The 277,617-nt window shown below is 43.3% G+C and overlaps 35 protein-coding genes, 1 long non-coding RNA gene and 2 pseudogenes across 48 annotated transcripts in view; 20 read left to right on the forward strand and 18 right to left on the reverse strand.

The window, feature by feature from the left end:
* Positions 1-6,144: 6,144 nt before the first annotated feature.
* LOC127765518 (uncharacterized) lies at positions 6,145-8,893 on the reverse strand. Its single transcript, XM_052290432.1, has 7 exons — positions 8,770-8,893; positions 8,510-8,583; positions 7,164-7,220; positions 6,829-6,876; positions 6,687-6,746; positions 6,528-6,589; positions 6,145-6,413 (listed from the first exon to the last, which is right to left on the reverse strand). Exons 2-6 carry the CDS (start codon positions 8,555-8,557, stop codon positions 6,536-6,538), a joined length of 267 nt encoding a protein of 88 aa, XP_052146392.1. The 5' UTR covers positions 8,558-8,583; positions 8,770-8,893; the 3' UTR covers positions 6,145-6,413; positions 6,528-6,535.
* Positions 8,894-18,128: 9,235 nt separating this feature from the next.
* LOC127768663 (acetate--CoA ligase CCL3-like) lies at positions 18,129-22,710 on the reverse strand. Its single transcript, XM_052294281.1, has 3 exons — positions 22,117-22,710; positions 20,084-20,674; positions 18,129-19,243 (listed from the first exon to the last, which is right to left on the reverse strand). Exons 1-3 carry the CDS (start codon positions 22,330-22,332, stop codon positions 18,347-18,349), a joined length of 1,704 nt encoding a protein of 567 aa, XP_052150241.1. The 5' UTR covers positions 22,333-22,710; the 3' UTR covers positions 18,129-18,346.
* Positions 22,711-26,244: 3,534 nt separating this feature from the next.
* LOC127767655 (acetate--CoA ligase CCL3-like) lies at positions 26,245-29,565 on the reverse strand. Its single transcript, XM_052293060.1, has 3 exons — positions 29,231-29,565; positions 27,499-28,089; positions 26,245-27,269 (listed from the first exon to the last, which is right to left on the reverse strand). The coding sequence occupies exons 1-3, from the start codon at positions 29,465-29,467 to the stop codon at positions 26,373-26,375; spliced, it is 1,725 nt and encodes a 574-aa protein (XP_052149020.1). The 5' UTR covers positions 29,468-29,565; the 3' UTR covers positions 26,245-26,372.
* A 3,705-nt stretch (positions 29,566-33,270) lies between these two features.
* Positions 33,271-34,344, reverse strand: LOC127768098 (uncharacterized). Its single transcript, XM_052293621.1, has one exon. It carries the CDS (start codon positions 34,238-34,240, stop codon positions 33,608-33,610), a length of 633 nt encoding a protein of 210 aa, XP_052149581.1. The 5' UTR covers positions 34,241-34,344; the 3' UTR covers positions 33,271-33,607.
* Positions 34,345-41,730: 7,386 nt separating this feature from the next.
* Positions 41,731-43,004, reverse strand: LOC127767717 (universal stress protein PHOS34-like). 4 transcript variants are annotated; one of them, XM_052293150.1, is made up of 4 exons: positions 42,640-43,004; positions 42,440-42,546; positions 42,200-42,351; positions 41,731-42,053 (listed from the first exon to the last, which is right to left on the reverse strand). In XM_052293150.1, the coding sequence occupies exons 1-4, from the start codon at positions 42,848-42,850 to the stop codon at positions 41,981-41,983; spliced, it is 543 nt and encodes a 180-aa protein (XP_052149110.1). In that variant the 5' UTR covers positions 42,851-43,004; the 3' UTR covers positions 41,731-41,980. The 4 variants fall into 4 exon arrangements, with proteins under 4 accessions (XP_052149110.1, XP_052149108.1, XP_052149109.1 ...); XM_052293148.1 differs by having other exon boundaries at positions 42,164-42,351; XM_052293149.1 differs by having other exon boundaries at positions 42,440-42,555.
* Positions 43,005-43,583: 579 nt separating this feature from the next.
* LOC127767718 (argininosuccinate lyase, chloroplastic-like) lies at positions 43,584-49,816 on the forward strand. Its single transcript, XM_052293152.1, has 7 exons — positions 43,584-44,600; positions 46,224-46,487; positions 47,156-47,272; positions 48,054-48,202; positions 48,573-48,864; positions 48,939-49,103; positions 49,375-49,816. Exons 1-7 carry the CDS (start codon positions 43,584-43,586, stop codon positions 49,624-49,626), a joined length of 2,256 nt encoding a protein of 751 aa, XP_052149112.1. The 3' UTR covers positions 49,627-49,816.
* Positions 49,817-50,568: 752 nt separating this feature from the next.
* On the forward strand, positions 50,569-52,144 carry LOC127767938 (outer envelope pore protein 16-2, chloroplastic). The gene is made up of 6 exons (XM_052293427.1): positions 50,569-50,948; positions 51,077-51,128; positions 51,247-51,318; positions 51,440-51,471; positions 51,595-51,628; positions 51,731-52,144. The coding sequence occupies exons 1-6, from the start codon at positions 50,811-50,813 to the stop codon at positions 51,940-51,942; spliced, it is 540 nt and encodes a 179-aa protein (XP_052149387.1). The 5' UTR covers positions 50,569-50,810; the 3' UTR covers positions 51,943-52,144.
* A 1,071-nt stretch (positions 52,145-53,215) lies between these two features.
* Positions 53,216-56,408, forward strand: LOC127768286 (peptide chain release factor PrfB2, chloroplastic). The gene is made up of 7 exons (XM_052293836.1): positions 53,216-53,659; positions 53,883-54,095; positions 54,194-54,295; positions 54,393-54,530; positions 54,745-55,049; positions 55,347-55,500; positions 55,842-56,408. The coding sequence occupies exons 1-7, from the start codon at positions 53,216-53,218 to the stop codon at positions 55,965-55,967; spliced, it is 1,482 nt and encodes a 493-aa protein (XP_052149796.1). The 3' UTR covers positions 55,968-56,408.
* Positions 56,409-56,500: 92 nt separating this feature from the next.
* Positions 56,501-58,253, reverse strand: LOC127768287 (probable glycosyltransferase 4). The gene has a single exon (XM_052293837.1). It carries the CDS (start codon positions 58,134-58,136, stop codon positions 56,685-56,687), a length of 1,452 nt encoding a protein of 483 aa, XP_052149797.1. The 5' UTR covers positions 58,137-58,253; the 3' UTR covers positions 56,501-56,684.
* An 8,800-nt stretch (positions 58,254-67,053) lies between these two features.
* Positions 67,054-68,833, forward strand: LOC127768773 (probable glycosyltransferase 5). Its single transcript, XM_052294417.1, has one exon. It carries the CDS (start codon positions 67,138-67,140, stop codon positions 68,485-68,487), a length of 1,350 nt encoding a protein of 449 aa, XP_052150377.1. The 5' UTR covers positions 67,054-67,137; the 3' UTR covers positions 68,488-68,833.
* Positions 68,834-68,935: 102 nt separating this feature from the next.
* On the reverse strand, positions 68,936-86,764 carry LOC127768772 (uncharacterized). 2 transcript variants are annotated; one of them, XM_052294415.1, is made up of 23 exons: positions 86,531-86,764; positions 85,212-85,581; positions 84,301-84,452; positions 83,903-84,139; positions 83,447-83,556; positions 83,290-83,367; positions 83,095-83,201; positions 81,874-81,968; positions 81,672-81,796; positions 81,387-81,577; positions 81,156-81,231; positions 80,585-80,753; positions 78,687-78,757; positions 77,662-77,742; positions 77,518-77,588; positions 76,074-76,170; positions 75,619-75,678; positions 74,892-74,946; positions 74,404-74,801; positions 72,593-74,314; positions 70,457-71,032; positions 70,312-70,370; positions 68,936-69,503 (listed from the first exon to the last, which is right to left on the reverse strand). In XM_052294415.1, exons 2-23 carry the CDS (start codon positions 85,565-85,567, stop codon positions 69,308-69,310), a joined length of 5,082 nt encoding a protein of 1,693 aa, XP_052150375.1. In that variant the 5' UTR covers positions 85,568-85,581; positions 86,531-86,764; the 3' UTR covers positions 68,936-69,307. The 2 variants fall into 2 exon arrangements, with proteins under 2 accessions (XP_052150375.1, XP_052150376.1); XM_052294416.1 differs by lacking the exon at positions 86,531-86,764 and adding an exon at positions 86,409-86,526.
* A 3,113-nt stretch (positions 86,765-89,877) lies between these two features.
* Positions 89,878-101,553, reverse strand: LOC127768631 (lon protease homolog, mitochondrial-like). The gene is made up of 20 exons (XM_052294248.1): positions 101,091-101,553; positions 99,829-99,894; positions 99,515-99,706; positions 99,362-99,427; positions 99,236-99,277; positions 98,579-98,701; positions 98,008-98,106; positions 97,724-97,789; positions 97,525-97,611; positions 97,012-97,051; positions 96,491-96,662; positions 96,281-96,405; positions 95,807-95,937; positions 95,604-95,708; positions 95,335-95,448; positions 94,059-94,226; positions 93,134-93,235; positions 92,129-92,437; positions 90,928-91,461; positions 89,878-90,457 (listed from the first exon to the last, which is right to left on the reverse strand). The coding sequence occupies exons 1-20, from the start codon at positions 101,427-101,429 to the stop codon at positions 90,269-90,271; spliced, it is 3,069 nt and encodes a 1,022-aa protein (XP_052150208.1). The 5' UTR covers positions 101,430-101,553; the 3' UTR covers positions 89,878-90,268.
* Positions 101,554-108,032: 6,479 nt separating this feature from the next.
* LOC127767502 (ocs element-binding factor 1-like) lies at positions 108,033-109,488 on the forward strand. Its single transcript, XM_052292858.1, has one exon. It carries the CDS (start codon positions 108,733-108,735, stop codon positions 109,243-109,245), a length of 513 nt encoding a protein of 170 aa, XP_052148818.1. The 5' UTR covers positions 108,033-108,732; the 3' UTR covers positions 109,246-109,488.
* Positions 109,489-112,967: 3,479 nt separating this feature from the next.
* Positions 112,968-113,743, forward strand: LOC127767503 (calvin cycle protein CP12-1, chloroplastic-like). Its single transcript, XM_052292859.1, has one exon. It carries the CDS (start codon positions 113,053-113,055, stop codon positions 113,446-113,448), a length of 396 nt encoding a protein of 131 aa, XP_052148819.1. The 5' UTR covers positions 112,968-113,052; the 3' UTR covers positions 113,449-113,743.
* A 260-nt stretch (positions 113,744-114,003) lies between these two features.
* On the reverse strand, positions 114,004-116,032 carry LOC127767501 (bifunctional TENA2 protein). The gene is made up of 3 exons (XM_052292857.1): positions 115,805-116,032; positions 114,730-114,944; positions 114,004-114,654 (listed from the first exon to the last, which is right to left on the reverse strand). Exons 1-3 carry the CDS (start codon positions 115,946-115,948, stop codon positions 114,339-114,341), a joined length of 675 nt encoding a protein of 224 aa, XP_052148817.1. The 5' UTR covers positions 115,949-116,032; the 3' UTR covers positions 114,004-114,338.
* Positions 116,033-116,185: 153 nt separating this feature from the next.
* LOC127767499 (uncharacterized) lies at positions 116,186-119,092 on the forward strand. The gene is made up of 2 exons (XM_052292855.1): positions 116,186-116,393; positions 118,104-119,092. Exons 1-2 carry the CDS (start codon positions 116,321-116,323, stop codon positions 118,793-118,795), a joined length of 765 nt encoding a protein of 254 aa, XP_052148815.1. The 5' UTR covers positions 116,186-116,320; the 3' UTR covers positions 118,796-119,092.
* Positions 119,093-120,733: 1,641 nt separating this feature from the next.
* LOC127767490 (probable glutamyl endopeptidase, chloroplastic) lies at positions 120,734-128,355 on the forward strand. 2 transcript variants are annotated; one of them, XM_052292845.1, is made up of 15 exons: positions 120,734-121,011; positions 121,541-121,757; positions 121,880-121,990; positions 122,145-122,190; positions 122,274-122,383; positions 122,456-122,959; positions 124,028-124,156; positions 124,496-124,792; positions 124,884-125,342; positions 125,513-125,578; positions 125,686-125,746; positions 125,991-126,140; positions 126,221-126,358; positions 127,087-127,367; positions 127,898-128,355. In XM_052292845.1, coding segments are annotated over exons 1-15 (2,817 nt in total). In that variant the 5' UTR covers positions 120,734-120,764; the 3' UTR covers positions 127,899-128,355. The 2 variants fall into 2 exon arrangements, with proteins under 2 accessions (XP_052148805.1, XP_052148803.1); XM_052292843.1 differs by lacking the exon at positions 127,898-128,355 and having other exon boundaries at positions 127,087-127,371.
* A 550-nt stretch (positions 128,356-128,905) lies between these two features.
* LOC127767494 (nicotianamine synthase 1) lies at positions 128,906-130,300 on the forward strand. Its single transcript, XM_052292851.1, has one exon. The coding sequence runs from the start codon at positions 129,033-129,035 to the stop codon at positions 130,032-130,034; it is 1,002 nt and encodes a 333-aa protein (XP_052148811.1). The 5' UTR covers positions 128,906-129,032; the 3' UTR covers positions 130,035-130,300.
* Positions 130,301-131,878: 1,578 nt separating this feature from the next.
* LOC127767495 (nicotianamine synthase 2) lies at positions 131,879-133,343 on the reverse strand. The gene has a single exon (XM_052292852.1). The coding sequence runs from the start codon at positions 133,224-133,226 to the stop codon at positions 132,246-132,248; it is 981 nt and encodes a 326-aa protein (XP_052148812.1). The 5' UTR covers positions 133,227-133,343; the 3' UTR covers positions 131,879-132,245.
* Positions 133,344-134,546: 1,203 nt separating this feature from the next.
* Positions 134,547-135,366, reverse strand: LOC127767504 (uncharacterized). Its single transcript, XR_008016474.1, has 2 exons — positions 134,813-135,366; positions 134,547-134,725 (listed from the first exon to the last, which is right to left on the reverse strand). It is a non-coding gene; the product is annotated as an uncharacterized LOC127767504 (long non-coding RNA).
* Positions 135,367-141,438: 6,072 nt separating this feature from the next.
* Positions 141,439-146,344, forward strand: LOC127767493 (uncharacterized). 2 transcript variants are annotated; one of them, XM_052292850.1, is made up of 2 exons: positions 141,439-142,065; positions 145,468-146,344. In XM_052292850.1, exons 1-2 carry the CDS (start codon positions 141,579-141,581, stop codon positions 146,007-146,009), a joined length of 1,029 nt encoding a protein of 342 aa, XP_052148810.1. In that variant the 5' UTR covers positions 141,439-141,578; the 3' UTR covers positions 146,010-146,344. The 2 variants fall into 2 exon arrangements, with proteins under 2 accessions (XP_052148810.1, XP_052148809.1); XM_052292849.1 differs by lacking the exon at positions 141,439-142,065 and adding an exon at positions 144,602-145,245.
* Positions 146,345-147,395: 1,051 nt separating this feature from the next.
* Positions 147,396-149,743, forward strand: LOC127767498 (protein CELLULOSE SYNTHASE INTERACTIVE 1-like). Its single transcript, XM_052292854.1, has 2 exons — positions 147,396-148,008; positions 149,333-149,743. Exons 1-2 carry the CDS (start codon positions 147,622-147,624, stop codon positions 149,741-149,743), a joined length of 798 nt encoding a protein of 265 aa, XP_052148814.1. The 5' UTR covers positions 147,396-147,621.
* A 2,239-nt stretch (positions 149,744-151,982) lies between these two features.
* Positions 151,983-154,617, forward strand: LOC127767492 (protein trichome birefringence-like 6). The gene is made up of 5 exons (XM_052292848.1): positions 151,983-153,095; positions 153,187-153,379; positions 153,465-153,655; positions 153,817-153,975; positions 154,059-154,617. Exons 1-5 carry the CDS (start codon positions 152,080-152,082, stop codon positions 154,387-154,389), a joined length of 1,890 nt encoding a protein of 629 aa, XP_052148808.1. The 5' UTR covers positions 151,983-152,079; the 3' UTR covers positions 154,390-154,617.
* Positions 154,618-154,629: 12 nt separating this feature from the next.
* LOC127767491 (histone-lysine N-methyltransferase EZ1) lies at positions 154,630-162,201 on the reverse strand. 2 transcript variants are annotated; one of them, XM_052292846.1, is made up of 17 exons: positions 162,043-162,201; positions 161,845-161,955; positions 161,386-161,723; positions 160,648-160,806; positions 159,944-160,028; positions 159,687-159,824; positions 159,520-159,567; positions 159,297-159,368; positions 157,941-158,590; positions 157,702-157,852; positions 156,450-156,667; positions 156,098-156,229; positions 155,824-155,914; positions 155,686-155,733; positions 155,469-155,597; positions 155,300-155,377; positions 154,630-155,225 (listed from the first exon to the last, which is right to left on the reverse strand). In XM_052292846.1, exons 1-17 carry the CDS (start codon positions 162,091-162,093, stop codon positions 155,037-155,039), a joined length of 2,688 nt encoding a protein of 895 aa, XP_052148806.1. In that variant the 5' UTR covers positions 162,094-162,201; the 3' UTR covers positions 154,630-155,036. The 2 variants fall into 2 exon arrangements, with proteins under 2 accessions (XP_052148806.1, XP_052148807.1); XM_052292847.1 differs by lacking the exons at positions 161,845-161,955; positions 162,043-162,201 and having other exon boundaries at positions 160,648-160,811; positions 161,386-161,523.
* Positions 162,202-162,286: 85 nt separating this feature from the next.
* Positions 162,287-165,466, forward strand: LOC127767500 (uncharacterized; annotated as a pseudogene).
* LOC127767497 (ubiquitin-conjugating enzyme E2 32) lies at positions 165,371-168,241 on the forward strand. The gene is made up of 5 exons (XM_052292853.1): positions 165,371-165,604; positions 166,041-166,172; positions 166,261-166,345; positions 167,266-167,429; positions 167,509-168,241. Exons 1-5 carry the CDS (start codon positions 165,491-165,493, stop codon positions 167,953-167,955), a joined length of 942 nt encoding a protein of 313 aa, XP_052148813.1. The 5' UTR covers positions 165,371-165,490; the 3' UTR covers positions 167,956-168,241.
* A 1,082-nt stretch (positions 168,242-169,323) lies between these two features.
* LOC127765277 (ATP-dependent Clp protease proteolytic subunit 5, chloroplastic) lies at positions 169,324-172,272 on the reverse strand. The gene is made up of 9 exons (XM_052290143.1): positions 172,072-172,272; positions 171,899-171,988; positions 171,652-171,775; positions 171,478-171,570; positions 170,983-171,028; positions 170,827-170,899; positions 170,137-170,171; positions 169,957-170,045; positions 169,324-169,738 (listed from the first exon to the last, which is right to left on the reverse strand). Exons 1-9 carry the CDS (start codon positions 172,170-172,172, stop codon positions 169,541-169,543), a joined length of 849 nt encoding a protein of 282 aa, XP_052146103.1. The 5' UTR covers positions 172,173-172,272; the 3' UTR covers positions 169,324-169,540.
* A 1,006-nt stretch (positions 172,273-173,278) lies between these two features.
* On the reverse strand, positions 173,279-181,938 carry LOC127766626 (protein SEMI-ROLLED LEAF 2). Of its 3 annotated transcripts, none has more exons than XM_052291727.1 (20): positions 181,500-181,938; positions 180,146-180,331; positions 179,827-179,901; positions 179,608-179,723; positions 179,391-179,502; positions 179,186-179,308; positions 179,042-179,089; positions 178,454-178,653; positions 177,652-177,848; positions 177,049-177,329; positions 176,697-176,846; positions 176,086-176,478; positions 175,640-175,789; positions 175,444-175,519; positions 175,240-175,364; positions 174,830-175,021; positions 174,564-174,704; positions 174,277-174,411; positions 173,834-174,034; positions 173,279-173,728 (listed from the first exon to the last, which is right to left on the reverse strand). In XM_052291727.1, the coding sequence occupies exons 2-20, from the start codon at positions 180,278-180,280 to the stop codon at positions 173,609-173,611; spliced, it is 2,970 nt and encodes a 989-aa protein (XP_052147687.1). In that variant the 5' UTR covers positions 180,281-180,331; positions 181,500-181,938; the 3' UTR covers positions 173,279-173,608. The 3 variants fall into 3 exon arrangements, with proteins under 3 accessions (XP_052147687.1, XP_052147688.1, XP_052147689.1); XM_052291728.1 differs by having other exon boundaries at positions 181,469-181,938; XM_052291729.1 differs by having other exon boundaries at positions 176,086-176,475; positions 181,500-181,935.
* Positions 181,939-186,892: 4,954 nt separating this feature from the next.
* Positions 186,893-191,029, forward strand: LOC127768289 (DEAD-box ATP-dependent RNA helicase 24). The gene is made up of 5 exons (XM_052293838.1): positions 186,893-187,625; positions 188,773-190,001; positions 190,197-190,233; positions 190,319-190,742; positions 190,853-191,029. Exons 1-5 carry the CDS (start codon positions 187,052-187,054, stop codon positions 190,902-190,904), a joined length of 2,316 nt encoding a protein of 771 aa, XP_052149798.1. The 5' UTR covers positions 186,893-187,051; the 3' UTR covers positions 190,905-191,029.
* Positions 191,030-191,690: 661 nt separating this feature from the next.
* LOC127767229 (uncharacterized) lies at positions 191,691-193,213 on the forward strand. Its single transcript, XM_052292495.1, has 3 exons — positions 191,691-191,873; positions 191,976-192,020; positions 192,099-193,213. The coding sequence occupies exons 1-3, from the start codon at positions 191,766-191,768 to the stop codon at positions 192,543-192,545; spliced, it is 600 nt and encodes a 199-aa protein (XP_052148455.1). The 5' UTR covers positions 191,691-191,765; the 3' UTR covers positions 192,546-193,213.
* A 127-nt stretch (positions 193,214-193,340) lies between these two features.
* LOC127767228 (formin-like protein 5) lies at positions 193,341-195,448 on the forward strand (annotated as a pseudogene).
* Positions 195,449-195,529: 81 nt separating this feature from the next.
* LOC127767227 (protein high chlorophyll fluorescent 107) lies at positions 195,530-200,155 on the reverse strand. The gene is made up of 8 exons (XM_052292494.1): positions 199,707-200,155; positions 199,338-199,481; positions 198,439-198,744; positions 198,281-198,340; positions 197,692-197,937; positions 196,861-196,971; positions 196,423-196,599; positions 195,530-196,192 (listed from the first exon to the last, which is right to left on the reverse strand). The coding sequence occupies exons 1-8, from the start codon at positions 200,103-200,105 to the stop codon at positions 195,755-195,757; spliced, it is 1,881 nt and encodes a 626-aa protein (XP_052148454.1). The 5' UTR covers positions 200,106-200,155; the 3' UTR covers positions 195,530-195,754.
* Positions 200,156-201,167: 1,012 nt separating this feature from the next.
* Positions 201,168-214,526, reverse strand: LOC127766490 (FIP1[III]-like protein). Its single transcript, XM_052291538.1, has 17 exons — positions 214,058-214,526; positions 213,669-213,736; positions 213,071-213,137; positions 212,669-212,823; positions 212,510-212,580; positions 212,303-212,371; positions 211,619-211,719; positions 210,605-210,817; positions 208,594-208,908; positions 208,071-208,192; positions 207,666-207,792; positions 207,509-207,565; positions 207,347-207,433; positions 207,162-207,260; positions 207,004-207,086; positions 205,249-206,902; positions 201,168-202,171 (listed from the first exon to the last, which is right to left on the reverse strand). Exons 1-17 carry the CDS (start codon positions 214,313-214,315, stop codon positions 201,593-201,595), a joined length of 4,125 nt encoding a protein of 1,374 aa, XP_052147498.1. The 5' UTR covers positions 214,316-214,526; the 3' UTR covers positions 201,168-201,592.
* An 8,825-nt stretch (positions 214,527-223,351) lies between these two features.
* LOC127766153 (phytochrome B) lies at positions 223,352-231,523 on the forward strand. Of its 2 annotated transcripts, none has more exons than XM_052291219.1 (4): positions 223,352-225,841; positions 226,240-227,047; positions 228,164-228,460; positions 230,810-231,523. In XM_052291219.1, the coding sequence occupies exons 1-4, from the start codon at positions 223,657-223,659 to the stop codon at positions 231,030-231,032; spliced, it is 3,513 nt and encodes a 1,170-aa protein (XP_052147179.1). In that variant the 5' UTR covers positions 223,352-223,656; the 3' UTR covers positions 231,033-231,523. The 2 variants fall into 2 exon arrangements, with proteins under 2 accessions (XP_052147179.1, XP_052147180.1); XM_052291220.1 differs by having other exon boundaries at positions 223,353-225,841; positions 228,167-228,460.
* A 2,811-nt stretch (positions 231,524-234,334) lies between these two features.
* Positions 234,335-236,255, forward strand: LOC127765921 (glycine-rich cell wall structural protein-like). Its single transcript, XM_052290897.1, has 2 exons — positions 234,335-235,419; positions 235,540-236,255. The coding sequence occupies exons 1-2, from the start codon at positions 234,417-234,419 to the stop codon at positions 236,037-236,039; spliced, it is 1,503 nt and encodes a 500-aa protein (XP_052146857.1). The 5' UTR covers positions 234,335-234,416; the 3' UTR covers positions 236,040-236,255.
* A 767-nt stretch (positions 236,256-237,022) lies between these two features.
* LOC127768198 (probable pectinesterase 67) lies at positions 237,023-238,980 on the reverse strand. The gene is made up of 5 exons (XM_052293734.1): positions 238,629-238,980; positions 238,222-238,384; positions 237,902-238,108; positions 237,560-237,804; positions 237,023-237,425 (listed from the first exon to the last, which is right to left on the reverse strand). The coding sequence occupies exons 1-5, from the start codon at positions 238,892-238,894 to the stop codon at positions 237,269-237,271; spliced, it is 1,038 nt and encodes a 345-aa protein (XP_052149694.1). The 5' UTR covers positions 238,895-238,980; the 3' UTR covers positions 237,023-237,268.
* Positions 238,981-243,253: 4,273 nt separating this feature from the next.
* On the reverse strand, positions 243,254-243,733 carry LOC127765248 (transcription factor MYB44-like). Its single transcript, XM_052290112.1, has one exon. The coding sequence runs from the start codon at positions 243,731-243,733 to the stop codon at positions 243,254-243,256; it is 480 nt and encodes a 159-aa protein (XP_052146072.1).
* A 32,907-nt stretch (positions 243,734-276,640) lies between these two features.
* LOC127767660 (pentatricopeptide repeat-containing protein At3g06430, chloroplastic) overlaps positions 276,641-277,617 on the forward strand; it is a 5,337-nt gene continuing 4,360 nt past the window's right edge. For 2 of the 3 annotated variants that reach the window (XR_008016491.1, XR_008016492.1), the window contains exon 1: positions 276,641-277,388. Coding sequence is in view for 1 of the 3 variants with exons in the window: in XM_052293065.1 (XP_052149025.1) it covers positions 276,876-277,388 (513 nt within the window). In the remaining 2 variants the exon portion in view is untranslated. The remainder of the gene's footprint in view (positions 277,389-277,617) is intronic. The other variant, XM_052293065.1, reaches the window with a different exon arrangement.

Raw genomic sequence — 277,617 nt, forward strand, 5'->3', positions numbered from 1 at the left:
GCCCCCGTCCCCGATTATAGCAAGGAGAGGCCTGCAGGGGACGCAAGCAAAGTGACGCAAACGGGATATTGATTCATTTCCATTGATAAGAGATTCGTGTAGTACACAGCAAGTACGTGTCGGAGCCCCTGCATGAGAGACACACGATATGATGACTTGCAGGACGTACGTACGCCTGTCGATGTGCCCATGCATATGCTACTACTGACTACACTATACTCCGTATGGATCGATCGATAGTTCGTTCGCGAGCGCGTGAATGCACTGGCCGTACATCGCACGGACAGTCGCAAGCCGGGGATGGATAAGCAAGCTAGCGCGGCAGCCGCAGCAGTTGTTAATGGCGCGTGAGAGTATGAGAGATGCTACATCGATCTGTTCGTGACTCATCCATATCCATGGATAGGTTTGTAGATGCATCCATCCAAATGCCCGGGCGTTGGCGTGTGCGACCAGTGGATGGATCGGCCCGTGGCGCGCGCTGTGCGTGCCGCGCCGCAGGGCGCGCGGATGCCTTGCTTGCCGGCGCACGCCTCGCGCCGCTGCGCGCGCCGCGTGCTTTTGCGTGCTCCCGTCGCCGAGCTACGTACACAGGCTATACAGCGCGGGATAGCTGAACGCGTGCGTGCATAGTTATACGTACATACACGGGCAAATCCGATCGATCCGCTGGTCAAACGGGAACACATACGTAGGGCCGTTCGTTCAGTATCATCGATCACACTGTGTGAAGATCTCCGGTGATCCAGATCTGCATTGCCGTTCCTGTACAAATTATTATCATTAGGCATCTTCTTAATTGGGATGACCAGCGGGAATGAGCTAGTAGTAATCATAGTCGTGCCATTATATTGTACGTATAGTACCTGGCATATGCTACAAGCTTGTGGAGCATCGCAGTTACTTTAAGGGCCCGATACACGTTGTACGTACACTGCCTCTCCTGTAAGCTTGTAACTCGTAACAGTGTGTGGCACAGTGGCTGTAACGTGTGGGATCGATGTGTGTGGCAATTTAAGACGCATGCAGCTCGCGTCTCATCGACTTTACTAGCAGCGCGTTGTTTCTTGTGATCGATCGATCGATCGATCGACCAGCCGTTGGAGACAAACAGAACCGTCTCAGCGCATTAACGTACGCGACCCTAGCAGTACGTACGTATGTTCCCTGTTGAATCCACTACTGCGCAGTACGTACGTATGCCGATGCGCGTACGCCCCGTTGCGTCGTCCGCGCGCATCGACACCGGCGCTACAGTATATGTCCAGCCGCCGGCGGCGCCGGGTGAAATTAAATACACGCAGATGTGGTAGCTCGAGTTGCAATCTGTACTTGTCGATGAAATCAGAGTGATATCCTAGCTACAGATCAAGTGGACTACAGGAGGAGTACGTACGCTAGTGGTAACTGAGTGAGGTACAGTACGTACGTTAGTGGTAACTGAGTGACGATTTATTGTGCTTTCACTTTTTTTCCTTCTGTCTGTGTCAGCTAGCTAACCATCGATCGGTCTTTCGAATAAAAAGCAGCTAATCCTTTGTTTGAAGATGTGAAAGCGAAGTCCCGTTCCGTTCCAGCATAGCTTGACACTCCCCGTCCCAGCTCCTGACAAATGTGGCATAGGATTCCCCAATTCGACAGCGACGCACGCACATTGAGGAGGCCGCTAGCTCTTCCTCTATGCGTGGCTCCATCGCACGGCGAGCGATTGGGTCGTGGTACGTACTCCACCGAGGTAGGAGTAGTATCACCGTATCAGCGCGCAGCGCACGTACGTACATGCATCCGCTCGCCGCTCGCAGGCACATGCATTGCTGGCTGTAAAGTGGCCAGCGTGCACCGTGGGGTATCCGCGACGTGTCGCGGGCTTATTCGTTAGTTGCCCCAGGCCTTTGGGTGAAAACTGTTCGCTCTTTTCTCTTCTTTGTTTTTGTTTTTTTTATCTGTAATACTCCTACACGGCCACACGGGTGTAAATCAAGGTTGTCAGTATCCCGATACGTATCCTAGTACCTTACGATACTACGATCCTACTAAATCGAAACGATACCGATCCCATCTAGTATCTTAATTTTCATAATTTCTCGATCCTACTATTCATTAATACACAATCCTACGAAATCTTAGGTGGTATCCCGATTCGATCCCTACGATACTACAAAATATTATTTAAAATAATATGGTTTGAAAATAATGTAAATAAATATGCTCAATTTTTTTATAAAAATTAGTTGAATATATTAAAACCAACGTGGTTTCTCTTGATAAATGTCTCTATTTGCATGGCATATATCATTACTATATTTTTTTTAATATAGAATGGCTATATATAATTAATATAAATATTAATTAAACTTAAAAAAAGAAAATCTCATAGTATCCCGATACTACGATACGATCTTACGATACGATATTACTTTGAGAAAAAACGGATACTATCTGGTATCCCGATCCTGACAACATTGGTGTAAATTCCCTGCTCTGCTGCTTGCTACCATCACGGAGTGAAAAAAAAAGAATAAAAACGTACTCGTAAATATCATGATTGCTTCATTGCTAGTAGGCGGATGAAACAGTGGGAGGGTTCTGATGCAGCGGCTGCGGCGCTGCGCCGTGCGGGGTATGTGGCAGGCAAGCGAACAACTGAACAGGGCAAGCCCCACCGGCGCTGTTCCGGCGACCCGGCCGCCGGGCCCTGTGGGTGGAGGGCACGTGACCTGGCCCCAGCTTAAGTACGTCCGCGTGGAGCATTTAACACCCACGCGACTGCTGCTGCCCCCCCTGGGCCGGGCCGCTCACAACGCCCCCTGGTGGGCCCGCACGCTGAGGCTCCGGCCCCCAGGCCCCGTCGCCTTGGGCCCAAGCAGGATGCCAGCATAGGATTGGACAGGTGATGTACACGGTAAGAGCGATAAATTCTGAGCGAGAAGGGAACGCGGCATTAGACGAATGTGGTGAGTGTTTGGGTTAAAAAGGTACTAGATCGATCCGAGTTTGGTTCACGACGACGCTAGCCAAAGCTATTAAGCGGGTACGCGCGCACGATGTATAATGCAGCATATTGTTATACTCTGCTGCTACATATAGCTGCAGATCGATGCCCTGGATCTCGAATACGTGCGTGGGGTTCACGACCGTGTGGAGCTCGAGCAACGCTACAACAGAGGTAGCTGTGCCTGTGTATGTATGTGTTATACGCCCTGTTACGTTTGTCTGGATCTCGATCGTCGCGTGGGCGGATGTACTGTGAGGCTGGCGGTTTTCGGTTTTCAGGTGGACGACGCAGGCAGGAGGCAGAGCGGCTCGCGTAGATCTGGGAAATGATTGGCCGAGCGTCCTGCTCGGAGTTGGGCACCGGCAGCGGCTGGTAGCTAAGCTTGGTTCCATGCCGCCAACTAATCCTGCAACGAGTCCATCCAACTGTCTTCTCAAACGCCCCCGATCGACGAGGCGTTTTGTTCTGTCACCTGCACAGCTGCGCTGCTGGCCTGCGGGGTCGGGGCCGATCGGGGCATGTGTGTACGTGAGCCCCGTTTCGCGTCGTCGTCGACACCGATCGAGATGAGCAGCAGCAATAGCGAGAGCATGCAGCAGATGCATGCGTAGCTAAGCTAGCTAACTTTTGGCAGGCAGGCAGTACAGGCCGGACCGCGGGAGTCAGGGAGGAGAGTGATGCTGAGTAGTATAGTGAGTATGTGGTCCAGCTGCGTGCGTGACATGTCAAGTTGTTTCAGCAGTGCAACCACTGTGCAAGCAGCTGGACCAGTACACATACAGACAGGCATGTTAGACGCCAATGTTACGAAGAAAATATCGTCGATTGATGATCCAAAGTTTAGCGCTGGTTTACCACCATGTTCGCGCGCATCTACGCATGCAGAGAGTAGCGTGTGCAACAGCGACAGCGCCCGCTTAATTTGTCCCTTGGTACGTACTCCTGCATCATGCGTGCACTGCTCCACCAGCTGATTGCACAATGGAGAGGCAAACAGAAAATAAAGCGGGTTTTAGACCGTGGTTTTTGTTCTCTTCTCCCAGATGAACCCAGCCTGAACCTGTGACTGCTCCATAGTTTCACCATGCAGCTGGCATTTGGGCTCCCAGTCCCAATTGGCCTTCTCATGACGCGACACATAGGCATGGCCACCTAATCGATCCATCAAGAGATCCCTTAGCTTCAAACTTACTACCTTCCCTTCTTTCAACTGTAAAGTTGCTTCCATGATGCTGGCTACTGGTCTCCACTGCTTTAATGGGTTCTATTCCAGCTTTTTCCCAACCATACATATACTATACACTTATACAGTACCCGGCTTTTGAATGGACGCATTTGCATCTGGATCAACCAATGCAAAGTCTGCTCAGGAGCAATGCTGACCAATCAGCCAATCGCCCGTGAACAATTTTAGTGAGAAAAGATGAAACCGGGATCTTATCCTTACCATAATTATTGCAGCTTTATAAAGATCATACCGATCCAATAACCTAATCAGTATCCCTCTCTAAAGGCAAAAGGGAAGGTGAGATCTTGATCAGGATGGTCAATCACCCAATGATATTGCTGGTTACAAGGCAATTAGGGAGGGCACGATCAACATGATTATGATGACCTGTTTTGAGCCACAAGAATCCATGGCCGCTATCAGGACGTCTGTAAAGGAGACTACATAACCATATCAAGACTTTAACTTTATCCCACTTTGAAGAAAGAGAGTGTGAGAGAAAAATAATTACAACTGGATTATCAAATGACTCATGCATGTTGAACATGAGTTGAGTTTTGAATTATTTGTAGCAGGTTACAGAAGTCTGATATAAGTCTCAAAGTGGATTACAGCTGAATTTAATGATTAAGCATGGTAAAGATTGCCACAAGATCCAAGGCTAAAGGGAGTAAGTGCAAGAAAGTATATGGTACTGGTCCAATTGACGGCTCATGTGCATCTGTGGCCAGATCTAGATAGGTACAAAATACAAATGTACAATGGTACACAGAACTGAGAAAGGTGGGCAGATTGTCCTAGATGATGGATTTTGACCTGTCAAGTAGTAGATGCCTTCCCGTTGCTTTATGCGTTTTGATTGGGTCATGACTCATGAGACATTTCAAGATCTACACACAGATTTTCTTTACAAGCTATATATTTTTCGTACATGAATAATACTACTAAAAACATTTTTATGTGCCCGCTTAGAACACATGGATTTCCAATGAAATAATTCAGTTCGTCATGGGGCAGAAAAATCCCAGCGGTTTGTCAATGCGAGAATTGTGCCGATGCAAATTGGATGGCCAGGAATTCTTACACGGTGTGAGTTAGAATGCAAACCTAAATTTATCAGGTATATGTATTTAGAGTTGTGTATACTTTACACTTGTATTACAGTCGGTGGCCAGCTAGGCTTGCCAACTAGTGCAATCGTGTAAAGTTCGCCACTCTGTCAATCTGTACCTGCTGCCCAACAAATGTTAAGGGCCTATTTGGTTTGATTGTCACGGTGACCATGGAAAAATGTTGGCAAAGAAATCAGAGTTTCAGGGACAACTTGGTTTGATACTAAATTTTGCTAAGTCATTCGCCTTTTTTTTTCATCCATTTTTCAGAGCCAAAAATGGCCAAGACATGGGCAGTCAACTTGGCCCTTGATTTTGGTTTCCCAACATTTCGCCTAGCTTTCTTGGGCTTCCTTGGAGCCAAACTAAGGGCCTATTTGGTATAGCTATAACTCTTAAATTTAACTCCAGAAGTTGGGTCTAGAGTGGAGTTGTGGAGCTGCCTAAACCCAGCTCCACAACTCTAGTTCATTTTGTGAGAAACCTCCACCCAGCTCCACTCTCAGTTTTGGTGGAGCTGAAACTGTTTGGCTGAGCTCCAGCTCCAGGAGGGGTGGAGCTGGAGTGTAGCTGGAGCTGGAGCTGTGCCAAACAGGCCCCAAATTATCTTAAGCTGTAGTAGTACTTGTCTGGGACTATTTAATCACAGGATGCTTATAAGCAAAGTCTGGGCTAGGCTGGTAAAAGAGGCCCAGTTCGGTTCGGGCCTAAAATATCTGCCAAAATCTGGGCCGGTACGGTGAACTGGGCCTACCGTTTTTAATCCATTCTCCGGCCCAGCTAACTTCAACAACACAAAGCCCAACCGCTGTACCAAGTGATATCATTATCAATTTATCATGACAGTGTTCGTTAATCCCTTTTTTTAGATAATGGAGATATCACTGAGCAATGGTTAATCCGTTCTAAATTCTGATAGACATAGAGGCTGCAACTGCCAGAGAGGCTAATCTGCAAATGCAGAGTTGCTGGGCTGTTTCTTTCCACCTACGATTTAGGACAGGCTACAACACTGAACTTAGTCCACCTGTCCCCTTGTTGCTTCGAGGTCTCCAGCTGCCGCTGCATTCTGATATGCCTGTGAGTGACATCAACAGCAACAATCAAGCTAATGGGCCATGCCTCGTGGTGTTTTGCTTAACCATATGTCTGCAAAAAAAAAAAAAAAAAAGTTGGGGTTTTGAGTTTTTACCTCGCGGCTCAGCTTGATGCGCAGGTTGGCTTGCGAGGAGGGAGCTGGTGATGAGGCGTTCTCTGAAGATAAAAAAAGGAGAGTAAAAATAAATAACTAGTATTTTTCTTTTAAAATTTCACAGCCAACAATTCTGGAACAGTCATTGTTTTACTGAACCTTGAGCTTGGGCTTGAGAGTCTCAACCGCGGCCTTTGAACCGTTGCTGTTTGCAGCTTGCTGAAGGAACTCCAGGATACAGGGTTAGATTCAGTCTGATGACATGCATGCCTGAATATTGGACTGATGATTTGTCATTTACCTTGCCAAGAACCCAGTCTGCGGAATCAAAGTAGGCGCGCTCATGGTCCTGCATTAGCACCAGGCCATGCAGCCAAAGGAATAGCTCAGATTCGCTTTCAGATATTTATCATATACTAGTACTGGATAGTCTAGATGCTGCCTTTTTTTGAACTAACTACTATTACCAAAACTTGCACTCCCATCAGACTATATACTAGTACTACAAGATTTCGGTATGTTCTTTATCTAGTGAGTTGAATAAAAACTGAAAACTTGATACAGCAATAAATAGGATTTGAATACTATGAAACTGTAAGACTGACAAATGGCTACAAAATTTCAGAAACTGTATACCTTTGAAATCAGAGGCTTCTTTGGTGCAATCCCTCCATACTTCTTCTCAATGCACGCCTGCAATTCAAGATCACACTCTTTCACAAACCCCAAACACGTGCAGAACAAAGAGAACACCCCCCCAAAAAAAATCCCATCTTGCTCTGACTGAAAGCAGCCGGAAACACTGAACTTTACTCCGGTGTACTAAGTGTACCAGAGATGAGGCTTATCCGTTCGCTCAAGAGGCCAAGAGGGTCAGGAGGACACTTCACTTCTCAATGCCGGTGCAGTGCAGACACAGACGCGGGCTTGTCCACTTGTCCAGTGAACCGAACGACGTGACAAACACACACACAAAAGCACACGCTAGAATGGTTTCGCGGCCGCAACACGAGATTGGACGAGACCGATCACGTAATCATGCCGCATCCGCATGGACGGCCGTCCCTTTCGATCGCCTCAACCAAGCGGAGGAGGAGGGGAGGGATCACGCTTATGAGACCCAACAAAATCTGCACAGCGTTTTGCACACCACCACCATCGTGTGGCTGCTCTTGATCCACCCAAAAGCAGCATGTGACCGATCGATCTAGCGATGGCGATCCCCTAACAACGGAGCCGTGACAACGACGCGATTCCTGAAGCCGTTGAGCGCCCCCGGTTCTGTTCCTACCTTCGCTACTGCTATCTCTCACGCATTGCCCATGCAGTATTGCAGTCATGCAGATGCTGGTTAGTTGCAGTGTTGCAGAGGTGAGATTCGCAGGATCGGTGAAAGAAAAAAAAAAAGCAGTGGAGAAAAATGCAGGTGTTAAGTAGTAGTAGTAGTGGTCAGTCATCTGTGTTCAGAGCCTCAGAGAGTGCTTGCAGTCAAATAGATTCTTGGGTTGGAAAGGAGATTAAGATCAGGTTGAAAGTTTAGTTTGCCTTTTTGGTCATTCATTCCTTGCTGGTAATTAATTAGTTTTGGTGTGTGCGGCTAAAGTGATTTCTTCTAGATGCATATAAATCTAAAGTAGTGCGGGTAAAGGGTAGTAATTGATAGTGCAGAATCTTTAATTGCTCACAGGTTTTGGAGAGTTGGTGTTGAGGACAAGTTAATTTTGGTGCACGTTAGGTAATGTTCTGGTGGTTACTTTCTTTAAACAGATTAAAAATTATTAACTAGTTAATTAAGTTCCTAGTTAAGATAGAATTAAGACAACGGCAAAGGAACAATGGTGACACAACAAAAAACTGAAGGTGATCTTTACTGACGAATTAAGCACAGTTGGGGCATTAATTCTGAAGGCAAGACTGTTCTCATTTTCCATTAGACAGAAAAGAGAGACAAAATAACTCTACAGGCTCAGGGTCACACTTACCTCTTCCTCCATTGAAGCCAACGACTTAGCTTCATCACAGCCTGCCATCTCCTGTACTCCTCTCTCTGTCTTCTCTGCAAGAAACAACACCACAACTTTCAGTTCCTGACTAAAAACATAAAAGATTAAACAAGATGGTGAAGCATTTTGGCCTGAAAAGGAGAAGGAAACAAGTGCAGGAACTTCTTGCAGAGGTACACAAATGCTGTAAGAGATGAAAATTTCAAGCTTTGGGTGATTAAGAGAGACAAAGAGTTAACCTTGTGTGCTCCTTCGTCAGGGAAGATGGAGAGGAGGTTATGAAAGGCAAGGAGAAATGAAGTGTGGGCAGAGCTGAACCTGATATTTATAGAGAGCTTGTACGGGAAACCAACGAAGGCCCGGTGCACAAGATACATGCTTACTGTATGTTAGTACAAGATATGCATATATTACTCACGTTTCTAATCCAGACAAAAGTATCTTTTCTTTATGACGCTAGGAGCAAATCTAAAGCTGGCACTATTCCTCAATCAATGGATAGATAGGGAAGTCATCACACATCCCATCCAAAAGTTTGAGTTGATGAATAGGGTGGGAAAATTCACTATATACTTTAAGCAAGCTGCAAGCCTAATATATATGTGCAAGTTTTATAGGGTTTTAGGTGTGAAATACTCCTTTCGTCATAAAATATAGACGACATGGAGGGTCTATAAGTTAATTCTACTCCCTCTGTCCCATAATATAAGGGATTTTGAGTTTTTGTTTGTACCGTTTGACCACTCGTCTTATTTAAAAAAAATTGGAATTATTATTTTTTTGTGACTTACTTTATTATCCAAAGTACTTTAAGCACAATTTTTTATTTTTTATATTTGCACAAATTTTTTAAATAAGACAAGTGGTCAAACAGTGTAATCAAAAACTCAAAATCCCTTATATTATAAGACGGAGGGAGTAATTTTTTTAATTGCATCAGCTAGAATTCAAACTTAAAACCTTTTTGGCTCTAATACGGTATTGAGTCGTATGTACTAGTTAGTTTGTTTGAAAGTTGCGGATACACGGTTAAGAATGGACTACCCTTCGATTGTAAAAATTTACAATCCATCATTTAGCCTTCAGTTTTTAAGCACAAGAAAGAATTTGAATTTTAAATCCCTTCCATTGTGGAAATTTACAACCCATTGTTTAGCCTTTTGTTTATAAATGCAAGCAACAATTTGAATTTTAAAACATAATTTTAGAGTCGATTTCAGGTTTTTTTTTCATTGTATTTTGTTTTCTAGCATTTCTTTTAAATTACTAAGAACACATATAAATATTTCAAAATTATTTTTTTAATAATAATCCATTTTGCTGATAATAAGTATAAGCATAATGACGTGGTTGTTATATACCTTGTGTTTTAATAATTTATTATGTAGCGGTCATGTTATTAAAAATCACACAATTGAGTAGTCTTTAACCATCAAAAGCAAATTTATTTTTCCTAAAAAAAATGTTCCTAAAAGATTGTCTTTTTAGCTTGAAACATTGTCTACAAAATTAGAGTGAAGTCTAAATTTGGTTGGGTACATGGAGCTGGATGGGAGATGGTCGTCCAATTTTTATAGTGTTTTGTTAGATGACAGTGTGGGTAAGACGGTCTAGAAAAAAGAATTCTTTCAATATCCTCCATCGTCCTTGTCTCATCCTCCTCCTTTTTTCCCCTCCTTGTTTTCTTCCCATATTAAAGAAGGGTATAGTCTCTTGCATGCTTTTTGCGCAAGATTGCTTGGTCTCGCACTCTCCCCACGCGAGACCGCTCGGTCTCGCGCCGTCCCCATGCGAGAGCGATCGCGTCGCCATGTCCACATTACTTTTGCGCAACGGTTCAGCGATATCGACGGTATATTTATGCTAAAAAAATTGCATCCATAATATTTTTGAGAAAAAATGAACAATATATTTTCAAATTTAGTTCCAAAAATGGCTTGTTTTCATGACTGGATAGAATAATGGCGTGTTTGAGACGAGGGAAAAGAACTAGATTGAGAAGATCCATACGCAAACTAAACAAGATGAGCTATTAGCGCATGATTAATTGTGTATTAATTATTTCACTCTTCATGTGATTTTTAAAATAACTTTGTGTTGAGAAATACGTAACGTTTAGTAATTTAAAAAGCATACTCATGAAAACAACTTTTTTTCTCTTTCTCATAAGAACGAACTCAGCTTAATATAATATTTTTTTAAGCTTATGAACTTATGAATTATGCGTACATGGTTCACCTTAGAGGGTAATATGAACGGTTTTGCAAAGTTTAGGGAGCTGGATGTCCAGTTTTAAAGTTTAAGGTGCTAGATGAACTTCTATCTAAAGTTTAGGGGGTACTTGGACTTTTTCGTTTTATAAACGTGGTTAACTAGATGTGTGCAAGTTTGTTATATGAGAGATTTGGCGAGAGACATGTGAGATCGTTACAGATCTAATCAACGAGACATGAAGATTTTTGTGAGATGTGAAATCTAGGCGTGCGCACGCCAGGTGGATCTAATAGCGGACAAGAATATATGGGTCAAACCAACAATTAGAACACCTGTAAAGCTATAAGATGACCTGATTCTAGTAAAAACCCTATATCAATACTACTCCCTCCGTCCTATAAAAAAACTAACCTAGTATCGGATATAACACATACATTTATCTAAATTTATTGTACTAGAATGTGTTATATCTAATCCTAGATTTGTTTTTTTTATGGAGGGAGTACTAATTAAGTAGATGTGGTTATGTATGGGTCGACTAGACATGAGTCTACTTAAATGCTCAGAAATATCAGTTGATTGATTGGATTCATTTCGAATGGTTGTCTATCCTTCTAACCTCAAGACTACGAAATGAGAAACATGTTCTTTATTCTCTCTTTCTCATGTCCTGTGCTCATATGATTTTACGGCATTACAGTCCTAATTAAAGACCGGATTCTACATTTCTGGTGGGTGAAATATACAATTTTACGGTTCTTTTATATGATTCTATAAGTGCAATCCTATCTGGAGACCTCTAATCTGGTTCAGGGTCATGATTTTTAAAACCTTGCCTATGCCGAAGAGTTTCCCCTGCTCTTGTTGGGCTCAAGCCGCCAGTTGCACAGCCGTTCCCGCTTGCCGCCTCCTCACTCAGTTTCACAACTCCAACCCTACCCATTGCTAAACTTACTCTGTTTCTCACCCATAGCTCAGCTCCGAAGATGCCTCACCGTATTGCCTAAATATTGCCCAGTCCGCCACTGCCTAGAGCTACCTCTAAACCTTGATTAAGGTGGACTCTCTTCCCTTCCCTCCCCCTTTATCTCACTTAGGTGATTAATGTTAGCAAGGTGATGCATAACTTCACCCACTAGAATTTAAATCCTAGTAGCCATTAATATGATCGTGTGCATCCTTAGTTAGTGTAGAGATTGGAAGTTATACTTTCTTTTATTAAAAAAAATGCAAGGGTATATAATACCACAACGAATTAGGAGTTTCTCAATAAGCTTACTGTTCTGTAGTCTATTAGACTTCTCTTCTCCATTGTTTATTTTCAGTTCACCTTTGCCCTAGGATTCCAAAGGCATTCTTCAATCGCTCTCTTCCAAATTCTCTTGCTTTCTTCTACCCTTTCTTCCACCTCACTGTAAATCCAACTCAATGTTTCCTAGCAACTTTGCCCATATGGCTATATCCTCATGGATTCTTGTCTCTGCAGCTTTCATATATATTCTCCCATTATCTAATTCGCGCATGCTTTGTCTCCCCTTATCCGTGCTCCGTGCATGCCGCAGTGTCTCCGGATGGTTGGCTGCTGGAGCTTTGCCTGGTACGCCGACAGGTCAAAATTCTGGTGAGTAGCTATCTTGGTGTGTGTCTTTTATGTGCTCCAAATCTTTTATATATGATCCATATGAAGTTATAAAACGATAGTGTCGGCATACGCTAGGGAGAAATATATGTGTGCATGTTATGTGTTATGGTCATTTTGTTAAGTTGTGCGTTCGCAAAATGAATAAATGATCATTTTTGTTGTGTGGTTTGGTAGGGTAAACCCCTATCAGTCATCCTGGTGTAACCCTATTAACAAGAGCGATTAGCTCTCACAGTTAAATTACACACGCAAAGCAACCGATATGGCGATCTTGGAAGGAAAGCTACATACATCGATCTATCTGCAGAGTAGTTGAAAACTTGAATCGGATAACAACATCAAAAGTCCGTACTCCGTAGCTTAAGCTAGATAGAGAGATACCGATAATGCATCGATTGAGAATGCACATCGTTTGGCATTTCCCCTATTTGTAGGGGAAGATATGTGTACTCAGTACTCACTTCATACTCGCAAAGGAAGTCATTTAGGACAATATTTAAGTCAAACCTTGGGAATATAAATCATGAATAACTCTAAAGTTGTTGAGTTTGAAAATGTAAAAATCATATGAATAGATTTGTCTTGAAAAATACTTTCATAAAAATATACATATATCACTTTTTAATAAATACTTTTATAAAAATAAGAAGTCAAAGTTGTGTTTAATTTGGAGACCGTGTCGATGTCCTAAACGACTTCCTTTATGAGTCTGGGGGGAGTATTAGGTTGAGCGGAACTAGGCATATACAACAACTAAGATGGTTGTTGTCTACACCCTCCATCCCATATTATAAGGGTTTTAGGTGGATATAACACATTCTAGCATTAAGAATTTAGACAGAGTCTTAGTACTAAGAATTTGGACATGGGCCATATCCAGATTCTTAATATTAGGATACGTCATATTCACCTAAAACCCCTTATAATATAATATGGAGGGAGTAATATATTTCTCAGATGGTCTATTGATAGCACTAGACAGTACCCATAAAATAGGCTCTCGTAGCAACTAACAAAATTAATGCGAGTTAATCAAATTCAGATTAGATAATCTATCACTTTGTTTCGTTAATTAGGATTAAACTTTGATCAATAATTGCTTTATTAGGATATTTAAGTGATAAAAACATAATCGGTGCTCTTAATAGAGTAATGGTTGGTCAAAGTTTAGCCTAATAAGACAAAATATGATCTATTTCCTCCGTAAAAAAAAAGACAACCTAGGAAGAGATGTGGCCCCTCCTAGTACAACGAATCTAGACAATCCTCTGTCCAGATTCATTGTACTCCTTTTTTTTTTGGACGGAGGAAGTATATTTTTTGGATGAGAGAGTACATTATAAACATAGCTATAAAATAAGCTATGACATTTATTATGGAGACCTATAATTCCTGACGGTAATTGTGAAAAAGAAAAAAAATATTTGCACCATTAGATCATGATGGGTCTAGATTATAATGGCATATATTGATTAATAAGTTATATATAAATACAAAAGCTCAAATTTGTATATCAAATCAAACTCTACTTTTTAGAAATATACAAACTATAACTGTATGAATGAAAACATAAGCTAACAATTGTATATAATATTCAAATATATTTTCAAAATTTATTAATTATGTAGATAGAAACTGCACTTGTATTTATGGAAATAGAAGGCAAGGGTTATATATCAAATTCAATTTCATCTTTATATAGTTCCGTGCCATTTGCTCAAGAAAATTCTCTAATTATATTATTATTATGGTAGAAAAAAAGCTGCCACATTTGCTCTGGGGTCTAAAAATTTGCACGTTGATTGAAGAAAAAGATAAATACTTACACAAATATTAGGAGTCGTATACCAAATCAAATTCTATAGTTAGAATATATTGTATAAAAAATATAATTATTCCATGGATACATAATCTCAAAGTTACATGTCAAATACAATTCAACTTTAAAATCTATTAGCTCCGTGTAAATAGTGCTAAAAAAATCCGCTAGTTGCTTTCAGATAGCGCTGAAAACGACTTATGTCATCAAATGCAAATTAGCAGAACAAAACAGCCCTGATTGCATAATTTCGGAATTTCAATATCCCAAGAAGACCATCATTAAGGTAGAAGATATTATCGCTCTGCTTTCTTTCTGCCGTTCCTTTGAGGAGCACCATTCACCAAAGTGAAGAATCTTTACGTCTATTTTCCTCCGAGTCCTCTCTTAAGTCTTAACGTCTTTCTCGCCTCACTCAAAGTCAAATCTTACCGTATCCATAGACTAGACCCAAAAACAACTGGACGGAATATATGTTCTGAATTTCTGGAGGACATGATGGAGCCCACACATCTGGTTTCAGATTTGCCACGTCGACTCATCATATATCATATATATGATCAAACTTAACATTGAAACTGTACGATGTCACGCGTGTGAAATGTTTGGGTGTGTGTGTGTGTGTGTGTGTGTGTGTGTGTGTGTGTGTGTGTGTGTGTGTGTGTGTGTGTGTTAGTTTTAAGTTCTTTCAGACTCATTTAACATCTGGTTCTTGTTCTTCGACCAAATGCGGAATGAATTTGAGCAGATTTTTCAGTCCTGCACTTGCTCTGGTATAGGTAATTCGTGCATCGCCTTACGGCCTTACCGTATCAAGGTTATTATTTAGTTACAAGAATTTTAGTATTTTTAGGATAATAAAAATATTTTACATCTCCGGCATCTGCCGTTAGACATATAATCATAACAAGCATTTTAGTTGTGTGAATCATAGATGTAGAGATAATATAATTCATCTTATTAAAAAAGGGAGATCGATTCAGTATCCAAGCCAAAAATTCAAAATTAAAACCCCACAAGAGGTTCTTCCAAATGCATAGTCATTCTAGAAATTTAATTTGAACAGAATTAATTCTCAACTAAAATGTTTTAGAATGTGTTGCAAAGACGGCGTGCCAACGGGCGCGCTACTTTTTCTAGTGTGAAACTAACCATTGAAAAAATATAACTGATAAAAACATCACCCTTTATTACATAACAAGAAATAATTTTATAAAATACTCCCTCCATCCTTAAAAAAAAGGTAACCTAATATTAAAATGTGGCACATCCTAAAGTATGTTTAGATTCGTTTTATTAAGATAGGTCACATCGTAATATGAGATTGGTTTTTTTACGGATGAAGTATATGTCAAGCTAACCTGTAGCATTTAATTATCTTATAATTAGATAATAGAAAATGATCTAGTAAGATTGAAACTATGAGGGAGTTTACAGTGAGCTGGACAATTTTGCAGATTCTGGGCTGCTATTTAGGATGAGGAACTTCATAAGTCACAAGTCTCATAGTGCGAAATTCCTATACAGATTATTTTTAGTGGGTCCCACATATCACAAGTCACTTTTCATCAACCCCTCCTCTCCTCCCTGCTTTTTCCTGATAAATTTTGAGGAGGTTCGGTGGCCAAATGAAGCTCTCCGTTCTTGGCTGCTCCTCCCTTCATACCGATGTGGCTTGGAATCTACCTGTGGGCGAGGTCACCTCGCCTGAATGCCACCTCACCGCCCTGTGAATAGCTTGAAGAGACATTTTATAACAGCAACACTAGCTCCTTTTCCCGGGTCTTTTCCTGCCTGAGAGACTGAGAGCTGAGACCGCTGGCTGCTTGAGGGAATAATATGGCGATGCGACCTGCTCTTTTGACGATGGATTCGACTGTATTTTCCAGCTGTGCTGTCGACTAGGAATGCTGTCCACGTCAGCGCCGCGCCGTGGCGACAAACCTCTGGACTTGGCGTTGCATGTTGTTGCGGACTGCGCGAGGCTCTGCGAAAAAGAAAAGGCACTTTTGCGCTTTGCTTAGGAATAGGATGGCAGGTACAGTGGAGATCGAGGTTGCTGGATGACGTGTCCTTGCCCTTGTGGCTTAGTACTGCTGCTGAAAATTGACACGTTGGTGATTGGAATTGGACTGGCTGCTCATTTCGGCCTAGCTAGTCCTCTTTTGACGTCGTAGGCCGGAAAGCGAAAGGTGAAAAGATGCCGTAAGCATCACCTAACAGTATCTCTAAATGAAACCCGATTTTAAAATTAAGATTTATTTTATGACAAACTTGCTCCAACAGCTTTCTTAGAGAAGTTTCTGGAAATTATAATCCCTTCTCCTCCTTTCTCGCCCTCCACAAATGGGGAGACGCTCTTGCTCCCAATTTCCAACACCAAAAAAGGAGGGGTGCCACGCGGAGAGATCATTAGCGCGAGAAGGGATGGGCGGAGTTATTTTTTATTTGTGTATCGGTTGGTAGTTAAGAATGGGTCCACTTTTTATAGGAAGTTAATTTAATGTACCTATTGGAGATAAACATCACTTTACATCTTAAAATCAAATTAAAGATTCCAAAAACAGAATGTTAGAGACAGATTTTTGGGTATCTGTTGGGCATGTTCTAAGGGCGTTCAGCCTGAGTACCACATCATCAATTCCACGTCATGTATGCTTCACCTGGTACCAAACGAAGAACACAGAACCTAACAAAGACCCGCGCTCCTCGTCAATGGTTGTCAGAGCGGGACAGCCTTTGCGCGTTGCTGCTGCTGACAAGGTTTCACGTATGGCAAATGAAGAGAAGGGAGGAAGGGAAGATGGCAGTGGTCGAGCTGTTGCCACTGAGACATTGTCTTCGATCCGTTGCCGCCGACATGCTGCCATCGCCCGAGGTCGATCTGAAGCCACCTCTCTCGATCCGCGCAACCAATGTCATTTCACCGCCAGCAACTCGGCAGCCAGGGGAGGGGGATGTGAGGGGACCGAGGGAGGTGAGGATGTCGTCGGCTTTATCAGGCTCACCACCGGATCCCCCAAGGTCGCCAGCCGAGAGGGAGCTGAGTCCGAGCCAGATATGCCTCGAGCTCCAATCCGGCGGGAGGATAGGAGCTCGACGACGGTTGGGTGTGGCGTCGACAGGAGCTAGGCGGCGGTTGGGTGCAGCGGCGACAGGAGCTTGGGCACAGTTGGGTGTGGCGGCGATTAGGTGTGAAGGTGGTGAAGCGGCGGCACCCCAACCCCGACGGATGGATCTGGCTGGCCCGTCGCTGCTCTGCCCGGTGCCGTCGCCGCTTGGGCCACTGCGCCCAGCGCCTTGGCTTCGTCTACCGGTGGGGAAAGGAGGAGAGGAGAGAGAGGGGGGAGATGAAGAGTGAAGGAGGGAGGGAGGGGGAGGGTACTTGTGGGATCCACTGTAAATAACTTGTATTATGGAGCATGTAGCTAAACATGTTCTTAGTCTATGTAGTATGTGAGGTTCAGCAAATCTAGAGACACACTGCTATTCCCTAAATACTGCTCTTTTAGATTCAAGTAAATTAGGCTTGCCGTACACAAATTTAATATAATCATATTACCTTCATTCTCTTTCGTATATCATTTTTCAGCTGAGGGCATACTTTTTTCTCAATGTAACATAGATACATCATGAGGCAACAAGACAAGGGTGAAGTGTGGGTATTGGTGATCTTAAGTACTAGAATGAGATGTGTGCTCTAGCTAAGGCGGACCACTTATTTGATTTTGAAGCAAAACACACTCACTAGCCAAGTTGCTATAGCAATACGCTTTTTTTTTTCAAGTTTCGATTTCAACCTTACTATTCTAACAATCTATCCTCAAGGCACTTCATCCTGACGTTGCCGTCTTGTAGCAGTATAGTACTCATAGGTTAGCAGTTGAGATAGCAAATCAACACAAGGGAACAAGTTGGCAACAGTGTTCATTCACCTGCTTTTGTATTATTTCAAGCTCTTTAAAAATTCACTCATCAGGATCAGGTGTGTTCGTGATACAAAAATATGAGTATGAGATTACAGTTTACAACACGGTCCTAAAATTCGTGGCAACGATGATGTGACGATGACCATAGCAGATACAGTAACAAGAGTTCAGTTCAGAGCGCAGCAAATTCAGAGAGCTCAAGATTGATGGGCTCACATCCTGCTCTTCCGGACCGGGCCCAATTCCTTGGCCTTGGCCCTCAGCTCGTGCTTCTTGATCTTCCCCGTCGCCGTCTTGGGCAGCGGCCCGAACACGACGGACTTGGGCACCCAGTACCCCGGCAGCCTCTCCCGGCAGAACCGCATGATGTCGCCGGCGAGCGCCGCCTCGTCGGAGCTGTCGGCGCCGTCCTTGGGCGTCACGAACGCGCATGGCGACTCCCCCCACTGCTCGTCGGCCCGCGCCACCACCGACGCCTCCAGCACCGCCGGGTGCTGGTACACCGCCTTCTCCACCTCCAGGCTGCTGATGTTCTCCCCGCCGGAGATGATGATGTCCTTAGCCCTGTCCTTCACCTCGATGTACCCGTCGGTGTGCTTCACGCCGAGGTCGCCGGAGTGGAACCACCCGTTCTCGAACGCCTCCGCGTTCGCCCTGGGGTTCTTGAGGTACCCCTTCATGACGCCGTTCCCGCGCATGACGATCTCCCCGAGCGTCGAGCCGTCGGCGGGGACGGGCGCCATCGTCTTCGGGTCGACGACGTCGAGGCCCTCGAGGCCCACGTAGCGGATGCCCTGGCGGGCGTGGAGGCGGGCGCGCTCGTCGTCCGGCAGCTCGTCCCACTCCGGCTTCCACGCGCACACTGTGGACGGGCCGTACGTCTCGGACAGCCCGTAGGTGTGGGTGATGCGGAAACCGAGCTTCGACATGGACGCGAGCACCGACGGCGGCGGCGCGGCGCCGGCGGTCATGACGTTGACGACACGCGGCAGGGGGAGGATGGCGTCAGCCGGCGGAGCGTTGACGATGGTGTTGAGGACAACCGGTGCACCACAGAAGTGGGTCACGCCTTGGTTGGCTATCGCCGAGAAGATGGCCTTTGCTGTAACCTGTGATGATGGCGAACAGAAGTGTTAGTGAATCAATTTCTAGTTTGCTACTCCTAGCCAGCATCAACCATCAAGCAGGTAATGAACTGGGTAAAGTCACTAGGCATGAACAAGAGTCCATCCCCAACCTAATCTATGGTATCAAATTCATTCATTTATTATCTTGCAACTTATGGCTGCATCACAAACAAGTCCATCAAGCACACCTAGTCCTAATGTCTGCATATTCATTTATCTGGGAGGCAAGGAACTGACGAGCATTTGTGTACTGAAAAATACCCCCATGAGCTAGCAGTACAATAGAAAGATGACCAGAAATTGGCTTCTTAAATTTCAAGATATATACCAACTGAACTAATTATCCTGAATTCCACCCTGGTATTATTGCAGTAATGCATCAGTTAACAGGACTTGATTTTCATGTTTATATGTATTTCACGTAACAAGTGAACAACTTGTACCATTTCACTGCAATGCTCTTTAGAGTTGAAAAATGAAAGTAACATTGATAATGTAGTATCAGGACTAGTTTAAATTTGTCTGGGAGTATTCATACTTGAATGACGCACTTTTACCAAAAAATAATTCATTGCCTCTAGTCCTTATGGTAATTTTGTAGACATGAACATATTGTGAAGGTTATTGCGTTAATCTAAGTAATATATTTGCTAATGATATGATTGTTGTCTCATACTTACTATTCATATAGGTTCGATAGAAATAATGAATAGGTCTCAGGTGTACACTTGCTACTTCAGTTTTGCAGATTGTTCATGTTCCACATGAATGCTCGAGTGATAAAGTTCTTACTGAAGAAGTTCTAGATATAGCATAGCATACCTGACGAAGACAAATGCTTGTTCCACAAAGAGCAGCAAGTGTCCATGTATAGCACCAGCCATTACAGTGGAACATCGGCAAAGTCCACAAATAAACAGCGCCTTCATTCATTCCCCATACCAGAGCACCACTCAGTGACATTAGGTAAGCACCCCTGTGATGCAGTACCACGCCCTTTGGGTTGGAAGTTGTCCCGGAAGTATAACCTAAGGCAATACTCTTCCATTCATCCTGTGGTGGTTTCCAGGCAAATTCAGGATCGCCAGTTTCCAGAAACTCCTCATACTCAATGGCTCCTTTACTCAAAGCACTTTTGAGGGACACGGGATCACAAGTTTGATCACCAATAACAATTAGAAGTGGCTGTTTGAAAGCTCCTTTCTTTTGCTCCGCAATAATCCTCAGAGAATCCTCTGCTAGGGAGAAAAATTCCTGGTCAACCATCACAACTTCCGCTGATGAGTGCTCCAAGAGAAATGCAACAGTAGGAGCATTTAATCGAATGTTGACGCAGTTCACCACTGCTCCAGCCATTGGAACTCCAAAATGGGCCTCATATACTGCTGGGATATTTGGAGCTATTACAGCTACCTAAAAAAATTAGAAGAAACCAGTAATCAGTGCAAATTTGATCCAATATGTTGTGTGCATGCAACCACAGAGGTTTTAGCTAGCACAACTTAGTCAGATGAAAGTATTGGAGTATCACATAAGAAGATATTATTGTCTGCCATATGATTTCTACAATCAATTTGCAGCAGACAGTTGTAATCTTCTCATGTGCATCCAATATATCTTACTGGATTTGGAAGGTTCCCATTTCCCATCAGCATCAAGAGAAAGAACCATTCAGTTTCCATTGAGACATAGCATGGTAAAAACCTAATTTTCGTTTTGACAATAACTGATATGTTCAATCTTAGCATGTGTTTGTTCAATTAAAATGCATAAAACACATGCATTGGAAAAAGGACAAGTTTTAGGATGCACACATCTGAGGACTGAAGAAGCACATTATGCATACTACATCTACCACCAGTCTAACTACATGACGGGACCTGCCCTCTGTTTTTCTCGGCCTATTTAGTTCGCGAAAAGAAAATTTTTGGGTGTTACATTGGATGTTTGACCGGATGTCGGAAAGGGTTTTCGGACACGAATGAAAAAACTAATTTCATAACTCGCCTGGAAACCGCGGGATGAATCTTTTGAGCCTAATTAATCCATCACTAGCACATGTGGGTTACTGTAGCACTTCTGGCTAATTATGAACTAATTAGGCTCAAAAGATTTGTCTCATGATTTCCCCCTTAACTGTGCAATTAGTTTTTTTAATCTATATTTAATGCTCAATGCATGTGTCCAAAGATTCGATGTGATGTTTTTAGGAAAAAATTTTGGGGAACTAAACCAGGCCTAAGGAAAACAGTAGGGCAGGATCTATCATGCATATCATGTGAAGATATTCTAAATTTCTTCTTGGTCCGCCATGGATTACCATGGCAAACTCATGCTTGATAGTTGATAGTAATAGTCTTTAAAAATCCTGTTATTTGTGTTAATCCAAATGCTCCAAAGTCCAAACTGCCAGTATAATGGCATCCGTATAAAAAAGGTTTATTGATACATGATTTCAAATTGACAAAAGGCTTCTTCAGTACGCAGATTCTGATGTTACTGAAATGAAGTCCCAGCATTGGGAGGTGAAAGGGCAGTAGATTGCTGCAGTGTTTCTCCCACCTTCATGGAGAAATAGTTGCTGCGTTGAAACTGAAAGTGATTTCGCAGTAATATGCTGCTCCTTTATTGAGAAGCAGTCTTTTTTTTGTGTTCTTGAGGGGAAAAAAAAAGTTGTGGCACAAATTTAACTTTTTACTGCTGCCAACTTGGAAGCTTCATGTGTTTGGGGTGTTTGACTTTGACATCGCCATCTCCAGGATTACAGGGGCACACAGAACAGTAGAACACTAACAGGAACAAGTAGAGGGAGGCGGAAACGAATCGGAGAACGGGGAGGAGAGTGGGAGCCGTACCGTGCTCCCGTGGCCGACGGACCGGCGCGCGAGGGCGGAGGCGAGGCGGCGGCATCGGCGGTAGGTGTCGGCCCAGGTGTAGCGCACGGGGCCGTGCACGACGGATGCCCGCGCCGGGTGCGCCAGCGCGGCGCGCTCCAGGAACCAGAGCGGCGTGAGCGCCGTGTAGTTGGCGCCCCCCCGCGGCAGGTCGTCGATGTCCCTCTCCGCCGCCATCCCCCCGATGCTCTCTCTCTCCCCGCACGCACGCACTCGTCTCGCGTGGCTTGGCTAGGCTTTGACTTGGCACCGGTGAGCCGGACAAATGGGAGATGATGCCACGATGGTTCTTTAATAGTCGCTGGAGCAGCGTGGCGGCGAGCGAGGGCGATGAGGAGCGGGTGGCTGGCTGGCGGAGGGATCTTGCTGGTGGTGGCCGTGGCGGGGAGGGATTTTGCGAGTTTTCTGCTTCTAGTGGCTGAGCGCGCGGAGGCCGGCAGCTCGCGCGGGGTGGTGGAGTTGTGAACTGGTGGTGGTGGTGGGTCCGTGACTCGTGTGAGCTGAGAAATTCCTGTTGCTTTTTAACGTTTTTTATGTCGCCTGCAGACGGGGCCGGCGGGCGGCGGCTAGTATGGAGATCTCGCTTCATTGGTGGGAGAATGCCCGCGCGCCCATGCCACCCACCCGTGTGTGATGCACGATTTGCAGGCCACGTCTCACGTGCTGTCAGTGCACCCGTACATGTACAATAGTATTCCCACGTCGATTTTGCTATACACTACCCCGTCTCGAAAAAAAAAACCTTAACATAAATCTGAACTAGTATGTATCCAAGCTCATAAGCTCATAGTTATGATTGTTTTCTTTTTTGATGGATGGAGTATGTACCAACAATTATTTTTATAAAAATTTGACAGATATAAATATAGTACAATCACAATGTAATTATATTGTAACTTGCATGTAATTGAACAGTTCGATTTGCTTTTAAAATTCATGTGAGGGGATTCGGTACTATTATACTTTCGTATAATGGTAGGAAATAATCACAACCCATGCACTACCATTAAACCTTTGTTTTCACGAAAATAGCATGTCACCTAGGGATTTTTAAAAGTTACATATAATTAAGTTACATTATAATTACAAGCAATTTATAATTAAATTATATCACAATTCTACTTATATGTACGTATGTGAAATTTTTGAATTAAAATCTAACGACAAATGTATAGCTTATCCTATTTTCTGAAAAATATGAGTATTCAAGTGAATATCCATGAGTCCCCTTGGCCCGTCCATGTGGACACGTACTGGTATTTCCTCCAAATGATTTTGGAGTTACTAAATTTATGTCCATGCGCTGCAATAGAATCACAAGATAGAAATATGATTCGCTTTTTTTAATGTCTGTTTTTCACGATGGGTTATGTTTCTATGGCTTTTTGCAGTTTTTTTAAGGGGAGGGGGGTTTTGAGAGGAAGGAGGACGTCTGTGCTTTTTAAGTACTACTGTACTAGTTAAGATAAGATGAATAAATATAAAAACTACCAGTACACCCTTACCTTATCGCGTATTTGAATGGGTACGAAAGACGTTTAGGTTGGTTGTAACAGAAGTTCCAATATATTGGCGCGCTGGTTCTACAAGGGCGTACGTGAAGCTACATAAGGCACATGTACTTATAATAAGTCAACAATTGAAGTTTGACTAGTTTGATCAATTTATTAGTCCTGCAATTTTAGCTATAAATGATTCTAAAAGGATTTTTCTTTTTCTGAATTCATGTAAAATTTAAAATTCATAAGCATTTTAGTGTCACGTCATCCAAAATTATTTTTAAATTGTCATGGTTGTGCACTGTAGAAGTTTAGGATCAAAAGTTGTCTGGATATAAAGTTCATATTACCTTTTAGATTTGAAAAAAAAAAGGCTATAAATAAATTTCCAATATATAAAGCATATTCAGGAGAACTAGTTAATGCAGAGCTGCAGCTACGCTACAGCCGTAGCTACAACAACTGCAGCGGGCTGTTTGAGTGGGCTGTGCGCAACAGCCTTGCACAATCTAAAATAGGGGTGAAAACGGAGCGGATTCGAGCGGATAGTGGTCATATCATATTTTTCCTAAACCATATTTTTTTAAGCAGATGCGAAGCGGATTGTTTTGGATGTCGGAAATGGTGCGGAGTAGATGCGGAATCGGTTTGGAAGCGGATTAAATTTATCGGATGTTACGTGTATGCAATCAATACAATATCAAGTTAGCAATACAAAGAACAATAATATAGTAATCAAATAAATGACCCATCGTAATAATTACGTGCTTAAGTGCTAAACAACATGAATACATGATGTCCATAATATAAAAAATACAAAAATACAGTTACGCACGTATGATATGAGACAGTAAAAGCCTCAAACTAAGAAATCTAGGTTAATTGATGAATTATGCCATTGGATGGACCAACTTATATTATATGCAACAGACAAAGTGGTTACATGTGTTGATAATTTCGGATTATCCGATGAAACGTCATATAGGATAATTCAACAGAAATGTCGGATAATCCGCATCCGCCGGATTTTAGAGATACCATATTCTCATCCGCATCCGCATCCATATCCGTCGGATTTCTAAAAGCTCATACCGTATCCTCGTTTCGGACGGATTCGGATCAGATATTATCTGATCCGTTTTCACCACGATCCCAAAATGTTGTAGCTTGACCAAACATGCTGATAAAAATGCCAGTCAACTAATGTATGGCCTACTTCATTCATTTTAAAATAAGTTTTTTTTCATAATACTACGTCCGTCCTATTTTAAGTGCAGTTGTGGATTTCCGTGTCCAACGTTTGACCGTCCGTCTTATTTAAAAAAAATTATGTATTTTTTTATAAAAATAGTCACACATAAAGTGTATTAATGTTTTACGTATCATCTAGTAACAATAAAAATATTAATCATAACAAAATTTTCAAATAAGATATACGGTCAAACATTGAAAATAAACAATACAAAACTACTATCTTTGAGACGGAGGTAGTATTATTTTGTTCATCAATCATCTACAATTTAAATTTCTTCCATCTTAGTATCTTATCCGAACCAGTATCCCACTATTAACCACACCCATTTAATAAAGGACATATAACTTTTTTTTCAAACAATAATCTTTACTAACCCATTAAAAATGGTACTTATTATGGGAGTTTCTCAATATTGTTAGAAGTTATAAAAGTTTTAATTTATTTTAAGATGGTAGGGAGTATGATAGCAGATAGAATGCATGTTAGACGGAAAGATAACACTTCTCCACTTGCTGTGAGTCGAGGTCTCGAGGACCAAAACTCAGGAGAGGAGTATATGCCGCTGGTCACATTCCCTCAAAGGCACACCAACCTCTAAAGTCAAAACAGTACTGAGTACTCCTAATCCAGTGCGCGCCGTTCGTCATCAAAAGATTAGCTTTTCTGACTTTCTCCATTGACTCGCCGGCCACTTTTTTCCTATCTCAAGCCATGGACCGCTGGACGGATGCAGAAAACTCTCTGTGTTTGGATAATGGAAAATAGAAGGTAAGATTGGGATTAGGAAATAAATAAATTGTTGAAACTAAATGGAGGAGGAAGAATGAATGGTTAGAATTTAAAGATAAATGAAAAATCATTTCCCTTTTCCATTTGCCAAACATTGCCATTTCCATTTGCCAAACATTGCCAGTGAGCATCACGGAGAAACTCTCTCAGTACGCAGCAGCCAACGGCAACGGCCCAGGAATAAAAACCGAGGAGCGACCCGCGAGGCCGCGACTCGCGTCGAAGAAACCGCAATTTCTACGCTTGCTGCCAAGCCGCGCTGTCATGGTGTCACCTCGTCACGCCACCATCAACAAATCCAAGCAATTCGCGTTTTGCGGCCGGTGAGCGGGTGATTCGTCCATCCACATGGTCAGAACGGGACGAGCAACGCAAGCATCAGCACGCGACTCTCCATCTCGCCTGGATCAAGTCAAGCTAGTCAGATCAGCACGGCACGACGAAACGAAAGCCTCGTTTGGGCACGTAATTTGCTGGGTCTCGTCGCATTATTCTTTGCCCCCCCCCCCCCCCCCCCCCCCCCCCCGGGGGGTCACCGCGAGCGCAGAAGCAAACGATGGGGACATCAGTTTTGACGGAACAGTTTACATACAACAGCATTGCAACCCAAGTCCTTTTATCCGGAGAACACAACGACGACAGCAACCAGCCGAGTGCAGAGGCAAAAGAGGAGCTCACATCCTGCTCTTCTTGACGGGGCCGAGCTCCTTGGCCTTGGTCCTCAGCTCGTGCTTCTTGATCTTCCCCGTCGCCGTCTTGGGCAGCGGCCCGAACACCACCGACTTGGGCACCCAGTACCCCGGCATCCTCTCCCTGCAGAACCGCATGATGTCGCCGGCCACCGCCGCCTCGTCGGAGCTGTCGGCGCCTTCCTTGAGCGTCACGAACGCGCACGGCGACTCCCCCCACTGCTCGTCCGCCCTCGCCACCACCGACGCCTCCAGCACCGCCGGGTGCGCGTACAGCACCTTCTCCACCTCCAGGCTGCTGATGTTCTCCCCGCCGGAGATGATGATGTCCTTCATCCGGTCCTTCACCTCGATGTACCCGTCGGGGTGCTTCACCCCAAGGTCGCCGGAGTGGTACCACCCGCCGGCGAACGCCTCCGCGTTCGCCTTGGGGTTCTTCAGGTAGCCCTTCATCACGGCGTTGCCCCGCATCACGATCTCCCCGTACGACTTTCCGTCGGCGGCCACCGGCGCCATCGTCTTCGGGTCCACCACGTCGAGGCCCTCCAGCGCCCCGTACCTCACGCCCTGCCGGCAGTGCAGCCGCGACCGCTCCTCCAGCGGCAGCCTGTCCCACTCCGGCTTCCACGCGCACACCGTCGACGGGCCGTACGTCTCCGACAGCCCGTACGTGTGGGTCACGCGGAAGCCGCGGATCGACAGCGCCGCGAGCAGCGACGGCGTCGGGGCGGCTCCGGCCACCATGATGTTGACCACGCGCGGGAGCGGCAGGAAGGTCTCGCTCGCCGGAGCGTTGATGAGGTTGTTGAAGACGACCGGCGCGGCGCACATGTGTGTCACTCCATGGTTCACTATGCCAGAGTATATCGCCTTTGAACTCACCTGCATAAGCAAAACACATTTCAATATTGAGATCGTAGTACAAATTTTATGGATAAAATGAAATCACCCCCCTTTCCAAAAAAGATCAACTACATATGATTTTCTGTCTATCCAACTTAGCAATTCAGGCATAATTTGCATTCGATACATTAGTAAGTTTAGCACCTGATTTTGCAGACATTAATTGCCAACTATATCAGAACTATGAAAGAGCAGAGCTACATCATACCTGGCGAAGACATATGTTGGTTCCACACATCGCAGCCATTGCCCAAGTGTAACACCAACCATTACAATGGAACATGGGCAGAGTCCACAGGTACACAGCTCCCTCAGGCATCCCCCAAACCATGGCGACACCGAGCGCCATGACATAGGCGCCACGGTGGTGCAGCACGACGCCCTTGGGGCTCGAAGTAGTCCCGGAGGTGTAACCCAACGCGATGCTCTGCCATTCATCCTTGGGTGGCTTCCAGGCGAACTCCGGGTCACCGGTCTTCAGGAACTCCTCGTACTCGATCGCTCCTCTCCCCAGAGCGTACTGCAGAGGCTTCGGATCGCAGGTCGGGTCGCCGATGACGATCAGGATCGGGGGCCTGAACGACCATTTCTTCTTCTCGGCCAGTATCTTCAGGGACTCTTCAGCTAGGGTGAAGAATTCCTGGTCCACCATGACGACCTCTGCCACTGAGTGGTCAAGGAGGAAGGCAATTGTCTCGGCGTTTAACCTGATGTTTACGCAGTTCACCACCGCTCCAGACATGGGGACGCCGAAATGAGCTTCATACAGTGCCGGGACATTTGGAGCAATCACAGCGACCTTAACAAGCCAGAGCAAAATAAATAAATAAAAATAAACTAACAGTATGAGCTAAATAGAGTACCCAGTTAAATGTGGAGAATTTTTATCTTAAAATGTTTCAGTACAAATGTGCAATAGGAGTAGCTACTACTAGTACTTTTCGCCTCATATTCTCAACAGATACGGGTATTATAAAGAGTTATTGGCAACAGATGAAAGTGATAGCCTTATCTTATTTGACCAGAAACAGTGACGGTTCCGTGTTTTCTTTGGCGAGCAAAGTTATTAAACTAGCACTTGTTTCGAGCGCCTTCTATAAGATATGGGAGGGATATTACTCTCCTTGACTGCCCAATATATGCAATAATGCAAAGTTTCTGCCTGGCACGTGTCAATGATTTGGACTGATCAAAGCCACGCACCTCAATAGGATAACAGTCTAGCCGGAGTAAACTTCTACAAAATGATTATTAAGGAGACTAATCAGCATGTTCATGAACTGCGGCTTCTTAGAGCTATTGGTGTAGCTTTTCTTTTCTTCTTTCCTTTTTGTAAGTAAACTGATCACCTTTTCCACTTCGTCGGACAACAAAAGGCAGACTGCTTATTAATCACTGTTATTATAAGCTTTACAGCATCAGGGACATCAGATTCCACCACTCAACCAGATTTTTATCACAAAAGTGACATGGAACGATTGATCGTATATACTACCCAGCTATATATACAAAAACCACAGCTCAAAAAATCTTTAAAATATGAAGTAGTAAGATAGCAACTTCTACTACTTCCCTTTTTGTTTCCATTTGAGAGCTATAATTAAATGACTGGTCCATATATCTTGTGAAGGATTGAGATCGGAAAAACAAGACAAGTGCCTTTCGATCGTTACAGGTAGGGTCCATATCATGAAGAAGGAGCGATCGGATCAGATCATTCCACACTGCAGTCTCTACCTAAGCTCATATATATATATTTTTCTGGATGATGGAGAAAAACTCTAAGCTCATATGCATCTTAGAGAAAAAAAAATACGAACAGACAAGAAAAAAAGGATATATAATTTTCTTTTTTATATAAAAAAAAAGGGATAAAATTTTACCGCGCTGACGGGGCTCGTAGCGGGTAAAAAGAAAAAAGAAAGGGGAAAGAAATTTACCGTGCAGCCGGGGCCGACGGATCGCTGCGCGAGGGCGGAGGCGAGGCGGCGGCAGCGGCGGTAGGTCTCCGCCCAGGTGTACCTCACCGGGCCGTGCACAACGGCGGCCCTGTCCGGGTGGACCACGGCGGCGCGCTCCAGGAACCAGAGCGGCGTCAGCGCCGTGTAGTTGGCGTCGTTCCGTGGGAGATCGTCGATGTCCCTCTCCGCCGCATCACCATGCCCCGGCGAGCCCATCGCTCCGCTCTCGCTCCTCCCCCCTCCCCTCTCCTCCCCCCTCTCGCGCGAGGAGAATGTGCCGAAAGCGTGGGGGTACTGGAGTGTGTGTGTGACAGACAGAGGCGAACGCTGCTGCTCGACGGTCAGTGCGATATATAGCGCCTGTACGCCACGGTGGCCGTTGGTTTGGCAGGGGACGGACGGTCGGGATCGTCCTCGCGTAATGGCAGGCGAGAGACTTGGAGTTGGACTTCTCCACTGTCAAGTGGGCCGTACGGGCTCTGTCGAGATGGCCCACGGACTCCACCAGATGGCTAATTGGCTGTACCCTACAGTTATGCTTCTCTAGCAGTGCTCTGCTATGCTATATTGCTTTTCCCTTTTACTTCCTCCGTTTCACAAAGTAAGTCATTTTAACATTTCTCACATTTATATTAATGTTAATGAATCTAGATAGATACTAATCTAGATTAATTAACAATAATATAAATATAGGAAATGCTAAAATGACTTATATTGTGAAACGGAGGGAGTAACTATTACGAAGTGTACATACACGCACACAAGTGTACATACATGCATACATGGTAATACTCCCTCCGTCCCATAATATAAAGGATTTTAAGTTTTTGTTTGCACTATTTGACCACTCGTCTTATTTAAAAAATTTGAATTATTATTTATTTTTTTGACTTACTTTATTATCCAAAGTACTTTAAGTACAACTTTTTGTTTTTTATATTTGCACAAATTTTTTAAATAAGACGAGTGGTCAAACAATGTAAACAAAAACTCAAAATCCCTTATATTATGGGACGGAGGGAGTACCACATTTATTCACAGACATGCGAACTCGTCTACTAAAACATGTTAAAAGGCAAAAATCAGTTGTACATCTTTTATTTCACTAAATTCATATTAAAAGCCTACTTGCGTGTATGTAATATTCGTGAATTGTGATCACTATAATTTGAATTCTGATAGGTGGACACGACTTCACTATCACATTACCGGTGCTTCTCGTCCTCTGTTGTATTGCTGCTGATCAGGAAAACCACAAATCTGTTACTGTATGGCTCCAGTTTCATACTTTCATCAGGGCGGCTAATTAGGAAAAAACAATCGGGCAGCTTAGGGGAGAAGTTTAGGTCGTTGATCACTGCACTGGAGTAAGCCAAACAACTTGGAGAAACATTCAAACGGGTCGGAAAATTTGGGTCCTAAGGAATTTTGAGTGAGATTAGCGTGTTCCAAACCCATGAGATTGCTGTCATCAGTGGATCTCTATGATTGTCTGATAAGGAGATTGCTTCGAATCCCAGAACGTTGCGTTACAATTCTCACAAATTCGTGTCAGCCGGTGGGCCCTTTGGACGAAACGGCACGGCCACAAGGGAGGAACCGGTCTTTGTGGGAGAAGAAATTTATCTGGTTGTTGTCAACGTACTGGAAGGCAGGTTTTATAAATCAGTGCTGTTATCATGTGGCGTAACTTTTTTAGTTTTTTAAACCACGGTATATCTCACGGTAAGTACGCGGTTTAGCATCAAATTATGGGATGGCAGTAACCGTATTTCAAACGATTTGGGAAACCTGCTGGTAGGTCGACATTATGGTGAAGCATATGTGCTTGATTTACAGTTAAAATTTTTGGTAAGGGCACTTATGTTTAGCCCTTTTTATTTTGCCAAATCTTGGTGAGCAACCAATTAAGAAAAAACCAAACCTAAAATAGAATGTGACATATCTTAGTATAATGAATCTGGATCTAAATTTGTTTTACTAGGGTAGATCATATACTACTTCTGTTTTTTAATAGATGACGCTGTTGACTTTTGTACACATGTTTGATCATTCGTGTTATTAAAAAAATTTACATAATTACAATTTATTTTATTGTAAGTTGTTTTATCACTAAAAATACTTTAAAAAGGATTCATATCTTATGCATTTGCATAAAATTTTTAAATAAGACGAATGATCAAACATGTATCCAAAAGTTAACGGTGTCATCTATTAAAAAACGAAAGGATTATTATTTTATGTGTTTAGTTTTTTTTTTAAGATGGAGGGAGTACTTCTTTCGTCTTAAAATTTAAAGATGAGGTATGATTATGTTGGTAATACTATTGTGTCCTATGCCCAGATTAGCGTTGTAGTGCAGCAGTAGCTTCTTTTTTATCATTTTGTTTTCATTTGTCGGACCTGATTATAATCGCTGATTTGTTCTGATGGCACATGGACGCCGATGATGACCTGGCGCCGTATGAATGTGAGGTAAGTGCTGATGCAAGCGGCAGCAAGTTGTGTCCACTGACATCTTGAACACCCTCGTCCTGGTTCATTGCATCAAATGCGGATGCCACGCGGACGGGCAGTATTTTTGTCATGCAAAAAATGTTTCTTTACAAAATTCCTGCATTCTAAACATGCAGCTAAAATAAAACAATTTGTCGTCAAAACGATTTTTTTTTAAAAAAAGAGTACATGTGATAGAACTCGTAGTATCGTATATTCCCTCCAATCCAGTCATGAAACATTTTTTTTTTCCTTTCGAAACACAATCATGAAACATTATCATCTGCATAGGAGTTTTTTGTTTTTTTTTTTAGAGTAGCATCTGCATAGGAGTATGTCAGAGCTGGTAAGCAGGCCTGGTTGCGAAATTACCGTCGTACGGGCCTCCACGTAGCTCATCACATGGCCCATGTCGAACCAGGGTCCAGGGTGCATGCCTGATGTGACCATGTCGGCAGCTTGAATAGGCGTGGGCCGTTCTCTGTTGCCACAGCTGGATTCCGAGCCCGTGGGCGCCCTTCCGCTCGAAACGAGAAGCGGAGGCCAATTCCGTGGGCACCATGTTTGGCGCTTGCCCAGTGCCCGCTTATCCTATCCTATCATGCATTGCATATTCCATTTATCTAACGTAAAATTAGATGTGATATATTCTAGTACTATAAACAGCCCATTCAGATTCGTAGTATACTATATTACGTTGCATTCAATTATAAGATTGTGTTTAGATTTATGGGTGTAAAGTTTTGACGTGTCACATCGGATATACGAACACACATTTAAAGTATTAAACGTAATCTAATAACAAAACAAATTACAGAATCCGCCTGTAAACCACGAGACAAATTTATTAAGCCTAATTAATTCGTTATTAGCAAATATTTACTGTAGCACCACATTATCAAATCATGGCACAATTAGGCTTAAAAGATTCGTCTCGCAATTTACACGCAAACTATGTAATTAGTTTTTTTTTTAATATTTAATACTCAATGTATGTGCTCAAACGTTCGATGTGAGAAAAAAATTTACCGGTGGATCTAAACACCCGCTAAGTGGAGTATATTTTAGGATAGAGAAAGTATTTGGCTGCAGGCTACAGGCCTACAGCTGTATGCCTCTCCAGTCTCTACTCTACTCGTCGAGACAGTACATTAGACGCAAGCACGACGGCAACGGCCAACAACAATCCAGTGTTCCAAAGCCGTGGCAAAATTCTGCACAACGTTGTGGTTTTGTCCTGTTCGGTCTGTCACTCGGTAGTCGCTAGTCTGTACAATGTACTATCCTGCTCCATCTTTACGTTGTCTTTTATCTTTTTTCTTATTACTGACCATCTCGATTGTTGCGACAGTGTTGCAGTTGTGTTAGGCGTAATTCAGGTGCAAGTACACTTGAACTCCTTAGCGAACGAACCGGGGCATATGCTCTGTATTTCTTTTTTCAGTTTAGTGAAGGTTTTTATCAGGGCTGTACGTTTAATGTAGAGTTAATGGTACCCTTATTTAGACAAGGAGGATATAGAGCTGTGGATAGCAGAAAAGGGGGAAAAGAGAAAGAAGAGAATATGGATACAGAGAGGTTTATCCAGTTCAATTTGAGCTATTTTCAGACGCAGCCTCCAAACACCTACTAATTAAAGTTTGTAATTACAGTGCACATTTCATTTGTGCTATCTCATTACAACATGCCATTATGCGTACATCAGTGCATGCATTTTGACGGACTAGATGATGACAATTGACAAGCATTCAGCAGAGGATCAGCAAGAAAGAAGAAAAAGAGAAGAAAGAGAGATTAGATGACAAGTCAAATTAAGAAGCTTCCTGTTGATCTCGTCGTCGTCGGCGACGAGGTCAGAACTCAGAAGAGCCAATGGGACACCTTCTTCGGCGCTACGCGCTCCTCGATGGTGATCAGGCTCGGCTTCCACCCTCTGCTTGACAGCTCCCTGCTCAGGAACTCCGGCCGGTGCTCCTCGAACCCGTCCGCCGGCGGCGGCCTCGCCGCCGCCGCCGTCTCCTCCCTCCTCTCCGCCTCCGCCGCCGCCGCGTGGTTCTCGGACGCATTGCCGTCGTTGTCAGCCTCCTGGGTCATCTTCTTGGACGACAGCTTCCTCCTCAGCCGGCCCGGCATTGACCGCGACCGCTCGAGCGACCGGGACGCCGTCAGCGCGCGGCGCGCCTCCTCGGCCGACACCTTGCCGCGGGTGGTGGCCGGCAGCAGGACGTACACCCCGCCGGCGCCCAGCACGTGGTCGGCCGGCAGCGGCGCGACCTTGCCCCCTGGAGGAGGAGGAGCCCCAGCTTTCCCCTTGTGCCGCCGCTGCTGCTGCTGCAGGTCGCGCGCGTCGACGACGAAGTGGCGCGGGTGGTCCATCATCAGCTCCGCCACCGACACCGGCTCGCTGAGCGCCCGCACGCTCCCGTCCGCCATCACCACCTTCCCTCCGCCGCTCGCGCCCACCGCCGCGCCCGACGAGATCAGATTGCCCATCCTGGATGACGCAAAGCAAAACCTTCCGCTAATGGCGCGGCGAGGGGCCGGGAAGAGGGGTGGATGGGCAGGAGGGTATTAAAGCGGCGGGTGGTGGTGGGATCGGGAATCGGATGGATCAAGAAACCCAAATATGTTTTCCTAGCGATTTTTCGTGGTCGTCGGGGACGACGAATACTCGGCGACAAAAAAAAAAAAAAAAAAAGTGTCGAGGGGTTTAGTTGTGGCGCGCGCGGTGGAGACGACGAGAAGAAAAATGGCGGGTTCGGTTTGAACCGAACTGCTCCTCCCGTGAGGTCGTTGGCGCGTTGACTCGTCCTTGACGCGTTGCACCGTTCACTAATCACTCGCAAAATTTTGATAATTTAACTCTTTGTAAAAACTAATTTTATAGATGAACTGTGGCTAAAACTTATTTTAAAAATAACTTTTTTTTTCGGCGCCTAGGGGTAAAAATAACGGTCAGAATCAGTAGCATCTCTTCGGAAACGATGCTCGATCAACCGGTAATTGACCATATTTATTATTTAAACTACTTAATATCGACATTAATACGATGCTAAAAGAAATTAGAAAAAACAAAATTTAAAAATAGCCAAAAACGGTACGGTCGAAAACGGTACCCCTTAAACGGAAACAACACCCGGTCGATCGGTAATTTCCGTGACCGTTTTCACCCCTATCAGCGAGAAATCGTATGGCGCTGAACTTAACGTCTCAGCGTCAAATAGCATGGCGCTGAATGCACATTGGCACGCCGACTCAGCCTCCCATCTGTGGTGGCACGGCATTCAGCGCCAGTTGATGTGGCGCTGAGATGTATAAGTTCAGTGCCATATGATTTGGCGCTGAAAAAAATTATCAAATCTGAAATAAGTTTTGGTCACGATTTATTTGTAAAATTAGTTTTTCCAAATGGACAAATCGTCAAAAATTGTGAATCACTCGTGCCGTCTCTTCTCTGAACGCACTGAACTCGCACGGAAAGAACACCTTCTGTAAAATGTCACTGTACGCAGAAACGACGCCCAAATTTACGTTTTTTTGAAAGGTTCGTGACAAAATTGGCACGGTTGCAGCGTGTGCACACTGGGTTTCCGGCCGTAACAGGCGGGGTAACAGCTACAGCTACAGGTTGGGGAAAAAGAGACAGGGAAGTGGCAGGAGAAGGAGATAATTACAAAATTAATGAAAGGGAAAAGAGTGATAGCTATAGCGGGTTAGAAATGGACAGTGTTTAAGAATGGGTTAATTGGTTTGGTTGGCAAAATGGTAGTAGTGAGTTCGGTCGAGCTGGATGCATGCGTACTTTTTGTCTCAGCGCCGACGGTGACGTGCGACCATTTTGTCGTTGGGGCTCCACTCCTCTTCATACAAAATATTGCTTGGAAGATAATCGAAGTATTCCAAAATTTCTCTCCTGTTGGGGTTTTGGATGTTTCAGTTGATGTTTAGCAGTTCGTACAATAATTTTTCAGGCGTGTGTCCTGCATCTGACGAGATCTTCCTGTGCGTGCTCTCACGAAAGCTAGTGCGCCCTGGATTTTTGCATTTGACAAATCAAAAGGAGCAGGTCATAGCTGGGTTCAGCTAATCACGCGTATTTTGTATCATTTCGCGTTCGCGAAAAAAATATTTTGTATCATTTCGTCAAAAAATGAATAGCTGCAATATTTATGATGTTCTGTTTGTTCGTTGTATCGATGAAAACGGTCTTCCTGCACGGTACAGATTTTCAGATCAAATGAATTGTGACCGGACGAAGATACTGTTGAGACCATAAATTGGGCAGAAAGAATTTGGAATTTTGTGGACTACAGCTAAGAAAATGCTAGCCCTACCGTGATGGCGAGTTCAACATATTTGCATCCGATGAAACTGGTACCAAACTGCCATGCTTCTAACTGCAAACTTCATTGCTGCAAAGTACAGTCTTTGCCAACCCTACTTTATGTAAACCTTACTCTGTAATCTGAACTCCCATGTCCTAACAGTCTTTGAATATTACCTGCAATTCATGGAAAACCATGCAAGAGGAGTACATCCATCCAAGTCTTGGCTGCACCTAAACGAATCGTATCCTTGTCAGAAACTAGATGTTGCCAATTATCCTGACGATCATGCTGTCTACTACATTATGAAATCTTTACAGTTTATGATTGCTCAGAAGATACATGGAACAATAATTAGCTCCATCACCATGTCCAAAATGGGAAGGCAACAGTGTTACAATCCATCGGCATCACCTGCCCACAAGAATAACAAAAAGAATGAAGAGAAATCCCACCAAATTTGACAACATTTCTTCCAGAATCTCATGGCTCTGCATGGTCCAGTGAGGGCAAAGAGAGGAAGAATTTTGCGTAGGAGTTGTGCCTGGCCAAATTGCTTCCTTAGTGACTGTCGATGGAATGATAGTTTCGGTTGATTTGGAGAGGGATGTGTACCAAATAACCAAACCGAAGTACGAAGCTTCGTTTTGCCGAGATACATTGTTCTGATCCTATTATAATCTAATCTAATACTACTTGGACCAGCCGGAACTTCTAATCTAATTAAGCACTGCCATTGCCAGTCGAACCAACCTACGGTTTGGTCTGAAGCCTATTAAAGCTCGTTCCTTTTTTAAACTCTCCTGTCTGAAAGGGACAGTTCGCTTATTGCTCAAGCGATACTGTTGTGTTGCATACTTGCATGAATTAGTTGACGGGTCAGATATACATGTAATCATCTAAAAACTCGAAATAAAATTTACTGGCATTATCTTAGAGCAACACGATATTGCGGAGATTCTGGCGTTAGTTGCAACCTAACAACGAAATGATTGGCCAGTGTTTAGGCGTGATCTATTGTTCATATCCAAAGGAGCAATGTTTGCAATACATATGTACATGTCTATGCTCGATTAAGAATCTACTTCTTCCCAAGTTGGCGAAGGCGAAATGAACGTCTGAACTTGAAAAATTCAAACGCGCATGTACAGAGAAGACGTGCAAAGTTCAGCACCGACTGACAACGAACCCACTTAACTCGTAATTAACATCGCCAATTGGATTGACTGGGATTTCTGGCAAGTTGACCTTGGCGGAACAGTCGCCGACAATTAGATCGGAACGATCACCGATGCTGCTGGTTTTGAAATGTCAAACTCAAAGACGCCCGGATGTAGCAGTAAATGCTAATTTCAAACTTCAGAGTTTCGGAGCATAGCAAAATTCGGACTTTAGAACGCCATTACGTCGAAGTAAAAAAAAACACGGAGAATAAATCAAACTTTGCTAGGAACAAGTCAATAATAGGTCATCCAGTCATCGTTACAGCCCAAGTATGAGAGCATTGAGGATGGATCGGCAGCGCAATAACACAACCAGGGCCCAAACCGTTTTGAAGGAGAGCCATTTCACGGTGATGACCGAACGCTACGAACCTGAGGCCTGCAGGCCACGAGTCAAGTTCACAGGAACTTCTTTCTTCAATGAATAAAAGCCCACGACAATAACTCAACAATAGCCAAAGGAATAAGTTCATATGAGGTCCCTTAATTTTACACCGAATCCAATTTTCGTCCTTGAACCCCAAAACCAGATAAAACCGGTCCCCGAATTGTCAAAACCGGTGCAAAAGAGGTCCCTCGGCGGTTTTAGCTGACGTGGCGTCTACGTGGCTAGTTTGACTAGGTCTCCATCCCACGTGGCATTGACGTGGCAATTATATCTCGGAAAAATAATAATAAATGTGGGCCCACATGTCAGCCACACAAAAAAATAATTTAAAAATGGTAGGACCTACATGTAAGCTACACAAATAAATAAATAAATATGGTGGGTCCCACGTGGGCCCCACATGTCATCTCCTTCTCCCCACTCGGCTCTCCCTCTTCTTCCTCGTCAAGCCGCAGCATGCCGACGAAGGTGGAGCTGAACGCGCTCCCGTCGCAGCGCTGGGCCGATTTCGCCGCGGCCGAAGGTGCTTTGCCTGGGTGGCGGTGTCATCATGAGCGTCATGTTGAAGTGTAGAGCGGTGAGCAGGACCGCCCGCCGCTGCCCAAGGTCAGGATGGGACCGGAAGCACGGGAGGAGGGGCGGCGGCGATGTGGTCTGAGATTTGTGCCGAATCAGGAAGCCACGGTGTCGTCATCGTCCTCACCTCCAAGATGTACGCACAGATCGAGACGACCCGACGCCGACGGCAGCGCGCGGTTACGGCGGCGAGGGGAAGAGGAAGGGGCCGCTGCGGGCCTCTACCCACCAACCTTCGAGAGCCCGTCACTCCCACTGGGCTTTCCCACCGACCGCCGCTAGCCTCTCCCACTCGAACGGCCGCTAGTAGCAGGACGCCTCTCCTCTTCAGCGTTCAGCTTGATGACGACAGTAGTACAACACATCACAGCCATGGCCGTAGTAGCTCACGAGCACTCACCAAGTTGTCTCAAAAGAGCTATAGAAAGAAAACAAGCTGCCTTCACATGCCACACAGGAGGCCCAGCCGCCACGCCCGCCGCCACACGCGTCGTCGCCCGCCACCGGCCACGCGCTGTCCGTCGCCCCGCCGCTTGGCAAGGAGGGAGCAAAGAGATGGGGAGAGCCAGAGAGAGGAGGAAGAAGAGGATTGGATTTGGTCATTTGAGAATGACATGTGGGGCCAACGGAGGCGCGCCATATTTTTTTTTTGTAGGTTACATGTGTGACCCACCGTTTTTAATTATTTTTTTGTGTGGCTGACATGTGGGCCTACGATTTTTATTATTTTTCCGAGATATAATTGCCATGTCAATGCCACGTGGGATGGAGACCTAGTCAAACCAGCCACGTAGCCGCCATATCAGCCAAAACCGCCTTCAAAACTGCGGAGGGACCTGTTTTGCACCGGTTTTGATAGTTCGGGTACCGGTTGTATCTGGTTTTGAGGTTCAATGACGAAAATAGGATTCGGTGTAAAATTAAGGTACCTAAAATGAATTTATTCGATAGCCAAACGGCCCCAAACTTACGCTTGGTCGCTTGCAAATTGTAGTAGTAATAAGTTCACAATGGGTCCCTCGTTTTTATTTGACACATTGGGTCCCTCATATTTGACACCGAGGCTGTGTTTAGTTCCCTTCAAACTTTCAAAAATTCTGTCACATTAAATGTTTGGACATATGCATGGAGCATATTAAATGTGGACGAAGAAAACCAATTGCACATTTTGCATGTAAATTGCGAGATGAATCTTTTGAGCCTAATTACAACATGATTTGATAATGTGTTGCTACGGTAAACATTTGCTAATGACGGATTAATTAAGCTTAATAGATTCGTCTCGTAATTTACAGGCGGAATCTGTAATTTATTTTCTATTAGTCTATGTTTAATAATTTAAATGTGTGTCCGTATATTTTAAAAGAAATTTTGAAAAGAACTAAACACGGCCCGAGCGCCGTGAGCGTGGCGGTGACAGCGGAGACCCTCCACCTGGGTCCACCCACCGACTGAAGCGCCCTCACTGTCGTCCCGTCTCCCCGTTCCCCTCTCCAGTCGAGATCCATTGACTGTAGCCACGACGCTGAGCTCCACTGACGGCCGTTGGCGTGCTGCTACTTCGCCACCACCTCCTTCTCTCTTCCCCTAGTCTCCTACAACAGTGAACCAGTGGTTGATTTGGGACTCCAAGCCAAGCTCCCTTCTCGCCTCCCCTTTCACCAACGGCGGCAACTGCTAATTCGATGGAGGCTGCATGGGACCCTGCTGCCGCCGGTGGTTCCCCGACCATAAGCTTTGGAGATGGAGAGAGAGAGAGGAGAGGTTGGTAGTGGTGCACCAGAATAAAATTTATCGGAGGTCCCAAACATACTAATTATTTAATTATTAACTGATTATACTGATTCGCATGGCATAAATCTATTATATTATTAAAGTAATAAAAAGAGAGTCTCCATGTTCGCTCTCATAGCCTAGAAATTCTCACATTAATCGGAGAAAAAGAAAAAAACAGAGTTCATATAAAAATACAATTTAGAAATAGCTGAAATTCGGAATTAAAAAATAAGGAATATTAGAAGAGGAGACTAGAGTCCATATAGAAATACAATTAGGAAATAACTGAAATTCGGAATTAAAAATAAGGAATATTAGAAGTAGAGTATAGAGTCCATATAGCAATTTAAAACTAACTAAAATTCGGAATAAACATAATAAAATTAATAGTAGAGTTTTGAGTCCGTATAAAAATACAATTTACAAATAGCTAAAATTCGAAATTAAGAAAAATATGGGAAGAAGAGTTTAAAGTCAATATAGGAATACAATTTAGAAGTAACTGAAATTCGAAATTAAAAATTAAAGAATATTGAGAGATGAATTTAGAGTTCACACAGAAATACATTTAGAAATAATAAAAATTCACAAATAAAAATAAATAATATTGGAAGAAAAGCCTAGAGTCTATATAGAAATACAATTTACATAAAATTCAGAATTAAAAAAAAGAATATTAAAAGACGAGTCTAGAGTAGATATATGAGAATATATAATTTACAAATAACTAAAATTTGATATTAAAATAATTAATAACTAACACGTATATAAAATACAATATGAATATTACACATTTGTAGTTTCGTAAAGTTATTGCAAAATTTAAAATTATGATGTCATTCTAATATATTTGAACAATATAATGAGAATATATATATATATATATATATGATATTACATGGGAAAATATAATGATGCTAGCCGTGCAATCTGCACGGACCACTATGCTAGTTAACTATAATTGGATAATCTACCCAGGGTCCTAGGACACCTATAAACTACACATAGGTACGCCCCTAGAGGTCGGAGGAAAAAATAGCCCTAATAGCCCCTAACATGTGAGACCTATATGGATCCCGCTCATCACGTTAGCTAAAACACGACACTATATTGCCTGAGATCTCGGGAACACCGGTTATGCTAGTCAAGGGATACGTTATACTCCCTTCGTTTCTGAATATTTGACGCCGTTAATTTTTTAAACATGTTTAAAATTAGCATGTATTTTTTACCGTTTGCCTTATTAAAAAAATTTAAATTCTCTGTTATATATATATATATATATATTTACATGTTTGAATAAAAAGAAAGATTAAACATGCGATTAAACATGTTTATAAAAGTCAACGGCGTTAAATATTTAGAGACGGAGCGAGTATCTGTTAACGTGTTATTGTGATTTCGAGGATGTAATATAAACTTGACAGCAAGTTGAGGACCAAAAATAAACTTTTTCCCAATTTATAATGTCGAGGCCCAAGATAGATAGTGATACACACCGGAAGAAAGAGGAACAAAAGCAACTGCACAAAAGAGGATCGCAGATGAAATTGGTTCAAATATAAGAAACGCTAGTAATTCTCTCTTAGAGATTTGTTTATAAAGGAGTTCTGAATTTCTGCGCAATGGTTAGCGCGAATAGATCAAAGCAAACCCTGGGTATTTGCTAATTATACAGCCAAATTCAGAAATCAGTGCTAAAAGTGGAAGCCGATGACAGAAAAACTTAATTTGCCATCTCCACAGAAAGTAGTTCTTCTATATACAGGTTGCTGGATAACTTCAGAGTTCTGAGTAATCACTCAGCACGTCCTCTTCCGGCAGATTACATGCGAAGCGAACTAAAGTAGACATACAAAGCAGAACACAAGGCAAAAACAAAAAAAAAAAGCCGGACAGAGCACACATGCTGCTGCACAGTTACAAGCATTGGAGTGAGTGGCAGCTACGACTTGACGATGAGAACTGGACAGTTGGCGTTCCTGACGCAGTAATCACTGACACTTCCAAGCAGAGCCCTGCAAAATCAACGAGCATATATAGCGTAATTAAGCTAAACATCATCGTCACCGAGAGCGCGAGCTGATTGAAGCAGATGATATGCAAAGCAGATAAGCTGCGCTCTCACAGCTTCTGAGATTGAAAACGAGATCGTTTCAGTGACCTCTTGAACAGGCCATAGCCATGGCTCCCCATCACCAGCACGTCGGCGCCGAGCTTGTCCGCCATCTGGCAGATGACGTTCCTGGCGTCGCCGACCGCCACCTTCACCTCCACCTTCATCTCATGGCCAGCCTCACCGTCGCCACCGACCTCCTGCAAGCACCAAATCGCCACGCTAAATTCGATCAATGGGTGGTCGAATCCCGAATTGCCTCTCGTGGAGCGTTGGAATGTCACCGACCTTGCCGTAGAGCGTGCAGAGCTTCTGCGCCTTCTCCACCACCGCCTCCGCCACCTCCTTGCTGTACCCGTCAATGGCGGCGGCCACCTCGTCGGAGAACACGTAGCCTACCATAGCTAGTACAGGTCTGTCAAACAACGCCGGCGAAAGAAGGGGGGAAAGGGGAATGTACGAGCGACATGGCGCGCGCACGTACGTACCGGAGGCGTCGAGCACGGAGTAGGTGGGCGGCGGCGGCCGGACGTAGAGCAGGATGATGGTGTCCGGCGGCGCCGCGCCCCCGCCGCCGCCGCGCTTGGCGAAGCTGGCGAGGCACCACTTGAGCGCGTGGACGCTCTCGTCGCCCTCGTCCACGGCCACCAGTATCCGCCGCCCCGTCGCCGCCGTCTCCTCCTCCGTCGCGCGGTCCATCCGTCGCAGCGTAGCACTAACCAACTCCTCTCTTCTCTCTCCTGTCACAAGACTGTGTGCCTCACCGCTCGAACGTTCGGATGGGGACGTGGTAGATTCCACCCGAATTTATGTCCCGCGGGAGCGCGCGGTTTTCCCCCCGGGATCGCGTCTCGCACGCACCGGTTTCGCTGCTGGTGGGGCGCCTGGTTTTTGCGTTCCGCGTGCGCGCGCGCTGGCTCGCCCATGGGTTGGCGGGTGGCGAGTCCGCGACAGGTGGGCCCCACCTTGTCTGCAACAGGATAAGGACGAAAGGCCGGTGCCACGTGGCGCTAACGTGTCTGAATGCTACAACGGATTTTCCGTTTGGATTTTGATGGGCTTCGGTGATTTATTATGGGCTGGAACACCGAAGATTCATCGCGCTGGGCCGGCACGAAATTAACGGGCTAACATGCTTGTATCAGATGCACAAGTCAGCCCATTGAATCCAATGGTTGGGTGGAGTAATTAGTGGAGCTAATCATGTTCGTGCGCCCCGATTAAACGCCACGACCCGCAAACTGCAAACGAGCTCGCCACACAGCGTCCACGACCATGGCTGCCGCCGTGGTAGTGCACCGCACGTAAGCCATGCACCCACGCCGCAACAAAAATACAGCTCCAGCCTACGACGCCACGAACAGATAAAGCACTAGCTGAGACATCTACCGGCTCGAGCTCCGGTTCCCCGGCCGGCATCCTGCGAGCGACCATGTCGACGGTGGCGACGCCTCGCGGCAGGTCGTCCCAGCGCCGGACACGGTGCAAGTGCGCCGGTGGCGGCGGAGGCGACCGCGCCGCGGCGTGCTGCTTCAACCCGCTGAGGTCCCTCTTCCGGTGCCCCGGCCGCGGCCGAGGCCGACGCAGCCGCAGCCGCAGCCGACACACGACGCCGTCGAAGGTCCGTGACGCGTCTGTCGCAGGCGGCGTCGAGCAGCAGAGCGAGGAGCCGTCCTTCTTCGTCTACGCCATGCCGAACCAGGGCGGCGGCGACGGCGTCACCGCCGACCACAGCAAGAAGAAGAAGAAGAAGAAGCACAGCAAACCGCGCCTCCCGTCCATCAGGTCGTGCTTCCGCGGCAAGAAGAACAAGGAGCGGAAGGCCAACGCCGCCGCCGTGGTCGCGCGGCGCCAGGCGCTCACGCCGGCGCCGTCGTTGGTGACGCATCCGCCGCACTCCCCGTCGACGCCCGAGAAGACGCAAGCGGCGACGCCCTCCGCGACACAGCCGCCTTCACCCGCGGTGACCGAGAACGGGCGCACTAATTCTCCGGCGACGCCCAACCGGATAATACCGGCGACGCCGAGGCCGGGCAAGCACTCGACGAGCTCAGCCTCAGCTCCGTCGCCGTTCCCGCCGCAGTGGCAGCAGCCGAAGCAGGTGGAGGGCCTGGAGATCGTCGAGGTGGCCACCGGCGAGCGGCTGTCAGCGCACGACGTCGGGCTCATCGAGATGGTCGGCAGCTCGGCCGACGTCTCCGCGGAGTCGTCGGTGAAGTCGTCGCTGGATTATGCCAACGATCCGCCACAGCAGCTTACGGTGTCGTCGAAACGGAAGCCGGCGGTAGTGAAGGCCACCGAGCCGACAAGGGTGTGGCTTAACGGCAACGCGGTGAAGGGCAAGGCCGGCGAGCGGTTCACCGGGCCTCCGGTGGCGGGAGAGGCTGATGAATTGTGGGCGCACGACATTGCCTGCAGCCGCGTCCACGCTGTCATGCTGGCTGAGACGGTAAGTTATGGATGTTACACCATCCATCAGGCTGTTTACTGGAAAGAGGCTACTTTTTAAAAAAACTTTCCCCAAATTATGGTTTCTACTCTCTTCATTCTGTAATATAAGTCATTTTAATCTTTTATAGTAAAACTTCTTTAGATTTAACAAAGTTTTTTAAAAATCTAGTAATAATAATCTCTACCACGTGAAATTACTTTATTAAATATAAAATTAAATATGTTTTAATACTCGTTTATTTTGGATTAAAAATATTATTATACAATTTTTATGAACTTGATCAAAATTAAAATGATTTAACTAAGAAGAAAAGTCAAAACAAACGGAGGGAGTAATTAATTACGCTTTACAGTCTGAGCTTTTAAATTAGTCCATAGAGTCTTGCACTAGCTCCTTTATGCTTCTTGTGCCTAAAAGCTTCCCCAAATTATGGTACAGTGTAAATATTATACAATCCACATTAGAAAATAACTCTATCCCCGAAAACTATCTCGATCAAGTTGACTCTTCACAAGAACTTCATCTGATTCATATTGAAGACCGGATTGTACAATGGTGTTATATTTCTTCTCCTTAGGGTCCATATCGGACTTCACTGTTGCACTTGCCGTTACAGTGTCCAAATTAATTAGCACTAGCACTAATATACATACACGAGTTAAAAATAGATTTGGGTACCCTAATTATTCCGGGTCTTATTTGGTTGGGCCTTAATTCCGGCCCATCCACATTGCACGGACTCGGACTAAAAGGACCGTCCAAACAAAGTTCTGAGAGGACACACACACTCACCGTAGCCGAAGACCATAGTCCGTCACCAACTACTCCCTCCTCCCCGCCGCGCCGCCGCGCCACAGTCGTGGGCGAAGCGGACACCCTCGGCGACGATACTTATGGCCGCCGCCACCTCCCAATCCTTCCTCTCGCCGGCGCCCAACCCCCTTCTCCGCCCGAGGATCCTCCCCTTCCCCGCCGGCGGGTCCGTGTCCCTCCGCGGCCGCCGCCCCGCCTTCCCGTCCGTCGCCGCGGCGTCCACATCGATGGCGTCCTCGGAGAGCGAGGAGAGGAAGGAGACCAAGCTGTGGGGCGGGCGATTCGAGGAGGGCGTCACCGACGCCGTGGAAGGGTTCACCGAGTCCATCTCCTACGACTGGCAGCTCTACAAGTACGACATCATGGGCAGCAAGGCCCACGCATCCATGCTCGCCGCGCAGGTACTGTGTGCGCGCGCCTCCACCGTGCCCATCTGCTTCGTTGTCTCTGTTGGTGGTGGTGGTAGTGCGATCCACCTAGGTGTTCGGCTAATCATGCCTGCGCTGGAGAGCTGCGGCTAAGCCGTTTTGGGGAGTTTTAGTCTGGGGTTAATCCGCTGCTAATGCGCTCGCCATGTGTTCGATGAAATTGCTAGCTCCACTGTAATGCTTGAGATGTGTCTGCAAGTTTCTAAATCTAACTTTCTTAGTTCTTAGTGTTTCATCAAAGGGTTTAGAGTTTGTCAGTATGTTAATCAGATGCTTGATGAAACACCTGCCTCTAATTCTTTTTTTGCACTTTGTAGATGCTAATTGTACCAATGTGCTGTCGACCTTGATTCACATTGGGGAATCATTTGCAATGCAGGGTTTGATAACGGCTGGCGATAAGGACATCATCTTAGAGGGGCTTGATCAAATAGAGAAGCTGATTCAGGATGGAAAATTTGAGTGGCGGACAGACCGGGAGGATGTCCATATGAATATTGAGGCAGCTCTGATCGAAAAGGTTGGTGAACCAGCCAAGAAACTGCATACTGCTAGGAGCCGCAATGACCAAATTGTGACGGATCTCCGCCTGTGGTGCCGTGATGCTATTGACAAGATTTTGTTCCGCATCAAACAGTTTCAGGTTTGTTTCTGAATTTACTTTGTAGTGACCATAGTTCACTGTTTGTAATTTTTTGCATGTTTGTTGTGCATGGGTTATTTCTTGCTGGTGCAATACTATTCTTTCTGCTTGATCAACACTTGATGAAAATTATCAACACATAGTGAAAATTATGGATTCTTACTGCATGAACCATTTATAAAACTTTTTGGTCATGGTATACCTAAGCAATCATTCAGGTAAACTAGCTAAGTTGAAAGCTTTAAGTGTTGATTCTACTGTAGTGCTGAGTCTGGGGCAATGGTTTCTGAAGAGAACCAGAGCATATGCTTCCTTTCTTTCACTATCTAAAGGCTGGAGCAAGAGACTAGATTGACATATCCTAAGTTTTGCCTCAAGCCTTCAAGGAAATATGGTTGACTTACTATACTAGAAAATTATCTAATAGCCATGCTGCTGGCATCCATACTGAACGACTTCTTAAGCACTTCCAGATGCAAACTTTTTTTTGATTAAGCAGTTCTTGATGTGCAGAAATGCCTCACTATTATGTATAACATGAAATATGGTTGATTATTGCAACTCCATTTTGTAAATATTAACACTGGTTTCTCTCTCTCTCTTTTTTTCTGATAAAAGTCTAAATTGGATGTTTTTCACTTTTCTAACACCACTTTACATTATTTCAGGTGTCTCTTGTTCTGTTAGCTTCAAAATATGTTGACTTAATAGTTCCTGGTTACACTCACCTGCAAAGGGCACAGCCTGTTTTGCTTCCACATCTCCTCTTATCATATGTTGAACAGGTGAATTTTCTTATGCACCCTTCCCTGATACCGTTCATGCCCATTGGGTTTTTTAATGTTAGTTTTCTTGGTGTAATCCAGGGATTGTCAATGCGTGTCAAATGTCAATCCCATGCAGTTTTTTTAGACTTATTTCCTATGATTACATATGTTGGTTATTGTGTTAACAAACCTGAATGGTTGAATCCTCTCTCCACTATGTATGTTAATCAAATAATCTACTTTATCCCAAGTTCTGATCAAAAGATGATTTGGACAATTTATGTGGTGAATCTCTCTCTTTTTTTTTGTGAAATAGAAAAATGATGCCTCTTATGTAGATAAAATGAACATTTTGTGCCAAAACATTCAACTCCTTAATTTATGTGGTGAATCTCTCTCTCTCTCTCTTTGTCCGTTCCACCAATGCCAGTACAATGCCAAAATTTACATGATTTTCAGGCTTGCCTCTACTCGCCAATGCTGATATATCAACGGTCTATATACTGTTCACAAAAAAGTTATTAAATCTGGAATATAAAGAAACTGCAGTACATATTTGTGTTACTTAAGCTACAATCTCCTTTGTTTAATAAACTTCAGCAACTCCAGCTTTATTTGTTGAATTAGCTGGCATATCATGCCAGTATGACACAGAATGAGTAGCCTATAGACAAGTACTTCCTGTATTCCCTGTGCGGGGATATAATAGTGCTTCAAACACTACATGATCTGATAAAGCTTACTTCTTTGAGAACAAGCCATCAATGAACTTGACCGCTTATTTATGTACTTTGCACAGTTGGAGCGTGATGCTGGACGGCTGGTCAACTGCAGGGAACGGTTGAATTTCTGTCCTCTTGGTGCTTGTGCTTTGGCTGGTACTGGACTTCCTATCGATAGGTTCAAAACTGCTAAAGATTTGAAGTTTACAGCTCCAATGAAGAACAGGTAAATTCCCCAGTTTGTTTTAGTACTGTGAACTTTAAAAAGTTTCAGTCACATTGCATGATTTCTATGGTATTTTAGTAGTTTGACCTATATCACCTATGTCAAAGTTAACACACAGCAAATACTTGCTCTTCATCTCTGCTCAAATAAGTAATCTCTGCTCAAATAAGTATGTCTTCTCACATAGCACATGTGTAGATGAATTACCTATTTTCTCCGCTGGAATCTCCCCTGTGATTTGTCATGTATGCTATGCCTTTGTAAAGCAAACTCTGAAACATAATTTTTGGCTTTCCTCTTTGTTGGTTACCTCACTTTTGACATATGATAAGCCCTTCCTCACTTAATCTGGAAACTTTTCCTTGTACAGTATTGATGCAGTATCAGACCGCGACTTTGTATTGGAATTTCTTGCTGCCAATTCAATTGCTGCTGTTCATCTTTCACGAATTGGTGAAGAGTGGGTCTTATGGGCATCAGAGGAGTTTGGATTCCTCACACCAAGTGACTCTGTTTCAACTGGAAGCAGCATTATGCCACAGAAGAAAAATCCAGATCCAATGGAGCTTGTTCGTGGCAAATCTGCACGTGTTTTTGGAGATCTCATGACTGTCCTCACCCTTTGTAAAGGACTTCCGCAGGCCTACAACCGTGATTTACAGGTGATTATCCTTCGTACAAGTTATTCATGCTGATGTTATGTCATTGCATGCTCTCAATATTTCGTTTTGAGCAGGAAGACAAGGAACCCTTGTTTGACAGCGTGAAGGCTGTATTAGGAATGCTTGAAGTATGTACCGAGTTTGCTCAAAATATCTCCTTCAACTCAAAAAGAATACAAAGTTCGCTGCCTGCTGGCTATTTGGATGCAACAACACTAGCAGATTATCTTGTGAAGAAGGTAAGCTTCTCCCATAGCTTGTAAAGTTCATTTACAACCCAAACTATCTGAAAGTCTATAAATCAACTCTGAACTACATCAAAACCTATTTTTGTAACCTCAGTAAAAAAAATTTATTGTTCGTTCAAAACACACACACACACACACACACACACACACACTCACACACACACTAGGGCTCACCGCTCACGTTCTCCTTAATCTTATAATAGGTGCTATGCTGTTGTACTACAATCAGATTATTTATTCTAGTTTATTATTTGCTTTTCAGGGCGTGCCGTTCAGAACCTCGCACGAGATAGTTGGAAGGTCTGTAGCTCTATGCGTCTCGAAGAACTGTCAGCTCGCCGAACTTGGACTAGACGACCTGAAATCTGTTCACCCCGTTTTTGAGGGCGATGTGTACGAGTATCTGGGAGTGGAGAACGCCGTAAACAAGTTCATATCTTACGGCTCTACAGGCTCGGAGCAAGTAAAAAAACAGCTCGAGGATTGGCGCACTCAGCTTGGCATTAGTTCATAAATGGTCGAGAAGACCTCGAAAATCCGATTATTGTGGTTCCAGTTTTTGAAAGTGGGTCGGAGTGTCGTGAACTTCTTTTATGGACGACAGTTCGCTGTTGCTTTAATTTCAGAACGATCGATGCACTTGTATTGGGAACCATTGTTCTGCTGAAGTATTGATCTGAATAAAAGATGTGCTTCGTTGTCAATACTCCATTTTTCAAGAGACATTTTTTCCTTTTTTTCAGGGCGTGACATGCCGGCACTCTGGCACCTGGACAATATGTAGGCATTGCTCGAAGGCCACTGCGCTGCGCACATGCCCTCTTCTGTCCTAACACTTCAAAACGTGCTTTGGTACCTTTCAATGAAAAGAAAAGAAAATATGACCACTTTGATCAAGCATTTTTTAGTAAAATTTTTGTACCTTTCAAATCAATATTTAAATCAAGCACTTTTAAAGAAAAGAAAAGAAAAGAAAAGAAAAGAAGCGAAAAAGAATTGTGCTTTGGTACCTTTCAAATTAGGGTTTGTTTAGATTGGTACCATTTAAAATCATATTATTTTGTTAGTAAAATTAACAAATATGTCGATACATTTGGTTTGTTATTAAATATTTGTAATGCATAATGAATTGTATTAATAACAAATTAGTCTATTCTATTAAAATTTGATAATGTTACCAACTTATCAATATTGTGATATTACTAAAATTTGATATTTTAGTGGTAATCTGAACGGGTCCTCGTCTCCATATCATGTTCTAGATTTCCACCCGACTACGAGTAGTACAGTAGTACTGGAGTAGTATTGCGTTCTGATGCGAGTACTACGAAGAAAAATTGGCCAGCACAGCACAGGCACAGAGGCGGATATACCGCAGATTCCATGGAACACGGAGGCGCTCGCGCACGTTCCAGAAGAGCGCCACGAGTAGAGCCTCTCCCCGCAACGTGTCCGGCCCGCCGGTGTACGTGTCATGTCCTCTTCTCCCCAGGACGCCACCAGTAGGATCGGGTTCGCGTCGCCGCTTGCTGATGATCTGTTCCACGGTGACCACGACTCGCTCAGTTTATGTATACGCACGCGGCTCGCTTGCTGTAGTGTAAGCAGTGGCATTGCAAATCTGTCACCGAAGCTGTCAATAGCTAGAGAGAGAGAGAGAGAGAGAGAGAGCAGGGTGCGGCGCCGGAGCGGAGGAAGATGAGCGGGAGCAGCAACAGCAGCCTGGAGACGCGCACGTTCCTGGACGAGGTGCGCGGCCTGGAGAAGAACTGGATGGTCGACCTCGGCCACCCGCTCCTCAACCGCGTCGCCGAGAGCTTCGTCAAGGCCGCCGGCGTATGCCCTCCATCTCACTCACCTTTTTGCCTCCCCTTCTGTTTCTCTCGCTTTCTCCAGTTCACTTCACCTCTGCACCGCCGCGATGCTACTGTCTTTAACTTTGCTTGCTTCGATCTCCCACGCAGATCGGCGCAGTCCAGGCGGTCGCGCGGGAGTCTTACTTCATGGCCATGGAAGGCACGTAACTAGCAAACCAAACGGGGCTTCAGTTCATCCTCGTTTTACCAAGTTTTTTTTTTATTGTTTTTTCTTTCTGATGATGATCAACTTAGTTGCTTAGTTGCTGCTGCTACAGGGGAGGGTGGGGGCACGGGAGCCGTGTCCGACTCCACCGGCGCCAGGAAGCGATCGTTCCCGGATCTCAACGGTAGCAACTGTGTGATATGCTTATGGAAATCGTTTGATGATGAATCTTGATCAGTTACTAGTAGTATGACCATGACAACATGGATGCCACTGATTTTTGTTCTGATAAATTGCGCATGCAGGAGGGAACAGCAGCAAGTCAGCTGAGGCTATGGTAAGCCAAGTGCAAATACCTTTTTGCCTTTTTGGTGTCTTGGACAACGCCACACCGTGAATCTGTGAATGGTCGTTTCTGATTCCTGTATGGTGAACCTTCTTTTTTCTGCTTTCTCGACAGGTGAAAAGCGTGAGCAAAGAGTCTCTCCAGTGGGGTAAGCATCCCTCCCTCTCTCGAGCTGAATTTACTGACGAATTTGCTATGCTTACGGCTGATTAATTCTGCTTGATTCGATTTATTTGTTTCCGCGTGTCAGGGCTCGCGGCCGGGTTGCACTCGGGGCTGACCTACGGCCTGACGGAGGCGCGCGGGACGCACGACTGGAAGAACAGCGTGGTGGCGGGCGCCCTCACCGGCGCGGCCGTCGCGCTCACCTCGGACCGCGCGTCGCACGAGCGGGTGGTGCAGTGCGCCATCGCCGGCGCCGCGCTGTCCACGGCCGCCAACGTGCTCTCCGGCATATTCTGAGCCGCTCAGCCGGCAAATTAGCTGTCCGGAGTTTTAACTACCTGCATCTTAACTTCTCAAGTCTGCCATTGTTATGCTAGCTGTTGGAGCTTGGAAGTCTTCAGTGTAGCACTCGTTGTAATTGGCATCTTGTATGCTTGATTTCCTGTGCTATCACGGGGTACAAATAAATCGAAAAATCATGTCGAACCTGTTCTAATGAGTACTGACTAGCCTTCTGCTTTGTTGCTGCAATGCTGCACTAATTGCACTCCCATCTAAAATTTATCGAATTTTGGAACGATGTGCGTGTGCAAACTTATGTTGATGCCGATAGCGATGGTTGACGACTTGATATCTGCAAGCAGGGTTGCTGGGTGTGCTTGCTTCACATGCAAATCTACGCACTGAACAGGATGAAATGAATGGTTGTCTTCAGCGTTCGAAAAAAAGGAAATGGTTGTCTTCAGATTCGATGCGTATGTGCTGAATGTCTATTCGAGCTTCGGACGTGTTCTTGAGGGCTGCACAGTCGGCACAGCGCGACGAGACTGACGAATGACGACGCAAGCACAACATGAGTCGGATCAGTGATTTAATTCTGCTCACAAATGCAAGCGGCCGAGATGAAGGGCAAGCGGCCGAGATGAAGGGCCAGTTCACTTTGACGATGCTGTTTTCAACCATATCATTTTTTTTAAACCATATCATTTTTTTTAAGCAAAGTTATAAAAAAATACCAACCATTTTTTAGCAAAGTTATAAAAAAGAAATGTATGCGTTTAGTTTGTTTTCAACCATATCATTTTTTTAAGCAAAGTTATAAAAAAATACCAACCATTTTTTAGCAAAGTTATAAAAAAGAAATGTATGCGTTTAGTTTGTTGGTAATACCAATTGTTTAGTTTGTTGGTAATACCAATTTGCTTAAAAAAATACCAACCATTTTTTAGCAAAGTTATAAAAATGAAATATATGCGTTTAGTTTGTTTTCAACCATATCATTTTTTTAAGCAAAGTTATAAAAAAATACCAACCACTTTTTAGCAAAGTTATAAAAAAGAAATGTATGCGTTTAGTTTGTTGGTAATACCAATTGTTTAGTTTATTGATAATACCAAAAATTGGTATGATTTATTTTAGCTACGGTCTAAACCGACCCGAACTATTAAAAACATTTTTGCTAAAATCGTGAAAAATAACAGCAGAAAACTGGCTTTGACGATGGTCTCAAAAGGCGTAAACTCTGTCCTACCTGGAGAAACCGCCTTCCTTTTTGCAAAACGTAAACTTAATGTGCCGCCTCCGACTCTCTTCTCTTCTTTGCCCTTGCGCCGCCTTCTCCGCGGCATCGTCGGAGCCGACGCGAATGGCTTCCCGCCTCCTAACCAGATCAACCGCCGCGCGCCTCCTCTCCCACCTCCGCTCCTCCGGGGCCCTGAGCCCTACCCACCACCACCACCACCACCTCGATCATGGCGCCGCCTTGGCCTCCCTCCTGGGACTCGGCCGCGGTGGCCTCCCTGCGGCGGCCGGACCATGGTCCCCTCGAGACCCGCCGACGCGGTGGTTCTCTTCCCCGGCTACGGTGGCGGAGGCACCGATGACCGCGGACGGGCTCACGGTGGACTCGATCGCGGGGAAGGGGTGGACGATCCTCCCCGAGGCCGAGAGCGACTGGCGCAGCCACGCCGCCGCCGTCGCGCAGTCCGTCAAGCTCATCAAGAAGCGGCTCAAGGTACAATCTTTGTGAGGTACTTTGTACTTCTCATATTCCCCAAGCGAAATTGGTGATGTTCCTGGCGTTGTTGGGCCCGTGGTATGCATCTGAGTGCCTTGTTCCTCTTGGGCATATCAACGAACACCTGGTGTGCGTTGTGTGGCACATGTCATTATGTGCTAGTATGTATTTGTGCGCCCGTTCCATTATGCTGTTAATTAATTTATTCCGATTTTCTTAGTGGGGATGGATACTTGAGAGATCAAGGCAGTTGTCTGTGGTGTTGGAGAGGCCGGACCTCTGGGATGATCCAGTTTTCGCTGGGAAGGTTAGCCGTGAACATGGTGAGCTCATGGGCAAGATTAAATCAGTGAACCAATTCGAGCAGGAGTTGATGGAGCACATTGACATGTTGAGGCTTGCAAGAGAAGAGGACGATAATGAACTTGAGACGGTGAGTGCAGTGCTTCCTTGCACTACGTCACATAAAGTTACAACTTCAAGGTGCAAATCAGCTATTTGTTTTTATCTGATAATCAACATTCTGTGCAGGAAACCATGAGGGCATTAGCCGAAATGAGAAGAAGTGCAAAGGAGAAAGAACTGAATGCATTGCTTTCTGGAGATAATGACTCTTGCTCTTGCTTCATTGAGGTATATTGTGTATCATTTTCAGAATTATCCTCTAAAGCTATTGCTCCTCCATGCATTTTTGGTGAGTGATTCCTCATGATGTTGATGCCATGACCAGGTTCAGGCAGGAGCTGGAGGTACTGAGAGCATGGATTGGGCTGCAATGGTTATGAACATGTACAGCTCATGGGCCCAACGACGAGGATACACAGTCAGTATTATAGAAGAAATGCCTGGTGAAATAGCAGGAATCAAGGTTTACATTCCTTCTCATCAACTCCCGTTACTGAATTTGCTACTGCTTCATTCAGAAGTAGTTTCAGTTACATCTTTGGCTGGAAGTGATGATCAAACCAGTAAAATATCTGATCTTAACATAAGATCCTATCTTTCCTACAGTCAATTACTTTTAATTTGAGAAACCTTTTAGCAAAAATGTAGATTTTATACTGAAAATCTGCTATTCCTAGAGGGCAACTATCAAAGTGGATGGTGAATATGCATTTGGATATGCTAAAGCCGAAGTAGGTGTTCATAGATTGGTACGGATTTCTCCATTTGACAGTGGAAAGAGGCGGCACACTTCCTTCGCTGCTGTGGCTGTTGTACCTATTCTTGGTGATGGTTCTACCCGATACCAGATAAAAGATTCAGATCTTCGGATAGAGCGTTTCCGCTCTGGTGGTCCTGGTGGCCAACATGCCAACTGCACAGAAAGTGCTGTTAGAATTGTGCACGTTCCAACTGGTATAACTGCAACTTGTCAAAATGAAAGGTATTTTTTATGCTTTCTCCTGTTTTCCATTATTATTGAAACACTCCAGCATTCCCGTAATGAAATCATTGTACTAGTCTCGAATATAATATAGCATACTTTTAGTTCCATGTTAGCTGATGGGCAATTTGGACTTCTATGAACTTAGTGATGTCTCTAGAATCATATTGTGTCTTTCTTTCTACTTTTGAAAGGATCCATAATCTTGATTGTTGATATAACATAAATGATATTTGGTTATATCTGCGTATGCGTGGCTAGAAAAAAAATGTTTCTGATTCATTCTAAAAAGTGCAGATCACAGCATATGAATAAGGCATCAGCAATGGCAGTGCTCCAGTCTCGGCTGGACCAGCTTGAGATTGCCCGCCAAGCACAGATGAATGCAGACCACACGCAATCACTCTCTGAAATCAGCTGGGGAAACCAAATAAGATCTTATGTACTCCATGTAAGTCTTTTTTTTTTTATCATATGACTAAGATTTTGCTAGCTAGGTTTCGGAGGATAAAGTTTCAACTTAAGTATTGCGTTATCCATGGTCTCAATATTTCCTCAACATTAGGCATTAGTTCATGGGATTCATCAGTTGTTTACATCTGCTGTTATTTGAAAATCAAGAAAGAAGCTGCGAACTGCTAACCGTCAACGTACTGCTATCCATGAAAGTAGCTAGATTACGGGATATGAGAAGTGTCTTTGAATGTAAACAACATAAGTTCGTGATGTATTTTTGCCAGGATATTTTTAGAATTACTTCTGACATATAGCTGATGTTTTGCCTTTATGCAGCCATATCGCATGGTCAAAGATCTCCGGACAAACTACGAAGTATCCGACCCTGATTCAGTCCTCAATGGGGACCTAGATGATTTCATCTTGAACTTTTTGTCAACGTCACTGGATGAAGCTGATTGAAGTGCCTGTGCCTGAAGTCCCTGAAGACAAACCATGCTTAAATTTAGCCTCAGCCTCAATGATCAATCATTCGATCCACTGAGATACAGTCCAAGAGATGGTAAGAGGAGCAGCTTCATTCTTTCCAATACTGACAAATATGACATCTCAAATGGTGAAAGACCAAGGTGTGCAACAATTTTTCAAGTGCAAATATCAGAGCTAGAACGAGCTTATATTAGCTTTCTAGTTAGAAAAATGGAAATATAATGAACTTTTGTTTCATTGTTAGCCCATAGTTCCTTTTTGTATTACTGGTGCTGGTGCTATTTGTGAATGGCAATAGTAGTCTCCTAAATATAGTCGTTTCTAGTTTCTACTCAATCCAGCTGTCATACATAAATTGTTTCTTTTTGTATTCCACTGGCATGAATCAACTATGGTGCAATCTTTTCCTTGCATAGATGCAGAATAATTTCGATGCTTTGCCAATAGTAACAACAATCAGGAATGACGTTTCCCCAACAAAACATTGCTCGCAATTTTTTTTAATAAGTTAAGTAACCGGAATTAGCTCGTACATAAAGTGAGAATTTTTTTGGGTGTAAAAACAACACATTAAATATCTCCGGTCCTCGTTCATACATCAATATTCAAGAAATATCTCCAAACGAAAATACAACCTAATCAAAGTATCATATCTCCATAATTACACGGTTTTCGATATGATCTTCGTCATTACATGGGCCTGGCTGCTCTGGATGTCTTCTTTTTGCGGGCTTTGAATGTTGGGTGCAGTAGGCGGCCGAGCTCCTGGTTGTCGGCGTCCAGCGGCCGGCCGGTGTCGTTCCTGACGCGGCGCACGGCCATGGTGTCGAGCGACTCGTGCGCGAACCCGTACAGCTCCAGTATCTGGTCGTCGGCGAAGTTGAAGGCCCGGTCCATGCCTCGCCGGCAGCGCTCCCCGTCGTAGCTCGCGTCGTCCCCGCCGCACGGCTTGCAGCCGACGAAGTGCGTGATCAGCGGCCACCGGTCGTCGCCGAGCCCCGGGCGGCGCCACTGCCGCCGCATCTCCTCGTACCTGTCGACGATGTCCGCCCAGAAGCCGTGCAGGTTGTACGAGTTCTCGAGGAACACCTTGGCGCCCCACCGGTGGCGCTGCGTCACGAGGAGGAAGACGAGCGCCGACTGGTCGTCGGCCTCGTACGGCGGCCGGTTGGTGAGCGTCTCGGCGAAGATCTTGCCGTACATGTCGCGGACGGGGCCCGGCGGCCCCATGGGCGCCCAGGCGTCGAGCAGGTCGAGCGACCACTGGCAGTTGCGGATGATGAAGCTGCCGGCGTTGAGGCCGAGCCACGTCTTGGCGCCGTACACGGCGCCGTCCCATCCGTGGATGACGAGGTTGTGGCGCCTGTACCTGCCCCACGGCGGCTCGAACAGCATGTCGGTGAACACCACGTCGGAGTCCACCCACCAGAGCAGCTCCGTCTCCGGGTGCGCCAGCATCAGCGCGCGCAGCAGCGGCAGCTTCGTCCAGAACCCGGACATCTCGGCGTCGAGCACCGTGTTGCTGTAGAAGATGTCGAAGCCGTGGACGCGGCAGTAGTCCACCTTGTTCTTGAGCGCGCGGAGGAGCAGGTGGTCGCCCTCGGGGTCCTTGCACCGCCGCGGCGCCGACCCGGTCACCATCAGCACCCGCGGCCGGCCCCGCCCCACCGACGCCGGGAACTCCGTGTGATCGCGCAGCCACTCCGCTCTGCGCGCGTCGTAGCCCGTCACGGCCGGGCCGAGCGTGTACGGGCTGTCCGTCAGCTGCCGCAGCCGCCGGAGCGACCGTTGCGTGTCGCTGTGATCATCGACCACAGGCAGAGCTGGCGGAGGTGGTGATGATGGCGGAGGCGGTGGAGGCGGAAACGACAACGGTGGCGGCGACGACGACGGTGGTGAAGGTGGTGGCGGCGACGTGTCCGCTGCCACCGCGGTGATCGTCGGAGCGTCACGGCGAGCGTACTCGATGCGGATGCGGGGGAGCGGCACGTCGCCGGACGTGAAGAAGAAGATGGTGCACGGGGCGAGGAGCAGCAGCACGATCGGGAACACCGGGAAGCTGAGCAGCAGCCGCTGGTGACGCGCTCGGCGGCCGACGTCGGCCGCCGCCTCGCCACCGTGGCGGTCCTGCAACTTCGACATGATCCCGCCTCAGCCACACACTCGAGTCAGCAGCTGCAGGTAACACGTTCGCATCAAGCACACTCACCACGCGAACTCCTAATTTAACACGCTTGATGATGATTTGGGGTTAGGAAGTTTCGCTGTTTCGTCGTATTAATTGTAAATACGTATACGCGCGCCGGCGGGGCTTGGTAGGGTTCGTGAATGTGACGCCAAAACGGAGCAATACAACTTGGAAGGAATATATTGGCTGGCACGCTAATTCTAGATGGTTAAGCATGTGTGGAACCAGTGGTTACACCGGAATGCATGTGGAGTTGTGAACTGTGCGTTTAAGATAGCCACAATCGAATTGATTCGCCAACTAGCAGAACGGGCGATGAGAGCATTAGGCTGGCTACGTTATAACGCCGTCAAAATTCTCTCCACTTATATAATATATAACTAGAAAAATTAGTGCGGCTGTTGGCGCGCTGTCTTTTTAGCCCGTATAAAGAGCATTGAATTTTATATATTTTCTTATAATAACTTATTAATTTCCCATTTACTTTTTGCAAACATTATATATTTGAAAGAACCATTTAGTGGGAGTATCGTCTGATAATTGACATGTAGGTTTAATTTATAACAAAGTGAATATTGCTTGTGTTTGATAAATTGACAATTGAGGCGACATATATGAGGAATAAAGATGTATTTTTTTATGAAATCCATAAATATTTTTTTTGTTTTCTAAAATATCTAGCTAAAGTTATAACCGATAATTTAGATGAAAAATATTTCTGATGTTAATTTTCCAGTATATGCCTAAACCTGAAATTTAATCTATCTTCATTCCCCATTTGTGCTATCTGTTAGGCCAATCGTCCCATTTAGCACTGCAAGTCCACCCAGGCCCATACAGAGAACAGACCCAGCTGTCCATGCTGCTGATCACGCACGCCAGATGCTTCCGGATGCAGTTTTGTATTTTTTTTTACTACCTATACATTTGTCGATAAATTTTCTCTTAAAAATTTGTCAAATGTAAATACAATATAATTATACTGTAATTACACTGTAAGTATAGAATAATTATACTATAACTTACATATAATTACACTGTAACTATAATAATTACATTGTTACTTATATGTAATTACACTGTAACTACAATATAACTTGCACGTAAGTGAGATGTACCGTTATAAAACTTATGTTTGGCACTCTCACGTGAAAGAGGGATTACGAACTCGCAATGTCTGTTTGTACGATGCGTGTGGAGGCCATCATTCATGCATGCATGTTCGGCTATGCCCTGCCGCTTTATCTCTGCCTTTCGTCTGACATCTACGCGTGCATGAGCCGCGCCAGTGCCGGTAGCCAGCGGCCGTCGAAAGAAACAAATCAAAGCGTCGACGCAAAAGCACGAATCCCGAGGTTCATCAAGCGGTTCAAAAATCGACAAATTCTGAGGAAGAAATTTGTCAACAGATTTATAGCAAAATCGGTATTTTTTTTCTCTGATAACTCGAATTTATCTTTGAAATCAAGACGCTACGTGGACCAATTAGATGCTGTCATAACAACCAGCATTAGAAGTATCGATTGATATCTCGGCTAATAATTGGCTACTAGCTGCATCATTCGTGTACGTATAAATAGCAAGTTCTGCGTAGCAAGAAAGTACACTAGCTGCTGTTAAAATCTAATTCTGCAGGTACAGGAATCAGGCCATTTAATTTGTTTATGTAGATTTGGCGTTGCTAGCTGTTGACACCAAACAGAATCTCTAATCCTTGAAAAGATAAAGTTGGTGACGGTGTATTGGTATTGGATTTTTTTAACCTTTAAAATTTTTATTTCTAAAAATAAACCCTTCTAAAACTAATTTTAAAATCTGAATCTTTTTGTCACGTCAGCCGGTGCCGTATCAGTGTTTCTTTTTTTCACGTTGGGCGGGCTGCGTGGCCAAAAGGTTTAAAATTTGAAAATAAGTTTTAGAATGGTTTATTTTTAAGATTAAAAAGGTTAAAAAATTAAAAACATTCATTGGTACATTAATCTATATCCTCTGTCGTATCATTATTGTGTACTCCTAATTAACAGAGTACATTTCCATTATCTTTACAAAGTTTTTCATTTGATACATTTTGATTATACCGGGTGGCGACCTAGTCTTCGGATTGTAGGGCGTTGATCTTGTATGCTGTTTTTTTTCTCTTATTTTGAGTGTGTCGGAGTTTGTTGGCTGTGTGCACTGTCGTGGTGCAGAGGCCGGGATTATCCTTAGATGACTGAGATCAATAAAGCTTCCATTATCTTAAAAAAAATATGTACTCTATATTAATCTGACTATATATTACGCCCCAACCGTCCCAAAGGATTGTGGGTTGTTTTTAAGAAATTAAGGACAATGGAAAAATACTGTAGTTCCCATATAAAAGGTGGGGGTGGTGGTTAGAGAAAGAAGGGATAAGCATACTTTATATTTATGAGGATTTTAGATATTTGAATCCTCATATTTTCTTTATGAGGATTTAGATATTTGAATCCTCATATTTGGAGATGAAGGGAGTAATTACTAAGCATAGAACTGCTACTATTTTTGTTGCATTTATATTTTTGTATTGCATGTGTCTTGATGTGCCGATCATAGCATGGCTGCTAACCTTTTTTTATAATAAAAATAATTTACATCTCTGGCATCATTCATAAACATAATCATTAAGTTTTGATACCCAAAATACATATATACTATAATGGGATAAACCCGAACTCCCTTTAGAAAAGGTTCAATTGAAATAACGTTTCGAAAATAAAGGCATCTGATAGATATCATGCCATCCAAAAATAAAGGCACTTGGTTACTGATCACAAGCACCACTATGTATGGTATTATGTTTTTCTTGTGATAGTATCAAACATTAAGAATAAAGACAACTCGAACATATATATAAAGATGATATGCATTATACTACTATTAGACAACTTTTATTGTAAAAAAATCATATTATTATGGTAACGCAAAATTAATCAGCATAATGCACTAGTACTAAACAAAATCAATATTTTATGGATCTGAGCACTCTCCTTAACCAATACCAAAAGCTTTCTTGGCATTAAAAGGAGATATTTAGAACGAAAAGGACACCTCAGGATGCTGAATACTAGTCTCTCTGACATAATTAAAAACAACGTTGCTCGTTTCCGAAACGGCATATATTACAAAACAACATGACTGCGTAATACTGTAGCTAATCCGAATTTGTCGGCAAGACTGCACGTGCCCGACTTGTCGTCTGCCATAAAATTAGCTAGCTCGACCATTGACTTGCTTGGTTAGACTAACACGCTGACTTGTCTAGTATGGTCAGTGTGCTGTAATACTGTACGTACTACCTCTGTTTCATATCATAAATATCATAAGTCATTTCGAATTTTATTTGTAGGTATCAAACTTTTTAGGTGGACTAAGCTTATAGAAAAAATATAAGTAATATTTTTAATAAAAAATATATAAAAAAAGTTCAATGTTAGACATAATAGAACTAATGCAATGTTATTAGTGTTGCTATCTTTTTCTATAAACTTGATTAAACTTTTAAGACGTCTGACTTAAAAAGAATCAAAATGACTTATGATATGAAACGAAGAGAGTATGGCCTAATGGCATGTGGCAGGGAAGCAAAAGTATGCGTACATAATACACTCCTTTTAAAGTTTATATACATAAATTGTACTACCTCCGTTTCAGGTTATAAGATGTTTTGACTTTGGTTAAAGTCAAAATATTTTAAGTTTGAACAAGTTTATAGAAAAAACTAGTAACATTTTTAACCCAAAACAAATTTATTATGAAAATATATTCAATTATTGATTTGATGACACAAATTTAGCATTATAAATATTACTATATTTATTTATAAACTTAGTCAAACTTAAAATAATTTATCTTTGAACAAAGTCAAAACGTCTTATAACCTGAAACGGAGGGAGTACTATATTTTCACATGATTCAGTTCAACTCCCACAGAAATTAAATCCTTGAAATTTTCTTTATTGCAAAGAGGCCTATATCTGGGCCCGAAATAACCGATCGATCAAAGTGTGTCTAGACTGGGAAGATTAAGAAGGACCAAATCCAACACAAATTTTGAGTAAAAAATGCACATGGGCAATTAAAAGCCTCTTAGGCATCGAGATCTGGAACTTGAATTTTCAGGAATTACCTGCGGTACTATTTTTTTCGGGGAGCCTGTCAGTATTCTAATTCTGATCAGTGATCACTGCCTATTCTAATTCTGATTACTGCCTGCCCCGATCTATCACTTGGTCGTCTCGATCCCAATGTTGTACTACTAAATTAACTAGCTCGATGGTGGATATGGTTGATCTAAACACGTTGACTTGCTTGGTATTACCTCCGTTCATAAAAAGATTCTTTTCGACGTCTGACGGGCTCCATCGCACATGTTTTATTAGTATTTTTCATCAAATTATATATTTGTAAAAATATTTAAAATATAGCTACATGGAAAAAATATGACAAATCTACTAAAATGATTTCCATATTTAGAATACTGACATTTTGCGTTTGTTAATGACTTAAGGTTTTGAGATTTGATTATATATACATAAGACTCATCTTTTCAAGAAGAACAATGAAATAAGAGATACTTCATCCATCACAAAATAAGCAAATTAGAAGTAATACTGGAATGATACAACCTAATATCATAATATCATGAATCTAGAGACATGCCATATTCAAATTCCTAATATTACTCCATCCGTCCTAAAATATAAGAGATTTTTGATAGATGCAACATTTTCTACTACTACAAATCTGAATATATCCATTTAAAATCCATTATATTTTGGGACGGAAAAAATAGGTTATGTCTATTCTAGTGCTAGATTTTGCTATATGTTAGAATGGACCGAGACAGAGAGTAGCACAATATTACATGCATATTAGCAGGGGAAAGAAACATATGCAACAGTTGCTTCAGTTTGATTCTTCTCAATATATGAATAGATAATATTTAGTAGTGCAAAATGAATTGATTAAGAGCTACAAAGTTGAAAAGTTGTCTTTTCTACAAAAAAAATATAAATATAAATTTATATTAAAGATCATCATTTGGAAGCTTAAGAAAGCATGCCTACAATAAGTATTATTCGTGTTTGCTACAGTAGAACCAACACGAATAATAGTTCACTCACAAAATTAGCAGCGTGCAGTGCAGCCTGGCTGCCGAACAAACCCATAATAAACGAAAGAAGTGGGCCATGCATGTATAATATAATATTATTAAGACCAAATTTTCTCTATGATTTTTTTGGTGCGTTTGGTATAAACAAAAAATCCTAGCTTTTACAGGTGAGTACGATCAACCAGCTTGACTTGCTCCAAAAGCTCCAGTTGGAGAATGGCTTATATTGGCTTCATATGGGAAAGGATGATGAAGAGCTCCATAAGGTTGATAATTTTGTGTGTTGAAGCTTGGGAAACACCATATGGAATGAAATATTGTGGAAGTGTGGGATGTATTGAGAATGAGAAAAATGGTTGGGAAATTGTGATGGTGGTCGCTGAAAGTACTGCTTATTTTTGTCTTCTTGGTTATGAGGTGGAGAGTTTGAAGAGTTCAAAGCAAGGTGAGGAGTGATCCATGGCCAAGTTTGTAGCTAGAGTTTGTGAAATTTTTAGATTGGTGTGATCCTTCTTGGGTTGTATATATTGAGCAAATGGTGGCAACGGTAAAAACCTAGTAGACTAGTATCTGTAGCCTTGTGGATGGGTAATACTCTACCCGTTCTAAAATGTAACAACTTTTAGTCCTCAGGATTTGTCCCAAAATATAACAAATTCTCCACCAACATTCTCTTCCCAACCAATCACAACCCTCCACCATTCACTTTTTCCACCTACCTCCACTACTCATCCAATTACAATTCTCCACCACTCACTTCTACCTACTTTCGTAATAACCGTGTCCAATCCTAAAACTTCTTATATTTTGGGACGGAGGGAGGAGTTGTCTGCAACACTGGAGAGGCATTTGGCAAAAGACACTGAGAATTATTTTTATATTTTTGGTTAAATTAAGGTCCCGTTTGGCACAGCTCCAGCTGCTTACCTAGAGCTGGAGCTGTGTCAAACGGTACAGATTCTCTATTTTTTGGAGTGGAGTTAGCAGAGCTACTTCACAAATTTGTACTGCGGGGGTGGAGCTGGGTTTTTACTGCTCCACAGCTCCACTCCACCCAAAAAAACCCACTACCCTTTAATTTTTTGATGTATTTACATAGAAATGCCGAACTACCCCTAAACTTCTCCTCCTCCCATCCTCGCATCATTTCTGGCGAGATCTGGCGGCAACTGGCGGCGTGGGGGCTGGCGGCGGCGTGCCGCCTGGGTGACGACGCGTGGGCTGCGGCATCAACGGCGACACAGGTGGCATGCGGCAGCAGCGTAGGCTGGGTGGTGGCGGCGCAGGGGGGACTGATGGCGGCGGTGGCACGCGGGCTGACCGGTGGCGGGCGTCAGTAGTGGCGGTGCGCAGGCTGACGGCGGGGCGACGCCAACCAAGTGTTCGACGAAATGACTACAAGAGACGTGGTGGTATGGAGCTAACAAGTCTAGCCAAACACTTTCACACCCACCTCAGCTCCTATAGGAGCTATCTTCCACTGAAGTTGGAGTTTGGAGCTCTACCAAACGGGGCCTGAGGAGAGAGAACATTTCACAAACACTTTTGCTGGTTTAGGCCGGCCCAGTTTCATGCTTGGGCTGTGTCATTGGAAATTTCCGAGACAAAGTAACATCCTTACATGGGCTTTCACAAAGGCCCAGAATTTGTACATTAAAGAGGCCATAAGGAATAAGTTCATCTGAGGTCCCTTAAATTTACACCGAATCCGATTTTCGTCCTTAAACCCCAAAACCAGATATAACCGGTCCTTAAACTGTCAAGGTCCCTCGGAGATTTGGAAGACGGTTTTGGCTGACGTGGCGCTTACGTGGCTGGCTTGACTAGGTCTTCGTCCCACGTGGCATGGACGTGGCGCTTACGTGGCAATTCTACATCGGAAAAATAATAAAACCGTGGGCCCACATATCAGTTAAAAAAATAATTTTAAAATGATAGGGCCCACGTGGGCTCCAAATGTCAGCTTCACTCCTTCCCTCTCCCTTCTCTCTTCTTCCTCATCCTTGCTCCTCTCTTCTTCCCTCTCCTCCTCTCTCTCCCTTCTTCCTGGAAAGCGGACGGGCAAGTGGGCAGCGGAGCAAGCGAGCGAGGCGGGCTGTCCGAGCTCCGCCAGCGGCGGCGGCGTACACCTCCACCAGGATGCTCCTCAGTGCACGCTTCTTGAGGCTGTAAACGGCGGCAGGAGGAGGACAGTCGCCGCGGCTGCACAATCCGGCAGCTCAATAGCGGTCTCCGCCGTGACCGGCGGTGGGAGGAAGACCGACGCCGAAGCCACGAAAATCTGGCAGCTCACGGCGGTCTCCACCGCGGAGGCCATGGCCGGCGGCGGGAGGATCATCGTCGTGGCTGCACAAATCTGGCAGCTCAGCCGTGGGAGGCAGTGGCCTGCGGCGGGAGGAGGACCACCGCCGCGGCTGAACAAATCTCTCCGCCATGGCCACGCACACCGTCGTCATCGCCGGCCATCACGCCGCTCGTCGGCGGGCAGAAGTCGACGCGGTAGTTGGTGCCGGCGGGGCAGGTGATAAGGTGTGCTGGTCTGGTCGTCCTTGGCGTAGCTGTAGGCGTCAGGGCATAGCCCCTTGAGGAACATGGAGTAGCTCGTCGGCGGGCATGTTATCACTGATCTTATTGCATAGGATCCTTTAGTGCTTGTTTAGTTTTTGGATCACGTCATGTGTTAGACATGCTGGTGCTACCAATGTGATATGTTCATGTTAGTGGCTTGCATGGATCGGCAAATTAGCTAGTTAGTTAGCTATGGCTTTGTGCTCTGCTAGTACTTGCATGTGTTGAATGAGCTGGTGGGCGGCTCGCCGGAGACGGAGCAGGACACAGCGCGCTGGCGCAGTCGCCCGTGACGCGCGGCCGCTGCCGTCGAAGGAGCAGCCCGTGCGCGGCTCGCCTGCTCCGTCACCCACCTGCCCATCCGCTCCTCTGGAAGGAGAGAGAGAGAGGAGATGGAAGAAGAGAGGAGTGAGGATGAGGAAGAAGAGAGAAGGGAGAGGGAAGGAGTGAGGCTGACATGTGGGGCCCATGTGGCCCCATCTTTTTTAAATTCTTTTTTTAACTGACATGTGGGCCCATGGTTTTTATTATTTTTCGGAGTAGAATTGTTACGTAAACGCTATATCAATACCACGTGGGACAAAGTCCTAGTCAAACCAACCACGTAAGCGCCACGTCAGCAAAACCGTTTTCCAAATCACCGAGGGATCTCGTCTGTACCTGTTTTAATAGTTTAGGGACCGGTTATATTTAGTTTTAGGGTTTAAGAATGAAAATCGGATTCGGTGTAAATTTAAGGGACCTCAGATGAAGTGTGCAACCTGGGAAGAAGGAATAACCCTACACAAATTTTGAGAAAATGCACATGGGCAATTAAAGCCTCTTAACCTAATTTGCATCGCCATCGAGATTTGGAACCCAAATCTTCCAGAAATTACCTGCTCAGTATTTTAACCCTATTACTGCCTGCCACGATCGTGATCACTCGATCGGTCGACACGATCCCAATGGTGTATTTTTAACCCATACATGCCTGCACCGCAGGATTCCTCTCTTGGGTTGACGGCTGCCACAAGATCGACGGCTGAGATGCAGCGATGACACGTTCGTTTGCACCGTTCGTCGTGCGCTCACGACTGCTACTTAGCCAGCAAATTTTGCCTACTACTAGTACTAATATATATACAACCACTTGCGATGCGACCGGCAACTTGCAACTTGCAAGGTGGAACGTTGCAGCTCGCGCTCGATCGCTCGCCGGCCGGACGGCACGTCGGCCTTTGTGTCACCCAGCTAGCTAGCCATCGCGCGCGATGATGGAGAAGCACGGTGGCAAGGTGACGTCTGACCGGCGAGCCGGCCGCCGGCAGCACGGCCAACGCTGTTCGGCGAGCGACGCCGCCCCTCTCGTCGTCGTCGTGATCCTCATCGTCGGCGCGCTGTTCCTCATCCTCGGCCCGACCGGCTCCTCCAGCTTCACCGTGCCGCGGATCCGCGTCGTGTTCAACGAACCCGTCCACGTCGCGGTGGCGGCTCCGCCTCCGCCTCCGCCGCCGGCGCAGATGCAAGCCGGCGCCAACGCGAGCAGCGAGGAGGATAGTGGCCTCCCGCCGCCGCGGCAGCTGACGGACCCGCCCTACTCGCTGGGGCGCACCATCCTGGGCTACGACGCGCGGCGTTCGGCGTGGCTGGCGGCGCACCCGGAGTTCCCGGCGAGCGTGGCGCCCGCGGGGCGGCCGCGCGTGCTGGTGGTGACCGGGTCGGCGCCGGCGCGGTGCCCCGACCCGGACGGCGACCACCTGCTTCTGCGCGCGTTCAAGAACAAGGTGGACTACTGCCGCATTCATGGCCTCGACGTGTTCTACAACACGGCGTTCCTGGACGCGGAGATGTCGGGGTTCTGGGCGAAGCTGCCGCTGCTGCGGATGCTGATGGTGGCGCACCCGGAGGCGGAGCTGATCTGGTGGGTGGACTCCGACGCGGTGTTCACCGACATGCTGTTCGAGATCCCATGGGAGCGGTACGCGGTGCACAACCTCGTGCTCCATGGCTGGGAGGCCAAGGTGTTCGACGAGAAGAGCTGGATCGGCGTCAACACCGGCAGCTTCCTCATCCGCAACTGCCAGTGGTCGCTCGACCTGCTCGACGCGTGGGCGCCCATGGGGCCGCGCGGGCCGGTGCGAGACAGGTACGGCGAGCTCTTCGCCGAGGAGCTCTCCGGCCGGCCGCCGTTCGAGGCCGACGACCAGTCGGCGCTCATCTACCTTCTGGTCACGCAACGGCAGAGGTGGGGGGACAAGGTGTTCATCGAGAGCTCCTACGACCTCAACGGGTTCTGGGAGGGCATCGTGGACAGGTACGAGGAGCTGCGGCGGGCGGGGCGCGACGACGGCCGGTGGCCGTTCGTCACGCACTTCGTCGGGTGCAAGCCGTGCCGGAGGTACGCCGACAGCTACCCGGCGGAGCGGTGCCGGCGCGGCATGGAGCGCGCGTTCAACTTCGCGGACGACCAAATACTGAAGCTGTACGGGTTCGCGCACGAGTCGCTGAATACCACGGCCGTGCGGCGCGTCAGGAACGAGACCGGCGAGCCGCTAGACGCCGGCGACGAGGAGCTCGGCCGGTTGCTGCACCCCACGTTCAGAGCCGCAAGGCCCACGTAGACGATGACTACCCCTGTCTCTCAGGAAATTTCCTCGTTTCTCACGGTTGACCACCTGGAGTTTTTGTCCTCGGTGTTTCTGTTTTTTGGGGTTGACGCTCGTGAGTGCTCAATTCCAGATTAGTTCTGATCCAAATATTACTCCTGTACAATCATCGCTTTGTAAGTGCCATAGTATTTCGGCTATCTGAAAGGTAACACTGATAAAGGGATAATCGCTTTTAACTGTAGATGCAAGTTTGGTTTCCAGTTTTTTCGATTGTTTGTTTGACCCAACAGAATCAAGACTCGTGGATGAGCGGTTAAAAAAAACAGCTTTCTTGAAACCCGGATTTGTTTTTGTGCGCAAAAGACTGTTCCCTCCGCTATTCTCCCGTGGGAGAAACGAGATTTTGGATAAAGCGACGAAGAATATCATCCAATGTAACACCTGAAATTGGAGTGCATAATAAAGACGATAAACATTTTATCATTTTTATTGATGATTTACGGGGTCTATACACAACGAATAACACGGTAGTGCATTTTACACTACCAGCTTTATCTCTCTAACAAGGCCCTTGATGTTCCTTTTGTCGAATCGGTAATTGATTTTTCTTCACGAAGATCTAATGATCAGAAGCGTTAGTTAAGATCAACTTGTGCAAGCAAAACAATGCATTAAATAGTGTTAAGCTGTTGAGCATCTTGAAAACTACTTTAGTATTCCTCTAACAAAATTTTCCGCAGTAACACCTGTAGAATCATACTGTGGCTGCGAGGCAAATTCTGCTTGCACAAAAAGAAGCCTGTTAACTGGGCACTAACCATCAAGCACCACTCTACAATGATGAAAAGGTTTGTTCGATCCAATCAGATAGCCTCCGAATTTTTTTGGTCATATCAGTGCTCTTTGAGAAATAAGACTGGGCATTTGCAAGCATCACAGTCGCATCATGTCGAATAGCTTCCAGAGTTCTGTAGTAATTGTTCTCAAGCCTTATCCTAATCACCTCAATGGAAAACTGGACAGGAAACCTAGGTGTGTAGAGAAAAAGAACTCCTAAGATGATGGGAAAATTTGCTAAATAGACCATATATACATAAAATGCCAATATAATGCAACCTAAATCAGTCATTGGACTAACATATAATGCAACCAAAACTATTCAAATAAACAAGTCCTCCCTCTATCCCAAAATATGGCTACATTCGAATAAGTGAAATTAAATGGGGGATGGTTTTGATTGGTTGAGATTAGGAAGTACGGGGTGTAAATAAGAGATGTTTGTGATTAGTTGAGATGAGGGGTAGGTGGAGAAAGTACTACTATATATTTTACCAAAATTTTAATGTTTAAGTAGCTATATTTTGGGATGGAGAGAATACTAGTCATCCACCCTATGATTTTATGAGCATATATGAATAAAAAAAACTAAAGGCAAGCATATGTAAAAGAAAAGCTAAATCTATGGTTAATGCTCATTATCAGACTTGTCACCATAAAAAGAAACTCTCTATGCACAAAATATATGTTTTGGACATCATCATGGTCTAAAAATACAATTTCCACCACCAACTTCTATTATAACATAATTTTCAAGATATGTACGAATATGGTTTTTGAGGACTTATATAACATGCAGTTTTATAGGACTTACAAATATTATCTTAAAAGGTAGTGAAATAGGAGTACAAAACAGAGTGGTTTGGTGAAATAAATAGTGGTGGTTTCTAGCAAAGGACGATTTACCATTAGAAATCAAAATTTTCACTTTTATTGATGAGCACAAGATTCATACACGCACATATCAGCAACAAATGCATCAATCAATAGAAGAATTACCTGTTAATGAAATCTGATTTCTCTGCAACACTGTTCAACTTCAGAACGCCATAGCGATCCTGTAAAACCTCAATAATTTATTGTTGGAGGTCAAAACAACAAAAATTGGGTAGCAAAAGAATGTAAAATTGATAAAGAATTCCACCTGATTTCTGTGAGACAATTCGAGTAAGTTGTCCAACCCTGATAGCAATTTGTCCTTTATACCGAGATCAATGTGTGGATGTTTCCATGGGACCCACAGATTACCAGTATCATGGAGTTCCCAGGGGCTATGTGGGTGATCAGAACCATCATTCTTATACTGGATAACATATTTCTCCCATGGACTCTCAGGAAAATCAAGTGATTTAGGTTTTACGGCTGATACCCTTCCTTCCCACCAACTTCCTCCTTCCTCTAACTCATTCCTCCACCAAACTTTGCACTTATCTCTGTTAGTCCAGTTCCGATCAATAGAAGCCTCAAACCGTGTTCTTTCCACAAGAAAATCTGGAAAATTAACTAGCTCTGGCAAGGTGATCATAAATGTTCTGCCAAATCCTCTTGAAGTATCATCAATAAATTCAATAGTTAATTTACAGCAGCTTTCACCAGACCCTCTGAATGTAGTGTAATCTAGACCTTGAATCTTGCAAAGTTCTACATCTTTAAGTCCTTTGATCCGATTCCATGGGCAATCATCCAATTGCCGAGATCCTTTAAGATATTCTTCATGGCCCTACAAAAATAGCAAAGCACAAAAAGAAGAATCATAAGTAAAGACAAATGCACATTTACATGCATACGCAGGTGCATCCACTACCCTATTCATCACTGAAAGTGCTTGAAGATTTGTGCAAGAATAAGGTGGGAGGCTAATTTGAGTTTTAGAAGTTTGTGTGAATCTTAAGGTATATTTGACATTGATAACGACAGTGCATGTGGAGAACATGTTTGGGAGTTTGGACAAGTCCAGATAAAAAACCTTCAAAATTTTAAGCGTCAATTTCTATTGAATATTGTGATTCAATATGTGAAAACCATGTGTAATTTGCTTCAGAACATATTATAATAAGAATTACTAGTCAATGTTGAATTTTAGAGACGTCAGTTTCCAAAATGTTATCATGGCTAGATGGAGTGCTTTTCTAGGAGTGACTTGTACAGGTACTCCACTAATTTTAATACTTGATGTCCATTTTTCCCTCACCATCAAATCAACCATCCTATTAGTGTGGGTGGAAAGTAAGAAAAGTGCAAAGTTTATGTTATAAATACTACATTGATACATTCAAATATGTGTCCTCTAAAATGAGTGCGATGGAATGTTAAAAACTTTGGTCTCAAATACTTGCAAAAATATTAAGATTTGACATGTGAAAATATAGTTAGTAAAATTTGTTACTGAAAGTTCTTTCATATCAATATCTTAATATCAATAGTTTGTCCCTCCGGTTCCATATTTCTTGACATTTTGGACAATGACACGGTCTTCAAAATATATCTTTGACAATATTTTTCTATTATAATATATACAATAAATAAATACTTTTTTACTTTTATTATAGTACTTTGGTCTTGTTCGTTTCTCCAACAAGACGGAGATGAAATTTTGGATACTCGTGGCATGCTTTTCAAACTGCTAAACGGTGTGTTTCGTGTGAAAACTTTCTATATGTAAGTTGCTCTAAAATGTTAGATTAATCCATTTTTCAAGTTTGTAATAATTAAAACTCAATTAATCACACGTTATTACCACCTCGTTTTACGTGAAACACTTAATCTTTATCTTCATCTTCATCTTCAGAAGATTTAAACACCACCTTTGTAAGACAAATCTACATATGTTGTTCTAGTGCTTGTAAACTACTTCCTCCGTTTCAGGTTATAAGACTTTCTAGCATTGCCCATATTCATATAGATGTTAATGAATCTAGACACATAATTGTGTCTAGATTCATTAACATCTATATGAATGTGGGCAATGCTACTAAGTCTTATAACCTGAAAATATGTGTCTAGATTCATTAACATCTATATGAATGTGGGCAATGCTAGAAAGTCTTATAACCTGAAACGGAGGTAGTAGATATTTTTAAAGTTTATTGATAGTCAAAGTTATAGAAGTTAGACCTTAATCTTGTCCAAAATGTCAAGAATTATGGAACCAGGGGGATTAAAATGACTTTAAAGGTGTGTATCGGGGACAGCACTAATGTCCTAGATGAAAAGTAAAAATATGGACGTAGTACGCATCGCACTTTTTGCAAGTATAATAAAGTACGAAAAACTACATTACCTGCCTCAAGTACATAACCTCATCACCAAGTTGAGGAATATAACGGTAGCTATCTTCATGCTCTAGCAACATCAGCCATGAATACTTCATAGATACCTGCTTCCTTTTCTCCAATAGATGTGTACCAGGAAAGTTAGAACTCTCTCTTTTGTTCCTAGTAGACCTCAAACCAACAGTTTTCAAGTTTGATTTCCACATGACATCACGCACATCTGTAACAATACGCCTCCCACTAGTTGATGCTTCATGGGAACTATAAGAATTTTTAGCTTGAGTGGTATCATCAGTGTATGCATATGACCTCCTCGCGCTTCTTCGCAAAGTAGCACTATCAGGTTTAACAGGACTGTAATCTGTAGGTTGATAACCGTCATCATCATTGGATACGGAAGTGCTCTCCCCATTTCCATATGCATCTGAATCCAAATTTTTCTTGTGCTTATTTGTCTTTGATCTTTTGTAAACTGCACTATATGTCTTTGCAGGATCTAAGTGCCACTTTTTTGAATCATCCAGACTAGTGCTTTTATCTGTGCGTTCCGGCAAACTTTTCGACACAGTAAGGATGCCGTCATTCGTATGTTGATTAAGGGCAGAACCCTCATCATGCAGCATATGACCTTTATCATGTTCAGAGTTCATGTCATTCCCTACTGCAGTAGTAATTCTTGATTTGTCTGATGAACCTGCTCCATCTGCAAAGCTTCTTGATCTGAATTTCAGCTTCAAGGATATAGTCTGGGGAGTACTATGGACTTGTTGGTCATGTTCCCCCTCATATCCTTCATCTACATGAGCATTATTATCACTGGCTATCCTTTCTTTGTCCAGCAAATTATCCTCACTACAATCATCAATTTTGAGGTTTTCCAGATTTACTGCATGTTGAATCTCTTGTGAATTCAGTTCAAACGTTTGCTGGATTTCATCACCATTGAGCATCTTCTTACTATCTGGTTGGTCAACATTCTGTGGAACAGCATTATTTGAAGTAGGCCATGTGTCTCCGGCTGAAGAGTCGCCAAACTTGAATCGCTTAGAAGACCGCACCTTTACCTCACCCCATTTGATTGTGCTGTTATTGTGAAGAGCAGAAACATCATGTGGATCAGAGATCTCAGTTTGCACTCCATCTGTTAGTTCAGCCTTTAATGCAGAGGAAGATCCCGGCTCAAAATTTGGTTTGGTCTCAACTGCTTCACGATTGGTTGGAGAAAGAGCCAACCCTTCTCTATCCTGAGTAGAGCACTCTGTTTTTCTGTTTCCCATAGTAAATTGAACTTTTAAATCACGGCGCGGTATCCTAAGGACCAGCTTCCTATTACTTCCAGAGTTTCCATGAGTTTCAGTGAACTGAGAAGGTTGTGTAACATCATCTAAGTCATACCTGGAATTACTCTCTCTACCAAGTCTTAGCTGGCCATTCCATGCTAAATGTTCAGCTTCTGTGCTTTCTGTGTTCAGCTCACTGTCTGAGAAACTGCTCTCAGAGTCATCTTCATCCTCTTCTGTTGAAGCTCCAATCTTTGAGAGAAAACTGAGTGCATTGCGAGCAGCACGTCTCTGAGGCCGCAATCCCTTAGATTTGGGGGATTTTTTCCTTTTGCTTGAACGACCATTCCTAGACTTCCTGCTTTTATGTGGCCTTGACACTTGAGGCACATCACGCTCGTCAAAATTTCTTTTCTTAACTCGACGACCAGATGAAGTAACCACACCCCCCTGTCGAAGATACAATGAAAAGGTAAACAAGTCAAAAATCAGAAGGTGGCATAAAAGAAGAAGGAATGATCACGATTGTTGCCTCTTACATCTGATTTTTTCTTTTTTCTTCTCGATCTGCGGAGAGCGCTATCAGTAAGGTTATCCCCATCAATTTCTCCACTTGAGTACGAAGCACCAGATGAATCACCATTCAAAGCCTCATGTTCCCCTTCACTAGAATGCTCATCCAGGCCATCGTACTCAGAATCAGTATCATCTGAAATAACCTCATTTTCTGGTTCAAGCTCAATGAAGTCTGTTATCTCTGGAAGTGGTTCCCACCTATCTGGATCAATAACTGGGATGATTTGATATTCACCAGTGGTTGCATTGTAAGTGGGACCGACAGCAAAATTCACGGAGGGAGGTCGCCACTCAATACCCAGGGTACCTAACCGTCGTTTCTGGTACATACTCTGGAAGGGCTCTGGATAGGGTATCATACCTGCAATCAACAAATCATAAGTACAAGTATACAGGTGGCTAGAAGCCTCTACTTATACTAGGCTAGAAGGATGGCATACAATGTACATACCAGAGTCACACAGAAGGTCTTGCATATTTCTCCTATAAGGTGCAAGCTGTGTTTCCTGGATTAATGAAGGAAAAAGCATAAAGAAAACCAACATAGGTCATGATGCACTTTGTGAACCAATAAAAGGCAGCTTGACACAGGTTAAGAATAACCAGAGTTCAGTAGCTTCTGGAGTTGTTTGTTTAGTAATGTTTCGATATTTCCTTAGCCTTGCAAAAGTTCACTAGATTGAACCCTTTGTGGGGTTACTATTGAATAGATTTTTTTTTTTAATGCACTACATCTACTATGAAAAGAAACATTAATTAACTACATGACAATAATGTTGTGGATACCATGTTTACTCAAAGAGAGAATAGATGCAGAATTGCAGATACCTCAGACTAAACAGATTGTAGTAAGCAACAAAAGCGATCCAAAACATCCTGCTTAATTAAATACTTCACTAAAAGGTAAAATGTGTATACTATGAAAAAAATCATAATGACGAATTTCTTCAAAGCAAGATTCATATTGTTGATTGCAATTCCATTCATCTGTTAGATATTCAGGACAAAGTAAATGAAAATTACAAATTTAAAAGAAACCCCCAAAGCATATTACATGATGAATTAGAATGTAACAGTTAATCACACAAATTGAAAAGATCATTATATATAGCAAAGAAACTAAACAAGTCAGTTAGCTAATGCTTAAGCTAGGACACTATTCATAACTTTGAACAAACCTGATCAATAACATTTCCATTCGTGTCTTGGATAAGAGGCCGGTAGTCTCCAAGGAAGAACTGTTGAAAACATATAAATAGTATCATTAAATACATAAAAATATTTTCCCAAAATGAGGGGAGATCTGAGCAAAAATATCTGGGTACAATCATGCAAACTCTCAACTTGAGCTGCCTTATGAGGTTCTCATAGACCAGGTTTAGGGCCACAGCCACAGGGATAGACAATTATGTGAGTAAAACTTAGGGCCTAATAGTGGAAGTCACATTCTCATACATGAGCGAACAAAATAACATACTCAAACTAATGCCAAAGAGAAAAACTCATTTCCCACGGCTAATCCAATGGTTCATCTCATCACAAGGACGGGGCAGTTTACATGATTGCACCCAAACATTGGTTTACACCAGGTATTCCCTACAATAACTCGAAAGTTGGGTAACAATATTTGTACCTGATCATATTTCGCATCCTTCTGCGACTCTCCCTGCCCTGTACCAATAATGAATATTTGTCCAATTTCATCGGAGAGAATCAGTGATGTCCCATCCCTGAATGGTCCAGCATAATATTAAGAACATAAAAAATAAATAATTTAGATTAATCAACAATACAAGTAATTGATCAAAGTTCTCTTTTCCATTTTAAATGGTCCTGATGTTTCTAAGTTAATATATCACATACTAGCATAATAAATAACTAAATTCAACAGCTCTAGTAAGTCTAGTGGAGTATTAATATTGACAGGGTGATAGTCGCCTTAATCTTTTTTTTAAAAAAAAAAAACATTGGAGTGCAGAACATCTAGAAGGAAAAATAATACCAATATAATGTTTATATTCTCTTTGAGTTGTGTCCAAAATGAGTATAAACTACTCCTTCCATCCTAAACTATAGCAGCATCTAGCATTCAAAATTCCAAAATATTGCAACTTCTCCACCTACATTCTCTTTTCAACCAATCACAACCTGCTCCCATTTAATTCCTCCACCTACTTTCTCTTCTCAAACCAATCACAACCTTCTCCTATTTAATTCTACCTATTTCCTTAATAAACATGTCCAACCTCAAAAGTTCTTATATTTTGGAAGAGATAAATGTCCAGATAACATAGGTACATCGTCAAACCAATAGTCTATGTATCAAACTAACCAGGCATTTAAAAACAAATGTTTACAAGTGCAAATAATTGACTGATCCAAACTAATTGTTCTGCCCATTATGGCATTATCAGTTAATTTTAAGTCGGTGATACCAAATCATCTTTACAGTTATAATCAGGATCTGCGCTAGATTATGAAACATGCCCTTTCTCAAGATCTAAAACAGCAAAACCACAAGACCAAATGGAACAGAAAGAAATTTAGGATCAATACTAGTTATATTTAGAAAGAAAAAGGGAATGAACAACCCCAATTGCATATAATAACACCTTAGCCCAAGTTTACTGTACAGGTTTACCAGCCAAGTGGTGGGTTTAGTTCCACATGGATAGCCCCATTTCATACTTTAGTTAGAGTTGCACATAAACCTTGGAGAACCAATCGCACCAACCAGGTTAACCATTTTAGGCAAAGCAGGGACAGAAGATGAACATGTCGCAATGTCAGTATAGTGCTACAGATGGATGTACCTTGGGTTACAAGTGAGCACTTCAGTGGAAGATAATTTTGACTTTTAACCAGATCAAAAAAGATGAATACGATGGCTAAAGTATCACAGTATTCAACAAAGAGATTTGAGGAAAACAATGAGATTGAACAACAAAATCAACAAAAATATTTCTATGCAAACTCAAGATTCCTAAATAGTGAGATGAATAGATGACAGTGCTACTTAATAGATTTGAGAAAAATAAAAGGATGATGCTGTGAAGAAATTCTACAGTGACACTTACGGTGAGAACTTCCCATCAACTAACTTGAAATGCCCAGTTTCATATATCTGTACAGGCTTCCCTTCCCAAATCTGGATAGAGAAAAACAGATGTTCAGCCTGGAAGATTGTGAGAAGAATAGAAAAAATCTGGCAAGAAACTTACATCCCATATGATTGTCTTTCCATCATACCCAGCACTCATAGCTATACGGGGGTTGAATGGATGCACATCAAGAACAAATGTCTGTTGAGAATGAGGGTGGTCAAATTTCATAAGAGAACATAACTCTAGGCAAGGGTCACAGCTTTTGTGAAAAATTGAAGTTGAAAGAAAAAAAACACAAATAAAAATGAAAGAGAATGCAGATCATGGCATTGCAACAGAACAGAACTGCAACAAAACAGAGCAGACAGATCACTGATTCATTCAAGCAGTTTAATACATAGATTCACTCATGGAATTCATGCAAATTTTAGTGGGACCACACCAGAAAACTTGTTTCCATTCAAAGAGAGCTCATTACCCAGAAAAATAAAATAAAAAGGATAAGTGACAACACAGGTCCAACAAGCTTCAATCATGGCAAGAGAAAAATGGTTATATATGTGAGAATACAACAGATTATACTGAACTGTAGCTGCTGAGTAAAAATACTGCCAATAATCGAACGATGAAATGGCTATGAAATAAATTGGGTTAAAAATAACTCGAAACACGCTAAGGTAAAAGGTGATATTACCAATGCTTAATACTAAACTGCTCAATGGAATTTGCAACATGAAGCAACACTCAGTGATTTCATTATTTAAGAACTATGAGAAAAATGATTAAGTATTGAATCGCAGAGAAACAAGAATTGGCAGGTTGCATTCTCATACTGTCCTGTTCTTTAAAAAAAAAATCTTTGTAAAAGATTTACATCTCCAAAGCTACCATATCCATGTTTCCTGTTTCAGTAATGTTTTGTATGCCTTTCAGTCCATGCTCTTGCCAGGATGCTAGCACACTTACAAAAAAAGTATGAATAGTTACAATTGTACTCCACGAACATGTGAATAGCATGCTAAGTTGCTAACTCAAAGAGTTACAATTATAAGTGATGAAAATAACATGAATGAAAGCTCTATGACTGTTAATTTGCAATAATGTCAATAATTTAAAAAACATAATGCATGTCACATGCTTACTGATTCTTTATGCCCAATCAATGAATGTACCAAGCTCCCATCAGAAGCATTCCAAACACAAATTCTGCAATCTGCGGGACATAATACATATTTAAGGGAAATGAATACAGATGATAACAAAAATAGAAAAGGAGACTATGCAAAAAAAATGGAAAGAACAGTTTATCCTAAGTCTTTAGATGGATGCCCCAAACTGCAAAACATGGAGTGAGGCAACCATGGAGGCTTCTACATGCTAGGTACTCTAAACCAATTATCAATTTCATCATATCGGTCCCTGAGGTTAACTACTTTGAGCTAATAATAAAAATAATAAAGAGAATTATGCTACTAAGCGTCTCTCTGTTTTTCAAATGAGCAATAGCTACTGCAATCACAAAAGCATAATAACCTCTAAGTTTATAATTCACATGGTGGAAAATTTCCATCAGTTGGCAATAATGGTAAGACACAAGTAGGGGTGGGCGTTCGGTCTGACCGAAAAATTCGGTTCGGTTCTTCGGTCTTTTGGAAAATTCGGTCTTCAGGATCACAAGACCGATCGGTCTTCCAAAAAACTCAAGACCGAGCATTTCGGTCTTCGGTTAGTTCGGTTCGGTCTCGGTCATGACCGAACTCACCAGAAAAAATAATCGCAAAAAAATTTTGAAGTACAAGATCGATAAAAATGCAACTCCGATGAAAGGGCTAAAATATGATGATGCCACCAAGTAGCAAGTAGAGCATGATATGGAAAAAAAGGCAAATCAAGCAAATAAAACTTGGATCCCATCGATGTCAACCACTCCAGATCCCATCCATCTCTCCCTCGTCGCTATTCCCGCGGGCCGCATCTCCCAAGTCCCAACAGCCTACTACCGCCATCGAAGCTCTCAGGTCGCCGAGGGGAGGACAGGGAGGTGAGCAGGAGAGGGAAGGTGAAGCGGTCCGGTTGGGGGCGGACAGCGCGGCCACGGAGGAAGCGAGAGCCGAGAAGAGCGGAAGCGGAGAGCGACTCGTGCGCCGTGGGGGCATGGGGAGTTGTGGGCGAACTGATTTTTCTTTTTCAGATACTCGATCATGGGGACTGGGACTGGGAGGATGAGGTCATGACTGGTGGCTGTGGTAGCCGGATGGATGGGGAGTTGGTTTTTGCTATACGTGATGAGGAATTGGGCCTAGTGGGCTGAGATGTCATGTGTTATTGGGCCACTGATAAATTTCGGTTTTTTCGGTCAATTCAGTTAACCGAGTCATGAAACCGAATTGACCGAAATAAATTCGGTTAGTTGGAAGCACAGACCGAATTTTTCGGTCTCGGTCTCGGTTATTTCGGTTCGGTCTTTTTCTGCCCACCCCTAGACACAAGGTCCCTAACACAAATGTCTTGCACTAGATAGGATGCAGGGGAAAATAATCACCATAAGTCATTGATGATTGTGGAACAACTGAGCATTGAGTTAAATCAATTCACTGATACTAAAGGATGAGGCATCAATCGACCTAGTTAGACTGTTGAGGGCCTTGCTGGCATGCACACATCTCACATCTTCATTACTACTTAATAGCTAGTTAGCTACTATGAGGTTTAGGCATGAAAGCAACATTTAAAAAAATGAGGCTGATTTAATGCTCAAATCAAAATGGCTCTCCCGATTGAACCTATTTATTTATCAGTTTTCATTTGATATGGCCATGATTTAATATTAACTCATGGCTTGTTTGGACATAATACCTTCCTATATAATTAAGTAACTGCAATTAATTTGGAGATATGCAATGACTTCCTCAACACTAATATGTCACTTTAACAACTCAAATATCATGGCATGCAAATATGTAAGCCAAAACAAAAGAAGCAAAATGTCATATTGGTATGATTGCAATGAAAAAGATATAAAGGAATAAACAAAAGATACCCATGATAGCAGCAAGCACAAAGCGGTTATCCAAACTCCAAACAATCATATTAACACCACGAGGAGTAGGCTGGTATCTTTGACGTGGACCACCACGAGGTGGTTGAGGAGCCATTGGAGGTGGAGGAACTTTAAGATGGTAAGCTCGTGTCCAACGTCCAACCTTTCCCTGGATCAACACCAATAACATGTCATGAAAAAAAAATATTTTTGAATGGAAGTATAGAGAAAGAGCACTAAAGATGTCTGCATTTCCACAGTACAGATTAGCAACCAATAAACGTGCCTTACCCAGTATGTGTGGTACAATATTACAGTTGGTTGCTAAGGCAGGTAGATTGTACACTGGCCAACCCTTACTAAACAACCTCTAACACTAGCAATTCATCATGTGAAACAATGAAAATACACGGTGATCGCATAAGAAAACAAAATGGGCAATTATTCAGCAAGCGTTTCATATACCGTAGCAATGGACAGAACAGGCAGTTATGCAAATCACAATATAACTGTTAATCTAAAAACACTTTTTCAGGAGCGAAATCAAGAGATCTAGATCACATGAGCTTACATGTGATCTCCGAGATCGTGGAACCCAGATAATTGCACTGCCATCACGGGAGCAGGTGACAATATTATGTGTGAACCTAGCAAAAGCAGAAAATTTCAGCTGAAGTGAAACCGTTGAAACCAAAAAGGCACAATTTGCACAATAGGTAAGATAACTGAAGGAGCTAAAGACATTAACACAATAAACATGTATAAGGAACAAGCAGACCATAAATAAGAGTAAAATACTGACCAGGAGTTTCTTAGCTTAAGATTATTTTCTTCCTTAATGGTGTGAGTGGTGTCAACTGAAAAGGACCTAGAAGCCACCGCACATCCACTAAACTGCACATAGTTTACATCATTTTCATGGCCAGACAATAGATCCATCTCATGATTCGGCTGGTCATGTTCCTCAGAAGAACTCTTGCAAGCATTCCATACCTGCAATCAACATTTCTAATGAAAAAGGGCAATTCACCTATTGATTTTAAAATCAGTAGTTCACTAGTGGACGACAACAAAATAAATAATATACCCTTGCAAAGGTGTCTGAGCTACCAGTAACAAATACAGTTCCATTCGCATTGAACGCACAACATAAGATTTGGTGATTCGTTGGTTGAACTTGAACAGCACTAGAAGATGCATCACCACCCTTCCCTGGCATAAACACCACATAATTGAATTAACTAGATATAGGCATTACCCAGGCAATGGACATGCTTCAATAAACTAACCAGGGGCAACATCTGGAGGTTTTGGTATATATATACGTGGAGATTGTTGAGATTGTCTGGCATCCCAAATCCTGCATGTCCCATCATCTGATGATCTGCACACCAATATTGTGTACAGAATTGAGAGAAAAATAGCAAGCAAATAACAAATTGCAAGATCAAGGGTACATACAGCAAACAAGATAAGGCTATATCACAAGAATATATATGGAATAAACATATTGTAATAAATCTGACATGCATAAGCATTCTTCATGGTATGAAAATCGCACTTATGAGATCTGCAGCGTTCAAAAAGAAAGTTACATTTACATTAAAGAAAAATCACATGATACACCATGGGGTGTACCATTTCCTTTATTAGGAAATGGCATACTAGTGTCCACTAGAACAGTTACATAATTCACATAGGTATTAGTAACTTTAGTTGCTATGTGCACAAATAAGTAGGACTGAACAAATTAAGTTCACTCACATACTCTGGAATAGATAAGTCTTCATATATCGCCTGTGATATACTCCCTCCGTTTCAGGTTATAAGACGTTTTGACTTTGGTTAAAGTCAAACTACTTTAAGTTTGACTAACTCTATGGAAAAAAGTAGTAATATTTACAACACCAGCATAGTTTCATTAAATCAATAATTGAATAAATTTTCATAATATATTAGTCTTGGGTTAAAATTACTACTTTTTTCTACAAAATTAGTCAAACTTAGAGTAGTTTGACTTTGACCAAAGTCAAAACGTCTTATAACCTGAAACGGAAGGAGTAGTAAACAACTTACAGATATATCTCTGCAGTTTCCTTTTAGTGTGTACATAAGTAGTTTGGTGTCTCAGACAAGCTTCAGGTTTGGCTAAGGCTACATTCGTTTCTCTGGCTTGGGAACTCATTCCCTCCGCACGGAAAACGGAGCGGTCCATTAGCACGTGATTAATTAAGTATTAGCTAATTTTTTTTTAAAAATGGATCAATATGATTTTTTAAGCAATTTTCATATAGAAACTTTTTTGCAAAAAAAAGTAAAGTTTAGCAGTTTGAAAAGCGTGTGCGTGGAATACGAGGGAGAGGGGTTGGGAACAAAGAGCAACGAACACAGCCTAAAGCAGATTGAACACCGAATTGTATACCATAGACTGATGACAAGTTTATCCTTTCAGTTTATGCTTTTATGAAAATACTATAGAATAAAGTATTCAGAAAGATACGAGCACTCACGACAACAGCTGGAAAGCAGCACCGGGCCTTGGACTAAATGCAATGGCGGTTACAACCCCTGTATGCCCCTTCAGCACTGAGATAGGCAGGCCATCAGGTATACGCCACTACATTAGTGAGTAGTAAACAGAGTCATTAACAGGAAAGGAAGAAAGATATTATCACAGTTATTGAGAAAGCATACAATGAACTTACAACTCTAATAATGAAATCATTGGATGAAGATGCTACCACAGCATTATTGGAACTCACTGCGAGGTCAGTAATATCACCCTTAATTCGAAAAAAAAGGGCAGTAAGTTTTCTGATGAAAGGTTGTAAATGTTATTATGTTACAATAAGCAAAACTTACTTCATGACCTCGGCAGCTAGCCAGACAAAATGCTGTTTCCATTGCCCAAATTTTAACAAGGCGATCATCAGAACCAGTAATAACATAACGTCCCGTTCGATCAAAAGTAGCTGCAGAAACAGAAACAATCTCAGTCTGAAAAAACAATAGAGCAGATAAAAGAGAGAAAATGTAAAAAACAACAAGGTATGATGGTCTAGAACAAATTAACAAAAGGACAAGGCAGTAGCTACATTTGTTGAAGATATAGGGATAAGTTCTTTAGTAATGTTGCATAATTTAGCAAATTGTAAAGTTAATATCAGTAACCATTTTGCTGAATAGACCGTGGCAGTATGGCGCATATGGTCACTGTAGATACTCAAAACAACAACCATGGAATGATGTATCCACGGAAAAATATTCAAATAACTTATTCAAGCATTATGTGTTAAGAAAAAAGAAAGACCAACAGACCACAATACACAGCATTTTGATGTCCCCTTAATCTCTTTATAATCTGCATCTTTTCAACAAGGGTCGATGGCTTTGCAATGGCATAGCATGACGCGCGTACAGACGGAGCTCGGCGATGTTTAGTGAAACCGCCAATCTCTCTCAGACTTAAACCATGAACTTGATCGGCTTGTATGTGTGGCCAACGGAGATAACGCAACAGCTTGGGATTTTCCTTTTCTTGCCTGCTTGTATCAGCTGAAGGATCCAAGATTTCTCATAAGCAGTTCAGCACATAGCAATTATAACAGCGAAAATGTACATAACATAAATCAAACTAGCGAAACTAAGAACACAAGGTTGGGTAGAAATGAAATTATAAACAGCTCATCGGGACTAGAAGAACATAGTGTACATACATGCAAGAAGGGAGAAGGAACTTGATCCAAGAAGCGTTGGGACATCAGCAGCATTTGGAGAAACCCCTCCAACCAAGCCATGTGGGTGGCAAGAACTAAAAATCAGCTGCTTTAAAAGCTTTACCAAGTGGTCTTTACCAATGTGGGGGTATCTACAAAATGAGCAGCATAAACAAAAGTATGTGAAATGCTCAGTGTCATGTGATCATTGAGAAAATAAAGCAGATAATAACTGGTCTGCCACGGCAAGGGACAGTTGTATGTGTTTGTTCATCTGTTATGCTCAAATTATATCCTAACACATTAACAAACTAGCAGCAGTTTAAGAAACATAAAGCTTCATCAGTTCAATATTTGTCCCAAAAATACGAAAACGTTGTATGTTCACCTTCTATGTTATACAATGCAACCTTTGCAGAATACAGGTTTGAGAACATAAAGTTTAATCAACTCTAGGTAAGTTACACAAACACTGAAAAACATACTAGTATTCTTTCTGTTCACTCCCATTGTGAAATGTTATATATGTAATACCATTACAAAAAATCTGACGTTTCAGAAACAGTATGATTCATCAGCTCTAGAATCTAGACTAGCACACCAGGGAAGAGTGATGAAGTATGAACTCCACAGGAGAAGACAAATGGATACAATACCAGATATTTTTCAATTGTTTCCCAATTTTACTCTAAGAAACTGAGAAGCATCTCCAGTTCACTACAGGCATAATATTATTTTTATGTGCTCCGAGCAGAATGAACCTCTAGTTTCTTGCGTCATAAAAATCCTTAATTAACAATAATTAATATAATAGCACAAAACTGGTCTGGAAATTTTCACTTTGAATTCCAGACCTCAACATCCTGATGATCTTTCAGAACCAACATTGGAATGAACGGATAAATAGTTACCTCTCAACTAACTTTAGGTATCCCAAAGGGAGTGATATGCCATCATCATTTTCTTCACCGCTATGAAAACCACCTCGTGAATACCAAGCATGATATCTTCTAGGTAGCAGCTGATGTTCAAGGAGCTCATTGCAGAGTTCTCCAACAGTCCGCTTAAATGGACCATGTGATAAAAAATGCATGATGAGAAAGTAAACTTCCCTCATATCAACATCAACATCAGCCTCAGGTGGAACATCTGTTGCTACCACTGGATTGACAGAATTAACCTTCTCAAGTTCCTGACTTGGAAAATCCAGGGGCACCATACTAATGGAGGCCGCATTACCAGAAGGTTGGTGTTTTCTAAGAGCCATGTATACAGCACCAACTGAAGTGGGAAATAATAACAAATAAGCATATACAAGCTTTAATTACTGAACAATTATGAAAATCCACGTCAGAAAGGAGCTTAACAAATAAAGAGGTAATGAAAATGTAAGAATATATTGAAGGACATGAAACATGGAGAAATAAGACTTCTAAATATTACACCAATAACATGTTTTAGACCGATACAGCTGAATTAACTTTTCTAGTGAAGTAATATGATTGAACTTAGTTACTAGCAATAGGTTCAGATGCAGCCACTCAACAGATCTAATAAGGGTTTTAGCTTTGAGGGATCATGGTATAACCCAATTATAATGTTTAGTTGGGGACCCTGACGCTCTTTTCCTTTTTCGATTAGCCTTGCGTTGGTGATGGATCAAAATCTATCTATTCCACGAAGTGTGGAGTTAGATCTGATGGCACAATCATCCTCTAGTTCCTCATCAAGCCATACACACTATTAGTTCTCTCATCACTAAAACCCTAAGTTCCAGAGCATCAGAAAACCAAGCAGATACAACATTCAAACCAGGCAATCATGTATATCATCCACCAAAGCCCCAACGACTACGAACCCACCAAGGTCATATCCAAAACTATGACAGCGAACCCCCCCCCCCCCCCCCATACACACACACACACACACAAAGTCCTCAACCCTAGCCGTAGTACCCGCCAAATTCGTCGCAATTCTCTGCAAATCGGGGTTCTAGAACGTTTCCGACGACCGCCACAACCGGCATCACCACATCCTCCGCACACAAACGAGCAACAGAGAGCCCTTGTGGGGGAACAAAATCAAAATAAGCCGACATTACAACGAACCTAATCAAATCCGCGACTAACTGGGCGGATTAGGGCACCTCGAGAAGGAAGGACACGATCTCCCGCAGCGAAAACCACACCAGCAACAGCAATCCAGGCAAGCTACGTTAGGGCATCCGTACCAGCGCTAGAGGAGGAATCAGCCCGGATGCATCGCCCGTCCGTCCTCTCCCCCCCACACGCCGGCCCAGCGGAGACGAGGAGGGCGGGGTCCCCCGCCGCCTCCGAGGTCGCCGCGGCGTCGGTGCCCGCGCGCGCGCTTCCTCCTCGGGCGGTGGCGAAGGGAGGTGGGCTCGGCGGCGACGGGCTCGCGCGGGGGGTTGGGCCAAGGGGAGGAGAGGAGAGAGAGGGACGAGGGAGATGGGAGAGAAGGGGGGAGGGGGTGCGGTGCGGAAGGGGATCCCCTCTCTGCGCTCGGACTACAGTGTTTTGTGTTACGCCCGATGCGGCCCTCTCCACCGTCCGATCAAGCCCCACCGCAACATCGAAGGCTAATAGATGCGGTGCTTTTATTACTGAAATTTTTACATTTTGACCCTTTCGAGAAAATTTCAGGTTTTCTAATGGCTTGTTTTAGTACGGCACAGGACTATGTTAAATATGGTCCAAGCTATATATTGGGACGGAGTAAATATGAAGTAAACTGGTATAAAATCAATAATAAGTACATACCATGTATGCCATAATTTACATGCTTACATAATAATGGACCGAATGAGAAAAAAGAATATGATGGTATGTGGGACTAACATGGACCGAATTGATTTCGGTATTTTTACATAAATGGAATAAAGTTTAAGGTATAAATATGGTCTTTTAATCCTTCCGAGGTGTTGCGTAGAAATAACGATAGCTATTAAATGTAATTGATTATAGGAACATAGTATTTATTTGTGTAGATTAGTGTGTCAACTTAGAAAATAGTGTGATGGCATGTAATCCTTAGGAGTATGCATATTAGTAGTTCATGTGGTATAGTGTTTTTAAGACTTTATAAATATATTGAATAATATTTTATAAAATATAATTTTGACGAGAATAATTGTTGCATTTAAAAACATGCGAGCTTTTTTAAACATGTTATGGGCATGTTTGAAAGTGTTGATGGATAATAGATGAAACTGAGTTCATGGTGATTATTCGATGGTCGAAATGAATGTATTAAATATTAGAAAGATGTTAGGTTGATTTAAAAGGATTTTTCTAATAAATGTTGAGAGAAAGTGTTTGCAAAAACTACACCGTTTAAGATTTTGGGAAGTGTGCTTGCGGTAATATGGTGACCATAATAATAAAAAATAGTCATATGCCTTGTTGGTTAGTTGTAAAAAAAAAAAAGAATCCCATGGTGCTACTATTCCAGGTTCCTTTGGAAGATGGGATTTTGTAGGATTTTCAAAGGACTAAAATCCCATATGAACTATTCCTGCATGCTCCTTTGGATTGTAGGATTGGACTAGCAAATTTTCCTATGGCACCATTCCTTTCCTCCACCTTTTGAAGTATTTCAAACATGAGCTCAAACCACATGTTTTGATTTCCTTTGGGAAGTCAAGGCACCTTTTCTCTTCATCTATTCTCTCAACTCTAATCTGATAATATTTCTCCTCTAAAAAATCATGCAAGTTTCCTATGGTGTATCCAAACAACATGTTTGATTAATTCATTTATTTTTCAATTCCTATAAGATTGCTCGTGTCATGACATTCGATTCCTGCATTTTTTCCCATTCCTAAGTATTTATTAGTGATATACTGTAGATTTATATTGTTGTATGATTAAGTAACCGGTACAAATACATGCCTTAAAAAGATTCAAGACAAATGTTAAGCACTAAATTTGGGTAAATCCAAATGATGGATTGCTATACATGCAAAATGGACTAAAGGCACATTACTAATGTCATTTTAGATATTGCCATGATATGTAATAAATAATAATAAAAAAAGAAAGTTTGACTGGAGACTTGTTGAAAACAAGAAGTACTTGTGACAAAAGGAAGTATTTATTGGTATAACTAATTGATACCCTGCGCTGTGTTGTGCGATACATGGATGAATGCATGTTATACATAATATAAATAGTAAATGTATATGTTTAAATAATGCAAAAATGATGTGGAGATAATGATTTGACATCGTTTGCATATTGAGTTCTAAAAATACAACAAAAATGTAAATTATGTGTCATGTTTGCATGATATTTAAAATACTCAAGACAATAATTGCTAATGGGTGATGATGTGGCACACTTGTATGTGATTTAAAATACTCAAGATAATAATTACTAGTGAATGATGATATAACACACTTACATATTGAGCTTTAGAAGTTAGTGGACAACAACTTTATTGTAAGATAGAATAACTAATAAATCATAAAACCCAGTAAACATGGAGGGGTGAATTGAGTGATTAACTAGTCTCTGAAGTAAGCTAGAACAATATAGCAAAGAACAAACCAAGGCTACCTTTCGCTGAAGAAAGTGGATACCAGCTAGTAGGTGAACCAAATACAATATGATTTTCGTACTACCTCCATGGCTCCGTCCCATATAAATTGTATTTATAGGTTGTTTAACATATACTAAGGTTTAAGAAAAAAAAAACTATGATATCCCTTATTAAATGGTGTATAGGTGAGAGTGGAAGAGTAGTTGAGGATAAAATACGGAGAAATTTAAATAAGAAGTGATTAATGGGACCATTAGTACTCTATTGTGATAATTATTTTGGGACAAATTCAAATCCTAAAAATACAATTATTATGTGACAGAGGTAGTAGTTTTTTTTTTAACTACGCAAGAGAGTTGTGTGTTATTTGATCAAGTGGCGGAAAATAAAGTACAAAAGGTCAAGATGGAAGTAAGTTTGCAAGTCCTTTTGCCTCAGCCAAGCACCCAAGGAAGCCTTCACGAGAGATGGATCGCAGGACTAGAACTAGATAGATGCTAGGTGTTGTCCCATTTAAAACGCAACCACACCCTTCACCCTTGCACACGTAGTTCCCATGTAACGAGAGTGACAAGAGTATGAAAACCCTTTCTGAGTTTGTCAAGTTTGTCTGGGACTTGCTTAGCAGCGCCACACCATCAGGTAGAGAAATAGCAGTATCCAGGCGAGATGTCAACAACACAAAAACCACTCAACTGATAAATACTCCCTTCGTTTCATATTATAAAACTTTCTAGCATTACTCACATTCACATAGATGTTAATGAATCTAGACGCATATATATGTTTAGATTCATTAACATATATATGAATGTGGGCAATGCTAGAAAGTCTTATAATATGAAACGGAGGAAGTATCAATTATAAGCATTGACCCCCCCAAAAAAGTATTGTGTTTTTCTTAACCACATTATCCTTAAATTTAGCTAGCTCAGACTTTGCATAATCCATAGCAGGTCCTTACAGAAATGCCAGATGCTACAGCACCTTTCGTTCTCAACGGCACATTGTATTCAGGAGTCATATTTATGCAACTTAGGCCAAGTTAATGTCACAGAATGCCTGAACTTGTGAGCTCCAGAATACTGAAAAGAATGCTTTATACATGCATCAGACCCTACACGGGTGTTCTGTTCACAATTCAGAGAATGTCTAAAATAATGCATTCTCACTGTTTCTGAATTTACACATGGTAGTTGACTAACAGAAAAGGAGAAAAGGAACAATCTGTAGATTCTGTACAACTTGCCAAGCTATATTTGGGAAGTGCGCTCTTGTGAGATCTTCTTTCTGTAGATTCTGTATAATTTGCCAAACGAATTGCAAGCGACAACGAATGAACTCCATATTCTGGTCTTCACCCTGGGCTTGATGCAAACTGCCTTGTAGAGCATGCGTTGTCGATACACTAGCTTGCTAATGCCTGACTATCACTGGGAAAAGCTAAATCATATATTTCACTGTATTTGTCAACAAAGTGGACTTCAAGACCTTCTTTTACATTAGGAGCAAGCTCGTCGAAATCTCTTCTGTTCGCTGCTGGGAATATGATCGTCTTTATCCCACTTCTCCTGGCAGCGATGGTTTTCTCCTTCACCTGTTTAAGATCCACAATAGAAAGAATTAGCGTGTTACTTGGTGTTCATATAATCATATGAACATATTGGCAACATTTAAGATAATCGCATGACAGATGACAAAGAAAATTCAGAAAAATGTACACCAATGCCTTGATTAAAATATTCAGGCAATTTGTGATTGCATGCTATAAACCTCAGTTTTTAACTTGTAAACTTAGGTGTTACTCTGCTCCTGCGGCAAATGCCAATGGTTCAGCAATATTATCCAAAACTACAGAGGCAGGTTTTAGGTCCCATCCAAAAGGCCAACATAGGAGACAGAAGACAAACTATGGAATCAACAATTTCTTTCACTAACAACTTAACACCATTACCCTGCATTCCAAAAGTTATGCAAGACAGTGGCATCCACAAATAGCATGCAAATTCCAACAAAAAAGAGGCAGGCAAAGCCACAAAGAAAGATGGCTGAAGGCCTGAAGCATACCCCACCAATTGGGAGAATTCGTCCAGTCAATGTTACTTCCCCAGTCATTGCGAGGTCTTTCTTTACCAGCTTTCCCATGGCTAAAGACAGCATCGATGTAACCATCGTGCATCCAGCACTGGGGCCATCCTTTGGAGTAGCCCCTGCAGGAACATGTAAGTGAAGCTTTGACTTTGTAAAAAAGGTGTTATTTGGTTCTTTCTCATGTAATATAGATCTGCAAATTGTATGTGCAATTTGAGCACTCTCTTTCATGACATCTCCAAGCTGGCCTGTCACCACAAGTGCACCTTTTTTTTCGCCGTCCTTAACTTTTGCTGTCTCAATATACAAGGTAGAACCACCCATAGCATTCCAAGCTAAACCCATGACTACCCCAACAGGAGTTTGATCGTATATACGCTCTGGTTGGAATACAGCCTTCCCAACAAAGTTATCCAGATTTGATGCATCAACAACTACTTTCTCCACAGTCTTGTCTACAAGTGCTTCATCTACAAGTGCTTCCATTACTTCCTCTGTGTGTTCATTGGCCTTCAGAAATAGCAAACAACAGTTTATTAGAACTAAGCCCTAAGAAACAAAGAAACATAAGTCTATGAATTTATGCTAACTAAGATATATTCATTTCAAACTTGAAATATCCTTGGTAACAAAGTTTGTCCAGGGTTTAGTTTACTTGACATCTTTCAAAAACTAACAAAAGGTCAGCACCATAAAAACCAGCAGAAATTGTGCTATCAGCCTATCAATCTTCCTTTTCTTACAGGAATTATATCATAATTTTAACACAAAAACTTGACCATGAGAAATGCCTAGGGGTCTTCCGGCTAGCTCCATAAGGTGGTGGGCTAGCCGATCTGGGTTCGAAGCCTCACCCCTTCTAATTATTTGATATTAGGTCATTCCCTAATATTCGTGTTTTTTTTAACACAAAAACTTGACCACGCACCAATAGTAATAGTGTCATGAAAGATCAATTCCTTCTTTTTCTGACTTAAAGCATCACTTTCATTTAACCTGTCACTTGCCTGTCTGATAGCAAGTTTGACTTCAGTCAGTATTCAGTGCACAACGTTGTAACACTCAAAAAATTCATGGGCGGCCAGAGGTCAGCCTGGCCACTGCACATTTGTAATAGCTTCTCACGCATTTAATATAGAGACTTGGGGAGATTTGACATACAAGATAGTTAGATTACCTCCATTTTGCCTGATGTATTCGTTGGTGTAGCTTTGTCATCTGCAGAAGTTTCTTTAGATACTCCTTTTGGATGCTCATAGTGGTCTACTTCTGACTTGGTTGTTAAGGATACTACATTAATCTTCTCACAAGAAAAATCAGTTGGAATAACATGCACTGAAACATCTTCTGCAAGACTGTCCCTCTGGCTCTTGTTTTCCACTTCTGTTGCAATGCTAACACCAGTAGGTTGTTCACTTGGTTCCACCAATGTGATCTCCCGAGCTGACTCATTTGATACCCCTTGACGAACAAGTTGCAGAGCTATCTGCACCAGAGGCAAAGGTTGAACAGCAAAAGCTGATCACAAGTGCTATCATGGATGAATGGATCCATATGAACAATTCTGATCATTGGTAGAATAAATGCTGCGAGATAATGGAATGCATTATTTGATAAATATGAGTCTTCCAAAAGCTATTTTCTTGCCATTTTGGGGGTCTTCCAGAATATTAAAATATAATAAATTGCTTGCCACACTACCACATTAGAAACAACGCCTCAGTAAAAAACAGCAGCAGTAATTGTGGAGGGTTAGCATGGCAGGCAAGCGGTGCTTGACAGGATTGGAACAGAGTGCAGAGGTAATACTGGTGTGCACAGGGAAGGCAATAGCAAGTGCAGGGCATATGGAGTGTGGACCGAAGGGTGGAGAGAACAATGGGATGCAAGAAAGGACCAGTTTGTGCCCTTATGCTGTAGAAGGACAGGACACATCACTCAACACTCACTGATATGCTCTTCTTAGTAAATATAATAGACTACAGTGGGAGATGATACCTTAAGAAATAAGAATAGAATCTACCTGCTTATCAGTCATAGACTTGTATATACTATCAAGGTATCAACTACTGGTGAGTTGCAGGTCTGTCAAGAGACTTGAGACAGACAAATAGCCCCCGTTCTTCTCCACACTAAACATTAGCTACAAATGTCAATATTGTTTGATAGAAGTGTCACTTACCTTCCGGTAAACTTTTTCAATCTGTTTTTGAAGGTTACGCACACCGGCTTCCCGGCAATAGTTTTCAATAAGAGCAAGAAGAGCACTATCCGTAACCTCAACCTGAGAATGATTATAGAACTGTGTTAAGTAATTACCAGCACATAGAAATACTATAAGGGAAACACAAAGCTTTCTAGATGCTCTAGAATATTAATATGAATTTTGGAACTGTATTTTATATGAAGAGGAAACTTAGGTAATTGTTGTTTCTGCGGGGGTTTTCTTTCAAAAGCTTCTATCATACAAGTTATAGGTGGCTTTATTAGTAGAGAAATTTTACAGTCCTTGAGAGGTACCAAAATTTTTAGTGCAAATTTTCGTACCTCCTAGTACCGGATGTACCGAGAGGTACCAAATTTTACATTAGAAAATGTGGTACCTCCTCAAGAACTATAAAATCACTCTTATTAGTATGATGCAGAGCTCCAATGATGAATTCAATAAATGTTATAAAGATGTCTGCATTAGTGTAATAAGATGTCATCAGTAAAAAAGGTCTAATAAACATCATTAAATGGAAAGCACAAATCTGTAATATTTCCCGATGTCATTCTATGACCATTAAACAGAGAAATAAAAATTGACTGAAGATTAATCTCAACTCAGATGAAAATTGCCTGACCCAGTGAAACTAACTGGATGCTGCTCCTCCATCTTAAAGAAAGCCCATAAACTCAAAGTCCAAAATAGAATCCACACGATCTTTTACATCTTGATTTACTGATTTTCAAGAAACTTATTAAGTTGTGATTTGTTCTATAAATCATATCATGTACATCACCTCACGTTCTTCCGCTCAGTTTTACCCAACAGGAAGCACTTGCTGCAGTGCCAACAGAAAGCACTAGAAAACCATGTCTTTGTACAGAAAAATAGCAGGTACCTGTTCAGGCATGATGCCACAAGCCTCCCTTGTGTTCTTTTCTAGGTAATCCCGTGCAATATGCATCTTCTCATCGGTTATATAACCGGCAATAGTAATGATCTCCATCCTGTCCAGTAGAGGGCCTGGTATCATCTCTATGACATTTGCAGTGCAAACAAACAGAACCTAATTTCTCAAGACAGGTGTCAGCTTATAATAAGTTAACTCAAGCACAAATGAGCTATTAATAAAACATGTGTAGTATAAAAAGAAATACCATAAAAATACCATGCATGCACCTATATACATATATATATTCTGGTTTTGTTGCATGTGTTAATGTTATGGGTTAGGGTTCATAGGGGGTAAACACCGCCGGGAGGATAGCCGGACGGCGATGACTACTAGGGATGAGAGAGGGACTTAGGTTGGGGAAGACTGATTTTGATTCATTGCCTGATTAGAATGACGATACAATCCATCCTTTTACATATATGGAAGGAAGGACCCAATCTAATCCTATCCAATAGACTCTATCCAAATCCAACTGAGCTACCATACTACGAGGGAACCAGTGTCATAGGCCCTTCCTTCCATCTATATAATAGACTTCAATAATTGTTTACTCCTTATGTGTTGGATTTATTATTTATGTTATTCTAATTGCTTGAGTTTTGAGAGAATATTGTAATAATTGGTTGTAGCTTCGTTGAAGCAAATGCCGGATTTAATTCCATTATCTAAAAAAAGGATGGATTGCATCGTCATTCTAATCAAGCAATGAATCATAATCAGGCTTCCCAACCAAATATGGTTTTTCAAAAGAAAAACAGGCTTTATTGAAGATTTATTTTATCACAGAGATAAAGGTGAATCATGCTCAATTGCCCATGAAATAAGCAGGTTGCTGAGTGGAAACCAAACAAAATTCCTAACATAACACATGCTTATTTGTATCCAATGGCACATACTAGTACTCCCTCCGTCCCGAAATATAAGGGATTTTGGGTGGATGTGTCAAATCCATCCATAATCCTTTATATTTTGGGACGGAGGGAGCATAACTACATCAACAAGAAATTGGTTGCAATCATGATCTGGTGATTAAGAATGCTGATTATCCCCCGGCATGATACTCTTTGTCATTTTATGCTAACTCCTGATATGTTGTTTTCAAGAATGAAATACCAATTTCAATTTGAATCAGCGGTGACCGCTGAGCATCTTAAACTGTAAGGAAAACTGCCATCACACTTGTGTAATATGTAAGCACTTCATGGAGTGGTGACCTAACCTTGGAGAGGTCAATAGGAACATCAAGATAATGATCAAGAAAGTTAGCATTCTGTTCAGGATCAAGAAGTTCCAACAGTGCACTGGCTGGATCACCAGAATACCCTCTCCCTAGCTGAGGCAGGAAAAAGACAACCACTAAGATGCCATGCATATAACTCAAATCACCCCAATTTTGAATATAAATGTTGAAGTGTAAACTAAAATGGAAATTACTACACCACACAAAAGCAAATAAAACGAATCAATGATACAAATGTACATGAATACCTTGTCGATCTCATCTATCAAAACCAGAGGATTTGAAGTTCCGACTGATTTCAGACACTGAACCATCTTCCCTGGCATTGCCCCAACATAGGTCCGTCGATGACCCTAAGGTTGTTTCAAAATGCTAATCAGGTTGAATTCCTGTGTAGATACAATCGTTGTTGTCCAAAAAACAGCATATAGTGAATATAGTAGCGTTGCACCTTGATTTCTGCTATATCAGACAAACCCCCAACAGAAAATCTGTAGAACTTCCGGTTTAATGCACGTGCAACTGATCGTCCAATACTAGTTTTACCAACGCCAGGTGGTCCACAGAGACATATAATTTTACCTGATAATGATAGGGAAATGGATTAATCACAGGTAACATGCAAAAGCAGGTAAAGGAATACTGCAAGAGCCATGCTGGCTACAAAATTCAGTACAAATTGTGAACAATACATATGCCCCGACCTCTCCTTACTCTAACAGGACTGCACATGACATTTAGGTGCAAAATTCGAATTATTAATGTGTTCATATCTATGCCACGGCAATATTGCTTAAAAATAGCATACTATGCATTTGAAGACTCAATTGCATCGATGTTAATGGCTTGCTAAAGGCCTCCCATACACACATAAATAATACATAGAAAATACACAGAAAATAAAAACAGGATAGAATTATGGAACCTTGTGAGCTTCCTCTTAATTTTCCAACTGCTATAAACTCCAATATTCTTTCTTTTACATCAGTTAGACCATAGTGATCTTCATCAAGAATGCGTTGAGCACGAAGAACATCAAAGTTTTCATCACTTACACAAACAAAAAAAGTGCATAAGGGAAAAATAATATATCCCATAAGTTTCTAAAACAACAAAATATATAAATAACACATACCTGTAATCCCCCCATGGCAATACTGTTAGCCAGTCTAAATAATTGCTGGTAACACTGAACTCGCTAGAACTAGCTTCCAGTAATTGAAGTTTAGTGAGCTCTTCTTCAATGACTTGTAAGATATGAGATGGACATTTCTCTTTTCTCGATTCAATCCTTTTCCTAAATTTTTCTGCGAGAGAAAAAAGGTACTTCAACTATGCATTAGAACAACAAAAACTTGCAGATATGTAGTTAGCATGCACTCATTCAATTGATTTTTATAAGGAATCCTACATATTTCAAGTTTTGGTCAATAACTAGTCGAACAATATATAGGTTTTGTGGCATAAAGGCAATACAGTTGGATCTGTCCGTGAAAATACATTCTTCTGATCTTGATTTGGTAGTTAGGAGAAATATATTGTGCAAGTAATGGTTTAAGAAAAAATCAGATGCAGAGGATAAATCAAATGGTGACTTATGAAAATCAACCAAGGGAGTAAATTCCTTAAAAACTAACAGTAACTTCAGAAACAAACCTGACAACGCTGTTTTATCATCAGTCTCCAAGCCTAGCTCCTGCATACCACAGTGCATAAGGGTAACCAGGAAGAATAAATAATGCCTAATTAACCTAAAAGTGGAACTAGAAAAGCATAACGACTAAAATATAATCAAATGGGAACAATACTATATTTATTTAACATAAAAAAAATAGAAAGCGAAATTTTGCAACAGTTGACAGGCAAAGTATCATATCATAAAGTGTGATGACATAATGGTTTGGGACAAAGGGTATATCTCAGCGTTTCCCTTACTGTTTGGGGAGGGGTTACCATGCTCAACTGTGAAAAACTGGACAAGATTTACCAAATATTTTTTTGAGCTTTGTAGGGTTACCGGCCCTTACCGTTACCGACAGCGGTAAGCCCGGTTGCCACAGTAACCAACAGTATGGGAAACCCTAGGTACTGTACAAAACTCAATACAATATCATCTTGAATTCTTGATATCGAAAGCATATGAACATTCAGTAGAAGTGATTGCATTACCTTCTTGATTGCTTTAAGTTGCTCATTCAATAAGTAGCGGCGCTGCTCTCCAGTTATTTTTTCTTCAATTGCTTTTGCTATGGATTGCTGTGATGCGGGTAATCTTATATATCAAAAATGCACTTGAAGGAATATGGCATAAGTTAAGATATATCAACACTACCAAGTACCTGCGACTTCTCACAGAAAAAAAAAGTACCTGCAACTTAGTAATCTCCAATTCCCTCTTTACTAATTCAAGGGTCAACATCAAACGCTTAGACACCTGCTCCAAAAAGGGACAAGTAATTTGGATTACAATGTAGGGTAACCAAAAAAAGCATGCCAGCAAATGCTCATTAATAAAATTACCAGATGAAACTAAAGCAATATTTGAATACGGTATTATTTAAAAGGGCATTCCCAGGATTCAATTTTTTTTTTCCGAACCCCCCCCCCCCCCCCCCCCCTCCCTCCAGATACAGTCTCTGAGATAACTCTTACATCTAGTTCCTCAAGAACTCCCTGGCATAGCAACTTGTTGGTGACTGAAATAGCAGCGCCAAAATCTGCTAGTCTTTGGTAGTTGAAATCAACCATATGCTGAAACAACAGAAGAAAGACTTAAATACATGTGAAAATAGAACGAGAGATAGATTATCCAAAGATATTTTTTAGACTAAACAAGGATCATGGTATAGAGTCATGTTGGTATAATTCATAGACCAGCAATGATAAGTAGGTTAGTAAGGTAATGAGTGTGGAAAAAATGCACATTTGCCATCGGATTGATGGATAAGAAAGCTATAGTAGGTGCTGATCAAATATTGTTTGCACATTCAGAACTTAATGATGGAATAATGACGTTAAGAATTGCAAGTGACATGTACCCAAAGTAAATGATAACACAATGATATACCACGACTGAAACACAAAGTTTTAAGTTCAGTGAATAGATGGTGTAAAATTAATCATTACAGTAGAAATATTTAAGTAGATTTCAAACAGAGTTTACATGCAAATAGATAAGAAAGATTCAGATGTACACTAAAGGAGTTAAAAATAGTAAGGCAACCTGGGTGTAGATTTGAGCATGATCCTTCCAAAGGGAACTTGTTTTTAGAACATCCCTTAAAGTCGATAGAAGTTCGAAATATATTGCCTTTATGGAATCATTGTCTTTATCGTAAGGCTTTTCCTGCAGAAGCTCCGCTAGTATGAAGAGATCATAATCAAAGGCTTCTCAACAGTGCAAAGCAATTGTACACTAAATATTTTCAGCTGGTACTGAAAGGTGGTATAAATCAAGGACAAGATTTGCAAAATGTATTCAATTTAGTTAAAGTCATATAATCTGAAATGTGTGCTGCAGTTCAGGTATGAAAAGTTATTACACAGTGGCTTAAAATCAAATCAAGCCAAAAGTTAGAATAAATGCAACCACTTTTTACTAGACTGTAATACTTGTATTGTTTCTGGAAGCAGCTGATATTTCCAACTTCAACAGAAATAAGAATTATTGAACTAAAAGATCATTTCCTCTTACACTTCAAGAAAGCAAATGTGACATATGTTCAACCTTTTATGGTATATTATTGTAATTTAAACACAGGCACACAACTAAATAAAATCCTGTTTTGAGAGGGAAGGAGTTTGGCAGGGGTTTGGTAGGATTGAAATATGTACAGTGGAAGACAGACAGAGAAGAAAATAATAGTGATGGCATATGTACCTTTAGATGGTCAACTTTAACTGTAAGTGGGTCCTCCTCAACCTGCATTCTTTGACAAAAAAAACTCAAAAAAAAATTCAAAAGATTCAAGAGAAACTGAATAGCATGCAGTCCAAGGTATCTAACCATTTCAGTTATCCGTAAACGGCAGTGACCAAGTAGCAACACCTGATCTCCTTGAATGCTTGTTATCTACATGGAATGACAGACAGAACAGTTTGAGATTGATGCAATGAAAGTTTCTATGCTACCCCCAAGCCCAGGTAAATAGCTAAATACCTTAGCAAGAGTGCCAATTTCATGAAGATGCTTCAATAATTCTTTCCCTTTCAGACCATGAATGCTTTTCTTTGGATCTGAACGTGTGACAGTGTTACTGTCAGTATCTTCCTCATTCTTGACAAGAAAGGCCCCAGCATATGGGAAAGATCTTTTGTGGTTTTCAACTAAAGCTTTCAACAACTTCGGATCCTGAGGGGGAAAATATGATAAATTATTAGTAGCAGAAAGGAACAAAAATCGCAGCACTAAAGCAAATAAAATTGGGAAAGTGATATGCTCATTGAGTGATTGTAAATAGTTCGGTAAGATACCTTCACAGACATTGCCATAAAAAATCCTGGAAATAGTGGCTGATGTGGCAAAGGCAAAGCTATGACCTGTAGTTGGGAAGTAGATGATTAACTGAATCACCAGAGAGAGAGAGAGAGAGAGAGAGAGAGAGAGAGAGAGAGAGAGAACTAGATGATTAACCGAGTCACATCATACTAAATGGATCTCACATGAATAGTATGTTCATCAGTGTGAGTATATATATTGCATTTTTATGTTAAATGACAGGCTAAACTAAATATACTCATCTGAAACCAAAAGTGACAACTTGAAGAAATGAAGTAATGCGAATGATCTAAAATAAGCAGGCGACGAATTATCCATTGTATAGGGGAAAAAAGATCCTTCTAGATATAGTAACATGTTGCTACAAAAAATAATATTTGTTGTAGGTAGGGCTTCAACTTCCTGAGCCTTTTAGAGAGGCAAGTTGCCACTCTCTGTTCTCGGCATGCAAATTGAGTTAAGTTTTAAGATAATGGATAAACCGGCAGTTGTGTCAAAGACGCACAAAGCCTAATCTCAACGTCGCATTATTAGAATAGACCCATACCAGGTGGAACAGAGATAAAAATTTAAAAATAGCAACAAGTTCTCAACGAGTTTAATAAATATCAAAGTTCAATTTGTACAAATCTTGTTGCTAGACCTCCACCCATGTGAGCTGAATGCCATGCGAATTGAGCAAGTTCACAGCAACAACCCCTAAACAAATACCCTCTCCATTTTAAAATATATGACACTGTTGTTTTTTGGACATGACGTTTGAACATTAATCTTATTAAAAAAAATTAGTGCAAATGTGCAAAAATATAAGTTATGCTTAAAGTCACAACATCACATCAAAGCTGAAAATCTCACTACACATTTCACCCAAATGGCACAATAGAAATTTGGTAAAACTCACTCAATAGCAATACATACATGTTCTGAATTCTGATGTTTCCAATTCCCAGAGCATTAGTGCTCATAGATAGAATAGAAAGGATCCAGAAGGTTTCTCTGGACAGCCAGCTCCTCATTCCCTCCATACCCCACTAAAAACATACTGTTTTCCAAATACCTTTTTCAGCACTAGAACGCGAGAAGTTTCAAAGGATAATCTAATCTGGTTGAATTCCCATTAAGCTACTTCCAGGCTTAGGCTAAGTTCAAACCCCACAAACTCCTTAGCAAATAATCCGAACAGACACCAGAACAACACAATGCTGATCAAATTTTTAGCGAGAGAGAGAGAGCGCACCGTGTGGCAGTCCTCGGGTCGGATAATGGCGGGAGCGACAGCGGAGGACGACCTGTTGCCCTCGCTCTCCTCCTCCCCAGCGCCAGCGGCGGACGACGCCTCCGAGTCGCTGTCGGCGGCGCTTCCGGAGGAGTCGGAGCCGGAGGCGAAGTACATCCTCCTCCCCGGCGTGGCGCTCCCAATGCCGGCGCCGCCTCTCGGCACCCCTAGAGCCCTGAGGAACGGCGACGACCTCACCTCGGCACCCGCCGCCGCCACAACCCTTGCCGCGGGCGCCGTCTCGGCGGCCAGACGCGGCGGGAGGAACCCGGCGGTGGTGGCGGCCGCGGCGCGCAGCATTGCGGCGGTGCCGCCCGAAAGCTTGGGGGCGGCCGCGGCGGTTTCGTCGACGAGAAACCTTTTTGCCGGCCGTTGATCTCTGTATCCGCGCGCGGGTTGATTTCTTCAGATTGTTTAGAGCGATTTGACAGTTTTTTCTAGCAAATTACTGTGCTCCAAATTATGCATTTGAGTTATATATATATACACTAGTGTGATTCTGGATGTAGTCTCTTGTGAAATTGGATTTCTCGGAAGATTACCGAGAACTTGAAATGGTCCAACAAAGCCTTTTTTTTGTCATTTGGACAAAGTAAGGGATAGCTTCGTTCAAAAAGAAAAATAAAAATCACAAAGAAAGAAAGGGATAGATGCAAAAGAGAAGCACGAGGCAAAGGCATTCGTACTTTCCCTTGATTTCAAGATAGAGCAACTCAGCAAGACATCGTCAGGTTCTTCTGGCATGCAGTAGTGGTACAACATTCTGGTCGACAGGCCCAAATTTTTGTAAGAACCTTTCTTTTCTTAAGACCACGGACAGCTCCAAAATTGTTTCCCTTTTTAGAGAATCCAAAAAAAAAATCGCAAAAAAAGAATCAGACATATCAGCTGATTCTTCTCTTGTGATTATCTCGACTCTGAAGTCTGAACATCGATCGATACGAGAAAACGGGCACTGCCTAATCTCACTTGGAAACGGGCCAGGCCAGCAATGACATGGAGCCTCTTGTCATGTGTTGTCTTGAGCTTGGGCCTGGAGAGATTGAGGTGAGATTTGGCCCATCTCGGAGCCCATCAAACCAGATGGACTGATACATGAAGATGAAGTACTCACCGGCTCACCCCCTCGGAACTAAGAAAGATATATCTATACTCTTTTAGAAACTCTTTTAGAAGAACATTGTAGTAGTGGTGGCAGTGAATCTATCCGCCGAAGCAGCATAAGCAGGCTTCTATTGCTACGCAACAATAGAGCAGGCGCGCCGCCCACAAAATGTTTGAATGATCGGGTAAAGAGCGAGCTTCTTATATGGGATCCGACGCATCCAGCAGAGCGAAGCAGCGTTCCATTCTTCTCGGGACTGTGGTGACGAACCTTACTCTCCTCGGTCAAGTGGTTGACCCGTCTGTCCAATAAGTTGACTAAGTGAATGGTAATCCTATAGTTTGACCAGCCGAGGAGTCGTATGAGGCGGAAGCTCCACGTACGGTTTTGAAGCCGAGCCTTTCCAGCAATGGGGCCTAGGGACCGATATGATGATTGGTTTAGGTAGGGCGGCCGACCTACTATGGGCACCTGTAGAGATTAGTGCGTGAGACCGCGATCCACAAACTGACGCATGGGACTCACCCTTGACTTGAGAATGGAAGAAGGGAAACATAGCATGTTACAAGAGCGAGGCGAGGGGGCTCCGCCCTACAGTGAGAGGGACGCCTCGCGAGCCGGACTTTGGAGATGAGGCCTTTTGGCGAAGCCAAGTCAATTTCGGGCCACCAAACCCTACAACTGAGGAAAAGGCCCTATGGAGTAAAGGGAAGCGTGTACGTTGTCACACTCCCTACCCCCCAAAGGTGCCTAGAGGACGGGCCAGACGCAGCAGAGCGACGCCCCAGGAGCGGATTCCCCACGAGCAGGGAGACAGGAGACGGCCATCTCGAGGCACATCACGATGTAAACTTTTTCCTATGTTTAATAACATTCTCCCCTCTAATTACCTACCCCTTATCGAAGGATAGGTATAAAGATACAATTGAATAGAAGAGGAGGTTGTAGCAGCACTCGTATATGCTAAATATCATATATTAGGCCCGTGGAACTGACAGCACGCCGAACTAATAATGGGGGGCGACTCGCCGGAGTCGAACCGACATAGGTTAACCCTATCTTCCAATAAGGGGAATCGCTTTGGTTACGCAGTTCAGTTGGCGCTAACAACCAACTTACGTTTGCGGCCCATCACAGTACTGACTATATCTTAGACCATTGCGATCTCTTTCTTTCACTTGGTTTTTCTGCCTTCCCTTCGGTACTCCTTAACTCGGAGATACTCCTTCGGTACTACTTGGCTACTAATTGAACAAATGGGTTTAGTCCCTTCCTTCGGGCAACGTTTTCTCCGGGTACCACCGGCTTACCACCGGGTTGAAAGAAATCCCTTACTATTAGGACATAGTGTTCGGTACGACTTAGATTTTCCAATCTTCGAAAGACGCTCGTACTTTCTTGATCTTATGAAGAAGGGGCTTACTTCCATTCTGTAAGGATCAATTAATAAGGGTATTATCCCTACGAAACAACTACCCTTTAGGCTTTTCCTGCTTTCATGTATAAGCTAGTTCATATGGAGTGTGATAGAGGATATCTAGGGCTGGAAGAGTTGATTGAAAATAATAATCCGGTAGGGATAGCTGTGTATTGGCTCAAAGAACAAGAGGATTTACTTTTGATGATGAGTTTATCACAAGTGTTAGTGAAAACATTCATTGGGGGCCCTAACGTTAACAAATTTTTTAAAGGAACACCACTAAAAAGAAGGTGAATCCTTCTTATTCCAGGATATAGATATCCGAAACTTATTGGATAAGCAGGATTTAGCAGGAAATATTGACAGCATTTCTTATAGAAAAGAAACCTACTTGGTTGGGTGGGAGGATGAAAAGATTCTCTTCCTACTGGAAGATGGCACTGTTGAAGTCTGGAGAGCGGAAGATATTTAAGTAAGGATGTTATGCCAGGTAGCATTCGGTACAAGAGTGAGACAGAGGTAGCTCCGTAGAAGAAAGTAGTTTTGCAAAGAAGCTTGTTCTTCGGAGTAGATTGGCACTACGGCACTACTAGCTTTTGAACAGAAGAAAGAGTTTGTTTTCTCGTCATAAGTGCCACCAATCTCGTTCAGGCACTAAACTAGTTCGGGGAGGATGGATGGTTGTCCCTTCTTCTCAATAGAATCCGATAGACAAGAATCGAAAGTTGCAGATTTTTTTATTCCTCAAGTAAGTCAGTTGATGATTCAATTCCATCAAAGATGGCAAGAGCGGGGCATCTAGATCGATTCGTTTTTAAGGTTGTTATACCGAATAAAAAGAATTCTGATTCTCTATTGAGGCAAGCTATTCATCATTAACAGGAAAGATCCCAAAGCTGTTATTGCAAACATGGGATAGCCTGACTCTACGCTACAATCTCTATTTTCTTATGATATTGAATCTGGCTTCTATTATTCAATCTCTAGTTACCGTGGGAAAAGAAAGAGATAAGAGCTCTTAGCCCGACAAGACAAGATATCCCTCTAAAAGCTTCTTCAATAGCAGTGGATGAAATTCATCTGCACACTGATAATTCACCAAAAACAATAGTTTCTGTTTCCCTAGTTTACCTGCCATTTCGTATCCATTCCGTGATCTGGATCTTTAATTGTTGGAAACTTCTCAAGTTCTTCTGCCAAGCCTTGATTAATGAACCTACAAAATCCCTCGAATTGGATCTGACTAAATCCGGGTATTGTGGACATTCCCTCATTTCCATTCCGGAGCATCTTAATCTTAAGTTTCCTGTTTATCGAAGAAAAATTCCATTATCAGCTCACTCTTCATCAATCCCTACAGATCGATCTAGCAAATATGGAATCTATATTCTGTTTACTAAATCACATGAAATTCTCGGGAACTCCACATACGTATTTCATATATGTATTTCATACATATGAATAGAGACAATTTCAACGAAAGTTCGAATTTGCCAGGGGTCCAAATGGAATGAAAATGGGTATATAAAAGACCAACGAAACGACGAGTGAGAAGGATAAGGGGGAGTAGTAGGAGGAGCTTTCATTGAAGTAGAGGGAGCATAAAAATATGTATTTGCTATGGGACTCCAGTTTGATAAAAGTATAGAGCAGGAAATAGAGGATTTTTTCGCAAGTAAAAATCTGGATACAATAGCGCAGAGCCCATACATAGGGCTTATTCGCGCTGTAGAGCTTTTAGAGAAAGAGGGAGATGGACCTGCCCCAGCCAATGGGAATGACGCAGGGAGCCCAAGCCCAGCGGAGAGTGAAAGGCTCTCCTCGTCGGGCTCATCGGTAAACCAACCTAAGCCGTTGACACAGGATTTATTGGCTGATGCTGTGACCTATGAGAGCCCAAATTATTTATCAGATGCGGAAAGCACAAATTCTTTAGGACCAGTAACTGATTTGGCGAGCCCCTTGGATCCATTCTCCATTCACCCAATAATGGATCTTCTTATGGGCAACTATTATTTAGCATTCACAAATGAATCATTGTCTATGGCGGTAACTGTAGTTTTTTTGCCCGAGGGATTCGAATTAGCGCCGCCCGACCGTATTTCTCCTGAGTTGAAAGAAAAGACAGGAAATCTCTCTTTTCAGAGTTATCGTCCCAATAAAAAAAATATTCTTGTGATAGGCCCTGTTCCCGGTAAGAAATATAGTGAAATCGTCTTTTCCATTCTTTCCCCCGACCCTGTTATGAAGAAAGACGTTCATTTCTTAAAATATCCCATATATGTGGGGGGAAACCGAGGAAGGGGACAGATCTATCCTGATGGTAGCAAGAGTAACACCCTACGTACTTCCATTGTAAATTTTAAAAGTTAACCCTAATTTTTTTAATATTAAAAAGATCAAATCTAAATGGATAGTCACATTAAAAAATTAGAGTAGGATGAATATTCCCTATAACAAAAAAAAAGATAGGTAACACATTTATATGTTTTCTTTTATCCATAACAAAGCACGTGCATTTAGCTATTACTACTTATATGGTACTAACATGTTAATACTATAAAGATGTGAAAATTATAAATATGTTATATAATTATTATTAGTACTATATTAAGGTTTTTATACAGTCAATTTACACTTATTTAACATCATTTCACTCGACGTGGTTTTTTCCGTTACAATGAACACCCAACTAGTAGTTTAGAAATAATCTTCTTCTGCTTCTCCTTGGGCCCCCTCATTGACAGTGAGATGTTTTACTGTGTAATATAAGTATTAATAAGATCATACGAATCCACGCAAGGATGCCAATTTACATCATTCGCGACGTCACGGTAGTTCGGTAAACAAGTGCTGGATCAAAGGTGAAGTTCATGTCATCTTGGAAAAAGAAGAGATAAATTTATAGGTCATCTAATCACCTCTGCTTTGTTGGAACCAATTAAGTAGAAGGAAACTGAAAGGTACACACTGATATGCTATATATGCATGGTCATGAGTAAATTAGCTCCAAAGTCAGCTAATTCGTCAGCGAGAGAGACCTTTAATATCTGCAAGCATGCAGCCAAAGCACACATCAACTAGACAAAGTTCAGTGGATCATAAACAAAGTTACACTTCACTTTCTCTTAGAAGAACATATTTGCTCCGACAAGGTCGCACGAATTGAGCCTCCAAAAGCTTCAATCAGAGCTCAACCTTTCATCCCCAACAGCATCAGCGTCCAGGCTACCAGGAGCAGAAGACACAAGTCGATCACATGAGGCAACATGATTACACATTAGCAAGCACTTACCTTCAGCTAATCGATCTCAAATTACACACTTTTTTTTGGCTAATCAGGGTCTTCAACTGTACATGCATAAGTACAAACATTTGGTACTTCTGTTTCCCTTAGCACATAAGCAACTTGCCAGCCATGTCACGGCGAAGTGGTGCCCTACTAATCGAAAATGACATATACTGTTTCTTTCCTCACCCTTCAGGTAAAAACTATTTGGGCATTGGCCACGCAGTTTTGTTAATGTTATCTCGTGGCGGTGACGCCATACTCTAATTAACAGAAGCAACTAGGACATCTGAATCTCACAACCGAATATTCAGGTTGGAGCAAACGCAGTGGCCACCTGTCCTAACATTGCTACGTCGGAGAGAGAGAGAGAAAAAGTGAAAAATGACAAATAAGTGCTAGATTAGCCGCTAATTGATTCGTCATACTTCTTGGATCTTTTGCCCTGGGCTGCTTCCCAGAAGCTAGAGCGACCAATCGGGGCTAACTTCACCGCGACGAAGTCATCGATCGATCGGCACAGGAGGAAACGCGTTCTGAATTCTGAATTTATTTTTCTGAATATGCCAGCGCTGTCTGTCTCTTTCTGAAACTCTGCAATCTTCATCCTGCTGACAGCATGCGTGCTGACGCTGCTGGTTAAGCTGCGCAGCTGCCGGCTCGCTTCTGGTCAGACAACAAAAGAAGAAGAGAGTGTCAATGTGGCAATGTTTCCCTTAATACGTCTTTGCTGCCATTGCTGGAGTTAATTACTAACCTATGTGCATGATGCCTTGTCCGTTTGTGGATCGAAAAAAGAATATCTCAGAGCAGCCGTGAAAACACATCATAAGGGGAGGAAAACGAAGCCCCTCTCTTGTTGTGTTATGGAAATTTCACTCGAATCTTCTTTCTCATCTCTGGAAATTTCAGATCTACGCGGTAAAATCAATAAAACCTTCATTTCACTTAACCAACCGAGTTGATTAGAGCAAAAAATGAACTTTTTTTTTCCAAAAAGATACTAGTCGGTGCACACGTAATTGAACTATATTAGACAGTACTAGCTCCAGTACTAGTCAATGCACATATATAAGTATTCATTGATCATCCCCTCTCCCCCACACAATCTTGTGTATCCGCAAAACCACAATCAACTTCGCAAACCTAAGCACCACTACTACTCTTCTGCTTCCCCATTCCTCCCTCCCTTTCGATCTGTTCGTCCTCCTAGCTCTAGCTAGCCTCTTTGGTCAGGTTATAGATTACATAGCACCATGAATTATTCTCCTCCCGGTTGGCTCGATCGATTCAGCTAGCTGAGCTTCTCGATCGATCAACCGATCTTGGTTGCTTCTTCTTCGATCCTTTCACTCCGTGTAGTTCTTGATTTGAAGGATCGACGACGAACTCCCTGTGGCTTCTTGTTCGCCGGGTTCAGCCGCATCCATGTCGATCACGGAGGCTAGCCTCCACTTCTGCTACCTCCACTCGCTCTCCGTCGTGTTCCTCTACTTCTTCTACGTGATTTCCTGATTCGCCTCATCCGCTTCCTCTCCAAACCTGATCAAACAAAGCTTCGTGCACGATCCATCTTCGCTGAAACTAAGGACCAAAAACTGAAGCTTTGTTTGATCCAAAAAAATATATATTCTACTACATGTGTTCTAGCTTGTTCCTTTCCTAGTATCGCCTTGTTCCTGCACGCGATTGTCCAACTTGGAGCACGAAATATTTCTGCCTAGTACGTGTTCGATCGGTGTTCCACGGTGAGTGTTAGTTTCTCTTTGTGCTCTGTGATACATTCAAGATGTCAGTTGCGCCGGCGACGGAAGGGTCCGCACGCCGCTCGGCGGCGGCGGAGGAGGAGGAGCGGCAGCGCAACCGGAAGAGGTCGAACCGGCTGTCGGCGCAGAGGTCCCGCATGAAGAAGCAGCAGTACGTGGACGGGCTGGCCGTGGAGGCGGAGCAGCTACGGCGGGAGAACGACGCCATGCGCGCCGGCGCCGGCGCCGTGCTGCAGCGGTGCCGCCTGGTCGAGCAGGAGAACCGGGTGCTCGCCGCGCACGCGCGCGAGCTGTGCAGCGCGCTCCAGCTCCGCGCCTCGCAGCTCCGCGTTCTCGGGGAGGTGGCAGGCGTGCCCCTCGACGTGCCCGACGTCGCCGACCACCTCGTGCAGCTCTACGGCGGCGACCTGGGGATGACGCCGCTCTCGCCACCGCCGCTGCTGCCGCCGCTGCCGCCACAGATCGAGATGCTGTTCTTCCAGCCAGACTCGGTCATGGATCCGGTCAGTATGCTGCAGGGCTACGAAAACATATGAAACTCTACATTGTGTACTTGACTTATGATTGTTGCCACATGCGTGTCTTCGGTTTGTATGGTGTGATCTAGCTACTGTACGTTAATACTGTTGTTGATTTTACGATCCATATTCCTGTTTTGATTGTGTAGTAAAAAGTATAGCTTGTTGCGAGGTACAAGAGTGGAGAAATAAATAAAGTGTGTGAACATTGTATAAACTTCAGTTAGCTTAGATTGTGTAATGTGTTCTCGTGGTATTTGATTTGATACACCCTTCATTTCATATTATATTATAAATCGCTTTTAACTTTTTATTAGTAAAATATTTTGATGTTTAATCAAGCTTATAGAAAAATTTAACAATATCTAGAACACCAAATTTATTTCATTGAATCTAACATTAGATATATTTTGATAATATATTTCTTTTGTGCTGAATATGCTACTGAGTATTTCTATAAACTTAATTAAACGTATTTAAGTTTAATTAGAAAAAAAATCAAAGCGACTTATAATATAAAATAAAGAGAGTAATTTAACAGTCATCTAAAACTAAACATTTCCAAGCCTAAAATCAGAGGTATGCAATCTGCAGTTTTAGCCCATTTTAACTAAAGCTTTATCATTGTATATGGTTTTATGTTGTTCTCTATCTAACTTTGGATACTTTTACTTGTAATTCTATGATTGTATTTACTAGTTGTCAATTTATTTTTGTATTTAGGTTAGCGTAGTTTATTGTTTAACCTTTTCAATAGTGCAAGTAATGGGAAAAGTGACCAACTTTTTCAAAAACTTCTAATTGATGTCTCTCCAAATAATAGCGATGCATGCATGTTCTATAATAGTGATACCCCAATACTGGTTTCTTATCATTGGAGTAAGATCCAACCATCTAGGTTCCCCTCAACTTTGTAATGCCCTAAACTTAACCTATCTCCACATCTTACATCCAACAAATACCACCACATGCTCAACATAATAGGGTGGCAACTATGTCTTGACAGCCTCTATGCACTAGCAATAACTTTTAAATTTCAAATTGCATATCCCCCATAAAATAGCCATGTGGTCCTCATCGTCTTCTCCAAGAGCTCACTAAGTGCCCTTTAGTTCACTTGCACTTCCTCTTGCTGCCTCATAACCATTCGATTATTGTCTCCCAAATGGTTACCTCGTTGCATTGATGCACCCAATCCACCACAGCTACATGAGTTTTTGTTATATAAAATTAGAGACCATGGTTAACTCTTACAAGAGACCATGATATAAAACCTTAATGTCTATTATGGTCACAGAGGCATAAGCTTGCTGAAGTGAGCTATCATATAATAAGAGGAAGAAATGGAGCAATATGAATTGTGGATCGGAACCAAAAGCCCTGTACAAACATTGATGGAAATAAAAAAAGCTATTTCGAATGACTTTTAAGTTGCTATAACAGTTTATATTGATTACTAAAGGTAATATGAAATAGAGTAGTACAGAATAAAAATAAGAGTTGTACATCAGTTATACATTTACTTTCAAACGAACTGTACGCTCCACGTTTGAACATATTACAAAACTCAAGACTTGTTTTTTTAAAGAAAATTTCAGAACAATCATAAATTATGGTTAAAGTTGTAAAAAAAATATAGTATTATAATAAATTTTCTACAAGTTTAACCGTTAAGTGTACTCTTTTTTATCCCAAATCCCAAGAGAAATAAGAATCCGAAATACCTGACAATTGCATGTGATCTTTCTCATAGCAAGTTTAATAGTATAGCCAACTACTAGCTCCAAATTATCTTTAGTCAGCGTAATAGTTAATTCATACAATAGTTGCTTACTATACTATTAATACATGGTTCCACCTGTTATACACACATTACGTCTTGGAGTCCGTGCTGCAGCTGGCTATAGATCTGTAGCCCACTCCTCTTCTGTCTCTTCTTTTATCTCTTTAAAATATGTTTATAGCTGGTTTATAGTCTACTATTGTACCTGCTCTCAGAAGTAATGAGTTTGAGGAGAAGTGGATAGAGAAAATTGGGAAGATATGAAAAACGAGGTGAGCTATTAGTGCATGATTAATTGAGTATTAATTATTTTAAATTTCAAAAATAGATTGATATGATTTTTTAAAGCAACTTTTCTATAGAAATTTTTTTGCTAAAAATATACTGTTAAGTAGTTTGGGAAACATGCGCGCGGAAAACGAAACAAACTTTCTTACTTTGTTCTACTGCCGAACGCAGCTCAAGAAGATTAAATTATGCTACTATGGTATGGTAGCAGAGTTTTGGGAACATGACTTCGGCTGTGTTCGCTCCTTCGGGTTAGGAACCCATCTCCTTCATACGGAAAACAAAGCGGTACATTAGCGTGTGATTAATTAAGTATTAGCATTTTTTTTCAAAAATGAATTAATTTGATTTTTTAAAGCAACTTTCATATTGAAATTTTTTTATAAAAAACGCACCGTTTAGCCATTAAAAAGCGTGCACGTGGAAAACGAGATATGTGATTTGGGAAAGTGGGGAAAGAACACAGCCCTCGTCTACTATAGTTCAAAACCCTGATGCTCCCAAATAATACATGCACAGTAGTACTTTTAATAGGGTTTTAATAGAGGTTGTGATGTGTCACTGTTCTTAATTCGTCTCTTTGAACATGTATTAGAGCACACTTGTGGTGGTGCGTGTTCGTATTTTGTGTAATTAGAAAAAGAAGGCACCTGACATGGACACGGTGACACCCAGCACATATATGTTGCGCGGTCGGCAAAAAGATCCTGTGAATTAACCCGGGTCGCTCGGTGCGCTGCAGAAAAGAAAGGAAATAAACAAAGGAGAGAGACGACTCAGACGAGGCCAGCTCGGTCACCTGACGCGAACGACGCCGACGTGGACGTACGTACCGTCGCGCGCCGTCGGCGGGCGGGGCATGCGCGCATCCCGACGACCCGGCGGCCGCGCGCATGCGTCATCACCCACCGCGGAACCCGCAGCCACCACCAGTAGCTAAGCCATCCATCCATCCATCGGCCGCGCACGGCACCGCGCGGTCACGGTCACGGTCACGGTCCGGCCGCTCTACACGTACGTAGTACGTGTTGGCGGTGGTGGCGACTTAATTCCGCGTGGCGCGACGGAGACGGCGACGGCGACGGCGATGAGCAGTGATTCCCTCGCGGCGTACGTACGTCGATCGAAATCAGCGGCGGCACGTAACGCCGGTCCTGGCTGTGGGAAACCATCTGCTTCTGGCTACTACCGCCACCACGTACGGCCATAGAATTCATCGATCGAGTCGTCGTCTTCCCCGCCTCCACGGCCGGTGTCTATGGCTCTCCACGGTGTACGCGTGCCGTGCCGGCCGCGCGCTCGCCACATAAGCACATACGGCCAGTCGGGCCACTATTCTCTCGTTGATGTGACCCACCGGTAATACACGGCCAGTAGTTCAGGAAATCCAGAGCTAATAACTGCCGGTTTCAACGAGATCTTACTCACTGTATTACGGCTACGAATTTGGCAGCTAGCGAGTGTACATTTTGCGATATCTTCAACATTGTATTAATTCGTGTTAATCTAATGGGGCTAGTACTAAGCATTTGTGCACGAACTGCGTGCTGCTCGATCGTTCGATCGAAAACGGACGATGCCTTCTAGAAAGGAAATCTGGCAAGGCTGATTTGTCACAACGCTATTGGCCACATAGAGATAAGATAAATGCAGCCATAAAAACAGCATTAGCCCAAACAACCAAACCCCAACCCAAAACCTCCTTCTTCTCCTTCCTCACTGCAACACTCTTCGGGGTGCAGGCAGCCAGAGCCATGGCAACCATCCTCGCCGTGGCCGCCATGGCCACCTTCCAGGCTCCGACGACCCTCCCGGGGCCCCTGGCTCCTACGCTACCGGTTCGCCGGAACGTCGTGTCGTTCGCCGGCCGCCGGCAGGGGCGCGCGCTGGGAAGGCTGGCGGTGGTGGTCGCGGCGGGCTCGCCGACGCCGCCGGAGCTGGCGCAGAAGGTGTCGGAGAGCATCAAGCAGGCGGAGGAGACGTGCGCGGGCGACCCGGAGGGCGGCGAGTGCGCGGCGGCGTGGGACGAGGTGGAGGAGCTCAGCGCCGCCGCCAGCCACGCGCGCGACCGCAAGAAGGACAGCGACCCGCTCGAGGAGTACTGCAAGGACAACCCGGAGACCGACGAGTGCCGCACCTACGAAGACTGAGCCCACACGAGCGCCACCAGTTCATCCATGGCTTTCGCCATTGCTGTTACTGTGTTACACATTTCAGCTCTAAGCAAGCTAGAGCAGCATGGCATACTGGGGTGTACACTTTGCCTCTTGGGCGTGTAAGTTTGATCGTTAATTTGTCTTAGTTTGCAATAATGCGAGGTTTTTTATTTGTTAATTACAAAAACAAATACTCACTCCGTATTTTAATGTATGACGCCATTGACTTTTTAACAAATGTTTGACCTTTCGTCTTATTAAAAAAATTATGTAATTATCATTTATTTTATTGTGACTTGATTTATCATCAACTGTTCTATTAAGCATGACATAAGTATTTTTGCATTTGCATAAAAAAATTGAATAAGACGAATGATCAAACGTTAGTTAAAAAGTCAACGGCGTCATACATTAAAATACGGAGGGAGTATTCAGTAACCGCGATTGCAGGACAAGCGATCCTTTGGAATACAAATTCATACTCTGGCTTGACATTTTAGGAGCATGTGCATGAGACGATGTGCTTTTGGAATACATGTTCCATCGTATATTTGCCACGTTGAAATGGAATTCTGTCAATTGATGATGATCAGCATTCAGCAGTGTCAAAGCTGTCTCAGGCAGATCAACCGGCGGTGATACTGATATATGAGTTCTAACCAGGAACTTGAAATTCGACGATGATTTTGATTAGGAGGAAACGGCATTATTTCATTTATTTCATAGTTACGATGATACATCAATGTTCATGGGAGTAAGGAGAGAAATGGGGATAAAAGGAAGAGGAAAACACAGTAGTACACTGCAGGGTTCGGTATGGAACCGGCTGCACCATTATTCGATTATTTCTCCCAAGTAGTTCATGATCGAGATGCTGTTGCTGTTCATGATCGAGAAGAGCTCATGTCCCAGAAACCAATTTCCAGCTCAAGCACCCGAAGGAAGGCCTCTTCAGCACTCCTCGCAGCATCAGCTGACGCTTCTGCGAGGCAGCGATCTGCAATTCTCTGCAGAGACTGGCAGTACTGCTTGAACTCAGGGCTTCCCCATCTCTGGCAGGTCCCCAGGAGTTCAGGTGGCGTCTTGTTGCCTTCTTCTATACAGAAAGCAAAGCTATCCTGGTACACGGTTTCAATTATCCAAAAGGTAGTTATGGCAACAACGTAGCTGATCTCTGGCTCGCTGAAGCTTTGGAGAAACCTGATTAGAACCACAGAAATAATTCTTCAGGTTGCTATAGCTGTAAAATTATGCAAAAATTTGATAGGCGTGAACCTGCAGTATTCTGTATTGGATTTCAGAGGAGAAACTTCAGCTAGATTAACACTCCATTTTTCAGCTTCCTTCTTGAACCAAGAGAGCTCATCACTAAGGGAAGCTAAGCCACCGAGTATTATTTCCATGTCCGAGCCATCTGACTGTCTGCAACACTTGAGCAGTACACTAGCTAGAAACGCAACAAATTCCTTCACAAACATGTAGTCCTGGCCCTGAGTAAGGCATGAAAATGTGATTATTGTATTCCGTTCATCCATTGGGAACATATCCAATGCACACAAGTTTTTCGTACACACTAACTAACAAATGTCCAAAAAATTATAGAAAAAATTGGACAAATACTTTAAATAGTATTACACCTATCTATGAAATATTATGTTCAAATTCATTATATTTTAGTCGTAAAAAAGACAAAATTCTGATAGATTTGTACTCTTAAAACTGTTAGATTTTTCACCTTTTTGTTATAGTTAAAATATAATCAATTTGAATATAAGATTTTGTAGATACGTGTAATACTATTAAGAGTACATATCAGTTTTTTTCTAAAATTTTCCGTGATATTTACTAGTTGATGTGCATGGGAAGTGAGTGTGCATAGGATATGTTCCCCCATTTAGGAACCACCTTTATCTATTTGTTTTTTCTTGTTCAGTCGTTGGAATAAAGCTTTTTTTTTTTTCATTTTTCATACAATATTAAGAATGAGTCAGATGCTCATAATTGAAAGAAATGCTAGGGCCTGAAGCTATTACTGGAGTGGCCAGGTACCAACATCTTCTAAGTATCCAACACTCAAGATAACACAATAGGGTCAATTACTGAATCCAACAATGTTCTCGCAGCTCACAGTTTTTACTGCAAATTCTAACAATGAACCTTCATCGTGCCTCCCTTCCAATCTTGGCTAATCAGCTAATACCAACTAGGACTTTTGCTAACCAGAAGGAACAATTGAACGGTGTCACTTCAGACCATTTAGAACTTTGATATTTCTACGAGAATTACAATAGATCTTTTGTCTGCCTAATAAGCGATGGGGGAATTTTGGAGACCGAGGGGAGGAACTGACCAGCCAGCGTCTGAAGGCGGACAGGTCGACGGTGCCGTCGCGGATGGAGACGGTGAACGGGTGCCTCGTGGCCCGCTCGTACATCCCCCGGTGCCGCGCCATCCACGCCGCCGTCGTCGCCGCCTCGACCCCGCCGCCGTCCATCGCCGCCGCCGCGTCACTCTTGCAGCTTCGCTACAACTCCACAAGTCTTGGGGGCAGTTCTGTTCAGTTGATCAGCTCAACACCCCGAAGTTTTTTCACTTAGGCCCTCGAGCTTTTAGCCCCGTGACGTCGCAGTCCTCCAAGCTTTTCCTACATCTGGGGCCCACGACCCCACGTGCCAGTGAGCTGGACGCGCATCGTCTTCTTCGTTTCTAGAGTAACACGCGGCAACCGCGGAGTTGACGCTGCGACCATTCTTTTTTATTTATTCTTTCTTTTTTCCCTTCCTCCCTCCTCCTCCGGTGGATGCGATCCGCGAGGGCAATCGATCTCCGCAGCGTCTGAGGCAGGGGGCGGAGGAGGAGGGCGAAGATGCTGGACATCCAGAAGCGACGCGTCCAGCTGCTGCTGTTCATCGTGGGCGTCCTCGCGCTCAGCATGACCGGTTAGTTCCCGTTCTTGATCTGTGGATTTGTACGGCCTCGTGGAGAGTAGGTTAATCGTCGATTGGGGACGTCCTGATGTGCAATTTCCATGTCTGCTTTTTTCGTTTCATCCTGTAATTCGCGTATTGTTGTTGGGTGGGACAAGGAGGGCGCTGTTCTTGTCAAGCAGGATTGGATGTTGTTTGGTTGATTTTTTTGAGTGGAGAGAATTTTAGTGATGGGCTTTTGGGCGATTGGTAATTGCTTCGAAGAGTGAAGGCCATAGCTTTAGGAGGCACTCCAAATGATATGGTTTTCTTACCGTCTCGTTTGCAAAACTAATGACGTCATTGTAGTTGTGGAGATTGCAGAATAAGGTAGTCAACTGAAAATGATTGGTACCTGTATTAATTTCGAATTAGAGGTAAACAAAAACTAATAATTATCGTGCCCTTAGGTCGAGCCTAGTTCATTTGGTCCAGCTAGGATAGAGTCCTCAGCCCGAACTTTGAGTGCCTATTAAAAAGATGCTCTGCCAATGTAGTCCTTGTTTTCATAATTCTTTTGGCCATAATTTAGGAAGGCGTAAATTTGGTTGAAATTGGTACTAAATTGGTATAATTATTTAATTATTAATGCGTACGGATGTTTTTGCTGGAATGACCGAAGGAGGTCATTCAATGTAATTAAGATAGGAAGGATGGGTGGAACATTGAACAAGCAGTACAAGTATATAATCTTGGTCTTGAAGGTTAGAATATTACCACTGTGACGAACTGGGGATGCCAACTGCCAATATATTCAGTTATATTCTTAAAATTGTCTATCAGCTGAACCAATTATGATTGTTAGGTGTATTTTGCCTACCTTGTAAATTCTGGTTGGCAACCGTGTACGTGTGTTATGATCTTATGGTGCACACTTTGCAGACATTTCATCATATATCAAGTTCTTCTTTTTCATAGTTTAAATACTAAATCCATGTGTTATATATCAATTTTTAATGGTGAAGTCTTGTTAAGAAGCTAAGTTGGGAGCCCTGCCAACCAATCCCTTGATCTTGTGATCAGTGATTTCAAGTCGTCTAGTCGGGACTAGTCGTAAGGGCACCGACTAGTCGAGATTAGTCGGTGACTATAGGCTAGGGGTACCCAGGATAATATATAGATGATTATAAGTACGAATTACCATAGTATACTAGTATAGTATAGTACAAACTAAGGATAATCAGATTTTCACAGTTGACAGTTCACACTTGACTTAAGGTCTTAAAAGTTAAATCATTTACCTGTCCTAGTTGCAATAAGTCCTTCATCTTTTCTCCCCTCTCTCTCGTGACTAGATCTAGATGTCTGGTCAGGGTTAGTCGGTTAGATGAGGGGTAAAGGCCTTCTTGGGCTGGGCAAAAGGCCTGCCACTGAAGTGTAAAGTCTAACACATATTTTTTGCCCTAACAGACTAGTCGTCCACGACTAATTTGATCGACTAATCGTGACTAGTCGTGATTAGTCGGACAATAAGTTTTCTGGTCGAACTAATCACTTCGAAGTTCCTGATCGAGGTCAGGGTAGCGATAAGGACGACTAATCGGACGACTTGAAAACACAGCTTGTGATAAGTGGGTACACCAGGATAAGAACATGAAAAAAATTAGTAGTTCTATGTTGATAGCTGTTAGCTGTTGATGTTTTGATTTTTTTTTTTGAACTCTGAAAATTTGCATTTTACAGCTGAGAAGTTCAGGGAACTTGTCGGGAAGGAGGAAGCATCAAAGAGTGGACAGTTTACGTTCATGAACTGTTTTGATATGGGCTCAGGCAGCCTTGCGTGCGCAGTGAAGGAGGGCATCAAGTTGTATGTCTACAACCTCCAAACTGCACATACGGAAAGGGTGAGGCACCGGGCCATTGAGAAAGCATTGGCTGATGCTGTGACAGAAGGCCTGTCTGCCGCTGAGGCAGCAAAGCAAGCTCAGAAGGTTGGTGCGAAAGCCGCAAAAGTGGCAGCTCGTCAAGCCAAGAGGATATTGGGGCCGATAATTTCTTCTGGTTGGGACTTCTTTGAAGCCATGTACTTCGGTGGAAGCATGACTGAAGGTTTTCTCCGAGGTACCGGCACCCTATTTGGAACCTATGTAGGTGGGTTCCATGGTGAGGAGAGGCTGGGGAGGTTTGGTTATCTTACAGGAAGCCATCTGGGCAGTTGGGTTGGTGGAAGAATTGGATTGATGATTTACGATGTCATAAATGGCTTGAAGTATATGCTTCAGTTTGTCAAGCCAGAGTATGAAGCATCAGCATATTATTCAAAAGAGAGTACAGAGTATGCATATAGTTATAGAAGTGGGGAAAGAGAGGAGCCAACATACTATGAGACATCAGAAGAGAATCAGGAGGAATCGCAGGGGTTCAGTTTGTTCTGAGACTGCAAACTTTGATACTAGCATAGCATGTCTCCTTTTGAGTAACACGTTTAGGTTTTTTTTTTGGTATTTTTAAGTGAGGATATGATTCTTCTATGTAATTCTTGTTTCAGCCACTGTATATAGAAACCCTTGTGGTCCTGCCAAATGGTAAAAAGATAGCAGTGATGTTGAACGTCTACAGAATAACATAGGGATGTATATCATATTCAGATATGTTTTAGGGAGCATATGTCTCCAACGTTTGTTTCCTGTTCCACTTCAAAGATAGTTTCCAATTTGACAAAGTTGAGCAAATGCCAAGCATTTCAGTTACTGAAGATTTTTTTTTTTTTTGACTTCTCAGTTACTGAAGATTTTGATTAGAGCAGCAGAATTGTGACTTTCTGAGCTCCAGTCCTCACTCCTCATCTGGTTCCTTTTTTTTTTTTACCATCAATATGAAGTTTTAGGCCTGTTTGAAACTTTATATTGGAGTAGTATATTTGCAGCACACAAAACACAAAACAGGGTGATTCATTAGCGCATGGTTAATTATAAATTAATTGTTATAAATATGCAAAATTGAACACTTGTATACATTTTTCTTTTACACAAATGTATCAGAAAACATGCTAATGGAAAACGAGGAAGTTATAGTTTGCAGTTGAAGTTTAGATCTCAGCCTTCTAGACTCGTTTAGATTTCAGATAATCTGACAAGATATTGTTCAACTATATGGCAGGGACAGGGACGGATAAAAACTGTACTAGTACCTGAAAGCTGGACAGACTTCAAGCCTTCAAGCTTTGCTAACGGCGGGCGGTTCGTTGCAGGTCGCGTTCCAGAAACACACGCACTAGGACTGGACGATCTGTAGTGGAATGCGAATAAAGCAGGGGAGAAAAATAAACGGGGATCTTCTAGCCAGTCATCCGGTAATTGCTCAGGCGGCAGTGCGATATCGCCACATAAACAGTCTGAAATGTCTCACCCGCTAGCTGCCAAATACATCGGTATCCTCTCTATGACCCTCATCGAAGAGATAAATAGACCATGTCTGATAGATCCATTACGAGGGCCACTTTGAATCGAAAAATTTATATAGAAATTTCATAGAAAATTTTTCTATTTAGCTCTTTGATTCAAAGGATTGAAGCTTTCCAAATCATATGAAATTCCTATGGAATGACACATAGCATGTGGATTTTGGAGGAAATTAGCAAGAGCTCCAACCTCTTGGAAAATTTTCTTTGAGTCTATCTCTCTCATTCGATTCCTGTATTTTTCCTGCGCTCCAATCAAACGACCATTCCTGTGTTTTGCAATCCTCTGTTTTACACTTCAATTTCTGTCAGAATCATGTGTTTTTCCTATTTCTCCGTTTTTTCTACCCTGCGATTCAAAGGGGCCTGCGATTCAAAGGGGCCCTGAGACTTTGCCAAATAGCTCTTCCATGTACTATCAATCTAAACATATCTCTATCCAGATTCATATCCAGTTCTAGATTTGTTTTTCAGAGGACGAAGGGAGTACTAATTCGGCGTACATTCGTTGATACACTTAAATTTTACATCGCACTCAATAAAAGTGTCGAAATTTAGGCCAATAAGAAACCAAAATTATTTAAAATTTAAAACTACTACTAGTAATAATCCATCCATCCCATAATATAACAAAACGATTCATAGTACAACAAATCTGTACCTGCCTCCTGTCTACGTTCATTCGACTATGAAATATCCCATCCTATCATAGGTTATTATATTACGAGACGGATGGAGTACATCATCTATGTTTGCGACAAAAGCCAAAAAAAAAAACTTTTATACTCGAAATTCAATTTTCAAGCATAGAAAGAAAATCAGTTGAATATATCAAAACAGCAGAAATATCTTTTTCCCGGTTCCATCAATCCCACGACCACGAGTACCCACCATCCCCACTATTGTAATGCTATCTATAGAAGAAAGGTAGAGACCTAAAAATCATGTCTTCCCTCACCATCCTCCTCCAGAGGGCGTGCCTCCGCTTCGCTCTGCTCCCAGTCCCGCCTCTGCGTGCTCCTCTTCGTCCTCCTCGCCGCCCTCTCGGCCTGCCTCGCCGGAGCGCCATGTCCTCCTCCGCGGCGTCAAGGCTGTCCCACATCGTCGCCGCCGCCGGTGGTGCGGCCGGGGAGTCCAGCGAGCCGCCGGCGGCGGCGGCTGCAGCGTCCGGTCTTGCCCAAGAGGACGATGGTTCGTGCTGACTTCGTTGATTGCGTGATCTTTTTTTGCTTTTGTAGTGAGTGGAATCGCGGGGAGGCTGTGGGTTGAGCGGATTTTGAGTGGTTTTGATGGAGACGAGATTGGAGCACTAGTCTTTGGTTAGGGGATCGGTTCGTGAAGAGATCGTGGATTTTTTTAGTGGTGATTTTGAGTGCTTCAAATTTGTTTAGGTTTTGTTCGTGGTATGAGTTTAACGCTAGATAGATTGGTGAAGGCCATAGCGCTTAGCTTCTCATGTTTCAAAAAGATCAAAAGAAGTTGATTGGCATCTTATTTTTTTAGGTTTGACAGACCTGTTAGAGCTGCATATAGGTTAGTTTGTCTTGCTTGGCTTGTTCAATGATAGATTGTCTTAGTTGACATAGTTAACGTATATGCCTGGTGAACATCTATTTTAATTTCTGTATGAGCAGATTCTGTCCTGGCTTTTTTGTCAACGAGAAAAGATAATGTAGACCAGTGGTACAGCCAACAATTGATGCATTTAATTGCTCTGCAGACCTTTCATCAGCGATGATGGGCTACCGCCTTCCTCCAAAAGAAATACAAGACATCGTTGATGCACCACCGCTACCCGTGCTATCATTCTCGCCAAGCAAGGACAAGATTTTATTCCTGAAGCGCCGAGCACTGCCACCATTGTCGGATCTCGCAAAGCCTGAAGAGAAACTTGCTGGTGTGAGAATTGATGGCTATTCTAATACTAGAAGCAGAATGTAAGTATAATAAATAATTTGGGTAAATTTTCATTGTCTAACTAATCGTTTTTATCTGTGACAAGTTTAGTACTATGTCCAAGACATGTTATGATTGGAAATCTGATATACATAATTTGTAGGTCTTTCTACACTGGAATAGGTATCCATAAGCTGATGGATGATGGGACTTTGGGTCCAGAGAAAGTGGTCCATGGATATCCTGAAGGCGCAAGGATTAATTTTGTCACCTGGTAATTTTCTGGACCTTCCATCAAGGAACTTCAAGGATTTTTTTTTCTGGTTCTTAATTGCCTTGCTTCCAGTTTTAGCTGTTTCAGAAATGATTTTTACTTTTATTATGGATTACTTTATTCCTAACTCTATGCACTGAACCATTTGACCTAGGTCACAAGACGGACGCCATTTATCATTCAGCGTTAGAGTTGATGAGGTAATTGGTTGGCTGCCTTTGAAAAATGGATGTGATTTGTTCAAATGATTAGATATAATGAACTCTAGTGTGGATTCAATTAGGAGGACAACACAAGCGGCAAGCTACGTTTGTGGATTGCAGATGTGGAATCTGGAGAAGCAAGACCACTTTTTAAATCTCCTGAGATATACTTAAATGCTATTTTTGACAGGTGAAATTGAATATCAATTTCTGCTGTTTTCTCCTGTCCTACTTCTAAAGAACTTTTGTTTTGCTGTTGCAGCTTTGTATGGGTTAACAATTCTACTTTGCTTGTCTGCACTATCCCTCTGTCACGTGGAGCTCCACCGCAGAAGCCCTCAGTTCCATCTGGTCCGAAAATTCAGTCCAATGAGACATCAAATGTGGTCCAAGTGAGAACTTTCCAGGATCTTTTGAAAGATGAATATGATGCCGATCTGTTTGATTATTATGCGACCTCGCAGCTTGTATTGGCCTCTTTTGATGGAACAGTAAAGCCAATTGGCCCTCCTGCTGTATATACATCTATTGACCCATCACCAGATGACAAATACTTAATGATTTCTTCTATTCACCGTCCATATTCCTATATTGTACCTTGTGGAAGGTTTCCGAAGAAAGTTGAATTATGGACTGTAGATGGAGAATTCATTAGGGAACTTTGTGATTTGCCCCTTGCTGAGGACATTCCAATAGCAACAAGCAGTGTCCGCAAGGGAAAGCGTTCAATCTACTGGAGGCCAGATAAACCTGCGATGCTGTACTGGTATGTAGAACAGAATTTCAATCATCAGTTTTTTTTAAGTGCAGTTTTTTTTTTTTTTTTTTTTTTTTTTTTTTTTTTTTTTTTTTTTACTGACAGACAATATTTTCAGTTCAGGCTAGCTACTAATTTATGTATGCATGAAATCCACATCTGAAAACAAATTTAACACAGACCACACCATTAATTCACATCTGAAAAAATAACATTCATCAGACAATTTAATTCCCATATGCCAAAAAGTAGCTTTCATGTCTCAGACATCCTAAATTGTGTATTATGTGGTTGTTTCAAACTTAAACCGTTCTATTTGTGTTTGTACAAGTGATAGTAGCGTTCAATTGAATTAAGTAATAATAAGCGAAGGAGTAGATACATATCAAAATAGGAGCAGATCTGGAAGGAGGCCCATCCAATCTGATCAGACACTAGTTGCTTGGATTGTTCCTTAGAGTCTATCCTTTCATCAAGAGGATAGCAGGTTGAGAACTTAAGGTTACATGAGACAATAATGCAAACTTTTAACGCAGCTGTAAATTTTTTATTTGCCCTTTTGTTGGGACTATTATTTAGTATGTGGGTTTCGAAGCTTTGAATGTTACAACTTTTACTCTATTGGTTTTACTGAAAAATGTTATTTGATGTAAATAGACATGGTAATGTTCTATTTCACCTTGTTTGAAAAAAAAAAACTCTGAGAAAATAAAAAAGAATGTGTATTAGAATAAGAACAGTTCCCAAGCAAAATAAAAACAAATGCGTATCAGAATAAGAACAATTTCCAAGCAAAACCAGTGTATCTTTGCAGGTGCTAGAAGGGTAAAAACCTTGGAACTGAGGATGCATAGAGTGCATCAGCACCATTACCATAGCAATTTCTTTTAACTAGTAGAGATTGGTATTCCATCCTGATTGTTTCTATGCTACTAACATATTATTAGCATATAGAAAGAGTTCATTTTCCTACTTGGCTTAGCTACTCCTAATTCCATCTAAATGAATTGCCAGGCAAAAGTATCATATAATTAAGTGGTGCATGCAAAATAGTTTATATATTTTTGTTTTTGTCAGGGTGGAGACACAGGATGGTGGAGATGCAAAAGTAGAGGTGTCACCTCGTGACATAGTTTACATGGAAAATGCTGAGCCTATAAATGGTGAACAACCAGAGATTCTGCATAAACTTGACCTCCGATATGCGTATGTATTTTGAGCGATGTGTTAGCCTACTTTAGTAGGATCAGTAAATTATGTTCACTGCATTTGCATCATGGTTAAGCTTTCTGCATCTGGCATAGTTCAATACTACTGGTAGGAAACTTCCCATAAACAAGGACATTAATACAAAGCTTCCTACCAATAAACCATATATATAGTATAAGTCTCTTACATCAAAATTATCTATATTTGGTGCTCAGATATGATTAAATGACACTTCCTTTTAGAATGTTAGTTATGCTAATCCTTTGTGACGATTTATTTGCCTTCTTAACTAACTCTATCAGATAATTAATCTCCTGTTATATTCTGTTGATGCAGAGGGACCTCTTGGTGTGATGAATCTCTTGCATTAGTGTATGAATCTTGGTACAAAACACGGAAAACAAGAACATGGGTTATCTCCCCAGATAAAAAAGATGTCAGTCCACGCATCTTATTCGATAGATCTTCTGAAGATGTATATTCTGATCCTGGCTCACCAATGCTACGAAGAACTGCCATGGGGACATATGTTATTGCAAAAGTTAAGAAGCAAGATGAAAATACCTACATCTTGCTGAATGGGATGGGTGCCACACCAGAAGGAAATGTTCCGTTCCTTGATTTGTTTGATATGTATGTCTATATCCATCAATAGTTATATGCCTTATAAGTATATGTTTGAACAATATGTGCCCGATCCTAGTTGACACCTTTGTTATTGCAGAAATACTGGAAGTAAAGAGAGGATATGGCAAAGTGACAAGGAAAAGTACTATGAAACTGTTGTTGCACTTATGTCGGACAAAACTGATGGGGAACTGCCACTTGAGAAGTTAAAGATACTTACATCAAAAGAATCAAAAACAGAAAACACACAGTATTACCTGCAAATTTGGCCAGAAAAGAAGCAAGTTCAGATCACAGATTTTCCCCATCCATATCCTCAGCTTGCTTCATTGTATAAGGAGATGATAAGATACCAACGGAAGGATGGGGTTCAACTAACAGCTACATTGTACCTGCCCCCAGGCTATGATCCTTCACAGGATGGACCTTTGCCATGTTTAGTTTGGTCCTACCCTGGTGAGTTTAAAAGCAAGGATGCTGCTGGACAAGTGCGTGGCTCACCTAATGAGTTTCCAGGCATTGGTGCTACATCCCCACTGCTTTGGTTGGCTAGAGGGTATTATTTTTCGTTCTATTCAAGAATATGCATACCACATTTCCTACTGCTGTTTCTCAAGGACAACATCTTCTTCTCACCTTCAAATTGTTGATGCATTTATCACAAAATTATTATTTTTTGTTTCTGTTGCGTGTTGTCACTTAACAAGTCATCACTTCCGTTGCCAGGTTTGCTATTTTATCAGGTCCAACCATCCCGATTATTGGAGAAGGTGATGAAGAGGCCAATGACAGGTTTGTTTTTTATACTTAACTCCATTCTTTTGTGGTTAGAAACTTCCAATCTATGCTACAGTTGTACCATGGTATTTATTATTTTAGTATTGCAAACTACCTTGTAGGTACGTGGAGCAGCTAGTAACTAGTGCTGAGGCTGCAGTTGAGGAAGTTGTTAGGAGAGGGGTGAGCTTTTCTACCTTTGTTCATGGAGCCCTTCATACATATAGTATCTTTGATTTTTTCCCCATGTTATTCATGAACTAGTTTGTAAGAGTGGCACAAGGCCCACGGCCCACCCATTAGTAACTTCTATATAGTTTCTGCAAAGTTCATACATGAAACCTTTATATTTGTAAATATGCATAATTTGTTCATCCATCATGGGCAGTGCTTTTGAAGATTGAGCTTTATTTTCACTGTTCTTTAGGTGGCTCACCCTGATAAAATTGCTGTTGGTGGTCATTCATATGGTGCATTCATGACTGCAAACCTTTTAGCTCATGCTCCTCACCTTTTCTGCTGTGGGATTGCTCGTTCTGGAGCTTACAACAGGACACTGACACCATTTGGGTTTCAGGTAACACAGGAATTCTGCATAGGTAGCTGCCTGTTTGGTGCATAGTCTCAGCCCTTATTAACAACTTGCATTTTCTGTAGAATGAGGACAGAACTCTATGGGAGGCGACTAACACCTATGTCGAGATGAGCCCTTTCATGTCGGCCAACAAGATCAAGAAACCAATTTTGCTTATTCATGGAGAGCAGGACAACAACTCTGGAACACTTACGATGCAGGTAAAGTCCCATGTAACTGATTTACTCTTATGCGGTAAAACATATTACCTAGATCTGCAGAAGAGTTGTGTCACCTTTAATATTTTGCCCCTCAGAAGTTTGGACTTTTTACAGTTCTGCCCCCAAAAATTATTTATGCATGTACATAGTTTATCTTAGTAAATGTATTAGTATCCCATTTGAAAGTATTACAAGCATCCAAAACCTTTACAATAGTATGATAGAATTAGAAAATGCAAATACTCCCTCCGTCCCAAAATATAACAACTTTTAGCTCTCAAGATCTGTCCCAAAATATAACAACTTCTCCATCAACATTCTCTTCCCAACCAATCACAACCCTCCACCATTCACTTTTCTCACCTACCTCCACTACTCATCCAATCACAATCCTCTACCATTTACTTCTACCTACTTTCTTAATAACCGTGTCCAACTCTAAAACTTCTTATATTCTGGGACGGAGGGAGTACTAAACATGCACTGTAGCAGGGCCGTAATTTTGCATATATGAAATTAGGTCGACTGTTTTTCAGCACCTTAGTGCTTACATGGTTATTGTGGTACGAATTTTCTGGTCTAGCGACCCCTGGAATGACCTCTTCACATCATCTCTATCCAGGATACTGTCTTACTTCATTGTTAGTGGATCATTCGTAGATTATGATTCCAGTGTTTGGCTAATGGTTTAATATTATCTAATTATATCAGTGATATTTTTCTTACAGTCAGACCGATTCTTCAATGCCTTGAAAGGCCATGGCGCACTATCTCGTTTGGTGATACTCCCTTTTGAAAGCCATGGGTATTCTGCGAGGGAGAGCATCATGCATGTTCTGTGGGAGACTGATAGATGGCTGCAGAAGTACTGCTTAAGCGGTAGTAGTAAAACCGATTCAGATTCAGTAGCTGACACCGAAAACAAGGCAGTGTCCGCTAGTGGTGGTGGAGCACCATGTGAAGGTCCTGAGGCCGAGGGGTTCTCATCAATGCAAAGATCACTTCTGTGGTAACTTCTCTTTTATTTCTGCTTTTCTCATGGGAGAGAATACAATTATTTGTTGCTTACTGTGGCTCTTTACCTATCCTGGTGTTTTCTCATGAAGCAGAGGTGGAACAGTGCTGTCTTAAGCAGCAGAAATGTATGCCATCTGATCTAGTAGCAGCCTAACATTTTGGTGGTGATGAATAATATTATTTAATAACAGGATAGCTATTGAAGATGGGAAAATGAGTTTTCACGATATAAGTTAATTTTCTAAATTATTGGATTGAAATGAGAAATCAATCCGTATACCGAGGCCAAAGACAGAAAAATTAGGCAACTTAGAAATAGCAAAAATCGTTTTGATACTGTTATAATGAGAATTCATTCTATACTCTCTTCTGTTTTATACTTTATTTATGCTGCATCAGTCTTCAGAATATCGCCTTGCTTTGGCTATGTGAACCCTGTTTTTTTTTTTTGTCCAATACTCTATATAAACATTGATGCTTTAACCAAGAAAATGACTGACATATTCTCTTGAATTCACACAGATGAAGTGGTTTCGGTTGGCTGTTTGTGAGCTCATCATTGGACAGTTTGTACAAGCCTGAAAGGATCATAAATGCAGTTTTGTGCTTGAACCAGAACTGGTTCTTCTTGCTGCAAGTGGCAAGGAGTCACTACATTATGGAGTATTCGATTGGATTTTTGCTGAAGGTTGCCATTCCAGTGATGGAAAGGCCTTATTGATGATGGATATTGCACCCTGATTGATTTTACTCAATTGTTTTCTGTTGGTATAGAAACCAGTTAAATCTAAAAATATTCTCACCTAATAATGGCTCTGTAGTCTGTCCAAGTATATATAAACTAGTGCCTACTAGGACTATAGACGATGGATCCACTTGTCTTGAACTTGTTAGTCAGCTTTATGCATGCATCAGTATGCAGTGTGCTATTGTTTGACAGCAACATAATTAATAATGGATCATACCATATTGACAAACAATCATTTTTGGCCGGTATGTAGAATTGTAGGGAAGATGGTCTTACAACTTATTAATAGAAGCTCACATCTCGTTCATTGGGGGCATGGAAGTATGATCTCTACAATTTCTTCAAACCTTGTTTTAGCTAATCGGATCAAACTACTGTAAAAGGTGAAAAAGATCATGGAAATTTAAATCTAACCACTCACCATTGCCTACCCACATGAATCCAATTCACTCACCGTTGCAATCCCAAACCTTGCAAGATTTTAGCTTCTAAACCGGGGCCCGGGATAAATCGATCACGTTTCACAAACATCTAGCACAATCATAAGATTTTTTTTTAAAAAAAAGCATATGCGATCTAAAGAAGACAAAATAAGCAAAGGAAAATGTCGTCCTCTTCAACACCAGCCAGGGGTGCGCAGAGGCATGAAACAAGCCTCATTGGGTATGCACGCATGAAGAAGGTTGCCAATTTTCCATGCATGCATAATGCGTTCCACATTCTTCGACTACGCTTTTAGCCAATCTTTGAGGCAATTCTCCTGCTATATATTGCCCCATTCTTTCCCATTTCAAAGCTCATCAAGCAGCTCAAGCATTCCACAAGCTTGCCGTTTTCCACTGACAGCTCAAGTGCTCGTGCAACATTAGCTGATCAGCTCGTGTTCCCAACCGCGACAAAGCTTCACAGATGGAGGCTCAGAACCAAGAGGTCGCTGCCCTGGTCGAGAAGATCGCCGGCCTCCACGCCGCCATCTCCAAGCTGCCGTCGCTGAGCCCATCCGCCGAGGTGGACGCGCTCTTCACCGACCTCGTCACGGCGTGCGTCCCGGCGAGCCCCGTCGACGTGGCCAAGCTCGGCCCGGAGGCGCAGGCGATGCGGGAGGAGCTCATCCGCCTCTGCTCCGCCGCCGAGGGCCACCTCGAGGCGCACTACGCCGACATGCTCGCCGCCTTCGACAACCCGCTCGACCACCTCGCCCGCTTCCCGTACTACGGCAACTACGTCAACCTGAGCAAGCTGGAGTACGACCTCCTCGTCCGCTACGTCCCCGGCATTGCCCCCACCCGCGTCGCCTTCGTCGGGTCGGGCCCGCTGCCGTTCAGCTCCCTCGTGCTCGCCGCGCACCACCTGCCGGACGCGGTGTTCGACAACTACGACCGGTGCGGCGCGGCCAATGAGCGGGCGAGGAGGCTGTTCCGCGGCGCCGACGAGGGCCTCGGCGCGCGCATGGCGTTCCACACCGTCGACGTGGCGACCCTGACGGGGGAGCTCGGCGCGTACGACGTCGTGTTCCTGGCGGCGCTCGTGGGCATGGCGGCCGAGGAGAAGGCCGGGGTGATCGCGCACCTGGGCGCGCACATGGCGGACGGCGCGGCGCTCGTCGTGCGGAGCGCGCACGGGGCGCGCGGGTTCCTGTACCCAATCGTCGATCCCGAGGACGTCAGGCGTGGCGGGTTCGACGTTCTGGCGGTGTGCCACCCGGAGGACGAGGTGATCAACTCCGTCATCGTCGCCCGCAAGGTCGGCGCCGCCGCCGCCGCCGCCGCCGCGGCGCGCAGAGACGAGCTCGCGGACTCGCGCGGCGTGGTTCTGCCGGTGGTCGGGCCGCCGTCCACGTGCTGCAAGGTGGAGGCGAGCGCGGTTGAGAAGGCAGAAGAGTTTGCCGCCAACAAGGAGCTGTCCGTCTAACAGCCGGACGATCGAAAGACGCACTATATTATGGCAATAAATCATTTGCGAAGCTAAGGTATACTATGCAAGCCATATGTTTGTGTTCGTACGTGTTGTTTGGGACGTGCAGTTGTGTTGTTGTACGTCGTGAAGTACTGAAGTGTTCACAGTAGATCACAAGTTCACAGCAATCAATGAGGACCCTGTAAGCCAGTGTAAACGAGGAACATGCCATCTGTGTATGACAGTGAGAAATTATATAAGAACAACATTTTGTGTCAAAAGTAATCAGGGCTACCTTTTTAAAGTGCTGTTCTGGCAGCCCTTCGCTTTTTCTTTGGATTTTTAGAGTGTTCATTTATCTTGTGCTGAAAATAAATGGTGTAGCAAAAGGTACAGATTTAAAATAGGAAAAATAATATATTTTACTCCCTCAAACTATTTCACCGGAGCACTTAGCCTCCTAAATTATTTTTTTTGGCTCATTTTACATCCCGAACTACTGAAAACGATATACCTTATCCCTTACATTGTTTCTCTTTGTGTAAGTCAAATTTTCCACTAACATTTTTGTAGGATGATATATGAATTACAACTATCGTCTCAACATTTTTATAATTTTTTTCTCACTGTTTACATAGGATGAAAACACCTAAAACTAATTTTATCATCAACATTTTAAAGTTCAATTAAATAGTCATGAAAAAAATTGATTTTTTTTGAACTTAGATAATGGCGTCATCTATGATTGTAAAAATTTTCAGCTTAGAATACAACTTGTATAAAGCGTAACATAAATAAAAATATTACTATTAGGTAATAAAGTAAACTATTTTCAATAGTTTAGGTTTAAAATGAGAAAAAAAATAGTTTAAGGGTTAAGTAATCCCATGAATTAGTTCGGGGGAGTAAGGTGGATTTTCTTTTTATTTAAAAGTCTGACGCCAACAATGTCGAGTGGCGCTGAGACGACGCGGCGCTGCAGATTGCCTTGGTGACACGTTATTTAGCTAACCAGTGCATGCAATGTTGTATAGTAAATTCTCTAAAAATATTTATATGTCAGAAGTATGCAAAAAGTTCCCACATATTAATGACAAAAGGGGATTATATCTTTGAGCTCCTTTAGAGCACAAGATTAAAAAAAACTAGGAATATGATAGAGATTGGTGTGTAAATCAGAGGATTAAAATACAGAGAAATTTTTATCGAATAGAAGTATGTGTTTGGATAGAGCATAGGAAAATCATAGAATTCTTTGTAAGCTTTCGGGCAAAGGAAACCGAAAGGAGAGCTCGGAGTGGATTGTTATTGTCCTGTGGAATCAGTAGCTTAGGAAATGTTCTTTGGTTTTCCGTTGTTTTCCCAATGAGCAATTTTTCTGATCCAAAGGACACTATAGTAACTGAATTCATAGAAATACAAATCCTCTAATTTTTTATTCCCTTTGTTTTTCCTCCGATCCAAAGGAGGCAAGGAGCCCTCCCAAAAAGAGGAATATCTATACCATTAACTAACGAGGGTCCATATTATATATAGAAAATCCAATTTATTTTTTTCAATGGGTAACAGTCTATCTTCACCGTGCGTGAAATTCGGGTAGTTTTAATTAGAGTAAATTTCACAAAACTATTGATACTTTTACTACAAATATTTAAGATGGTGTATCAAAAATTTAGTAACAAAGTTATAGAAAAAATACAAATTAATGCCAATATAGCATTAGTGCAAAGAATTTAAAATCTAAAAAATATATTTTGTAAAAGCTTTTTATACTATTTTTTATGATGCTCTGTTTTAAATATGTAGCTTCGTGATAAATTTGATGTTAAATAGTTTCATGATGTACCGCCTTAAATCTCTAGCTTTGAATAGTTTGATAGTTTTGTAAAATTTATTTACAAAAATTATGGGTCTTGAAGTGGTACCACACGGGTACCTACTCAAGACTGTCGTGATCGAAGTTCACGTAGATAACCCTTTTACATTATTATTTCAGACGGTGACAAACACCTCTTGCTTTCTCAGCACCTTACTCGTCGTTGTCCACTAGAGTTGCACCGAAACACGGAATGCATTGGCACGGATCAATGCCCAGGCGCCTAGCATCATCCACACAACAAGAACAAGAACCCCACAGAAGCACAAGCACAAACCGATACCAATAATGTTTCAGCCGGCCGATGTCTCACGGACAGCGAGACACAGCCAGGATTACTATGCACGCACTCAGACGGATAGCCTCTTGGCGGCGAACTCTTCCGCCTTCTGGAACGCGCCGGCGGCCGCCTCCATCTTGCAGCACTTGCACGGCGGGCTCACCACTGGAACCGCGCCGCGTGCGCCGGCGAGCCCGCCGCCGCGACGCGGGTCGGCCTTGCGAGCGACGATGACGGAGTTGATCACCTCGTCGTCGGGGTGGTACACGGCCAGCACGTCGAACCCGCCCCGCCGGATGTCCTCGAGATCGACGATCGGGTACAGGAACCCGCGCGCCCCGTGCGCGCTCCGCACGACGAGCGCCGCGCCGTCCGCCATGTGCGCGCCCAGGTGCGCGATCACCCCGGCCTTCTCCTCGGCCGCCATGCCCACGAGCGCCGCCAGGAACACGACGTCGTACGCGCCGAGCTCCCCCGTCAGGGTCGCCACGTCGGCGGTGTGGAACGCCATGCGCGCGCCGAGGCCCTCGTCGGCGCCGCGGAACAGCCTCCTCGCCCGCTCGTTGGCCGCGCCGCACCGGTCGTAGTTGTCGAACACCGCGTCCGGCAGGTGGTGCGCGGCGAGCACGAGGGAGCTGAACGGCAGCGGGCCCGACCCGACGAAGGCGACGCGGGTGGGGGCAATGCCGGGGACGTAGCGGACGAGGAGGTCGTACTCCAGCTTGCTCAGGTTGACGTAGTTGCCGTAGTACGGGAAGCGGGCGAGGTGGTCGAGCGGGTTGTCGAAGGCGGCGAGCATGTCGGCGTAGTGCGCCTCGAGGTGGCCCTCGGCGGCGGAGCAGAGGCGGATGAGCTCCTCCCGCATCGCCTGCGCCTCCGGGCCGAGCTTGGCCACGTCGACGGGGCTCGCCGGGACGCACGCCGTGACGAGGTCGGTGAAGAGCGCGTCCACCTCGGCGGATGGGCTCAGCGACGGCAGCTTGGAGATGGCGGCGTGGAGGCCGGCGATCTTCTCGACCAGGGCAGCGACCTCTTGGTTCTGAGCCTCCATCTGTGAAGCTTTGTCGCGGTTGGGAACACGAGTGAGCTGATGTTGCACGAGTTGTAGTGGATTATAGTTGAAAATGACAACCAAATGGAGTGTTCGAACTGCTTGATGAGCTATGGAGTGGCTGTAAAGGGGATACTTATAGCAAGTCGTCAGGTGTGTTGGGTAGCTTAGGTTGGATGCATTCTGCGTCCGGTAGAACACCTGGAGCCCTGGACAGAGGAGGCTGCAAGCGGCGCGTGCTAATAAGGCGCGCTTCACGCTTCCGTAGCGCTTGGCAAGGCCGATTTCATGCTTCTCGCGTATGGTCACTCCCGGATGGTGCTGAAGTGGACGGTGGCCGGTGGGCACCACTTTGCCTTCCTGAAGATCGCGTGTATATTGATAAAATAAATGACAAATTGCCCAACTTGCAACTATCCATAGATCTGGGTGTATTTAGATCCCAAAAATTATTGACAAAAAAAATATCGTATCAAATATTTGGACACATGAATAAAGTATTAAATGTGGACGAAAGAAAACCAATTGCATAGTTTATATGTAAATTGCGAGACAAATCTCATAAGCATAATTGCACCATGATTTGACAATATGATGCTATAGTAAACAATTGCTAATGACAGATTAATTAGGCTTGATAAATTCGTCTCATAATTTACATACGGAATCTATAATTTATTTTGTTATTAGTTTACGTTTAATACTTCAAATGTGTGTCCGTATACTTTAAAAAGAATTAGCCAAAGAAGTAAACACGGCCTAAGTGTCCATGGCGGACGATGAATTGTCTACCTGAACTGGCATGGCCTTCGATTTGACACAAACAAAAGTTTGGGGCGGGCCATATGTGCTAACGTTATTAGATTAAGGTTGATTGGACCTACTAATTTACTCTAGTGACATCTAATTTATTGCCAATTTTATCCTTTCACAGATTTTATACACGCCTTACAGTGTGTAGTATAACTACTACTAAAAACCATCTTTCGTAGCGGCCATTTTAGATTTTCGCTGACGGAATTTTGAGCCGCCAAAAACAAAAGCCAATGAAAATCACTATCTTCGCTAGCGGTTTTTGCCACCAGCGATAATTTATTTTCGCTGACGGTCGTCTTAAGCCCAACCGCCAGTAAAGACCCATTTTCCATTTTCACTGGCGGTGGCCGCCAGCGAAAATACGAGTAACACTGTGGCACCCGCCAGTGTTAATCATGGCCAAGTTTAAAAAAAATAATAGACGGAGCGACACCGCTCCGTCTGCCTCCGTCGACGCTCCACCGTTCAAAAATCCACAGAAATTTCCATTCACCCAAGCAGAAATTACAGTCAAAAAATTCAATTCACACAAGCACAATTTAAATTTACAGTCAAAAATTTCTATTCCCCCAAGCATTCAAGCATAAAAAAATTCAAGCATTCAAGCCTCCACTGCCTCCGCCTCGACGACGCCGCTGCCGAGCCCCGCCGGCCTCCACCGCAGCCCGCTGCAGAAATGGTTTCTGGAATTCGAAGGAAGAAAATGAGCACATGAACAGAAGAAAATGATGATCCAGAAACGTCAAACATAATGAGCAGTTGAACCCCACCACGTGCAAACGATCAGAACAAAACGCATGAACTGAAGAGAGGATCCTCTCGTGCGGTCGTGCCTCCTCTCTGCAGCTAGCATGCAGCTCCCCGGTGACCACCAGCCAGGCGCCGCCGATCTGGCGGCGGCAGATCTAGCCTCCCCGCCAGCGCCTGATAGCCGCCGCCCGCGCCTGGATCCGCCGCGCACCGCCGCCGGCGTCCGAGAGCGGCCGCCCGTGCCCGGATCAGCCGCGCGCCGCCGCCCGCGCCCGGATCCGCTCCCCGCGGCCCTCCGGCGGCCGGATCCGCCGCCCGCGGCCCTCCGGCGGCCGGATCCGCCGCCCGCGGCTCTGCGGTGGCCGGATCCGCCACGCCTGCACCTGCGCCCGTGCCCTTCCCGGCCATGGATCACGGCGCCCCTCCCGGCCCCTCCCGGTCGCCGTAGTCACCGTCGCTAATCCGCCGTGTTTCCTACGCCGACAGGAGGAGGAGGAGGTGGAGGAGAAGGAGGAGAGGCTGGAGGAGGACAGGAGGCGGAGAGGCTGCAGGAGGAAGAGAAGGAATGGGAGAGGTGAATGGGAAGGGATAAGATTGAAGGAGATTTTAATAGAGGAATATTTTTTTCACAGTTGGTGCAAGTTAGCTGCCGCCAGCGAAAATCGGCCGCAAGTGAAAACCTAATTTTTTTTTATGGCGGGCCTATTAGAGTAGCTGCCAGCGAAAATAGAGCTATTTTTAATTTTTAATAGCGGACCTCTTAGCGTGGCTGCTAGCGAAAACCGATTTTCGCTGGCGGTCCGTAACCTCTCACCCCTTGTTACATTTTTAGTAGCGGTTTTCACATATAACCGTCAGCGAAAATTATAGGGTGACGCCATGAAAAATCATTTTTTAAGTAGAGAACTGAATATACTCCGTTGGATACAAACTAACGAACGTCCCGTAGCCATCCAAAGGCACGTTAGAAAAAAAACCAAGGCAATGTTCAGTTACCTTCAAACATTCAAAAATTCCGTCACGTCAAATATTTATACATATGTATGAAGCATTAAATGTGGAAAAAAAAACAATTACACAGTTTACATGTAAATTATGAGACAAATCTTTTGAGCCTAATTACGTCTTAATTTAACAATGTGATGCTATAGTAAACATTTGCTAATGACGGATTAAATAGACTTAATAAATTCGTCTCGCAGTTTATAGGCGAAATCTGTAATTTGTTTTGTTATTAGTCTACGTTTAATTTTTCAAATGTGTGTCCGTATACTTAAAAAATTAGCAGACGAACTAAACACGACCCAATTTTTTAATTTATTTGATGACCAGGTTGTCACGTGGACATCACGTCAGTCAAAACCGCTCTTAAAACAGTTGAATGAGTCATTTTACACGGTAACAGTTGAAGGTATCGACGTACCCGGTTCTACGATCGATTGATGCGAATCATATTCGGCATATATTGAAGGGAATTAAAATGGACTTTTTCCAATTTAGATTCATAGAGCAGACGGGCCTGAAGGCCGTATGCAAGGCCCACAAATACCGACGACTCGCGGAGGCCCGATGTAGTCTACCAGGATGGGACCGTGGCCTTGTCTCTCCTCATAATCTACCCTATCTACCCTATTCAACAAAGGAAAAAGTTCACTTTGACTCCCTTAAATTCTCGGCGGAATCTAATTCGTGACCCTCAACTACAAAACTGGATAAGACGACTCCCCGAACTATTAAAACCAGTGCAATTTGACTCCCTCAGCGGTTTTGGAGGGCGGTTTTGCTGATGTGGCCCTGACGTGTCGATGTTGGCCTAGCCTTCGTCTCACGTGGTGCTTACGTAGCATTCGAATTAAAAAAATATATGTGGAACCTATCGGTCATTTACACACAATATATTATGGGACCCACTGACATGTGGGGGCCACATGTCATCCTCTTTTATCTACCTTCTTCATCCTCCCCCCTCTTTCTCTCTCTTTCTGTTTGCGAGAGTGGGATGGCGGGCAGCGGCGGGCGGGAGCCGGCGGCGGGAGGGCGGGCGGGCGAAGGCCGGAGCAGGGGCCAGCTCGTCGACGGTGGCGGCGGATGGGGCCCGGAGCGACGGTGGCAGCGGACGGGGGCCGGAGCGGCGGTGGCCAGCGCCTCCTTCAACCCCATCCTGACCAGAGTTCACCTAGCCCGGAGCGGAGTCCCCCTCCCCGCCTCTCTTTCTCTCCCCCCGTGAGTCGTTGACGTCCTCGCCCGTCCCTCCCCACGGCACCGTTGCCGCCCCGTCTCATCGTGCTCTCCGCCGCCTTCCTCTGCCTCCTCCTCCACCTCTCCCTCCGCTCCTACCGCCCGCCCTTCCCCGGCGGCGGCCGCCGCCTCCCCTGGGACCCCCGGGCGTCCCCGTCCTCGGCGCGCTGCCGCTCGTCGGCCTGGCCCCGCACGCCGACCAGGCATCGCTAGTGCGCAAGTACGGCGTCGTGGTGGTGTCGTCACCGTGCGTGGCGAGGGCGTTCCTGTCGGTGCGCTGCGACGAGGCTGGCCGGCTGCTGCGCGGCATGGCGGAGGTGTCAGCCGCCGGCCGCCCCGTCGTCATCCCGCCGCAGCCGACCATTCCTGCCGACCACACAAACTGGGGAGAAAGGGATGAGGGAGAGAGAGGGAGGAGGAAGATCTGGCCCCGCTGCCGACCACTCCCTTGACCGCCGCCGCCCTAGTATCGCTTGCCTGCCGCCGCCGCTTGTCTGCCGCCGCCGCTTGTCCAGCTCTCGCCCCTGTAGACCGGTGAAAAGAAGAGAAAGAGAGAGAGGATGACATGTGGGCCCCATAATATATTTCTGTGTGTGAATGACAGACATGTCCCACATATATTTTTTTAATTTAATGCCACTTAAACGCCACGTGAGACGAAGACTAGTTCAACATCGACATGGCAGTGCCACATCAGCAAAACCGCCCTCCAAAACCGTTGAGGGAGTCAAATTGCACCGGTTTCAATAATTCAGGGAGTCGTCTTATCCGGTTTTGCGGTTGAGGGTTACGAATTAGATTCCGCTGATAATTAAGGGAGTCAAAGTGGACTTTTTCATTCAATAAATACTTTTCACTCATCACTCATTCTTTCATTCTTCACTGAACGGTCCAGATTATCTCAATCTAACGTGCCGATTAGCTCCTGCGTACGCGTCGCCTTCCCTCATCCAGCACTCTTGAATCACGCGCCTTCCTGAAATCACTCCGCTCCCGTACCCCCGAAATCCTTCAGCTCCCCTCCCCCAGCACCGCATCGCGGGCATCGCTCTCCCCACCGCGCCGCCGCCCCGCCCCCTCTGCCTCTCGCTCCTCCCGCCTCCTCCATCGCTCTCCAAACCCTAAACCTAACTTCCCCGCCGAACGCCGCCAGTCCGCCGTCGCACACCACTCCGCCGCTCGTCACCGGTTTCCTCTGCACCGCCTCCGATCTCCACCGGGAACTCCCGCCACCGGAACTGCGGCGTGCCGTCGCCCTATAGGGCATCCATCAGGTCGGAGGCGATTCCTCAACGTCCACACTACCGTGTCGGCATCCAGTATGTTCCCCCTCTTACTTTTTTTTCTGGTTGATTTGTACCACTTCAATGTCAAATGTTCTTTTCCTTTCTTGACTGCACTTTGACTATGAGATAGATATGTGTTCATGGCTTTCAGGATAAAGATTTTTCCTAAAAATAACTGCACTATTGTTCTGCACGTACATCGATTACTGAAATTACTATTCAAATTACCAACGTCCTGTCCTTTATTGTAATTTAGAAACTTAGATCCATTTATATACTATGGAGGAATCAATTAAGTGTGACCACCTATGACCACACTCTGCTTGGTGTTATTACCTGACTTTCTGAACTATGTCTCCATGTCATTAGAAAATATTTATGGAATAAAATTGTGCTACTTCTTTAAGCAAGGATCAGGACCATTTCAACTATTTTGCTTGTCATATGTTTACTTTCTGTGGTTGGGAGTCTTTCCTGTATCAGGGATTCTTTTTTTTTTTTCAATGTACCGCTTTGAGATATTGCATTCGACAATGTGATCCTTTTTACTGTACTGTTCCATTCATCCAATAATGTGCATCTACTACTTAATCATATGTACATTTTGATTTATATAAAAAAAATAAAGTTGTTCTTTTCCACTTTGGTAGCACTAGAACTGTGATAATCACCTTTTCCACTTTGTTCTTAAGTTGTTCTTTTTGCAAATTCATCTCGGTGCCATATTAACTTTGCAATCTGCCTTTTTGTTGTGGATGTGATTGTTAACTTATACAAGGAATATTTAATCATCTGTAGATTGTATTATTATAAAGTTTACTGTACTATTCCATTCATCCACTAATGTGCATCCACTACTTAATCATCTGGACATTTTGATTTATTATTATAAAGATCCCAGCAGAACTTACTGAGTTTTGTGTTTAGCATTTGCCATGTCGTTCTAGAAGTGAAAGCAAAAGAAAATAATTTGGTGCAAACTCCAGCATGTTAACATTTCAGTTGCTGCTTGTTGAACATTTTCAGATTTGGGCCTTCAGCGGACACCGGAAAATAGTTGAAGGACAGTTTTCTCCATGTGTTGTTGTACGTTCCTCGTGTTAAGAATTACGACCAACTCGATGGGCTATGGAAATCAGTTTGTTGGTCTTGTAGCATAGAATCAGGCAATCAGCTGTATCATATCCTAATGTCCAGTGGAAAATGCAATCTGTTGTCTTGGCAAGACGTACTCACCGTGTTAAGTTGATGTAATGTTTATATTACCAGAAAGCATCATCCATTCGGATCGGTCTCTTCTTGTTGTATAGTACAATATAGACAATGTACAGTGCACTGATGTTCTTTTGCTGATGTGGATAGAAGAAATTTTATCAAATTAAGCCCGAGACCATATTTTTGTATGAGTCCATTGTACATTTGGATAGTAATCTAAACATAGTCCTTTGATAAATTTTAAGTAATCTAAGCACTATAAATTTGCAATAATGAATGGTACAATATTCCCAAAATTTTTACATTTAGATTTGGATTTGGATGATTTGTTGCAACAAAGAATGGTACATCTTTGCCAGCGGATCGTGGATTTCATTCAGGGATATAACCAATTACCATTTGTGAACCGAACAGGGTGTATTAATTTTATTCAAAAAGCACACATAACAAAAATGAAATGGAACATCTGAATTCGTGACATGCGGAAAATATATTTTCTTGTACTCTATATAACTTTTTTATTCACGGCATCCGAATCCATTTTAAAGTTTAATTAAAGACATAGAATTTCACCGTAGCGTTTAGTACGGGCATATTACTAATAAGCATTAGTTAAACACACCTGATCCCGTCAAAAAATAAGCTAAGCACACTTTGAGCGATCTGACAGAAGTAGGGATGACAATTTCCCCCGTGGGGCCGGGGATCCGCCCCTACGGGGGCAGGGGCGGGTGTGGATTTCAACCCGCGGGGAGTTGGGGCCAGGCCCCGGTCATGAGCTAGGGCAGGGGGGCGGGTGACCCGCGGGTCTCCGGAGGATGTATATTAGACTATTAATACTAGCATATTATGAGCCAAAAAGGCCCATCTAGTCTAACCCTAATTCCTCATATATTCCTTTCCCTAACCTTATCCTCATTTCCCTTCCCACCCCACCCAGCCATCACACGCGGACAGCAGAAGACGCACGGACGGGTGGCGAGCCAGCGACGGTGGACACGCGCGGACAGCGGAAGCAGCAGGCGGTGGCGGCTTCTTGCGAGTCGCGGCGTCGACGACCAAGGGCACGGCCATCCGCGTTGGCGTTAGCGGCGCATCCGCGACGGCGATGGCAAGGGCTAGCACCGCATCCACGGCGGCGGCGGCCAGGGAGGCGCATCCGCAGCGGCGGTGGCAGTGACGCCCAGTCCTCAGCCACCTGTCTGTCGTTGTCCCTCGTTGGCGTTGGCTTCGTCGCTGCTCCTCGGCTCCTCGCTCGTCAATCGTCAGCTGGGTGGTGCCTGGCCCCACGCACCCACGGGTCCTTGCAGCGACTTGACGGGTGATGGTTTTCACCCGACCATCTCTGTGGGGCCGGGGAGCAGGGGCGGGGGCGCTCTGGTCCAACCTGCCTTGTTGCCAACCCTACGCAGAAATAACTCTCGTTGAGTCCTCTCTACGGAGTTCTACCTGATTTCTCGTACTTAAGAGGGTTACACCGCAAAAAACATTCAAATTTTCGGTACACCGATCACCCTGCCCCGTGAGCCGTGTGACACCATGACCTCGCAAAGCCGTGACCCCCCGGAAACAAAAGACGAGGCAAAAAGTCACACCGAATACTCTGACTTCCGGTGCTTTCCTCCAAAGCCAGCCACTTGCCAGCCTTGCCAAAAGCCGTCGACTCCATGCACTCGCCGGCTCGGCTCGCTGCCACTCGCGGTCACAGCACGCGTTCCTACCCCGTCCGCACTCAAACTTATCCCATAAAACTCACGCAGATCAACCAGCATTAGAGTTGAATGGATGGATGGGGACAAACTGAAAGATTCCGCTCCCCCGCGGCCCACGCCGGTCGTCAAACTGCCACCAAAATACTCGCTAAAACACACCAGCTCACCAAAATCCTCACTAAATCAGTACTATACATTTTTAATAGCGGGAAGACCCAAACCAGCTCGCCCTACATTGACCAAATCGGATCGGGCCAAATCCTCCTCCCCTTCGTCGCCGCTGCTGTAGGCTACCCAAATCTCGCCGCTGCTGTAGGCTACCCAATCGCTGCACCATGTGTGGTGACTGCTGCGGCCGCGGTGCCGGGGGAGCCGCCGAGGCGGGGGCGGCCGGCGCCGGCGGCGGGAGGAAGCGGGGGTGCGCGGGGACGGCGCTCGCCCTCGTGGCGCTGGCGGCCGCCGCGGCGGTCGCCGTCCTGGAGGGCACCGCCGGCGGTGTCTCCTACGTGGGCGACGGGTGGCTCCACGAGTGCGCCAAGTGGGACGCCGACGGACGGCGGCTGCTCGTGTCCAACTTCTTCGGCGCCGGCGTGTCCGAGCTCCGCGCCGAGGCGAAAGGGAAGGAGAAGGAGGAGGAGCGCGTGGTCCTGGCGGATCCCGACGTCGCCGGGAGGGTCGCGCTGGGTCTCACCGTCGACGCGCCGAGGGGGCGCCTGCTCATCGTCTACGCCGACCGGTTGCCGCGGTTCGCGTACTCCGCCGTCGCCGCGTACGACCTCGCCTCGTGGCGCCGCCTCTTCCTCACCCGCCTCGACGGACCAGGTGCGTGATCGATCACGATCTTTACCTTTACCTCCTCCATGGACTCATCGTGTGATCGTGTGAGTATTTTTTTTTAACTGATCGGTGGGGCCTTGGTATTTGACGGCGCCGAAAAGGCGAAAAGCCTTCCACGAGAAGGTACAGTATGACATGGGGACAGATTCGCTGTGGCTGCATGGTTTGCTCGTGTGCATTTAATTCGTAGGGAACGTCCATGAATGGAGATCTTCGCAGGTAGTATGAAGAATATAATGGTGGTTGGTTGCACTTCTGTTTGGGTTCTCTGGGACAAGAGAGATATGAAGAGCAGCAGCATATTTTCAGGCCTAAAACCCAACTAGATTTTCCATTTAGATCCACTAAAAGTCAGAAGCTTCTTTTCCTTTCCTTTCCTTACCCGACCATGCCGTCTCCTTCATTGTTGGTCACCAAACACCAACTTCCATCTTTCGCTACTCCAGTTTACATCTAACGAAAGTTTTACTGACTGAACTGAACACTTCTGGACTCCCCGTCCTCTCGTTTTCGCATTGTCGCATACTACTAAAATCAACCAAAAACCAATGAGGAGAAGCTGCGAGTTCACACTCAAGTTATTAGTAATCCAGAAGTGGCTTTTTTCCTGGCCTAACAGTAACACCGACTGCTCGCGCGTTGGCTGCCTCTTCCCCTTGATCTCTAGGATGTACGAAGCCTCCCTTGCTCCTCATCTCATGACACAGACCGGCCTGGTCATCCACTCCATTTCGCTGTCAATACATGCCATCCCCTAATCACTTGACCAATGTGACGCTCATGTTGCAAGGAACACCGGAATTTCTTCTCTGTCCGCCGCCATCGAAGTTAATCTTGCCGATTTAGATGCATCTATTTGTGGTCCCGCGACTCACCTTTACGACTACGTGAGCAATGAGTGAGTGATAAGTGATTGGTACTTCGTACTTGGGAGAGGACAGAGGAGGCTTGGTAGCGAATTGCTTCTCCTCTTACCACGAGAATAGAGGCGCGATTCCATGGTGCAATCGAACACAGATGAGTTATGTTGATGATGATTTTTCACTCTTTACACAGCCGCTAAAAAGCGGCAAATCATTAAATTTCCACGGGACAATGCCCATCGTCTCCACTGCCAAGTTCTACCCTTCTAGGCAAACCAGGCAACCAAGAGGCCCGGCCCATAGTTTCCCGTCTCTTCTGCTCGCAGACGCAGAGATCCGATCATACTACCACCAAGGCCGAGGCAGTGAGGCACGAGCTGCAACTCTGCTAGCTCCATCCGCGGTCACGGGAGCACGTCCCCACTGAGGCCTCTCACAGTGCTCCTAGCTGGAGGGGGAACCTCGTGTGCCACGTCGGAATTTTGCTAACGTGTCGCGTGCAACCGTGCCTTAGCTAGGAAGCTCGTCACCAACCAAAGCCGCGCGAAACCTCGTCAGTTCGAGGGCGTGAGCGGAGCGGTCGCGTGCGCTGTGGGCGGTGTTGCTCGCCCTTGCGTGCCCTCGCCCAGAAATCTTATCGCGAAATCCCCGTATTGCCCTCCAAAAAACCACTCCCGCCGCAACAAATCTCCTCCCACCACCCATTCTTCCGGTCCACTGATTTCTCCTGCCTCGGCACCGCAGCAAATCTCCTCCTCCCGCCACCGAGTCAAGAAAAGGCAAGAAAATCTTGGGGATTGGAAGAGATCGTTTGTAGGTTAAACAACGAAAAATTGAAGAAATGAAAAAGAAAAAAGAGGCAAAAAAATCAAAAAGAAGCGGTCACCACGTGAAGGATCTCTCTGAGTCTTGAAACATCAGCATGACAAGCAAAGATAAGAAGCGAGAGCAGTTCTTGATTTTTTTTCATCAAGAATTAGAGAACAGAACATGCAAAGATAAGAACAGCTAATCCCATCTTGTTATTAGCAAGTGATGTGATCGATTGAATCGAGTTGGGAAAAAAGATCAAAGAACGCGGCCGCAGTGCTTCTGCTTCTGCTCGTCCTCCTCGACTAACACTACCTCCTCCTCCTCGCGGCGGCGGCGGCGGAGAGAGGAGATCTGGCGTTGACCACCACATCCGCCGTCGCGGCCACCACATCCCATCGGCGCATCGTCTTCCGCTGGCGCCGGAGCCTCCCGAGGACGCTTCCCGCGCACGTCGGTCGCCGCGCGAGCCGGCAATCGTGGCTGCCGGCACCGGAGGGGGGAGAAGAGAAGCAGAGCCTGCGGCGGCGGCGGAGGGAGGAGATCCGGCGCCGGCCGTCGGTGGAGGGAGGAGGGGAGTCGAAGCGGTGGCGATGCAAGCGAGATGCGGGAGGGGATGCGGTGCGCACCGGGGAGAAGAAAAAGAGACGGCCGAACACAGAGAGAGGGGTAGTTAGGAAATTAAGTTGTGGATTTGGTGGCTAGGTCACGCTCACTGTGGGCTTCGTTTCCTTTACTTGTGTCTCCATCCAATTAAGCCACATATACATGAATGCTTGCACTGTGGGATGGGTGTCTTTGTGCCAACTTTTTGGACTAAGGGTACGGCTCCATAGCTTGCACTGTGAGAGGCCTGACACCGCCATGGTCATGGTTGTCCCTCCTGGAGCGCGCGGTGGAGCCAAACCCCCTCTTAACCCCACGGCGCACTTGGGAGCTCGAACAGTGACAGCAGCAATTACGCCACGCGCGCTACTCAACCACCCGAATTACGCGAGGCGCCCCAGATCTTGTAGTGGCTGTGTCATGTGCGGTGGATGCTGCCGCCGCCGCGGCGGGGCCGGCGCCGGCGGCGGGGGTCGCGGGACCGCGTCGCTGGCCGTCGCGGCGCTGGCGGCGGCCGCGGTGGTCGCGTTCCTGGAGGGGACGGCGAGGGGCGTGTCCTACGCGGGCGACGGGTGGTTCCACGACGGCGTCAGGTGGGACGCCGAGGGCGGGCGGTTCCTGGTCACCACCATGACCGATGGCCGCGTCGTGGAGGTGCCCGGCGGCGGCGGCGCGGGTGCGGGGGAGGGGAAGGTGGAGGCGCGGGTGGTCGTGGCGGACCCCGGGGCGGCCGGGAGGTCGGCGACGGGGCTCACCCTGGACGCGCCGAGACGGCGCCTGCTCGTGGTGTACACCGACTTGGCGCCGTGGTTCGGGTACGCCGCCGTGGCCGCCTACGAGCTCGGCTCCTGGCGCCGCCTTTTCCTCGTCCGCCTCGACCGGCCAGGTGCGTCCGTGAGTCCGCGCCATCTATGGCCGCCATGGATTTGTAGCTTCTAGGCGTCCATTTCGAGCATTGTTCACTGGAAAGGGAGCCACCAATCTATTGTTTATTTACTCTCTTCTGAGCAAATTACAACGATTATTATATTTTCCTAGTTTGTAGTAAATTCAATTTGAAATTCAAGAAATTTCGAGAATATGAATGGATTTTTATATAATTTTGTAGGTGATTCAACGCTCGCCGACGACGTGGCCGTCGACGAGGAAGGCAACGCGTACGTGACGGACGCCAAGGGCAACAAGATCTGGAAGGTGAGCCCGGACGGCGAGCCGCTGTCCGTCATCAAGAACGCCACCTTCTTCCAGAGGCCAGGGTGGATCAACAACTTCGTCGGCCTGAACGGCATCGTCTACCACCCCAACGGCTACCTCCTCGTCATCCACACCTCCGGCGGCGACCTCTTCAAGGTCTGCCCGAAGACGGGGAGCGTGCACGTCGTCAAGGTGAAGGGCTCGCTGAAGACCGGCGACGGGCTGGCGCTGCTGTCCCCGACGAGGCTGGTCGCCGCCGGCCTGGTGAGCCGGCTGGTCGAGAGCGACGACGACTGGGAGACCGCCGTCGTCACCGGCCGGTACGTCGGCCCGGCTCACCGGATCGGCTCGTCGGCGACGGTGAAGGATGGCGACGTGTACATCAACCACATCATCGGGTTCGGGCTCGGCAAGAAGACGCATGTCATCTCCAAGGCGGCGTTCGCGCCTTTGTAGGCGCTGGCGGACTGATTGTTGACGCCTGAGGATTATGCTTCAAGGTTCTTTGATCTCGTGTTACTTCGGTGACAGATTGATTGTTTTATGCCTGAGGATTATGCATCTATGCATATGCTCGTCCAACGTCCTTTTTTGCAATCCATTGCCAGTTTGTTTAGAAATTAGAACAATCTCTGCTTGCAATTGCACGTGTTATTTTTGTGCAAATACCAGATTAATATGCGAAGAGTGCACACTTGATTGTCAATAGAAGTATGACTATGAACTAGTCCTACTATTTCAGTTTCAATTGTAGGAGAGTAAATTTCGCAAGAATGCAATTATTTTGTCAACAGGTATTTTGATTGGTGACTTGTATAACAGTCCAAGTTGATTCCATTTGCCAGTGTTTCATATCTACCCTTTTGTTGAACAAATGGTTTTACTCATTCATCATTCATCATGTGACATATTCAAAGCTAAAGAAGATTCAGCAACCATCCTTGGCAATTTGTGCAACCACAGTGAAGACATACGGGCATGTGTTGAAAGTGCTGATGCTGTGCCTGCTTTACTATGGCTTCTGAAAAATGAAAGTGACAACGGAAAGGAGATAGCATCTAAAACACTGAATCATCTCATTCACAAATCAGATACAGGAACTATTAGTCAGTTGTCTGCTCTTTTAACTAGTGAACAACCTGAATCAAAATTTCATGTTCTGATGCTTTGAAAAGCTTGCTTTCTGTGGCACCCCTTAATGATATTCTGCATGAAGGAAGTGCTGCAAATGATGCAGTTGAGACTATGATCAAAATTCTCAACTCACCTAAAGAAGAAACTCAGGCTAAATCAGCATCTGCTCTTGCTGGACTGTTTCATTGTCGCAAGGACTTGCGAGAAACTCATATTGCAGTGAAGACACTTTGGTCAGTCATGAAGCTGATTGATGGGCAGACAGATAAAATACTAATGGCGGCCTCATCTTGCCTTGCTGCCATTTTTCTGTCAATCAAGCAAAATAAGGATGTTGCTGCAATTGGGCGGGATGCATTAGCTCCACTTGTCTCACTTGCAAATTCTACAGTTCTAGAAGTAGCAGAACAAGCGACCTTTGGCAAACCTTTTTCTTGATCATGAATTATCTCTGCAAGTATCTTTTGAAGAAATTATCTTCCCCATAGCACATGTGCTTAGAGAGGGATCTATTGATGGAAGAACTCATGCAGCAGCAGCAATAGCTCGCCTTTTACAGTGCCGGTCAATTAACCAACCTCTTTCAGATACTATTAACCGGTCAGGTGCTGTCCTTGCTCTAGCTGGGCTTTTGGAAGCTGCGAATGGTGAAGCTGCCGCAACATCAGAAGTTGTTGATGCGCTGGTGCTATTATCAAAACTACCAAAGGTGTCAAGTGGGCATACCAAAGCTCCATGGACAGTTCTTGCAGAAAATCCCCACACCATACTTCCTCTTGTGTCATGTGTAGCGGATGCAGCACCTTCATTGCAAGACAAGGCCATAGAAGTTTTATCGAGGCTCTGTTCTGATCAACATGATATTGTGGGTGGTTTGGTTTCAGAAATCCCAGGCTGCATATCATCAGTTGCACGGCGAGTCATTGGGTCCAACATGCTTAAAGTTAAAGTTGGTGGATGTTCTCTTCTTGTTTGTGCAGCGAAAGAGCATTGTCAGAAGCAGATAGAGATTCTCAGTGACTCAAGCTTATACATTCAACTAATCCATTCTCTAGTCAGTATGATTCATATGACAAACTTGCCTTCTGAAAATGGGAGTGGTGAAAACATATCAGACATCAAAATTTCTAGACACTCCAAAGAAAATAACAACAGCGATGAAACTGTGTGCCGCACTGCTGTAATCTCAGGTAACATGATTCCGCTATGGCTGCTTGCTGTTTTTGCACGCCATGACAGCAAAACAAGGGCTGAAATTCTAGAAGCTGGAGCAGTCGAAATGCTTATGGAGAAGATTTCTCAAAATGCATTCCTATATGTGGTACGTGAATGCTAGTATCTCTTGTGCACTTTAGTATTTTAACATCATGCTAGTTCTAAAATAAACGTAGGCAGCGTAGTTCCGTTAATTATTCTTTTGGTTTATCTGATTTCTCTTTTGTAATGAGAATTGGAACCAGGGTTTTCATTGTTTTAAGAAAAAGAAAACTTTATGTCAATTTGGTAGTTATGCATAAAGTCTAGGCAACAGTCGCATATAGAAAGCAGTGGGGAGCTAGATTGAACAGGTTGTTGGAGAACCCAGCTAAGAGACCAGGTTAAAGTTTATTGCTAGAGTGAATAATTTAACTCCTCAAAGGATTCCATCCCTTTGCCACCATCAGAGCCCTATAACAAATTTATACTTTTCCATTGAATAGTCTTTTATTAATGCGTATTGTTGAATTCTTGGGGTTGATGTGAATAGATTGAAGTCTCAAGGATTAATATAGTCCTTGTGCACAATCATCACCTGTGCATTTACACAGTAAGTGTGTTCAATCATCCTTCTTTTGTATTTATTCTCGATCCATTTATCTCTAGTTCTATCTGTTACTTTGGTATTGAAGCTTTTTGCTTCTAGTCAGCAGAGAGCTAGAGACCCATCGTCTATCTTGCACTAGCAACCCTGCTGTAGTTGCTACACATTCTTTGATGCCACAAGTAGGGTATCTGGAACAAAACATTTGTCCCAGTGTTGGGGTTGGTTTCCTGAACACAAACTCAAATATTCAGGGCTTATTCGGTTCACAGGATTTCCAAATCACAGGAATAGGAAAAACGTAGGAATAATGTAGGAATGCACGTGCAAAACAAAGGATTGGAACACAGGGATTTTTCCTCCACCGAGCTAAACAAAAGAGGATAGAGTAGATGTTTTCATTCCTATGGAATTAGTACATTTTGGAGGATTTTTAGAGGATTGGAATAGTGTTCCTATGGAAAATTTTCCTTTGAATCCTACAAACCGAATGCATGAATAGTGCTTATTCCAAAGGAATTGAGATTTCCTTTAGGAATCCTTCAAAACGAATAAGGCCTCAATAACAATATTCTTATAATCACATCAAGTTTAAATTGCAACAAATAACAACATATAGGAAACAGGAATGCACAGCATTCCTGTTGTTCTAGTTCAGTATTCAGAATATTGGACTTTGTGTGATTCCGTAAATTCTTCATTCTCATGTGATAATATCTAATTTTGACTGTAGATATCTACTCAAATATTTTTTTTAACTTCGTTGCTTTTTACATACTATTTATATATCTTGCCAAATTCTTTTGATAGCTGCGATTGCTTAAATGTATGATCATATTTTCAGGGTGAAGAAGATAGCACTGCATGGGTCTGTGCCTTACTTCTTGCTTTGCTATTTCAAGAAAGGGAGATAAATCGATCTAATGCAGCATTGCACTCAATTCCTGTGCTCTCAAACTTGTTCAGGTCAGATGAACAAGCATACAGATACAGGTACTTTGCTGCACAAGCTTTGGCAAGTCTGGTTTGCAACGGTAGCAGAGGAACTCTTCTTGCTGTTGCTAATTCTGGGGCGGCCACTGGACTTATTTCTTTGCTTGGATGTGCTGAGGTTGATATAGCTGATCTTTTGGAATTATCAGAGGAGTTCATGTTGGTTCCTAATCCTGATCAAATTACACTGGAGAGACTTTTTAGAGTTGATGATATCAGGGTTGGCGCAACTTCCAGAAAATCTATTCCTCATATTCAGTGATAGCATGTTTATCTTTGTCTCTTGCTGATTAGGGTTGCATTATTTTAATTAACATATGTCCTGTACATAAGAGATACTAGTATGTATCTAAAAAAAGGAGATATGTAATAATACTGGATGGTATGTTTATCTTTGCCTCTTGCTGATAAGGGTTGCATTGTTTTGATTAACAACATATTTCCTATATAGAAGAGATATATAATAATGCTGAAACTCATTAGCTCTTTATATTAAAAGGATATATTTCTTAGAAGAGTGAAGAGAGCTTGTCTAAGCATGGAAGCAGGGTTAAGGCCAAAAATGGCATTGGAAGAGAGCTTGTCTATGCATGGAACCAGGGTTGAGGCCGTGATGTAGCATGTAGGCTGACAACTTGACATGTTAAATGAAGGTCGTGCCAAAGTGGCGGATGCTACGACGAAGCAAACTATATTAAAATTAATAAAGTTGTAGCAGTAGAAAGATAATCTGAGGTAATACTGTATTTGTTTTTTTTTTACACATGATAACTCAACTATAATCAAAGGATGTGGCTGGCTATTTATTCTTCAGATGGCTTCGATTGAACTTTTGGCTCTGGGAAGGATGTATGCCGTTGGAAAGCAGAAACATACATCAGGAATGGCTTGCAGCTTGCTGACAAATACTTAGCTTGAATGCTTGAATCAGTGATAACCAAAAGAGTATTATAGTCACGGCAGTATTTGATAATGCAAATCAAATAATGAAAAGACAATATATGTTTCAGTAAAGGATATTGATTTAAGACATGCAAAAGAAGTAATGAGAAGAAGAGTTGTATATTTTGTTGTAAATACATCCTCTTATAAATATTTGAGGTTTACTCTCCGGCAAGGTTTACAAAAAAATCAAACTTATTAGACTGGCTTGATAACAAAAATGTTTGGTTTTGAGTTTTTGGCAAGTTTAAAAATTCAAACTGACTTTAAATTTTTGACAAAATTCAACCATATTTTACCCGAAGTCAATGGTTTTTGCAGTAATCGGTTGGGTCGTTCATGGTGCATACTTACCAGAAAAAGATTCATACTTATCTATCTTGATTTCTTGAGGAATAACTCAACCATTCTTTTTGGTATGGATATGCATTGTCCTCGTATAGTGTATATTGAATTGATTAGATATAATTTTAAGTAATATTATCTTGAATAAAGAATTTTAAGTTATATTATAATATTTTTTTATATATGACCTTGGACTAAAAGCTTAAATGGACAGATTCTAGGAACATTATTTTCATTGCAGTCGAATTTTAATAACTTAATAAGAAAAATGTTATGACACCTTAACGTTAGTACGGTATATTACTAGTAATTTAGGTGATGTTTCTGGAGACCGAAGCGTGCCGTGTGTCCGGTGCTACATCCATGATACGCTTCAATGATTCCATCAGAAAGTTCAGAATCATAAACCAAATATATTTCCGATTTCCGAAGGCACTTTCAGTTAGCTGTTCATTTGTGGTCCTTATTAGTGGGTGCAATCGTACTTGATACAAACAATTTACAATTGCTAACTTCTAGTACAGTCATCCTCTTTTTTATTATATAAAACAAAAGGAAAGAACAATGGTCAAGGCAAGTCAAAGGCTCAGAACGGAAGCAAGTGCGGTTTCCGTTGCACTGACGCCACTCACTCCACAACACAACACCGGAAAGTGCGTCCCGTGCTGCCGTTTCCGTTGCAGTTAGAGCAGCTACAATAATAGGCTATTAGAGCAAGTTTAATAGTAGCCCACTACTAGCTCCAATTCATATATAGACAATCTAATAGTCAATTCATACAATAGTTGCTTACTATACTATTAATATATGTTCCACCTGACATATACACATTGCGTCGTAGAGTCCGCGCTAAAGCTGGCTACAGATTTGTAGCCCGCTGCTCTTCTCTCTCATCCTTTATCTCATTAAAATATGTTTACAGCTGACTAATAGCTGCTATTGTACATGCTCTAAGCCACTATAAACATATTTTAAAAAGATAAAACAAAAGAGAGAAGAGCAACATGCTACAGATCTATAGACAACTGCAGTACAGTTTCTAAGATATGTGTATGATGGGTGAAACCAGATATTAATACTAGTATAATAAACAACTATTGTATAAATTAGCTATTATATTAGTTATAGATGATTTGGAGATAATAATGGACTATACTAGTATTAAACTTGTTATTAACGCCAGCTTCGTATTCTCTCCTGCCTCGCCACGCCTCGCTGCCGCCTTAATTACCTAACCTGCGCGGCTCGCTCGGCGTCATCGTCGCCGCCGTCCGCCGCGGCGCCGCTACGGTAGCCGTAGGCCGCGCAGGAATGGACAGGCAGAGGAGCAGCGGCTCGTCGTCCACCTCGCACTACGGCGTCGTGAGCCCCAAGGGCCTCATCCTCCTCTCCTTCGCCTCCTCGTCCCTCCTCTTCTCCTTCCTCTTCTCCCTCTTCGCCCTCCGCTTCGGCCGCCCGCTCCACCTCCCCTTCGTCGCCTCCTCCCTCGCCGGGAACGCCTCCGCCATTGCGCGGGGCCCGGTTCTTGCTGCAGGTGGTGGGGGCCGCTCCACGAGCGGCGCGGCGGTGGATGTTCTTCCGGGCAGGGGCAGGAGCGGGAGCTTGGGGGAAGCAGCCCGCCGCTCGGATGCCGGAGGTTTTCCGTCCGCGGGAGGCGTGGGTTCCGCAATGGAGGTGAAAGAGGCGGCACTGGGAAGCGAAAACGGCGGAGCTCCTGCCAATGGTGATTCCGGTTCGGCCATGGGGGCGGAAGGAGCTCCTGCTGGAGGTGGGGATGGCAACTCCGCAGAAGGCGAGAATACCACCAAAGAAGTTGCCGATTCGGCGATGGAGACGAACCTACTTGTTAGCAATGCATCCGCTTCGCAAGGAGCAGCCGCTGCAGCAGAGGAACCGAAGAAACCCAAGTCTGTGCAAGATGTCGATTCCTCCATGGGAGATTCAGACCTCGGGTCGAACGGTGAATTCTTGCAGGGAGAAAGTGGAAATTCCTCTGCAGGAGCACATACTTCTCAACGAGTGGATCAAGGGGAACATTCAGCTCATTCGATAGTGAGGAACAGCTCTGGAGCAGCTCCACTCAGTTCAAGCAAGCAAAAGACTGACCTGGTTCAGGAAACGGTGGATAGCAAGGTGGATGCGGCGAGAAGCGATGCGGCACTATGCAATGTCTATGATGGAAGGTGGGTGTTCGATGAGAGCTATCCACTTTACACGAGTGATTCTTGCCCGTTCATAGATGAAGGATTCAGCTGCGAAGCAAATGGAAGAATGGATGGAAGCTACAGGAAGTGGAGGTGGCAGCCAACTCATTGCAGTATACCGAGGTGCTGCGTTACGGTGCATTCGTGCAGTTTATCGATTGCTTAGGTTATTGAGCTCAACATTTGCTGACTTTGGAATGCAATGAAATTTTAGGTTTGATGCTAGGAAAATGCTTGAGATGTTGCGAGGAAAACGGCTAGTGTTTGTCGGAGACTCCATTAACAGAAATCAGTGGGAATCTATGATGTGCTTGCTGAGAGGGGCAGTCTCAGATCCTGCAAGGATTCATGAAGCTCGAGGCCGCAGGATTACTAAAGAGAGAGGAGATTACAACTTCAAGTTTTTGGTTTGTATGATCTAATTTCTACTGTTGGAATATGTTCGGTGTTTGAATTCGGTACACAATATTTATCTCGGTAAGGTTGCTGCAGGATTACAATTGCAGTGTGGAGTACCATGTGACGCATTTCTTGGTGCATGAAGGCAAAGCAAGAATTGGCTCAAAGCGCACGAGGACACTACGGATCGATACTGTTGATCGCACCTCGTCAAAATGGAGAGGTGCTGATGTTCTTGTGTTCAACACTGCTCATTGGTGGTCGCATCACAAAACAAAAGCTGGGTGAGTGTTTATAAATAGGGGCAATAACGAATCATTCACCCCTTACCGTGGTACAACCAAATTGATCGGTAAATGCAGCTATTGACATTTATTTTAGGCCATGTTATTATATAGATGTAGCAGCTTAATGATAGCCTCTTACAGCTGCATTTCATTTTCAGAGTGAACTACTATCAAGAAGGTGATCATGTATATCCCCATCTCGATGCTTCCACAGCTTACCTTAAAGCACTAACCACATGGGCATCATGGGTCGACCATTACATTAATCCAAGGAAAACTCGAGTGTTCTTCCGAAGCTCATCCCCGTCGCATTTCAGGTTTGCTTCCTCATCTGTTCAATTGTAGCACTAGAAACTTGATGCGGTAACATAGCAACTTATTGTCTTATCCATGAGTTCAGCGGCGGGGAGTGGAATTCAGGGGGACACTGCAGAGAGAGCACACTGCCTCTCAGTGGCACTCGTGTAAGGCCGGTGCCTGAGATAAACATGATCTTGGAGCAAGTAGCACAGCAAATGAAGACTTCTGTGACAATTCTGAACATTACCAATCTATCTGGGCTCAGGATAGATGGGCATCCATCTGTGTATGGGAGGAAGGCAGTGGTAGGTTTGACAGCATCGAGCGTTCAGGATTGCAGCCACTGGTGCCTTCCTGGAGTGCCAGATACATGGAATGAGCTGCTGTTCTACCATCTGGTATCCTCACAACAAAAGGGTGTAACAAGCTAGATACATGGAATGAGCTGCTGTTCTACCATCTGGTATCCTCACAACAAAAGGGTCTATATACAATTTTGAGAACAGGGTCGTTTCGACATTCCAATCTGTAATTATGTAATTTGATTCATTGATTGTGAAAAGAGCGAGCAATCATGGTCCTACTCAAGTGCATCTCTTCTCCAGCAGATGCATTCGTTTCACACCACTAGCTTTCACCAGCAAGAGCATGCAATTTTTCAAGGTCTGAACTGATCAGATAAACTACAAGAATACAATAATAGCTGGAAAATAAAATACACCCATTCAGAATATAAAGATTCATATGCCTAATATTGTACTCCCTCCGTTCCATATTATAAGGGATTTTGGGTGGATGTGACATATCCTAGTAGAAGACGGAGGGAGTAGAATCAATGTCAGAGTACAGGCAAAACTATACACAGCATAAATTCCAAACTTTGTACAAATAAACTTACAGTGCCTTATTTTTCTTTTATTCGCATACTCGATATCTCAGTTTATTTACCAAGGAACTAAGGAATATAGAATATGCTTATTATGCCAACGATTGGCCGTATATTGGACTAGGATTGAACTATGTGTTTCAATGACGATATAATTTACAGTTGATATTATCATCTGGAGCTGCTGTTGGACTATCTAGCAACTTTGTGCGCTCGGTGGTGAGAGACAGATGCTTCATCCTTTTTTGACCCTTCCGGTCTCCTAGCCCAAGCTGGGGCTTGGTCAGGTCCATAGCGGTAATCATAAAAGAGTTCCTCGCTAGCCTCAATGCGGTCCTTTGCATAGATACCAACTCGATGATCGCCAGCCACCAACATAACCTGGACGGGTAGACGGAATCAGAACGAGAAAGGCAACAGAGCATGATGAATATTCAGTAAAAAGAAGTCATTACCTTCGCATAGCAGTTAGGATTCGACGAGTGATTTGCAAACTTCAGTTTATCCCCCTTGCGATAAGCATCCAGTACATACTGCAAGAACACATCAAATAAAGGTTACCTGTTTCACTTTTAACAAACCCAGGACACTCCAACTGGCCAGAAATGAAGACTTAGTTCACACCTGCTCATTTAAATCAAATAGGAACGATGAATTTGCTCGATCATATATTTTGCCACGCTTATCTGCTTCTCTATGAGAAATCAATTCGCCAGTGTATTCACCAAGGTAATCATTTCTATTTACTGGGTTCTACATGTTGCAAGAAAGAAAGAAAAAAAAGGAATTAGCCAAAATGCAAAATGCATCATATCCAAAGGTGCTTTTTCATTGATCTAACCTTAATGAATGCACCCCAACCTGCAACATCAGATTTTCCAAGCAATATCTGATCCATGATCAACAAACAACGCAGTTAAGATAGTACAGCACAATGATGTGGAAAGACAAACAAGCAATACAAGACTAGAGCTCTCACACGTTGTTGTTGTTTTAAGAGGAGTTTCATGTTTCCACACTGATAGCCATCACCTCTTGCCAGTGGCTCACCTAGTGAGCCATCTCCGCAGCTAAAGAGAATAAACGCCATGCGTGTAACGTGTAATTAATTAAACAAAATAAATCTGAATAAATTAGCACATGATAGCCAATCAATATTTTTGTTAGTTTCTGTTAAAAGACTATCCCAAAGCATGGGTATTGCCTAGAATACGAGGGCAAGAGGGTCCTTAAGTGCACAACATGCTGATTACCTCACCCAGCAGTTTCTGCAAACATCTGGATCACATTCACGACTGGCAGCAAAACACGGGCACTGTCTGCTTCTGCATTGACTTTTTGCGCAATGACATCCTCTAAACCTATTTTTGCAGCTCTTTGAGCACCTGTTGATGATAATAATTAAAACAAGTGAGCATCAAGCTTTTGCTTTACACTAACATGATCATAAAACAGAAATGCACAAGTGAATTGACACCGTATTTAATTTGATTTCTTTATCAAACAGCTCAACACAGGTTCATACAAGTATTTCTATACGAGAAGTAAAGGAAAAATCAGATTTCTACTCAACAAAAAGGGAAAATAAAAAATTTCTTGACATACCCGCAGTACTTCTCGCAACAAGTTCCATTTTCCACACAGGCGCAATCTTTGCCACACATTTGCTGACACCCACATGGGTTATACTGAGTGTACCATTGCTTTCCATCACCGATTCTTTTTCTTACAGTTGGATGCCCTGCAGACTTCCAAGTGTATTTGAGCTTTCGAGCTCGGCCCTTACGACGACAGATTCTTGTCCTTGCCACCAAATCTTGCTCCTGCAAAGAGATGAGTAAATAATTGTGTCACTGGAGTAACAATAATGATTGAAACTGGGAAAACAATTAGGTTACTGGAGTAAAAATAGCAGTTGTAAATGAAGCCAAAATATGTTTGTGTTTTGGCTTTTAACTGTGCAGTAGCACTGAGATTATCTTAACTAAACTGTGAAGGCACAAGGCAGGAAAACTGGTTTTTCGATTGTAAACAGTAGTAACAAGTAACAGGCTTGATTTCAAATGGAAAACGGTGGCATGCACTCATATACTAGCCATAGATCAATTTGTTTTCTGTAAATACTATGAAATACTCCCTCCATCTACTTTTGATAGTCATATTTCATCTTGGCACACAGACCAAGGATAAGTAATTCTACTTATCATCTATTGAAACATGCTACTAGTCATTCCTCGTAAACAAGCGATTCATTAATATTTACATTTCTCGATGCCCATGTAGCCAATCTTGTGTGGAAGAATGGAGAGTCACGCATTAAATCCGAGAAAGTCATTAAGAGGATATGTTGTTGGATTGAAATATGCCTATCAAAAATAAATTTTTCAGATTTGAAAATATGACTATCAAAAGTAGATGGAGGGAGTATTGAATTGTCAGTTTTTTTCCTTTTTGTACATTGTTATAGATGGTGTGCTTAGAAGCAAAAAAGGAAGGCAAACCTATAGGACCGGTGGAATTTGTCTATACTTCACAATAAAATATAATTTCCCCTAACCACCTAATATATGAAAACATGAGACAACCTACAATTCTAGCACTAGCCAGTTTTAGGAACAATACGCTTGTTTCCAAAAAAAGAACCATGTCCATCTTCATTGTGGGTGCCGAAAGAAATTTAATATAATATAACGACTACAGAACTAAATATCAGGAGGATGAACAACAACCAAATACAGCCACTATAATGCAGACGTGCTGAAAACATTCAGAAAAAAATAACTACCAAAGTTATAGATTCTTTTGACTTCTTTGATCTGGATAAAAGCATAACCTAACGAGGCCAGTCAATACGTACCATGTAACCTTGTTCAGCCTCTGCAAAGTCACCTAAAATGGATTTACCAGATAGAGGTCTCTTTGCCATTGCCGCACCATTGTTGTACATGTAGCTGGCCACTTCCATGCAGGTCTTCAGGCCAGACAATAGGTTTCTAGCTATGAGACAACTGTGGCATACCATTATGAACTTAAAATTAAATTACGTTTTTCAATAAACAATATTTTCAAATAGCATGGGAAATATAAAAGAATTACCTGTTTTTCCCAAATATCTCAATTCCCTTCAAGTACAAATCTCTCTCTAAAGCACTCCAATGAGAAATAGAGTGCTCCTTGTTGGAGATGAACAAATTATTATTATTATCTCGTAATGTATTTTCAGTAGTGTTAGTTGTGCTTCCAGCACACATATCTTTGGTAGAAATTTTCTTGTTAGGGTCATCCAGACTTGGAAGTTGATCAACTGCAGATTCTATGGAATCTGGACATGTCTCACCAATTTCTGGAACAGATTGCTTGTTCAGTACACTCATTGCAAAAGGAAACGGTGAGCTATATATCTTCTGCCTTTTATCAGGTGAATGATCGTTAGACTTGGAGGCATGCTTTGAAATCTTACGCCTGCCTAAAGTTCTTAGGGGCATGTCAGGGGACACATTTTCAGTTTCAGAAGCATCTCCAGGAGGTGGTGTCACACTTTTGTCAGCATATTCAGAATTAGTTATTTTTGATCTGCTGGTTTCAACAATAGAAGTGGATTTGATGTTATCTTCATCTCTGTTTGAATCTTCTGATTCAGACAATATGGTAGCACTAACTTTGAGTGAGGAAGATCTTGAATCCATATTATATGTTGTACAAGCATTTCGGTCATCATTGCACGTATCTTGATATACTTCTCTCCTCTGTGAATTTTTTAATCAAAATCAGTCTTAGCAACAATGCAGCAATTGCTGCAATTCTCAGAATAATTCATAGGCTCGCTTCAATAGACAAATAAACTAAAGAAGTTGCATCAATCAAACCCATTAAAAGGGTCAATGAAAATGTTGATAAGCATACGGACTAAAAGTTACATCAGATAGCATGGCCGAATGGGAGTGAAGGAGTTTAGGAGAAAAATGAGACCATAGTTTAAAAAGTACTTCCCACAGAAGCCATGGTGTTAGCTCTGATGCCACTTGTACGATCCATAGTTCATAACAGTGTATGTACTGTATGGAGGGTCTACTTTTGGGTCCTGAAGTCCAACAAGCAAGACAACAGATCTAATAGTATATCTTCAACATAAAGTTAATTAGATTTTTCATTAGAAAAATAATATACTCCTAATTTATTGCTTTAATATTGTAGAAGTATATGTAGGTCTGGTCAAGGCTCACACCCGGTTAACCAAAGCCTAGGCTATGAAATTTCTTTGAACAACACTGCTGGGATGGCAAAACTTATATTAACTACACATCTTGGCGAAGTTTTTTTTAATACAATCTCAATATTCCACACCAGTGAAACTTAGATTCCCACAGGGGGGGACTGGCAAATTATGCAAATTCAGGAATCATAAACAACTTTATTAATTGATATAACTGCAAAACTTGAGGGGGCACATACTCGAAGGTAGCACTGATCGCCACACGGTCTCTTGTTTTCATCAAGTTCATGACCATATGGTTGCTTCTCGCTCTGGTAAGCAAAAAGTTAGTAGTTAGCGGTATTTTTTTTATTTCACTTTGGACCAAATGGCAGGACAACAGCCTCCATTCATTGATAGGATGAGCAAAGTAGAAAGATCAAAACTTTACAAGAGTCCAACAGGAAATAACTTATGACTTACAGGGAATACCAAGTTCTGGGAGCACCCATGGAGACGGCAATCAAAAACCTGAATAAATAGATAACAACAAGTAATTCAGACCTTGCGAATGTAGTTGAACAAAGGGGTTTAAAACATGGAATTCAAAAAAGAACTGTAAGCAACAGAATGCCAGAAGTATAATATACCAAACATCTCCGACAGAAGAGATTATCAAAAGAATCTAAAGCCACATCGATGGTCTTGTCAAGAAAAAGTTGCAAATCTGTCTTGTAAGAAGATTGAGACTGCTTCTCATATTTCTCAAAAAGAACTTCTGATCTTTCCTAGTATTTTGATCGGAATAAGAGTCATGATCACATTGTAGGATAATAAAAAACAGCTGCAGAGTTAAAAAAAAATAGTAATGACGAACTAAAATGTTCATAAAAGAGAAATGGGCAACCTCAATTTCTGAAGGAGTTGCATCAACAAACTGGCAGAGGACATGTAAAACCTCTCGACTTAACCCATGATCTTGAGTAGCTTTCCTGTATAGTTAAGCAAGATCAGATAGACATAAATTTACATATAAAAATGTTTATTTATTCTGAAGGTAGCGGATAGTATTGGGATGATTACCGATTTTTACCAGTATAATTTATAATAGAAATTGTTATTCTGATTATATTGTGTAAAAGGTAAATAAAAGAAGGGTGCCCTTGGGTTACAGATTATTGTCACAACTGGAAGTGTAAAGTCAAACCAGCCAGTATTTCACCAATAATGCATTGGTTAAATTAAAATGGCGTCCGTTGATCCATCCTAAAAAGATGATTTAATACAACACATTACCTTCCACCTACATTTCAGAATTAACAGGGTACATGAAGGTTGGAAGCTCTTAGAGTATGCACGATCCTTAAGGTAGAAAACAGGTGGATTAATCATGCAGACTGAGTAAAACAACTGCACAGCGCAACTAACTTTGCACGGATGGTTTGTTATGTTAATGTAAGTTCATGGCTCTGGGCCTTCTTCCATGTTTAATTTAGATCTGAATCATTTTATTGAAAAGAAAATGCAACAGAAAGATGTCATGATTGGGAAAAATCACAGCATATTCAATGAAAAAAAAAAGAGAGAATTCTTGAATGTCCAGGTTTTTACCATATTAGCTGATCTTCTCCTTCTGTGAAAACATGTTTCTCTTCCTCTGGCTCTGGAACATCATCGTCACTTTCACTGCAGATCAGAGCCTCATTGACAATTGGGTCGTAGTAAATTCTCCTCCTACCAACTGACTGATCATCGGCCATTCTTTGGTTTCTGCGCTGTGTTGTTTAAACCAGAGTAAAATATCGAATACAACAGGGATCAAGTATTCTTTGTTACACCAATGCAGCACGTATATGAGAAAATAAATACCACTTTGGAATTAATCAAGCAAATAAACTGAAGATAAGTAGCATGACACATCGTTCAAGTAGCTGAATCTTTTCAAACTGACCATCATCCTAACACAAACTAGTGCTCTCGCTCATCAGCAAACATAAAAACACATGAACACCACTACCTGAGTGTAATGTTTGAGCTAACACTTATATTCCAAATATTTCTACTAGTCCCAAGTTTGCAATATCTGTCCGAAAATGTTGTCTGGTTTCTATGGCTTGTATGGGTAAATAGTTCAATTTTGCTTCATGCATCATAAGTGAATTTTGAGTAGTATATTTTCCACAATATCATATCTAGGTGCATTACATGGCATACCCTACTTTTTATTTAAGAAGTATTACATGGCAATATACCAACTTCTCCTGAACTCTTGTAAAACTTAAACTGCAAGTTCAAGAACCTAGCGACAAGTGATCTGATTGGAACAATGAGCGTGTAGAAGCACTATACTTGTCCAGGAAGATCCACGTGGTGTAGGGCGGAATCTTGTCGACCACAGGCAGCTTCACAAGCTGCACGACGGTCCTATGCGAGGCGCCGCTACCACCAGAGCTCGAGAGCACGAGCGTCCCGGCGACCAGATTCTCCTCCTGCACATGCACCAACTCCCTCTCCCCCGGCCCGCTCGCCGAGTCCCACCCCACGAACCTGCGGTGCCCCTCCGCCGCTCCCCGCGACAGCGCGTTGCCGCCCTCGGCGCCCCGCGACGCCACCTCCGCCGCCGCGGCGACGTCGAACAGAGCGCACGTGTGCACCTGCAGCGCCTTCCTGTTCGCCTCCACCCTCTCCTGCTCAAAAACCACAAACCAAACCAATCCACGCCAGATTGAGCAAAATCCAAGCGACTACTGACACTTCCCCCTGCGAGCTGAAACTGTAGAGATGCGTGATCGGCGGGCGGGCGCTTGCCTTGATCGCGGCGAGGCGGGTGGATTGGACCTGACGCTTCAGCTGCGCCAGCTTCCCGTGCAGCGCGACGAGGCCGGCCGCGTCCATGCCCGACGGCCCTTGATCCGGCCGCTGCACAGCGAGGCCGATCAGATTGGGGAAGGAGATCGGAGTGGGGAATCGGGCGCGGGGAGTCGAGACTGAGGCGAGGGCGCGCACCTTGGGGCGTTGGGAAGAGGAATCGGAGGCCTTGGACGAGGACGACGCCATGGCGGTGCGGGTGCGGTGGCGCGAGCGGCGCCAGCGTCCGGAGCTCTGCTTCCCCCACACGCGGAGGGTTTTTTTTTTTCTGATTTTTCTCTCTCCTTCGGGGCTAAGAGACAAAGGATGGAAAGGGTTTCTCTCTCTACCTAATACTGCCGACGCCACGTATTCCTACCCCCTCCCCCTTCCCAATCTGTTTCCAATCGGATGAGACCCCGCCGGCGCCGCCTCCTCCCGCTATCCGCCGCGCCGCTCTTCGCCGGCGCCCTCCGCCTCATCGCGCTTTCCTCCACACTGCGCTACCTCGACCAGATCCTCGCCGTGTCCCTCGCCTCCGTACACTACCCTCTCGACCCCCGCCCCGGAAACCTCAGCTCCCTCCTCCTCCGACCTCCGCTACGCGTCCCTCCCTCCCACCCACCTCCTCCGCCGCCCCGATCGCTTTCTCCGCTGCCGCTTTCTCTTCCGCTTGCCTCGACTACTTCTCCTTCGCCTTCGCCGCCACCTCGCTCATTGCTCTCATGGCGGCGGCGTGTCGTCTCCAACCGACTCCGCAGCCCGCGCGCGGCGCGCTGCACGCGCGGGTTACGCCGCCGACACGTTCGTGGCGTCCGCATTGGCCAAGCTGTAGCCTGTACGCTTCATGCTGTCCAGAGGTGACCACGCACGCATGGTGTTCGACACTGTGCAGTCGCCGGATACTGTTATGTGGAACACGCTGATGGCCGGCCGGGCTTCCTGGTTCGGAGGCCCTGGAGTCGTTCGTGAGGATGGCGAGTGCAGAGTCTGTTCGGTCTGACACAACCACGCTGGCAACGGTCTTACCAGCAGCAGATATAACAATGGGGAATTGGGGAGGATGCCTCTTGCAGAGAAGAGAGGGTTGGCGGAGTATGAGCATGTTCTGAAGAGAGGGTTGGCGGAGTATGAGCATGTTCTGACCGGTTGATCTCGGTGTATACAGCGGGGATGTGGAATTCTGCATGGCGTCTCTTTGACTTGATGGAGAATCCAGATTTGGTTGCCTACAATGCTTAATCTATGTTTGCTCGGCGAATTGCATGGTTGGTTCATCAGTTAATCTGTTTATTGGGTTGATGGCCTTGGAATTGAAGCCAAACTCAAGCACTGGCACTGATCCCGTATAGTTGTTTGGGAATGAGCTGCTTGATCAATGCTTACATGGTCCTCTCAAGTCTGGATTTACTGCGAATTCTCCAGTGTCGACAGCAATTACCATATTGTACTGTAGGTTAAATGATATGGAGTCTGCAAGGAAGGCCTTCAATGCGATGCCATAGAAGACCACGGAATCGGAATCATGGAAAGCAATAATACCAGGGTATGCCTAGAATGGCTGGACAGAGATGGCAATTGCCCTCTTTGAGCAAATGCTGGTACTTAACTTGTGACCAAATCCAATCATCATTTCTAGCTCTCTTTCAGCGTGTGCACAGCTTGGAGCTTTGTCCCTGGGAAAGTGGCTGCATAGGATTATCGCTGAGGAGGACTTGGGGCCCAATGTTTATGTCATGACAGCGCTCATTGACATGTATGCATAGTGTGGAAGCATTTCCGAAGCTCGGAGCATCTTCACTTCAACAGTATGGATAGCAAGAATGTGGTCTCATGGAATGCAATTAGCTGGATATGGCCTTCATGGGCCAAGGTGCTGAGGCTTTGAAGCTCTACAAGGACATGCTGGATGCAAACCTTATTCCAACAAACGCTACCTTCCTGTTGGTACTCTATGCATGCAGCCACATAAGGTTGGCTGAGGAAGGGCGCAAAGTCTTCCAGTCAATGACCGATCATTTTGCAATAATTCCAAGTATTGAGCATGCACATGCATGATGGACCTCCTTGGCTGAGCTGGCCAGCTCAAGGAGGTTTTTAAGCTCATTTCTGAATTCCCCAAGACCGCTGTTGGACCTGGCTTAATATTGCTTGGTGCTTGCATGGTCCATAAGGATAGCGATCTTGCACAAATTGCACCCCCAGAAAACAGCGGCTACTATGTTCTGCTCTCTAATTTACTTGTAGTCAAGAAGCAAATCTCTGAAGCAGCGGCAAAAGGCAGGAAGCTGGTTAAACTAATCGAGATAGTTGACAAGCCAAACTTCCTCATGGCCGGCGACTGTGCCCATCCACAGTGTGAGGCCATACTTGGAAAATCTTAACTTCAAAGACGATTTGACGCTAGGTATCGACCTGAGACAGAGCTAGCATTGTACGATGTTGAGGAGGAAGAGAAGGAGCATATGTTTGAAAGTGCACAGTGAAAAGCTGGCAATTGCCTTCGGATTTCTCAGCACAGAACCGAGATCTGAAATCAGGATAATCAAGAATCTTAGGGTGTGCCTGGAGTGCCACAACGCCACCCACGTTCATATCCAAGGTGACACAGAGACTGATTCTGGTTAGGGAATAGGGATGCTTCACGGTTTTCATCATTTCAGAGATGAGTTTGCTCCTCTGGAGAGATTACTGGTGTGATTCACCTGAAATGCCTCGGGTGTCTAAGCATATGGTGATTCAGGCCTCCACTGCCGCCTTGCCGCGATGGCTTCGTCCCCCATCTCTCCCTAGAAAACTATTTAAAAAAATAAAAATTGTAGATAATTTTAGAAAATGTAGAGGAAAATCAGAAAAATGTAAAAGAATATGAATCATGTAGAAAGTTTTGGCATGATATTTGCTATATTATGGACATTGAACAAAGTAGAAATCCATTTCCCCCTCAAGTGAGCCTAATGGACTTAATGAACAGTGCTCACTATTGGCCTAGCCTTTTTGTTTTTTTTTTTCTATTTTAAGTTTCAATTTCGGCTTGTCTGCAAAATATGGTGTTAGATTTTATTTTTCACAAACTAGTACTATAAATTAGGTACTACCTATATGATCTTTTTTTCCATTTTTTTACAATTTTGAATTTGTCCAAACTAAATGAATTTATGGATAGATGGTAGCTCTTAATTTGTTGATGGATGATATAAATTGAAGGGAAACAACCACCTCTATTATAGAAGCTTCTTAGGCCCAACATTTAAGGCCCAGCCGCCCAGCTGGCCCAACGCACCAAACCAATCGGAATATTCCATTCACTCACCGCACGACCTATAAAACCAATAGCGACGTGCCACGTTAGCCCATCCACGTCGCCCCCCCCCTCCCACTCTGCCCTCGCCGACACGTGGGCCCAACATAGTAACCGGTCCCACGAGCCAGGGAAAGACCAGAACCAGCCTCTTCCTCCTTTTTAATCCACCCACGCGTTCCCACTCCTCCTCCGCTCCTTCCTCCCCTCTCCCGATTCCCCAATTCGGAGGCCAAGCCTGCACCGGCAAGCGGCGGCGGCGGCGGCGACGAGGCGAGAGGGTTCCCTTCCGCGGAGCCGGCGGAGATGGAGGCCACGGCGAAGTACAACCGGGGCAACCCGGCGGTGAAGCGGATCCTTCAGGAGGTCAAGGAGATGCAGTCCAACCCGTCCCCGGACTTCATGGCCATGCCCCTCGAGGTCCCCGATCCTAACCCTGCATCCTGCATTTACATTCCTGCCCGATCTGGTCTTGGTTGTGTCCGAATCGAACGCTAGTGGGGCGAGATCTGGTTTTGATGGCGTTTTTCAGGGTGCGGAAATTTAGAGGCTTGATTTAATGCGTTGACCTTGGGGGTTCATCTGCATTTCTTCTTGATCTGATTGTGCAGTTTGTGCAATAACGAAATGTTGGGATGTTAGCGTATATCGATGTTGCGATTAGATCATCGTATGCAGGACGACTCTTGATATTGGGTAGTATTACGTCATTTCGATTAACTGGTGTGTGAATCAAGTGGGATTCCAGTATTACTTAGGCCGTTTCCATGATATATTTTCGGATTACAAATTTACTTATGGTATTCTGATCGAGGCTGATGTGTTTTTTATGATTTAAATGTATGTATTTGTGTAGGAGGACATCTTCGAGTGGCAATTTGCGATCCTGGGGCCACGAGACAGTGAGTTTGAGGGAGGAATCTACCATGGAAGGATCCAGCTGCCATCGGACTATCCGTTTAAGCCACCATCATTCATGCTGCTCACGGTCTGTAATTTCCCTGCGTTAGCTCACCATGCTATTTGTGAGCCCTTGCTAAATATTGTTTTTTATTATATGTTTATCTGTCATTCAGCCAAGTGGAAGATTTGAGATTCAAAAGAAGATTTGTTTGAGCATATCCAATTACCACCCTGAGCACTGGCAACCATCATGGAGTGGTGAGTACTGAGTAGCATTTTGTTTCGAAAGGGATTGTTCAAGTAAGCCCTTACTTTGAAGGGGTACCTAATGCAATGAGTAGCACCATATTTCATAGTCCACGGTGATTTGGTCTTGTGGGCTATACGAGCATGGTGCAAAAGTAATGCCTTCTTTTTGTATTGGTCTTTGTGATTTTCATGGGCGAGTACTTGCCCTATGACCAGGCCAAAAGAAACATGCACTTCTCCCTGCAGTTCTTACAAAACTTTGTGTTCAGCAGCTTCCTTTCAATGCTGCTAAGATACAATAGGCAGTCCATGGTGTTCTTGTTTTTTACAATTTGCTGCTTATCATAGCCTTTTGTCAGTTGGTGTATAATGAGAGATATATGCTAAAGCTTGTACACCAAATTATTCAATCTTAAAATACAACCAAGGATTGGCATGTAATTTTTTCTATCCATTCATATGGTGGGCACCATTTTTCATAGTATACAAATATTTACTATGTATACTATACGAGCATGGTGCCAAATGAAACTATTCTTTGGTTCTTTCAGGAATCGTCATGTAGCAAGTGTTTAGCACATGACTGGACCAAAGGAGGGACATGTGCTTTCCCTTTTTATATCTGTCCTGTGCATATCTTTTTGCTGTGAAGGAATAGTAGTACTTTTTTGTGTTTTTAAGGCAGCGTCATAGCCTCAATACGGAACCTTTTGATTTTATTGCAATTTATCATGGTTGGGAGTAAGTTAGATGGGTAGTGAGTATATATATGTACAGATTCATAATTCTTTGGGGAGGATATTCGTGCTGTCCGCAAATAATATATTAGTTACCCATTGAGGGATTGCCAATTTAGTGTTAGAAACCATTATGGCATTGATCCTCCAGCTGATACCAATTCCTTTTTTCCCCAATTGTTTGTGTTGCAGTGCGCACAGCTCTTGTAGCTTTGATTGCATTCATGCCAACACCAGGTGGTGGGGCATTGGGTTCGTTGGACTTCAAAAAGGAAGATAGACGGGCACTAGCTATCAAATCGCGTGAAACACCACCAAAGTTTGGCTCTGCAGAACGCCAAAAAGTAATTGATGAGGTAAATTCCTAACGCTCGTTTAATAAGAACAAACGCACACCTGTTCTGTTTCTGATGCAAAGAACTGTTGCAATGACAGATCCATGAGCAAATGCTCAGTAGGGCTCCCCCTGTTCCTCAGCTGCTGACAAATGAAACTAATGAGGAGACTAACCAATTGCCTGCATCTGATGCTTCTGATGAGCATGCACACAAGGCAGTTGGAGGCGTGAACACGTCTGGGTCCAACTCAGACTCTGTTAATAATGACTTTCCAAGGCCTGATTCTGAGTCAGAAATTGTACAACACATTGTTGAAGGTCGGACAGAAGGGGTTAGCAACCATTCAAGGGCCAACTTGAGCAGAGAAAACATTCCAAGAGTTGCTCCAACGCCACAGAATCCTGTTGTTGCAATCCAGAAGCCAAAGCATGACAGATTATTGACCTTGGCTGCATTTGGACTCACTCTTGCTATTATGGCCCTTGTGATCAAGAAGTTCTTCAAAATCAATGGTCTGGCCGGTTACATTGAGGGCAAGTTTTAGGTAGGTTTGTGCATAGATTTGATAAGAGCTATACTACCCCATTCGGTGTCTGAGCGGCTGCTATGCTTACCATAAGTTATAAACCCCTAAGAATTGTAAATGGCTGTTTAGTTATAGACGAAGTTGAATTGGTCCATTGGTACTACCCGTACCTTATTGTATATGCAGTACACCTGATGAAAATCGTTGTAAGGTCTTACATGATGTGCACAATTGTATATGCGGTACTCATGAAAATCATTACAAGATATTACATGATGTGCGCAACTGCACGTATGTTGTGCAATGGCCAGCGATCCGTTTGTTCTTGACGGGCATGAAAATTCTTAGATCCGTTTGTTCTTGACGGGCATGAAAATTCTTACTCCCTCTCTTTCAGATTGCTGCCATTCTAGCATTCAGTTTGTCTTATCAAGACACTTGTCATTTCTCACCTCAAAGCATTTCTCTAGCCTTCATTAATGTAGCTACGCACTACTGTTAATCAAAGTTGATGTAATGATGTTAATGCTACTTTGAGAAATGATCTGGATATAGTTCACGAGAGTCGATGTAATTTGTTGCGAGAACGAGAACTAAGAGCAAGAGCAAGTTTAAGTTTAATAGTATAGCCAACTACTAGCTCTAAATCATATATAGCCAATGTAATAGTCAATTAATACAATAGTTGCTTACTATATTATTAATACCTGGTTTTACATGTCATACATAAATTTGTAGTTCGCTGTTTTTCTCTCTCTTCCTTTATCTCTTTAAAATATATTTATAGCTGGCTTATAGCCTGCTATTGTACCTTCTCTAATGTAAAATGAAAATTTGCTAGAACTAATGCGAAACGAGAAGTATTGCATTCAGCATTACGATTCTCCCAGAGTCCCACTAATGTGAAATGAAAAGTTGCTAGAAGCGAAACGAGAAGTGTTGCATTCAGCATTAGGGAGTATTGCATTCAGCATTATGATTGTACCACTAATGTGAAATGAAAAGTTGCTAGAAGCGAAACGAGAAGTATTGCACTCGGCATTATGATTCACCCTACATCAGAGCCCATATCTAATTTTACCTTGCGTATAACGTATTGCCAGCAATTCAACGCAAGGTTCAGAATACTACTACGTACACCCTCCGTTATAAGTCACTCCATTTCATCATATTATAAATCGTTTTAATTTTTTTATAGATGATCTTTTTTTAAATTTGATCAAGTATATAAAAAATATAGCAACATTTTAATACAACAAACATATTATCAAAATATATTCAATGTTATTTCAATAGAACTAATTTAGTGTTGTAGATTATGCTAATTTTTTGATAAATTTAGTCAAACCTACAGAAAATTGTCTAAGGAAAAAAAATCAAATCGACTTGGCATGAAACAGAGGGAGTATCAAATAAGTTGCAATATTCATCGCAGAAGATATCCTCCTAGTAGTACATCTGTATTGTACAAACTTTGAAGCCTCAGGATGTGGTTGCTTGTGGAATCGCAAAACTATCTTGCCAAGCTAATAAAAACAGTGGATGCAATAACAGTTCTAAAAGATAACCAAAAAATGCTCCGTGGAGATTGAGCACTCCATGGCTAACTAGAAGCAGGAAGCGGTTGAAGGGCTTTAAGGGGATTCATGATAACTCCATCAATTAGACCATACTCCTTTGCCTCCTTCGCGCTCATGAAGTAATCACGGTCAGTATCTACGTTGATCTTATCTAGGGGCTGCCCAGTGTGGTATGCTAGGTATCCATTCAGGTTAGCCTTGTGATGCAGCATCTCATTAGCCTAAAAGAAATAATGGAAAATCAGTGACAGAAAAATCTTCTGGTGATACAAGTAACAATAGAAAGCCAGCAGAGTTGCTATTCGCTTGTGGAAATAAATGTATTTCATGTAGATCGAACCATATACCGGCAAGAGAGAAACAATGATATGATTAATTATTTGCTATTGAGATGTCGTCCTGATCTTGATAAAAACACAATTTAACTTTGTGGATTTACCTGGATCTCAAGATCAGTCTCTTGTCCTTGGGCTCCTCCGAGAGGTTGATGGATCATTATTCTTGAGTTAGGTAAGCTGTATCGCTTCCCTGTGTTACATTCACAAGTACAGTATTCAAGGATTCAGATCAGTCTAGTTGTAGAATAAATGTAGTACTGCATTAACAATCACTCAATTACCTTTTGTCCCAGCACTAAGCAGAAAAGCTCCCATACTGCCGAAAAGGGAAACAAAACAGTGAAAATGAGTGCATAACCGAAATCAACGCAACTTAAGGCAAGATGGATAGCTAAAAGAGAGCATTCCAAAAGTACAATGAGAAAGAAATGGTTACAGATTTGCAGCTGAACAGTTATCATGTTTTACTAATAAACTGTGTGCCTGGAATACTGATAAGCACTCCTGAATTTGCATTGTTGGCTAAACATTGATAAAGTACATGAAATGAAGAAACTCTCCTGTTATCAACATCCATATGGATTCTCACAAACATAAAGTTTGAAAAATTATATTTTGATTAAGGAGGTATGAGGGTACAAAGCTTCTTTGCTAACATGCGCAACACAAAATTTGATCTCAGTCAACCCAAAATCCTAGATTGAGGCTGATTATACTGAATAGAACATGCCTGATACAATCAATGATTTGGTGTGCTTCCCACATTATGAAAGGAGAAGGAATTAGGCGGGATATACAACTGGAAACAGGTGCATGTTTACATGTTGACCAGAATATAGCAACTGAAACCCTTACTTGAATAATTGAACAGAATGCTAAAGAATTAAACATTATAAGATGCATAAATTGCAGAGCGTCACAAATCCGAATCAATTGCCAATTAAGGATATCAGTTTTTCAGTACTAAATACCTTGCAGCAAGTCCAATACAAACTGTGGAAACATCAGGTCTGATATGCTTCATCGTGTCGAATATGGCCATCCCTAAACACAAAATGCAGTTTGGTGTGAAACAAATGTTCCAAGAGTGAGATGGAGCTATGAAAAAAAAATGGATGAGTTATTACCAGCTGTCACTGATCCTCCAGGAGAATTCACATACATAATGATATCCTACAGGAATGTTAAGAGGAAGTCAAGAATCGAATACTGAATGTAAGTACGAAATCATGAATATATGGTGCCATGGAATCAGGTCCTGGTAGATGAAATCGCAATACAAGCCTCACCATAAGGTTTGAGGTCACAAGTACATAACTGAATCACAGCCTAAGCTAGGACTAACAAGGACTCATATATAACCCAAAGTGAGTAGCAATGGTACTTTAGTGTCTGGTATTGAGTATTGACAGATAAAAGGACCATTTTATCTGGGGATTAACAACAATCATCCATTAAAACAAGACACCATATAGTTCATGTAAAATTGTAAATACAGTGAGCACCACTCCCTTCATCGCCTCAGTATTTTTAGAGTAAGCAGTTCGTAACAAAGCTTTGGCAGCTATTGGTATAGGAAATAGGAATTGGATGTCAGATAGCGTCTTATTCATCATTTTCACCTTGTTAGGATCGATGGCATCGAGATATAGCAGCTGGGCAACGATGATGTTCGCCATATCATCCTCCACGGGTCCACCACACCGGATAATCCTCTGTTCCACAATCACACAGAGTCAGACAGCACACAGAACCCTCCACAAATAAACTTGTGCAACAATCTAGTGCTCCCGTACGTGCTGGAAGAGTTGGCTGACGACGCTCTGGAACCGCTCCATCACCATGGGAGATGGCCCGCGTTCCTGTCCCGACGCATACTCCACAGGGAAGTAGGGCGACCTCGGCACCACCAAATCATCCCTACGAAACACACAACAACCACAGCATCATCAGCTCCCTCGCATCCCCACCCAACCCTCCCCCAACCAGACGATGCAGAGCTACAAATGGTTCGTCACAAAATCAACCCCCCCCCCCCCCCACCTGATCGACCAAATCCCGCTCCTCTGATGAGCGGCCCCGTGGCCAGCGGTGGCGGTGGCGGTCGCCACGGCCCGAGCGCACCTCCGGCTCCTGCAAGACCGAGTCAGTTAGGGTAGAGCGAGTGGAGCCACGACAGAGTAGAGTGAGGAGGGAGGGGGAAGAGGGGAGTGAACCTGAGGAGCGGCAGAGATCTCGGGGCGGGATTCGCGTTCGAGCTCGGGCGGAGGAGAGGGGCGGTGAGAGAGGAGGAGGGGGTGGTGGTGGTGGTCGCCATGGCCGCGGCTCGTGGGGGTTTTGGGCGAGGGTGGGGGCTTTGGTTGCGCCTCTTATCCGGGAGAGGGTGGTAAGAAGAAGAGAGAATAGTGTGTCTTCTTCGAGACTCGAGAGAGAGGAAGACGAGGAGAAGACGCGGGCCATGCCGACGATGTTGGTAGGCCTTTGGACGTCGGGTCATGGGCTTACGTGACGCCCCGAAAAGGTTTTTGATCATTCCCTCGCGCGCGCGCGCGCACCACGGACGTCCACCAGACACACACCCGTTAAATTCTAGGGAATTTAAAAAAAAAAACAACCCTATAAATCACTTGAAATTTCACATTACATCTCATAAGTTATTTTATTGTAAATGTCCACCTCTACTCAGTTTTTTTTTTGTAAAAACCATTCTAGTGCGAACGTGTTTAACCGAATCAACCCATTATCACTAGGGTAGGGATACCACAGGTTAAAGCTAGTCAAGTCAATTTTGTCCAAGTGTTTTGTATCAGATTTATTCTTCATGTTTAATTAATTTTTTTTAAAATATAGCGAAACTCAATACAAAAGTGTCAATACTGTACTATATAAATATTTAATTTTGGTAAAAGCTTCATTGACAGCTCATAATTCATGAAAACATGTTGATTCGATTAGACAGAGTAGATGGGTGGTATTTGCAATAAAATGGCTTATAAAGTGGAATGTCAAGTTTCAAGTGATTTATAGGATGATTTTTACAATTTTCCCTAAATTTTAAGCATCACTTTGAATCGCAGGAATAAAAAAAAACAGATAAATAGAAAAAAACAAAAAAAAAAGATTCTGATAGAAATGTAAATGTAAAATAGATAATTGCAAACATAGAAATGACCTTTTGATTAGATCGCATGAAAAACATGAAAAACATTTCTTGATTCAAAGAGCTATATAGAAAAACTATAGAAATAAGATCCTCCAAAATGTAATATTCATGAACGCCGTAATAATGTGAACTAATGATTGTGGACTTGAGAAACCCATGACTTCGCAATTTCAACCGCGCGAATAGCATGCAAATATTGCAGGAAACCATCTAATCCTTGCAGTGATAAAAGGAAAAATAGCACCGGAGGTCGACGAACATGTCCCCCACAGATTACTCGAGTCTGAAATAGAATCCTACATCTCAAAAAAACAATATGGTCATACATTGTCATACATACCCTACAAACATTTACTAGTGGGCTACATGGTCATACTACATAGTACACATACGATTGTCATTTACTGGAGGGACACAGACATAGCCATACATTGATACACAAGCTACTACAACTAACAGTGCTACAGATAATAAAGGATAAGCCAGATCGGCCAAGTCTTTCAAAAGATCATCTAGTTCCGATGCTCAGGTACTACATCCTAGCACTACTAAACATGGTTAGGCATAATCTCGAAGGCTTGTCATGGCTGCTACTGGGCACGATATGCAGCCTTCAGGAAGTTGTCGAAGGGGCTGGCGGGTGGGAGCTTCACTGCCGAGCAAGGCTCGGATGTCGTCCGGATGCTGCTCTCGAAACCGCATGAATTTACCTGGATGAATGTCGATTGCGATCGTGAGGGCCAGATGATACACACAGATGCAGAATAGGCAACATTCCAGAATGACATGGGAGAAAGACAGGACAAATCATGTACTTTAGGAATGATGAAATGCTGCGCAGATGGAAGGCTTGGAGCAGGATTGTCTGGCGTAGAGTCATGACCATTGACAAGCCAGCTTGAGAGCTTCTTCCTAGTGCCTGATCCCAAGGCTTCGCATTGACTGGTCATTGTGCCGTATGGGAGCGGGGAGGTCGAAACAGATGCTCCCGCAACTTGCCCGGCTACATGTAACGCCTGATTACAAAGATATGAGTTCACAGTAGAGAAAATGTTACATAGATTCAAATGCTCCATAATATATTTGTAGCCGAATCCACCACGTGATAAATACTATTTTGACAGCAGCAGAAAGGGGTACAAACACAACATGTTATGGTTCCATGCCACCTTAACAATTAATAAGATTAGGGCAACTAGAGCTAGCTGAGTAGCAGCAACTAGCAAACCATGTGCAAAGGCAGCTGATAAGTACTCACCGATTCAAGCAACTGGCCAACACCTAAGACACGAGGAACAGATTGTGGCATCGTAGTCTTTGATATCGAGCTACCGGTGTTTGTAATTGGTGACTCATGCAACCCACCATCTACTGAAGAGGTTCTTGAACACTCCTACAATGCAGAAGACAACTGAGAAGATACAAAAAGTAACAATAATTTTCATAATGGTAAGGTACAGTTACAAGGATCATTGCACCATCAAAGAATTTTATAAGAGCTTCCACCAGATGAATCATTAAAGACACCAGTTTTAATGTACCTACCTCATCAAAAGAAAGGGATTCATCAGAAAATGCCTGAACATGAAAATTGGCCCAGTCAAATGCTGAATTTGACCCAAACAAGGGCACCTCTTCAGGTGTAAACATTTCTGTGAGCTCCTTCACCAGTACATCCTTGTCCATCTGGCAATAGCAATTCCAAGAATATTAGATAACTGCACTTAACCATTGCTGTCAACAGCATGTGACCTCAATAAGAACACAACGTGCAGTGTCAACAGCAAATAGAAGGCAAAATCAACCTTTACCTCAGTTAAATTACACAGTGCACAAGCAACTACATCAAGTACTCGCTGATCATTAATCCCCACTTTTGTCCTGCAGTCAGAAAGTACAGATCTAGCGATTTCTTGATCGCTATCAGAACCATAGTTACCTAGATCAGATTGCAACCTTACATAGAGTTGCAAGTCTTCACCAATTCTTAGATAAGGATCCATCTGCAAAATATTTCATGAGTTATTTTCACTAAACAGTCATGGACATAAATTATTTTTATTTGTCAAATAGTAAAAGTAAGCAAAAATTGGTACACAAATAATTGGGCAATGAGCAAAAAACTAGACAGCAAATAAAAACTATTGCCAAAATGAAGCACTTTCATGCATATGCATGATTCCGTGAAAAGATAGCATCTGCGTTAGAATTAGGTACTTACATTGCAAGATGTAAAGCACCTCAGTACATCAACCAATTCAGTAATGTGACAGACTTTCCCAGCAAAAGCTAGCATGCTTGTTGCCAAGGTAAAAATAGACCGCTGGCAAGAAGGGGAAAGGACTCCTGGAAAAACATACATAAAGGCAAGTGACTTTTGTGGTTCAGAAGAGATCAATCACAAATTTCACTGTGTGGGTCCTACCATTTGAGGTTAAGGAAACACTACGAAGGGACAGCGGCAACTGAAAAAACTGAATGTTATTACTGTTCCTTGAATCCTGTAGCACCAACAAAAATATTTCCATGGCAAAAAAAAATATAGCTTAGACAAACCATGTGAACTTCCACTGCATGCAGGAATAACAGTAATAGTTATATATTTTCAAATCAACCCGTACCTTAAGGCGAGAAGAAATAGCCGTGAGGCTGTACGAGTGACCAATCGCCTCATAATTAAAAGGAGTGTTATCTGTCTGATTTGCCTGTACCCAAAACGCGGAGAGCAATTGATTTGTTTGATCTTCAGTTAGCATGACAATATTAGCCTCCTGGGAAATACATAGAGAGGATTATTCAAATATCACGATTACCATACTCAAGGATTATATACATGCATGCCCCATCCGACACAAAAAAAAAAAAACATCGGAGACAATGACACTAAAGCAAGAAATGAACAAAGGATGTGTGCTTCAATTACTACGTCCGACACACAAAAAAAAAACATCGGAGACAATGACACTAAAGCAAGAAATGAACAAAGGATGTGTGCTTCAATTACTAGTAGAAGTGCCATGTCACTGCAAGCAGGACAAACAATCAAACTCACTGAAAGAAAAAATACCTCTGCAGAACTAGTTAGTGCTGCATATCGATCAGTGAAAGAGAAAACCAGCTTTGAAAAATAAGCCGAGTTTTTACGTGCCCAAACATGTTTATTTTCCTCTTCACTTATGCTTTTTTCCTTCTCATCATCCATGTTTCCTGTCTTATCAGAACCTAAACTTTCTTTTTCTCTCCTTAACTTCTCAAGTAGAGCAGTAGCTGAAGCAAATACTGATGTAGTCCGAGACTGCCATTTTTTTGTTTCATATAGAAAGTCTGATTCACTCCTCTGACGGCTTGGTCCTCGAACAATAACAGCAGAAAACATGTGGTGTGCCCCCACACGAGTGTCAACATCTGGATGTACCATGGACTTCAGTATCTGCTGGAGGAGTGCTTCTGGAAACAGCTGCTAAGAAGAGTTATTAAAGAATTAGTAAAGAATGGCAGAAGTGATCCACATAGCATTGGTCAGAGAATAGTATTTTGTAAATATAGAGAAGAATATTAACCACAAAAGTTAACTATTTTATCCGTATATGAGCTACACAGTTCCTGAACTTGATTGCAATCCTTTTTATTCTGATACTTAACTCAAATAGTGAGTAGATAGTATAGATTCAGACTAACCATAGGAGCGTTTGAAGACATTGATGTCAAGGAGATTATGTGCGAAAGGATCAGCAAACTTCCAATCGATGCTCTGGCAACCACAAGCATAGAAGGCAAATTCTCCAGTGTAATTGCCATCATGTCATAGAGCGGCCGCACATCATTAATCTGGAAGAATATCCCAGAGATTAGCAAAAAATGGTGAAACTATAAGAATATGTGGTAACATAGTTATGAACTGGTGTGATACTAGTGTAAAGTTTTTGAAACGCAAGCTCATGCAATTAAACATTGCTGAGAAAGAAACACCAAAGTAATCTGTGGCAGATGATAAAATGTTAGCATGTGGCTGGGATAGTGGATAACATACTCCTGTGACAACTTCTAGAAGACAGTCCTGCAAGAAATTTTGAAGTGATTCATTCAAGTTCAGCTCTTCAATACTGGCTGACTCCATGGCCTCTAGTGTTTTCCTCAAGTGTCTGCACAAGTCACCTGCTACTACAAGCTCAGCAGCAATTCCTCGTGACCGTAGCTGCCGTGCCAATAAAGTAGCTGTCTGGATCATATCAGATTTAATCTGAGGATCATACAAAACATTTTTGTGGTCGAGGTGCCGGATGACAGAAGTCAAAATCAATTGTTCGTTGCCTGAGAAGGAAAATATGAATTATCAGACAAGGACAAGCCCCCGGAAAATACAGAGAGTAAAATAAAGTGCAAGCCCAGGCTGCAATGTGTTCAGTAATGAAGTTGAAAGCAAGCTCTGTAACAAGAAGCACTAGTTTAAAGATATTTAAATGGAATGACATTTATTTATTATTTAAAAAAAGAGGAAATTAGTAACACACTTGGTATTACTGGAAGAGTTAGGAAACTTCATGTTGATTGTCAGATATCACGCTGTTTGCAATTTTTTATTATTTTTATTTTGCAAGCAGTTTTCCAAACCTTATTATGTATAAAAACTTACCTGAACTTTTTTCAAGATAAGACATATCAGACAAAACAAGCAAAGCTAATCCCTGTCGAGGAGCCCATTGCTTCTTTTTATCGAAGTAAGAAAGCATTGGATCTAGGATGCGTCGCATTGTTGTACTCTCTTTGGCCAGCTCAGCAAGCTTCTGAACACAAATGTGTGCCCATACTTCTGGAGATTCACGCTCCTCCCTGCATTGACGATTACATCACTTGGTTAAGCATAAGGGAACAGATAAGATGCTTCAAATATTTATGTAGCACAAAGTATGACTAGAAGAAGTGTGTTAAAAATATAGATCGGTAACTATCGCAAGAAATGCACTTATGAAATCAAGTCCACATTCATTTATTGATTGGTGAATCAATCAGCAAGATAACTCTGCTATTCTTCCGAGGGGAATTTTTTAGATGGGGAATGCATTCAATATCCTTCTACCTTAACTGATAGATAACTTCTGGCATGCTCTTCTTATAAATCTTCATACGCAACACTAATTACTTTAGACAAACAACATTAAATAATAGTTGAAATACATATACAGCTTAAAGTGTGTCAGTTTTCCAATTATAGAATGTATATATCCTTCAAAATAGGAAGGATAAAGACATGATTTATTGCATTGACAACAAACAAGACTGAAATAAAATGAAGGACTGGGGTATCACAATAATTACACTTTTCTGCACAGAGATTAGGAAACGAGAGTGCAGAAACACTTATTATCTACAAAGTATACAATTTCAGCACAAAGTTTAGGAAATTGTGTAGCAAGCACATAATAAAGATACTTCACCTGGTCAGGGCCGAAGAATCCCTAGCTGATCGCAGTCTAATAGCTGTACTGTTGCAATTTACATCATTACCACCACCTAAGCCAGCTCTCCCCTCACGTCTTACTATTTCATCAACCCAATTATGCTGCGGTGCATGTCTTTCTTCGTCACCAGCAGCAGATTCTTCCACTCTATAATTCTCCAAGACTGACTGCACAATCTGCCACACCCAGTGAAAGTAGAGTTATTCGCCAGTAATAATAAAAATGAAAACAGTTCAACAAGAAGCCTTTCCTCTAAGGAGAGAGAGCATAAATGAACTATTTGGCTGTTAATGTATTATGGCCCGATAAATCAGGTAGATGTCAGAACAACAATAACTAAAAAGTTGGATATGTGTGTTTGCACAGATGACAAGAAAAATAACTGCTCTAGTATGTGGGGATAAATTGGCATCTCTAAGTTAGTGCAAATGGATAACCTCAACCCAGTAAACAGGTTCATGTGCTAGTATGGTATCTTGAACTCAAGCAAATAGGTTTAATTTCCAATAGATTACACAAGGAATGAACGATAGGTGGTTCCCACAAGGAACCTATTGTCGCTACCTCATCAAAATCCGCAAATATGTACGAATGCTCCTTCATGAACCAGATCTGCACAATATTATGATAGTAGTTAACAGAACTACACTTTGAAACTAAGTCGTGCAAGAGAAAGTCAGGAAAAGGATCTGAAAAGGCATATATTACCATTGCTGATAAGCACTGAAGGCTTGCTGCCCGGAGAAGACTGTGCTCCACTCCCTGTTGCCGTGAGAGCACACATACTTTGCGAACCAAGCTTTCAATATTCCGTGCATACGTGTTATCCACCTGTTAATGTACCATAATAATGATTCTGATACATTCACTAAAGAAAACAAATGATCAAAGGGTAGTATTTACAATGCCTGACCTGGCTATAAATAAACTTCGCCAAAGTTTGGCATCCAAGAATATGAATGTTCTCTTGCTTGCTTTCCAGGAGCTCAGTAAGAACATTCACCAGGCTAATGGCAAAATATGCCCTATATCATCACATGCACACAATAACAAGAAATAAGAACTCTTCCTGTCAAATAACAGTTCGATATAGGAAACCTAAGGGTCAGCCAATAAGTTTGCACGCTCACATTTGCTCCTTGCAAATGAAGAGTAGCTTGCTGTATGCCTCAGTGATAATTTTGATAAAGTTCACATGAGCAGAACGTAGCTCCTTGTGACTCCTCAGTTCCAGAAACTTGGCAATCTGCAATAAGCAACGGTAAATGGAAACATGAAAAAAATTAACCACATACTCAGGAGTATTTTATCAGTATAATAAAAGGTAGCAATATGATATCAGCACATGCCTTAGGAATGCGCAGGGGATTCTTCGCTGCATATTCACATAACTTCATGATTTTCCTCTCATTTGGAAGGCCATCCTGCAAGTAAATTCTGCAAAATCAGCAGCGCTACACTTGACAGTGAAGTTGCATTGTCCACGAATATGTCGTCAGTGGAGAATATAACCATTTGATAGGCAAACTCCATAGAGCAGGTTAACAAGGACTATTAACTGCTTATAGATCAAAAACAGCACAATGCATTAAAGTTGCAGCAACAATGTCCAAACAGGACTTGCTAATCTAAACTTGCACAGAAATAAAGTGAAAAGCAAACACATACAGGCGTCTTGGGGAATATCTCGGCAAGCAGTTTCTTGTAACGCTTGACAGGGCGCCGCGAGCTTGGGCGCAGAGCTGGACAGCACACGCACATACTCTCACACGAAGGAAAGAGCTTCGCCGACATGAAACCCATCTTCCTTGAACCCCAAAGGTTGGAGCAACCACCTGGTTCTCACACCTCAACCTGCATAAAGGCATCAAAGTGTTATGGATCTCCAATGCTTATCACCAATAGCACTAGTGACTAATGTGCTAGCATGCGTGTAGTTTGGTTGTAATATACATGGAATTTATTGGCAGCAATCAAAAGAGAAACTGGCAAGGATCTGTGAAGAAGAGAGGTATAGGAGATTAGGAGGAGTAGAAGAACAAGGAGAAAGGAAGGGAGATAGAAATCTTGGCTATGTTATGTACAGCCCATGCCACTACTCCATCCACAAACCAGATCATTAGTCTCTGAATCTCACAGCCCAGTCCAACACCATACCATCTAGAGGATAGTTCATGATTTAAGGCAAGTTGCACACTTGTTTTTGTGAAATATGACAGCTAAGCATGCATTTCATGCACAAGGGTATGGATTCTAATGTGGAGGTTCATAGGCTGCCAAAGATTGTGGTTGTTATTAGAGTTTTGCACCCTTGGCTAGGTGAGCCTCATGTTTTACTTAATGCGAACCTGGATGTCAGTAATGGATAGGTAGAAACTTTGCACTTAAAAAAACAGCAAGCACGGCGGGTTACCATTAGAATAATAGCAAGGAATGCTAAGCACACCATCCTGATTCTTAAACAACGTCTAAGTAAAGCACCTATAAATTGGTTCAATGATCAAAAGGTACCACTCATTGCAGGCAATGAAGGCCTGAGATGAACTCCAAGAGAACAAGTAAAAATTAAAAGTATGCGGCGGTAGCGAAGCCATAAACCAGCAAATCGAACCACCGGCACTAGATCGAGGTTGCAGCAACAGGGAAAGCACCGCGCACTGGGCAAGACATGGCATCCCTAAACCCCCCCAAACAAAACCCTAAAAACTGCGAGACAAGCAGCAATAATACCAAATCTGCACAAACCCAGAAAAAAACACACGCACAAGCACACAGACCAAAATACACCACCGCAATGAAGCGCGAGGACTACTCGTAGGCGGCCGCATTGCCACTCCAAGCCTCCCCAGCTTCAAATCGACGCACCGACGACAACATCCACCTCAAAAACAACCCCCCAAAAAAAACCCTCAATCTTCGTCTCACCGACGAAACCAACATACCACCCTGAAGTCGCCGCCCAAGAAAAAAAACGAGAAAAAAAAAACAAACCCGCAGGAGAGCGAGGCAGCAGTGAAGTTACCCTCCCACACTCCCGCTTCGCCGCCGCCGCCGTCCAGAGTGCCGCCCCGGAGAAGCACCCAGGCCCAGGCCTCGAAGGGGAAGGGGGAGGAAGATTTGGGTGGGGAGGGAGGGAGGCCAGGACTGAGGCGCAGCGCAGAGGGGCAAGGACAGAAGAGGCCACGTGCCTCGGTGGCAGGGCCAATTGGAGCAGCCTTTTTCTTTGCCTTTGCCCCTGCCCCGCCCCGCGCTTTCCACACACACCACCCGTCTCTACCCAACGGGACTCGCTTTTTCACAATTTCAGTACAGCTCGAGGGTTTTGTTGGGAAGCGGGTGAGAGACCGCGCATGCAGGTCGGTGGCACCGTGGCTGCGGCGGCGAAGGCCGGAAAGAGAGAGAGATTGCCGGCGCTCGGTGGCCGGAGATCAGGGGAGCGGAGAGCGGCCGCACGCCGGGGCATCCACCGGCGGCGGAGGAGGGCACGCGGGAGAGAGAAGGGGAAGAGGGAAAAGGGGGAGGAAGAGATCGAGATGGGTGTGAAATAAGAGGAAATTAGGATTTCGAGTGGCTGACAAGTAGGTCCGGAGAGGCATGGTTGTAAATCAAATGTGTACTGTATATTGAATTATTGGTAAGCTTATGGGCTGAAACATGCAAGGGGCTGAAATGTAAATTTATTCAGTAGGCCATTCAATGCGCCACACATCATTAAGTCGTTGTCTCGTTGAAACCAAAGAGCGATTCCTATTGACACGATCTTGAAAGTTAATCATGCCAAAGTGTGTTTCTTTTTACAAATCAAAATCGTAAAACATTTCGCATGATACGCCGTCCATTAGTTGCTAAAAGTTTAAGAATTGACTGTAGTTATTTCAAAACTATGTTTATCTCAAAAGGGATGTGATAGTAAAAGTTATAGTGTGGATATATATACAGATACAACTAAATTAGTAATACTACCTATTAAATATTGCTAATAGATAGACCTACGGTCTACGGAGCAGCAGTGGAGTTGAAACTTGTGGACTTCGAAAAGGATCTTTTTTTTATGTATCCAAAGCTTACTTAGTAACTACAGTTACTGTTCATTCATTAGATTAAGACACTGTGATGCATCCTAGGACATTGGTAGTAGTTTAATTAGTCCCTGGTCACCCAGGTTGGTGCGTTCCAGACGCTTACATGCATGGCTGAATTATGTTGTTCATTGTTTTGTCAGGACATCGGATTCTTTTTATGGTTATGCTTTATTTAATAGGTCCATGGATTAACTCGTGGAGCAAAGGACCATTTGAAACGAGACAGGATAAATGATGGAAATTTCTTTGCATGAAGGAAAGCAGGCGATACATTACAGGTTACAGCATGAAGGAAATTTCTCCGTCTTCCGCACGGTGAAAAGGAGATATTCTCAGCGCCTAGGATCGCTTAATTGGTGAATTAGGGTGCGTTCGTTCATGGGGGATTGGGTGAGAAAGCCCATCGTATTCCACGCGCACGCTTTCTAAACTACTAAACGGTGTATTTTTTGTAAAAAAATTTTATAGGAAAGTTGTTTAAAAAATTATATTAATTCATTTTTAAAATTTAAAATAGTTAATACTCAATTAATCATGTGCTAATGGCTCACCTCATTTTGCGTATCTTCCCAATCTTCTCAATCCCCTTCTCCTCAAACTTTAGAGAACATAATAATTGTTTGTTTAATAAAGAAAAGACAGATAACGGTATGCTTGCCTGGGATGCAGGTACTCTGCAGTACTGCTCACTGACATGTGGGCCCGGGCCAGTGAGCAGTACTGCACATGCAGTACTATAGAGGATCTCAATTGGCTTGCCTGGTACTCCTACGAAAGAGATGGTTTGATAAGGATATAAGCAGCCTTCGGTCCCACTACATTCTTGCTTCATTAGAGTTCTTTTGAGCTTTTTGACAGCCACTTCCTTATTTTCTCATGAGGGCAAGTGTTATGGTAGATGTGCCACATCTAAATTTATCCACATCATTCACTCATAGGGCCTGTTTGGTACAGCTCCAACTCCTAAATATAACTCCAGGAGTTGAGTCTGGAGTGGAGTTGTGGAGCTGTCTAAACCCAGCTCCACAACTCTAGTACATTTTGTGAGAGAGCTCCACCCAACTCTACTCCCAGTTCTGGTGGAGCTGAAACTATTTGGCTGAGCTCCAGCTCAGCTCCAGCTCCAGAAGGGGTTGAGCTGGAGCTGGAGCTGTGCCAAACAGGCCCATAAATTAAGAGGTAACCTATACAATATGTCACCTCTAGTACACAAATACCAATGTCTCTTATACTTTCACACCCCTCTTGAAATTTGTGTGGAGGTTACCTCTTCATTTGGGGGTGGTTCACCATCTCTCTCCTCACTTCTCTCCTCCACCTCATCACTCAATCCAATGTGGCACATTTAGGGGTAGCTTATGGAGCATTACAGTACTTGCCCTGAGTACGTTATTCGAACGGATAAAGATATACTTCCTCCGTTTTATAATTTAAGACTTTCTAGCATTACTCACATTCATTTATATGTTAGTGAATTTAGATATATGTATGTGTTTAGATTCATTAACACCTATATATATGTGGGTAATACTAAAAGTCTTACATTGTGAAACGGTGGGAGTATTGTTTATAAAATGGGACTGTCTATATATCTATTGATAGAAAATCCAATCTCCCATCTTTCAAATTTTTTACCATCGGATATGCTTTAAGATTCGTGCAGAGACATTAACCCTAGCTCTTCTCCTTCCGTTCCCCTCACATCGCTTGTTCTGCCGCCCCCATCGCTCTTTTCTCTACTCCGCCTGATCCCCCACCGCCACCGCCCACCTCGCCGGCTGTCCGGAGGGCGTCAACGGCACCGGCGAGACCCCCCTCCCCCTCCCCCTTCCCGAGCATCGGCGACGAGATGCCCCCACCACCAACACCGGCCCACTGCCCTCCTCCAGCCCCGCAGCTCCGGCGCCTCGCCGCCCACCGCCGAGCTGCCGCCTCCCCTGGTCATCCCTCTAGAGATGGCAAACTCCTCTCCTTCCCCTCCCCCTCCCACTCCCACCCCACCCCAGGACCCTAACCCGTAGGGTCCTCTGCCGGAGTCTAGGGTGTCGCCGGCGCCGGAGAAGAAGAGGAGGTTCCCGGAGTTGGAAGAGAGCCTGGAGCACGAATCTCAAAGCTCATCCGATGTTCCAAAAATTGCAAAATTTGGGAGGTGCAATTTCTGTCGAAAGAAGGTTAGCAATTCCGTTATAAAATATCTTCTATGTACGATTTTCTTTTAAAAAAGTCAAATTAATTTACTTTTAAATTTTATAATAGCGAATACTGCTTAATTAATCAGTGACTTTTTTCATTTCATGTGCAACTGTTTAGCCCACTCAAAATGCTTAAACGAACGCAATCATTACTGGGAGCCTACTATACCTATATGCTTATCACATTTGTTTGTCTTTAAAATAATACTCCTATGTACCGCACATTCCTTCTTTCGTGGACGAAATAAGGATTGAGGAAAGAAGAAAACATATCATCACATTCAAATCTTAGGGTGTGTTCCTTGCTCCGTGTTCCCAACCCTTCTCCCTCGTGTTCCACTCATACACTTTTCAAACTGCGAAACGATGTGTTTTTTTTCAAAAAGTTTCTACATGAAAGTTGTTTAAAAAAATCATATTGATACATGTTTTAAAAAAATAGCTAATACTTAATTAATTATGCATTAATAGCTAATACTTAATTAATTACGCATTAATGAACCGCTCCGTTTTTCTACGGCTACGTCGAGGCCATCTCCTTCCTGTAGAACCAGGCGTCGCAGCTGCAGATGCAGCTCGCCGTCGCGCAGGGCGAGATCCTCTACATCCAAGATGCAGCACCGCGATGGCAACGAGAACGAGAAGAGTGCGAGAGAGAAGGAAGAGGGAAAGAGAGAAGGTGCTAACGTGGACATCCTGACACGTGGGTCCCATGCTGACTCAGCTGCCACGTCGGATAAAACCGGGGTCAAAACCACCGAATGACCTAAAGTGAACGGTTTTGTAAGTTGAGAGATGTCGTATATCTAGTTTTGCAGTTGGGGGACGATTTTGTAACTCGATGATAAGTTGCGAAAATGCTTCTCTTCGAACATCCGATCAGACAGAAAACATCGAACACCTACAACCAGCTTACTCCTTATTACTTAATTTCTTCTTTTTCTCTGTTGACGTCAAATCAGGCCTGTGGATTGGATGAACCCTTGTCACTGTAACATACATGTCTAGCCGTTTCTTTTCATTCTTTCCTCCTCTCTTTAAATATTTTCTCTCCTAAATTACTTATCCGATATACAAACCGATCACACCGTTGTATTCGTTGCAATTAAATCTTTACAACAAGATATCACATGATTATATTATCTCAAAAGAAAAACATGTGTTTCAAACCGTTAAAACAAAATGTTCATACATGATAGTGATATGTTTCAATACGTGTCTTCAGTGTGTTTCATAAAATTCCTGAAACTACCTGCTACTACTCTCTCCACCTCATGCATGCATATATACATGTATTTTAGCAAGCTTCAAAATGATTTTTCTCTTAAATTACTTATTCAATCTATGATCCGATCACACCGTTGTATTCGTTGTAATTAAATCTTTACAACAAGATATTGCATGATTATATTTTGATAAAAGAAAAACATGTGTTTCAAACCGTTAATACTTGTTGTTTCATATGTGACAGCGGCATGTTTCGACGTGTATTTTCATCATGTTTCATAAAATATTTAAATGTTTCAGTTGCTATTTTTCTGTTTCACCATATATAACTTAATGTTTCACTTGTTGATCAACTGCAACATTTGACCGTACGATTTTTTTTTCAATTTTTAAAATGTTTCACATAGTGTACTTGTAATATTTCACTATGTATGGATCAAATATCACAGTGAATTGAAACATCCTTTCACTATTCGCTGAAAATTATTTTCATATAAGGTGAAACAACGTCCGATGAAACATTTTCGATCTAATTAGTGAAACAATTCCGATATACTTAGCGCAACAACGTGTAATATTTAAAAATAATTCAATAATAAGCTATTTTTTTTCGTCGGATTATATTCATGTGTGGTCTTGTTTTAAAGATTTAATTACAACGGATTTAATGGTGCAATCGAATTATGATTTGGATAAATATTTTAAGAGAAAAAATAGTTTAAAACTAGCTTAATTCATGTATGATGTATGGCTGATGCAAACTGCATGATGGATGGTTCATCACACGGTCGCACGAGAAGTCCTATTTTTCGTCTCACACGAGACGTCCGATTTTTCGTTGCTCTCTGATAAGTTAAGGTACCTTTGGTGTACTTTTTCCATCCGTCGTAGATCCACCACAGCCACGGCCCAGCCCGCCAGCGCCCGCGAGCCGCGAGTCCACGACCCAACCGAAATTCTGCGCGCTTGCCATCGTCTTCCTCCCTCTTCCTCGCGTCGCAAACCCTAGCTCGCGCGCTCCCCCGCCCGCTGCCTCCGCCTCTCCCTACCTACCGCCCCCCGCCCGCCCGGTCATGTCGAAGCGGCCCAAGCTCGGGGGATTCAGCATCCCTCGCCCCACTTCCTACAGCTTCGAGCGCTCCCAGCCTCCCCAGCGCCTCTACGTCCCCGCCGACGACCCCGACCTCGACGACATCGCCTTCTCCGACGACGCGGCGGCCCCGTCGGACGCGCCCCCCGCGGGGGGAGGCGGGGCGGCGGGGGATGAGGAGGAGATCGATCCGCTCGACGCCTTCATGGCCGAGATCCAGGAGGAGATTCGCGCGCCGCCGCCGGCGCCCAAGCCCGAGGCGCTCCGGCGCGCGGACTCCGACGACGAGGACGACCCCGTGGAGAGCTTCCTCCGGGCCAAGAAGGATTCCGGGCTCGCGCTCGCCGCCGACGCCATGCACGCCGGGTACGACTCCGACGAGGAGGTCTACGCTGCGGCCAAGGCCGTGGACGCCGGCATGATGGAGTACGACTCCGACGACAACCCCATAGTGGTGGACAAGAAGAAGATCGAGCCTATTCCGCCGCTCGACCATTCCACCATCGAGTATGAACCCTTCAACAAGGATTTCTACGAGGAGAAGCCCTCGGTTTCAGGTGAAGCACATTGCCCCGTATAATAGCATATTTCATGTCTCATTGAGCTTATGAATTATGATAACCTGGGTCTCTGCTTTTATGGTGCAAAGGTTAATTAGGTCTCACCTGTAGCTAGGAAATCCAACTACTGTTCTATTTGGATACTGAAATCTCAACGGTGAAATTACCAGCTTGAACCATGTCAAATGAAAATCATCGTCATGAAATAGGATTTGGAAACTGTTTGTAGTTCTGGGATTTCTTCTATGTTGATAGTTTGATACGTTGTTTATGGTTTGGCACTGGAGATTATAATAGATGTTGCCACTTTGTTATTTTGAGAAGGCATGCGCTAGCTTATAACTTTTTGCAATCTCTATGTGCATGTGGCCGTGCACTTCACAATGAAGCAATTTTTCAGTACATCATTATCCATATCCCCTTTTGACAATGGTACAATGTACTATTGTAATGCATTCCAATAGGTTTGTTAATTCAACATTAGGAATTCAGGAATTACTTTGGCACTGTCTCTAGACTTGCTTATGAAGCTACTTGCTAGTGTTCTAAATGGATAAATGCAGCCCTGGCATATGTCAAATTGTCAATACTCAATAGCAAGATTGATCTGGCCTACCTAACTGTATATATATAGAAGTTGAGATATACACTCATGATGAAAGGACAGATGAGCAAACTCTTATTGCATTTGCATCACATGATCTAAGGGACGTTTTTCTCTGTATTTGTGCTCAAGTAGAATCTTCCGGTCTTTAGTGCCATATGTAACAACATTTCCCGCTTGGATTGTGGATTTTTTTCTGTTGTTATTGTATTTGAGAATACTAGCTAGAGAATTTAGTTTTACTAGTCATAGGCCCAAATATTACTTTCCCTGTTCCAGCTTAAACATTACATTAGTTGTATGTCCAAATGAAGGACCATCATTTTCAGCTAGTTGAGCATTGGTTGTCTCTTTCCTGTTCTGTGTACCTTCCTATATTAGCAGGTCAATGAAATTTTGAGTTATGCACATATTTGTTCATGTTTGATATGGTAATAACATCTACAGACACGATTGATCATGACAATTATGCCTTTTTTTTTTCGTTCTGCGTGATATGAATAGTCCTGTACTGAATGAAACCTTACTGTTCTCTTGTAGGGATGAGTGAGCAAGAGGTGGCTGATTATATGAAAAGTTTGGCAATTCGAGTTTCAGGTTTTGATGTGCCAAGACCAATCAAAAGCTTTGCAGATTGTGGGTTTCCTGTACAACTAATGAATGCCATTGCCAAGCAGGGTTATGAAAAACCAACTACAATCCAGTGCCAGGCTTTACCAATTGTACTTTCAGGCAGAGATATCATTGGTATTGCTAAAACTGGTTCTGGCAAAACTGCAGCTTTTGTACTCCCCATGATTGTTCACATTATGGATCAGCCTGAGCTTGAGAAAGAAGAAGGGCCAATAGGTGTGGTATGTGCTCCAACAAGAGAATTGGCACATCAGATATACCTTGAAGCTAAGAAGTTTGCCAAACCTTACAATCTTCGAGTTGCTGCTGTATATGGTGGGGTTTCCAAATTTGATCAATTCAAAGAACTGAAGGCAGGCTGTGAAATAGTCATTGCTACCCCAGGGAGATTAATAGACTTGCTTAAGATGAAGGCATTGAAGATGTTTAGGGCAACTTATTTGGTTCTTGATGAAGCTGATCGCATGTTCGATCTTGGATTTGAGCCTCAGATAAGATCCATCGTTGGTCAAATTAGACCAGACCGACAAACCTTGCTTTTCTCAGCAACAATGCCATACAAAGTGGAATGTTTGGCTAGAGAAATTTTGACTGACCCTATTAGAGTTACAGTAGGTCAGGTTGGCAGTGCTAATGAAGACATTAAGCAAGTTGTAAATGTACTCCCTTCTGATGCTGAGAAGATGCCTTGGCTTCTGGAAAAACTTCCTGGGATGATTGATGATGGAGACGTTCTTGTATTTGCAGCTAAGAAGGCCAGAGTTGATGAGATTGAGAGCCAGTTAAATCAGAGAGGTTTCAGAATTGCAGCACTTCATGGTGACAAGGATCAAGCTTCTCGCATGGAGACATTGCAGAAGTTCAAATCCGGGGTTTATCACGTCCTAGTAGCAACTGATGTTGCTGCACGTGGTCTGGACATTAAGTCGATTAAAACAGTTGTTAATTTCGATATTGCAAAAGAAATGGATATGCATATTCATCGGATAGGAAGAACTGGCCGTGCTGGTGATAAAGATGGAACTGCATATACTCTGATTACACAGAAGGAGGTGCGCTTTGCAGGTGAATTGGTTCATTGTTTGATTGCTGCAGGACAGGATGTGCCAAATGAACTAATGGATCTGGCAATGAAGGTGAGTTTTTGCTTATGCACAAACATTTTGTATTGTCTCTCTATGCAGAGTAATTTGCATTCAATTTTAGTTAAAACACAGTGAATTTAAATTGAAAAGTTGCAACATGTGCATGCTATCACTAAACTTTCTCCTAGTCACTATTGCATGAACAACCTATTTCCTTTTCTGATACATTGGTGATATGAATTGCAGGATGGAAGATTCAGAGCAAACCGGGATTCAAGAAAAGGTATATCTTGTTTATTTCATCGCAGAACAGATGGCATAGAGCTTTTTTGTGGCAGATTGTTCTGACAATTAGTTATCCTCATCAGGTGGGAAGAAAAGTGGCAAAGGAAAAGGTGGAGGAGGAGGCGGGGGTGGCGGCGGTAGCGGTGCCCGTGGTCGTGGGCGTGGTGTACGTGGGGTTGACTTTGGCCTTGGCATAGGGTACAATGCTGAATCAGGATCGGTGCCTGCTCCAAGATCTGCTGCAGTAAATTCATTGAAGACAGGGATGATGCAAAATTTTAAGAGCAGCTTTGTCTCTGCCTCTTCATCAAATACACCAAGCAACAGCGCACCTTCAAGAGGTGCTCCTTCCTCCTTTGTGAGACCGGCACTCCGTGGTTTTGTTTCTGGTGGCACCATAGGAGGAGACGCAAACCAAGCACGGGCAGTACAGCCTGCGCCCTCCTTTGTCCCTGCTTCCAGACCTGCAGAAAACACTGTTGAAAATGCGAACCCAAACCCTGAAAGGTGCGTGCCCTTGCATAGTACTGCTTCCCTGGTAATTTTGTTAGTACTTATGACACGCCTGTTATATGTTGTGTATGCTAACCAACGGTCAAAATTCTCTTGGATTGCAGCTCGAGGGATCGCACGAGGGAGAGAAAGCGGCCGTCGGGGTGGGATCGCTAGGCCTTGGGGGAACCCAATGTACCAAAATTCTCTCCATTTTTGTTCTTCTGCCCTGATGAAACATATATTGACTGTAACATGTAGATTACATGATGTGAATGATACAATTTCCTGGTGAGCTTGCACGCTTGTTGTATATCTATGCGACCATGCCCCATTTGCTCGCTGTTTAACGTCCTTCCATCAACCATGTGCACGCCCGTTTTCTGTTCTAGACAACTATTTTCTCCGTTTATAATATGTTTTATATTATAAATCGTTTTAACCTCTTTTTTTTCAAACTACAACTTTTCTTTTCTAGTCAAACTTCGTAGGTTTGACTAAATTTATGAAAAACTTAACGACATCTATAACATTAAATTAGTTTCATTAAATATAACGTTAATATATTTTGATAATGTATTTATTTTTTAAATGTTAATTTCTTCGTCTCAAAATAAGTAAAGTTTTGTGTTGTTTATATCCAACGTATGACCCAGCTGCATGCCGCTAATATGCAACTGGAACATTAGGTTCGAACGGGGAATATGAAATTTTTCTCTGGGTTGGGTGTTCGGTGCAAGGCTTTGATTACCGTCCAAGAGGAAAATGAGACACTGACATGTGGGCCATCCAGACCCAGCTGGCTGGGGCGGTGCGTTCTGGGGGACGGGCCGGGGCTGGAGCGCGCGGAAACTTTTTGGTGCCCGCTCCCGGCTTGGTTTCCCAATCCCCCCAAAATTCGCAAAGCTGCCACGGTCACCTATAAACGATTCCGCGCTGTGCCACGGTCGCCGGATCGCGGGAGGGAGGGAGGGAGGGAGGGCGTGTAGCGTAGTTGGTGTGCTCGTGTGGAGAGACAGGGAGGGAGCGGCGACGGCGATGCCGAAGCTGCCGATGGACCAGCGACCGCGGCTGACTCTCGAGGACTACATCCTCTTCTTCACCACCCGCTCCGGCCACGGCCTCACCATGGACCACCTCAACCAGGTACATGTACTACCCACACCCTCTTCCCTCCCTCCCGACTCCCGTCCCGCCCCCCTCTCCCTCCACTCATCGTCTTCCTCTGCTGCTGGTCGCGTCGCGCAGATCGTCTTCATGCACGGGTTCATCAAGTTCCACCGCCAGAACAAGGTACCCTCCCAATCCACCTCTATTTGCCCCCATTTCGGTTCGGTTCTTCCGCAAAAACCCGTGACGCGTGTCTCGCAGCCGGTGATCGTGGACGCGCTCAACAAGTTCGACCTCATGCGCCCGCGCCGCTCCACCGTCGGCATCAACGCGGCCGCGCCACCGCGCGGCGCCGCCAAGCCGTCGGACGCGCTGCTCACCATGGACGAGGCCAGGGACGACATCGAGGACCTCGGCTGGCGCGAGTGCCCCGTCGGCTCCCTCCTCTCCATCCGCGCCGGCGGCGGCGACGCGGCGCCCTCCGCCGCCCACATGCCGATCGCGGCCATCCGCCCTGGCTCCACCGCCGTGGAGCGCGTCTCCCCGCCGAGCATACTCAGCGCCTGCTCGCCCGCGCCCCCCGGGGCGGTGGTGATCCGGAAGCGGTGCAAGAAGGGCCAGGGGAAGGCGGCCATGAGGGGGAGGAAGCGGCGCGTCGTGCAGTTGCTCACGCTCCCGTCCGTCGAGAACTTGGCGGCCACCGCCTGACGGAGCCCGGGGCTCCTCCATCTGCAGGGCGGCGACGCCATGGCCTCTCCTTGGTTCTTACTAGTAGTACTAATCACCGCCAGTACTAAGTTGCATTAGTGTTTGTTTTGGGTTGTGCTCAGCTTAGCTCTGGTGTTTAAAGTTCAGTTGACGTCCTACATTTTGCTTTACCGCTGGTCTGTAAATTTTACCGGCTTAGATGAATCCATCCGTGTTAAAGGATCAAACCTAACATGCTTACTCAATTAAAGCTGTTTGCTGTTTCGTGGTTATCACTTATTACATGTATTGGTCGATCCATTTCCTCCAAGAATCATGGTTGCAATGCTCTCGTCCTCATCCATTTCGTCCAAGAATGGGTTGCAATGTTCTTGTCCTGTGGCATGATATGGTAGGTGGTAAAACGTTCTTTTCCAATCTTTGGAACTGCACCTGCAGTCCTGCATTTATCAGGGTACGCATTGAAACCAAAGATATGGGTGCATTGAAACCAGGAAAGAATAGTGAAACGCAGAGGTGTGCAGCAGTGTTCACGTTCACCTATCCACCACATTGGTGAACGAAAATGGCAACATGCCGGCAAGGAAAGGCAAGGCAAAAGCTGCTCTGTCTAGCCCTCTGCCGGCAAGGCAACATGCCGCGTCGCCCGGGCAGGTATTTTCACCTTATCGTTCTCGTCGATCAACTGATGAGCAACACGCGAAACGAACCGGACACAGCAATGGCTTTGATAATCCCTCTTTTGGTGCAACCACCCTGCTGCAGCATGAATGATCTGACGAGATTCGTCACGCACTTCCCACCTCGGCTCCTCCATCATCTCCTCCTGTTCAGGCCCGGTCAAGAGTAAAATGTATCCAATCCTCCTCTCCTGTGCGAAAGCCTGCAGGTGGGCCCCACCACCCACCAACAACCAAGCTTTTGCTCCCCAGGTTCCCTTGTGCAGCGCTGAGCAGAGCAGAGCAGAGGTAGCGGAAAGAAACAAGAGGAGACTCCTAGAGGTGAAAGCAGAGTTGCGTCGGGGAAGAGAAGAGGAGAGAAACAGAGGAGGGAGGAAGAACCTACCATGGCGCCGAGGGGGCGAGGGAGGGAGATGCAGGGAGGGCCCCTGACGCTGGAGAGGTACCACCGTTTCTTCGTCGACCCATGGGGCACCCGCCTCACCATCGACCACCTCAACCACGTACGTACGCCCGCACGCCCGCACGCCGTCGTCTGCTTGTGTTGTGTTCTTTTTAGTCTAGATTGCTGCTTCTGTTTTCGTTGTGCTTGATCTTTCTGTGTTGGCGGCATGCATGTCACGTACTCCGGTGGGCGGGCGGCACACAGATCATCTCCATGCACGGCTTCGTCAAGCTCCACCGCTCCAACAAGGTTGGTTGGTTGCCTTCTCGATACGTTTCGGTCTTCTTTTTTTTTCTCTCTCGTTGTTGCGAGCGTTATGTGTGACGAGGCGGAGTTGCGAGCAGAGCGACATCATGCGTCGGCTGGTGGGGCAGGTGGACCTACAGCCGCCGCGGCGCTCCACGCTGCACCGCGCGGCGGAGGGCCCGCCGTCCGACGCCGTCATCGCCGCCGACGTGGTGAGCGCCGACGTGGACGCCATCGGGTGGACGGAGTGCCCCATCGGCTCCGTGGCCGTCTTGGCCGCGTCGCCCGGGGACGCGCCGGAGCCGGTGGAGCCCGATCCCCGCCCCGCGGACTTCGTGCTCGCCGGGCGCCACGCGCGGTCCAAGCGGAGCCGCAGCTCGGCCTACGGTCACAGGCCGCCCGAGCCCGACGACGGTGGCTCGTCGATGGAGGTGGAGGAGAAGGAAGATGGGGAGTGGTTGCCGCCACCGCCGTCGACTCCGCCGCGGTGGACGCGTTCTCCAACTCCGCCTCCGCCGCCTCCCTCGCCACCACACGCGACGCCGCCGCCTCCTCCGCCTCCGCCACCACGCGAGATGGTGGCACCGCCGCCTCCTCCTCCTCCCCCACCGTACTACGGCCAGCCCACGTTGGCGCCGCCTCCTCCTCCCCCACCGTACTGCGGCCAGCCGACGTTGGCGCCGCTTCCTCCCCGACCCCTACACTTCGGCGCGTCGCCCGCGGTGGTGCCATGGCTGTCGTGGGGCCTGCCGTTGCCGGCGGCGGTGCCACTGGCGCCGCCGCCGTTCCCAGGAGCGCCTGCGTTCGCGCAGCATCCCCCGGCGGGACAGCGACCTTTCTGGAGCCCACCGACGGTGCCGCCGTGTTACCCGGCACCATTCTGGGGCGCGCCGTTCTGGGGTGCTCAACCTCCGCCGCCGCAGCCGTCGCCGCTGCCGCACTGGGGCCACATCAGATCGCCGCCAGCTCCAGCGCTGCATCAGCCACCTCCTCCCACCTTGCAGCTGCAGCAGCAGCAATCGCCGCCGCCGCCGCCGGGAGTTTTCTGGGGCAGGCCGGCGTATTAGGGAGGGAGTGCATTGTTAAGCTTGTCCTCTTGCAATCTTTCGAGCCAACACAGATGTATGTACTGTTGATCCTAATTGTTGTTTGTAATCACCTGTTGCAGCTATGGGATCATTATGGATAAAGATCTAATTCTCATATATTTTTAGTTATAAATAAATAGAAAAGTTCATCCTATTTTAAACCCAATTTGAAAATAAACAGAAATTTTGTTCATCCTATTTTAAAACCAGCCTTTAAATTTTGTAGGCTAAAAGCCTAAAATGTTAGATCGTTTACCACCCCCTAATTGCAGCTTTTGTTCTCCTGCTGATTCCTAATTTTTTACTTCCTGTCACTGTTGTTAATTTGTACTACCCGGCAACATGAACGGCGCACATTTGGATAACTCAGATTTAGAATCAAATCATTTCTAGTTTCATGACCCCTTTGTGATGGTCTTTATCCTATCCAATTGGCATAAGATGGATTGAAGTGATATCCGCAGATTTTGAATTCTTCACTAGCACATACAAATTGATAGATTGCGCTTATGTACACAGATACACTGCTCCTGAAGAATGATAGAATTACATACACCTGGGTGGACCAATAACAACTCTAGTAACAAACATGTGGCTGCTAATGGCAGCCGCCGCGCTCTTCTTCTGAGAGATATACACAGATATGTATGTTCAACTATCTCGCGAGTCACGGTACCTGTTACTGTTAGTGGTCGATGCTTCGCACGGCGTAGATGGCAAATGTGCATTGTTGAACTGAAGTGGAAATATTTACGGAACAGGGAGAAGAGGAAGGGGCTTCCTGGGCAACCTCTGCGTCCTCCTCCTGGAAACAACTCCCCTGGGATCAGAACCCTCAAGCACCGCGTCCAGCTCGGCCGGGTCCAGGGCTAGCCGCTTTCTGATGAATCCATCCACGTCGAAATCGCTCTCTGGTGTCTCTGCAGCGTCATCGCTCTCCTTGTCATCGGCGTTAGCAAGGTCCGAAGCGTCCGATCCTTCTGCTCTTGAACCGCCAGAAAACACTGCATCGGCAGAAGTCCGGACGGTAGCTGTATTGCTTGGCTCTCCAGTGCTTTTCGGATTGTCTCGTGTTGCAGGCCCCGAAGGCTGGTCTATGTTTAGGAGCTTCTTCACGCTGTCTAAGGCAGGATCAATGATGTCGAGGAAGCCCATGACCCAGGAGGCATCATCCACAACCTCGGTACGCTGTCAGGATGGATAATGATCAGGGAGAAACTTCAACAGAGATGATGCGAACACCAGCAATTGTTGTTAATACGTTGTTCATGGGTGATGCAAATGAAATTGGTAATCACAAAACATGAAGAAAAATAATTCCATTTTACTGCCTTTTAACTCAATAAACATGAATTGAGAAAGATGCTACTCTAAAGTTACCCAGTACTCATATCTAAAAGTAGTTACCCGGGACTAACCTGCTGAAAATAGATGTTCCGTATTTCTTCAGCTCGAACTGGATCACCCTGTTCGTCCTCTAGTGCAGCCCATGTCATCCATGTTACCTCACTCTGAGAATTTATGTTCAGTGAAGATCTCAGCAATCTTCTGGCAGCGGTGTAGTTACCGGCCCGCTGTTCTAGGACTCCCCAAGCCTACAAAAATAGGGCAGGATATGTTTTAAGTGTACAGAAATTTGAGTCTTTCGATCACAAATGAGTACAGCAGTTCCAGTAAAGAAGAAACTTCACACATAGAAGCATTCATCTTCCAAAAACCATGAAACTCATAGTATTATTATTCAATAGTAACACATTACCACGTGAGACAAAAACCTACTCCTATAGCTATCGGCCAGCAAAAACGTATAGCTACCAGTTCAATATGAGCTGGATTGCCATCAATAGATCATTTACCTGAAGACATCGAGCAGCACATTCATTAGTTGAATTAACTGACAAAGCTCTTTGATACAGTGTCCTTGCTGTTCTGGCGTTTCCTTCTTTCCATTCCATCCACCCCCAAGCCTATAACATGATCCATAAGTCAGAGCTAAGCTTCAAAGATAGTCCAAATAAAAGAGATTCCATAAACAAATGCAAACGTGACAGTTTGCAAGATAAAACAAGACAGATCCATCTAGGGATTTAAAATTGGTGTAATAGATTTGCTCACTTATTACCACCTCTACCAACTAACAGTTCATAACAAATCTTTTTACTTTACTCTGGCCAGGAACATGCGATGATTCCTTGATTGTAAGATATATAGTGCTTTGCACAAGTCTAAATGAGTGCAAATAGAAAAACGAAATTCTAAAGGTAGTGTTGAACGGGAGATCCCAAGTAACAGCCTAAATGAGCACAAATATGGACAAATGTAACGATGAGATATATAGCATCTTGAAAGTAACTAAAACAAAATAATTCAGACAACTGCACTCAACTGAACCTTTACATCCATCAAATCCCAAATTATTTGTATCGTGTGCATATTCAGTTGTGATTTGTGACAGGAAGGTGAACAGCCAGAGCACTTGCAAGTTGCAAGATGCAGCTCAAGTGTGCAAGGTACATCAAGAAGTGCCATAAACTAATTAATCATAGCTATTTGCGAAATGTCAGGTAAATAATACTAAAACAAAGCCTACAAGTTAATTTAACCAGAGGTGTAAAAAAACAAATGCGGCTCAAATGAGTAATATATTACTTATAAAAAAAAGAGAGATAAGCACAGAAAATCCATACTATCCAAACTGGTTGGTGCCTAGGATCAATTTGAGATGCCTTTCTAAATAAAACACGGGCGGTATTTGGAGATGAGTAGTTGTATTCCAGTAGTGCAAGAGACTGAAGAATCACAGGGTCCCTAGGGTTCACAGCATGACCAATCTTAAGTAACTTCCTTGCTTTGTCGATGCTACCTTGTTCTGCTTCAAATAGTGCCCAGACATGCCATGAAAATCTGTTCTTAGGACTTGCCTGGACTGCTTTCTGTAAAAAGAAATTCGAAATTATACTTTGTAGACAGCATTGTGTTGACTGAAACCATCCCATGCAGGTGTGAATGAACTATGGAGTGAATCACACTAACAGCACATTATTAAGTTATAAAAATTATTGCCACATCATTGCATTGATATGTGGTAGTAAAATCATTTTGAAAGCACAGTTCTCTGGGTTGGATTAAAGATTATTTCATCTCTACTTGGGAAATCTTTTCTAATTTGCCATGTGGAAATGGATGGATCTCTGTTAGAAAACTTTCAAGTATGAGTACCGAAGAACTAACGCAAACATTCATGGGAACGATTATAAATAGAAAATAAATTATTACCTCAAAGAGTTTTCTTGCCATGGCATTGTTTTCTGCACGAATTTCTACCTGAGCCCATGCCTACTAGAAGTTGCCGTACATAAGTTCACAGTTTAGACAAAAAAACTATGCAGTTTTTATTTGCACTAAAATGGATAAATTATGAAGCAAATACTTACTAGCCAACTTGCACAGCTTTTGGGATTGCATTGGGTAGCTTGTTGGAATAAAGTTCGTGCTTGTTCAAAGCGCTCTGCTCTAGCCTCAAGCAGAGCAAGAGTCTGGTAAATGTACTCATTTCCTCCACAATATTTTAGACCTTTTGCAAGTAGATTTCGAGCCTTTTTAATGTTTCCTTGCTTGATTTCTAAAATAGCCCACCCATGCCAAGCTGCAATATGCTTTGCATCAGCTACAGTAGCAGCATCAAATAACTCCCGTGCTCTTCGAATATTCCCACCTTTGCGTTCTAGGACTGCCCAACACTGCATACTCAAAGCAAAAGGACAACAGGAACTTAATTATATGCTTAATTTCTATAACATGAACAAGATATGATCATAAGAAAACAGTGGACTGGTTTGTTCAGTGTGAAATTGTGGATCGTGAAAGATGATCCCAGCCCGGTGTATCAAACCAAAAGTCTTTAGACTTATTCAGAAAATCCAAGAGATTATGTTTGACATATGAGTTAAGTACTTGAAAAGAAGAGGGCAAATGGCCATGATAGGAGCAGTGTATTCATATCTCATGATCAGCCATCAATCACACTGATGTTCCTGTGAACAAAGTGCAATGGACTAGATCTATTCATCTTGCATCCATATTTGAGAGGAAAGCAATGTATGCAACTGAAGCTCAAATGCCTAAAATAACTCTTCATTGTGAATTGCTAATGGGCATGGTCATCCATTTGCAGAACTTTGAAAGTTGAACTCCAAACACAGCTAAGGAATATTAACATATCTTAGGGAATGTTAAAGAAGAAACCTCACGCGCTACTTTTTTTTTTTTTGTGCTGTACAGTTTTTTCCAGTCAATTTACCAAATGGAGGCTGAGAAGTGATCCGGTGCAAACCTGCCAAATATACGGGTTTTCACCTTGTGTCGCTTGGCAACCCCTTTCATAAGCCGCTCTAGCCTTGTCAAACCTCGACTGCTTACTGTATAGCTTCCCAAGCGCCACATATGGACGCCCGTCTTCCGGCCAATACATGATGCACTGCATAAATCAGATACGCGGCGCAAGATCCATCAACTATTAAACAACTCAAATTAGGATTGTTAAACCCCTATATTATCGATATAGGAGGAAAACATTCGCTTCCTTCAGGCTTCAACTAGCTATATATGCCTTGTCAATTTGCTAAGCTGTGGGAGCATTTTTTTTTTGTGCGTGTTTATTCTGCTTTCGTTGCGAAATATCCACAATTCTCAAGGAACGCACCTGGTTTAGGAGCTTCTCCGCGTCGGCGAACTCGTACTTCCGCGTGTGCACCTTTGCGCGGTAGAGCCAGAGCTCGAGGTTGATGGGCAGCGGCCGCTCGCCGGCGACCGCCGCGGCGTCGCCCCTCGCCGGCTCGAAGAGAGGCACCTTCCTCGCGATCTCCGACATTCCCCTGTCGAACGCCCCGCTGCTGCCCTCGCCTTCCGCATCCCCCTCGTACCCGCCCGCCCCCCTCTCGGGGCCCCCCGCCGCAGCGGCCGCGGAGGCTGCCACCCGCGCGCGGCGGAGGCGGAGGGAGAGTGAGAAGGGCGCGGACGGCGGTGCCTTCGCGCTGGGGCTCGGGAGCAGAGGCGGCGGCGGCGGGAGCGGAGACGAGGACGGGAAGAGCCGCATCGCCATGGCCCCCCTCGCCGGAGTGTGCTCTGCCGCTCCGGCCGTAGCAAAGCAGCGAGGTGGAAGCGAGGGAGGCGCGCCCTTTGTGATGAAGGGAGAGGAGGCGGTTACCGGATTTACGGGATTGCCCTCGAAGATGCGGTGCCATTAATGCCGTACCCGCGGGTGCAGGGGTAAAAGCGGGAGGCGGGGGATTGGGGGGTGCGGGTTGGAGGCGCACGACGCGCCACGTCGGCGATGCAGGCGCCAGTTCGAATTGCCTTCGCTGACAGGTGGGGTCGGGCCGGGTTTCACTGAACTGCTTCGATATTTTTGTCGGTACGAATGGCGTATTTCTGTTGCAGAAAGCTTTTTTTTTTCTCTCTCTATCTTTTTTCTGTCTTTTTTTTTCTTTTTTGTGTGTGTTTCCTTTTAGAGGTACGAGGCTGAATGCCCATCTCGAGTTGGAGACGGAAAATTTTACGGAAGGGACCGGAGATATATCAAGTTATCAACACGGCAGCTACTGCATGCTACTACTCCAGTCAAACAAACAGTACTGTTCACAAATGCGAGTGGATGCCGAATGCGTTCTGGAACATTGAAGCTACCTACAGGAACACGGCACCATATTTCGTGCAGGACTCGAGGGAAAAAAAAAGGAGAGAACATATTTGTGGTCTAAATAGGCCTAACCAAATTTTGACAATACCAAATTTTGATAAGTTTTGCATGACTAATTTTAGTAAGGTAAAGTTGTATTTGGATTGAAGTCAAAATAGCCTAAGTTCACTATTGAAATGGCCTAAGAAAGCATGCTAAAATTTGGCTTCAAACCAAATAGACACTAAACACTATTGAAATTGCCAAATATTGGTAAGCCTAATTTAGGCCTTAAACCAAACTAGCCCATTATTCCAAACAAAGCTAAAAGCTCAATATCAACATCTCCAAAGCTGAGGATATCCACGGGAAATGTCATTCAAATATCAGAACAAGTGCACAGGTGAATAACTGGACGACATCACAGCTGAAAGATAGAAAGTTAACTTCGGTACTATTGAAATAAACGCAAAATTGCATGACAAGCAGAAATGTAACAGCGTCTCAGATCCAAAATTGTGTATAAATACATATGGAGAAGTTCAGTTCCCAGTACTTACCAGAAGTCAATACTCTGTTGGAAGGGAGCAATCCATTACAGACACATGCATAAACTTTCAGTTTTTCTTTCCATTTTCTACCATATTACTATGAAGAATTATGGTAGATAATGTCAACATTGTAAATGTATTACATAGGCAAAAATTTGAATGCTCTGTATATTTTTCCTCTCATACCAAACAAACAAAAGATCTACGGTTTCTGAACCTGAATACCTTTGGAGCGTTAGAGTCTTGATCAAACCTGGTTAGAGATGTTTACTAGACATTCTGGCTCAACCAAATGGTGGTCTGTGATAAACTATGCCTGACACAAGGTTTGTTTGAGCTTTGTTAAAGGTTTCTAGCATCTTAACCACTACAACCCCAAAGCCGTTTCCTTGCAGGTCGCTGATTCTTGATGTCATCTACATCACAAGTCACGGCAAACGATTCTTTCCTGTCTTCATCTTCCTCCTTTTGGGGTGCAATAGACGCTTTGAACCTTTCACTTCTTTTCTGCATCTTTTTCATTACCTCAAGTATATGTTTATTATCACATTCCCCTGTAGCTCCGTTGCTGCAATCAGCGTCTTTTGATGTTGCATTAATCACCCCTCCCTGGCATGCTGAGCTTGCTTCTATCACTGATTTCAGTACTACTTTTCTTTGGTGGTTAGACTTGCTTCTGGAAGCAGTATCCTGATGGTCCTGTTCGATCAGTTCTCCCTCCTCAATCTCTTCATATTCTTGATTGTTGCTCACATGTTGCTGTTTTTGTTGTTCAGATTTCTCTGAGGCCTGATTGCGCGAGATACGGAAGGCTCTTGGTTTACGCACTTTCTGATGTATGTTCTTATGTTTGGAACCGTGCAAGTCACTGTCAGCAGGAAGACATCCCTCACTGTCACTTTCGACCACACGCCTTATCTCAATTCCTTGTCGCTTAAACTGCAAAAGATGATAATATAGCATTGAGGAACAGAAGTCCAGCAGACAGTGGGAAAACACATGCTATGACAAGGTAAAATACACCTCTAGTCCTGAAATAGCCAATACAAATAGTAACAGAGCAAGAATGAACATATTTTTGTTCCATGGCTGAAAAAAATTGTACGTTTCAAAAAAAAAAAAGTTGCTCTTCAAAGCATTTCAAGCTATGCCTAATTATAAATCAACATAGAACACTATGTTACAAGCAAAAGATCATAACACAAGAGAAAACTATAAGATCATGCCTTGCTCAGCAAACAAGTGCGGAGAGATACGGTTTCGGTGGTGTCAATATCCAAAAATAACTGGCATTTTTCAGTAGTTAGCCCATCAAAAATCATATGAAGATGGATCACAGAACACTAGATGAGAGTTACACACAAAACTTGGTGAAAGCACAGAGGAAAATGCCATAATCATGTTCATTAGCAGTAATTAGGACACTTAGAGGATGTTAGGCGAAGAAAGAGAATTAAGAGTCGCAAAAATTAAAATATCTGGTGATGCAACAATGCATGTAGCATTACCAACCAAAAAATATGCAGGCATGGTAACCTTAAATTTTCTGATAACAGCATATGTTAAGTGGGCATAACTATTTATGTTTTTTTTTTGTTGAACAGGAACATACTACCTGCATTGAAGATAACTTGAACATAAATGTAAAATTAGAACAACAAATTGATTTGTTAAACTTATGCATATCCTGTTGCTTTTGTAGTCCAACTAACAACAGAAATGCTATCACTATTGGTGAAATAACAGCAATTGAACTAAATATGGTCATTTCCCATTCTAAGCCTCCGCACCTCACCAAAATTAGGTTTGCAGGACATACAGCAGAATATTGTAAATCAATCATCCTGGCTAAATATAGAGCTCCTTTGGACCGTTAAAACCACTGAAAGAAAAAATATTAACATCTACAAATTGAAACATAAAAGAAGAACAGAGAATTGCTCGTGCTGAATGAATAGGAAACATATAGCAAACAATAGAAACGGATAATGATACTTCACAAACTAACATATATATCTCATTGAGCATTAAATTATACCACTTTTTAAGGGAAAAAAAGGAATTTAAGCATCATATGACTCCCAATAATTCCATTTTGTGACATCAAGACAACTGTCAACAACCAAGTTGCAATACTTTAGTTATGGCCCATAATAATAATGTAGTCAACATACTATTAACTGCCCTGATGATTAAATTTTCAAAATCTTTTACTTACATGTAGATTTTCAGGAGGACAGGAGGTATTTAGACTTGGGGGAAAGAAGGTGGGATAGGAGTAGGGAATGGAGTGAACTGATACTCACCCTCCATCTTTTACTATCAAGGGTTAGTTCAACTCATAATCAATTCCTATTCCACATCAGTATCCTAAATCCAAACATGCCTTGATTGATTATCAAAAACAATTTGGAGAAGAAAAACAACATAATAGTTAATCCATTTGAAGAAGTTTGTCTGGGATCAGTTCAGTGCTTATCGTTGTTTAGTTGGAAAGTCCAAATGTGGAGTGTTGTGCTAAATCAGGTACAATACTGTCATAAATTAACAAGTCAGGAGGTGTAACTTGTGTCACTTCTTAAGCTTGCATCTATATGATTTAATAATTTGTCAAAGAGACACCAGCACAGTTATTGAAGTAACAAGATATTCAGACATGAGCATTTATACACAACAAACACAAACAGAATGAGGAAGAGAGGATAGTTGATGTGGCTACATGGACAACATGGTTGTAGATGAATATTAACTGATGGGAGGAGATGACTAAAATGCGGATGTGTTAGCATGTAAACAAGTAGTTAGATTTTTGGCACACATTGGACGCCAAACACTTCATGAAGCATTGGATCCTTGCATCACATGTTGATAAAGTGTTATTATTATAAGTAACCAACCAAGAAACAGACACGTAGAATATTACTAAACAGACACGTAGAATATTCAATGCAGTTGTATTGAAGTAAATAATATTCATCAACTTTTAATACCATGAACCGATAGTCAACCTAGCATTTAATTGTATGAATGGATACACTTTGACCATAATGTATTTCACATGTGAAAAAAATTATAAGTAAACATAGTATGTACTTCACTAACACCAAAGAAAGTTTAGGTAATATTTATATTTTTATTGTTTATACTCATGGGATTATGGCAACATGTTGGAAGGTAGAATGGCACTGTCCATGCCCATGCAGTGCCTTGCTGTCACAAAACAAGAGAGGATTCCTCTTTCTAAAACATGATGCAGGGAGTGGATGCAAAAACTACACCCTTCCAAAATGTACAAACTACAGACAAACTAGCAGCTCACTAAGTACATTCAAGTGAGTACTGATACAGATCGATTCATTCACTCATTGAACATGAGTATGTCAATGCTGCAACATGGAATCAAGGAGCAGGATATGATCTCCCCTTTTCTGAAAGAAGATTGAGACTTGGGAAAAGAAGATTGAGACTTGGGAGCATGAAAGTGGGAATGGCTACATATTAGCAAGAGAATAACACAAGCAATGTCATAGCACAAGGCAGTCCAAGAAGTGGATAGCGGGTGACATATATATGTCCAGAATCTAGAGGCAGAGTTATATCAGGCCTGTTTAAATATGAATAACTATTATCCAGCTGTTAACCAAGACAGATTTATAATGGAACCGAGCCATGTAGGATCTCACCAGATCATATAAAAACTGTACTGCTCAAACAAAGAGGAATAGATACTTTGTGGTAAGTGCTTAAATCCTCTATATAAAAAGGAAAACATAATTTGCAAACCAAATCGAGGGCCTGACTAGCAATTTTCTGCTACTCCATTACTACTGTAGCTTTATAGTCTGTCTGATTTAGTTATGGAGTTTCAGGAGGGCATTGAAGCACTATCTTTTCCCTTTTATGTGCATGTATCACTCATCACAAAAGGAATAATTTAAGGAAAGATGTAGAATGGAATATATATTAAAAATTATATATATGTACAACAATATTGGCATTGCCTCCTCAAAGTTTACCTTTCTCTTCCTATGGATCAAGAGCATGTTATCTGTGTCCCTCGGCTGCAAATTCACGACTTCATGCCTTATCTTATCATAAATGTTTGGAATATTATTGCTATTTCTCATATCATTGGGACTACACATAGCTTCTACATCAATATCCTTTGGAGAATTGTGCATCTCAGCAACATAAAGATCTCTATCACTGATCATGGACCAACCATGCATCAATCTCCTTCCTTTTTGATATGATGAATTGAAACGATCTTTACGGTTCATGGAATGATCAGCATGAACCCTCCTCTTCACTGGTCGAATACATTGACCAGTCTCAGCAACAGAACCAGTGTACAAAGCAGGTTGCTGAATGTCGTCAACATCAAATAAAGAATCATGCTGCCTTTTCTTTTCATAATATCCATCATGGTTGTATTTCATTTTACCATTTTGGATTCTTTCGTTATCAATGAATCTGTTTCTTGATCTCATAAAGGTCAAACTTGCAGCAGGCCCAGGCCAACCCTTCTCAGATTTCCTGTGGTTGTCATTTGCCTGATGAGACAACATAAGTTGGTCAGGATGTGTGAAATGATCAAACACAAGATGTTCAGAACGTCTGAAATGCTCATCACAGCTTTCTGCAGATTGACTTCTGCATCTGCGCCTATCCTCAGGATCCAGTACCTTGCCAAATCTGTAATCAGTGTAATGGAAAAATTCATCATCCCCATTGCGGTCATGTCTGATTTTTCTTGTTTCCTCGTATCGCCTTTCTCTGTACATATGTCCATCAATATCATCACAAACCTCAGCTTTTAGCATTGAATGGGATCCATGTAGATCATCATGGCGTTGCTGCCACCGCCTGGCGGAATAGCACCCCACAATATCTTCATCATCGTTGATTTCACGCCAAGATCGCCTATGTCTTTGATTATAATCAGCGCTGCATTGTTCATCATTTCTCAAAGCTGCTCTTCCCAGCGGTAAATACTCTTGCTTTTCGCACAATTGATTGTGAACTCGATAATTGGTGCCAAGGGAAGTTGAGCTAGATCTTTTATGCTTATGCTTTCGAGCATACCTACTAGAGTAGTTATCTGTTGTGTTTTCTTGTCTCTCAAAGAGGGCATGTTTTCCACCAGCTAAACTTTGCCTCTTCAGTTCTTTTTTTGCTCTATGTCCAGATTCATGGAGATGGTGATCACTTTGGCAGTTATTAAGAGATCGACTAGAAATGCATGCTCCAGCTTCATCCATCCTCTGACGTTTAGTTGCCTTGTGATATCTGTCATCAGCAGGAGAGGGGGTATATCTATGGCTCTCACCCTTGCTACTTTCTTGGTCTGATTTACTTGCATGACGGCAAAAATCTGATAAGACATGCTCATCCTTACGGTTGGTTTCCACATAAAAAGCATTGGAATTTGATTTTCCACGCTTCCTCTTAAAATGAAAATCTTCTGTTGATTCTTCAGAAAGCATGTCAGAATTATCAGGAGTAGAAGATTGAGCCCCTGCACAGGCAGAATCTCCTAGAACCGTTTTGCTCCTGGTACACTCTGAGGAACCTCTCTTGTGCACTTCTTTATCAACCACTCTGTCCACCACAGAGCTAGTTTCCTTCAGATATTCATCAACACCTGGATGGTTATTGGATGGCCCACATCTATTGTGATTGAGAAAAAAATCAGCTTATTGATCATTTTGCAAAATACAATTCTAACCTTCCGCAAAACAACACCAACTTGTGGTTTCAACTATGCATACCTTTTGGTAGTGATGCATTTGTCATTTACTGTGGACCTGTCATCTGAACTGGAGCGGTTTGAGGGTGGGAACACCATGTTTACCTGCACAATCAGATTAATTGTTAGAACTTAGAAGATATATAGCTGCAACATAATAAAGACCTTGACACCACATACCTGTATCACATCAGAATCCCTTTGTCTTGGAGGCCACATATCTGCTGATGGAAGACGTTCATGCATACCACCTTCAACATGGATTGCTCTACCCTTTGGCTATATGAACAATACAAGTTAGCTATGGCAGATAGCACATAAAGAATAAATTGATCCATTCACTCCAAAATATGACTTCATAATACCTTAGCAATCCCATTTCCTTCTTTCAATACAGAATAAATCTCTGACTTTGGCACTGATTTACTCAATCCAAGATTGTAATGGAACTCCTGAATGCAGAGATATGTAAACAATTCTTTTTTCTGGCAAATAGAATGATTGAATGAATTTTCAGGTTATCTCACCTGTTGCAATCCTGACAATTCATTTGCAAGTGTTCTGGTTCCATGCCTGAAGTGTTCCTACATGAGAGAAAAAGGGGCTCTATTATCATCTATTGGACTAAAAAATTATAACATAAATGTGAACAAAATAATGAGTCAACAAAACATTAAAGCCTACCATGTCAAAACAATATTTTCTCCAGCTTTCTTCATCCAGACCGAAATTGAAGTAGTCCGTGAGATCCACGCCATGCTGTCTCCAGGGCTTCTCTTGAAATGCTTCAATGTCTACGTCAAAAACTGTCCTGAAGTAACATACCATAACGTCCAAATCAGAGGTCAAGTGCAATTGCACATTCTAGTTATGGTATGCATATAGACAGAAAGGCCAACTTATGCAGCTAGTAGGCATAACTAATAACTCTGCAGTTAGCAGGAATATCTTTTAATGTCTATTGGCCAAATTAAGATCATAACTATCATGTCAGAGAGATCATGACTTTAAACGTTGAATATTCCAGAAAACTACGACGAGAATTACAAGAATCAGTTGTTTGTTCTTGGGCCAAAGACAGAATGGCACCTGTTCCTTGGTAAGAAAAAATTGAATTCCTTTTGAAATGCATGCTGGTGGCTTCGATCACCTTGTCCTGTGATCGGTGCTGTTGTTTTCTCGAAAAGCCCCTTCCGGTGAAGCTCACCAAGCTGGAACACGGAACACCACATAAAAAAACAAATGTCAATAGAATTGCTCCCAGCAAAATCAAATACATAACTCAATGTGATATTGTGATATACCATTCATCCTAATTAGTAACAGAAAAGAGATAGAAAATACTTGCAAATAATACGATGGAAATGAAATCTGTTAGGCCTTGTTCAGTTAATCCCCAAGAGGTAGGGATCGAGGGGATTAATTCACACCTTATTCCCCTCCAAATCCCTCTCAATTCCCTTGTGGGGTGGGATTAACTGAAGAAGTGAGCTGTGCCACAGACTAATGACAGACGATTCTGGAACTTCCCCTGCACTTTCGATTTCCAATACTGTATACAATTTCTACGAAATTTTACCCTACGGGTTATTCGCCAATTCGTGAAGCATACCTTGCCCCGACCGCCATCAGTAGACAGGCCTTTCACGCAGCTACCCGAAACCTCCCCTTCCTCGCTCCCCTCCTCGCATCGGCCAGCAGGAGGAGGAGGCGGCGGCGCGGCGCCATCCTCGTTGAGCACGATATGGAGGTCATCCTCGCTCTCCTCGTCGCTGCTGATGTAGCCCGCAGTCCCGTCGCCCAAGTCCACCGCCTCGTTCGCGTCGGCCTCCGTGTGGTGGGCTCCCGGCGCCTCGGCCTCGGCCTCGCCGTCGGTGGCCGGGTTGGAGCCTCCGCTCTCCCCGGCGGCGGCAAGCGCGGCCGCCACCTGGTCGTCGAGGTCCGCGTAGAGGTCCTCCACGTCGTCTTCATTCCCGGCGGCGGCGGCGGCGGCGGCGGCGTCCTCTGGGTCGGCCATGGGGTAAAGCAGAGGGATTACGAGCGACGCCGGAGTGGTGAGAGCTTGATTGCTGCTAAGCCATTGGTGATGCCGGCTGCCGCGAAAACCTTTGCCACGCTGCTGCTACAGAAGCTAAAACCCTAAGCCCATGGAGACGCGCTGGTTGGTGAATGGTGGTGATGGATGGGGCTTGCAACTGCAGGTTGTTGCTTCCAGGTTCTCATATCATGGGCCTCGACCGCTGCATCGGTTCGGTTTCCTTTGGGCCTCAAATCAACCATACCGGTAATGGGTATTGTCAAATTTCAGTACTTTTTTACGTGGAACTGCCTGACAAATCCTATCCTTTTGCGGGTGATTTCTAAAAGAACTTAGATTTTTTTACCCTTAGATTTACATCCAACAGACTATAAAAGAAAATAACAAATGTATATTTGCTTACATAACATTTTTATCAAAATTACAGTACGCTTACATGTTATATTAATTGAATTTACAAATGTATTTTCAAATGTATTTTAAGTTATAGGACTGTAATTTTATATTTTAAATAAATTAACTAATACATATTTACTTACACAATATTTTTATCAAAATTATAGTGCATTTGCATGTCATATCAACTGAAATTATAGGAGTGTAATTTTATATTTTATTTCTTCAATCTCTTCACCTAGCCGTATCGAGGTGCAATGTGTGTACTCATCAATACTGTGCCAAGCTAGATGTTGCTGACCTCATGCGTGAGTGGGAAAGAAACGCATCACAGCCGCTAACTAAATAATGCATAGACTAATCCGAGGGAAGCAAATCCGAGTGATTTCGGGCCAAAAATTTGTCGCCAGATGTTACAAAATCGGTTTTATGTTTACAAAAATTTGATAGTGCTAGATACGTTCTTTTTGTAGCCTTATCATTTTTATTTTCGAAACATAATATAAACGTAGACACCCACGTACGTGCGTACACTCACCCTTTATCAAATTTTGGTAGTGTTTATATGTAAGAACTTCTAAACTACTAAATTTTGGTAGAGTAACAATGGTAAGAGTATGTTTGGTTTGTTAATAACAAACTGAGCATGTCCACTCTTTCCCGTTCAGTTTAAGAACAAGTAAATCAATTAAATGAGTAAAGAGGGAATAATTGTCTCTTGAATGGTAAAAGAACCATGCTGTAGGAAAAGAAACTTTGTTCAGCCATCACATGAAGCACTTCAACATTTGTATGAAAATCATCTGTGCTCAAATTTAAGAACGTAAAAGTGTAAGTTCTAGATGTGCATGTAGCCCGACATACATCATTTACAGAAAATGAACCGTACAAGTATAAAACCAAAATCTAGTCTGAAATTCTGAATCGTATGTATTTTCAGTGTCCTACACTAGATTACAAAGATGCAACACAGCAATCCCTCGACGTAGAAAGTGTTATGTAGGATCATGAAAGTGCATCAGCAACAGATGAAATAGCGTCCCTTGTCGCATCACAAATAATGAAACTCGAGACCATCAAATTCTTTTCTCCAGCAAACGAACTAGATCTGCTCAAGTGGTGTAAATTGGACGCTGCTCCTGTTCTTAGAAGCCCCGTAGCCCACAAAAACGGATATACAGATTGCTACTACCGAAAGAAGCAAGGCAAAGGCAGTTGCAGCATCCCATGAACGATTTGGAGCTGGGCGGTAATGTGCAGCTTCCATGGATGGTTGAATATCAAGAACCAACCAGTCGCAGCTGGCCGAATAATGCTCGGACTTGCTCCATGGTTTGCCATCGTTTGGGTACCAGAAAGCCACAGCCATACTGTTGGGCCCACCTATCGTGAACTGTGCATCCTGCATGGCCAAAGGAACATTTAAGCGCAAAATCTAGTAAAACAAATTTGGTAATGCAACCATACCAAAAGCTATTCCATCCCGTGGGAGCGATTTTCAGGTTGGGTAAAAAGATGTCACTCGCTAGTAGTGGGCTGAGCCTGAAAGCATGGGTTAAGGGCTTAATTCCCGAACCACAGGGGGCGGCATCCCCATGTATGAGGGGGGCCGGCTTCTGTGACCTTTCTTGGCTGGGCTCCGGTTGAGCTCTTCTTTGTGAAATACCATGGGGGGCAATCTTTCCCCCACCAGCCAAGTTTTTTACTCAATTCAACCTTAGATACCAAGTAATCAAAGCTGTCATATGAGTATATGACCAAATAATCGATAATACTACTAGACAACTATCCTGTCACAAAAAAAACTGGCATGTATCATCCTAATCTGACCACCTTGCAAATGCCTGGTTGTACAAGTAACCTGAATAATCACGTGGTTAAAACAATTACTATACTCATACGCAAAGAGGTTACATGTTAGGTCAAGTAGAGCAGTGTTTAGAACCTTGCTAACGGATCATAATAAGGTGCACGCGTCTTAGTAAGAAGAGGATGAGCAGGATGGCCACCCAACTATGGCGATGTTATTTAGACACAATCACATTTGCAATACTGGAAAATTGCAGACCTAGCTGTTGGTACATTAGAAATATAATGTATAACTATTTGTTGGTAACTTCATATATGCATTTATGCACATGTCTCTAGGCATGCTGGTGCTCATGGAATATTGGGAAGAATTGAAACAATAGTAGATAACTACCTGCTGTAATCGATCCATTGTTCTTAGGGGCCTTGAAAACTCAAAATAATATGTGCCCTTCTCATCTTGTTTTCCGTAAGGACTGTCATCATCCACAAAGCCTGGAGAGGAAGAACACATGATAGTCAGACAATATAATTTTATTTGGGTAGATTTCCCTTTTCCATCAAAGTTTATGCAATGATAAAAAAATGTTTATTTGTTGACTGTCTGAATGGTCTTAAGATAAAGCTTCCATATGCTGCAGTCGAAGTCCATTAAGCACTACATTTTATAGCATGCAAAAAAGGAGGAATCGAGAAGATTAATCCTCCAAATGTCGTTTGCTTCTGTTTCGGTATATGTATGCCTTAACTCCTCTAGATACCATCTGGCATATGAGCAGATTTATACTCATATGAATGAGAAGGGTAACATTTTTGAGATCTGTGATGCCTAGAGGTGCCTTCGCTTTGAGAAATATACATGGCTGTGCTTGCAAGGTAATAGAGACACCTCAACTATAAAGAAATATCAGCCGTTGATGACTTTAAAGTGGAGGTACCTCTAGTACTTTCCAAGCACTGTAAAACATCTCTAACGTTTAAGGTATGCTGCAATGGTGAGTCTAATGAGAATTTTCAGCACTTAATAGCTTCAATGACAAAAACCTGGAAGAAAGGACAGGAGGAGCTCATGGCTTACCTGAGTGAAAGGTCAGAGAGCTATGCCACCATGCCCCATGCCAATCATTCTGAGCATTTGAATTATTCTCTGAAACAAATCATGATTCAAGCTCAACATTCATTCACGAAAGGTTGACACAGACATAACCGAAAATATCTTCAATATTCTAATTTAGTGGAAATGACAAATAAGATGATACTTTCTGCATTTTGGAAATAGAAGTACCTTTAGGGCCTATCCCATCAAGGTATCGGCAATGCGGATTCCATGAATACAAATCAACAAGATGACCGAATCTGCACACCCAAAGATCAATAGTGACTTTTGGCATGCTATCACATATAACTACACAAACACCATCAAGAAAGGCATTGTTGAAATTACCTATCACCGCCATTTCCGTCTGCATTATCTATGTGATTTCCACCATAAAGACGTCCAGGGATAGCATTTCCAACAGAAAAGTGCATAATGTCAACCTCTTGACCTCTGCAACTTTTGCTTGTGCATGAACCAGGCATATCTTTACACCCTCCCATCTAAAAGGCCATACAGCTCAACATTTGAGATGATGTGATAATAGAGCAGCAAAAGTCACGTAGAATTATCCATATATACTCAAAAAATTGCTCAGTGGTCAGCACACTGTAAGAAATAGATCTAACTACTTTTGTAATATTTCAACAGTGCCAAACTGACACATGTTGGTTAGCGCTTAGCCGCTTACACGAACACTAATACACTATGACTTGAGATTTGGGAATAATTACAGCATCGCAAACTTACATTATAGTACGTTGCTTTCTCTCCAATTTGGAACATCAGAGCAACAGAAGGGCACTTCTTATTTTCGCTGTAATGTTCAACAAGCCAATCAAAAGCACAGGTTACTTGCTCAGAAGTCAGAACCACACATCTGAAGAAGCAGAATAACATGGCTAACACCCCATATCATTTTTCTCCATATTGATCATGAGTACCTCGGTCAAATAAAATACCATGAGACCATAGAGAAGACCAAGGCAATAAGAGAGACTGGCATTCTGTGACCATGTAATACCACTAACTGAAACTAGTGTATAAATCCCTCTGTCCCCATCACCCACATAGCTACAGCTTTAGTACATTAAAATTGGGTTAAAAAAAGACGTTTTGGATTAGAGAGAGAGAGAACCTATCACCATGGCAGTATGGCACTTTCTTGAACTAGTGAACAAATCAATATGGCTGTCCAATTTATCCAATCCAATGTAACATCACAACTAAAAGACTAAAAGAGTGAACATAAAGAGCACTACGAACTCCACTACCGGTCTGCCATGCAGACCAATGGCCTCAATCCACGCTTAGTATATATGTGCACAATGAAAGAGGGCGAAAGTACCCTTTAGTGTAGGTGTAATCCCCATCAACTTTCAGCATGAAGAAAATGTTGACGCCATCATGCACAGCCTGCACATGTCAATCCAAAAGAGTTAAACAACGCCACCATTTACGATGCATCCAACACATGGATCGCATCTCCCATTACTTCAGGAAGCTACCTAAGTTCGATACTTCTGACAAATCTAAGATTTACCACCCCAAATGCTACATAATCACGAAGGTTCATGAGACGGGTAATCACGAAGGTTCATGAGACGGATTCACCCATCACCATTTCAACATACGACATAGTAGTTTCTATCATACGATCCACCTTATTTATCAAGATCCGTGTGCTCCTGCGCAGTAAGCGATCGAGGCGTAGACAGAGCAACAGGGAGGGCGCACCTTGACGAAGACCTTGCCGCCGGCGTAGGCCTTGTCCTCGTCGGGGTCAAGAGCCGGAAGCAGCGCGAACTCCGACGCCTCCACGCCGTCCCAGTCTGCCGGGTGCCCGTCCAGGGTCACCTCCCCTGGACGGAACTCCGCGAGCACGCGCCCGCTGCCGCCGCCGGCGCAGGTGGGCGCCTCGCCGTGGTGCTCGTGCGCGGTGGCGGCGGCGGCGAGGAGGGCCGCGGCCGCCACGACGAGCGCGAGGATCCTCATGCGCGGCGGCGGGCGGATCGAGGCGCTCTCCGCTTGGCCGCTCGGACGGCGAGAAACCGCGAGGCTTGGTGGTGGTCTGAGTTTTGATTCTATTCGGCCTGCCCCACGCGGCGGCGGCGTGGAGAAGAAGGCGCCCCGTCTCACCGGACAACCGGAGCTTGGAATTCTCGCTTTGCCTCACCCGTGAAGGCCGCAAATGACGTGATTATCCCCTGTAGTATTGAGTTTGGTGTGGCGCGCGGCCGCTTGGTGTCGTGGACCGTGCGAGGGGTGATTTGGGTATTCTGGTAGAGAGCCGTCGACCAGAGACGCGAGATCTGGCCGTTTGACGACCCTCTTCCGGTCGCTGAAATGGCGTCACGGGAGGCACGGCCCACGGCCTCACAGGCTCAATCACACATGCCAGCGTTGTGACTTTGGTTTGGTTCCCAGGTGGCGGCTTTGGTTTGGTTACTGCCCGTCAACCGTGGAAAGGAAACGGTGAACCTTTTTTTATAATAATAATGAAATATAACCCGGTTCTTCAACTGAAGCTACAGTCAATGTGTGTTTAGTTATTTGGACGTAAAGTTTTATAGTATACGGACACACATTTGAAATATTAAACGTAGACTAATAATAAAATAAATTATAGATTCTACTGTAAACTGCGAGACGAATTTATTAAGCCTAATTAATCTATCATTAGCAAATGTTTATTGTAGCATCATATTATCAAATCATGGCGTAATTAGGCTCAAAAGATTCGTCTCGTAATTTACATGCAAATTATGCAAATCTTTTTTTCTTCGTCTATATTTAATGCTTAATGCATATGTCCAAACATTTGATGTGACGTTTTTGGCTAAATTTTTTGATCTAAACAAGGCCTCACTTATTATAAAGCTCAAACACGACAGAAAAAAAACAAAGGTAAATGAAAAAAGAGATAACCACACCAACCAAATGAAAATAGCAACTTATTCATAGTTCAAGTCTATTGCTAAATCTTCATCCAAAGTTGATAAAAATCTTCACAGCTATTAACTTTAAATTTTGTGATGCAATACATGTAGCTGTAGGATCGAGATGACGACTATAGGGGGTGAATAGGCGATTTAAAACTAAATGGTACTTAAACAAAACTAACATAAGTTGCTAGGCAAAGTGAGATACAAGATTAACTAAATAACTAATTTAAGTTTTGCAAACCTAGGATGATATGAGCTCAAATATGTCTCTATGAATGTAAATTGCATAAATGTAAATGCAACAAATAAATAAGACAATAGATAAGGAATTTTTCACCAAGGTTCGGAAACTCGCCGGTTTCCTAATCCCCGTTGAGGTGAGCCCAACTCCACCGCTCAAATACAAAGCCATCGCACGCCCCCTTTGTCAAGGGGTAGGCAAGGTGGGAGCCAGCCCACGGAGAGGACTACCCAAGCCTCGATCACTAGGGGTAGTTCTTTCTTCACTCCGTAGGTGGTGAACTCCAAACCACTCACAACCGGCGCCGAGGCTCCTCCACAATCTCCTCGGAGAAGTCACCGGGCAATACCTCCACAAGCCGTCTAGGAGGTGGCAACCTCCAAGAGTAATAAGTATAGGAAGCTTGCCGAGGATGATCAAGTGCCACGGTAGCTTTAACAATGAAACAATGCATTTTGATTGGCTTAACTCACTTTCTAACACCTCACTAAATAAACTAAGTGCCCAAGGGTGTGAGAGCTCTTGCAAGGGTTTAAAATAATGCAATGGAGTGCCAAAATCTTACCCTTGCTGCTAGGGAGTGGGTATATATAACTCCAACCACCAAAACTAGCCGTTGGAGTCGAAATCCCCAACTCTGTGCTCTGCCGGTCAGACCACCATAGTGTGGCCGGTCAGACCGGACTACTTTGTAACGGCTACAAGGCAATCATTGAGCCCACTCAATCTGACCAGTCTGACCGCAGTGTAGTGGCCGGTCAGACCGTCCACGGCTCGGTCAGACCGCCAGGGGCTCGGTCTGACCTTTAGATATCATTGTAGAGAGGAAAATAGTATTGCATTAAATATAGATAAAAATAAAAACTAATTGCACAGTTAGGGGGGAAATCGCGAGACGAATCTTTTGATCCTAATTAGTTTATGATTAGCCATAAGTGCTGCAGTAACCAATATGTGCCAATGACGGATTAATTAGGCTTAAAAGATTCGTCTCGCGGTTTCCAAGCGAGTTATGAAATTAGTTTTTTTCATTCATGTCTGAAAACCCCTTCCGATATCCGGTCAAACATCCGATGTGACATCCAAAAATTTTATTTTCGCGAACTAAACAGGCCCTTAGTCACTTCAGTGGTCAAAATTTGAATTCTGAAATGCTTATAGACTGAGTTCGGTAACTCCACCTCCCCACACGGAAAACATTGTTTTCCATTATGGGTGATTAATTACGTATTAGCTAGAAAACTTGAAAAATAAATTAATACAATTTTTTAAAGCAACTTTTCTATAGAAATCTTTTTTTTTAAAAAATACTATTTAGCAGTTTGAAAAGCATGCACGTGAAAAATGAGAGGTGAGTTGGGAAAGAAGGTGAAAGTTCCGTTCCTAAACATCTCATTGCCCGGAAATATATAGAATTTCCGGCATTAAAATCAACACAGATAACTTATGCTGTAGTACAATTTGTAAATAATGATATACTTTTTTTTTTGATAAAGAGAGTATATGTTTTTTTCTTGGCTGTAAGCTATTCTCTCCGTTCCATATTCTTTCAAAAGTTGGAATTTTTATTTAAACAGAGAGAGTACTATTTTGAGAACAACAAATAATTTAGTCCTAAAACGGCTTGACTCAAATCTAGTTCAGATTTCAATTTTTGCTGGAAAAGTGTGTGGTTTTATTTTCTTTTTATGGAACATTGTATATTCCAGTAGTCGGTATACGCGTTGATTCTAGATCGAGAATATATAGATACCCTCTGATATTTGTGGGTTTCAGTAGTCAGTCAAATGTTGGACATAGAAATTTAGGAATAAACTTATTTTGGGACATAGGGTGTACATGTATATGTCCTTTTCCTACACATTTTCGTTGCAGTCTACCTTTCAAGTGAGGTGGATAGTGATGGGAGCTGTGAGAAGAAGCTTGCTTATCCGGTTGTTCATCTATGCACGTTTTCCCTCTATTATTTGCCAGTTTTGCTCCTTCATCAAGTTGATTGTATCCTAGTCACGTCTCTGCTGGTCGGCATTGGGCAAGGAAAAAGGAAGATGTCTCCATCCCATGCCACATGGTTGATGGCGAATATTGATGCAAATAGCACTGGTGCTTAAAACGACACATTGCATGTTTCTGTTGTGTTCCAAGAGACGTATAATTACGGTGGTGGTTCCAGTCTTCTGAACAGCAATCTTACAAATCTCCTCCCTATTCTGTTCCAAGAGACATATAATTATGGTGGTGGTTCCAGTCTTCCGGACAGCGATCTTAGGCCTCTTTTAATGGTTGAGCTAGTGCACTAGCTCATGTTTGTCCACCTCATACAAGAGATAGTAAAAAGTCTACTTTTTTAATAGATTGTCTCATAACACATTGTTCAAAATGCTTTGGGTTTCACAATCCCTCTCACATTTTTTTAGGAGCTTAGCTCTTGAAGAAGAGATAGTGCATTCTCTCTTCTTATCTTCTCTCTCTTCCATATCATACAAAAGCTGATATGGAGATTTATGAGCTAGCTGATTCACTCTTGTTGGAGGAAATCTCCTCCTTCCATTCCAGTCCATTTAGGCTACCGCCCCGACGTAACAGAACTCAAAGTATATGCATTTGTTGCTGCGTGCACTAGCACACGCAGATGCTAGTATTGTGCACTATCACGGTACTTTCCCCCTGCACCGTCGCTCGTCGTTGTCGAGGAATTTCCCTCCCGGTGGGGATCGCTCTGCGCATTACTACTGCAGCGGTGGGAGGAGAGGGGACCAGGGAGGACCAGGCCGCAGGAGGGGCGGTACACGACGCGACGCGATTGGAACGGGGAAGAAAGCGCCTAGCGCGCAACAGGCAGCAGCGCACGCCCGCCACGGCCGCGGCCACGGCCGGCCGACCGGGCAGGTACGCGAGCCACATGGACCGCGGCGCCGCTATTGGCCCGGCCCCGGTGGCCGCACGTGGGGGGCGCGCGGCGAAGGCCCCGCCACGGCCGGGGACGACGAGGAAGTCACGTCTCAGGGCCGACCCGGTGGTTGCTTGCGCCGTTGCGGGGTTTGCCGCGCCGAAGGACGGGGGGACGCGGTCGCGATCCGCCACGGTGGCTATCGTCCTGCGCTGCGCGCCTGCGGCCCGCCGGGTTCATGAGGCTTTCCCGAAAGCCTAAAGCGCCTATTCCCACCCACAATTGCACGCACGTTTTCTCCGGTTTTAATGAAGTTCGTAAGTGGGCTCGCGAGAATAGAGCTTCGCTTAATGCAGAAGAGCTTTGCGCACCTACCAGGATAGAGGACAGCCACGGGAGCTCATTGGCATTTGGCACATAAAACGACAGACACGCCGCGCATCTGCGTTCAATGACACTAGAAACAGTAGGCTTTGCCGAGCTCTAAGAGCTAGGCCTGGTTTAGTTCCCAACTTTTTCTTTAAACTTTTAACTTTTTCATCACATTAAAATTTTCCTATATATATAAACTTTTAACTTTTTCTCCAAACTTTCAATTTTAGCGTGAAACTAAACACACCCCAAGTTTAATAGTATAGCCAACTGCTAGCTTCAAATTATCTATAATCAACTTAGTAGCCAATTTATTCAATAGTTATCTATAAATATATACTATACAATTAATATCTGATCTTACCTATCATACACACATACATCTTGGAGTTTGTGTTATAACTGGCTACAAATCTATAGTCCACTGCTCTTCTCTCTCCTCTTTTATCCCTCTCAAAATGTGTTTATAGTTGGCTTATAATATGCTATTATATCTGCTCTAACAAATTAATGAGTTGGCAAAACAATATAATTTAGACAACTTTTATGATATAGTAAGAGGGACAGGAGAGTGAAAGGAGTCAGTTCATTCTCTTAAACTTCATATATATGCAGAGGAGAAATGTTATCTCCACTTCAACCAAGACATAATTTTTACCAAAAGTTTATTATGATGTTCCTTCAAATAGCATTTATGGTGAAGCAGAGTCAGGAACAACGAATCTCTTTATGATAAACATATCAATTTCGCAAGCTTGTTATTACGGGTAGTTCGCGAGCTCATTATTACGCATAGTTCATACAAATAATCAGACTAATGACATATACATCTTGTGTTTGGTTTGAAAACGAGATAGGATGGGTTAGATCCATCCCTATTTTTTTTGGGTGGAATGATACTATTATCGGTTTGGCATAAGGGATAGAGTACCCTACATACAAGTTCGAGAGAGAAAGTGGGTTTGATTGGTCCACTACCTTTTGAGGTGTGAAGCTGACCCGGAATTTTAGGGAATATTTCCTTTCGGGGCCATCCCATTCCCATCCATTTTCAACCAAACATAGTGAAAAATGGGTTCGACCCAACCCAACCCATATCATTCATCGAACCAAACACATGTTTGGATTTGGTCACATCAGCAATATGTGAGTGTAGCCTAAGATATCTTGGTACAAAAGTTGGTATAGAAGTTAGAATGTTGCAGTATAATTTTCTATTTTTTTCACTAGGCTAGTGTAAGCTTAGTGATTAAGCATGGGAGAAAAAAATATATTACATGATCGACACATTGAGAAAGATATAAAGAAATGTATTCCCACAATGCATACTCTTATCCGCTCCCTTCCCAGTAGCAAGAAGGAAGAGGTTTTACAAACAACCTCCTAGTTATCACTCATAGTAAATTCATCCGCCTCCTAGCTCCAAAGCCCCTCCACAATACTCCAAACAACAATTCTAGGTAAACCATCTTATTCTGAAACGCGTAGCAATCGTGTTCCTTCCAAATCATCCAAGACACTAAGATCGCCACTGAATAAAAAAACTTCTTTGCTGATTTAGTTATCGGCTTCCTATTACACAACCACCAGTTCATTAAATTTTTCCTATTGCACAACCACTAGTTCATTAAATTTTTCCTATTGCATAACCACTAGTTCATTAAATTTTCTCCACTTGTTCTAGCTGATATCACGAAAAACATTGCCACCCAATACCCAAACTTCCCTAATGTAGGTGCACTGGAGAAGAGGTAGTTAGTTTCAAGGTTACCCATACAAAGGTAGAGTGGGCCTGGGACGACCAACCCTTACGCTGAAGATTATCGTAATAAGGCAATTATCTTTTGTCATTAACCACATGAAGAACTTGTAACGTCCAAAGACCTTTGTCTTTCACATGATGTGTGTACCATCGCTTACACATCTATCTAAAATTTAACTAACAAAAAAGAACACATACTAGAATTATTAAAAGGTAGAAAAACAGTTCATAAGTGTTCTCACCTTTTAAAGTATGAGTAAATTTCATAAAACAATAAACTATGACCAACCTATTATAAAACTATAGATTTAGTACGTTGTATCATAGAAATTACACACCTAGTATCAAATCTATCATGAAACTACATATTTAATCATGAAGTTTTGCGAAAAATATGCTTTCCTACCTTCTAGATTACAAAATATTGAACCCCAACCATACATTGTGTATTGTAATTCTACTTTTTCCCCTTTTCAACATTGGAGCAATTTGCTAGTCTATCTAAAGATTTATTGCGTCATGATTATGGATACCACATATCTAATAGTAGTTGACTAAATCTCGGCAGGACCCACCACATACCATGTCCTATACGGAAACAACCTACGGATATGGAGGGAGTTCCGGATAAGGAAAGACAACCAGAGTTCTACATGGAAACGACAAGGATTACTCGGATTGTATTCATATTGGTTTCCCTAGTTCTACTTGGACAAGGGGACACCTATGGGTATAAATACAAGCCCCCTAGGAGGACAGGGGGACACCCACAACGAGACTGACCATGAGACGATCAACACGATCACCACGATCGGGACGACCACCTCATCAACGCCCAACACAATCAACATAGAAGCCTACATACGCCAAGACACGCCGCCGGATATCGACTTCAGGGATAGGCATGGCTATTCCCCTACGGTGTCTCCGGATACCGTCAGGAGATACGAAAGCGCTATCTCTGATCTCGCTGGGCACGGATTCGAGGAGGAAGGCTACCCTGTTGTCGACTACGAGTCAGACCTTCAGACCGACATGTCGACAACAGTTAGATAGGCTGCCCCACATATTGTACTGGTGTGATTATGGTGAATAAAAGCAACTCCGGCTCCGGCCAACAGGATGTAGGGTTATTACCTGACAACTCAGGGGCCCGAACCTGTATAAAAGTCTCTGTCTCCATCTCTTTTACCTCAGTCTCGCGTATACCCTAGCACCAACGATCCCCATACTATGCAAATACCAGAACGACGACATCAAACGTCGACATATTGTAAAAAGGAACAAAGTTTACATGGTGAAGTTTGAAATAGTGTTACATTCATTTAAGATATGATTAATATCTATATAAACATATTGAGTAAAGTGCAATGCCAATCCTTAAAACTTTCGCTTGTATCATCCAGGCTCTCAAACTCTTTAAATACATTTTCAAATCCTAAACTTATCAAAGTGTGTCATTCCGATCCTAAATTACTATGACCCATCCAAGATCCTATGTGGTGCTCACGAGCATGCCACACGAAAGTTGACTTACTTTCTTTATCTTTTTTCTCTGTTTTTCTTCATTTTTTACTTCCGATCATGTGTGTGTGAGAGAGAGAACGGAAGGAAAACATAGAGGGGAAGGGAAAAAAAGAAAAGTTGAAACCGGAATGTCCACGTGGCATGCCACCCAATGCCATGTAAAATCCCAGAGGGGCGTGGCAATTTTGGAATCGGAATAACACTCTAACAAGTTCAGGGGCTTGAAAATGCATTTTGAGAGTTCGCAGACTTAGATTACACAAGCAAACTAGTTTAGGGACAAACAATTTACTCAAACACATTTTAAAAGAGGGTTTTGACAGATGGTTCTTTATCTGTCGATCAATTTATTGGACGTTCATATTTGCTTTAAGATTCTGCACAATCTTATACCAAATCCCCTACTCTCCCCCCTTGATCCCTAACACTACCATTATCACTTAGCGGCACCTCCTTTCACTCCATGTCTTGTCAAGCATCGGTGTTGGCGTCGCAGGCCATGAGCTCCGCATCTTTTCTTCCTCATTCTCCTTCTCATCATTCTCCATCACCACCAATCTTTATCAACTTCGACAACTTCCCCTACCCCCTCTCTTTTTACCTATGGTGGCTCTTGTCACCATATCCACATTCATGTCCTAACCACATGGATGTTCGTTTTCCTGCCACCATCCTCCTCTAATCCTTATGGCTATGGTGACATGTTACCTCATCATCCATCCGTCTCTGCCATACACTCTAGTCACCCACCCGCCGTTTTTTCCAAAGCAACCGCCATGGTGTCTTACTCCTCTCCCATCATCACCAACATATATAATAAATATCTAATTTATCAACAAAGTTTGCTAATTTTAGATGTCATCTGCATTGTGGGCTCGCTGGTGAGTCCTCGTCATCCACTCCTCTCACATGTTCTGCCAATGGATCAACTATGTTTTATCAGACTTAGGTGGTGTTTGGATCTCCTAAAGATGAAGATGAATATAAAGATTAAGTGTTTCACGCAAAATGAGGTGCTAATAACGTGTGATTAATTGAGTTTTAATTTTTTTTCACACGAAACACACCGTTTAGCAATTTGAAAAGCGTGTCATGAAAATCTCCATCTTCATCCAAACAAACGGGACCTAGCAAAGGTTGCGTTGCTGCATCCGTTACTCCGTTAGGGTTGGGGAATTTGGTCCAATCGACCCGAACCGAGCCGTACGTGATCCAACAAAATCCAAAAAAAAAAAAAGATTCACGGCGACCTCCGCTTTAGCCTGCCCAATCCCAGTTCGTCGTCATCTTCAGCGCGAGTGTACTCCTCTTGCCTTCTATCTATCCCCTGATCCCTCCCCCTCCCTTTCCAGCCACCGCATCGCATCGCATCGTCATCGCGACTCGTCTCGCCTTAACGCAGCAGCAAGCCAACGCGACTGTGTGCAATCCCACTCTCATCTCCCTCAGTTACTGCCTTGCTCCCCAACCCCAGGAGCAAGCACAAGTCCACTGCGTGCGTGCGAGCGATGACTCCGATAACCGCAGGGGCGGTGAGGTGAGGCGAGGAAAAAATCGGACGCACCCACCTAATCCGGACCAATCCACCGCATCGGCGCCATGGCCTCGGGTAGCCGCGCCACGCCCACGCGCTCCCCCTCCTCCGCGCGGCCCGCGGCGCCGCGGCACCAGCACCACCACTCGCAGTCCTCGGGCGGGAGCACGTCCCGCGCGGGAGGGGGTGGCGGGGGAGGGGGAGGGGGCGGCGCGGCCGCCGCGGAGTCGGTGTCCAAGGCCGTGGCGCAGTACACCCTGGACGCGCGCCTCCACGCCGTGTTCGAGCAGTCGGGCGCGTCGGGCCGCAGCTTCGACTACACGCAGTCGCTGCGTGCGTCGCCCACCCCGTCCTCCGAGCAGCAGATCGCCGCCTACCTCTCCCGCATCCAGCGCGGCGGGCACATACAGCCCTTCGGCTGCACGCTCGCCGTCGCCGACGACTCCTCCTTCCGCCTCCTCGCTTACTCCGAGAACGCCGCCGACCTGCTCGACCTGTCGCCCCACCACTCCGTCCCCTCGCTCGATTCCTCCGCGGTGCCTCCCCCCGTCTCGCTCGGCGCAGACGCGCGCCTCCTTTTCGCCCCCTCGTCCGCCGTCCTCCTCGAGCGCGCCTTCGCCGCGCGCGAGATCTCGCTGCTCAACCCGCTCTGGATCCACTCCAGGGTCTCCTCTAAACCCTTCTACGCCATCCTCCACCGCATCGATGTCGGCGTCGTCATCGACCTCGAGCCCGCCCGCACCGAGGATCCTGCACTCTCCATCGCTGGCGCAGTCCAGTCCCAGAAGCTCGCGGTCCGTGCTATCTCCCGCCTCCAGGCGCTTCCCGGCGGTGACGTCAAGCTCCTTTGCGACACCGTTGTTGAGCATGTTAGAGAGCTCACAGGTTATGACCGCGTTATGGTGTACAGGTTCCATGAGGATGAGCATGGAGAAGTCGTTGCCGAGAGCCGGCGCAGTAACCTTGAGCCCTACATCGGGTTGCATTATCCTGCTACAGATATCCCACAGGCATCACGCTTCCTGTTCCGGCAGAACCGTGTGCGGATGATTGCTGATTGCCATGCTGCGCCGGTGAGGGTCATCCAGGATCCTGCACTAACACAGCCGCTGTGCTTGGTTGGGTCCACGCTGCGTGCGCCGCATGGTTGCCATGCGCAGTATATGGCGAACATGGGTTCCATTGCATCTCTTGTTATGGCAGTGATCATTAGTAGTGGTGGGGATGATGATCATAACATTGCACGGGGCAGCATCCCGTCGGCGATGAAGTTGTGGGGGTTGGTAGTATGCCACCACACATCTCCACGGTGCATCCCTTTCCCACTACGGTATGCATGCGAGTTCCTCATGCAAGCCTTTGGGTTGCAGCTCAACATGGAGTTGCAGCTTGCACACCAACTGTCAGAGAAACACATTCTGCGGACGCAGACACTGCTGTGTGATATGCTACTCCGGGATTCACCAACTGGCATTGTCACACAAAGCCCCAGCATCATGGACCTTGTGAAGTGTGATGGTGCTGCTCTGTATTACCATGGGAAGTACTACCCTCTTGGTGTCACTCCCACAGAAGTTCAGATTAAGGACATCATCGAGTGGTTGACTATGTGCCATGGAGACTCCACAGGGCTCAGCACAGATAGCCTTGCTGATGCAGGCTACCCTGGTGCTGCTGCACTAGGAGATGCAGTGAGCGGAATGGCGGTAGCATATATCACGCCAAGTGATTATTTGTTTTGGTTCCGGTCACACACAGCTAAGGAGATAAAGTGGGGTGGTGCAAAGCATCATCCAGAGGATAAGGATGATGGACAACGAATGCATCCACGATCATCGTTCAAGGCATTTCTTGAAGTTGTGAAGAGTAGGAGCTTACCATGGGAGAATGCAGAGATGGATGCAATACATTCCTTGCAGCTCATATTGCGGGACTCTTTCAGAGATTCTGCAGAGGGCACAAGTAACTCAAAAGCCATAGTGAATGGCCAGGTTCATCTTGGGGAGCTAGAATTACGGGGAATAGATGAGCTTAGCTCGGTAGCGAGGGAGATGGTTCGGTTGATCGAGACAGCAACAGTACCCATCTTTGCAGTAGATACTGATGGATGTATAAATGGTTGGAATGCAAAGGTTGCTGAGCTGACAGGCCTCTCTGTTGAGGAAGCAATGGGCAAATCATTGGTAAATGATCTCATCTTCAAGGAATCTGAGGAAACAGTAGACAAGCTACTCTCACGAGCTTTAAGAGGTACCTCTCTTGTCATGCTAATTGGCTGTTCTTGCCTTTCATGTTTTCTTTTGTGAATATACACAATACTGTTTACTCGATATTCTTTAATTACTTGGATCCCTAACCTGTAATGCTAATTTGGTTCCTCTTGCCTTTCATGTTTCATATGGATAGTGCACACAATACTGTTTACTCGATATTCTTTAATGACTTGACATTTAGACACATTTGATAATTTACAACAGTGCCCAAAACTGACAAAGTATATTGAGCTCATTCAGTAGGTACATGTAAGGCTGGAATACTAGTTATATTATTCTAAATTACTTATTCAATACACCACAGTGAGTTTATGTTTTCACTAAGGGGAAGTGGTAGGACTGGGTTCATGATTTGTTAATTTGTTGCTCATGCAGGTGATGAAGACAAAAATGTAGAGATAAAGTTGAAGACATTCGGGCCAGAACAATCTAAAGGACCAATATTCGTTATTGTGAATGCTTGTTCTAGCAGGGATTACACTAAAAATATTGTTGGTGTTTGTTTTGTTGGCCAAGATGTCACAGGACAAAAGGTGGTCATGGATAAATTTATCAACATACAAGGGGATTACAAGGCTATCGTACACAACCCTAATCCTCTCATACCCCCAATATTTGCTTCAGATGAGAATACTTGTTGTTCAGAGTGGAACACAGCAATGGAAAAACTCACAGGATGGTCAAGAGGGGAAGTTGTTGGTAAGCTTCTGGTCGGTGAGGTCTTTGGTAATTGTTGTCGACTCAAGGGCCCAGATGCATTAACGAAATTCATGATTGTCCTACACAACGCTATAGGAGGACAGGATTGTGAAAAGTTCCCCTTTTCATTTTTTGACAAGAATGGGAAATACGTGCAGGCCTTATTGACTGCAAACACGAGGAGCAGAATGGATGGTGAGGCCATAGGAGCCTTCTGTTTCTTGCAGATTGCAAGTCCTGAATTACAGCAAGCCTTTGAGATTCAGAGACACCATGAAAAGAAGTGTTATGCAAGGATGAAGGAATTGGCTTACATTTACCAGGAAATAAAGAATCCTCTCAACGGTATCCGATTTACAAACTCGTTATTGGAGATGACTGATCTAAAGGATGACCAGAGGCAGTTTCTTGCAACCAGCACTGCTTGTGAGAAACAGATGTCCAAAATTGTTAAGGATGCTAGCCTCCAAAGTATTGAGGATGGGTTAGTATTCTGAACTTACCTTTTTCTTTAACTTTAATGAATACTGATCCACACTAATGTCTCTGTGTTTGGGATAACATCTGAGAATGGCATATGATATCCCGTTGTGCTCTTGAAAAAATGTATGTTTTGTGATCCTCTCCTTTCTTTACCTTGTGCTAAGACTAGGTGTCGTTTGGTGTTTCAGTTGGCACTAACCGTTAACCTAAGCATGGATGGAAAATAAGGAATTAGAGAAGTCCGTCAGACTGACAGCTCTGGTTCACTGTATTCATCTATCTGAAAAGTTCTCTTGCCATGCAAATTTTATCTTTTTTTTAGATTAATGCCTGTATTCTGTGCATGTGGGCCTTTTATGGGAATTTAGTTTACTGTCAGAACCCTTCTTGTCATTGCAGAAATGAACTAAAACTAGTTGCCCAAGTGTAGATATCAAGCATAAAATTCATGCTAATATCTATATTGCTAGTATCCTAAGTACACTGCCGTCCTCAACAGCTTAACCTTTTGGCCAAAATGGTTGTTGCATGAAAGTCAACATCAAGCAGCTTACTCTAAAAATGCCATTGCCACCCTTTACTCTTGTTTCATAAATATGGTAACTATTTCTTGTAAATGCTGCTGTACACTTTACTTGTTTGAAATTTTGGAGATCATTCTGGTTTCCTTGCATCACTTGATCAATTCCTCTCAGCTGCATTTATTGACAATGAATGTGCAATGCTTTTATCCTGAGGAAGTCACTACTCCCTCTGGTTCCATAATTCTTGGTGTTTTGGACAATGACACGGTCTCCGAAATATATCTTTGAGTATATTTTTCTATTATAATACTTCCTCCGTCCCAAATTAAGTTAATATAGTACGGGATGTGACATATCCTAGTAGTACCAAAGTCCAAGCATAGCCTAATCTAGCATAGTTCCAAATAGGAACTCATGGCTCAGTGATGTATTTTTGTTGTGTCATTTACTTGGTGTAATTTCATTCTAGGTAGAAGCATCATGTGACTTTTTCGTGTGCTGAGACATTTGAACGCCACTGCTAAATTTGATGCCTTATTAGTATTTTAACAAATGATTAGCTGAAAGCTTATTTGTTTTTTGTGTTTATTAAGCAGCTCTTTGGTGCTTGAGAAAGGTGAATTTTCACTAGGTAGTGTTATGAACGCTGTTGTCAGCCAAGTGATGATACAGTTGAGAGAAAGAGATTTACAACTTATTCGAGATATCCCTGATGAAATTAAAGAAGCCTCAGCATATGGTGACCAATATAGAATTCAACAAGTTTTATGTGACTTTTTGCTAAGCATGGTGAGGTTTGCTCCAGCTGAAAATGGCTGGGTGGAGATACAGGTCAGACCAAATATAAAACAAAATTCTGATGGAACAGACACAATGCTTTTCCTCTTCAGGTTAGCTATTTATCTTCATTTTCAATACCAGAAGGCAATACATATTCTCACGCAGGAATTTCTTGTGTTGAATTTGGTAGAGGACAAGTTAAATATTTGGTTAAATTTATATTCGTTGGTCATATTTGCTGTAGCACTCTAGGTAATATTTGTGTTTATCCTGAACTATTGATGCTCTACCTACAGACACTACAAAAAATAGATTATCCTAAATAAGATCTCCTACATATCAAACATATGTATTATCCCTGTACATATCTGATAGACTGAAGACCCCACCTATTTAAGTATAAATATATGCAAAATATATGTGTCATGGGTTGGCTGGTCACTCTCTTTGAGTAAATTTGGAAGATAATAAAATACACTTGGTTTATTTTCTTTGAGTTAGTGACATAAAACGCTAGGTTTTGGGGCCTTAGTAACACAAACCCCCAAGTTTTGCAATTTGTGTCAAAGAACCCAAGGCTTTGAGGCAAAATGCTTTATAAAGCCCTAGATTTATATACAAAATACTTACACGCCATTATAATGAACCAAATTTCAACTGTATACTTACATAAATACGCATTCCTAATCCTACCGTGTAGTCTATTTCCTTCTCCACTCTCCTACTGAATGAATACACAATGGCAAACTCCAGTTACAAAGACCAGGGCCGTCTCCAGGATATGGGGGCCCCGGAACAAAATGCAAATTGAGACCCTAAATTTTTAAAAAATAATGTGTCATTTTCAGTTATTATATAACTTTAATATGTGTTATTTCGTATGATATTTAGTACTTCCTCCGTTTCAGGTTATAAGACTTTCTAGCATTGCCCATATTCATATATATGTTAATGAATCTAGACATATATATATGTCAAGATTCATTAACATATATATGAATGTGGGCAATGCTAGAAAGTCTTATAACCTAAAACGGAGGTAGTAATATATTTTCAAATATTAATGGTACAAGAGTAAAGGTAGTACTAACCTTATGTTCCAGTGTAAAGCATCATCTGCTGAGGATTTGAGGACTTCCTGTTTTATAAAAAGGGAGAAGACGTTCACATTACTTTTGATTCGATAATTATCAATCCAATGGAATGATGGATCATTCAAAATACTGTAACAGTGTAACTTCATTAGCCTTGATTCAAATTAGTAATCAGTAAATTATCGATTCCGAGTACCAACTAGAGCTAGGCCTCGCAGCCTCGTCGCCGCTCGCCGTTCCCATTGCTCCACTTGGCAACATCGGCGTTGTGCTGCCTGCTGCCGTGAGGCGTAATGCTGTCGCTGCCGCCTGCTGTACTGCACACACGCAGCAAGTCGCGTCTCTCCACGAGTGAACACTAAAAAGTAAACAGTTAAGACGGAGCGACATATGTCTTCCGCCTGGGCACCTAGCGTAGCTCCTGATCTAGGGCCAAGCTGCAGGCCTACTCCGAGGCGGGGGCCCCCAAAAATAGGGGGCCTTGTGCGGCCGCCGTGCTCGCACATGGCCTTAGACGGCCCTGACAAAGACATGTTAACTGGGTACATAAATGCACAAACAGTCATGCCGTCAACATCGATACTTGTCGAGTAGGCGGCTAATGCACAAACAGTCAAGGTACTACTGAAAAAACTACCACATACTATTTTGTACAGCTATTATGCATAAATTCCATAGCTAGCTGGTTGATGTTGACACAAAATGGGGTTCTGTGAAACATTTGGGCCCAAAACCTGGGTTAGTTGAAATAAATTGCAAAATCTGGGTTCTTATGTTACTAGTACCACACTACCACTAAAACTGCAGATTTATGAAATCTACCTTATGTATAATTAAGCCTCCTAGGCTCGTAGGAACTGCTGCTAACAAAATAGTAGAGATATGATAGGATTTTGACAATAGGTAACAAATACTAAGAACAAGGAAACTAGAGATGGTATGATCAATTAAACTTGGTCCTTATCTGTTGAAGATGGTGTTGGAACTTTATCTTAGTGATGCCAGCTAGGAAGCCCTCATACCTGCTGCTAGGTGCTACAGTACGCTACTGTTCACCGGTGTCCATGGCTAGCACACCCTCATGGTTTCCCCCCCCCCCCCCCCCCCCCCAAAAAAAAAAAAAGATTAGTTATTACAGCATGTACCTTCGTTGTAATGGTGTTGTAAATAATAAAATATCAACAATTATTTCTTGGTGTTGGAGTATTAAACGTGTGACACTGGTCACCAAGGTGAATGATGCTTAAAATTTGGAATTTTTTAATTGTCTGCACTAGTTCGTGTTGTTACTTATAGTATAGAGAACCTAATGATTCGGCAGGGAGGACCACAAACTGATCGCTTACCATCTATCTGGTTCTGCAGGTTTGCCTGTCCTGGCGAAGGCCTTCCCCCAGAGATTGTTCAAGACATGTTTAGTAACTCCCGCTGGACAACCCAAGAGGGTATTGGCCTAAGCATATGCAGGAAGATCCTAAAATTGATGGGTGGCGAGGTCCAATATATAAGGGAGTCGGAGCGGAGTTTCTTCCATATCGTACTTGAGCTGCCCCAGCCTCAGCAAGCAGCAAGTAGGGGGACAAGCTGATATGGTGTATGCTCGTCGCTAACCTCGCATAACTATTCGGTCAACCAGGTGACCTGGGATCTTCTGATGGAGAACCCAGTTTATGAGAGTTCCAGAAACCAACATTTCGTTGACTCTGATGAAGCACATCTGAACTTTGGAACGGCATCGGTGATTCTCGGTGTCGAGGTGGTCCCTCCAGTCTCCTGATTCCTGGCATGCCCGACTGTAAGTTCAGCTTTGGACGATGTTGTTCTATTAGAGTTCTATGGCGGCAAGCAATGCACACTGACGGTCATGTAACTCGTAGCATAGGCCCACTACCACTTGGTTGAAGTACATATATGTTCTAAAAGCTGCCATGTATATAACATCGGTTATATATGTACTACGTGCATAAGGAGAGCTGTGCAGCTCCCAGGGTGGTATTTTGTAGGGCTTCCCAAGCCTATGACATCTTATTATATCATGTTAACATAAAAGCATTTGGTTTCCTTGGATGTTGGCATCTACTCGACTCCCCAATTCTGTTGTGCAGAGTATTGTCCTGATGTCTTCCTATGAATCTCTTGCTATTTTTATCCTGTCGTTGCTCGAGCGTGTGCAACCCGATGTCTTCCTGTGCCGTTTGCCTGTCCGGCTCGTGTATGGTGAGACCGTGAGATTGGCTGCTGAAACGCTGGGCCGGTGCGCATCAGCGCATGAGCCGCAACCTGCGGGCCTAGGTGACGTACGGCTTTCGACTGATCAGATAAACGATAAACGGAGAGGAGAAACGGTTGGGAGTTGGGACACAGGTTACGTATCGTTTTCTAGCTCGCCTCTCCCTGCACCAACAACGCTGTTTATTGCTCGGCAATAGTTTGTTCAGGACTGTCGACTAAGTTGCAAGACCAATGAACAGCCGGTACGAAGAGGAGTGCAGAATCGTATTTTACAGCTTGTATGTACATGCACATGCCATTTGCCATCTGGTGGTTCCATGCTTGATGCTTCCATACAGTTACAAATGTTAACTTGTGTATAGATTATCGTAGTCGTAGGTAGGCTCCATCAAAATGCAAACCGAAGATTTAGGCCCTGTGGTGTTTTTCTAGACTGCCGATGCAGTTCCATAGGAGGACTACCTGTTCGGATTTATATATTAAAAAAAGAACTGTAGAAATTTCATGAGAACAACCATTCGAATCACTTGAGGTATCTGGTAAAACAATATGTTTCAAATAAAATCGAAACCACTGACATATGCTTGAATGCTTGACAGTGCATTCACAACCAAAAATAGAACATTATTAAGACGCGGGGGGGGGGGGGGGGGGGGGTCATATAGGTAGAATATGTAGAAAGTAACTGTAACTATGTTTAGGGTGTGTTTAGTTCACGTTAAAATTGAAAGTTTAATTGAAATTAGAATGATGTGATGGAAAAGTTGAAAGTTTATGTGTGTAGAAAAATTTTGATGTGATGGAAAAATTAAAAGTTTAAAGAAAAAGTTGGGAACTAAACCAGGCGTTAAGTATGCATGTTCAGCACCAAGGCAGAGGCACAAGGGCGTCCTGCTATAATGTTTTTTTTTTTTGACTGCATCATGAATCAATACTGATATAAATGTTTTTTTTAAAAAGATATAAATGTCCATCTTATCATACAAACAGCACTCAGCTGCATGTGGGGAGATTAAATGCTTGGCTGCAAATGGTGTGCAACCTTTTCTCCCTTTGCAGCTCATGCTTGGCTGCTTCCATATGATAGTTCGGCCTAATTATATACATGGCTCGAATTCATTCTCGTCGTCTACACCGATCATTGATGAGCATATGCTCGATTGGACCCATCAATCGGACCCAAACCGCGGAGTTGTAACAAATGCTCGACTTTCTCTCGTCGATCTCTTATCGATCAGACTCCAAAGGGGACAAATCAAAGATATCGATCGCTAAGTGGTCCAGTGTGTGCCGGGAGCATGTCCCTGCAATACCAAGGATAATAGTAGAGTTTACTTCCTACTATTAGTCTATCTTAAAACCAATATATATAATAAATTAGTTATAAGATTGGCTACAATTTTCTTCTCCTCTCTCTATCTCTCACTTATATATTTAATGTATTTGTCTTGGAGCTTGTGATAAGTTAGCTCTTGTATGAGAGCCAACACCCTTGATTTTTCACTATCTCTCCGCCACCTAAACTTATAGTAGGCTTATAGCTCATTATTATACTTGCTCTGAGAGGAGTGCTTAGTTATGTGAGCACTATCCAAGTCATTCGGAATGTACCTATGTGAGCATTATCCTAGTAGTAGTACGTGGTAAAAGGCCATGGTGCACGGTGACTTTGGAACGTTCAGAGCTGGACCATCATGTCCCGGCTAAGCTAGCTGCTCAATCTCAAAAACCTCAAATCGTCAACCGTAGTAGTAACTCCTAGCTACCCTCCTGACCTGCCGTCCTCACCTGCTATCCATACGGTTGTGAATGGCATAATGGCACACACCAGACGTCCAGCTCGCGAATATGTGCTTATCTATATATACGCATTCTTTTTGTGAACACCATATGCATTATGAAATTTAACTATCTGAACTCACGAGATACAAAAACTCGTAATTTAGCTAGCCCCGGCTTCCCGCCCGTCCGGCATTCATATACAATTGTCTCACTCCGCTGCATCGCACATACCGTGGTATACATGCATTTATCTCACTTTTTCTGAACCTTACGTGCACACACAGGCATGCAGCTGTGCAATAACGCCATCTAACGATCGAACTAATAATTGCCAGTTTTCAAAAAAGAAGAAAGGAACTAATAATTGCCACAAAATCGTCTGCGTGCGCCGGTATGCATGCACTGATATCCCGTCAAGCACCCCGCGGCCCGCGGGGCCGCGCGCGACCTGCATCCCTGCACTGTGGAACGTGCATCTGCATGCCCGGCGCCCGGACGAGAGCAGAGCAAAAGTTGGTTCGGCGACGGACGCCTACGCGTGAACATAAATGCACCGGCGCGCCGCGCCGCCCCCTTCTCCGATCGACCCGAACCACACGTCCACACGCACCCCAAAACCCAAAAATCGACCATAAACCCTCGTCCCTCGTCCTTGCTGGCTTTAGTGTTTGGTCTGTCGAAGCTGATGAGAGGTCCAAGCCCTACTGTACAAAACTCTGGACTTTGGTCATCCTTTCCCCAACTACTTGCATTAACTCCACGCACACAGGATACACACTCACTCCGTTGTGGCGTTGTCCACTCGGCCACTTGAATACTTGATCCAGCTTGTATCAACGTACCATCCCCTGCTAGAGCTAGCTATATAAGCACGCGAACGGTCTTCGCTTCAATCATCGGATCGGAGCAGCAGCTCAACACTCATTAGTCCAGTGATAGCTAGCTAGCTACGAGCTTCATGGGGAGGACGGGGAGACGTGTGAGGGCCTTTGCGCTCGCGGCATTGGCCGCGGTGCTTGTTCTGGTGGCGTCCACTGAGGCACGGCTCCTTGAGAAGGAGACGTTGGGTGGCGGAGGAGGCTTCGGTGGTGGTGGTGGCTTTGGTGGTGGTGGTGGTCTTGGAGGAGGTGGTGGTGCAGGTGGTGGTTTCGGTGGAGGGCTTGGTCATGGCGGAGGTCTTGGCGGTGGGTTTGGAGGGGGTAAAGGTGGCGGCCTAGGCGGAGGCGGTGGTCTTGGCGGCGGAGGTGGCGCAGGTGGTGGTTTCGGTGGAGGGCTTGGTCATGGTGGTGGCCTTGGCGGTGGGTTCGGTGGTGGGAAGGGCGGTGGTCTTGGCGGAGGCGGCGGTCTTGGTGGTGGAGCCGGTGGAGGTGGAGGGCTTGGTAGTGGTGGTGGGCTAGGTGGCGGAGCTGGTGGTGGCCTCGGTGGTGGTGCAGGTGGAGGTGGCGGACTTGGTGGTGGTGCTGGAGGAGGACTTGGCGGTGGAGCCGGTGGTGGTGGTGGTGTTGGAGGAGGCCTCGGTGGTGGTGCCAGAGGTGGGCTTGGTGGTGGTGCTGGCGGAGGCGGTGGACTTGGTGGTGGTGTAGGTGGAGGTGGCGGACTTGGTGGTGGTGCTGGAGGAGGACTTGGCGGTGGAGCCGGTGGTGGTGGTGGTGCCGGAGGTGGGCTTGGTGGTGGTGCTGGCGGAGGCGGTGGACTTGGTGGTGGTGCAGGAGGCGGCCTTGGTGGGGGTGCTGGTGGAGGCGGCGGGCTTGGCGGTGGTGCAGGGGGAGGACTCGGTGGTGGTGCTGGTGCCGGTGGAGGTGGTGGACTAGGTGGTGGCACCGGAGGAGGTGGTGGACTAGGTGGTGGTGCCGGAGGCGGTCTTGGTGGTGGTGCAGGAGCAGGGGGAGGGCTAGGTGGCGGTGCTGGTGCCGGTGGAGGTGGTGGACTCGGTGGTGGCGCCGAAGGAGGTGGCGGACTAGGTGGTGGTGCCGGAGGCGGTCTTGGTGGTGGTGCAGGAGCAGGGGGAGGGCTAGGTGGTGGTGCTGGTGCCGGTGGAGGTGGTGGACTCGGTGGTGGTGCTGGAGGAGGTGGTGGACTAGGCGGTGGTGCCGGAGGCGGCCTTGGTGGTGGTGCAGGAGCCGGTGGTGGGTTTGGAGGCGGTGCCGGTGCTGATGGAGGTGGCGGACTTGGTGGTGGCGCCGGAGGAGGTGGCGGACTAGGTGGTGGTGCTGGAGGTGGTGTAGGAGCGGGTGGTGGGTTTGGTGGTGGTGCCGGTGCTGGTGCAGGTGGAGGTGGCGGACTCGGCGGTGGTGCTGGAGGAGGTGGCGGACTTGGTGGTGGCACCGGAGGCGGCCTTGGTGGTGGTGTAGGAGCAGGCGGTGGCTTTGGGGGCGGCAAAGGTGGTGGCTTCGGCGGGGGGCTCGGTGGCGGCAGCGGTAGTGGTTTCGGTGGTGGGTTTGGTGCTGGTGGTGGAGCCGGAGGTGGTGCTGGTGCGGGTTTCGGCGGGGGCGCCGGTGCGGGTGGTGGTGGAGGGCTAGGTGCCGGAGGCGGAGGTGGTGGAGGTTTCGGTGGCGGAGGTGGCGTTGGCGGGAAGCTGTGAGAAGTAATGCATGCACTTTGACATGCATACGTACTCGGTTGTATGATGCGTATAGATGGTTATACATACATATATATACAGATATACTATATGATTGGCTAATAAGTAATAGCTGATCTTGTACTTTATTTAAGTTTTAACGATCTTGTTAGTTTGTCTTTATGATTTACTTATTCATCTTGTTGGTATGGGAATAAACTAGTAAATTCTACTGTACATTTGCACTAGTTTGTTCTTTCCCATTCCCTATATATCAAAATAAATTAAATTACAAAGGTAGCTATGTATATTTATGAACTGGAGAGCTCAGGTATATATAAATGGAACATTTGTTAGTCCTCGCTGACACGCCATATAGGACAACGAATCCTCTCCTAGGTTCAATTTTTTTTGGACGGAGGGAGTAGTTAAGAAAACATCTCTCGTATAGTAAATTTGTAAAGATAAGCGCAAGAATGTAAATGGGGAGTTGAAGTTTACGAGGGTGACAAATAGTTAAATTTCAGCCTTCTAACGTCCTAGAAGGACCCATTGGAGTGAAAGTGGATTTTTATTCCTCGATAGGACATCCCTTATTTTATGCTTGGTGTTTAAAAAATCATTATTTTTTTATAAAAATGTCAAGATAGATCTAAAATTCGACTTATACGATTTGAAACAAATAAAACAACAAATTTAACCATGAATGACACGTTATATTCATTGTTAAATTTGTTATTTTTGTTTCTACTTATATAAGTTGGATTTGATCGTGCATGTTTATGAAGTGACATATCATATATTGATTTATCTTTCTGAATTGTTTTAACTTTTTTGATGATTTTTAGGTGACATAAAAAATGAGGGGCGTCCCCTTATGGGGATGAATAGAGTTTCCCGACACTAGATCGCTTTAGGAACCGAATTAAAAGTAGCAGAAATAATATATTTAGGGCATATAATATACACATGAAAATTAAATGTGATGTTGTATGCACTGGACAGTCATAAACGAGCAATGTGCCTCAGTTCTAACTTGTAAGCAATAAAATGCGCAAGTTCATTTCGAGCTCATGATCAACAAATTAAATCTGCCATCTTCCTACTGCAAAGACACCAATCGTTCCAGTGCGCTTCCGTTTCGATTAGAAGTTTAGAACTCTTGACACCATGGTTACGGCTAGCCGGCCCAGAGCATGCATGCACACACACATACATGTTACTACGTTTCTCTTTTTGGTTGGATATGATCAGTAGTAGTACGCCGGGAGCCACTCCTTGCCGTTGATGAAGTCGATGTTGATGAACTTGTCGGCCTCCTCCTGGGTGAGCTGCCGCGACCACGGCTCGCGCTTCGTCGCTTCGGAGCCCGGCCCGGTGCAGTTGAACTCCCCGAGCATCACGTGGCTGCACGCAACGCAAAAGCACGTACGCACGCAACAACAACAACATCGCATCAGCCATGCATGCACCACCGGTCGATCGATCGAAGGTGGTGAGATATGTGTAGTGATCACGCTATATATATGATTTTATATTACTCGGTGGATCCGGTGTAGCCGTAGCTGGTCCAGCCGGCCGGGTTGATGGTCTTGGAGAGGTAGGTGTCGGCGAAGATGACGCGCGAGTAGGCCTCGTTGGCGCGGCCCAGGTACACCTGCCCGACGCCGTACACCTTGCCCTTGATGAAGACGAAGCCGCTGCCGTCCTCCTGCTTGCGGTTCTGCGCCGTGATGGACCCCTTGATCTCCGTCCGCCGGTCAGGCTTCACGAAGATCTCCGGGCACTGCGCATTCGCGTTCATCGATCGATCACCATTCGAAGATGTGTTTTTGCATGTATGGGTGACTGGGTGATGTGTGCTAATTTGTGCTTTGTTATACTTGGAAGATGGACTGGCCGCCGCCGAAGATGAAGTCGATGTTGCCCTGGATGTAACAGCTCTCGTAGTAGTGGCGGCCGGCGACGTCGAAGAGGGTGTGGTGGGGGCTGTAGAACGCGCAGTGGTAGAAGGCAATCTTGTCGCCGCCGACCATGGCGGCCACCGTGCGCACCTCCGGGACGTTGGGCAGCCCGGCGCGCGCGCTGTTCTGTGATCGATCGTTCCGTCGACGCACGCATGGATATACAAGGATCGTGTCAAGATTCAGAGACAGCGATATATGCACTGTGCACAGAGACAGAGAGAGAAACAGGGACGGACCCTGATGCTGAGGCCGAAGACGATGACGTTGTCCGCGTGCACGGTGAAGGCGGCAGACTCGGCGTTGTGGGAGGAAGCGGACTCGTGGTTGATTGAGGTCCGGCCCTTGCCGTTGCCCCTCACGAAGATGAACGGCTTGGTTTCCGGGATCATAACTTTCTCCCTGAACGCAGTCAATGCACGCATGCAAAAGATTCCTTACTACAATTTCTAGTGATCAAATTTGAACTTTGTATAGTATTTGTGTGGTGATATCCTTACACATGAATATATCTTATCAAAAAAATTTATAATTATTTGGATGAATGCTAGAAAGCTCGAGGGAAAAAAAAAACACAGACAATCTCTGAGATAGACACGCATATATAGGTGCATGCAACCGTACACATGACGGTATCGGTACGAACCTGTAGATGCCGGAACGGAGGTGGACGATGACCCACTCGGTGTTGCCGACGGGCACGGCGTCGATGGCGGACTGCACGGTCTTGAACTCGTCCTCGGGGCCGACGATCAGCGTGCGCTTGGCGTTGATCTTGGAGGTGAGCAGTGGGCCATTGACGATGTCGTTGCTCTTCTTGGCCGTCTTGGCGAGCGCGCGGCCGAACGGCGACGAGAGCACCGCCGCGGCGACGGCGAGGAGAGGGAGGAGGAGGAGGCGTGGCCGGGCCATCGCTACGCACCGCGGGTTTCTGCGATCGAAGATGGCTTAGCCACTGGTTTGGTTTCTCCTAGTGCAATGCAGGGGAGGGGTGCTCTTAACAGGGCGCGCGGTTTCTGGCCTCTCGCTGGCCCCGGCGCATGGGAGGGCCGGGAGGGAATGGCGGACGCGCGCGCGGGCGCAGTGATGTTTCGGTGTTTTTGGTTTGGCTTTGGTTGAAAAGCCGTTGAAACCAACGCGTCGGCTTTGGAGGTTGGGCATTAGCTGGAGGAATAAGTCCACTTTGACTCCCTTAAAAGTGAGCCGAATCTAATCCATGACCCTAAACCGCAAAACCGGATATCTCAACCCCCGAAACTATCAAAACCGGTGCAATTTGACTCCCCTGGTGGTTTTGGAGGGCGGTTTTGGTGACGTGGCGCTGACGTGGCGGTGTTGTCATTCACACATAAAAAATATGGGGCCCACTGACATGTGGGACCCGTTCTTCTTCCTCCCCTCTTCCTCCCGGGGGGCTAATGGGCGATCGATCGATCAGCGATCGGATCCGGCCCCCCCTCCCCTATACTTCTCCCTCTTCTCCCCCTTCCTCCTCCCCTTCTCCTCTTTCTACTACAGTAGACCACACAAAATTTTTTAAAAAATAAAAGTTAGAAAAATTTATGTATGGAAATACTATATATAAAAAATTTGAATTCAAATTCAAATTTGAATCGAGTATGTAAACTTTTGACTTATAAACTTTGGGTCTATAAATTTTAGATGTATAGAAATACTATATATAGAAAATATTTGAATTCAAATTCAAATTTGAATCGAGTATATAAACTTTAGATCTATAAACTTTAGATGTATAGAAATACTATATATAAAAAATATTTGAATTCAAATTCAAATTTGAATCGGATATTTGAATTCAAATTCAAATTTGAATCGGGTATATAAACTTTTGACTTATAAACTTTAGGTCTATAAACTTTAGGTGTATAAACTTTAGATGTATAGAAATACTATATATATATAAAATATTTAAATTCAAATTCAAATTTGAATCGGATATATAAACTTTTGACTTATAAATTTTGGTCTCTAAACTTTAGATGTGTAAACTTTAGGTGTATAAATTTACTAAAATAGGAAAGTAATGCGGTGCCAAAAAAAGGAAACCAGGTGGAGAGGTGGAGGGAGGGAGGGGGGGGGGGGGTGGAAACTGATCGCTCTGGGCGAGCGAGGGCGATCGCTCGCCCAGTAGCACTTCCGCTTCCTCCCCTCTCTCTTTCTTTCTCTCTCTCCCCTTTGGCCGGCCGGGCCGCTGGGGGAGCACGGGCTGGAGCGGCGGCGGGTGGGCGCCAGAGCGGGGAAAGCTGAAGCGGTGGTGGCGGTGGGAGCGGCGGCGGATGGCGCTCGCCCTGCAGGCCGACTGCTTCACTCGCGACCTAAGCCAGCTCATTATCGCTGACGTGATGTCTGGGTCAGTGCCGCTCGACGCAAGCACGAGTATCTCCGGGAGGGTGACCATCTTGGGTGTGTTCAAGCCAGACAAAATTAATTGCTCCCCTATGCCTACTCATCCTATTCTTCAGTGGATGATGAACGACCTGCTAACAATCAATTTTATCTCTGGTTAGTTGCTAAATGAATCAATTTTATTTCTAGATTTTGTGATGCTTGTGGCCTTAGCAGCACCAGTTGAAGGAGACGCAATGGGGGATGAGTTGGTGGTGATGATAGGGCTGGCGCGGGAGTTGACGGCCACGCAGCGAGCTCGAGCAATGACTTGACGACGTCGTCGTTGCAATGCTGAATGGCGTAGCTCGATGGCGCCCCTCGCCCCTAACTAGCTTGACACTTGACAGGCTCGATGTCGCATACGCCGGATGCCCGGATCTTGTTGTTGCAATCGGCAGAGAGGCCAGAGCGTCGGATCTTGTTATCATGGACGGCGGGAGGCGGCGAAGGGAGCAGGGAGCTCGTTCCCCGGTGAGGGCGCCGTGCCGGTGGAGGTGAGCACTGGGGTTAGGGCGTTTAGGTGCCATGCCGTCGACCACCGTCCCCCCGCTCGATCTTGTTGACGTCGGCGTCGGCGTTGCCGTCCTCTCCCGCCTCCTTGCCAGCCATCGAGCTGCATGTTGTCGCTCTGGAACCCGCCGTCAGCTCTAGCCCGCCGCTACCACCGCTTCAGCTTCCGCCGGCCGCCACCACTCTAGCCCCGCTCCAGCCGTGCTCCCCGTGGCCGGCCGAAGGGGAGAAAAAGAGAAAGAAAGAGAGAAGGGAGGAAGAGGGGAGGAAGAAGAAAGAAGAAAGAGAGAGAGAGGATGACATGTGGGGCCACATGTCAGTGGGCCTCATAATTTTTTATGTGTGTGAATGAAAAACGGGTCCCATGTATATGTTTTTAATTCAAATGCCACCTAAGCGCCACATCAACCCCATAGACTAGTTCAACACTGCCACATTAGCGCCACGTCACCAAAACCGCCCTCCAAAACCACCAAGGGAGTCAAATTGCACCGGTTTCAATAGTTCGGGGGGGTCGAGATATTCGGTTTTGCGGTTTAGGGTAATGGATTAGATTCGGGTCACTTTTAAGAGAGTCAAAGTGGACTTATTCCTTCGCTGGATGGGTTGGTTAGGTCCGTCAGCCTCCTCGGGATGATTTTATTTTTAGGCCCATTTGGAAGAAAGAAGTCTATTTGGCGTCCCTTATCTAATACCGTAAAACCGGATATAACATCTTCCCATCTCTAAAAACCAGAGATAATAAACTTCTTCGAAGGTTTGGGAAGTGGTTTCTGCATATGGGGCCCACATGTTAGTGAGACATGACAAAACATACATGGTGGGCCCCACATATCGTTCCTTTTCTCCTCCCAAACCCCTCCCCCTCTCTCTTCATTATCTCTCTTTGGTGGCAGCAAACCACCGAGGATACGGCTGCCACCAGGGGCACACTCGGTAGTGGCGAAACGGAGCCACCGGCTAGGGAAGGTGGCGACGACACCGAAAGTGCAGGGACTACATGTTAACGTTGAAATTTGGTAAGATTTATTTTAGTGAATTTGGTTAAGGAAAGAGTACAATCAGCCAATGGAAAGCTTATCTAGAAGAGTCCGAGTTCAAGTAGGAACCATGAAGACCATGGCGTGACGATTTAATACTATTTATTAATTAGGTAGGGTTTAGTAATTTTCCTTTATCTTTAGAAAGTTTGGTCTAGTGTCGGATCAGGCTTGTATATTTCCTTTCGTCTTTAAGAAACATGTGTCGTGTCTGATATGGACTAGTCACCCATGGATATAAATATGTACGCCCGGGGTCTTTGTAATCTATCTCTCGATCAATACAACTACTCTTGGTGCATCGTCACTCTCTTTTCCGAGGTTTTTTTTTATCACCAGCGGAACTTGGCAACTGACGTTTTATATTGGTGTTGTTCAAGGCTACATCGCTTTGATCTCTCGGGTTGCTCTAGTTTGGTTGGTATAGTTGTCTACCTGATATTTCAATTCTATCTTTAATTGCATTGTGTTTAGAGACACGTCGGTTTAATTGGGACTGTCTCGGTTAGGTCTAATCTTCTATCTTAGCTGATATATCTCTACAATCACAATGTTGTTTTAAATAGATTTGTTATATCCATCACGTTTGCATAGGCTTATCGGCTTATTGAGTATTAGGTTATCATATTGTTGATGCGAAAAACAACACGAAGGCCTGGAAGATCTGCTTAACTCCAATGCAGGTCCTAAAATATTGACAAGATACATGCGTGCCAGTCAGTTTCATCCTGTAACTGATAAGATATATAAATTTAAGATCAAAGAGTCGCTTGGTTGATGAGCCAATATTGCAACACTAGCCGATGTCAATATGGTTTTGAGCAATCAGCTATATATCCAATATAGATTCTGACACTTGAGTACATAACGATATAAAGATAACCGACTCATAATAATGTAACAAAACAATAATATAATCCAATAGAAACCAATCATATATGATAGAATAAGTGATGATCCGATTGTCAAAATATACATCAGTCGGAGGTCCGATGTCGTTAAATCCAAATGAATAGATAATCAGTGAAACATTTGTTGCGATCGGCTAAAACTATCTTGTCGATATAAACATTGATCATCAGTCAAACAACACGACTAGAGGACTCTCTTGAAAAAGATGGAAAAAATTAGCTACCAATACTACTCCAACAGAGTCCCCCCAAAAGAAACTACTCCAACAGTCACAAAAGGAGACGTGCTACGAGTAGATACAGCCTACAGCTAGTGACCAACTAGCAAAAACCACTCTTGGAAGAGCAGATCGTCGATCAAATGTGCAACGACGCGAGCTCTCGCGCTCATCCACAGTTCATCAACACGTCGTCGTGATCGCCGCATTGGCTGTCGGCGCTGTCGTCCTCGGACGCCACAGCGCGCTGAGGAACGCGTCGCTCTTGCGCAGCTCCCTCCATCGTCGCTTCACGGCGCACGAGCTGCGGCCATAGACGGCCCTGCTGACGTGCTTCCATCGGTGGCCGGCGTCGTCGAGGTGCAGGCAGAGGCGAGCGAGCTCGGTGTCGTCGGCGGAGGTGAAATGGCGGTGGAAGACGTCGCGGGCGAGGTGGTCCCTCCACCTGTCGCGGCACTGCGCGGGCGAGCGGCGGCGGCGCGGCATCTTCGCCGCCACGCGGCGCCAGTGGCGGGAGCCGTTCTCCATGGCGAGGCGCAGGACGGCGTCCTCCTCGGGCGTCCACGCCGGCGGGAGCCTGATGCGGACGACGCACCTCCCGAGCGGCGGCGACGCAGGTGAGGAAGCGACGGTGGTAGAGGAGGAGGAGAGCTCCATGTCCATGGCGTGTGGCACGTCGACGGTGTGTGTGTATGGATGAATGAATTGAACCGAGGACACAATGCACGTTTCTATTTATAGCCACGCACCTGCAGAGACCATGTCCGACTCGGATTGGTAGTTCGACTTCCTTTCCTTTTTTTCAGAAACTTTCATGTCTCCGTTTCGGATTAAAGCACGTAATACTAGTATACTAAAGCGAATCCGATTAGGTTTCAATAAGTAAGTACTCCATCCGTCTTATAATATAAGGGATTTTGAAGGGATGTGACACATCTCGTCTAGTGACATTCGTAGTACTAGGATATATCACATCTCTATATCTAGATTCATAGTACGGATGTGTCACATCTCTCCAAAATCCTTTATATTATTATATTACTAGCAAAAATGCCTGTGCGTTGCAACGGGTGAAAAATTTCAATGACAATATATGTTTTTCATAAATAACCATGCCAATGATAATATTTGTATTGATCGTTGTAGCTAAGACATATCATAAGGAAAATTGAAACAACTTCAATTAATGGCTCAACCTCGGCAATGGTAACCTTACCAATGCTTAGCTTTACCCAAAAGAATTGGATTATTCATGTGGCAGCATTTATATAATCTAAAATACTTTTTTCAATCTTACACTGCCTCCCATATAATCAATCAAAATCTTACACTGGCTCGCATGGGACGGTCAAGTCTACACAAAATAGAGCCACCGTGCAATCTTCTCTAAATTTTAATTAAAATATTATTTTAAATATTATTTTCATATAATATGTTATAAAGAATAGTAGCTATAGTAGTATGATAATTGCCTACAGAGACATGCAGGGCCATGAATATAGGATAATAGATGAGGAAACAAAAGTTGTGTAGGAAAAAATCGATGGATCCTATTTGACCCAAACGTCCGTCAATTTGATCTCGTGGTCAGAAAAAAAAAGCCCAATCAAGTCTTAGTTCCAGATATCAGAACATTCGACCAATGCTTAAAAAACTAAACCGACGTGGTAGACGATTGACGATACAAACGTTATGAATTTTTTCATGGAATCAGAGTTTTCTTTTCCTTCTCGCTTTGAGTCAGACTTTTTTTCAGAGCTGTTCTTTTACAAATGGCAATATTTTTCTCGCGTAATCATAAAGTTTTCACAAAGAAACGGTGGTTTTTTTTCTAGCATTGAGTCGGACAGTTTTCTTTATCTTTTTTTACAAACAGCGTTTTATTCTAACAATTTCTTCGGAGCGTTTTTTTATAAGGGTTTTTTTCGAGCGCAGTTTATATAAATTTGAATGAGACCTTTTTTCGCATTTTTTACTGGAATTGGACAGAATAATTTTTTAGCACTTTTTTCGCGCTTGTTTTTTTTGGGCACGGACGACGAAATATTTTTTAGAATTGGATATAAATATTTTTTTGCACTATTTTTTTCTTTTTTTAAGAGAAGACGGAAACCCTTTTTTTCGTACCCTATTTTTGAATCGGACAAGAAAAAATACACACTTTTTTTCACGGTTGTTTTTTTTACAGAAATATTTTTTTCGCACTTTTTTTTGGGAGTGCCTAGCAATCATTCGAATGATTTTTTCATTCATCTCGGATTTTTTAACATATGGATGTGCGCCACGTCGAAGAGGGAAACGGGCTAGCTTAATCGTAACAACGGACCCAATCTGACAGTTATAAGTCCAAAGAGGTTTAATAAATAAATAAAAATGTCATCAACATATGCATTAAAAAGTTACACTGTAATTTTAGTATAGTTACACTGTAATTTTAGTAGTTACAGTGTGATTATTACATAATTACACTGTAATTAATTTGTAAGTAGTATGTAAGTTTGTTCTTTGAACACAAAAATAATATTGGTTCCTTGCTTAGTTGGTGAAAGTCCTTTGTTCGGCAACAAGAGATCGTGCGGTCGACTCCTCGCTTACACGTAAACACGCACGTTTTATTTTCCCACCCGTGTAAGCACGAATCTTGACGCAATCAAACGGTCTAAAAATCGAATGATATGTAACAAGAAATCTGTCGCAAGATTTATAGCAAAACCGTTTTTTTACGGAAGACGGAAACCCTTCTTTCGCACTTTTTTTTTGATCGGATAGTTCCGCACCTTTTTTTCGCGGTAGTTTTTTTCGTACAGAAATATTTTTTTTTCGCACTATTTATTTTTATGGAAAACAGAAACCCTTTTTTAGCACATTTTTTTTGATCGGACAGAAAAAAATTCGCTTTTTTTTTTGGCACACGAACGACGGTAATTTCTCAAACTTTTTTGTTCGCCCGGTTTTTTTTGTCGGATAACTTTGGTTTTTTTTTCCACCCAGTTTTTTTTTCGCCCGATTTTTTTATCGGACAAATCTGGTTTTTTTCGTCCGGTTTTTTTGACGGAAGATGAAAGCCCCTCTTATTTATTTTTTAAGTAGTAGAGGTAGGGATAGGACGGAGAGAGTACACAGTAATGAGTTTAGATTGTTCATCGTTTTGCACTTTTGCTTCGCTGATTGATGATTTGATTTGGGCCTGCACGTGTAGGCCCACACTAAATTTCAGCCCACGAGCACAACGGCCCGGCTGGGTCACACTCACACGTACGACCGCGACCGCGAGCCTTTCAGGGGAAGGCTCCACCCGCGACCATTAACTGACGAGGGCATGTGTGGCTTGTGAACTGGTAACGGTAAGTCCGTAACGGGTGGGGTTCGGGAGTTCAAGAGGCGCTCGTGGTGGCCAAATTGGCGATCCCAACGGTCACCGCCACGAAATTCGACCTCGCCTACCTTCTTGGTCGAATCCACCGCGCGCCCGCCGGAGTTGGGCAGCCGCTTGCCGGAGTTGGGCCGCTGCGTCGTCGTCGAGGTGCCTATGCCTCGCCGCGGGGATCGCCTGCCGCTGTAACGTCGTTTTGTCTCGCCCCATCTAGTTTGGTCTGGTCAGTTTGTTCCCCTTTCGTTCATTTGGCTTCCGTGGCGTCTCCTTTGGTGCGAGATTGCGCAGCCAAGGGGCAAGGGTGATCGCTAGTTTGGGTTTCGGCTGTTGTTTGCACCGATTCGTCCGTTCCCCGTGCTCGAGGTGCTTGGCTTGGGTCTGCTTTTCTTTCCGATTTTGCAAGTGTTGATGTCGATTTGGTTCTGCGCTTGCGTTTGCATGTGTTCTTAAATCTTAAGATGAGGCGCGCACGTTGATTCTGTAATTCGTGTCGTGATGACTTGTTTGTGGAGATAAGGGCGATAGGGCGATTTGATTTGTGTTTTTTTTGTGTTGTCCTGGCAGTGAGATCAGCGGTTTGAGCGGCGTGTTGAGATTTGTGTTGTTTTTTGTTTTTGCGGCTAGTGCGATTCGAACAGCGGGTTGATTTGTGTTTTTATTGTTTTTACAACAAGATGTGCGATTTGAATGGCATTGATTTCATAGATGGTGCGATTTTGATGGGCAGATTGATGTGAATTGTTTTGATTGTCCCTGTGGTGAGCAGATTGGACGTGTGTGCTAACGTTGGCGAGTTGATTTGTGTTTGGTGTACTTGTGCTTACAGTGAGGTGTCAGGCGTGATATTCATTTGTCTGGTCGGTTTTGTGGTGACATGTGGCCCATATGCCTAAGAATATGATTTGAGGAGTGGATTGATTTGATTTGGGTTGGCTTTAGCTGTTCATATAGTAAGGAGGTCGTCCTGAGTGAATTGATTTGGTTTTGGTCTAGGACCAATGCATGTCGTGAGTGGCCGATAAAATAAATTCCTTTTGGTAAGGTGGTTGATTTGTGATTAAGATGTGATTCTATCTTAGGTTCTATTGCTTAAGTTGTCAGTATGGTTTTGCTTCCGGGCAAGAGTGCGTCTGGGTAATGGGTATATAGAAATAGGCTTGACTATGTTCCAATACAAGAGGTTGTGCTTGCGGTTAAGAATGTGATCAAAGGATGATTTTGCCTTGCTTTTTGGCTTTAGATCGTTATAGTGGTGTTGTGCTTCTAAATGAGTGAATCTTATACCAATTGTTCTGTGGAGAGTTGGCAGTTTGCTGAATGTGTCTTTTATTCTTGTTTTTGCTTAGTAGGTTTTACGTAATGGGCTTCATTTGATTATATGTTGAATTGATTTAGATGAAGTTGTGCTTTTGATTAGAGAAACGTGATGTGCCTCCATACTATCATAAGTGCTCCCTCGTGTTTATGATTTTATTTGCTTGGTTATGGTCAACTACTGCATGCACAAGCACTTCTGTTCTTCTGCTTTCTGAATGAGGTAGCATTGCATCCATTAGGCATAATCGCAAAAAGGGAAGATAACCGAATAACTGATTTTTAAAAATTCGCATATCTGTGTCATTTTGTTCATTTGTGTCAAAATGGTTAAATGCTTAAATGCATGGATCTCATAACATGTACATATGTGCCTGAGTTTTATTTATTTATCTATTTACTATCTATGAGTATGTCTAATTGCATGGATATAAAAGTAGTTTTTGAAAACTTCCATCTCATTAACTCATTTATATGTTTTGAATGCATCTTCAAAGGCAATATGAAGTAATATACTATATGTAGAGTCCATGCTCAACATTTTACATTTTGTACAGGCTTAAATTAGTAATCCCATATCATCTTGGTTGCATTTTGGTCTCTGCTTATTTGGAGGTATATGGTTAGAATTGTTAACATTCAGGTCATGAAAGTGAATTGATCACATGTAGCTTTTGTTCTGTTTTTCGTCAAATATTTTTTGGACTTCTTTATTTAGTTGAGTTAATCATGGCAGGATCTCTTTTATTTTGTTTGCTTGTCTACTGATATTTGTTCCTAGTTCTATGTAGAACATGATATAGATTACTGGTATGATATGGACCTCAAGCTCAAATCAGGTACTCCTATTTTCCCGCTGGTCCTTTAGTCGGTATCTTATTGAAGTTGGATTGTAAAGAGTTTATATAATCTGTAAAATGACATACTTTTTTTTATTCTTGTTGATGCATATATTCCTTGATTTCCTAGAAAGAAACTACCACAAAATTGATATTTGCACAATATTTCTATGTGCACACATGGTATATCTTTAGATGATATGAATAAGAGGTAGTTCAACTTGGTATCATTAATCTATTTAAATATTTATCAGCATGGTGCTTATCGCTAATGGAAGTTGTCATTGTTATAAACTTTGCATTTTTAATTTGACATACTTTTTGAAATGGGTTGTATAATTGCATTTATGTAGTATCTCTGGGACTGTCCTGTACTAAAATCTAACCCCTAGAATCTATTAATGCAAATCTTTCTTCAACTTCTATCAAATGCAAAGGTAGTGGGTTAAAACCAATGAATTGGATGAGGTATGCTGATGGCTATACTTTTGGAGAACAATGGTGCAGAAACCCCATTGCAGATTAAAGGAGTTGCTTGTCTATTGTGTAACAGTATTTGGCCCAAAAGTATTTAGTTAACTGTCTAAGTCTTGTCCTTTTAGTTTTCTAAAAATTGTGAATGCCTGTTAACAGTGAAATTTGGTAAGCCCGGAGTAGTCATCGGCTTAGAGTCAGCATCGGCTTCGAAGTCCTGAGATTAGCCGATGAGAGTTGTCAAGTCGTCAGTTGTCGGATTCTTACTATATTCGGTTAAGGAAATTGATCTACTAAAGGAAGCTTATCTAGAAGAGACCGAGTTCAAAGAGAATGCGGCATGGCAAGTTATCTATTAATTAGAAATAGTTTGTTAGTTTTCCTTTTATCTTTAGAAAAGTGTGTTTAGTGTCCTATAAGGACTTTATCTTTTCCTATTATCTTTAGGTTAGTTTCTTTCTTGTCCGACAAGGACTTGTATCAACCCATAGGTATAAATATGTACACCTGGGGTCTATGTAATCTATCTCTACGATCAATACAATTCGGCGCATCGCCACCCTTTTTACTTCTACTTTTGTTTTTTACGTTCCGGCGGAACTTGGCACCCGACGCGGGGCTACATCGTCTTCGATCTCCGGCGAAGGGATAAGTCCAGTGTGCCGCCGGCCCAGGCAATTGTATCGTTTACGTCGGCGTCGTTCAAGGCTGCATCAGTACATTCGACCTCTTGGATTGCTCTGGTTTGGATGATATATTTGCCTACCTATTTATCATATGTCTCTGTTAATCTAGTCTTAGCATATCAATTTAGCTCTATCGGCTGCTTCTCGTTTTAGGGTTTCTGCCGGTATTGGCTAAATCGCATTGCTAGATTAGATTAGCTTAGACATCTACCACCCTGAAAACTCAGTCAACGGCTTGATTGTCTAGATATTAAGTTTCTTTTCATACTTAGTGCTGCATCAGTTAAGTTTGATCTACTAAGTCGTGCTTAGAACCATAATCTCTAGCCTGCTTCTTGATTGCCAATAAGGGTTTCATCGGGGTTTCAGCCGGTGAGTTATCTGGACGTTGCATCGGCTCATAAGGATTACATATACATATAAGTTGGATTTAGCCGATGACAACAAAGGCTTCACTGTTTAATCTAATCTCGTGGATTTCATGACATCGGACCTCCAGCCGATGTATGCTTTAACCTTCGGATCAGTGCTTATTCTATCATATCAATGCTAGCCGATTGGTTTATACTGGACTATATTATTGTTATATTTTATTATCAGTAGCCGATTGCCTTTATATCATTATCTACATTGGACATATAGCCGACTGCTTAAACCCTATCGCTATCGGCTGGTATCGGCATCGGCTATTATCGGCATCGGCTGGAACTACTCCATCGGCTTGTCAGCCGATCGGCTGTTTTGATCTACTATTTGCATATCTTGTCAGTTGCAGGATCAAACTGACTGGCACGCCCGCATCTCATTAATCTTTGGACCTGCACTGGAGCTAAGCAGATCTCCCAGGTCGGTGTGTTCGATTTTTTCATCAACAATGCCTCATGCTGATAGAAGAATATAGAGTTTATGAGAGTTGATCAAATTCTGTGAAGAACTAAATGAAAATGTATGGTCAGTTTGCTCTATTGCAGGTACTAAAACACTACCAATTTATTGCTTTTGTTGACAAGCTTGTTCTTGGCTTGGTGAAGTGATCTTAGCTGTTCCAGAAATCCATATTATACCACACAATAATCAATTGATATTATTTCAGCTATTATTTCTTCATTCCGTAGAACATGGGTTGCCGCTGATTGTCTTTGCACTTGGAAGTGAAAAGGGTGAAATCCATTTAGCATATTCTTGTCTTCTCTGATTCAGCATACGGAAATAGAATCATGTATTTATGTTAGCATCTTGCCCTTATTTCTTGACACAATGCTAGAAGGAGTCTTTCATCAGCACTCACTGATGATGAGATCGAGAAAATTCAAGATTGCTTTCTGTGAGCTCTTGACCTCTTGTGGCTTTGCTATTTATCACTAATAACATCAAGGTTGTATTTGGAGAGAGTCTGACATATATTTATTTGAAAAACTACCGAGCAATCTTTTTTATTGATTCAAGGGTAAATATAAAATGTTGAGACATATTAAAGTATCTTGAGACTAGGTATGTGTTGTAAGTTCAGTAGATACCTTTACTTATGTAAGGAGTTGGTATGGTGATGAGCTACTATCATTTCTGATCTACTTCTGTGGATAAACTTGGTGAATATTTGTGTGCTATTTGTAGTATGTCGTCCTATGCATTATTGCATTGTTTACTTGTGTGTATATGTGCATTGTGTTTTATTCTTATGTGCAATTAAGTTTGCAATACTTCAGATTTGAGAGTTAAAATATTTAGGACATGTGGCATTTATTTGAAATCCGCTGTAGTAAACAAGAAATGTGCTGGTTCTTTTTTCTAAGTTCTGTGCTAATGGTTTATGTTTCCTCTCACCAGGTTTATATCTTTATTACCTGGTCCCATGTCTTCCATTACTAGGGAAAAGGTACTTAATTATAAGATAAAATCAGTCTGTGCATATTGGATTTTATTTTCCAGCATATCCCATTAAGGACTGCTGCTTGTGGGAAGAAAAAGGAGAGCTCATGCTTGAAGCAGAGGTTGATGCTTCCATGCATAGAATCACTTTGGCCTGTTGGGATTTGGCAAATGGGCTCACTTGCAAGGGCATTGTAAGGATGGTATCAGAATGCTGCCTTTCTATGTGAGTACATGGTTTTCTAGTTTAAGATATTTCTTGTTGTCATATCCAATCGACTTCTTCATTGCAATTGGGTGCGGTCGTGCGGATGTGCAGGTTCCTCTTCTACTAGATGAATTTTCTCAGAGATATACTTTAGCATTCCTAGCCTTTCTTTCAATGATTTATCTGTCTACCATAGTGATGTATAAGTAATCTCTCTCTCTCTCTGTGTGTGTGTGTGCTTGTCTGCATGCACGTATGGTTGTTAGTATTGGGATTCTAGGTAGTATCTTTTTCTTAAAGTAGTATATGATCATATGATCATATTGTAGTATCGAGATATTATGAGATTTTCTTTTTTTGAGTTTAATTTAATAGTTATATTAATTTTATATATAGTCATTCAATAAGAAAGAGTAATAATAACTAGCTAGGTGGCCCGCGCAATTGCGCGGCTAGGACCCAAACAAAATCATATTTTTTTTGGTATGATTTTACTTAAAATTTATTAAATAGATATCTCGTTGTCTTAAGACTTTGAAAGACCAAACATTTTTATCCTTGTGTTTCTAGTTATATAGTTTTTAAAAGTCACACCAGTTAATATCCCTTAATTCTATCATCTCATTCGTTTTTAAAAGTCACACCAGTTAATATCCCTTACTTCTATCATCTCCTTCTTTATTTGCTTGCTTGATTTTTCACTATTTCTAGTCATTCTCCTTGGAACCTTCAAAAATTGGATCTTATAGTTTTTTAGAGTTTATTATCTCGTCGGGTTTCGTTTTTATAATTTCTAGCAGTCCCATCAAACGCTGACATTATACTCCTCTAGGGCCCATCCACTGTCTTTTCTCTTTATTGTCATTGGGATTTTAAAAATCAAATATAATTATTTTTCGGGTTCATTTTTTACTTTCTAGAAGTCCCGCCAAACCGTATATGGCTCACCAGTTGCCTCCATTCTTTAGTCATTGAGATTTTAAAATCGAACATGATTATCATTGTTTTTTTATTTTTTAGAAGTTCTGAACTTTTAAAACTTGGACCTTATAGTTTTTAGTGTTTATTGTCTTGTTGGGTTTCATTTTTTTATAATTTTTAGAAGTCTCGTCAAACGATACCACCATATTCCTCTACGGCTCGTCCGCCGCCTACTTTTTATTATCATTGGGATTCTAAAAATCGAACATACCTATCGTTGGAATTCATTTTTTATTTTCTAAAAGTCTCGCCAACTGTCGGCGACTCTACAACTTTACTCCCATACACCCTGCACGCTGCTTCTCCTTCTTATTATCATCGAAATTTTAAAAATCAAATATAATTATCAATGGAGTTTATTTCTTTTACTTTCTAGAATTCCCGGCAACCGTCTTGCCGATTTGCTTCACAACCTATCTGTCGTCCCTCCTTTTAATCATTATTAGGATTTTATTTGGTGTTTTATTAACAGTTTTTATATGTCGTATCAACCGCTACCACTCTACTCCTTTATAGGTCTGTTACTTAATTTATTTCGTCATGTGTTTTAGAAGGTCTTTTATTTTAATATTCTTTATTTTTTATCACCAATTTTAGTTATTTATAAATTGTATTCCTAATTGAAATATTTATTTTTATTTTTTGAGTTTCAGAATTCATTTTTTATTCAATTTTTAATTAATATTGTATTGTGTTCTTTTAATATTTTTATTTTTTATTTTCAATTTTAGTGTTTTCAAAATTGTATTCCTACTTGAACACTCTTTTAATTTTTCTAATTTTGGATATTATTTTATTTTTTATTCTAAAGTTTAATTAAACTCGTATTGGGTTCTTATATGGATTCTTCTTTTAATATTGCTTATTTTTAATTCCGAATTTCAGTTAATTTTAAATTGTATTCCTACTTGAACTCTTCTCTACTTTTCTTTTTTCTAATTTTGAATTTCTATTTTTATTCTGAATTTTAATAATCTTGTATTGTGTTTTTATATGGACTCTTCTTTCAATATTGCTTAATTTTAGTTTCAAATTTTAGTTATTTTTAAATTGTATTTCTACTCGAACTCTTATTTTCCTTTTTTTTTTCTAATTTTGGACTTTATTTTATTTTTTATTTCGAAAATTAATTAATCTCCATATTGGGTTCATATAAGGACTCTTCTTTCAATAGAGCTTATTTTTAATTCTGAATTTCAATTATTTTTAAATTGTACTCCCTCTGTTGTTTAATAGATGACGCTGTTGACTTTTGAACATATGTTTGACTATTCGTCTTATTGAAAAAAAATTTATGTAAATGTATAGATATAAATCATGCTTAAAGTACTTTGAGTGATAAAACAACTCATAACAAAATAAATTATAATTACGTAAATTTTTTGAATAAGACAAATGGTCAAACGTGTGATAAAAAGTCAACGGTGTCATCTATTAAAAAACAGAGGTAGTATGTGGGAATATTAATTAATCTCGTATTGGGTTCATATGTTGGGACTCTCCTTTCCTTTTTTTCGATTAATGTGGGAATTTCTAGCCCCCACAGCGAACGTGGTGTCTCCTTTCAATGTTGTTTTAATAATATAATAGATAGATAGATAGGCCACGCAATTGCGGGGCTAGCACCCATATAAAATTATATATTTTTAATATGATTTTACTTAAAATTTATTAAATAGTTATCTCGTTGTCTTAATATTTTGAAAGACTAAACCTTATCATCCTCGTGTTTTTAATTTTATAGTTTTCAAAAGACGCATCAGTTGCTACCTTACTTTTATCATATTATTTTTTATTAGCTTGCTCGATCTACCACTATTTCTATTTATTCTCCTTTGAACCTTTAAAAATTGGATCTAAAAACTTATAGAGTTTATTGTCATGTTGGGCTTCTTTTTTATAATTTCTAGAAGTTCCGTCAAACGCTGCCATTATACTTCTCTACAACTGTCCACTGCATCTTCTCTTTATTGCCATTGCTATTTTTAAAATTGAACATAATTATCGTTTAGGTTCATTTTTTTTTACTTTCTTGAAGTTGCGCCAAAACGTTAGCGACTTTGTCACTTTACTCCTCTACGGCTCGCCCGTTGCCGCCCTTCTTTATCTTCATTGAGATTTTAAAATCAAACATAATTATCATTGTGGTTTATTTTTTTTACTTTTTAGAAGAGTTTTATTATCTCGTTGGGTTTCATGTTTTTTATAATTTTTAGAAATCTCGTCAAACGCTGCCACTATACTTCTCTACGACCTGTCCGCCGCATAATCTTTATTATCATTGGGATTGTAAAAATCGAACATAACTATCGTTGGAGTTCATTTTTTACTCTCCAGAAGACCCACCAACCATCAACAGCTCTACCATTGTACTCCTATACGACCCGCCCGCTGCCTCTCATTTTTATTGTAATTGAGATTTTAAAAATCAAATATTATTATCATTGGGGTTTATTTTTTTTACTTTCTAGAAGTCCTCGCCATCCGCCTTGACTGATTGCTTCACGACCTGCCCGTCGTCCTTCCTTTTAATCGTCATTAGGATTCTGTTTGGTATTTTATTAATAGGTTTTGGATGTCTCATCAACCACCACCACTTTGCTCCTCTATAGGCCTGTTACTTAATTAATTTCGTCATATGTTTTAGATGGTTTTTTCTTTCAATAGTCTTATTTTTTCTCACCAATTTTAGTTATTTATAAATTGTACTCCTAGTTGAAATCTTTTGTTCTTTCTAATTTCAGAATTTATTTTATTTATTATTATGTTCTTTTGATATTTTTATTTTTTTATTTTCAATTTCAGTTATTTCAAAATTGTATTACTATTTTAACTCTCTTTTTAATTTGTCTAATTTCGGATTTTTATTTAATTTTTTATTCCGAATTTTAATTAATCTACTATTGGGTTATATTATATGTACTCATTTCAATATTGCTTATATTTAATTCCGAATTTAAGTTAATTTTAAATTGTATTCCTACTTGAACTCTTATTTTCTTTTCTTTTTTCTAATTTTGATTTTTTTTATTTTTTATTCCATATTTTACTTGATCTCGTATTGGATTCTTGTGTGAACTCTTCTTTCAATATTTTATTATTAATTCTTGTGTGAACTGTTCTTTCAATATTTTATTATTATTCCGAATTTTAATTAATCATGTATTGGGTTCCTATATGGAGTACTCTTTCCATATTGCATATTTTTAATTCCGAATTTCAGCTATTTTTAGATTGAATTTCTACTTGGACACTTCTTTTCTTTTTCTCCGATTAATGTGGGAATTTCTAGCCTTCACAGCAAACATGGTGTCTCCTATCAAAGCTGTTTTAATAATATAACTAGCTAGGTGGCTCGCGCAATTGCGCGGCTAGCACCCAAACAAAATCATATATTTCTTAGTATGGTTTTAGCTAAAATTTATTAAGTAGCTATCTCGTTGTTTTAAGACTTTGAAAGACCAAATGTTATCATCCATGTGTTTCTAATTATATGGTTTTTAAAAGTCAAAGTTGCTACCACTTACTTCTGTCATCTCCTTTATTTGCTTGCCCGATCTACCACTATTTCTATTCATTCTTTTTGGAACTTTTAAAAATTGGATCTAATAGTTTTTAGAGTTTGTTGCCTTGTTGGGTTTCTTTTTATAATTTCTAGTAGTCCCGTCAAACGCTGTTATTATACTCCTCTACGGCCTGTCCACTGTCTTTTCTCTTTATTGTCATTGGGATTATAAAAATCGAAGATAATTATCATTCGAGTTCATTTTTTACTTTCTAGAAGTCCTGCCAAACCATCCGTGGCTTTGCCATTGTACTCCTCTATGGCTCGCTCGCTGCCTCCCTTCTTATAGTCATTGAGATTTTAAAATGAACATGATTATCATTGTTTTTTTTTACTTTTTAGAAGTTCCGAATCTTTAAAAATTGGACCTTGTAGTTTTTAGAGTATATTGTCTGGTTGGGTTTTATTTTTGTTAATTTTTAGAAGTCCCATCAAACGATGCCACTATACTCCTCTACGGCCCATCCGCCGCTTAGTCTTTATTATCATTGGGATTCTAAAAATCGCACATAACTATTGTTGGAATTCATTTTTTATTTTCTAGAAGTCCCGCCAACCGTCGACGGCTCTCCAATTATACTCCTATAAAACCCGCCCGCTGCTTCTTTTTATTGTCATTGAGATTTTAAAAATCGAATATGATTATCAATGGAGTTTATTTTTTTACTTTCTAGAAGTCCTAGCAACCGCCTTCTGTTTGCTTCATGGCCTACTTGTCTTCCCTACTTTTAATCGTCATTAGGATTCTATTTGGTGTTTTATTGATAGTTTTTATATGTTGTATCAACCGCCACCACTCTACTCCTTTATAGGCCAATTACTTAGGATTCTATTTGGTGTTTTATTAACAATTTTTATATGTCGTATCAACCACCACCTCTCTGCTCTTTTATAAGCCTGCTACTTAATTTATGTCGTCATGCGTTTTACATGGTCTTTTCTTTAATAGTCTTTATTTTTTATCACCAATTTTAGTTATTTATAAATTGTATTCCTAATTAAATCTTTTTTCTTTTTCTAATTTCAGAATTTATTTTTTGTTTGAAATTTTAATTAATATCGTATAGTGTTATTTTAATATTTTTATTGTTTAATTTCAGTTGTTTAAAAAATGTATTCCTACTTAAATCTCTTTTATTTTTTTCAAATTTTGGATATTATTTAATTTTTATTTTGACTTTTAATTAATCTTTTATCGTGTTCTTATATGGATTATTCTTTCAATATTGCTTATTTTTAATTGCGAATTTAAGTTAATTTTAAATTGTACTCCTACTTAAACTCTTCTCTTTCTTTTTCTAATTTCGGATTTTATTTTTCTTTTATTTCTGAATATTAACTAATCTCTCTTTTATTTTTGCTAATTTTGGATTTTATTTTTATTTTTATTCCGAATATTAACTAATCTCATATTTGGTTCTTATATGGACTCTCCTCTCAATATTCCTTATTTTTAATTCCGAATTGTAGTTATTTTAAAATTGTATTCCTATTTGGACTCTCTTTTTATTTTCTAATTTTGGATTTTATTTTATTTTTATTCCGAATTTTGATTAATCTCATATTGGGTTCTTATATGGACTATCCTCTCAATATTCCTTATTTTTAATTCCGAATTTCGGTTATTTTAAAATTGTATTCCTATTTGTAATCTCCTTTTATTTTCTAATTTTGGATTTAATTTTTTTTATTCTGAATTTTGATTAATTTCGTATTGGTTTCTTATATGGACTCTTATTTCAATATTGCTTATTTTTAACTCCGAATTTCTAGCTATTTTTAATTGTATTTCTACTTGGACTCTCATTTTCTTTTTCTCCGATTAATATGGGAATTTCTAGCTCCCACAGCGAACGTGGTGCCTCCTTTCAAAATAGATAGATCTAATGGTTGGAAACAATGGGTCCACCAGAACGGTTAGATGCTTTGTCTTGTTTAGAATTTTTAGAAATTATTAAAATGGCACGTGGCGTGTTGGGAGTGTTTGCAGGAGTGCCGCCTAATTCTGAATTTTGATTAATCTATTATTGGGTTATTATATGTACTCTTATTTCAATATTGCTTATATTTAGTTCCAAATTTAAGTTAATTTTAAACTGTATTCCTACTTGAACTCTTATTTTCTTTTCTTTTTTCTAATTTCAATTTTTTTATTTTTTTATTCCAAATTTTAATGAATCTCGTTTTAGATTCTTGTGTGGACTCTTCTTTCAATATTTCTTATTTTTAATTCTGAATTTCAGTTATTTATAAATTGTATTCCTACTCGAACTCTTCTTTTTATTTTTCTAATTTTGATATTTATTTTATTATTATTCCGAATTTTAATTAATCACGTATTGGGTTCCTATATGGACTATTCTTTCCATATTGCACATTTATAATTCCGAATTTCAGTTATTTTAGATTGTATTTCTACTTGGACCCTTCTTTTCTTTTTCTCCGATTAATGTGGGAATTTCTAGCCTCCACAGCGAACGTGGTGCCTCCTTTCAAAGCTGTTTTAATAATATAATAGATAGATATTATATAGTACAAAAAATAGACTTATCAAGAGAAAACCACCCACTAGTGCCAATAGTTTTATTTAACATTGGTTCTGCACATACATGAACTCAAATGCGTTCAAATAGTTTTGATTTCTGAGTTAATATTGTCTAGTTTTAAATAGTTAATATCTCAATCCTAGCATGATTCTAATGATCCTACACTCCGTAACATGATACTAGCGTGATACCACCAGAAAACGATCCTAGAACCGACACATATTGTTTCGCTCGGGTTGTATCGTACTATCATACGCATCCTGATATTGACTACCTTGTTTGTGTGTTTGTGTTTTTTATAACTAGTCTTGATGCAATGAAGGCATTGTGCAATTTATTGTAGAGATCATTTGATTTTTATATATTTGATGCCACAAACTTGTATGGATTAGTGGTACCAGCTTTGGAAAACTAGTATGGCCTTGTGTATGCTGATTATATTTTCTCAGCTAGTGTGAACAGACTGGCGTATGAAATTTTTACTACATGCAAGGAAGAGACATGAATTGATTATACACATTTTCTAACCGTTATCTTGAGTGTTATGTCGAAAATAGCGGAACTTTGGGCAAGATCACTAAAGTGAACTGTAGAAACTGGCTACTTGCTCTCATGGTATTCGTCAGCAACCAGGTAATACCATCCCACAATAAAATTGAACAATAATTATTGGTTTAAGATGGTTTTCTTGCCTTTGTGGAACCGTTGAATTGCAGGGGTGATCCTTAACTGGAAAAGCAAATGCGGCAAGTTGTTTGAGGGCGTGGAGGAATGCCCAATGTGCCACAACATGCCTACCTCCACAAGTTGTTCTCAACAGCAAATCAGCATGCCTAGTATGCCTAAGGCATGCTTGCCCCTTTCACCTACCCTTCTTTGACATAATCTACTAGTATACATTCTAAAATTCACTCAGTATGTTATGTTGATTTGAATCTGCATATCATGTCAATAACACATACTCCCTCTGTTTCATATTATAAGTTGCTTTGACTTTTTTCATAGTCAAATTTAAAAATTACTTTGACTAAGTTTATAGAACAAAATAGCAACATCTAAAATACCAAATTAGTATCACTAAATTTAACATTAAATATATTTTGATAATATATTTGTTCTGGGTTAGAAATTCTTCCTCTCTCTCTTTTTATAAACATGGTCAAACTTAAAAAGTTTGAATAGGAAAATTGGAATGAACATTAACAACGTAAGATACAAAAATGTTCAATTCCTTTTGTTCTCCCATTTAAGCAATCAAAATCTATAAGACTTGCAGGTCAGATTGTCCATCCTTTCAGTTATAACTCATAATTGTACCCATGACAAAACAAAATTGCTGATTTTAAAAAAATGCCATCACTATTTGTGAAATCAGTTAGATGCCATAATACTCTTCCAAAATTAGAACCTTGCCACCCTGTCACGATTTCTATCAAAAATTCCTTCAACACCCTCTCTTCTCATCATCCCGGCTAGCCTCTCTGTTTGGAGCTCCCGGACCTCGCCGTGTCGGTACACACTGCTATCTCCGTTGAGCGAGGCAGGGAAGGCATGGAGCGGCGGCAACACGACATTGAAGCGTCGCGCGGGGGGGGGGGGGGGGGGGGCATGAGGGTTGCGGGAGGTGTGCATGGCGTCGATGACCTCCTCTGCATGTCGCGTGACGTCGATGAATTTCTTTGCCTACTCACTCCTGTATCGGTCCCTATGCTACCCAACTCCTCGCTTGCCAAACCAAGAATGTCAGGTGCAAGTGCAACAAACTGTTGATGGAAAATCTGCGCTCGGCCGATAGAGCCGGATCTATGTTGGCGTGAACTAAGTCGACAACAGCAACGGCCTAGGAGATCTGCTTAGCTCCAGTGCAGGTCCAAAAATTGATGAGGTGCGGGCATGCAAGTCATTTTGATCTTGCAACTGACAATATATGTAAACAATAGATCAAATAGCCGATCGGCTGACAAGACGATAGAGTAGTTCTAGCCGATGCCGATACTAGAGGATGTCGATAGGGTTTTGAGCAATCGGTTATATGTCCAATATAGATAATGATATAAAGACAATCGGCTGATGATAATGTAATAAACAATAATATAATCCAGTAGAAACCAATCGGGTAATAATGATATGATAGAATTCCCAGTCAAAAAAATGATATGATAGAATAAACACTGATCTGAAGGTTAGATAATTAATGAAACCTTTGTTGTGATCGGCTAAAACCAACTTGCATGCAATCCTTGTAAGCCGATGCAACGTCCAGATAACTCATTGGCTGAAACCCCGATGAAACCCTTATTATAATCAAAGACAGCCTAGCATTTATGATTCTAAGCATGACTAGGGATGATGCATCGCAAAGTATGCTAAGAAGCATAAAGTCTAAACAATCAGGTCTTTGACTAATTTTCAGGGTGATGGATACCTTAGCTAATCTAATCTGGCAAAGCAATTTAGCCGATACCGGCAAAAACCCTAAAGCAGATCCTTGCCGGTACAAGTAAATCGAGCTATCAAACTAGATTAACCAAGATATATGATAAATAGGTAGGGAAATATATCAACCGAATCAGAACGATCCAAGAGATCGAAGCGATGCAGCTTTGAACAGCACCAACGTAGCCGATACAATTGCCAGGGCCGGTGGAACATAGTACTTACCCCTTCGCTGGAGATTGATAGTCGACGCAGCCCCGCATCAGGTGCCAAGTTCCGCCGGATGATAACTAAAACCTCGAAAAATAGGGTGGCGATGCGCCGAGAGTAATTTTATTGATCTGTGAGATAATTTGCAATGACCTCGGGTGTACATATTTATACCCATGGGTCGATACTAGTCCTTGTTAGACAAGAAAGAAACATTCCTAAAGATAAAAGGAAAACATAAAGTCTTTATCGGACACTAAACACACTTTTCTAAAGATAAAAGGAAACTAATAGACTGTCGGTGTTATGGGCTCAGGGGTATGCACAGTAGAGGGAAGTAACCTTCCTATCTGGCCACGTGGCCGTGCGGCCTAGCCTTTTGTAACACCCTGAAAATTCGACCGATGAAATCAAAACACTAAAAATACGGATTTTGAAAAACTTTTTAAATAAATTGCATCATGCCGATTTTGTTCGACTATTTTATCGGATTCGGATTTCGGAGTTCATAGATCGCAAATAAAGAACAATTGATTAGGAATAAAACCCAAAATTAAGTAAGCAAAATAAATGACTAGAATATAACTTAAAATAAGGATGAGGTGAGATTGGAAGTAAACGAAATGTTGTCGCGACCACGGTAGCAATAATTAAATTTTAGTACGATGGAATAAGGATTAACCCTAATTAAAAATTCAAATAACCTAATTAAAAATTCAAATAAATTATATAAAAATAAAAATGGGTAATATTAATTTTAAGTGAATCCATTAGTTGGAATAACATAAATGTTGAGTAATATTCATAAATGCAAAGATTAGAAATTATAGAATCAAATTTATAGGGGAAATAAACTAAAAGTGGAATAAATAAGAAAATGCATTGTTCATTATGGCGAAGGTGTTCGATCGCGTCCCTAGCCCTAACCCCTCCCTGCCGCACGCGCCGCTCGCCCGCGCGCCGCCCGCCCGCCGCGCCGCCGTCGCCATCGTCGCCGTCGCGTCGCCGTCGTCCTCGCGCCCCGCGCCCGCGCGTCCCATCGCCGTCGCGTCGCCGCTGCCGCACCGCGCGGGCGTCGCGTCGCCGCCTCGCGCCGCGCGCCGCCTCGAGCCCCGTGCCGCCCCTGCCGCGCCGCGCCAACGTCGCCGCGCCGTCGCCATCGCCGTCGCCCGTTGCGTCGCCGCGCCGCGCGCCTGTCTCGTCGCCGCACGCCGTCGCCGCTCGGCCGTCGCCGCTCGGCCGTCGAGTCGCCGCTGCCGCGCCGTCGCCATCGCGCGTCGCGTCGCCGCCTCGCGCCGCGCGCCGTCCCATCACTGTCGCCCGTCGCCTCCGCCGCTGCTGTGTCGCGCCGCTGCCGCGCCTCGCGCCGCGCGCCCCCTCCCCTCTCCTCTTCTCCACCCCGGCCACCCCATCTCTCCTCCCCTTCCCTCTCCCCCACGCGCCGCCGTCGTCATGACCGCTGCGCCGCCACCTTAGAGCCGCCGCGCCACCGCCACAAAACTGCCGCGCCGCGCTGCGCTTTGCGCCGCCGTCACCATCGTCGCCGTCGCCAGCGCCGCCGTCGCCATCGTCGCCGTCGCCGGCGTCGCCAGCGCCGCCGTCGGTAAGCCGCCCCCCCTCCTCGCGTCCATTACCATCGCCGCCGGTGGAGCAAGAGCCGAGAGAGGAGGAAGGGAGGAGCCGGGAGAGAGAAGAAGAAAAGAAAAGAAAAGAGAGAGAGAGAAGAAGAAAAGAAAAGAAAAGAGAGAGAAGAAAAGAAAAGAAAAGAGAAAGAGAGAAAAGAAAGGAAAAGTTAGGGGAAATTTAGGACACTTAAAAATATTAGAATTTAAGTATAGGATTAACGAAAATATAATATTTGCAAAATAATGCTATAATCATAAATGTATTTAAAAACTAAACAATTAGGTGAATTATATAGATTATTGTAGATTGTTTTTAATGATCTCTACAAATGATCAATTCGCGGTAGTAATTTAGATATAATTAATTAGATGAATTCTTATAGGCTATTATAAATTATATTTGGGTAATCTCTATAAGAAATCGATTCACGATAGAAATTTGGATTTAATCACTAGGAATTTTAGACGTATATTATATTTAATCATTTAGTCATAGACTAAATTAAATCGTATAATATTATAAGATAATTTTAGGATTCCGTCCGATGTTTAGCTCGCAATAGAAATTTCTAACCTAAGATATGAATATAATACTCGGGTAGATTCAATCAAAAACTTATGCTAACCAAACATTTACACCCACAAAATAGTTTAGAATATTTAAAATTGAAATTAGGTTTGCCTTAGTTCGCAAATAGTAAAGTTAATATAAAAGAATTGACCTTCGCATTCGACTCCCATTTGGATTTATTTGGATTTTACTTGAATTCTAACCGAATTCAAAATTGATTCTTCGCACGTACTTGTAGAGCCCGAGGGAGTTGCGGATCCAAGCGAGGACCAAGACCCGCAAGACCTTGAGCAAGGCAAGTCATCACTATTCCTTGAATATGTTGATCCCAATTGCGAAATTATTTTTATTTACAAATAAGAATGCATGCAATGATGAACATCCTACTTGTGATTATGCCATGCCTTGATTATTGTTTACCCTTAAATCTTTGTAACCATGATTACGTATGAGTCCCTAGTCAACTATGACCATTGCTTAGAAATGCTATTCTAGAATCATGCATACTCATATTTATCAAATGCTATATGCTTGGGGCAATTACCTTTGGGAAAGTGATTGAGATGCGGCATGTGGAGACATGAGCGCCACATTGCCATGATATTGATGACATGATTTGTGAAAGGAAAATAAAGTGAAATAATTGTTTTCGACAGGGGCGGCTGGAGGATTTGGGTGGTGTCTGGAAAAGGCTAGTGCCGTCCCTGGTCAATTAAGGACTGAGCCAGGAAGTTAAGCATGAAACGACCCCCGTACAACCGCACTTCTCGTATGGTATAGACCTAGCGGAGTAGATAGCTGAGCGGAGGTAGTATCCATGCATAGTGGTTTCTTGATGTGTGAGGCAGGGGCTCTACGGTGGGGCAGCCATTGGTAGGACCGCGAGGCGGATGTCTACAATGGTGTCGCCATCGGTAGGACTGCCATGTGAAAATCTAAACATAATTCTAACTTAATGCATGTGTGAGTCTTCCCTTCCCGGGTGCGCCAGAACTCCTCTCACTGCTAGAAACCGTGTACGCCTAGGTGCATGAGGATGAAAAGTTCATGGAGCGGGTACTGCCAATGCGACGTTATCGAAAAGCTTTGCCGTGACGCGTCTCATGTGTTGGGACGAGGCTCATGTGTTGGGCAGTCGCGGAGTGCGGATTAAGTGTACATCCACTGCAGTGTGAGTAAACCAAATCTATTCGAATAGCCATGCTCGCGGTTATTGAGCACCGGGACATGTATTACACTTGGCTAGACTCTAAATTCTTAACTTGTGTGGGATGGGATATTGCATGATGATTTCTATACTGATGGAGCCACTTCCTGAGAGGCGGGAAGGTGGACGTCCTCAGAAAACCATGACGACTCAATGGTGGGAAGCTATCCTTGGGATCACAATGGATGGTGGACAGAACCGTCATTGTTTAATATGAACACTGATACTAAAATTTGATCAGTCTATGCTAGGTCTTAGGCTTGTGAAAAGAATTACAAAACTTGCTTTGCGCAAAAGAACCATAGCCATTCCTTGAAATACTCCTTTCATATGCATTGTTGTTGTGGTGGCTTGCTGAATACGGTTGGTACTCACCCTTGCAAATATAAAATTAATCAGAAGCGGGAGATGAAGCTTCGGAGAATCTCTATGCCTACTACCAGGAGGGAGACGAAGATGATGGCGCTCAGTAGGTCCTAGTACGGTCGTTGCCTGTGGCAATGGCATGTCGTTGCCTGAATTCCGCTGCCTCATCTATTTCTGCTTTTGGATGTATTCCGGACCGCTCGGTCCGATGATTTAAGACAATGCCTGCGGGCTTATGATGTAATAGTTACCACTAGACTCTCGAGTATGAGCTTTCGATATTTCAGCTATGAACTCGTGTGTACCAGACTACTTGATCCAGGGAAATGGTATTGTTTACACGAATGATTCCTGTTATAAAAACGGGGGTCGACACCTTTCCCCCGCCTCCTCGGGGGGAGATCCGGTAGCACCGAGGTGGCCAGGGGGCCTCGGGGTGCCACATCACACCTCGCGGGCCCTTGGCACATGCCGCCCCGAGGCCCTCACCCGGCCACCACGTGGCGGCTGAGTAAGCGAGGCAGGAGACCCTGCCCAGCGTCTTAATTGAGCGGCGCCCCAACTGCCCCTCGCCGCATTTAATGCGGCGTGGGTAGGTGTGTGGTGCCGCCCGATTGACGCATGTCAATCGGCCTTGACCGGCCTGTGACCGGTCGCAGACGGATGGGACGGGTGGTAGTGCCCCCACGTCCAGCTCTGTGTCAGGTGGAGTGGGGGCAGGTATGCCCCGTCCCATCAGCACACTACCGAATGCGCCGCCTGTACATGATGAGTCCACCAAAGACTCCATATAATTAATAGGGAATGACAGGGATGTCCCCCGTGTCAGGCGGAGGACGGTGCTAGGCCCCACCTGAGGGCGGACGACCACTTTGCTTCCGGTTGAAGGCACAGACGGTTATCTGACTTAGGCTATGTGGGCCCCCCTTCCCATGGGAGGGGTAGGTATGAACGGTGCATGTGGTATCCCTTTGAACTATAAAAGGAGGACCTCACCCACCGAGAAAAAGGACGACACTCGATAGCTTGAGCTCTAGAGGAAGAACAATTAGGGTTCCTCAGGAGCTCATGATCCCTTGTAAGAATCCATCATAATCCCACACACAGGAGTAGGGTGTTACGCTCCATAGCGGCCCAAACATGTATAATCCCCGGTCTCTCACACAGATTTGTAGCAATCTAGTAGTTAGACCAGAGGCGGATATACGCTCTCGATCATCGCGCCTTATCCCCCCGGCCGAACTCACAAAGGGGGGTCTCACGACCTCCCGCTAGAGAGGATCACTTCTCGACATAGACTCTTTCTAATTAATAGATAAACTATCTGTTGGAAATATAGTCATATATTGGCATATTTTAATCCAAAATATTACGACAATAATCATGGCATGAACAATGTGAGGTGATCTAGTGATAAAATTAAACATATCCAGGAGCATGCTTAAGATAGAATAAGCATCATCATCATGTAGAGAACGCAATAGCATTGCGACTAACAGAAGTAACAAAAACAGAAAGAGTGGTAGAGAGTTATACCCTGTGAAAGTCCCTCCGCTGGATTGTGAGGCAGAACTGCCTCCGTTGGTGTTGTCGATCGGTGCGCCAACTCCGGCTCCCGCTCCCAGTGCGCCATCTCCAGACATGGTGATGCAGACGAACGGACGACGAACAGAAGAAGAGCAGTTGTGCGGAAGCACTCCCCAAAAACCTGATCACTCGCCTACCCGGTGCATATCTCAGGCGAAGGTGTGGTTCCAGAGGCCCTGCTCGTTCCGATCTCTCATGCGCGCAAGCGATCAGAACCGGGGAAAACGGAAGCAGCACAGGCGGCGCGAGGAGGAAGAACCAGCGTTTGGAAACTAAGCCTTGAGATCTGATCGGGGTTCTCTGTTTCCTAATAGCACAGGAGAGGAATCCGCCCGTTGCCGCAGTAACGACGCTATCAATCACATTGAATCGGCTGTCCGTTACAGAGGCAATCTCGTGGGATTGGATTCCGATCCGTTGCAAAAAGGAGAGAGAGAGAGACGCAACGCCCACGCCCACGCCCAGCTCAGCGCGCGCGCGCGGCTTTCCAATCCCCACCTCAACCGGTCAACAGGGAGCCTCCAATAACTCCCTATTTAAGTTGAGATACTCCTTTTTTAATTTCCAGGGTGGTATTATTATCCTTAACATTTATTATGGGCCCTTGAGATTTAATAGAAAAATCGGGCCTAGCTCATTTATTCTAACAATCCCCACCAAATTTCATGGCTCATAAGAAATGTTCTCAAAGTGAACCTGTTTGATATACCAATGTTTTGGTAGAGACTGTTAAGTTGAACTTCCACCTAGGAAATGAGCTACATCAGACCACAACTGAATAATGGACTATGCCTTGAATTGTCAGTCTTGTGTGATCAGGTTTCACTCAAACCCTTGACTGGTACTAGGCTGCCGTTTGCATCCCCTCTGTTTGGAGCATATAAGTCAAACTCCAGGCCATTTCATGAGTATCTAGAGATCGCCCAAATCACATTACGTGGTAGCCCCTTGGTAAACTGATCTGCCAGATTTTTAGCCGTTTGGACATAGTCCAATGCTATCACTCCGGAGTTTTTCTGCTTTCTGACATATTTCAGTCTTCTTTTAATATGCCTAGATGACTTCATGTTGTCCTTTGAATTGTTCACTTTAATAATCACTGTTTGATTATCACAGTTCATTAGGATAGCTGGCATTGGTTTTTCAACCACCGACAAATCCATCAGGAGTTCACGAAGCCACTCGGCCTCAACTGTCGCAGTATCTAGTGCTGTAAGTTCTGCTTCCATTGTTGACCTTGTTAAGATGGTCTGCTTGCAAGACTTCCAGGAAACAACGCCACCTCCAAGTGTGAACACATATCCACTTGTGGCCTTTATCTCATCAGCATCAGATATCCAGTTTGAGTCACTATACCCTTCCAGTACTTTTGGGTACCCGGTATAGTGAATTCCATAGCTCATAGTGCCCTTTAGATAGCACATTACTATTTCCAAAGCCTGCCAATGATCATCTCCCGGATTTGAGACAAACCGGCTCAGCTTGCTTACAACAAATGAGATATCAGGCCTCGTTGCACTAGCCAAGTGCATCAATGAACTAATGATTTGGGAGTATCTCAGTTGATCCCTTGCTATTCTTCGGTTTTTCCTTAATAGCACATTGGGATCATAAGGAGTAGGAGCTGGCTTGCAGTCACTGTATCCAAAGCGACTTAAAACCTTGTCCACATAGTGGGATTGCACAAGTGTAATCCCACCCTCATCTCCTCTCAGTAGCTTAATGTTAAGAATAACATCAGCCTCTCCCAAATCCTTCTTTTCAAAACTCTTGGACAGAATGTCCTTGACCTCCTCAATCACATTGAGGCTGGTCCCAAAGATCAATATGTCATCGACATATAAACATAAAATCACTCCTTCTCCCCCACCATAGCGATAGTACACACATTTGTCAGCTTCGTTCACAACAAAGTTAGCAGATGTAAGTGTGGTGTCAAACTTCTCATGCCATTGCTTAGGTGCTTGCTTAAGGCCATACAAGGATTTCAACAATTTACACACCATTCCCTCCTGACCTTCTAGTACATACCCGTCTAGTTGATCCATATAGATCTCCTCATCCAGCTCTCTATTAAGGAAAGCTGTCTTAACGTCCATCTGATGGACGAGAAGACCATGAGAGGCTGCCAGAGCAAGTAGTACTCGAATCGTGGTCAAGCGGGCAACTGGTGAGTAGGTGTCGAAAAAATCTTCGCCTTATTTTTGGGTATGACCCTTGGCCACAAGTCTTGCCTTGTACTTTTCAATTGTACCATCAGGCCTAAGCTTTTTTTTGTAAACCCATTTGCATCCTATAGGCTTGCACCCATATGGACGCTCAACGACTTCCCAAGTACCATTAGACATAATTGAGTCCATCTCAGTGTGTATTGCTTCCTTCCAATAGTCAGCATCAGGAGATGAATATGCCTCTTCTATGGTTCTTGGAGTGTCATCCACGAGGTATACAATGTAGTCATCTCCAAAGGATTTTGCAACCCTTTGTCTTTTACTCTTACAAGTATCTACAATGTTATCCTCCACAGGATTTCTTTCAGGCGTTTGATAATTGTGTTCCATCGGTGCAAAGTGCTCATGGGGTATGACAGTTTCTTGAGTAGAAGTGCTAGGTGTATTTTTCATGGGAAATTCATTCTCAAAGAATGTAGCATCTATGGACTCAATAATTGTACCAACTCGCATGCTGGGTACTCCAGAGTTTACTATTAAGAATCTATAACCCACGTTGTGAATAGCATAACCAAGGAACACACAATCAACAGTATTCGGTCCAAGTTTACGCTTTTTGGCTATAGGTACATTTACCTTGGCCAAACAGCCCCATGTTCACAGGTATGAAAGATTTAATTTCTTCCTTTCTCATTCCTCGAATGGTGTTACTTCCTTATGCTTCATTGGAATTTTATTCAGGACATGACAAGCAGTCAAAACTGCCTCACCTCACCATTCCTTGGAAAGTCCCGAAGTGTCTAACATGGCATTCACCATCTCAGTTAGAGTACGGTTCTTTCTTTCGGCTACCCCATTTGATTGGGGTGAATAGGGAGACGTCCTCTCATGAATAATTCCAAACTCTTCGCAAAAGGATGTAAACTCATTGAAAAAATACTCTCCACCCCTATCAGACCTCAACCGTTTGATTTTCCTTTCAAGTTGGTTTTCTACTTCAGCTTTATAGATCTTAAAGTAATGCAATGCTTCATCCTTTGTTTTCAATAGATACACATAACAGAATCTAGTGCAATCATCTATCAGTGTCATGAAGTATTTCTTTCCCCCTTTAGTCAACACGCCGTTCATTTCGTATAGATCGGAATGAACAAGTTCTAGAGGTGCCAAATCCCTCGCCTCAGATGCCTTATGAGGCTTGCGAGTTTGTTTCGATTGAACACAAGTATGGCACTTGGAACCTTTGACCAAAGTGAATTTTGGAATTAAACTCATGTTAGCCAAGCGCGTCATACAACCGAAATTCACATGACAAAGTCGCGAATGCCACACATTGGACTCATCATTCTCGCTAATATGGTTCACAACATTATTATTATTACACATGTCATCCAAAGAAAAGCGGAACAAGCCTCCGCTGTCATAACCTTTTCCAATAAAAGTGCCATATTTAGATACGACGCATTTATTCGATTCAAACACAAGTCTAAAACCTTCTCTACACAGTAGAGAGCCGCTAACTAGATTCTTCTTTATTGAAGGGACATGCTGCACATTCTTCAGCTGCACGGTCTTTCCCGAAGTAAACTTCAGATCGACCGTACCAACACCATGAACAGCCGCAAGTGACCTGTTTCCCATCAACAAGGAGGAACCTCTCCCAACCTGATAAGAAGAAAACAGGGAAATATCAGCACATACATGAATATTAGCACCAGTATCAACCCACGAATCAGGTGAATGAAAAACAGAGAGAACTGTAGGTAAAATTTTACCGTACCCCGATGTTCCTCCGTCCTCGCTAATGACCATGTTGGCAGACTTCCTGTCTTTGCGCTCAGGACAGTCCTTGGCCTAATGCCCAGACTTGCCACACACAAAGCAGTCTCCATTTGCCTTTCCCTTGCCTTTCTTCTTAAAATTGGTTGTAGCCTTGGGTTTGACAACAGGCTTGACTTTCTTGTTGTTGTGGGATACATGAGGGTTCTTCTTCTGCACCATATTGGCACTAGAAACTCCCTCGACCTTTTTGCCCCGGTTGTCCTTTGCCCTCGCCTTCTCCTCAACACCCAAAGAGCCAATGAGATCAGAAACACTGAACTCTTGTCTCTTGTGCTTTAGAGAAGTGGCAAAGTCCGACCAAGAAGGTGGCAATTTGGCAATAATGCCTCCCGCCACAAACTTGTCCGCTAACTCACAATTGTTGTTCTCAAGTTCCTTAGCTAACATCTGAATCTCATGAGCTTGTTCCACTACAGAACGGTCATCGACCATCTTGTAGTCATAGAACAGCTCCATGACATACAGCTCACTGCCGGCGTCGGAAACTCTGAACTTGGCCTCAAGTGCATCCCACATGTCCTTCCTTGAAGGCATGTACATATACACGTCCACTATATTGTCAGCGAGTACACTGATCAATGCTCCACGGAACAGGCAATCCAAAGCCTCGAACTTAACCTCTTTCTCAGGAGAGAGAGGTGGTTCATTTCGTTTACCCCGTGAAACATAGAAACATTGCATCGCTATCAACCACAGTAGTGCACGTGCTTTCCATCTCTTATAATTAGAACCATCAAAAGCATGTGGTTTCAGTGCAGCGGCAAAGCCAACTACCGGAAATGACCTATCAAGTTTTTGGATTGTTGGAAATATAGTCATATATCGGCATATTTTAATCCAAAATATTAAGACAATAATCATGGCATGAACAATGTGAGGTGATCTAGTGATAAAATTAAACATAACCAGGAGCATGCTTAAGATAGAATAAGCATCATCATCATATAGAGAACGCAATAGCATTGCGACTAACAGAAGTAACAAAAACAGAAATAGCGGTAGAGAGTTATACCCTGTGAAAGTCCCTCCGCTGGATTGTGAGGCAGAACTGCCTCCGTTAGTGTTGTCGATCGGTAAGCCAGCTCCGGCTCCCGCTCGCCATCTCTAGACATGGTGATGCAGACGAACGGACGACGAACAGAAGAAGAGCAGTCGTGCGGAAGCACTCCCCAAAAACCTGATCACCCGCCTACCCGGTGCATATCTCAAGCGAAGGTGTGGTTCCGGAGGCCCTACTCGTTTCGATCTCTCGTGCGCGCAAGCGATCAGAACCGGGGAAAACGGAAGCAGCACAGGCGGCGCGAGGAGGAAGAACCAGCGTTTGGAAACTAAGCCTTGAGATCTGATCGGGGTTCCCTGTTTCCTAATAGCGCAGGAGAGGAATCCACCCGTTGCCGCAATAACGACGCTATCAATCGTATTGAATCGGCTGTCCGTTACAGAGACAATCTCGTGGGATTGGATTCCGGTCCGTTGCAAAAAGGAGAGAGAGAGAGAGAGACGCAATGCCATGCCCACGCCCGGCCCGGCCTGGCGCGCGCGTGGCTTTCCGATCCCCACCTCAACCGGTCAACAGAGAGCCTCCAATAACTCCCTATTTAAGTTGAGATACTCATCTTTTAATTCCCAGGGTGGTATTATTATCCTTAACATTTATTATGGGCCCTTGAGATTTAATAGAAAAATTGGGCCTAGCCCATTTATTCTAACACTGTCATGCCGCATCCTCCTTGAACTCGGCCTCTTCTGGATAAGCTTCCTTTAATTCGATTAACTTTCTTAACAGAACCCATCAAGAATCTGACTACTGGCAACTGATAGTGCTCATCGGCTGATTCCAGGACTTTGAAGCCGATACTGACTTTAGGCCGATGATGACTTCGGGCTTACCAAATTTTAACGTTAACACAAACCAACCAATTTTACCGAAAATACAACAAGACAGATGTTCGTCGAAAATACAACAAGAAGACCAAAAATACAACTCGTAGTTTTTGTTCGTCGAAAAAATTTGTTAAGTAGACGAGAGGAGGCCGCGACTCACGTGTTGTCATGACAAGTTGTTCGCAAGGTTTATAAGCGGCAGAGGCAGAGGTTGCATGATGGAGCTGAAGGGGAGAGAGAGAGAGAGAGAGAGGGGTGAGCCGCGGAGGTAGCCATAGAGGCCATCGCCGACGGGGAGAGGATGAACAAGAGACTAGGAGAGAGAGGAGAGGATGTAGATGAAGGAAGGGGGTGTTGAGTGTTGACGAAAGTGTTAATAAAAAATATAATGGAGTGGCACGGTTTCAATTTTAGAAAAATACGGTGACATTTAACCAATTTCACAAATAGTAGGAACTTTTTCAGATTGTTAAATTTGTAATGGCATGAATCCAATTAACCCCTTCCCTTTATGTTGGAATTGTTTTATCACATTTGCCGAGCTGCATAGTTGTTAGGAGTGGAAGGTTACATCGGTACATATTCTTATTGTTCTAGGCAGTTTCATTTTAAAACAATTCCTTCCTCAAGGGATGATGCCACTTCATATAATCTAGTGCATATTTAACTCCTATATCAAACAAATTCCATTTCCAAAGGTAGTTTATCGTGATGCTAATGTTTTAAAAGTTGAGCATAAGACAGGTTGGCAATTGTTTCCCGAGTAGAAGCCCTAACCCTAGTCTCATCATTAGAGTTTGGCAATACAATTCCTAAGACTCTGAAGCCGATACGATTCCTAAGTCGATGATAACTTCGGGGCTCACCAAATTTTGGCGTTAACACATTTGCAATCTCGTTGTGCTGCATCGGTTAGGTCTGACCTACTAAATTTTCATTAATAATCTTAGTCTTGTTAAGCCAATAGGTGTCATGTCTCTGCATCGGACTTCTAGCCGATGTATATTTTAACCGTTGAGCCTACATTTAATATTTTGTATCGATATCGGCCGATTGGTTCATTGGACATCCACCTTATCATATTATCATCGGCCGATTGGATCATTCATTCAAGTTCTTCCATTATTTTATCTAAGTATCAGAATCTACATCGGACATATATATAGTAGACTGTTCATCGACATCGTCTTGTTAGCCGATCGGTTCTTTGGTCATCAACACATTTATCTATCTTGTCAGATGCAAGATCAAACTGACTGGCACACCCACATCTTATTTAAAGATTTAGGATCTGCACTGGAGTTAAGCAGATGTGCTAGGACTTTGTGTTGTTTTTCACGTCAACACCGCCGAAGGATGCGAGTGCCACCAAGGGGCGTCCGAGCCATTCCACAATACCTGCATGGCCCTCGCGGCCACCATCCCAATGATGATTGTGTCCATCGATTAATGCCTCGTGCCCGAGCACTGCTTTCCTGCCACATTCCATGACGCCGCAGATGTCGTTTGGTGGGTGCGCTCATATGTCGCCGGCGTGTCCAACAAGCCACTCTTCCTGATGGGCAGCCACGCCGGCGTGAGCATCGCGTTCCGCGTGATGCTGGTGATGGTGGACGAGGACGTTGAGCTATGGGAAGCACTTGAAAAAGGCGATGTGACAGTGGAAGCAAAGCTCGATGGTGTAGAGTACCGCACGATGGAGTTGTCCAAGGAATTAGTAGCTTATATGTGGGCTCCACGTATAACTTTTAACTTTTTTCGATGACTAGGCTACCACGTTAGAAAAACACCCTCAAGACTACTGAAGGAGTCGTTTTTCACTGGTTTAAATATTTAAGGGAGCTGATATACCCGCATAGTCGTGATGTTGTTCATTTTCATGGCAACGGCAGATGTTGCAAACTTCGGGCGCACGAAGAGGAGAGATAAAGTCAAGTATGGCAACAGCGGTGGCACCACAACAACGACATTAGTGAGGAGGCGGTAGGCGATGGCGAGACAGGAGAGGAATGGGAGGATGTGGCGGCGGATCAGAGGAGGATAGGCACATAGGTGTTTGGCTGGGACGTGCGAGCTTCGGGTGCATGCCGAGAGGATGTCAAGGACAGCAGCAACAATGACAGAGAGGAGGCGGCGAGTGACGACGAGGTAGGGAGGAGATCGTGGTGCGCCGTGCACGGAGTAGGAGGGAATCACCGCCACCGGACGACGTGTGCGGTTAGAGGAGTGATGCGCGGTTAGAGCATTCTAGCAGCTCATCCAAATTTAATCTTCATACGGATGGTCATCAAAAAAGATTCCTCCTTCATATCCTTTCCCACTCCAACAGATCATCCATATTGCATCCTTCACATCACATCCTTCTATATTTTACTAATATTTTCCAACTAATCATACATTTGTATTATTTTTTAAGGGCTATATTTGGAACAACTAATTCAGTTTAGAATTATTATAATCTAGATTATTTAGAGTAAACTAAAACAAATAAATAGATTATTATAATATATAAGCCAGATTAGTATAATCTAATAATCTCCTTTGGAGGAGCTTTTTCTGCTAAAGACCCACTACCCTTAGATGCCTCCAATAATTCAGACAAACAAACAACTCACAGCTTATTATATGCCAGCTTATTATAATCCAGCTTAGAGTAATCTGATTTAATTATATTACAATAATCTTAAGCTGAAATAAATATGGCCTAAATTTAACAATGTTATTTATCACGATAATCTAAATGATTACTCCTGTATCTTAACGGATATATTTTTAATGGATAATCTATTGCATTAAATTACCTAGTCTGTCTCTTTTTAGGCTGCGTTCTTTCAAAGGAGATCGGGGAGATTGTCACTCGTTTTCTGCGCGCACGCTCCCAAACTACTAAACGGTGTATTTTTTACAAAAAAAATTTCTATATGAAAGTTGCTTTAAAAATTCATATTAGTCCATTTTTAAAATTTAAAATAGTTAATACTCAATTAATCATGCGCTAATGGCTCACCTCGTTTTGTGTATCTTCCCAATCTTCTCAATCCCCTCTCCCTCAAATACAGCCTTACTCTACCCAGAGTATGCCTTTTTCCCATTCTTTTGCAAATTCCTCTTTTTCTTTCTCGGCTTGTTTGGTAACTCGAGGGAAGGGGATTGGGAGTTTACACGAGGGAATTGATGATGAGATTAAGATAAGAATTTGATTTTTAATTCCAATATCTTGTTTGGTAGAGGTGATGGAAATTGATAGGGAATTTCGTTGGAGATTAGGTCATTAATAAAAACGGATGGCTGAGATTTGCTTAAACAAAGTAAAGGAGGAATTCCCTCCCAATTACCTGCCCCTACCCAGATATTAAAAAGGAGGGAGTTCCTTCCTTAATTCTCCATCCTCATCCCACCAAAATTCTCATGTCTCTCAACTAAACAAAACTCTTAGTAGCCTCATCCCTCTAAACTTTTAATCCCTCCTAAAATCTCCCTCCAACCAACCAAACGGGCCGTCTGCTCTTTTCTCACTCTTCTCCATTCTACCCAGGAAGCGGGCGTGGAGGCATGGCGGGTGCGGAGGTCTTCTCCATTCTACCCAGTAAGCGGGCGTGGAGGCATGGCGGGTGCGGAGGTGGAGGCCGGCAGGCGCGGAGGCACCGCGGCCTGCGGACGCGGAGGCGCGACGGCCCACGGGCGCGGAGGCAGCCGGCGGCCGGCGCTGACAGGATCGATGGCGGCGACCGACGGGCGCGGAAGAGCGGACGAAGGCGGCGGCGAGAGGCAGCCGGCGGGCGCGCGCAGGGCTGACGGCCGCAGCCGCCAGCCGGCCGGCGTGGTGGGTTGGAGGGGCGCATGCTCCCGCTGGCATGGGGTGGAGTAACATCCTCATTGCCACCACCTTCGAGCGTGAGCCCTCCCCCCTTCCCTGGATGGATGCTTGCGTAGCGGCGGAGGACGCCTTCTCCGCTCCTTGCCGCCCGATGGTGATGGACAAGGAAGGAGACGGGAAAATTTCTCCACCTCTTTCTTTTTCTTGAGAGAGAGACGAGACGGCTGGGAAGGGATGGGCCGCACCTTGGGCCCAAGCCCAACGTGCTTCATCTCTTCTTCTATCTTATCTTCTCTTCTCTTCGCCTCCGCTGCGCCGCGCATCTGCAACCGCATCGCCCATTCCATTTCCATGGCGCTCGCCGCCGCCGCCACCACCTTCCGCCCTCGCCTCGTCGTCACCGCCAAAGCCGACAACACCGACACTCGCCGTCGCCACTGGAAGGCCGGTGAGTTCCCCTTCCCCACCTCTTCCGACACTCCCCGCCGGAGCGCCCGCACCGCCGAGCGTCCGCCCGATAAGCCGAGGGATGAAGATGGGGATAGCAGCAGGAGGACTGGGCGCAGGCACTGGAAGGCAGGCGAATTCCCGGGCACGCCGGAGGACTCCAGGCGACCTAGGAGGAGCCCCATCAAGAACGTCAAGAAGCGGCTTGACGCGCGCGCCGAGGCCAAGGCGTGGGCCTGCACCGTCACCGAGGCCCTCGCTGATCGCATCGACGCCAAAAACTGGCAAGAGGCGCTCCAGGTACATTCAATCTCCATTTCTCTTCCGATTAGCAACTCCAATAAAGTAGCGCCCCCCTACCCACAATCTCCTGTATACTATATACTACATTTGACAACATGATGCCACCGGTTTTATTATACCTCCAGTTCAACCAGATATTCTTGTCCACAATTGGTGGATCGATCGATCCCATGTTAACTCAATCCTGGGATATGATGATTACCTGAGACGGCGACATGCCAGCAGG

This window comes from Oryza glaberrima, chromosome 3 (assembly GCF_000147395.1).
Source record: "Oryza glaberrima chromosome 3, OglaRS2, whole genome shotgun sequence".
NCBI classification, from domain to species: Eukaryota; Viridiplantae; Streptophyta; class Magnoliopsida; order Poales; family Poaceae; genus Oryza; species Oryza glaberrima.

Coding starts and splice junctions, on each gene's coding strand:
- LOC127767655 (XM_052293060.1), bottom strand. CDS start 29,467: ATGGGCTCGCCGGGGCATGGTGATGCGGCGGAGAGGGACATCGACGAT. Junction 28,090..29,230: donor CCGTCGGCCCCGGCTGCACG/GTAAATTTCTTT, acceptor TGGCTTGTTAAG/GTCGCTGTGATTGCTCCAAA. Junction 27,270..27,498: donor CCAACATATGTCTTCGCCAG/GTATGATGTAGC, acceptor TTGCTTATGCAG/GTGAGTTCAAAGGCGATATA.
- LOC127767503 (XM_052292859.1), top strand. CDS start 113,053: ATGGCAACCATCCTCGCCGTGGCCGCCATGGCCACCTTCCAGGCTCCG.
- LOC127767501 (XM_052292857.1), bottom strand. CDS start 115,948: ATGGACGGCGGCGGGGTCGAGGCGGCGACGACGGCGGCGTGGATGGCG. Junction 114,945..115,804: donor CCGCCTTCAGACGCTGGCTG/GTCAGTTCCTCC, acceptor TGCCTTACTCAG/GGCCAGGACTACATGTTTGT. Junction 114,655..114,729: donor TCCAATACAGAATACTGCAG/GTTCACGCCTAT, acceptor GGTTCTAATCAG/GTTTCTCCAAAGCTTCAGCG.
- LOC127768287 (XM_052293837.1), bottom strand. CDS start 58,136: ATGTCGAAGTTGCAGGACCGCCACGGTGGCGAGGCGGCGGCCGACGTC.
- LOC127765518 (XM_052290432.1), bottom strand. CDS start 8,557: ATGGCAGGCTGTGATGAAGCTAAGTCGTTGGCTTCAATGGAGGAAGAG. Junction 7,221..8,509: donor TGGCTTCAATGGAGGAAGAG/GTAAGTGTGACC, acceptor CTTGAATTGCAG/GCGTGCATTGAGAAGAAGTA. Junction 6,877..7,163: donor AGAAGCCTCTGATTTCAAAG/GTATACAGTTTC, acceptor GTGCTAATGCAG/GACCATGAGCGCGCCTACTT.
- LOC127767498 (XM_052292854.1), top strand. CDS start 147,622: ATGCTTAAAGTTAAAGTTGGTGGATGTTCTCTTCTTGTTTGTGCAGCG. Junction 148,009..149,332: donor AAAATGCATTCCTATATGTG/GTACGTGAATGC, acceptor TCATATTTTCAG/GGTGAAGAAGATAGCACTGC.
- LOC127768198 (XM_052293734.1), bottom strand. CDS start 238,894: ATGGCCCGGCCACGCCTCCTCCTCCTCCCTCTCCTCGCCGTCGCCGCG. Junction 238,109..238,221: donor TCTTCGGCCTCAGCATCAGG/GTCCGTCCCTGT, acceptor GATCGATCACAG/AACAGCGCGCGCGCCGGGCT. Junction 237,426..237,559: donor GGCTACACCGGATCCACCGA/GTAATATAAAAT, acceptor CGTTGCGTGCAG/CCACGTGATGCTCGGGGAGT.
- LOC127765248 (XM_052290112.1), bottom strand. CDS start 243,733: ATGGACATGGAGCTCTCCTCCTCCTCTACCACCGTCGCTTCCTCACCT.
- LOC127768773 (XM_052294417.1), top strand. CDS start 67,138: ATGATGGAGAAGCACGGTGGCAAGGTGACGTCTGACCGGCGAGCCGGC.
- LOC127767497 (XM_052292853.1), top strand. CDS start 165,491: ATGGAGGCCACGGCGAAGTACAACCGGGGCAACCCGGCGGTGAAGCGG. Junction 165,605..166,040: donor TCATGGCCATGCCCCTCGAG/GTCCCCGATCCT, acceptor GTATTTGTGTAG/GAGGACATCTTCGAGTGGCA. Junction 166,173..166,260: donor CATCATTCATGCTGCTCACG/GTCTGTAATTTC, acceptor TCTGTCATTCAG/CCAAGTGGAAGATTTGAGAT.
- LOC127765277 (XM_052290143.1), bottom strand. CDS start 172,172: ATGGCGACCACCACCACCACCCCCTCCTCCTCTCTCACCGCCCCTCTC. Junction 171,776..171,898: donor AGCGGGATTTGGTCGATCAG/GTGGGGGGGGGG, acceptor TGTGTTTCGTAG/GGATGATTTGGTGGTGCCGA. Junction 170,046..170,136: donor GCTTAGTGCTGGGACAAAAG/GTAATTGAGTGA, acceptor AATGTAACACAG/GGAAGCGATACAGCTTACCT.
- LOC127767494 (XM_052292851.1), top strand. CDS start 129,033: ATGGAGGCTCAGAACCAAGAGGTCGCTGCCCTGGTCGAGAAGATCGCC.
- LOC127767718 (XM_052293152.1), top strand. CDS start 43,584: ATGTCGACGGTGGCGACGCCTCGCGGCAGGTCGTCCCAGCGCCGGACA. Junction 48,865..48,938: donor CCTACAACCGTGATTTACAG/GTGATTATCCTT, acceptor CGTTTTGAGCAG/GAAGACAAGGAACCCTTGTT. Junction 49,104..49,374: donor CAGATTATCTTGTGAAGAAG/GTAAGCTTCTCC, acceptor TTTGCTTTTCAG/GGCGTGCCGTTCAGAACCTC.
- LOC127767493 (XM_052292849.1), top strand. CDS start 144,618: ATGGTCATGGTTGTCCCTCCTGGAGCGCGCGGTGGAGCCAAACCCCCT. Junction 145,246..145,467: donor CGTCCGCCTCGACCGGCCAG/GTGCGTCCGTGA, acceptor ATAATTTTGTAG/GTGATTCAACGCTCGCCGAC.
- LOC127766490 (XM_052291538.1), bottom strand. CDS start 214,315: ATGAGGATCCTCGCGCTCGTCGTGGCGGCCGCGGCCCTCCTCGCCGCC. Junction 213,138..213,668: donor GATTACACCTACACTAAAGG/GTACTTTCGCCC, acceptor TGAACATTACAG/CGAAAATAAGAAGTGCCCTT. Junction 210,818..211,618: donor CAATGGATCGATTACAGCAG/GTAGTTATCTAC, acceptor TTGGCCATGCAG/GATGCACAGTTCACGATAGG.
- LOC127768631 (XM_052294248.1), bottom strand. CDS start 101,429: ATGCTGCGCGCCGCGGCCGCCACCACCGCCGGGTTCCTCCCGCCGCGT. Junction 99,895..101,090: donor GACCCGAGGACTGCCACACG/GTGCGCTCTCTC, acceptor TCCCAACTACAG/GTCATAGCTTTGCCTTTGCC. Junction 99,278..99,361: donor GTTTACGGATAACTGAAATG/GTTAGATACCTT, acceptor CAAAGAATGCAG/GTTGAGGAGGACCCACTTAC.
- LOC127766153 (XM_052291219.1), top strand. CDS start 223,657: ATGGCCTCGGGTAGCCGCGCCACGCCCACGCGCTCCCCCTCCTCCGCG. Junction 227,048..228,163: donor CTCCAAAGTATTGAGGATGG/GTTAGTATTCTG, acceptor GTGTTTATTAAG/CAGCTCTTTGGTGCTTGAGA. Junction 228,461..230,809: donor ACAATGCTTTTCCTCTTCAG/GTTAGCTATTTA, acceptor CTGGTTCTGCAG/GTTTGCCTGTCCTGGCGAAG.
- LOC127765921 (XM_052290897.1), top strand. CDS start 234,417: ATGGGGAGGACGGGGAGACGTGTGAGGGCCTTTGCGCTCGCGGCATTG. Junction 235,420..235,539: donor CGAAGGAGGTGGCGGACTAG/GTGGTGGTGCCG, acceptor GTGGTGGACTAG/GCGGTGGTGCCGGAGGCGGC.
- LOC127767495 (XM_052292852.1), bottom strand. CDS start 133,226: ATGGAGGCTCAGAACCAAGAGGTCGCTGCCCTGGTCGAGAAGATCGCC.
- LOC127767499 (XM_052292855.1), top strand. CDS start 116,321: ATGCTGGACATCCAGAAGCGACGCGTCCAGCTGCTGCTGTTCATCGTG. Junction 116,394..118,103: donor CCTCGCGCTCAGCATGACCG/GTTAGTTCCCGT, acceptor TGCATTTTACAG/CTGAGAAGTTCAGGGAACTT.
- LOC127767227 (XM_052292494.1), bottom strand. CDS start 200,105: ATGGCGATGCGGCTCTTCCCGTCCTCGTCTCCGCTCCCGCCGCCGCCG. Junction 198,745..199,337: donor AAAACCCGTATATTTGGCAG/GTTTGCACCGGA, acceptor TTGAGTATGCAG/TGTTGGGCAGTCCTAGAACG. Junction 198,341..198,438: donor AAAGCTGTGCAAGTTGGCTA/GTAAGTATTTGC, acceptor AACTTCTAGTAG/GCATGGGCTCAGGTAGAAAT.
- LOC127767491 (XM_052292846.1), bottom strand. CDS start 162,093: ATGGCGTCGTCCTCGTCCAAGGCCTCCGATTCCTCTTCCCAACGCCCC. Junction 158,591..159,296: donor GCGATCAGTGCTACCTTCGA/GTATGTGCCCCC, acceptor AAAAATTCACAG/AGGAGAGAAGTATATCAAGA. Junction 156,230..156,449: donor TGTTGCGAGAAGTACTGCGG/GTATGTCAAGAA, acceptor TATCATCAACAG/GTGCTCAAAGAGCTGCAAAA.
- LOC127768098 (XM_052293621.1), bottom strand. CDS start 34,240: ATGGGCAATCTGATCTCGTCGGGCGCGGCGGTGGGCGCGAGCGGCGGA.
- LOC127767717 (XM_052293147.1), bottom strand. CDS start 42,850: ATGGACCGCGCGACGGAGGAGGAGACGGCGGCGACGGGGCGGCGGATA. Junction 42,556..42,639: donor CTCCGTGCTCGACGCCTCCG/GTACGTACGTGC, acceptor GACCTGTACTAG/CTATGGTAGGCTACGTGTTC. Junction 42,352..42,439: donor TCTGCACGCTCTACGGCAAG/GTCGGTGACATT, acceptor TGGTGCTTGCAG/GAGGTCGGTGGCGACGGTGA.
- LOC127768289 (XM_052293838.1), top strand. CDS start 187,052: ATGTCGAAGCGGCCCAAGCTCGGGGGATTCAGCATCCCTCGCCCCACT. Junction 190,002..190,196: donor TAATGGATCTGGCAATGAAG/GTGAGTTTTTGC, acceptor TATGAATTGCAG/GATGGAAGATTCAGAGCAAA. Junction 190,234..190,318: donor AAACCGGGATTCAAGAAAAG/GTATATCTTGTT, acceptor TATCCTCATCAG/GTGGGAAGAAAAGTGGCAAA.
- LOC127767502 (XM_052292858.1), top strand. CDS start 108,733: ATGTCAGTTGCGCCGGCGACGGAAGGGTCCGCACGCCGCTCGGCGGCG.
- LOC127767229 (XM_052292495.1), top strand. CDS start 191,766: ATGCCGAAGCTGCCGATGGACCAGCGACCGCGGCTGACTCTCGAGGAC. Junction 191,874..191,975: donor CCATGGACCACCTCAACCAG/GTACATGTACTA, acceptor CGCGTCGCGCAG/ATCGTCTTCATGCACGGGTT. Junction 192,021..192,098: donor AGTTCCACCGCCAGAACAAG/GTACCCTCCCAA, acceptor CGTGTCTCGCAG/CCGGTGATCGTGGACGCGCT.
- LOC127767938 (XM_052293427.1), top strand. CDS start 50,811: ATGAGCGGGAGCAGCAACAGCAGCCTGGAGACGCGCACGTTCCTGGAC. Junction 51,129..51,246: donor TTACTTCATGGCCATGGAAG/GCACGTAACTAG, acceptor CTGCTGCTACAG/GGGAGGGTGGGGGCACGGGA. Junction 51,629..51,730: donor CAAAGAGTCTCTCCAGTGGG/GTAAGCATCCCT, acceptor TCCGCGTGTCAG/GGCTCGCGGCCGGGTTGCAC.
- LOC127767492 (XM_052292848.1), top strand. CDS start 152,080: ATGGACAGGCAGAGGAGCAGCGGCTCGTCGTCCACCTCGCACTACGGC. Junction 153,096..153,186: donor ACTCATTGCAGTATACCGAG/GTGCTGCGTTAC, acceptor ATGAAATTTTAG/GTTTGATGCTAGGAAAATGC. Junction 153,380..153,464: donor ATTACAACTTCAAGTTTTTG/GTTTGTATGATC, acceptor AGGTTGCTGCAG/GATTACAATTGCAGTGTGGA.
- LOC127766626 (XM_052291727.1), bottom strand. CDS start 180,280: ATGGGTTTCATGTCGGCGAAGCTCTTTCCTTCGTGTGAGAGTATGTGC. Junction 175,790..176,085: donor CACTAACTAGTTCTGCAGAG/GTATTTTTTCTT, acceptor TGTATTTCCCAG/GAGGCTAATATTGTCATGCT. Junction 175,520..175,639: donor CTATTTCTTCTCGCCTTAAG/GTACGGGTTGAT, acceptor TTGGTGCTACAG/GATTCAAGGAACAGTAATAA.
- LOC127768286 (XM_052293836.1), top strand. CDS start 53,216: ATGTGCCGCCTCCGACTCTCTTCTCTTCTTTGCCCTTGCGCCGCCTTC. Junction 54,296..54,392: donor CTTGCTCTTGCTTCATTGAG/GTATATTGTGTA, acceptor TGCCATGACCAG/GTTCAGGCAGGAGCTGGAGG. Junction 55,501..55,841: donor TAAGATCTTATGTACTCCAT/GTAAGTCTTTTT, acceptor GCCTTTATGCAG/CCATATCGCATGGTCAAAGA.
- LOC127767490 (XM_052292843.1), top strand. CDS start 120,765: ATGTCTTCCCTCACCATCCTCCTCCAGAGGGCGTGCCTCCGCTTCGCT. Junction 122,960..124,027: donor AAACCTGCGATGCTGTACTG/GTATGTAGAACA, acceptor TGTTTTTGTCAG/GGTGGAGACACAGGATGGTG. Junction 125,579..125,685: donor GATGAAGAGGCCAATGACAG/GTTTGTTTTTTA, acceptor ACTACCTTGTAG/GTACGTGGAGCAGCTAGTAA.
- LOC127768772 (XM_052294415.1), bottom strand. CDS start 85,567: ATGGCTCTTAGAAAACACCAACCTTCTGGTAATGCGGCCTCCATTAGT. Junction 84,453..85,211: donor TACCTAAAGTTAGTTGAGAG/GTAACTATTTAT, acceptor CTCATTTTGTAG/ATACCCCCACATTGGTAAAG. Junction 81,232..81,386: donor CTTAAGCTAAGAAACTCCTG/GTCAGTATTTTA, acceptor TGCTTTTGCTAG/GTTCACACATAATATTGTCA.
- LOC127768663 (XM_052294281.1), bottom strand. CDS start 22,332: ATGGCGGCGGAGAGGGACATCGACGACCTGCCGCGGGGGGGCGCCAAC. Junction 20,675..22,116: donor CCGTCGGCCACGGGAGCACG/GTACGGCTCCCA, acceptor TAATTTTTTTAG/GTAGCTGTAATAGCTCCAAA. Junction 19,244..20,083: donor CAAGCATTTGTCTTCGTCAG/GTATGCTATGCT, acceptor CCATCATCACAG/GTTACAGCAAAGGCCATCTT.